The sequence below is a fragment of the Oncorhynchus mykiss genome, chromosome 1, assembly GCF_013265735.2.
Source record: "Oncorhynchus mykiss isolate Arlee chromosome 1, USDA_OmykA_1.1, whole genome shotgun sequence".
NCBI classification, from domain to species: domain Eukaryota; kingdom Metazoa; phylum Chordata; class Actinopteri; order Salmoniformes; family Salmonidae; genus Oncorhynchus; species Oncorhynchus mykiss.
Genome location: NC_048565.1, coordinates 47,633,163 through 47,848,875, shown reverse-complemented (window position 1 = coordinate 47,848,875; position 215,713 = coordinate 47,633,163). Strand labels below are relative to the sequence as shown.

General features: G+C 42.7%; 6 protein-coding genes and 1 pseudogene across 12 annotated transcripts in view; 4 read left to right on the top strand and 3 right to left on the bottom strand.

The window, feature by feature from the left end:
• LOC110524181 (ankyrin repeat domain-containing protein SOWAHC) overlaps nucleotides 1–24,340 on the bottom strand; it is a 26,624-nt gene extending 2,284 nt beyond the window's left edge. The window contains exons 1-5 of the mRNA XM_036979069.1: nucleotides 19,986–24,340; nucleotides 19,854–19,856; nucleotides 18,980–19,066; nucleotides 12,482–12,484; nucleotides 8,658–8,730 (exon numbers count right to left, since the gene is read on the bottom strand). Of these exons, the coding sequence (XP_036834964.1) occupies nucleotides 8,658–8,730; nucleotides 12,482–12,484; nucleotides 18,980–19,018 (115 nt within the window). The 5' untranslated portion in view covers nucleotides 19,019–19,066; nucleotides 19,854–19,856; nucleotides 19,986–24,340. The remainder of the gene's footprint in view (nucleotides 1–8,657; nucleotides 8,731–12,481; nucleotides 12,485–18,979; nucleotides 19,067–19,853; nucleotides 19,857–19,985) is intronic.
• Nucleotides 24,341–24,411: 71 nt separating this feature from the next.
• Nucleotides 24,412–59,809, bottom strand: LOC110520968. The gene is made up of 6 exons (XM_036989632.1): nucleotides 59,599–59,809; nucleotides 50,437–51,489; nucleotides 42,013–42,327; nucleotides 28,768–28,824; nucleotides 25,178–25,300; nucleotides 24,412–24,480 (listed from the first exon to the last, which is right to left on the bottom strand). Exons 2-6 carry the CDS (start codon nucleotides 51,472–51,474, stop codon nucleotides 24,412–24,414), a joined length of 1,602 nt encoding a protein of 533 aa, XP_036845527.1. The 5' UTR covers nucleotides 51,475–51,489; nucleotides 59,599–59,809.
• A 773-nt stretch (nucleotides 59,810–60,582) lies between these two features.
• Nucleotides 60,583–63,238, top strand: LOC110524174 (iroquois-class homeodomain protein IRX-5). The gene is made up of 3 exons (XM_021603570.2): nucleotides 60,583–61,099; nucleotides 61,589–61,991; nucleotides 62,210–63,238. Exons 1-3 carry the CDS (start codon nucleotides 60,860–60,862, stop codon nucleotides 62,917–62,919), a joined length of 1,353 nt encoding a protein of 450 aa, XP_021459245.1. The 5' UTR covers nucleotides 60,583–60,859; the 3' UTR covers nucleotides 62,920–63,238.
• Nucleotides 63,239–79,066: 15,828 nt separating this feature from the next.
• Nucleotides 79,067–115,320, bottom strand: LOC110524160 (ankyrin repeat domain-containing protein 27). Of its 2 annotated transcripts, none has more exons than XM_021603550.2 (27): nucleotides 115,131–115,320; nucleotides 107,594–107,716; nucleotides 98,443–98,553; nucleotides 97,882–98,038; nucleotides 97,539–97,693; nucleotides 94,621–94,680; nucleotides 93,675–93,728; nucleotides 93,473–93,538; nucleotides 93,297–93,373; nucleotides 92,860–92,981; nucleotides 91,431–91,509; nucleotides 91,090–91,228; nucleotides 90,167–90,259; nucleotides 89,408–89,532; nucleotides 88,817–88,899; nucleotides 88,503–88,618; nucleotides 88,211–88,303; nucleotides 87,590–87,787; nucleotides 85,670–85,726; nucleotides 84,508–84,624; nucleotides 83,201–83,365; nucleotides 82,768–82,965; nucleotides 82,439–82,558; nucleotides 82,000–82,173; nucleotides 81,581–81,740; nucleotides 81,246–81,327; nucleotides 79,067–80,939 (listed from the first exon to the last, which is right to left on the bottom strand). In XM_021603550.2, the coding sequence occupies exons 2-27, from the start codon at nucleotides 107,693–107,695 to the stop codon at nucleotides 80,330–80,332; spliced, it is 3,513 nt and encodes a 1,170-aa protein (XP_021459225.2). In that variant the 5' UTR covers nucleotides 107,696–107,716; nucleotides 115,131–115,320; the 3' UTR covers nucleotides 79,067–80,329. The 2 variants fall into 2 exon arrangements, with proteins under 2 accessions (XP_021459225.2, XP_021459233.2); XM_021603558.2 differs by having other exon boundaries at nucleotides 81,647–81,740; nucleotides 115,131–115,318.
• A 16-nt stretch (nucleotides 115,321–115,336) lies between these two features.
• On the top strand, nucleotides 115,337–123,263 carry LOC110532355 (annotated as a pseudogene).
• A 3,212-nt stretch (nucleotides 123,264–126,475) lies between these two features.
• Nucleotides 126,476–153,694, top strand: LOC110524148 (asc-type amino acid transporter 1). Of its 2 annotated transcripts, XM_021603540.2 has the most exons (12): nucleotides 132,371–132,954; nucleotides 133,232–133,297; nucleotides 135,971–136,175; nucleotides 136,371–136,522; nucleotides 141,667–141,792; nucleotides 142,107–142,260; nucleotides 143,556–143,679; nucleotides 143,900–144,003; nucleotides 150,373–150,469; nucleotides 150,712–150,861; nucleotides 152,349–152,526; nucleotides 153,094–153,694. In XM_021603540.2, the coding sequence occupies exons 4-12, from the start codon at nucleotides 136,402–136,404 to the stop codon at nucleotides 153,216–153,218; spliced, it is 1,179 nt and encodes a 392-aa protein (XP_021459215.1). In that variant the 5' UTR covers nucleotides 132,371–132,954; nucleotides 133,232–133,297; nucleotides 135,971–136,175; nucleotides 136,371–136,401; the 3' UTR covers nucleotides 153,219–153,694. The 2 variants fall into 2 exon arrangements, with proteins under 2 accessions (XP_021459206.2, XP_021459215.1); XM_021603531.2 differs by lacking the exons at nucleotides 132,371–132,954; nucleotides 133,232–133,297 and adding an exon at nucleotides 126,476–126,673.
• Nucleotides 153,695–159,809: 6,115 nt separating this feature from the next.
• Nucleotides 159,810–214,996, top strand: LOC110524125 (nuclear factor of activated T-cells, cytoplasmic 3). Of its 5 annotated transcripts, XM_036979030.1 has the most exons (14): nucleotides 159,810–159,911; nucleotides 175,213–175,356; nucleotides 178,217–178,379; nucleotides 187,974–188,061; nucleotides 188,185–188,255; nucleotides 189,269–191,029; nucleotides 197,886–199,077; nucleotides 199,451–199,613; nucleotides 201,383–201,582; nucleotides 202,318–202,490; nucleotides 203,951–204,091; nucleotides 204,566–204,621; nucleotides 204,733–205,801; nucleotides 213,522–214,996. In XM_036979030.1, exons 6-14 carry the CDS (start codon nucleotides 190,945–190,947, stop codon nucleotides 213,626–213,628), a joined length of 3,186 nt encoding a protein of 1,061 aa, XP_036834925.1. In that variant the 5' UTR covers nucleotides 159,810–159,911; nucleotides 175,213–175,356; nucleotides 178,217–178,379; nucleotides 187,974–188,061; nucleotides 188,185–188,255; nucleotides 189,269–190,944; the 3' UTR covers nucleotides 213,629–214,996. The 5 variants fall into 5 exon arrangements, with proteins under 5 accessions (XP_036834925.1, XP_021459172.2, XP_021459158.2 ...); XM_021603497.2 differs by lacking the exon at nucleotides 178,217–178,379 and having other exon boundaries at nucleotides 188,190–188,255; XM_021603483.2 differs by lacking the exon at nucleotides 178,217–178,379.
• Nucleotides 214,997–215,713: the final 717 nt, after the last annotated feature.

The window sequence follows — 215,713 nt, the reverse complement described above, 5'->3', positions numbered from 1 at the left end:
GTTGGGTAAAAAAAATGTAAATTCAGTCAGAGTACTTATTTCCCCCCACAAATGTACATGATACTGTAGATGTACATATCTGTGTAGACCAAGCAATTATAAAGCAGTTTAAATGAGGTAGAGGGCCCACAGAGGTTGTTTTCTCGCTCACACAGAGACAGTAATGGATGTGTAACTGACTCTGTTCATTACCGACAGTTTCCTCCTACTGACACTCCCTTGCAGCTCTGGTAAACAAGAGTTAGACAACTACTGCTGCGTGTCTGTCTGCAGAGACTCACCTATCTCTTTACAGTGCCTTCAGAAAGTATTCACACCCCTTGTCTTTTTCCACATTTTTTGTTGTGTTACAAAGTGCGTTTAAAATGGATTTAATTGTATTTTTTTTTTGTCAAAGACCTACTCAAAATACTAACATTTGAAAAAACTATTATGAAAAATAAAACGCTAATATATCTTGATTAGATAAGTATTCAACCCCGAGTCAATATACACTATACATACAAAAAGTATGTCGATACCCCTTCAAATGAGTGGATTCAGCTATTTCAGCCACACCCGTTGCTGACAGGTGTATAAAACAAAGCACACAGTCATGCAGTCTACATTGACAAACACTGGCAGTAGAATGACCTTACTGAAGAGCTCAGTCATTTTCAACGTGGCACCGTCATAGGATGCCACCTTTCCAACAACTTAGTTCGTCAAATGTCTGCCCTGCTAGAGCTGCCCTGGTCAACTGAAAGTGCTGTTATTGTGAAGTGGAAATGTCTAGGAGCAACAACGTCTCAGCCGCGAAGTGGTAGGCCACACAAGCTTAACAAATGCGATTGGCGAGGGCTGAAGCGCGTAAAAATCGCCTGTCCTCGGTTTCAACACTCACTACTGAGTTCCAAACTGGCTCTGGAAGCAATGTCAGCACAAGAACTGTTCATCGGGAGCTTCAGACGCACACAAGCCTAAGATCACCATGCGCAATGCCAAGAGTTGGCTGGAGTGGTGTAAAGCTCGCCGCCATTGGACTCTGGAGTAATGGAAACGCGTTCTCTGGAGTGATCTGGCAGTCAGACGGACCAATCTGGATTTGACGGATGACAGGAAAACACTACCTGCCCCAATGCATAGTGACAACTGTAAAGTTTGATGGAGGAGGTTTAGTGGTCTGGGGCTGTTTTTCATGGTTCTGGCTAGACCCCTATACGTTCCAGTGAAGGGAAATCTTAACGCTACAGCATACAATTACATTCTAGACAATTCTGTGCTTCCAACTTTGTGGCAACAGTTTGGGGAAGGCCCTTTCCTGTTTCAGCTTGACAATGCCCCCGTACACAAAGCGAGGTCTGTACAGAAATGCTGTGTCGGGAAGAGTGTGGAAGAACTTGACTGGCCTGCACAGAGCTCTAACCTCAATCCCATCGAACACCTTTGGGATGAATTGGAATGCCGACTGTGAGCCAGGCCTAACCGCCCTACATCCGTGCCCAACCTCACTAATGCTCGTCGCTGAATGGAAGCAAGTCCTCGTAGAAATGTTCCAACATCTGGTGGAAAGTTTTCGCAGAAGAGTGGAGGCTGTTATAGCAGCAAAGGTGGGACCAACTCCATATTAATGCCCATGATTTTGGAACGAGATGTTCAACTAGCAGGTGTCCACATACTTTTGGTAATGTAGTGAATGTTAGAATCTCTAAGAGCTTTCCACGCCTGGATTGTGCAACATTTGCCCATTATTATTTTCAGAGTTCTTCAACTCTGTCAAATTAGTTGTTGATCATTGTAGGATGACCATTTTCAGGTCTTAGATTTTCAAGCAGAAAAAACTAACTCGGCCACTCAGGAACGTTCACTTTCTTCTTGGTAAGCAACTCCAGTGTAGGTTTGGCCTTGTGTTTTAGGTTATTGTCCTGCTGAAAGGTGAATTCATCTTCCAGTGTCTGGTGGAGAGCAGACTGAACCTCCTCTAGTATTTTGCCTGTACTTAACTCCATTCCTTTTATTTTTTTTTATCCTGAAAAACTCCCCAGTCCTTAATGATTACAAGCATAGCCACCACTATGCTTGAAAATATGGAGAGTAAAACTCAGTAATGTGTTATATTGGATTTGCCCCAAACATAAGTTAAAAAACGCTGCTGCTTCTTTATGGAACCAAACTCTTTCAAAACTTTTTAAAGAGACCGGCCCGTAGGCAAGTCTGAATCGCGTGAGGGTGACAGACAGTCAATTGACAGTCATGTCGGGGAATGTTTGGAGAGTAATCTGGCGAGCCTAGCTATACATTTAGCAGGCTATCTACCTTGAAAGGCAATAACAGAAAAGCTTCAAAGATATGGACTCTGGTAGAAATCTACGCAGTGGTGAGAAAAGCATGGAGCCGAATTGATCAAAGAAAGTGCCAATAGCATGGCTAATCTCATGACGGAGATAAGGAGTCTAGGTACAAAAATAAAAAAGAAGATGGACGAAATGAAGCTTAGTATTGAAAAAGGAATGAAATGTCAAGTTGATAATCATACAGTTTTGCTGACTCAACTGGAGAATAATAACAAGCAGCTACAAGACCACATAGCTCTTGAACTTGGACGTCTGGAGTCCCGTGTAGAATTCCTAGCATCTGGGAGAATAGGTGCTGCCAAAACAACAAAGTTCTATCATGTTTGCTGGACTTCCAGCTGATGAAAACGAGGACCTAAATCTCCAAAGTGAACCAGTTGACGTCGGTAGGCCTTAGGCTGCGAAACAGAGGTGATTGCAGTTGAGAGGACAAGGTCCCGGGGTTGTGAAGGTGGCGTGACGGTCCGTGAAGGAAAAAGTGGCTCTGTTATGAAACAAAATGAAGCTGCGAGGCCATCCTGATTATGACAAAGTCTTCCTTCGATCAGCCAAGTCCCACACCGATCGCCTGAACTTCAAGAAGCTGCTGAGGGAAATACCAGGAGGAAAGGACTATTTCGTCATGGGAAGCGGATGGGTCATGAAACGAGATCAACCAGAGGGACAATGTGGACAAGGACATGGGGTGGACAGACCTACGACATACTGAGGGGCTTCCCATCCCCTACGAGATTCGATTTCAAATCCGCATTGAAATGTTAACGGATGGACTACCTTAAACAATAAATTACGAATACCGATACTAAAATACTTAAACCCAGACAATATCTCAATAAATGAAAAGCATTTGCATCTGCAAGAAACTATTGATATTGAAGTTTATGTAATGGCATGGACTCAACATCAAAACTAATGTGAAAGCTCCCAGAGGCTCAGCGGGAATGGAAATATGTGTAAAGTTTGATATGATGAATGCAAATAAAATTGAAATTATCAATAAAGCCATAGAAGGAATTATTGGTTTGTGCTTTGAACATAGGGAGCCAGAATATTGTTTTGTTGTGTTTTCATGCAATTTGCCACCTGAACAGTCCACATGGGGTAGAGATGCATCCTCCCCCTATAGTAATTTGTTAAGTCAAGTACACCTATATACAGAAGCAGATGCTATTTACATACACTACGGGTCAAAAGTTTTAGAACACCTATTCTCATTTGTTGTTCTTTATTTTTACTATTTTCTACAATGTAAAATAATAATGAAGACATCAAACCTATGAAATAACACATGTGGAATAATGTAGTAACCAAAAAAGTGTTAAACAAATCAAAAAATATATTTTATATTTGAGATTCTTCAAATAGCAACCCTTTGCCTTGATGACAGCTTTGCACACGCTTTGCACAACCAGGTACTATGTCCATAACAGAGCAGTACGTAACTTTTTAGGTGTCCACACGTTTGCACCTATACCCTGCAATAACTGGGGACATGGGCTGGGAACCCTGTGAGGTGAAATGGAAGGCATGTATGGTGAGACTTTGGAATAGACTGTTGGACATGCCAACTGCCAGAATAGCTAGTCAAGTTTTTCAATGGGATCTATCCAGAGGTGGAGCCTGGGCAATTGAAATGTCTGACCTTTTTCAACAGTCTGACTGAACATCTGTACGAAAACCAAATTAAGGGAGACATAGATATGATTAAAAAAAAACTGTTAATACAATATGAAAAAAAAATGGGTGGAGGAGATGAATCATAAACCCAAATTGAGAACCTTTTGTTTGATTAAGGGTGAATTTGTGTGTGAGAGATATGTTATGTATAACCTACCTAAAAGCAAGAGATCGCTATGTGCACAGGTAAGATCAGGGATATTGCCTCTGCATATTGAAACAGGTCAGTATTGTGGTGAAATGGAAGATAAAAACCTATGTAACTATTGTGACCTCGAAGAAATAGAGAATGAAACTCATTTTATCCTCTATTGCCCTTTCTACCACAATATATGCTTGCTCTTATTCCAGAAAGAACACCAGATATACCCTGGCATTCTGTGGCTGAGAGATGAGGAGTAACTGAAATGTTTTTTTGTCCATTGTGTATTTCCGTTTGCAGAATATTTAGATAAAGCCTGGAATAAAAGAAAAAGGGCTACCTAAAATACAATTTTTAACTTCTATGTGGTAAATGGCATGTGTGTCTATAGATTGTGTATAGGCTTGTCTCCCATATGAATCTTCTATGTGGTAAATGGCATGTGTGTCTATAGATTGTGTATAGGCTTGTCTCCAATATGAATCTTCTATGTGGTAAATGGCATGTGTGTCTATAGATTGTGTATAGGCTTGTCTCCCATATGAATCTTCTATGTGGTAAATGGCATGTGTGTCTATAGATTGTGTATAGGCTTGTCTCCAATATGAATCTTCTATGTGGTAAACGGCATGTGTGTCTATAGATTGTGTATAGGCTTGTCTCCCATATGAATCTTCTATGTGGTAAATGGCATGTGTGTCTATAGATTGTGTATAGGCTTGTCTCCCATATGAATCTTCTATGTGGTAAATGGCATGTGTGTCTATAGATTGTGTATAGGCTTGTCTCCAATATGAATCTTCTATGTGGTAAATGGCATGTGTGTCTATAGATTGTGTATAGGCTTGTCTCCCATATGAATCTTCTATGTGGTAAATGGCATGTGTGTCTATAGATTGTGTATAGGCTTGTCTCCCATATGAATCTTCTATGTGGTAAATGGCATGTGTGTCTATAGATTGTGTATAGGCTTGTCTCCAATATTAATCTTCTATGTGGTAAATGGCATGTGTGTCTATAGATTGTGTATAGGCTTGTCTCCCATATGAATCTTCTATGTGGTAAATGGCATGTGTGTCTATAGATTGTGTATAGGCTTGTCTCCAATATGAATCTTCTATGTGGTAAATGGCATGTGTGTATATAGATTGTGTATAGGCTTGTCTCCAATATGAATCTTCTCTTTGTGCCAGACTGGGTTTAAATTCATTCGGTTTCTTTTTTTCTGTATTTATTATGTATGTTATGTATGTATGTATATTATTTTACTGCTCTAGGGATATAATAATTTTTTTGTATAACCTTATTTACTATTATGTATTGATTTTTACATGACATTTTTTCACTATTTATGCGATGTGCATTGCAGAGAACACCGGAAGAAGAATTATAATTTAATATCCACAGTGAATTATTGTAATGTTTGTTTATTTGTCAATTAATCCCATAAGGGATGGTGTGCCAATTGGCAATTTGACACAAAAATAAAATGTAACTCATTCATTCAAAATGTAATTCATGCTTTGCCACATTTTAGGGCAGTAATAATTTTAGTGCCTGGTTGCAAACAGGATACATGTTTTGGAATATTTTTTATTCTGTACAGGTTTCCTTCATTTCACTCTGTCACTTAGGTTAGTATTGTGGAGAAACTACTGTTGTTGATCCATCCTCAGTTTTCTCCTATCTCAGCCATTAAACTCTGTAACTGTTTTAAAGTCACCATTGGCCTCATGGAGAAATCCCTGAGCAGTTGCTTTCCTCTCCAGGCAACTGAGTTAGGAAGGACGCTTGTATCTTTGTAGTGACTGGGTGTATTGATACACCTTCCAAAGTGTAAGTAATAACTTCACCATGCTCAAAGGGATATTCAATGTCTGCTTTTTACATTTCTTACCAATCTACCAATAGGTGCCCTTCTTTAGAAGGCATTGGAAAACCTCCCTGGTCTTTGTGGTTGAATCTGTGTTTGGAATTCACTGCTCAACTGAGGGACCTTACAGATACTGGTATGTGTGGGGTACAGAGATGAACACTATTATTGCACACAGAGTGTTATAAACTTATTATGTGACTTGTTAAGCACATTTTTACTCCCAAACTTATTTAGGCTAGCCATAACAAAGGGGTTTAATACTTATTGACCCAAGACATTTCATCTTTTCTTTTTTTATTAATTATAAAAAAATATATATGTATATATTCCACTGACATTTATGGGGTATTGTGTGTAGGCCAGTGGTAAAACAAACTAAATGTAATCCATTTTAAATTCAGGCTGTAACAAAGCAAAATGTGGAAAAAGTCGAGGGGCGTGACTACTTTCTGAAGGCACTGTGTGTATGGTGAGGTCGAGAGCTCAGGTTGAAACAAACAAATAAAGTTGGACTAACCGTTCCTTCACTTTTAATCAAATCGTCCTTCGCTATGGTTACGCAGTATCGTTGCTTACAGTTTTCAAAATAAAAGCCTATTGTTAAATGTTGGAGTGTTGAGTCTTGTCCAACAGGGGTGGAATAGGATTTAGAGAATTACATTAATTCAAACAGTTCTCCCAGGAGACTGTGTGTGTCACTTCTTTGGTCCTTTCGAAGACAGAATCAAGGGAAAAAACACCAATTTGCATAGAGAAATAAGGTTCAGACAAATTGGGTGCATGTTTGCAACACACCATTGCTAAACCAGGAGTAGGCAATCCTGTTCCTGGAGTGCTGCAAGCCGTGCAGGATTTTGTCCCAACTAGGCACCACACTGAGCTACTTAGCTAATTGATCAGTTCAGTGATCGTCTAAATTCAACATATAATATTGATATGTGTCAACATTCTGAATTGTAATTGGTTGCATTCTGCCGCCGTATCATACTGCGATATGATTGGTTAAGAGGTCATTTTTTCCAGTTGATCCTGGCCGGAGACACATGAACATGCCAGTTATAGCTAACTAATAAAGAGCTACGTTTACAAAGAGAGGTCAAGCCTAGAGCTGTCCTATACCTGTGAAATGTCAAAGGGTGTAGTTTGATCGCTGCCCTAAAAGAGTTCCAGACTATAAACTTGTTTTTAAAAAGTTAACTTGAAATGCTTTGGTATCGAATTCATTTGACATGTTTTGATGTCATTGCTACAGTGAAAAGCTGAGTTGCTGAGAAATCTTTATTTTAAAAGTAACAGTATGTTGAGTCATTGTTTCAGAGTCTGTTATGTTGATGCAGTTGGTCCAGTATGCAGAATAAATGGTTACTTACCTTGAGTTCAAACTACAGAGCATGTATTGGTTGCATTCTACCGTCGTATTATACTGTGATATGATTGGTTAAGACCACCCAGGTCATGAGGTCATTTTTTCCAGTTGATCATGGCCGGAGACACATGAACATGCCAGTTATAGCTAACTAATAAACAGCTGTCGTCTTGAATTTTATTATTTTGTACAAAGCGTGCAAAACAAGACACAGCACACCTGGTCTTCCAGGTTAGTTCTTAAAAAACATGAAGTGCCCGCGGCACTACAGGACCAGGGTTGCCTATCCCTGAGCTAAACTGTCACACAGCAACAGGAGCACTTGACTGACAGGCCAAACGCCCATCCTCCCTCCCTGCCTTCCTCCATACCTCGCCTCAATCTCATTGACTCTGAAAGACACAAAAAAAAGGGATTTGTAGAGGGGGGTCCTTGGCAGAGAGAGACCAGACTCATTATTCTCATTGGCCATATGGAAACATGCTTTTGTGTACAGAGAGAGTGTCTGAAGACAGCGACGCTGAGGGCCTGTGTGTCTGGGTGAATGGTACAGGCTGACTCTAAGCATATGGCTGTCTATACTGGCAGGAGGGTTCCACAACCAAGGCCTCTGACCTGGCACACCACCACAGGGATCCTGCAGATTTGAGGCTGAGTCCCAAATGCCACCCTATTCCCTATATAGTGCACTACTTTTGACCAGGGCCTAGAGGAAGGGCCCATATGGCTCTGGTCAAAAGTAGTGCACTATATAGGGAATAGGGTACCATTTGAGATGCACAACTTGATCATGAATTGCTCCACTGGGCTTCATATATTGGTTAGACACATTAGAGCCCATATGTACTTATCAGCCTCTCCTTTTGCCATATTTTGAGAGTTGGCTCGGCAGCGTCTAGCCTTGTCATCTGATGGAGGAGTTTGGTGCTCTGTTTCAGCTCTAACCAAGGTCATTTGGGATGCGCTATTCTTTAGATTGGCTTTCAGACAAGCCTCGAATGCATGATCTGCATATCCAGCCTTCTCTCGCAGTGTCCGAGCCTGAACCCATATGTCATATCCTGTGTGCAATATGCATTTTAAACACTTTACAGCAGCTACAATGTAACACGTGCAAGAACAGTAGTCGTAGGCAAACAGTTGTAGGGACGCGTTTCTAGTGTGTGTTGAGGGTCTGATTACGGCAAAGATATCAGATAGACGTGCTGCATTATGATTAGAACAAAAGTAGAGTAAGCGAGTCAGGTCGGTGTAATCACTTACTGTAGATGTTGATCAGGAGCTGGATGACGTGCTGGTGTCCGTGTATAGAGGCCAGGTGAAGCGCTGTATAGCCCTAACAGTCCCAAAACAAACAAATCAGTGTTATGAACTCAACTCTCATTTTGCTCATGCTGTGTTATAAAATCCAACGGGGATCTTAGAGCACCAGGTCTGTGGGAAGTGCTTTGGAATATGGATTGCGAACGGCAGTGTCACGTTCTGACCATCGTTCGTGTGTGTTTTCCTTGTTTTAGTGTTGGTCAGGACGTGAGCTGGGTGGGCATTCTATGTTGGATGTCTTGTTTGTCTATTTCTATGTCTGGCCTGGTATGGTTCTCAATCAGAGGCAGGTGTTAGTCATTGTCTGATTGGGAACCATATTTAGGTAGCCTGGGTTTCACTGTGTGTTTGTGGGTGATTGTCCTTGTTCCTGTCTCTGTGTTTGCACCAGATAGGACTGTTTAGGTTTTCACATTTCATTATTTTGTAGGTTATTCATGTATAGTTTTTTCCTTTTATTAAACAAACATGAATCATCATCACGCTGCGTTTTGGTCCGACTCTCCTTCACCCAAAGAAAACCGTTACAGGCAGAGTGAAGTATTTGTTAGCAGTTTATTTTTTAATAACCGGTGTGTCTCTCATTCTGTCCATCTGCATCAGTCTGAACGGTTCTATCTGTACATTCTGATATCGTCACTAACCAAATGACACGTCGTGCTTTGACGCGTGAGGAATCTTTGCGTTTACTCCCGTCTAATGTGGGCTACTACCCTTGACTCACACCGAGTCCTTCTCTGGCGTCATTATCATACGAAACACAGTGCTCCGAAACTTGAACGCCGTTTTCTTCGTCAGAGAGAAGTTAAGTGACAACCCGGGTGAGACTTTGATGTCAGTATTGATAGAGTAATGGGTCTGTGTGAGACGCTGGAACACAGTCATGCTGAACTCTTATCACAACAGAGACTTTATACGGGGCCCGGGAGACTCTTTGATCTAGAGTGCATCTAGGGAGCTATCAGACAAGCTGAAACACCGTACTGTGACTGTTTCCTCTGTGTTTCTTTCTGGTCACTTTCCTTCCAAATGGGTCTTTAAATCCAATTGTCCACTGAAAATAGGTGTGGATGGATGTGAGCGTGTGGATGTTGAGCAGATTAATATGCTGTGCATAAACGTAATGCACTTAACATACTGTACTGTGTAAGTATGTATTGGGAGGTCTACATTTGTATGGGTATTAAAAACATGCTCCGGTACTTTGGCAACTAAGTATGTTTTACACCTCTGCTTTGGGCTGGGATGTGTCATACATGTAGAATTACTGTTTTAACTCAATTAGCCACAAAATCCCTAGTTTGAAAGCAACTGTTTTCTTGAAGTTGTGCCGCGCCATTTTCCCTACATGTCCCCCCCCACGTGGGCCAGCCCCCTAGCAATTCAAGTTCAAGCAAATGAGCTCCAGCCCCTCCCATTTGAGTGACAACTAGTTAGAGGCCTGCCCAGCTTTATCCAATGAGGTTGCAGGGGGGGCCCCAACAGCTCAGTAGACACAGCAGAGAGAGAAAGAGCAATGACGTGATGCACATATCTGCACATATGTGACATGGTTAGAGCTGTTGCGGTGACTGTATTACCGCCACACCGGGCAGTCATGACCGCAGTAAAATTCTACGTGACCGTTGAGGCAAGGTAATCTCCTCTTATGCACTCTGGACATCATCAGGTTGCTAATGGCCTGGTACGCGGGGCTCTATTGTCCCTCTAAATAACTCTGTCATCGATGCAAATGCGATTGAAAATCACATCAAACACTTATCATCAAAACAGTATGTACTTTTAAAAACTCACCTCACGGTGAATGATCAATTGGAAGAAAGATGTTCAATAACAGGTTAAAACTGAGTGGAAAACATGGTTGCTGTGGATGTTGTTTCAAAGCCTAACACCACGAAATGGACAGCTCTTTCTAAGGTGATGATTAATTCAAAACATCCATATGCATATTAGAGCTTATGTATAAGCATAGGCCTATATACAGTGCATTTGGAAAGTAGTCAGACCCCTTTAATTTTTCCACATTTTGTTACGGTACAGCTTTATTCTATTATGGATTAAATTATTATTTTGTATTATAAAGACAAAGCAAAAACAGTCTTTTGGGAACTGTTGCTAATTAATTAAAAATAAAAACAGAAATGCCTTATTTACCTAAGATTCAGAAACTTTGCTATGAGCCTCGAAATTGAGCTCAGGTGCATCCTGTTTCCCTTGATCAGTAAAAGGCACATGACAGCCCGCTTGGAGTTTACCAAAAGGTACCTAAAGACTCTCAGACCGTGAGAAATTCAATTCTCTGGTCTGATGAAACCAAGATTGAACTCTTTGGCCTGAATGCCAAGCGTTACGTCTGGAGTGAACCTGGCACCATCCCTACGGTGAAGCATGATGGTGGCAGCATCACGTTGCGGGGATGTTTTTCAGCGGCAGGGACTGAGAGACTAGTCAGGATCGAGGGAAAGATGAACGGAGCAAAGTACAGAGAGATCCTTGATGAAAACCTGCTCCAGAGCGATCAGAACCTCAGACTGGAGCGAAGGTTCACCTTCCAACAGGACAACTACCCTAAGCACACATCCAAGACAACACAGGAGTGGCTTCGGGTCAAGTCTCTGAATGTCCTTGAGTGGCCCAGCCAGAGCCCGGACCTGAACCCGATCTAACATCTCTGGAGATACCTGAATAGCTGTGCTACTTTCAAAATGTGGAAAACGTCAAGGGGTCTGAATACTATCCGAATGCACTGTATATTCAATTGATTTATTAAACTTTTTTTAAATGTAGATGTTCCAAAGGCACCCATCAGCGGCTTGTATGTGGCTTGTATTCGTTGAGGCCCGGCAATGCTAAACGTGTTTATGTTAATTAACGGTCAATTTAACACGAGACCGGCATTCTTTTGCATGACAATAATCGTCTGACAAAATGTCATGACCACCACAGCCCTAGACATAGTACGCCGTTTTCAGGGACCACTTTTGGCTCGTGAGCGCTACTTTCAGAACTACTGGCTAAAAAAGTATACAAAAGTACTTGAGAATCTCTTTAAGGCGGGTAAAAGAAAAACAGTAAATATATGTGTGGTAGGAGCTATAGCATACAGAAGGCATGTACTGTAGATACTGTATGCTGCTTTTTCAAGGTAAAGGAGACCACCTTTCACTTCTACAATTTCCAGAAAGTTCAAAGCCCCTTTAATGTGTACTTTGAGCTTTACATTGGAGGTAAAGGGCGTTTAACTAGGGGTTTCGAGGGAGCAGGGTGAGATCAAGGCACAGTATATGAATTCAGCGGGAATCCAACTCTGTCGTTGGTAGGCTAGCTTGTTTTGTTACTTGTCCAAGACAACCCATAAGCTACTGACGTAAGCCCACTGACAAACAGGGAGACGATCTAAACAGACACAGAATACCCTCTCCTTTCACTGATACACGCTGACTTTGCCATGTCAGAGAGTACAAGTTTCAGTTCATTCTGATTGTGGACACGAACCCTCCATGTATGATAACAGTTAATTCAACGACCCAATGTAACTTCACCCCTCTCCTACTCCTGTCTGTTGAATGCCTATGGTGGGCAGACTGGTATTGACTTACTTCTGTATGCCTGTTTGTATGAGTCCTACAGCCCACACATCCTGTCTCCAAACACACGTGAGGGGATATTGCTATAAGGCGTGACAGCTCTCCTTTACCATATTCATGACCACTATAGTATGGACTCATTTCAAATGTGTATTAGAGTATTACAATATAACTTACCCCCTTCAGAGCAGAACGTGTCGACAGTCAAATCGCCAGGCATGGAGAAGGCCAGAGGAATACAGGGAGAATTAGAAAACATCAAGAGACAGAGGCACAACCTCATTTTACACTACCAACACAGGTCATTTGACTTTGTAAATTGTTTGTCAATGCTCATTTCATATTTTGGTATTTTTGGTATTTTATTAGGATCCGCATTAGCTGTTGCGAAAGCAGCAGCTACTCTTCCTGGGGTCCACACACAACATTAAACATGACATAATACAGAACATTAATAGACAAGAACAGCTCAAGGACAGAACGACATATATGTTTTAAAAAAATATTTAAAAAAGAAGGCAAATGTAGCCAACATATCAATGCATACACACAAACTCTCTAGGTCGAATAGGAGAGAGGCGTTGTGCTGTGAGCTGTTGCTTTATCTGTTTTTTTAAACCAGGTTTGCTGATTATTTGAGGAAATCTGATGGAACGGAGGTCGATGCAATAAATGCTCTATATAAAACTGTACACTTTTTTGAAACTGTGAAAAGACCCCTGGTGGCATGTCTGGTGGGATAAGTGTGTGTGTCAGGGCTGTGTGTAAGTTGACTATGCAAACAATTTGGGATTTTCAACACATTAATGGTTCATATAAAAATAAGAAGTGATGCATATAAAGTGCATATACAGTTGAAGTTGGAAGATTACATACACCTTAGCCAAATACATTTAAACTCGGTTTAGACCATTCCTGTCATTTAATCCTCGTAAAAATTCCCTGTCTTAGGTCAGTTAGGATCACCACTTGATTTTAAGAATGTGACATGTCAGAATAATAGTAGAGAGAATGATTTATTTCAGCTTTTATTTCACTCAATTAGTATTTGGTAGCATTGCCTTGAAATTGTTTAACTTGGGTCAAACGTTTCGGGTAGCCTTCCACAAGCTTCCCACAATAGGTTGGGTGATTTTTGGCCCATTCCTTATGATAGAGCTGGTGTAACCGAGTCAGGTTTGTAGGCCTCCTTGCACACACACTTTTTCAGTTCTGCCCACAAATTTTCTATAGGATTGAGGTCAGGGCTTTGTGATGGCCACTCCAATACCTTGACTTTGTAGTCCTTAAGCCATTTTGCCACAACTTTGGAAGTATGCTTGGGGTCATTGTCCATTTGGAAGACCCATTTGCGACCGAGCTTTAACTTCCTGACTGATGTCTTGAGATGTTGCTTCACTATATCCACATAATTTCCCTACCTCATGATGCCATCTATTTTGTGAAGTGCACCAGTCCCTCCTCCTGCAAAGCACCCCCACAACATGATGCTGCCACCCCCGTGTTTCACGGTTGGGATGGTGATCTTCGGCTTGCAAGCCTGGTCATTATGGCAAAACAGTTCTATTTTTGTTTCATCAGACCAGAGGACTTTTCTCCAAAAAGTACAATCTTTGTCCTCATGTGCAGTTGCAAACCGTATTCTGGCTTTTTTCTGGCGGTTTTGGAGCAGTGGCTTCTTCCTTGTTGAGTGGCCTTTCAGGTTATGTCGGTATAGGACTTGTTTTACTGTGGATTTAGATACTTTTGTACCTGTTTCCTCCAGCATCTTCACAAGGTCCTTTTGTTGTTGTTCTGGGATTGATTTGCAGATGTCCTAACCGACTTGCCAAAACTATAGCTGGTTAACAAGAAATTTGTGGAGTGGTTGAAAAACGTGCATGTAAGTGTATGTAAACTTCCGACTTCAACTATAGCAGCCCTAGGGCTATTCATATTTCTAGCATTTGCATATGCATTTTGCGGTACTGGCCACAGTGAGGTCAGGGACTACTTACATGCTTTGTAGAGATGGTGAGGATTGTGTGTCATAGGAAGGGGCAGGAGGTAAGAGGAGAGCAAATTCGTTTTTAATCTTGTTCACAATATCATTTTTCAAATAAATATATATACATTACCAGTCAAAAGTTTGGACACCTACTCATTCAAGAGTTTTTTTTGTGTTTTTTTTACCAAGACATCAAAACTATGAAATAACACATATGGAATCATTTAGTAACCAAAATAGTCACCTGGAATGCTTTTCTAACAGTCTTGAAGAAGTTCCCACATATGCTGAGCACTTATTGGCTGCTTTTCCTCCACTCTGCGGTCCAACTCATCCCAAACCATCTCAATTGGGTTGAAGTCAGGTGATTGTGGAGGCCAGGTCATCTGATGCAGCACTCCATCACTCTCCTTGGTCAAATAGCCCATACACAGCCTGGAGGTGTGTTTTGGGTCATTGTCCTGTTGAAAAACAAATGATAGTCCAACTAAGAGCAAACCAGATGGGATCGTTTATCACTGCAGAATGCTGTGGTAGACATGCTGGTTCAGTGTGCTTTGAATTGTAAAGGAATCACAGACAGTGTCACCATAAAAGCACCCCCACACCATCACACTACCTCCTCCATGCTTCACAGTGGGAACCACACTTGCAGAGATCATCAGTTCACCTACTCTGTGTCTCACAAAGACACAGTGGTTGGATCCAAAAATCTCAAATTTGGACTCATCAGACCAAAGGACAGATTAATTGCTCGTGTTTCTTGGCCCAAGCAAGTCCCTTCTAATTATTAGTGTCCTTCAGTAGTGGTTTATTTGCAGCTATTCAACCTCGAAGGCCTGATACACGCAGTCTCCTGTGAACAGTTGATGTTGAGATGTGTCTGTTACTTGAACTCTGTGAAGAATTGATTTGGGCTGCAATCTGAGGTGCAGTTAACTATAATGAATTCATCCTCTGCAGCAGAGGTACAGTAACTCTGGGTCTTCCTTTCATGTAGCGGTCCTCATGAGAGCCAGTTTCATCATAGCGCTTGATGGTTTTTGCGACTGCACTTGAAGAAACTTTCAAAATTCTTGAAATGTTCCGGATTGACTGACCTTCATGCCTTAAAATAATGATGGACTGTAATTTCTCTTCGCATATTTGAGCTGTTCTTGCCATAATATGGACTTGGTATTTTACCAAATAGGGCTATCTTCTGTACACCACCCCTACTTTGTCACAACACAACTGATTGGCTCAAACGCATTAAAAAGGAAAGAACTTCCACAAATTAACACACCTATTAATTGAAATGCATTCCAGGTGACTACCTCATGAAGCTGGTTAAGAGAATGCCAAGAGTGTGCAAAGCTGTCATCAAGGCAAAGGGTGGCTACTTTGAAGATTTTCAAATTTGATTTGTGAAAAACTTTTTTGGTTACTACATGATTCCGTATGTGTTATTTCATAGTTTTGATGTCTTCACTATTATTCTACAATGTATAGATAGTAAAAATAGTAAAAATAAAGAAAAACCCTTGAATAAGTAGGTGTGTGCAAACGTTTGACACGTACTGTATGTGTATATATACAGTCGTGGCCAAAAGTTTTGAGAATGACACAAATATTAATTTTCAAAGTCTGCTGCCTCAGTTTGTATGATGGCAATTTGCATATACTCCTGAATATTATGAAGAGTGATCAGATGAACTGCAATTAAATGCAAAGTCCCTCTTTGCCATGCAAATTAACTGAATCCCCCCCAAAAATGTCCACTGCATTTCAGCCCTGCCACAAAAGGACCAGCTGATATCATGTCAGTGATTCTGTCATTAACACAGGTGTGAGTGTTGACAAGGACAAGGCTGGAGATCACTCTGCATTGCTGATTGAGTTCGAGTAACAGACTGGAAGCTTCAAACGGAGGGTGGTGCTTGGAATCATGGTTCTTCCTCTGTCAACCATGGTTACCTGCAAGGAAACACGTGCTGTCATCATTGCTTTGCACAAAAAGGGCTTCACAGGCAAGGATATTGCTGGCAGTAAGATTGCACCTAAATCAACCATTTATCGGATCATCAAGAACTTCAAGGAGAGCGGTTCAATTGTTGTGAGAAAGGCTTCAAGGCGCCCAAGAAAGTCCAGCAAGCGCCAGGACCGTCTCCTAAAGTTGATTCAGCTGCAGGATCGGGGCACCACCAGTATAGAGCTTGCTCAGGAATGGTAGCAGGCAGGTGTGAGTGCATCTGCACGCACAGTGAGGCGAAGACTTTTGGAGGATGGCCTGGTGTCAAGAAGGGCAGCAAAGAAGCCACTTCTCTCCAGGAAAAATATCAGGGACAGACTTATATTCTGCAAAAGGTACAGGGATTGGACTGCTGAGAACTGTGGTAAAGCATGATGGAGCACCTTGTCATAAGGCAAGTGATAACTAAGTGGCTCGGGGAACAAAACGTCGATATTTTGGGACCATGGCCAGGAACTTCCCAGACCTTAATCCCATTGAGAACTTGTGGTCAATCTTCAAGAGGCGGGTGGACAAACAAAACCCCACAAATTCTGACAAACTCCAAGCATTGATTATGCAAGAATGGGCTGCCATCAGTCAGGATGTGGCCCAGAAGTTAATTGACAGCATGCCAGGGCGGATTGCAGAGGTCTTGAAAAAGAAGGGTCAATACTGCAAATATTGACTCTTTGCATCAACTTCATGTAATTGTCAAAGCCTTTGACACTTGTAATTATACGTCAGTATTCCATAGTAGCATCTGACAAAAATATCTAAAAACACTAAAGCAGCAAACTTTGTGGAAATGTATGTGTCACTCTCAAAACTTTTTGCCACGACTGTATCTGTGTATATATATATATATATATATATATATATATATATATATATATATATATATATATATATATATATATATATAATGGACTAAGGTGAACTGGGCAATACCATATCTATGTGATGCATTGCATGTCAACATTGTGTGTCCTCCCTTTCAAGTTCAGCTGACAGCGATGGCTCTTTAATGTCAGATGAAAGCTGACTTGGGGGATAACACACACACATGAAATTCATCGGCAGTCAAAGAAAAAGCTACAAAACCCTCTAAACCGCCTCCAGTGAATGGAGTATGTTCAGTGAATCCAACAGTTTCACAGCACTTAAAGCCATTCTATGAATTATAGATTTTTGATTTGCTTTCTGCTTTGGCTGAAAAGCCGTTTCATCAGTGCCATTACCACTGTAACGATTAGAGACAAAAAAGTGAATTATGTAATTATAGAGCCAATAACTGACTTGTCCGGTTTACTTTGCTCTGGTAAGGATTAAACATTATCTCTCCTGTGTGTGTACACATCGCATCATAACCAGGCAGCGGTCTGCGAGGACAGGAGATTAACACTTAGAGAGGCAGACGCTAAATTGAATTCTACAGGCCCATGGCTGTCTGAGAAGCCATTAAGTAATCACAACATTGCCCCTTCAAATAAATCCACCACCCACCTGCCTCTGCTGCCTCTCTACATACAAGGCAGCAGGGTTTGTGTGTGGTATGGTTTTCCATTTTATTTACTGTGAAGGCAAACTTAGCCCCGGGCTGAGAAAATAACAAAACTCTCAAATGTCTATATCAGCCCCAAAATGAATGACAAAAAGAGTATGATGTGATAGATAAAAGAGAAATTAGCATTTTTAAAATAACGAAATGACAGAAAACAAACAATGAATATTTTCACACTACTTAAACCAGATAGGGAGGGATTGAGTGAAAATCCTTATGAGGTAATGCTTAACTGATATTTATTTAGTGCTGCACATTAGACAATGTCAGTTGTCTTGGGGACATTGACTTGGGGTGGAATGGGTTTAAGTGTAGCTAGAGACTGTGCACCAGATAATGTAATATAACATACGAGTTTTGGTGTAAAGCCCCATACCAACCGCTGCCATAGAATTTTCAAATAACCTGTATTTGGCGATACCTTTTTAGTTGTCGATTCGGGCAAAGAAGTATATTATAAATTATTGTGTCCAGTTGCAGGTGGTTCATTTGAATTTAGAAAATGCTCTGTTAGTAACCCTTTCCACTCACAGCCCGAGTCATCCCGTATACAGATTTTGTCATTGATAAGTGCATAAATTGGAATGCAGATGCTGTACAGTAACATGCTGTACATGACGTCAGAGCGCCTGTTCTCCGTTTCGCAGCGCTGTATTGGTTTTGACTGCCCGCATCTCTACCGCTAATTGGGCTACTTTTGCACATTTGTTGTTGTCTGATTGAACCAAAAATCTTTAGTTATATCAAATTTTCTGGTGTACAATCTGTAGCTAGCTTATGTGGTGCACTGCTTTATCAAACCAGCAGCCCAGAGTCGAGGAGAAGTTCCTTCGGAAGCCTTTGGACTAAAACACCACAGGGAAACGGAAGTATAACCTCAGCGGGAATTTTAAAGAGTAGTCACACCTGTACATCTCTATGTGTGTGTGTGTGTGTGTGTGTGTGTGTGTGTGTGTGTGTGTGTGCGCGTCTGCATCTGTGGTGGACAATCGACGGACATAGAAAATGATAACTGCGTGAGGAGATGCGGTAGCTGTGGCCTGTATGAGGTGCGAGCGAGTAAGGCGTCAGTGTGAACTGAAGTCATTGACCCTTCACAGCCCGACACCACCTGTCACTGCGGCGTTCGCTCACCGATCTGATGTTGACGTCCACGCCGGTGCGAGCCATCATGTCCACAGCCTCCACGCAGCCTTGCTTGGTTGCCCAGTGAAGCGCCGTCTGAGAAGACGCACAGACAGAGGGGAGGGGCCAGTCATTCAACACTGAGACTGCTCCTACCATACGCACCCACTGAGTGACTGACTGGCTGGGTGGAATCCTGACTAGGAACTAGGCTACGTAACATGTAAATAAAGCACTGATGCCAATGGGAGATTTGTGCAGAGGTTTGAGTTGAGTTTTTTTTTGTGTACATAACTAATAAGGTATTGTATGGTCACAGATACTATTCCAAATATTTAATGAAGGCATATTTCTTGAGTAAAATTTCAGTTAGGACTTACTACGTTTCAAGGTTACAATAGAAGGGATATCCGCTCCTCACTCAGGCCAACTGTCAATTAATATAAGAAGAATTGTACGTCTACACAGCCTCCACAACAGCAGTGACACAAAAATGAAAAAACACGAACGGCTCATTTAAATAAAATGTCCCTTTGAATTGAATTCATGCCTAATTTGCCTAAACAGATTTGGCTGTGAAGAATGGCCAGGCACTGTGTCTGCTCTGTAATAAGCTGGCTTAATTCGGCCCAATGTTGAGTTTATTGATGCCTCACTAAAGAGCCAGATTCAAGGACAGTTATCCAATTTCTATTGTGTAGAACTGAATGAGTCCAAATCAGATCATTTCATGTATTATAATGAATCGACTGGTAACTAGCTACACAATTAGGGAACACAACAGTCTAATGGGAGAGAAAGAGGAACACGTTGTACACACACCCACACAAACAGAGTCATTGAAGCCCATCTATAATATTGATGTTTAATTCTATATACTTACAAACTTGATGTCCAATTCACGGGGACAGAAGAAAAACAAGACGAAAGGAAGGAAGGAGTGAAAGTTTAATGTAGGATCACTGTTCTAACCATTCTAATCAATCACAATGTGATACACGGTGGGCATCATAACCTGTGTATCCCTTTGTATTATGTCCGGATTCCATCCCTGTTCTGCCTTTCTCCAGAGCAGCTATTCTTATTGTCCGCGTGGACGTATTGATGTAGAGCCGGGACGCTAGCTATTCCCCTCCGTCCACATTCCCAGTCGAAGCACATCAAAGTAGAGAGAGGTGAGAGGAGAGGCATGCTTTGATGGGTTCACTCTCTGACATGTCCATTCATTGACACCTTTGGTCCTATTCTGTTCAGATTTGGCATGGGTTCAAACTAAACCCTTCAATCAACAAGAGTTCCCCGTAATCTTCCTTTTAAGATTAAGATAGTCCCCATAGAGAATGCAGGGAACTATAGTAACAGTAATCTTCTTGTCCTTCTGAACTGATTCTTTGTATCTTGTAACACTGAGATGGTTAAAACTCTTTCCACCCCATCCCTTTCATAAGGACACACAGCATCAACCCTGGCCTTTCCACCCCATCCCTTTCATAAGGACACACAGCATCAACCCTGGCCTTTCCTACCCCGTCCCGCTCCCTACCAACCTCACACTGTCACTACACTGTCACTACCATGTTGCGGTACAGTAGATTAGATGAAACAAATAGAACAGTGTTTCCCACTGGTTTCCAAGCGTTTAATTATCTCTCGCCAATATATATCATTCAGCCAACAACCGAGAGCGCGGAAATCTAGCAGAAACCAATGGCTGGGAGGAGGGGGGGGGGGGAATGTCTGTCTGCGGGATAGCTAACGGGAGTTATTTTTGGGTGCCTGCAGCAGCCCCCTTTAAGTGTGTGTGTGGGGAGCGCATGCATGCGTGTGTGTGTGTGTGTTAATGTAGACTGACCACTGCGCGCGTCGAGGCGGGATGCTGCCAAGCTGCTTTACCCAGGCCTGGTTTCATTACAAGGTGCTAACCGAGCTCTGTGATGCCTGTTGGGGTTCTTCCGTCACTCCGTCAGACTGTTTGGCCTCCCCAACGCTCCAGACACAAACTGATTAAAAAAAACGCTTCTCCATCCAGGTCTGGAGCTACTGTCACTCTCCATGTTATGATGAGCAACTGTGACCAGTATGACTGTCCACTTTACATCAACGATTTAAAAAAAATAATAAAAAATGAAATAAATGTTTTGCGGTTACACTTATAGGATTAGTAATGATGCACATAGTTGCTGAATACAATACAATCGAACAGTATCATATTGTGTTTAAACCAGTACCTACTGTTTACAAAATGTCCCATGTTAGTTAGCATTATGGCACACCATAAATTGCATTAGATTTACTGTGGCCGTAAGGTACAACCTTTCTTTAAAACAGGGTGTTTTAAATCCGGCCCATGAATAGAGAGAGAAGCCTTCTGGGAGGTATCTGCCATGCATCATGGGACAGTTTGACAACAGTGACCCTGTTCAAACTGGTAACTGCCATCCGACCGTCTGCTACCATCAGATTGGCATCTGTGGCCCTTTAGTGGGTGGTATTCTGGTACAGGGACGAACAACAAAACCAGTTCCCAATGCCTCGCTGAAAGCAGCAGGAAAAAGAACATCAAAAAGGCGTAAATTCCACTTCTTCCATTTTGATCAAGTGAAGCATAAAAAGAAATGTAATAATCTCAAGTGGCAAGGGTTTACACCATTGATGTTGTTACTTCTGCATGGTGGGGCCCATGGAGCTGATATCGGGGGGGGCTATACAAACTGACTGAAGGAGGGAGAGTTGTAGGAGAGGCCATATGGACGAGGTCTTTTGCTTTGGAGCCTTTCAATAGACAGCTTAGCGCTTGTTTATGCAGTCTCACTCAACGCTGTGTGAAATTCCTGCTCTGGCTTCAGCAGTTGCCTTTCAAAGCCGGACTGTGGCAATAGGCTACCATATGCTCTGCTGGTTGAAACATTCTCAACAGACATACCTCAACAAAGTTTTCATAGCAAGTGAAATAATGCCTTTGTGTTGTAGCATACTGGTGTGGAGCCAGTTAGAGAGAAAGTATTGGTTGGGGTTCAACTAAACCAAAGTAATGCTGCATTTCTGTACAAATGACAGTGGCAGTGAAATTCTGTGTTTAAACACACCAAATGTTCAAACAAAAAACCTACATAAAATTTAAAAAACACTGCAAAGTTCATGGAATTGTTTCATTCTACGAAAAAACGATCAGTAGCTCTCATCTGGTGAGGACAGTATAGTGGTATAAATCTGCCTTCAGGCAGTGAAAGCTGTGTGTTTTTTCAACTTTTAATTACCATTCAATTACAATATCATTACACACCATGATCATCTGGGCTCCGGCGTCATGTCTGCATCCCAAATGGCACCCTAGTCTCTTAAGTAGCTCTATGGGCCCTGATGAAAAGTAGTGCATTATATAGGGAATACGGTGTCATTTGGGACCTAGCCCATGACTACAGAGTGAGCTAAACTCAGTGGATACAGTCATTTGGATTCTCTGGCCCATTACACTGACTGACCGTAATACTAAACAAAACCTCAGACGCCTGAAGAAAGGCTTGATAAAAAATAACCAGCCCTGTAGGACAATACAGTGTGTGTGTGTGTGTGTGTGTGTGTGTGTGTGTGTGTGTGTGTGTGTGTGTGTGTGTGTTTGACTGTAGGGTGATAGGGAGAACCAAGGCATGTCAGAATGTAGGGTGGTGTGTTTTTGTGCCTTGCAAAACAATTTCAGCTTTTTGTTTGTTTTGTAGATAAACATATGCTGTCATGCCCTGATTTGTTTCAACTTTCTTTGTGCTTGTCTCCACTCCCCTCCAGGTGTCACCTATCTTCCCCATTATCCCCTGTGTATTAATACCTGTGTACTCTGTTTGTCTGTTGCCAGTTTGTTTGTTCGTAGAACCTACCAGCGTTTTGTTTCCCTGCTCCCGCCTGTTCCTTACTCCTGTTTTCTAGTTTCCCGGTTCTGCCTGTTCTGCCTGCCTTGACCCCTGCCTGCCTTGACCTGTCATTTGCCTGCCCCTGTATAAAGAATAAACTTCAGTTTCTTCAACACTGTCTGCACCTGGGTCATACCTTAAAAGTTGATACATGTCAGAAATTGGATGTTGGTGTGAATCCCATTTAGTAGACTTCTGAATAAATGTTCTTCCTGTTTTAAAGAACAGCGAGACACCCAACCTTTGTCCAATCTTTGACACTGCCAGAGCACTATGAAAGAGCACTATGAATTATCAATGCTTAGCTAATTGAAATAAAAGTATTGGGGATGTTTTGTTTTAGCTGTAAGCCAGCAGCAACATGTTTGATCAGTACAGAAAGGAGGCACATGGACCATGTAAAAATACCACTACTCACCCCCTTGGTTTCCAGCAGCAGGTTAACACAAAACAGTTGTAGAACGGCCATCGGGCAGTACAGTTCATAGGAGAAAGAGAATATTGAATATTATGGTTCTTGTTAGAGTATAAGACGTCATTCCTATAGGAGTATTAATATTAATAGTGTTCAGTTTTGTCTGCAGAATTTGTCAATAATGTATTATTTGATCATTTTAATCATTTACAAAAATTAAACCTATCATGGTTCACAACAGCTGGTTGTTGAGATTTTTTAACACCTTCCACCTTTAATCTTGGATAGAATCATAGGTTTTGGAAAGGGGGATAACCTGTCCTTTGGAAAGGGGGATAACCTGTCCTTTGGAAAGGGGGATAACCTGTCCTTTGGAAAGGGGGATAACCTGTCCTTTGGAAAGGGGGATAACCTGTCCTTTGGAAAGGGGGATAACCTGTCCTTTGGAAAGGGGGATAACCTGTCCTTTGGAAAGGGGGATAACCTGTCCTTTTTTGTCACATGTTCTTCTCTAATCTGGCTCTCCTGTCCCTCTGATAAAGGTGGGGAGTCTCTCTCCCTCCATCTCTCTGTCCCTCCACCTCTCCATCCTCCCTCATTTCGTCATGCTAAGAAGTTTACTAACTGCTTGTTTGTTGTAGCTGAAGCGTCTGATTTCCTTAAGACCATTGTTTTGTAAGTGCTCCCACTCGAACGCCAGAGCTTCAGTGGGAAGGGAGGGATTGGTTTAACCAGCCAGCGGACCGGTCAGATAGAAATCAATACAGGCGTGTTAGCCAATAGGTGGAGGAGAGGGGCTGTCGATGCACACTGGAGAGAGTAGTGCAGTATATTTAGTGGGGGTCTGAAGAATTGAAACCTGTGTCATTTGAGTCCACCGCCTGTTTCCCCCATTACACAAGGGGTAAATCAAGGAGGCCATTTGAAGAGTAGAGGATATACACTTAATATGTTGACGTCACACTAAGTTTCCTTCGTACAGTTTGGCATAGTACTGACTATTCAAGAAGGAACTATGTATTTGTTTTGGTAAAACATCAAACTGCAGAAATAAAACAAAAAAACAAAGCTACTGTATATGGACTACTTTTCTATGTGAATCACCAACATAACAGATTAGCTTAGGGCCAGGAAGAGAGGAAGGGAGGATGGTAGGAGAAATACTGGAGGCTACTTACAGTGATGAAGTCCTGGTGAGAGCGTCAAACACATGGGAATAGAGTGCAAATGTTAGGCATCTGGGGGGAAAAAATGGGTCTAATCTATTACCATAATATTTATTTAATATTTATGGTATGGTATATCAGAACTGTATTATAAGAAAATCCTTCAATATAAGTACCAGATGGCTTTCAGAGGATCCCTATCTGAAGATCTCATCTTTAAACAAGGTCAATGACATCAACATTGCGATCTGACAGCTTTTGTGGAGGTGAAATGGTCCATGAAAACCTGATGTCTCAAGAGAGGACGACAAGACAGCAACTATGGGCTGTTTCAATTCTGTGAGACAACGCTTGATGGGATTGACTGATAAGGGATCAAGCTACCTTTCCTGATGTTTGTTTTTTGTCTTTCAATCTCAGCAGCCTCAGTAGCTAGATGCCCATCAACCCCATCAACAGAGGCTCTCTTATCTGATCCTAGATGAAGAGAGGCAGCTCCTGGGTGCCATCATGCAGAATCCTATAGGAGGCCAGAGTCTGTGTGTTTAGTGTCAATCCTATGGGAGATGGGCTTGGAAATGTGCCAATCAAATGTATGGCTTTGGATAGACCAGATCAAACAGGTTTACCCTAGTCCAGAGCCTTATATTTGGTGTCTTCTTGGAGGCCAGAATGGCGCTGATGGTGAGGTAGAGGGTGAGGGTTAGGGGGAGGTAAGTACCTTCTTTGAGGCCAGGCTGGGGTCCTGTGTGAGGAGCTGTCGGAGAGCAGCTGTGTTCCCCAGGGCACAGGATCGTAGCCAGTCCTTCTCCAGAGGATCCAACTGAATCCTGGGGAACACAGACTGAGTAGAGAGAGACAGATTATCAGTAGAAACGAAACACTGAAAATGTTTTACGCTTGTCTACAGTTGCTGGTGGAGTCGGATTAAAACTACACCATGCTAATATTCCCGAAAAGCTACACAAACACGATGTTTGTTGGTAATTTCACACCAAGAAGAGCATTTCTGAACAACTCTGGTCATTCTTCTTGAGAAACAAAACAATCTCTTTCACTACAACTATTTCACATCATTTTCACTACGATCCTCAGCTTTCTTCCAAAGCACACATTTTGTCATCCAGTCTGAAGACTCTCCCGGGCTGTGTCCCAAAGTACCCTATTGCCTACATTAGTGCACTACTTCGCTGATCAAAATTAGTGCACTATATAGGGAATAGGGTGCCATTTCTGAATCTTTCATGAGCCTCTTCTTACAAGGTGATGAGTCGGGAGGACAATCCATTTATCTTCACAGAGTGGAAAGGCTATTATCAGTGGGAAGTGAGGGAATTATTCCCGATAGTAAACAAACAAAGCCAACTAATAAAGTAGATAAGGATCTATATGCAGGCAGGGAATCTGTGGTAGAAACGGCAGGTACTCGCTCCAGGGCTAAAGAGAGGCAACCAACCCAAATCTGGCTTAAGCTGGCAAATCAAGGTCAATGATTAACTTGAGGGGATTTTCAGCATTCGAGGCTGAGGCAAAGACGAATTGTCAACACTGCAACTCTGAATAGTAGAGCATCAATCTAACAAACAGAGCGACATGAGTACATTTGAGTGCACTCGCTTGTGCAAACCCATCTAAAAATATGTGTTTTTTTTTAGGTTGAAGAATCATATAGAACTTTTCTGAAATTAGGTTCAGTCCAACTACAGTACACTCAGGCCACAGACCAGCCCCACCACCTCCCTGTTATGTTTGACCTTTATCCGTGCCCGTGGGCTGGGTGGGTGGTCTGATACCATTAGTGGTGTTTATTGACCAGCGGGACAGCGTGAATGAGAGAGAAGCAGAGAGCCAGGCTTTAATCAGTGGCCTGCCAGGGAGGGCCTCTTCTTCACAGTTCACCTGTTTACACTGGCCATGCAGGTGTCAGCTCCACGTTAATTATAAAACCCTGCCTCTCTACCTTTCGCCCTGGGAAGCTGTCCCTCAGCCTGACAACAGCACCACAGTGGGGGGAATGGTGGCAGCAGAGAGGCAGAGTTAGCTAGAGGATAGAGGGCGGGAGGGACACTGAAAGAAAGTGAGAGGACATACAGTATAATGCGGTATTGCAACGCCAGGGTCGTGGGTTCGATTTCAGAGGCGGCTACCCATACAGAGGGAGAATGAGGGAAGAAAAATGTGTTCAAATTAAAATGATGGTTTTCATACTGTTTGTGTAACTGGAGAAGTCTCCACGTTTTTCCAAAGCCAATATACAGTAAGATACTGTAGTAAAGTAGGTCTAATTATGGACACGAACCCCTAGTGTTATGATGAGCATCACTGTAGGGACCCATCTCACTCTCCTACCTTCTTATGGGTACCGTTCTCTAATTACCCCACCCTCTTTCTCCCTCCCTCCATCCTTCCCCTCTCGTTCAGTTATAGGAGATACCCTGCTATTTCCACCGATGGCTCCTCTCAGGCCCCTGCTGCTTCCAGTCAGTGAGAGGTAGGAGGCTGTCACAGCCAATGAGCAAATGAGTCTGTGTCCCACCACGAAGGAAGACAGGAGTGATTATGGGATATCACCATGGGAACGGCGTGGGGGGAAAGAGGCTCCATTTTATCCTGATGGCAGCTCAGAATGCCTCTCTCTCTCTCTCTCTCTCTCTCTCTCTCTCTCTCTCTCTATCTCTCTCTCTCTCTCTCTAACAAATAAAGGGAACACTTAAACAACACAATGTAACTCCAAGTCAATCACACTTCTGTGAAATCAAACTGTACACTTACACTTATGAAGCAACAGTGATTGACAATAAATTTCACATGCTGTCGTGCAAATGGAATAGACAACAGGTGGAAATTTTAGGCAATTAGCAAGACACCCCAAATAAAGGAGTGGTTCTGCAGGTGGCAACCACAGACCATTTCTCAGTTCCTATGCTTCCTGACTGAGGTTTTGGTCACTTTTGAATGCTGGCGGTGGTTTCACTCTAGTGGTAGCATGAGACGGAGTCTACAACCCACACAAGTGGCTCAGGTAGTGCAGCTCATCCAGGATGGCACATCAATGCGAGCTGTGGCAAGAGGGTTTGCTGTGTCTGTCAGCGTAGTGTCTAGAGCATGGAGGTGCTACCAGGAGACAGGCCAGTACATCAGGAGACGTGGAGGAGGCCGTAGGAGGGCAACAACCCAGCAGCAGGACCTCTACCTCCGCCTTTGTGCAAGGAGGAGCAGGAGGAGCACTGCCAGAGCCCTGCAAAATGACCTCCAGCAGGCCACAAATGTGCATGTGTCTGCTCAAACGGTCAGAAACAGACTCCATGAGGGTGGTATGAGGGCCCGACGTCCACAGGTGGGGGTTGTGCTTACAGCCCAACACCGTGCAGGACGTTTGGCATTTGCCAGAGAACACCAAGATTGGCAAATTCGCCACTGGCGCCCTGTGCTCTTCACAGATGAAAGCAGGTTCACATTGAGCACATGTGACAGACGTGACAGAGTCTGGAGACGCCGTGAAGAACGTTCTGCTGCCTGCAACATCCTCCAGCATGACCGGTTTGGCGGTGGATCAGTCATGGTGTGGGGTGGCATTTCTTTAGGGGGCCGCACAGCCCTCCATGTGCTCGCCAGAGGTAACCTGACTGCCATTAGGTACCGAGACGAGATCCTCAGACCCCTTGTGAGACCATATGCTGGTGCGGTTGGCCCTGGGTTCCTCCTAATGCAAGACAATGCTAGACCTCATGTGACTGGAGTGTGTCAGCAGTTCCTGCAAGAGGAAGGCATTGATGCTATGGACTGGCCCGCCCGTTCCCCAGACCTGAATCCAATTGAGCACATCTGGGACATCATGTCTCGCTCCAACCACCACAGACTGTCCAGGAGTTGGCGGATGCTTTAGTCCAGGTCTGGGAGGAGATCACTCAGGAGACCATCCGCCACCTCATCAGGAGCATGCCCAGGCATTGTAGGGAGGTCATACAGGCACGTGGAGGCCACACACACTACTGAGCCTCATTTAGACTTTTTTTAAAGGACATTGCATCAAAGTTGGATCAGCCTGTAGTGTGGTTTTAATTTTGATTGTCACTCCAGACCTCCATGGGTTGATAAATTTGATTTCCATTGATAATTTTTGTGTGATTTTGTTGTCAGCACATTCAACTATGTAAAGAAAAAAAGTATTTAATAAGAATATTTCATTCATTCAGATCTAGGATGTGTTATTTTAGTGTTCCCTTTATTTTTTTGAGCAGTGTGTGTATATACTCTCTTATATTCTCTTATATTGGAATAGAATACACGGCACCAGAATGCTGAGCATACCATGACAGAGGATGCAGCCACACTTCTTGTATCTTCTTCCTGGACATATCCCTCGCTCTAAAACAGAAGAAGAATCAGGAGTTAGCATGAGCATCAGAGATTTAGAGGAAAAAAAATTGCAACATTTGTGGCAAATAACAGTACCATTTCCATATTGTCAATTATCAAATATTTTGACAAGAACACCTCTGTGCTTACATTTTTGGGTATGAACCTCCCTTAGGGAAAAGGAAAAGAGGGAATATTAAATGAATCTATTAAAATCCTAAAATGATTCTCTAAATTCCCAAAACACAGAGACAAAACTGTTTTCATCTTCAAACTGACATCTTTACTTCCAGTCTACAGTCAGTTGAGCAAAGACTAAGGTCAAGTCTCTTGATTTTTGGTTTAATTCTTTCATTTTCTAAAATCTTTTGTTTCGTTTCTACTGATCAACGCTCCCTCTCTCTCTCTCATTACTATGCTGCGTGATTACCTTCAGAAACATTTAAAAAAAACTAGAGCACACCTTGCATTGTTGGGGTAAGCTGTCAATGAGGAGTTTAATCACGGTACTTCAAGATGGAGGACTTTAGTAATATACTTCTTGTAGCTTAAGTGAGCACACAGGGAAGGAAGAAAAAAAAACCTATGGAGGACGTTGTGGTTTTCTCTGTTTGGTTGTTATTAATATTAAAGGGAGACTACACACAAAAACTATCTTTGATATGATGCAAAACGCATCATCAAGCCAAGTTGATCTCTGTGCTGCAAGTGCTCCATTGTGAAAACTTGACTGCTGACATGCATATGTTTTTGGGATTGTATTAATAGTGGACTAATGAACAAACATTTCTGAGTGTAGCATTCCTTGAAACATGCTGCATCCTGCTATACCCTACTGGGTGTTACCTTATCCCCCATCCTGTCAATTCTAACCCCTCTTTTCGTAACTGTCGTCACAGAAAATGATCACAGTGGCATGCCATTCATTTTCTAATAAAAGCTGAGTACTGGGGTATTGTCCAGACAAAGATTTTTACTGTAGCAATATTAAGTTGTATGAAATTAAATCAGATGTGAAAAATAGGCTATGCAAAAATGTGGGCACCCTTGTCATTCTGTTGATTTGAATACCTGTAACTACTTAGCACTGATTAATTGGACAATTGGTTTGGTGAGCTCATTAAGCCTTAATAACCTTCATAGACAAGTGCATCCAATCATGAGAAAAAGTATTTAAGGTGGCCAATTGCAAGTTGTTGTTCTCTTTGACTCTCCTCTGAAGAGTGACAACACGGGGGCCTCAAAACAACTCTCAAATGACCTGAAAACAAAGATTGTTCAACATTATGGTTTAGAGGAAGGCTACAAAAAGCTATCGCAGAGATTTAAGCTGTCAGTGTCCACTGTGAGGAACATGGTGAGGAAATGGAAGACCACAGGCACAGTTCTTGTTAAGGCCAGAAGTGGCAGGCCAAGTAAAATATTGGAGATGCAAAGGCGAAGGATGGTGAGAACGGTAAAAAACAGCCCACAGACCACCTCCAAAGACCTACAACATCATCTTGCTACAGATGGTGTCACTGTGCACCGTTCAACAATTCAGCGCACTTTGCACAAGGAGAAGCTGTATGGGAGAGTGATGCGAAATAAGTATTTTCTGCACACACGCCACAAACAGAGTCGCTTGAGGTATGCAAACGCACATTTGGACAAGCCAGCTTCATTCCATCATGCTGTGGGGCTGTGTGGCCATTGCCGGTACTGGGAATCTTGTGAAAGTTGAGTGTCGCATGGATTCCAGTCAATATCAGCAGATTCTTGGGAATAATGTTGAAGAATCAGTCACAAAGTTGAAGTTACGCCGGGGCTGTCCATGCTCGACAACCATCAAACTGAACTGGAGATGTTTTGTAAGGAAGAATGGTCCAAAATACCTTCACCCAGAATCCAGACACTCATTAGAGGTTATGGGAAGCGCCTAGAGGCTGTTATTTTAGCAAAAGGAGGCTCTACTAAATACTGATGTGATTTTTCTATGGGGGTGCCCAAATTTATGCACCTGTCTAATTTTGTTTTGATGCATATTGCCCATTTTCTGTTAATCCAGTAAACCTAATTTCACTACTGAATTATTACTGTGTCCATCAGTTATTTGATAGATCAAAATTAAATTGCTGATCCAAAACACCCAATTATTTATAAATGGAAATCATGGAAATTGTCAGGGGTGCCCAAACTTTTTCATACGACTGTATATGTACATATATAAACATGGGGAAAAAGACCCAAGAGCGGTGGCGAAGACCAAGAGTTATTGAGAAGCCCACCATAACACTCCCTCCCTTATCCATCCCCCAATTCTCTCCACAGCATGACAGCATCATCGCAGAAACCCCTAGTGTTGTGATGGACACTTGCTTGCTGTTTTGAAATGGACACGATGGCAATGCTTTGGAAGAGAGGGAGCGGGAAATATCCCAGGAGAGAGACTTTCCTCATTAGCAACCTAAGGACAGATTGTCACTGTGAAAATTACATTTATTTTATGGTGATGGGTTACTAGGACATCATTAGACAGTCAACCACAAATGAAAGGGTAAAATATTCATCAAACCAAGGAATGAGGAAATAGAAATACTAGAAATGACCTCGACTCCTTTTCTCCATACAACATCACCATCCAGCCTTCCTTCCTTTCACATCCACAGCCTCTAAATATGGGCCAATGAAATACAATAAAAATAAAAACTTTCTCTGTGTTGATAAATGACTGGGGCTCCTCTCTTCTACCTCGGCTGAATAAATTGGCGTATGAAAAAGGGAGGGACTTTGTAGAATACAAAAGAAAGAAGAATAGCTAAAGGACACAGAGAAAAAGAGAGCGAGATAGCAAGAAAAAGAGAAAGAGTCAGGGTAGTAATTATGAACATATTATACAACTGCAATCTGATCAGGAAAAGAGCCTGGTCCCTTCCTGTATAAAAGAGGTGTGTTATACTGAGTGTACAAAACATTAGGAACGCCTGCTCTTTCCATGTAAAAGACTGACCAAGTGAATCCCGGTGAAAGCTATGATCCCTTATTGATGTCACTTGTTAAACCCACTTCAATCAGCGTAGATGAAGATGAGGAGACAGGTTAAAGAGACAATTGACACATGGATTGATTGTGTATGTGTGCCATTCAGAGGGTGAATGGGCAAGACAATTGAGGCTGTTCTGAGGGCAAAAAAAGGGGGGGGGGGGTGCAATTCAATAATAGAAAGGTGTGCTTAATGTTTTGTACACTCAGTGTATATCAGTGTTGTGTGTCCCCTCACCAACCTATACAGAATAAAACAATATTGACCCAAAGGAGCCTGAGAGATCCACATCCCTTTTCCATCACCAAAGCCAGTTAATGACGGATGCGATTGTTTTCAGCTTTTCTCATCGTCAAAACAAGAGAGAAAACGTCCGACAAGGAATACATTATTTCGCAGTAACAAGAGAGATAAAAGCTAGCTATGTAATTTCAGCAACCTGAAGTTCAGGTTTTTATCACGAGCCTCAAAAGACAAGCCTTTGATCATCCAATTAAATGTAATTAACGGTCTCGTCCATCATCGTGTTTTCATCTTATTTGATTAAGGTTACTGGGCAGCAACATTAACGCAAAATAATTTGCCTACGTCCCAAACCATATTCCCAACATAGAGCTCATAGGGCCCTGGTCAAAAGTAACTATTGGACTATGTAGGGAGTAGGGTGCTAGTTGGGATGCAATCAATAACAACAGAAACCCACAACTCTCTGGTTTTCGCACTACTTCCCTTTTAATTACTCTTAACCCTTTTTCACCCCAATTTCGTAGTTACAATCTTGTTCCATCGCTGTAACTCCCTTACGGACTCAGGAGAGGAGAAGGTCGAAAGCCATGCGTCCCCCGAAAACACGACCCTGCCAGACTCTGCTTCTTGACACAGTGCTTGCTTAACCCGGAAGCCAGATGCACCAATGTGTCAGAGGAAACACCATCCAGCTGGCAACCGAGGTCAGCCTGCAGGCGCCCGGGCCTGCCACAACGAGTCGCTAGAGCCAAACTCTCCTCTAACCCGGACGATACTGAGCCAATTGTGCGCCGCCTCATGGGTCTCCTTGTCACGGCCGGCAGTGACACAGCCTGGGCTCGAACCCAGGTCTGTAGTGACGCCACAAGCACTGCGTTAGACCGCTGCGCCCCTCGGGAGGCCCCTATTATTAAAATCTAAAGTTAGCCCTGCAGTCATGATTTAATAATTCGGTTTGAAAATTAAACGGCCTAAATAGTCTAGTGAGATTGAAAGGAGCAAGTGGGGGCTTACAGCCTACTCTCTAATCATACAGTAGTTAGGGAAGTAAATTTTTGCTGATGCATGTCTAAGCTACTAACGAGGATATCAACATTAATTCTCACACATTTCCTTTGGCATAACGTCCAAGGTGGTGGCACTGGCTCATTTGCCACATAACAGCTAAGAATGTCAACAGAGCACCATTTATAAATAATGAATTTACAGTGTTAGTAAAGGAAAGGAGGTTTACTTAGAAACATTTGAGTTCCTTCTGAATACTGAGTCGGATTTAACTACAATGATACATCAAGGTAACAAGTTATAAGTTGAAGATGTATCGGCACAAGGACTGCTACGAATCTAGCATATCAACGGTAGTTATTCCTTCTTGGTTGAGGATTTCAATTTATGATTTGTAATTGAAAAACCCCTCCAGCACCAACAGGCAATTTAAACAAAGCAATGCCCCCCCCTAAAAAAATAAAAAATATTCCTGAAAAAAATGACGCCAATAACTCTTCTGGTAACTAATGAAAAATCTCAGAGACATTAACATATTAATTGAGATTTTGACAACAGGGCTGCAGCAGTGATGAGCATATTCAAATTGGGCTTTCAGGAACGCTCAAGGAGCTAAATTAAATGAGAGGGGGAAAAGAAGATAACAGTACCGTCAGCACGTACACTAGGGTCAGACCACACGCTTCTGGAGTTTAGAAAAAAGCACTTAACTCAAACCAGAGAACCCACAGCTTATGTCATCTGCCCTTCCATTCAGAGGATCTAGCGTATGATTGTTTGAGGAATGAAAAAGCCATTTTGGCGTCGGCGGGCGTGAAAGAGAGTGCCTGTCCTGTAGCATGGCCCCGCGTTGTCAAAGCCTCCGAGGGTCACCAAGGTCAGGGGAATTATGATTTGACGAGCGCTCTGCCCGATGTCTGAAACAACGATACAGCCTCGCTGCTCATTGGAGAAGTGCCATGGTTCCATATTCCCGGCTGACCTCTGGATAAAGCGGCCCTTTTTTTCTGCGATGATGAAACTGGATAGCTCTGAGGTGAGACATGAATGTTTTGTTAACAGAGGAATATCTGTGTCGTTTGGTTAGAGAGGTACATCTTGGGAAGATGAGGGTCTTGGTGTATGAGAGCCTCACCTAGGCCAATCTCTTACAGCTTGTCGTGGCTTTATCAGACTGGGCCCAGGTGCCATAAATGCAATAGGCTATCCACAAAATGGATGCTGTCAGGAAGAAGGGAATCGAAAGGCAGAGAAAGCATCTTAATGCTATTCTGATATGTGCTTCAGAGCTCGCTTTACATAACACTAATGGCAATGACATATCACCTGTCAAGACAAAGTCACCATGAGAGTAGCTGGAGGGGTGCTCTCATTTTATCTATCAGGGCTCTAACTCCTCTTGCTCCATAATGAGACAGGGTGCAGGCCAGGCAGCAGGCTCTTAGCCAGCCTGCCAGCTTTAAGTTGGCCCCTAGCACAGTCAGTGTAGTCAGCTCAGCTTTTCCCATTGAGACTATGTCTGAGCCTCGACCTAGGTCGGGCAAAACTAAACATGGCGGTGTTCGCCTTAGCAATCTCACTGGAATAAAAACTTCCATTCCTTTCATTATCCCCCGACAGTTGACTGACACACTGGTGCGTCAATCTAAGTTACGTAACAAAAGAAATCCACATCAAAATCAGTTTAAGCTAGAGATATGTTTTTTTTTTGTTGTATTGGATGGGTCTGAATCCACCACATCCGCCAGGGTCGCACTTCCGCATCCGTGGTGAAAGGTGGCTAAAGCAGTGTTTGTCAGACCATGAGACACGGTTTGACCGACAGGAGGAGACTCTCACTATGGTGTCCGGAGTCTCGCCTAAAGTCGATACCGTTGATGTCAAATCAAATGTTATTGGTCACATACACATATTTAGCAGGTGTCATTGCGGGTGTAGAGAAATGCTTTTGTTCCTAGCTCTACCAGTGCAGTAATATCTAACAGTTCACAACAATACACTAATCTCAGAGTAAAAGAATGGAATTAAGAAATATATTAATATTTGGATGAGCAATTGGCATTGACATTGACAAGAATACAGTAGAAGGCAGTATATACAGTAGAAGTCGGATGTTTACATACACATTAAGCAAATACATTTAAACTCAGTGTTTCACAATTCCTGACAATTAATCCAAGTAAAAATTCCCTGTTTTAGGTCAGTTAGGATCACCACTTTATTTTAACAATGGGAAATATCAGAATAATAGTAGAGAGAATGATTTATTTCAGCTTTTTTTCATTCATCACTTTCCCAGTGGGTCAGAAGTTTACATGCACTAAATTAGTATTTGGTACCATTGCCTTGAAATTGTTTAACTTGGGTCAAACGTTTCGGGTAGCCTTCCACAAGCTTCCCACAATAAATTGGGTGAATTTTGTCCCATTCCTTCTGACAGAGCTGGTGTAACTGAGTCAGGTTTGTAGGCCTCCTTGCTCGCACACGGTTTTTCAGTACTGCCCACACATTTTCAATAGGATTGAGGTCAGGGCTTTGTGATGGCCACTCCAATACCTTCACTTTGTTGTACTTAAGCCATTTTGCCACAACTTTGGAAGTATGCTTGGGTTCTATGTCCACTTGGAAGACCCATTTGCGACCAAGCTTAAACTGCCTGACAGATGTCTTGAGATGTTGCTTCACTATATCGCCATAATTTTCCTACCTCATGATGCCATCTATTTTGTGAAGTGCACCAATCCCTCCTACAGCAAAGCACCCCCACAACATGATGCTGCCACCCTCATGCGTCACGATTCGGATGGTCTATGATCTTTGTCCCCATGTGCAGTTGCAAACCGTAGTCTGTCTTTTTTTATGGCGGTTTTTGAGCAGTGGCTTCTTCCTTGCAGAGCGGCCTTTCAGGTTATCTCGATATAGGATTAGTTTTACAGTGGATATAGATACTTTTGTACCTGTTTCCTCCAGAATCTTCACAGGGTCTTTTGCTGCTGTTCTGGGATTGATTTGCACTTTTCACACCAAAGTAACTTCATCTCTAGGAGACAGAACGCGTCTCCTTCCTGAGCGGTATGACAGCTGCGTGGTCCCATGGTGTTTATACTTGCTTACAATTGTTTGTACAGATGAACGTGGTACCTTCAGGCATTTGGAAATTGCTCCCAAGGATGAACCAGACTTGTGGAGGTCTACAATTGTTTTCTGAGGTCTTGGCTGATTTCGTTTGATTTTCCCATGATGTCAAGCAAAGAGGCACTGAGTTTGAAGGTAGGCCTTAAAATACATCTTCAGGTACACCTCCAATGGACTCAAATGATGTAAATTAGCCTATCAGAAGCTTCTGAAGCCATGACATTATTTTCTGGAATTTTCCAAGCTGTTTAAAGGCACAGTCAACTTAGTGTATGTATAGTATAGTTGGGGACGGTACCAGAGGTAACAGGAGAGAGTTCAGTTTTGATCCCCACAGGACACAGCAAGACCCGGAGCTCAGAAGACGGTATCCGGAGAGGGTCCCGGAGGCCCTGCTGAGTGGGTGCCGGACCGAGTCGGCGACCCATTCGAGGAGTCGGAAGGACAGCCCCACTGCTGGGTATCCCGAAGCGACAGTCGGCAGCGCCAAAGGACCGCAAACCAGTGTAGAGACAGCCAGGGTAGGGCCGACCCGCCAACGACAATCCCAGGTAGATGGAGACCAAAGGAGGTTTGAGAGGAGTCGATGCCCTCTGCAAGCCCCGGAAGCGAGGTGGGTCATACTGCACCCATGGTCCCGGTGATGGTTGACGGACACGGAAGCTCTATTAGACTCCGGAAGTATGGTTACCCTCGTAACCACAAGCCTGCTGAACCAGGAGACTGAACGTGGAGACGTCAATTTCCTGTGTTCACGGGGACACAAAGCGGTATTCAACCGTATGGGCCAACATCGTGACGCCACAAGGGAAGTGCCAGATGATGGTGGGTGCAGTACCAGACTTACCGGTACGCTCAAACAGGATCGTAAGAACTAGGACCAGCTACTACCCCACCTAATGTTCTCAATCTGAGAAGTACCCCAGTCCTCCACAGGGTTTTCCCCTTTCGAACTCCTCTACGGGAGGAGGCCACGCGGCCTACTGGACCTCGCCAAGGAGGTGTGGGAAGCCCAACCGACCCCCTTACGCAGTGTGGTAGAGCACATGGAGATGATGATGGAGAGGATGACAGCCATATGGAGAGTCGTGAGGGAACATATGGAGAAGGCCCAACGCGCCCAAGCCCAGGTCTACAATAGGGGAGCCCAGCCCCGAGAATTCCAGGTGGGAGACAGGGTGTTGGTCTTGATTCTACTCTCTCCATGTCTGATCTGTGTAAACGTTTTGAACCAACCCCCTGGTCTGCCACAGTATGTAAACTTCCGACTTCAACTGTAAATAATGTTCATTCGGAAAGCATTCAGACCCCTTCACTTTTTCCACATTTTGTTACATTACAGCCTTATTCTAAAATTGATTATTTTCCCTCATCAATCTACAAACAATACCCCATAAAGCAAACATTTTTGCTACATTTTTCGAAATGTATTATAAATACATAACTGAAATATTACATTTACATAAGTATTCAGACCTTTGACAGCGATTATAGCCTCAAGTTTTCTTGGGTATGACACTATACGCTTGGCACACCTGTATTTGGGGAATTTCTCCCATTCTTCTCCGCATATCATCTCAAGCTCTGTCAAGTTAGATGTGGAGTATCACATCTTGTTTCTCATGGTCTGAGAGTCCTTTTGGTGCCTTTTGGCAAACTCAAAGTGGGCTGTCGTGTCTTTTACTGAGGATCACCTTCCGTCTGGCCTCTCTACCTTAAAGGCCTGATTGGTGGAGTGCTGCAGAGATGGTTGTCCTTCTGGAAGGTTCTCCCATCTCCACAGAGGAAGTCTGGAGCTCTGTCAGAGTGACCATCGGTTTCTTGGTCACCTCCCTGACCAAGGCCCCCGATTGCTCAGTTTGGACGGGCGGCCAGCTCTAGGAAGAGCCTTGGTGGTTCCAAACTTCTTCCATTTAAGAATGATGAAGCCACTCTGTTCTTGGGGACCTTGAATGCTGCACACATGTTTTGGTACCCTTCCCCAGATCTGTGCCTCGACACAATCCTGTCTTGGAGTTCTACGGACAATTCCTTTGACCTCATGGCTTGGTTTTTGCTCTGACATGCACTGTCAACTGTGGGACCTTATTTAGACAGGTGACAGCCTTTCCAAATCATGTCCGATCAATATAATTTACCACAGGTGGACTCCAATCAAGTGGTAGAAACATCTCAAGGATGATCAAAACAGGCTGGACCTGAGCTCAATTTCGAGTCTCATAGCAAAGGGTCTGAATACTTATGTATTTCTGTGTTTTATTTTTTTTAATAAATTAGCTAAAATGTCTAAAAACCCGTTTTCACTTTGTCATTATGGGGTAATTAATCAAATTTAGAATAAGGCTGTAACGTAACAAAACGTTGAAAAGGTGAAGGGGTCTGAATACTTTTCCGAATGCACTGCATGCTACCTCTTTGTGATGTAATTCAGAAACACAATGTCAAACTTTCAATGCTATTGCAGACGACACATACATTGCAAATAAACGTGGTGAAGCCCCAAAACTGCCTGGCATGGCGGTAAATGTTTTATTTGTAAACTCGGACAAAACAGAGATGCTAGTTCTAGTTTTCTTGAAACAACGACATCTGCTGTTGGATCTGACAATGAATCTTCATGGATTGTACATTTGTCTCAAATAAAACTGTGAAGGTCCTCGACCTTATTACTCTTGTTGGGTTCGACACTTGGACCCGTGCCACGTCTTCTGTGAGAAAATGGAGCGATTCACTGTTTTGATGTTTGCAGAGAACAACAGGGATCTTTGCTCCAGGGATCTTTGGACTTTGGGAGTTGTCAACCGTGATGAAGAGGTCTTAGAGTGGGCAGGCTTTCCCCAGGAGGAAGAGCAGCTCCGTCTTGTCGAGGTTGAGCCTGAGGTAGTGGGCCGACATCCAAGCTGAGATATCTGCCAGGCACACAGAGATGCATGTCGCCAACTGGGTGTCTGAAGTGGGAATGAAAAAAAGTAGTTGAGTGTTATCTGCATAGCAATAATTGGAGAGACCATGTGAGGATATGATGGAGCCGAGTGACTTGGTGTATAGAGAAAAGAGGAGAGGTGCTTAAAACCGAGCCCTGGGGGACACCAGTAGTGAGAGCACGACGTGCAGACACAGATCCTCTCCATGCCAGCTGGTAGGAGCGACCTGTCAGGTAGGATGCAATCCAGGAGTGTGCAGAACCTGAGATGCCCATCCCTGAGAGGGTGGAGAGGAGGATTTGATGGTTCATGGTGTTGAAGGCAACAGATAGATTTAGGAGGATGAGAAAAGAGGAGAGAGTCAGCTTTGGCAGAGCAGAGAGCCTCCGTGACACAAAGGAGAGCAGTCTCAGTTGAGTGACTCATCTTGAAGCCTGATTGGTTAAGGTTAAGAAGATTGTTTTGAGTGAGATAACGAGAGAGCTGGTCAGAGATAGCCCGCTCAGGTTTTTTGGAAAGAAAAGAAAGAAGAGATACTGGTCTGTAGTTCTTTGATCAGAGGGGTCGAGTGTTGGTTTCTTGAGGAGGGGAGCGACTCTGGCCATCATTACATCAGAGGGGATGCAGCCATTGGTGAGGGATGAGTTGATGAGGGAAGTGAGGAATGGGAGAAGGTCTCCAGAGATGGAGTCTAGAGAAGGGGATGGTGTTGAGTGGGCAGGTTGTCGGGTGGCTGGACATCACTAGTTGCAGGATTTCATCTGGAGAGAGAGGGGCAAAGGGGTCAAGGTGTAGGGAAGTTCTGTGTGAGTGAGACCAATGGACTCCGTAAGCTGAGTGAATGAGGAGCGTTGTCAACCTTTTTTCCAAAGTGGTTGACACAGTCGTTCACAGAGAGGGAGGAGGGATGGGGAGAAGGTGGAGGATTAAGGAGGGAGGATAAGGAGGAAAATAGTTTCCCAGGGTTGGAGAAGAAGAGCATGTAGAGAGGAGGGAGTGGAAGGGTGATAGGTCCTATGGAAGTTTAGTTTTTCCTCCATTTCCACTCAGCTGCCCACATCCCTGTTCTGTGAGCAGGAGGAAGGGTCGAGCCAGCCGGGAGGAAAGGGGAGAGTGGGAGTTAAATGAGGTGTAAAGGAAAGTAGGTTCGAAGAGGCAGTCAGGAGACAGGAGGGAGAAGGATTTAGCAGAAGGGAGAGATGATAGAATAGAAGAGAGTAGTGGGAAAAAGACAGTGAAGATTGTGACGGTGCATGACCATCTGGGTAGGGGCTGAGTGGGTAGGGTTGGACGAGAGTGGGAAGGAGAAAAAATAAACAAAATAGTAATTAGAGACCTGGTGGGTAATTGGAGTGAGATTGGTAGGCTAACAACCTCTAGTAAAGATGAGGTCAAGCTTACTGCCTGCCTTGTGAGTGGGAGGGGACTGGGAAAGGGTGAGGTCAAAAGAGGCAAGGAGAGGAAAGAAAGAGTTTGAAAGAAATGAATTGAAGTCATGCTTCGGGACGTTGAAGTCGCCCAGTATGATGAGCGGTGAACCATCGTCGGGAAATGAGCTTATCAATGTGTCAAGCTCATTGAGGAACTCTCCAAGGGCACTTGGTGGACGATAGATGACAACAATGTTAAGCTTGAGTGGCAGTGACAGTGTGACAGTGACAGCATGGAATTCAAATGAGGAGATGGGCAGGTGAGAGAGGGGGAAAATTGAAAATCTCAGTTTAGGAGAAATGAGTAGTAGCAGTGTTCTCATGGGTAATCTATGTCTCAGCCTTGTTGACCACCGATTGGCAGTTCCAAACACTGCCAGAGACTAGGAATTGCACATGGGTTGTGCGGGAAGGGTACACTAGATTAAAAGGGTTGCAGCCACGGAGTGGGGAGTTCCTGTAAAACCTACAGGTAGAGGAGTGAACAGGAAATCACACATACTTGACAAAACTACACAATAGCAAAATCTGATCATCTGAAATATCTTGTTTCGGCGACAGTCTTCATTTTGGGCAACAACGCGGTGAAAAACTAGGGGAGATTGAAGTACTTACACTAATTGCTGATTGCCTAGCAGAGGTGAAGAAAAATACCCCCTCCAACAGACATACCCACCAATTATCAGAAAGCTCTCACAAATTCCCTTGAAACCAGTTGAAGTCAATGGTCCAACACTTCAAAGTCACAAGTACTGAGCATTCAGCAGCTCAAAAAGCAATGATTAGGCTGCTAGCTAGAAAGAGGCCGCATTTAACTAGAAAGGTCTTAGCCAGACTATATCAACAACAACACTTATTGAAAGACAAAAATAAACTTTGACTACTCTTGCAGAGATGAGTTGTCTTCCCAGGCAATAGATGAGCACTGATCGGGTGACAGCCCTGTAATGTGTATACATGTATGGGAGAAGTCACTCACCCTCCCTGTAATGTGTGTGTTTGGGAGAAGCTACTCACCCTCCCTGTAATGTGTGTGTTTGGGAGAAGTCACTCACCCTCCCTGTAATGTGTGTGTTCGGGAGAAGCTACACACCCTCACTGTAATGTGTGTGTTCGGGAGAAGTCACTCACCCTCCCTGTAATGTGTGTGTTCGGGAGAAGTCACTCACCCTCCCTGTAATGTGTGTGTTCGGGAGAAGTCACTCACCCTCCCTGTAATGTGTGTGTTCGGGAGAAGTCACTCACCCTCCCTGTAATGTGTGTGATTGGGAGAAGACACTCACCCTCCCTGTAATGTGTGTGTTCGGGAGAAGTCACTCACCCTCCCTGTAATGTGTGTGATTGGGAGAAGTCACTCACCCTCCCTGTAATGTGTGTGTTCGGGAGAAGTCACTCACCCTCCCTGTAATGTGTGTGTATGGGAGAAATCACTTACCCTGGCCAGGGACACAGTGTCACTCTTCAGGGACAGCAGATCACAGCAGGCCAGTAGGTCCCCCCCTTCGATGAGGCTGGGACTGAGGTCTGCACTGAGAGGGCTGGGACTGAGGTCTGCACTGAGAGGGCTGGGGCTGAGGTCTAAAGTGGTCACTGGAATCATGGTTGCGATTGCTAGTTCTTGTGGTCTCTCTGGTCCTGTTGGTATCTCTGGCCTCTCTGCTGGTGTCTGTGGCCACAGTGGTCCAGCCTCCACTCTCTCTGTTACCTCTGGCGCTGTCTCTCCACCTTGATTCACCACTTGCCCCCGGCTCTGATAACACACAGGAGAAAATACATTAGTCAATGGGGAAACACACACGCACACTTGGATGCAATATTCCAAATGTTTTGTTTTTAAGAACTGCCCTATCTATGGAGTAATGGCAGTTAGTGCCATTTAAGATGACGGAGGATGATAAAAAAAAAAATATGTATGAGCATAGACTGCGACGAATACAACTGGTGTCGACCTTACAGTGAAACACTTACTTCACAGTAAATACCTGTTGTATTTGGTGCATGTGACAAATAAAGGCCATGCTCAAAAAAAATGTAAAGAATCATCCTCCGTCATCTCATCTTAAACGGCACTGACAAACACTGATGGGACAGTACTTAGAAACAAAAAGTTTAGGATATTGCATCCAAGTGTGATTCTATGTTTTTCTATTACAGCTTATTGGATAACAGTCAGTCATATTCCATTCACCCAGCTCAATGTAACATCGATAGGTTTAGACTACTACATGATACTAACATTTTCCATATACCCATGATGAGGTTACTACAACCTAGAATGAAAGTTTATAACGTAGGGGCACATGTCGAGAGTATTTTGAGTAATCAAGGTGACAGACAGTGACACATTCAAGACCGCCTTGCACACTCTTCCCTGCATCTAGCTGATCTAGGGTGTAATCATTAGTCCAACAGTTGCAAATTTGAGTTTCTATTGTACAAATTCAGTTATGTTTATCCCTGCTTCGTTCTGTTGGCTTCCGTTTAAGAAATGTTTTTCATTACAATCGGTGGATTGTGGATCATACGCAAACACAGTTCACTTTCATAGCAGCCACATAAAACAGCATGATCACTTTGCTCGTTGTATATACAGTGCATTCAGAACGTTTTCAAACCCCTTGACTTTTCCCACATTTTGTTACGTTACAGCCTTATTCTAAAATGTATTAAATTAATTGTTTTCCTCATCAAATCTACACACAACACCCCATAACGACAAAGTGAAAACAGGTTTTTAGACATTTCTGCAAATGTATTAAAAATCAAAAACAGAATTACCTTATTCATTTAAGTATTCAGACCCGAAATTGAGACTCGAAATTGAGCTCAGGTGCATCCTGTTTCCATTGATCAACTTGATTGGAGTACACCTGTGGTAAATTCAATTGATTGGACATGATTTGGAAGGCACACACCTGTCTATATAAGGTCCTACAGTTGACAATGCATGTCAGAGCAAAAACCAAGCCATGAGGTTGAAGGAATTTTCCGTAGAGCTCTGAGACAGGATTGTGTCGAGGCACAGATCTGGGGAAGGGTATAAAAACATTTCTGCAGCATTGAAGGTCCCCAAGAACATATTGGCCTCCATCATTCTTAAATGGAAGAAGTTTGGACTCTTCCTAAAGCTGACTGCCCAGGCCAACCTGAACAATCGGGGGAGAAGGGCCTTGGTCAGGGAGGTGACCAAGAACCCGATGGTCACTCTGACACAACTCCAGAGCCTGTGTGGAGATGGGGGAACCTTCCAGAAGGACAACCATCTCTGCAGCACTCTACCAATCAGGCCTTCATGGTAGAGTGGCCATCGGAAGCCACTCCTCAGTAAATGGCACATGACAGCCCACTTGGAGTTTGCCAAAATGCACCTAAAGAACTCCAAGATTGGACTTCAAGACTCCAACTGTTTGGCCTGAATGCCAAGTGTCAAGCCTGGAGGAAACCTGGCACCATCCCTACGGTGAAGCACGGTGGTGGCAGCATCATGCTGTGGGGATGTTTTCAGTGGCAGGGACAGGGAGACTAGTCAGGATTGAGGGAAAGATGAACGGAGCAAAGTACAGAGAGATCCTTGATGAAAACCTGCTCCAGTGCGCTCAGGACCGCAGACTGGGGCGAAGGTTCACCTTCCAACAGGACAATGACCCTAAGCACACAGCCAAGACAATGCAGGAGTGGCTTCGGAACAAGTCTCTGAATATCCTTGAGTGGCCCAGCCAGAGCCCGGTCTTGAACCCAATCGAACATCTCTGGAGAGACCTGAAAATAGCTGTGCAGCGACGCTCCCCATCCAACCTGAAAGAGCTTGAGCGGTTCTGCAGAGAAGAATGGGAGAAACTCCCCAAATACAGGTGTGCCAAGCTTGTAGTGTCATACCCAAGAAGACTTGAGGCTGTAATCGCTGCCAAAGGTGCTTCAACAAAGTACTGAGTAAAAGGTTTGAATACTTATGTAAATATGATATTTCTGTTTTACTTTTTGATAAATTAGCAAAAAAGTCTAAACCTGTTTTGCTGTCATTATGGGGTATTATGTGTAAATTGATGAGGGGAAAAAACAATTTATTCCATTTTAGAATAAGGCTGTAACGTAACAAAATGTGGATAAAGTCAAGGGGTAACGAATACTTTCCGAATGCAGTGTATGATTTCTTCTTGCAACTATCGACACGCTCTCCTCCTCTCACATTTTTCCTTCACTTTTGGACTTCAGTGCACAACACATCAGCTGTCTGTGACCAGGCGAAAAAAAACTTTCCAAGCCAAACCTTCATATCATGACTGCTAACCGCTACACACAGCCTACATCGTTGTCATGTCATAGTCAACATAGGTACTAGAACTAACATGTTAGTAAACCCGCTACAATCATGCAGTACATTGTACAGTCAGAAAGCAGTTTAGCAGTTTCACCGGCGGGCCCGGTGGCAATAAATGAATCAATCCAAAAACGTACCTTGACTTGGAAGAGTTCCAGTGTTGGATAGCCATAGCCAGCTAGCTAAAATAGCATCCCTCTCTGTTTGAGCCAGGTGTTTGAGTAGGCTAAACCAGCAAGCTGCATTTGCTAGCTAAGTAAGTGAATGTGAAAGTTTAAAAAAATATAACAAAATCTCTCTCTCACTCTTGCTTCTTAATTTTGGAGGAAATTCATTTGTTCAAAACTGTTAAACTATTGTCTTTCTCTGTCTTTGAGTCAACTACTCACCACATTTCATGCACAGCAGTCTTAGCTAGCTGTAGCTTATGCTTTCAGTACTAGATTCATTCTCCAATCCTTTGATTGGGTGGACAACAAGTCACAGTTCATGCAGCAAGAGCTCTGATAGGCTGGAGGACGTCCTCTAGAAGTTGTAATAATTATTGTGTAAGTCTATGAAAGGGGGTGAGAACCATGAGCCCTCTGGGGTTTGTATTGTCAATGTACCCAGGAGGACAGAAGCTCTGTCCTCCGGGTACACCATGGTGCTACCCTACAGAGTGAGGCTACTGAGGCAACTGTAGACCTCCATTGTGACATGAATACATTTAGTATAGTTTTCCCCTAAAAGGATAACTTCTTTAATGTTTCACTCTTCTTATTTTCATTCAATTCACAGAGGACGATGGTCCTCCCCTTCCTCCTATGAAGAGCCTCCACTGCTGTGGAGAGCTATGGTTATTTTGTGAACTTCAAGGGCTGTTTTGCAGACATAATATGTAGGCCAATATCTTCTATTCTAATCCTGCTCAGATATCTTGAAGTCATTGTAATATTAACTTAAATTCCAGATGCTAGGCTATGCAAATCTGAATTAATCATCTCTTGCTCCACACAATTGTGTTTGTCCTGAATGAATGCAAAACTAATTTACCAAAAACAAACAATGCAGAGAGAAAAACCCACTGTTGGCACTCAGCACGATACGATCTACCCCCATCAATTCCAATAAGAGACCTGTCTTTCAAATGTGCTTTCGTGTGCCACTGAATTATCATACGAGAGAGTGTTTACAACTCCACAAAATATCAGTCCGTCTGCTTGTGTGAAAGTCTCTCATTCCTGTGAAGCTACAAAGTGAAGCACCTGCCTGGCCTGTAGAAAACAATTAGGTCGCAGTAAAAGACAAAGGCAGCAGGCAGCAGTTTAACATCCCATAGTGCTATGATTGTCCTTTAACTGTTCCGACTGTCATCCCTCGAGAGCTAATTATCCAGACGAGTCTGTAGCACACACACACACACACACACATTGACACGTTACACAGATTCCTTGTTCAATCACGGCGTAAAATGCACTAAAATTGGAATATATAGAGGATACTGCTCCAATCAGTTTGATTTCAGTTAATTACAGTATGTCGAAGTGCTCAAGTGTTACTGCGTTCCATAGCTATGACACCATTTGAAAAGAGACACCATGTAAAAGACTGGCGTCTGTCTGCATTGTAATTCACATCTAATAGTCAGATTAAAAGTCATGAAAAACAAGTATTTGCCAGGCTGCTGGTAGGGAGCATACAACAAAGCTGGGTTTAAAAGCTTGGCCCTTCTGAGTTTCAACTAGGGATATACTGTAGCCAGTACAATACAGTGATATAAAATCCACATTTGGTGAAAGAGCGAGAGAGTTATAGTACTCATCATTTGCTCATTTAGTTTTCATGGCAGGTAATGACCAGGCACACAAACACAATGTTATCCTCCTACTGTTAAAGAGTAACGTTGGTGAACTTTTCTGTGGAAATCTGTGGTGAAGATACGAGTTGTCGTCATGTACAACAATTATTTTTAATTCACAACTGAGAGCATGTAAATGATCAAGTGGGTTTGAATTGGGAAGACAAACGCCAACAGAAGACAAGATGGGAGACATTTCTACATATATGACACGGGGGGGGGGGGGGACTCTAATTGGTACAGTGACTGACAAACAATACACATCAATGTTTCTCTATTACACAAATAGCACCACATAGACCATTAACAAGGACACGCAAATGAAGTGTGAAGGCAGTAAGAAACCATAGATGTGAAGGGCAGTATGGAGATGAAGAGGCAAAAGGAGGGGAAGGAGATGACGTACACGATGTCGCCCAATCAAAGGCAATAGAAGGAGAGCAGTGATTTGCGGTGCCTTGACAGCCAGCAGCACAAAAAGGGAAGAGAACTCCGACAACTAAATGTCAATTGCAGGGCTATTGCTAATCCCCTCTGTTGTCGAAATGTATGTTGACACTGTTTTGTATGGCTCCCACTTGTAGTACTATTGTGGGACCATAATTGAATTACATTTATTGTGATATCAGATGCTATTGCTCTGGGTATAAAGATCAGGGGTACTGGGAGATCTCTTCGGATTAGGGTTTGGTGCCATAGCAGTTGCTAGCTATCGGCTCATATGATTTCTCCTTAGATTTGATTTGTCCCCAGAAGTTGAGTAATTAAATGTTGAGTCATATCTGAAGTCACAGTGTCCATGGAAAATCATTCTTTAGCCCGGCTTACACTATTTATTTGCTCAAAATGTGGTTGCTCTGTTAATCTCCTTCATGAGTCTTACAAAGTTACAAAATGAGACTTTTTGCAATGGTTGCCGTAAAAAAACAAATCACACACTTCACCAAGCATATGTCTAACGTTATGGCATTCCAAACACTATTCTTCACTTTAACCAAACCTTAAGGAAGTCGATGAGCTGAAAATGTGGATGATTATTTTTAAAGAGCCACCGAATACGCCGATTGGCAAGTGTGTATTTAATACGAGAATTCAGTCTTGGAGGTGTGTTTCCTGACCGATTCTGCGTTTGGTTAATGATGTTTGTCCCCCATGAGACACTGTAGACGTGGAAACCGATTTCACTTCCTCAAAATCCCCAGAAGGAATCTAAGATAACTTTGTTCATTTTGATGTTTTTGCTGAGGATGTTTTAGTTGCCCAATTTTACATCTAACTAATTGTGTTTGGTGCAGTATTTCTGAAGTAAAAAAATAAATAATGTGCGACGTGTTGTCGGAGCTGCTGGGCAGGTCTGTCTCACTGTCCATGCTATTGCATGCTAGTGGGCAAATGGACAACATCAAATCCAAACCCAGCCTTAATTTACCCACTGTGATTCACGGATGTTCCAAACTCTGTTTTAGACAAAACTGACTTCATGACCAAAATTATCCTATTTACACTAAATGTTGACACTGCCACAGAGGCCATATTCAAAGGGATTCGTTTTCGTTTCTTTTTAAAGGAAGCCACTCTTTAACATTGAAAGCAGGAGGAGGCAGCTGTAAGACAAAAATGACTTAATTCGGACAACAACAACAAAAATCACTAAAGTCAAAATGGCCAAATACCATGGGAAATGGGAGGAATACCTACGGTAAAAAAGACATCCAAAAGAAATGACAACTGTAGATACACTACATGACCAAAGGTTTGTGGACACCTGCTCGTTGAACATCTAATTCCAAAATCATGGGCATTAATATGGAGTTGGTCCCTCATTTGCTGCTATAACAGCCACCACTCTTCTGGGAAGGCTTTCCATTAGATGTTGGAACATTGCTGTGGGGACTTACTTCCATTCAGCAATCAGAGCATTAGAGAGGTCGGGCACTGATGTTGGGCGATTAGGCCTGGCTCACAGTCGGCGTTCCATTTCATCCCAAAAGATTCGATGGAGTTGAGGTCAGGGCTCTGGGCAGGCCAGTCAAGTTCTTCCACACTGATCTCGACAAACCATTTCTGTATGGACCTCGCTTTGTGCAAGGGGCATTGTCATGCTGAAACAGGAAAGGGCCTTCCCCAAAACAGTTGCTACAAAGTTGGAAGAATGGAATTGTATGTTGTAGCGTTAAGATTTCCCCTCACTAGAACTAATGGAGATTGTCTATGGAGAACGCATGGCTGTGTGCTTGATTTTATAGATCCGTCAGCAACGGGTGTGGCTGAAATAGCCGAATCCACTAATACGAAGGGGTGTCCACATACTTTTGTATAGCTAGTGTATTTCATGCTTAAATTATATTTCATGCTATATAGTTCATCGTGCTAAAATGTAACAGGGTGGTCTGATCTAGTTGTAATGATTCCAGAAGCTCAAGGGGTTAATAGAGATAAGGACGTCGAAAGAAAGGGGATGCTGGAACAGACCCTCTCTCTCCAGATTGGCATCCTCCCCATCTCCTCCTGTGCGCGGGGGGGGGGACTGTGTGTGTGGCCATGAGAGTGTGTATTCCCCAGTGAACACTGAGGCCTGTAAATTGTTTATCAGACACTAATGCAGGAGGCTAACCCTATTTGCATTCATATTAGTTCCCCCGTACCGCCATCTGAGGGAATTACTTATTCCAATTCTTCAGAGGAGTAAATAACTTTATGCATGATATCGGTATCTTCATAATTCAGATCGGTATAGTCAATTTGGTTTAAGTGCTCCTCGGCTCCGCCTGCCGTGTGTGAGGGAGAGGCTGTGAGGGGAACTTATTTGGAGGCGGTTTGGATCACTGGACATGAGAGCAGGAAATGGATTCTGTCATAAGAGCGCTGGCTGTAAGAGAGTTCAATTCTCACATGTTTACCCCCTCGGAATCCTCCCGCCTCTGATTATAGCATCTTACAGTCTATAACTACAGTATGAGCGGCTTGGTTTAAAACATTCTGTTCCACTGTGCTGAATAGCTACTTAAGAAACGGACCTGGACTCATTTGTAGGCCTACTTTAATATTGTTTTATTTTTGAAAGTGGAGTTATTGCCAGAAGGGCAGGTGAAGGTAGTATAAAGACAATAGTGCAAACTAAATCAAGATGGAAAACGGAGGGAATGGACGACAGAGAGATGTCCTTACCTAAACACACACACAACCTATTCACTAAGGAGGGCTTTGTGAAAGCATTTGCTTGAATAAGAAAATCCGCTGCAGTAGGAAAATCATCTATATTATGAAGGAAGTTCAGATCATCTCTAATCAACATTGTGATGTGTGGAACCAGGACAAGAACGCCTTATTTACCACCCTAAACCTATAAAATCATGTACAATGTGAACATAGAGAAACAGATTTCAGTGGAAGAAATAAAAAATGGTTCGATGAAACAGGATAAAGAGAGGAGGGGTGAGAGAGGAAAAAGCTGTCAGAAAAGATGGGCTTTGAACATGATCAGAGACATCGTTTAAACAAAGAACAAAGAACAAATACGGAGAAGAAAGGCCTACCTGCGAGTTGGGAAAACAAAGGGGTTGAGGAAGAGAAGACATTTGGCAGTGTGAGCCGTGTGGCAGAGCTCTAGTCTAGAGTGGTGTGGAACAGTACAGTTGAAACCCATGAATATCAATGAGTGCATATTATTATTTTCCATCGGGTATTGTATCTTTACTCACCCCTTCTGTCTGAGTGATCACCACCGCTGGGATACAGGCGCCTTGTTCCCCTGCCGCATCTTCCCCACAAGCCTCATCTGTGGTGTGGTCCTGGTTTTGGTTAAGTCGTCTATCTGGGTCCACTGGGGCCTGCTCCTGGTCTGTCCCAAGCAGTTTCTCTTGGTCCTGTTTTGGGGTTGGATTTGGATCTGTGCAGTGTGGTAGATCCATTCCACCAGCTAGATCATGGATTGAGTCCTGTGTTTGGTTCTGGTTCCCAGCTGACACCAGAATGGGGATGTCATGAGGGCTGCTGTGGTCTTGTGCGGGACCAAAATATACTGGATCCTGGTTCACACCACTCAGCCTGTTTTCACCCTGGTCTGCTCTATGAGCTGTGCATTGCCCCAGGACTAAATTACATTGATAGTCCTGGTTCCCTGGTGGATCCTCATCCTGGACTGAGACCTTTATGGAAGGATCCTGTTCTTCTGCTGTGCATTTATTGGAGCCTAGTGAACGATCCTGATCCTGGACTTGATGGAAGTAATTCCGACTCGCCTGGTCTTGTGCTGGTCCCTGTTTAAAACCATGCAGTGTTTCCTCATCTTGCACTAAACCCTGGTCTAGACCTTGCGGTCTCTCCTTGTCTTGTGATAGACCCTGTTCTAGACCAGGCAGTGTTTCCTTGTCTTGTGCTGGACCCTGGTCATGACCTGGCAGTGTTTCCTCATTTTGTGCTGGACCCTGGTCATGACCTGGCAGTGTTTCCTTATTTTGTGCTGGACCCTGGTCATGACCTGGCAGTGTTTCCTTGTCTTGTGCTGGACCCTGGTCATGACCTGGCAGTGTTTCCTTGTCTTGTGCTGGACCCTGGTCAAGACCTTGCAGGTTTAGTCTATTCTGGTCTGGTGCTGAACTCTTGCCTAGACTGTTCCGCCAGTCCTGAAACTGTCTCGGTGTCATGGGCTGTTGGTGATATTCTGAACGCCTCGACTCCCCGTCCATGTCCTGCTGGGACTCCTGGAACTGAGGTAACACTGAAGAACACTCTGTCATAGGGCACAGAGTCACCTGCCAGTGGAGAACAACATGAGGCAATAGTTAAAACATACAAGTATACAAATGTGTGCAGATGGGCGTCTTGACACAAACACACACGCACGCACAGACAAACACACATTTGAATTCTAGACTAAAAGCCTTGTTCTTAAATACTGTGGTTAGTGGGATATCTCGTCTATACCAACAGAGGCGTCATGCCCATAGGGGGCATGTGCCCCTTCAGATGTGTCCCGTTAAAAAAAATACAATAATAATAATAATAATAATAAACAATAATAATAACAACATTGTGGTTACAAATTTGTTGTGGCTTCTCTGTAATATTGCTAGCCACCTGGTAATTTTATGAAATTGGCTTTAGCTAGCCCAGATTGGGAACCTATCTCCCAACCACACTACCTACCAAGAAGCAATTTCAGGCTTTAAATCAAGTTAGAGTATCTAGATGGTCTAACTATCTTAGCTGGCATGCCTGCTGACAAGATTGGTAGACTTTAGAAAAGCAAACAATTACTACATTTACTGAATAAGTCTCAAATTACTTTCAATCTTTTACCCAGATTTTAGCAGAGCATATTTGCATATAAGCATATTTAATTTCTTAAAAAATATAACCACCAGTCAGGAGGACTTACAGAGATGTATCCTCCTGACTAGGCTACCTAGGGCTACCTACACCTGGGGCGGCAGGTAGCCTGGTGGTTAGAGCCTGTCAGAATCCTTTTTTTTCTTTAACGAGCCTGATGAGTCCGACGCAAACGATATACTGCTTTCTTGGGAACAGGCCTAGATCCGTGATTTAGACCCGTGATTTGCATGAAGAGGCAGAGAAAAAGGGGCCAGAAGAGGGCAGGATGCCTTCTGAGAATTCCTAGGCGATCGAATAAACCCCCATTTCCTCCCATTCTGCTAGCAAACGTGGAATCTTTGGAAAATAAAATCGATGACCAACTCACAAGATTAAACTACCAACGGGATATTCAAAACTGTAATATCGTATGCTTTACGGAGTCGTGGCTGAACGATGATACTATCAACATACAGCTGGTTGGTCATACGCTGTACCGGCAGGATAGAACAGTGGCGTCTGGTAAGACAAGGGGCGGCGGACTATGTATTTTTGTAAATAACAGCTGGTGCATGATATCGAAGGAAGTCTCAAGCTATTGCTCACCTGAGGTAAAGTATCTCATGATAAGCTGTAGACCACACTATCTACCTAGAGATGTTTCATCTGTATTTTTCATAGCTGTTTACATACCACCACAGTCAGAGGCTGTCACTAAGACAGCATTGAATGAGCTGTATTCCGCAATAAGCAAACAAGAAAGCGCTCACCCAGTGGCGGTGCTCCTGGTAGCCGGGACTTTAACGCAGGCAAACTTAAATCCATTTTACCAAATTTCTTTCAGCATGTTAAATGTGCAACCAGAGGAAAAGAACTCCGGACGACCTTTACTCCACACACAGAAATGCATACAAAGCTCTCCTTCGCCCTCCATTTGGCAAATCTGGCCATAATTCTATCCTCCTGATTCCTGTTTACAAGCAAAAATTTAACAGGAAGCACAAGTGACAAGATCAATAAAAAAAGTGGTCAGATGAAGCAGATGCTAAGCTACAGGACTGTTTTGCTAGCACAGATTGGAATATGTTCCAGGATTCCTCAGATGGCATTGAGGAGTACATCACATCAATACAGTATGTGCATCGATGACATCGTCCCCACAGTGACCGTACGTACATACCCCAACCAGAAGCCATGTATTACAGGCAACATCTGCACTGAGCTAAAAGCTAGAGCTTCCGCTTTCAAGGAGCGGGACTCTAACCCGGAAGCTTATAAGAAATCCTGCTATGCCCTTAACAGTTAACAGGCACACCTGTTAACTGAAATGTATTCCAGGTGACTACATCATGAAGCTGGTTGATAGAATGCCAAGAGTGTGCAAAGCTGTCATCAAAGCAAAGGTTGGCAATTTGAAGAATCATACATATATTTAGATTTGTTTAACAATCTTTTTCGTTACTAATTACATGATTCCATATGTGTTACTTCATAGTTTTGATGTCTTAACTGTTATTCTACAATGTAGAAAATAGTTTATTTAATTTTATGAAAAACCCTTGAATGAGTAGGTGATCTAAAACTTTTGACCTGGTAGTGTATATACAGTGCATTCCGGAAAATATTCAGACCCCTTGACTTTTTTCATATTGTGCTGTATTACAGACTCATTCTAAAATGGATTAAACAAAAGAAAATCCCTCATCAATCTACATACAAGACCCCATAATGACAAAACAAAAACAGGTTTTTAGGATTATTTTTTACATTAAAATTGTATTAAAAAAAAATCTAAAACTGAAATATTACATTTCCATAAGTATTCAGAGCCTTGAAGCACCTTTGGCAGCAATTACAGCCTTTAGTCTCTTCTTGGGTATGACACTACAAGCTTGGCACACCTGTATTTGGGGAGTATCTCTCATTCTACTCTGCAGATCCTCTCAAGCTCTGTCAGGTTGGATGGGTAGCGTCCCTGCAAAGCTGTTTTCAGATATCTCCAGAGATGTTCGATCGAGTTCAAGTCCAGGCTCTGGCTGGACCACAAGGACATTCAGACACTTGTCCAGAAGCCACTCCTGCGTTGTCTTGGCCATGTGCTTAGGGTCGTTGGGTCGTTGTCCTGTTGGAAGGTGAACCTTCACCCCCAGTCTGAGGTCCTGAGCGCTCTGGAGCAGGTTTTCATCAATGATCTCTCTGTACTTTGCTATGTTCATCTTTCCCTCAATCCTGACTAGTCTCCCAGTCCCTGTCACTGAAAAACATCCCAACAGCATGATGCTGCCACCACCATGGATTCAGGCCAAAGAGTTTAATTTTGGTTTCATCAGACCAGAGAATCTTGTTTCTCATGGTCTGAAAGTCATGGCTTCCGTCTGGCCACACTATCATAAAGGCCTGATTGGTGGTGTGCTGCAAAGATGGTTGATCTTCTGGAAGGTTCTCCCATCTCCACAGAAGAATTGGAGCTCTGTCAGAGTGACCATCAGGTTCTTGGTCACCTCCCTGACCAAGGCCCTTGTTCAGTTTGCCCGGGCGGCCAGCTCTAGGAAGAGTCTTGGTGGTTCCAAACTTCTTCCATTTAAGAATGATGGAGGCCACTGTGTTCTTGGGGACCTTCAATGCTGCACACATTTTTAGGTGCCCTTCCCCAGATCTGTGCCTCAACACAATCCTGTCTCAGAGCTCTACAGAAAATTCCTTCAACCAACAATGATGGGCGCTGCACACTTCAACAGACTGGGATACAATTGGTCAGCCCCATGTGGATTTCTTGTTGTCTATTGTTAGCAAAGCATCCAGGACTTATTTTTCTGCAAATAGCCTAAAACAAAAGCTTTGAATGTCATTTCTCTGCTCATTCAGCAAGGTCCCCCTATCAGCATCCAGCCCAACATCATTGTGAAGAGGCTTAGAAGTTTTTTCAGAGATAGCCCGCTGAAATAAAAATGGTGATTAAATGCATCAATGAAGGCATTTTCTTCCCATAATGAGTGTCTGAATTAATTTGTTGTGGCAGAGAGGAGGAAGTAGAACTCTTCAGGGACTTGACAGTTTTCCAGAATTTCGCCGGGTTACAATCGGAAAGAGCGGTTACATAATAATCAGATTTAGCCTTTCTTATTTGTCTTACACAATGATTCCTCAGTGGCTTAAAAAGCTTGCCAGTTTGTGCCTAAGCCTGTGTACCTGGCCTTGACCCAAGCATCTATCTATTTTATGAATGATTTCTGATGATTCCGAAGTGTACCAGGCATTCGATCTACCTTCAACCCTTCATTTTTTTGAAGGGAGCATGATTATCCACAATAGTATTGAAGACATCTGCAAAAATGCTCAACGCTAAATCAGGTTCAGGGATATCTTAAATACAATCAAGGACACTAAAATAAAGATCATGTAAAATAGTATGTTCACTGACATTTTCAAAGTTCCTCTTTGTGATGACACGAGCCTTCGCTTTTTGTATTCTCACATCTCTAACACAAACAACTGGGCAATGGTCACTAATGTCTTGGGCAAAGACACCAGTAGAAACATATTTCTCTGGTGTTTTTGTTAAAATAATATCAATAAGAGTTGACTTTGAAGGATCTTTAGGGTTGGGCTGTGTGGTCTTTACACGTCTTTCAGATTTTCTGAAGCCTGCGTTTCCCAATCATAATTTAGGTCACCCAAGATAATAACTTCTGATTTAATAAAAGAAGACAAACTAGTTAATTTCTCGAGTGCACAAATGTTAGCCGAGGGAGGACGGTAAAGACCCCTATAACGGTTATGGATACATCTTCCCCAGACAAATGTTAGCCGAGGGAGGACGGTAAAGACCCCTATAACGGTTATGGATACATCTTCCTCAGACAAATGTTAGCCGAGGGAGGACGGTAAAGACCCCTATAACGGTTATGGATACATCTTCCTCAGACAAATGTTAGCCGAGGGAGGACCGTAAAGACCCCTATAACGGTTATGGATACATCTTCCCCAGACAAATGTTAGCCGAGGGAGGACGGTAAAGACCCCTATAACGGTTATGGATACATCTTCCTCAGACAAATGTTAGCCGAGGGAGGACGGTAAAGACCCCTATAACGGTTATGGATACATCTTCCCCAGACAAATGTTAGCCGAGGGAGGACGGTAAAGACCCCTATAACAGTTATGGATACATCTTCCCCAGACAAATGTTAGCCGAGGGAGGACGGTAAAGACCCCTATAACGGTTATGGATACATCTTCCCCAGACAAATGTTAGCCGAGGGAGGACGGTAAAGACCCCTATAACGGTTATGGATACATCTTCCCCAGACAAATGTTAGCCGAGGGAGGACGGTAAAGACCCCTATAACAGTTATGGATACATCTTCCTCAGACAAATGTTAGCCGAGGGAGGACGGTAAAGACCCCTATAACGGTTATGGATACATCTTCCTCAGACAAATGTTAGCCGAGGGAGGACGGTAAAGACCCCTATAACGGTTATGGATACATCTTCCCCAGACAAATGTTAGCCGAGGGAGGACGGTAAAGACCCCTATAACAGTTATGGATACATCTTCCTCAGACAAATGTTAGCCGAGGGAGGACGGTAAAGACCCCTATAACGGTTATGGATACATCTTCCCCAGACAAATGTTAGCCGAGGGAGGACGGTAAAGACCCCTATAACGGTTATGGATACATCTTCCCCAGACAAATGTTAGCCGAGGGAGGACGGTAAAGACCCCTATAACGGTTATGGATACATCTTCCCCAGACAAATGTTAGCCGAGGGAGGACGGTAAAGACCCCTATAACAGTTATGGATACATCTTCCTCAGACAAATGTTAGCCGAGGGAGGACAGTAAAGACCCCTATAACGGTTATGGATACATCTTCCTCAGACAAATGTTAGCCGAGGGAGGACGGTAAAGACCCCTATAACGGTTATGGATACATCTTCCCCAGACAAATGTTAGCCGAGGGAGGACGGTAAAGACCCCTATAACGGTTATGGATACATCTTCCTCAGACAAATGTTAGCCGAGGGAGGACGGTAAAGACCCCTATAACAGTTATGGATACATCTTCCTCAGACAAATGTTAGCCGAGGGAGGACGGTAAAGACCCCTATAACGGTTATGGATACATCTTCCCCAGACAAATGTTAGCCGAGGGAGGACGGTAAAGACCCCTATAACGGTTATGGATACATCTTCCTCAGACAAATGTTAGCCGAGGGAGGACGGTAAAGACCCCTATAACGGTTATGGATACATCTTCCCCAGACAAATGTTAGCCGAGGGAGGACGGTAAAGACCCCTATAACGGTTATGGATACATCTTCCTCAGACAAATGTTAGCCGAGGGAGGACGGTAAAGACCCCTATAACAGTTATGGATACATCTTCCTCAGACAAATGTTAGCCGAGGGAGGACGGTAAAGACCCCTATAACGGTTATGGATACATCTTCCTCAGACAAATGTTAGCCGAGGGAGGACGGTAAAGACCCCTATAACAGTTATGGATACATCTTCCCCAGACAAATGTTAGCCGAGGGAGGACGGTAAAGACCCCTATAACAGTTATGGATACATCTTCCCCAGACAAATGTTAGCCGAGGGAGGACGGTAAAGACCCCTATAACGGTTATGGATACATCTTCCTCAGACAAAGCCTTAAAGATGGTAGCTACAATTTTGGGACAAGGGAAATGGATTTCTGTAAAGAGACAGAGAAATGATGTTTAATTAGACTGGCCACTTCAACACCACTACCCTGTCTGCCAGCTCTGAACACATTCTAACCCTCAACATTAACGAAGGTGCAATGTTAAGTATGACTGTATTTACAAATATAAGGGGAATTGTGTCTTGGTCGCGCAGTAGAATAAATAGTATATACTAGAGCAGCAGTGTTGAATGTGTGTGTGCTTGTGTGTGTGCTTGTGTGTGTGTGTGTGTGTGTGTGTGTGTGTGTGTGTGTGTGTGTGTGTGTACTTTTGTGTAAGGGTTGGATGAGTGGAGAGTAAGTGCAAATAGTCTAAAGTACAGAAAGTCTCTAGGGTGCAAATAGTCACTACGGTGCAGGTCTGTGCAGGGAGACAGATACTGCAGGGTTAGTTGCTCAGCAGTCTGATGGCCTGGTGGTAGAAGTTATCTCGGAGTCTGTTGGTACGGGACCTGGTGCTCCGATACCGCTTGCCAGATGGTAAAAGAGTGAACAGTCCGCGGCTCGGGAGACTGGAGTCCTTGACGACCTTCCGGGCATTACTTAAGCACCGCCTGGTGTAGATGTAGAGCTGCTGATTAGAAATAGATCACCAGCATACCACATGCATTCATGGCCTCTAATATGATTCTCATGCACTCCACACCTACCAACAGTGGTGATAAGATGCAAGCCTACGGTATGCTGCACCTCCCCAACTGTAATCAGTACAGTGCATTAGTGAGGGATGCTTAAAGGCATGAAAATGCCATCTCTAATCTACCCAACCTATCTGTAGTCTATAAACTGAGAAACTGCATATGATCCACAAATGATCATGCCCAACAACTGCACCATTTCCCGCTGCACACAAGCACACACATACACACACAAAGACCATAAATTGCACCAATAAGGAGTGCGGTCATGCTTATGATGTGATGAGAGACTCCTTAAGGAGAAGTGTTTTCACATTGCTCAGGCTTCATTATGCTCAATCAATATTTTTTTTGTGTTTCAGGTTATTGACTTATTTTCATAGAAAATGTACTCTTTCTTCAGGCTCGCTCTGGTAATTTTTTGTGTAATTGAAAAGGGAATATTATCCCAGTCTCTTTCCCAGGTGTCTTAAAAGTCTACTGTTAATCATGTTGCTGTTGCCTTTTAAATACTGTTTATGAAATGTTGTAAAGTCAACTTATTACTGCTATCTGTCACAGATAAATGGATGGGAGAACAGATTCATTTCAGAATATCAACACAGCATTCGTATCTTAAAGGCCCAGTGTCGTCAGAAACGTGATTCTATTGGTGTACGAGCTGACTGAAAAGGCCGCCTGAAATTTGGTGGGATGGACTTTTCACCAGGCTGTAAATGAGTTAGTAGACCAATAAGAAAGGGACATCCAAACCTGGTGGGTTGGTGTGGCTGCCATCTAAAGAAAATCAGAAACACTGAGCATATCAAGATGCACTGTTGTTGCTTTTTCTCTCATAAGACAATGACAGAGACTGACCACATACCATGGGCCAGTGCGAAAGTGAAGTCTTAAGCTACCCACTCTAATTATAGTAACAACAAATAAGATTAACTCTGTCCCTGCACACAGGTCTAAGGCCAGACTAAGCAGCGCTGTTCAGGGTTGTGTTTACAATAGAAGCTTACAGTAAGCACGGGCCATATCAATCAAAACGTGTTTAGGCTATGCTTTTAGGCAAATATAATGTAAACAAATATTAAATTGCATGTTACTTGTATGGCTACCTGAGGTGTAAAACGTATCCCCCCCCCCATTGGTAAACCTTTCCTTAGAACTTAATAGCCAAAACGTGAATTAGGATAGGACTAGGCTACTCACCTACTGTATCTGCTCTTGTTTGAGAAGAAAAAAATGCCAGGTGTAGGCTATATGGTCCAGAGAAATACTGTCCCTTTCTTTTTCTGCTGATAAAGTGTGGTCAAACTATTTATCAGGCTTCCATTGATGTCGATGTGTAGCCTATTCATTGCCCTATTGGCGACAGCGAGAAGCATGCATGTTCAACTGATAGCAGAAACGATCTGTAGAGTATGAGGATGATCTAATGTCTGTTTTCTAGCCAGCTTTCAGCACGTCACGCAACTCACAGATCGTAGATTGGCCTAATCGTCCACTGAGACGTTCCTGAGCTTGAAAATGTGACGTCACTACCTACAGTGCCAACATTCAGCACTTGGACAGTTCCCCACAAGTTATCCGTCTGTCCATTCGACTATTTATTCTATGCCTGATTGGCTATATTGTTGGCAACTGTATTCAGGGGCAAGAAGTATTATTCACAAACATCTACTGACAAATCAAATAACTAATTATTTGAAACCACAACAGCCAATTAAACCAAATGGTAAGACTGTACAAATATTCCTTTGTTTTTATTAGGCTATCTGCTTTTACTTGAGTGTTTTTAAATGTATTTCTCTGGTAAATAACATATTTAGATATATGCAATTGTGATATAGCCTATATACCTGCAATTGTTACAACTGAAGATCAGGTTAGGGATCCTGTTAGCAGTGCATACAGCGATCCCGCTCTGGTTAACGAGGAGTGCAGTTGATAATAAAATAATTTATAATTGGGTCTAAATTATATAGATTGACATCATTTTGTGTGTTGGGGTACAGATAGCCTTCACAATACTAGCTTAATGATTTGATAATAGTCTAATTCGATCTAAATTATAGCATAACGTGTTGTGTGTGTGTGTGTGTGTGTGTGTGTGTGTGTGTGCGCGCGCGCGCACGGGGGTGGAGCTGAGGATCGTAGAATGAGGTTGCCTATTCCTCCGCTGACTCTCCCATATCCAGAGCCTGGCAGGTTGAGCATCGACAAAGCGTTCCGTTGGAAGGCTACATGCAGACAACTTTCCCTGACAAATTGCTGCAGCAAACAACAACAAACCAACCAACGCAACAGTTCGCAATGTTATTAAATGGATTAGTTGTTTTTCAAATGCGAACATTGAGGGAAGGGAACTGTTTTCAGGTGTGAGTTTTCATGCGCTTTCCTTGTGTGTGTGCATCTAAGGTCGAAAGTGCACAAGTGGACATAAGTGACTGACTTTAGGAAGTCACTCACCATGGCCTATCCTCAAGGCTTTCTCTTCCAACCGTCGGTGTCTCTAGCTCTCCATTCCTGTCCCCCGTTCAGTTCCAGTGTGATTTTAGGAGGACCAAGGACAGAGGAACTGGGCCGGTCGTCTTCAGGCTCAGCCTTCGCCCCTTACGCGGGATCACCGGCGTTCAATGGTTCATCCCCTGGCTTCAATTCTCACCTCCAGTATAGCGGAGAGCAGACCGCGGCACTGAACTCATTTGTGGTAAGTGAATACTGTAGAGTTTAACAATTACGCACTGTTCGATTTCGGAATAATTATTGGGAAAAAAATGCCTTTCGTTTCTTTGAAAAGGCCTATTTGTATCCAGATTTTGTAACGAGTAAGCTGAAGTATAGCTTTCTGATACAATTAGTGCACAATCAATAGAGGTTAAATAAAACATGTATAAAAGTTAAGTCATTTATAATAAGAGCTTATGCAATGATTATTCACAATTATTTTTTCTACTTTGCAAAATAAAAACTTTTTTGTTGTTGTTGTTCAAATTGTGCCCAATATTGTATCTGTCATACGTTGTATAGCTTACGTATAGGCCTATAATATATATACATTTTGAACTCCAAATATGATCATTACAATTGGAAATTGAAGGTCTAGAAATTATCAATGTCTACCTTTAAGCTTTCCAGTCTTGTGAGGTCAAACTGTTGAGAGAAATGTGTATCTATTGACTTTCTATTGACTTTCTAGGGCTCCGCGTACGATCCCTCGGCGGGTATCGCTGGCTCTTTAGAGTATCACCCGTTCGGTGTAGCATTGGGCTATCCATATGGAGACCCTGCATACAGGAAAAATGCTACAAGAGATGCGACTGCCACTCTCAAAGCGTGGCTCAATGAACACCGTAAAAACCCCTACCCAACCAAGGGTGAGAAGATCATGCTGGCCATCATTACTAAGATGACCCTTACCCAAGTGTCCACCTGGTTCGCCAACGCCAGACGGCGGTTGAAGAAAGAGAATAAAATGACGTGGACCCCGAGGAATAGAAGTGAGGATGAGGAAGAAGATGACAACATTGACCTGGAGAAGAATGACGACGAAGAAGAGCCACTTAAGCCCACGGCAGAAATTGGGTCGAAAAATGAAGCAGGTAAGTTTAAGTCACTTTAAAAAAAATATAGGTTTCTATGCTACAGTATATCTAAAAATACTTTTTTCCCCAGGCGTTTCATTAGTTTCAAAAGTATTGGCCAATTTTTATGTAATTCACTGCATAGACTTAAACATGTTGTTGCTTTCGTTAGACCTTGACAGGGTGATTAGGCCTAATCCTTGGAACGCTTTGGTCTAATTTATTATATCTTGCAGTTGGGCAGCATCCAAATCCAGTGGGAATCCCCTGTGAGAAATACAAAGAAGACAATAGCGGCAATGACATGGAACCTGTCTTAATTGATCCGAATGTAAAGGACCACGGGGACAGGAGAGTGCCCGAGATGCCACGGCCCACCACCGCAGCATCTCCCCAAAACGCGGACCTTGGAGTGGAAAGGGATTCAGACTCCGCAGCCTCGGAAAGTCCACCTCCACTGAGGCGTAATGACTCAGGCAACTCCAGCAATGCTACATCAGTGATTCACTCGGCCCTTCCGGCCCCGAAACCAAAACTGTGGTCGCTCGCGGAGATTGCAACTTCTTCGGATAAATGTAAAGGGTGTAGTGATGCCGCTCAGACCGTGCCCAGACAATTACGTACAGAAATTCCGGGCGGTAGGCCTATGTCATCTCCATTACGAGACGCTTCTCAGAATATTTTCCCTCACAGTGCAGCCCTATCCAGACATGTCTATTATACGTCTCCCTTTTTCCAGGGTTACTCGAACTATCATGGCACTTTTGGACACCTGCAGAACCCCGGATCCAACATGGGGTCAGCGACGCATTTAAATGGATTACATCAAACTATGTTACACAGAGCCGAGGCTCTGGCAAGAGACAGCCAAGCCAGGAGCCAAACACAGATAGATATTTGTAAAGACTTGAGATATGAAATTAAGAAAGGTATGACACATGTCTAGTAGCCTGTGTGACATTTGGTAAGCTATAGGCTCTATATAGACATTTTATTTATTGTCCAACTGGGAAAAGAAACTATATTTTCAGTCGGGGAAAAAAACATATTGAGATGCAAATGGCACAATGACATTGACTATTCCTGGGAGTCCCTAAAAAGGCAACAAACAATTATTTAGGAATGTGAATATTCAATTATTACATTTAGAATGTTTTAAGGGATAATGTGGAGGGAAAAAAAGTGGATTCCTTTGTCAAACCACGTGGTGAATAATTATTAATTAAAGAAGACTAGTTTTATTGTAGTCTTTTTTTAGAAGAAAAGTGTGTTACTTTGTCATTTCCATTTATATTGGTCGTTCATTACGCAACAAAAATGACCTATTTTTACCAGGTTAATTTCGTGTTGCATGGCTGCAATAGTTGACGTGTGCTTTGCCAAATAATCACAGCCATGTGAAGCACACAACTCCACACAGAAAGTTGCCAATGCCGGCAAAAGTATTGGATTATTGGATAAAAACTATTCATCATTGCATTGACTGCATTATCGAAGCACCATTCCAATACGCAATATGTCCTGTATTGCAATAAGCCATGCATTACTCTCGGAATTCCCTCTGCATGTACTCTAGATTTTAGTAGCCATTACTTCAAGCAACTGTGGAAAATGTAATCCTTATATCAGAAATGCTGTAGTCTGTTTTTTAATTTATTTTTTAACTTGAGCAGAGAGGAACTTACATTTGATCAAACCACAAAATATTCCACGGTAACCAGGCATATATCTGGGTTTTTAAAATATCAACACATAAGAAGCTTACATTTTCCAAGGCCATCTTCGAGGAATTAAGTGTGTAAATTCGAATTTATGTTCTCCTGAAGGAGGGGATTTCTCTTAATCGTGGAATTGCAAGAGCCAAACAGTAACAAAACATGCAGAGAAAGGTGAGGAAAAACGCGCCTGTGTGTAGGCCTACTAAATTCACAATGACTCAAAGGGCTATGTAATCTCTAAAGTATGTTTTCTATGTTAGGGATTTTTCGTTGCTTTCTGCATAGGCTACATTTTGCTCAAAAGCCACTTGACAAACAAGTCTTTTTTGAAGCTGATAACTAACAGAGAAAGTGTGAATAAATACAAACACGTTTGTCTATGGATGTTTAAAGATTCATCGAGATGTTCTAGGCCTACAGTCAACTCAAAGACACACCGTGATCTTATGCAAACCTTTCATATATATATATTTTTTTAATTGACAATTTACATTTTCAGTAAGCTACTTAATTTTTGTATTTGTATACACATCTCTGGTCTTGGTTTCAGTAAAAAAAAACTCAGGCTACACAAAGGCCATAAGAAGAATACATGATATCCTTTTAAACTTTAAACTCAAATTGATAGTATATGGATCATTTTATCACAATGGCAAAATATGACAATTTCGTTTTTGAATAGTGCAGAATATATACCCATTTAGTTTTATAGAATTACTTCTAAGTGCCAGATACACAAATGGCAGCCCATGGGCCAAGTCCAGTCTACCACAATGTCTAAAAAAGGAGTTCAAATATGATAAGTAACAGCAAAACAAAGACTTATAAATCCTCAGATAATCAAGCCGTAATTGATGGATGAGCATTATTATGCCTGGCTAGTGGCTACGATATGTTAATATTGCTAAATTGGTCCATATAACGCATTCAAATGATTGGCCCATGACCACTTCCTAAAAGAAAATGATCTGCTTCATAAAATCTAAAGAGTCTATCAATGTAGTAACTCGATCATACCAAAGATATACCCTCAGAATGTATTTAAGAGCGGTCCTCTGTATAAATTGGCCAAAGTTGCATTCAATAGATAAACTAAAATGTTAACATTTGCAGTTAAGCAATTGTTTGATTGACTTTAGGGCCCATATGTCTCGCTTTCCCAACTGTGTTGTGCATCGAAGCTAAACACCACCCGACATCCGACACCGTTGGGACATGTCTCTCAACCAGTGTGAGGTCCACTCTGCATGGGATAACCCCTAAGACTGACAGATGTTAGGATCTGATACCACCTAGCCCCCTGCCATGCAGTACACCTTCACCATCTTCTCTCCCTTATGCCTCCTCTTCTCTCCCTCTCCCTCTCCTCACCTTCTCCCGCTCCTCTCCCTCTCCACTTCTCTCCAGGACCTCTATAGAAACATCTGTTCTCAGTGTTGATCTTTCAGAGGTAGAACACCAGGGTGAACGGCCCAGTCTCTGGCCTCTGAGGTCTGAGGTAATGTTCTGCCTCAAAACAAGCTCTCTCTCCCCCACATCACATGCAGTACTTTTCATATGAAAATAATATAAACAAGCCATTTGTAAGTCTTGCATTTCAATAGCACTTCTCCCAAAGTTTTCAAGTGCTTTACATATATATAATGAATGACCTCATGTGTCATCCTCATTTAACATATAGCTTCATGTGGTGTTCAGAGCAGGGGGATAGCCTCCTGCAAAACAAACTCCATCCCTTTTACCTCAGGACCTCGATTAGCTGAATCAGGTGTGTTAAGAGTAAGGTTGGAACAAAAGCCTGCAAGCCCACTTGCTTTCTAGGAGGGTAGACACAACAGACTGAGGCAGACGTGTAGAATAGATTCATGTAACCATAACTTTGCCTGGAGTGCCCTCTTGTGTGAGTAACACTACACAGCAGCCAGAGAGACACCCAATCAGAAACCACTGCCTACATTCCCTACTGAATGTGGGCTAGGCGAAGTAACTGCAGACGAGAAGCATTCTGTAGCATGCAATATGGCTGCCCCAAAATGTTTCTCATTTGTTTATGTTCTCCAAAAAAAAAAAGTCAAACAAACGTCAACGCTTGACGTTTTTCATCAAAAAGTTTGCCTGATGTAGCATGAGACCAGGTAGAACATCCTAGATACGCTTTCACAATATTATATAGACTTTCCTCCAGTGTTGCCATACTGAGCCTGTGATAGTGTGTGTCGTGTCCAGGTGGTGCTGTTTGCTTAGAGTCATACCTCCAGTGACCCTCACTGTTGAATATCACACAGCAGGACATGCCTTCCGTGGGTTTGGCTGGTGGCATTCTGTCAGGTTCATCCGTTTTCACTGTAACTCTGTTTTTCCACCATCCCTTGTTTGGGATTTACCTTAAAGCAGAGGCGAAAAGGCAAAGCAATAAACTAGTCAAACGATAATATCTTTGCCACAGCCCTGAGTTTGTGTTGATCAAGCCCTTCCTGTCACTCGGTTTGGTACAAAGCTAAAAGATGGGTCTGGTAAATTGTAACCACACTTAAACCACACTCATAGACAGAGAATACAAGGACTGACCATGAGTCTGTGGAAGACACCTTGCACTCATAACTGTCCCCTGCTGCGAGCAGGGAGGCTGAAGTTCATAATGGCACCTGTCCTGAAGTACTGAACCTCCTGCCTCCCCTACATCCCCCTAAGCAGACGGCCATGGAGTACGCTTCACCTGTTTCAGTCAGGACCATGCAAAGAGACCGCCCAGGGTGTGCCTGGGATGCCTTGAACACATTGGCACTCCACACTCGAGGCCAAGTTGACAGTGTCATACATGAACAATATGGACTCCATGGTGTCATAGCAGAAAGCAACATTCTTAGACTGAGGCTCAGCTGTTGTCTCTGCTTACTACTAACTTTTCTGGTAGCACCTAGGGCCCCGCTATTGGATCGCCTGTGGCGGAAGGCAACACGAATTGTAGGGTAAACACCGCCATCTAGTGGTGGATACCATTAAATTAAAATGAGTAGGAGGAGCGTACTTAAAAGTACCACAACAGCGGAAATTCACTTTTGTTCAACTGAAAGACGATGTCCTGAGCTTATCCATGATGTTGGAAATTGATTTAAGTCAGTCATAGTTTTAGTCAAAGTATGATCTATTTGGGCTATAAATGGGAAATCCGAAGTGGGACATTCATGGAAATCTGTGTCAATGCTGTTTCCCTTTTATAGATGACGTGGAAATACTTTGACTACGTTTCATTTCAGGGCTGGGTCTTATTTGAATGTTTACCACCCACCTGCTGCAAAGTTCTTCCTCTTCGTGACTGAGCTGAGCAAGAGAGTAGAAGGCGAAGCAAGACGGGTAACTCGGCCTAAAAAATGTTCACCCACCAAGTGAGGAATTTTTGTATGGAGGTCAATGAGAGTGTCGAATTTGGTCAACAAACAATTGAATGGCTTATTTATTATTTGATCGAATATAAGTTTTGTGATGTTTCGGTTGTTACAAAAATACCAATATAAGTACACACGAGGCATACCGACAACTTTGAGGAAAGTTATTTTATATACGAGTTGTGCCTTTTGTGCACAGGATATCTGCCTTCTCATTGGCTAGAATGGTCCCACGTGATCTTGCTTCATCCCTCCTGCCTCTTCCTCTCTGAGGACAGCGAATCCCATTGTTAGACATGAAATATGACCAATGATGTCTGTATATAAACCCTGGTTTGCTGATGCTTTGTACTGGCCATTGAATCCTCCTATCTGCCATATTGGCACTTCCCAGGAGCAGTCCTCCACAGGAATGAATGGAATTCTACAGTATTTCAAGGACAACATTACATGTATTCAAGTTTTTTGTTGTTGTTGTAGCAGGGATAGTAGCATTAGTAATAAAAAAATGTATATACTTTTTTATTTGTATGTTTAGCTCACATAATACAATGACAAAGTATGCATTAAGGTGTTTGTCATAGAATACATGGCAAAAACGTATGTAGACATTAATAACTACATTTCCATAGCTTCCCCCCAAAAAAAGTATTGAGTATATATCATATATATGACCATCTCATCATCGAATACCTACGGTTCCGTCGGAAAGTATTCAGGCCCCTAGACTTTTTCCACATTTTGTTACTTTGCAGCCTTATTCTAAAATTGATTAAATGAAACATTTTCCTCAATCTACACACAATACGCCATAATGACAAAGCAAAAGCAGGTTTTTAGAAACTGAAATACCTTATTTACATAAGCATTCATACCGTTTGATATGAAACTTGAAATTGAGTTCAGATGCATCCTTTTTCCAATGATCATCTTTAATCTACAACTTGATTGGAGTCCACCTGTGGTAACTTCAATTGATTGGACACGATTTGGAAAGGCACACACCTGTCTATATAAGGTCCCACAGCTGACAGTGCATGTCAGAATAAAAACCAAGCCATGAGGTCAAAGGAATTGTCTGTAGAGCTCAGAGACAGGATTGTGTCGAGGCACTGATCTGGGGAATGGTACAAACATTTCTGCAGCATTGAAGGTCCCCAAGAACACGATTGCCTCCATCATTCTTAAATGGAAGAAGTTTGGAATCACCAAGACTTCCTAGAGCTGGCCGCCTGGCCAAACTGAGCATTTGGTGGAGAAGGTCCTTGGTCAGTGAGATGACCAATAACCTGATGGTCACTCTGACACAGCTCCAGAGTTCCTCTGTGGAGATGGGAGAATCTTCCAGCGGGACAACCAACTCTGCAGCACTCCACAAATTAGGACTATATGGTAGAGAGGCTTGATGGAAGCCATTCCTCAGTAAAAGGCACATGACAGCCTACTTGGAGTTTGCCAAAAGGCACCTAAAGGACTTTCAGACCATGAGAAACCAGATTCTCTGGTCTGACCAATATTTTACTCTTTGGCCTGAATGCCAAGCTTCATGTCTGGAGGAAACCTGGCACCATCCCTATGGTAAAGCATGGTGGTGGCAGCATTATTTTGTTGGGATGTTTTTCAGCGGCAGGGACACTAGTCAGGATTGAGGGAAAGATGAACAGAGCAAAGTACAGAGAGATCATTGATGAAAACCTGCTCCAGAGCGCTCAGGACCTCAGACTAGGGTGAAGGTTCACCTTCCAACAGGACAACGACCCTAAGCACACAGCCAAGACAACGCAGGAGTGGCTTCAGGACAAGTGTCTGAATGTCCTTGAGTGGTCCAGCCAGAGCCTGGACTTGAACCTGATTGAACATCTTCTGGAGAGACCTGAAAATAGCTGTGCAGTGACACTCCCCATCCAACCTGACAGAGCTTGAGAGGATCTGCAGAGAAGAATGGGAGAAACTCTCCAAATACAGGTGTGCCAAGCTTGTAGTGTCATACCCAAGACGACTCTAGGCTGTAATCGCTGCCAAAGGTGCTTCAGCAAAGTAAAGGGTCTGAATACTTAAATGTGATATCAGGTTTTTTATTTTATTTTTATAAATGGGCAAAACAATTATAAAAAAAAACAGTTTTTGCTTTGTCATTATGGGGTATTGTGTGTAGATTGATGAAAAAACAACTGAATCCATTTTAGAATAAGGCTGTAATGTAACAAAATGTGGAAAAAGTCAAGGGGTCTGAATACTTTCTGAGTGCACTGTATCTCTGGCTGAGTCAAACAGCCTTTCTTCCACCTGAGCCATGGCACAAATTAAAATAGGGGGTGCAAACATATGTCTTTCCGCCTAAACTTTTTTTACCCTAAAATGTAATCATTTGTCAATTTTCCCTTATTTTTTAGCTAGCCTGTATATAAAAAATATATATACAGTATATATACAGTACAAGTCAAAAGTTTGGACACACCTACTCATTCAAGGGTTTTTATTTCTTTTTGCTATTTTCTACATTGTAGAATAATAGTGAAGACATCAAAACTATGAAATAAACACATGGAATCTAGTAGTAACCAAAAAAGTGTTAAACACAAATAAATATATTTTATCCCCTATTTTATCCCCTATTTTTTCCCTAGCCATTCATATTTTGTGCCCAATTCCAAATAACATTTTTGGTCAGGGTTGGTATGGAATTGGACATTGGTTTCTAGTTGGTGTTTGCATATCTGGGGGTTCTAGATTTGTGTACGTAATATGGCAGAAGTGTCCTGTAGTCCATTACACAGCAGGGTTGAGTCATCACCATATTGCTATACCTATCCAAGCCCCATCAGGTCAAACACTAAAAAGATAGAGAAGGGGGTTAAAGGCCTTAATTAAACTGTGACTGGCTGCCTGTCGAGGACAAGTGACAAGAATAACTAGTCGCAGCACCTGTCTGTTGATTCAGCCTCTTTCCGCTCTCCTCATCCTTTCTCTTTCCCTCCAGATTCACTTCTGCATCTAGTGACATCTGATTGCCCGACAATCTGTCCACTCATCCCATCCCCTCCTCCATCTCATTACATAATTTAAAGCTACTGTTATTGTCATGTTGTCATTATCTGCTAGTGCCAAGAGTGTTCAAAGCTGTCATCAAGGCAAAAGGTGGCTACTTTGGAGAATCTCAAAGGACCAGTAAGGAACTGGGCAACTGAACAGTCAATTTAACATTTTACTTGCAATGAATACATTTAGAATGCAAATGTATACATTTGTCCGTACAACAGGCGTGAGGCGATAGGGTGAGTACTTGGTGGAGGCCTGGACACTGCTGTTGTGTCCGACTGGGGACTTGCCCATGGCAGTCCTGAGGGTCCAGTTTCAAATACTTACCAGCAAACAAATGGAAAAATATACAAATATTTACATGCTTGTAAACGTTACTTGCAATACAAGACAGATACATGTGCTGTATACTTACCAACCAACTTCACAGCCAATGTCTGCAAGAAAACACATCTTTATACAAATTAATTACAATATTACAACAGGTTATTAAGGTTATTTACAATAACATACAATTTACAACAACATGCAATGTAGTAAAATACCTACCGTCTCGAGTCGGGGAGCCGGCCAAGCAGTGAAAACAAGGGTGGGGAAAACATCAGACAAAACAGATGACAGACGATGGACAGACAAATTCACGCACATTGACGACATGAGACAAACAAGACACGTGAAAATGCTTGCAGCATCTCCTGCACAGGGCCGCCTCCTTACCTTCTCTCACGTATTTCTGACAGAAGCACCGGGGACTGGAATCGGGACTGGGAAATGGTGCCAGGCGTTCAGCCTGAAAACATGAGAACATGTGTTTACTCATGGATTTATGATGGTATCGTGCCATGTAGAGTTCCTCATCTCTGCAGAGAGTAAGACTGTTTGCAATAGCAAACAATCTGTGCCCCCTTTCTGCTTGCTGGACTGCCGGGCCACTCCACAGTCACAGAGGTCCCTGCAAAAGATAAGAGGTGAGTTGTGAGAGAAACTCTGGGGTGGTGTCATGACCACTGCAAAAGAGCTTGAGCATGGTCATGATTGTAAAATTGTCTAACCAGGAGTGTGACGGAATAATGACCCCCCCCCCCCCCCCCCCCCCCCCCCCCCCCGGAGGTCCTCCATCCGGCCTGAGAGAGCAGTTGGCCTTACCTGCCCCTGTTGGACACTAGTGATGAGAACCTCACTAGTGTCTTCTAGTCCAGTGACTGAACCTACCTGTCCCTGTTCCTCCAGTCGGACACAAGCCTCTTGTGAGAACATTTGACAGATTAGTGCAATGTTATGAAGGAGAGATATGTAGTTTAACAGATTTTGAAAGTATAGCCGACCTCAAGCTGGTCCCCTTCTGACTCAGAGCACAGAGAATCAGACTGATCCGAACTCACTGGCTCTGGTGGATGGGATACCTCCTGGGTGGTTCGGACAGTTGATGGTCCTAAAGTCATTTGGGGAGGTAAATTGAAGAGGTACATTGTTATGAGCTCAGCTAAAAATGTCTTGCTTTCTCAAATGTCAACCAACGCTTAACATACTTTGTCTCACGGGCTTCACCGAAGTGTAGGGCGTCAGGGCTTTCAGTTGTCGACCTTCCGACTGGAGAAGATTGTTGGCTTCCACCGAGGTAACCCTTATGAAGACATAAAGAGAAATGTCAGTGTTAGGAAAACTAGACTAGCTTCAGGTTATTTTGGGTGCAAATTCAAATAATTATTATCTGAGATGCTTTATATTCACCTTAACGGAGGATGACTCCAGCTAGGAGCGAAAGAGCAACGAGGTTTCCCAGGTCTCACCTTCGTTTCATCCTTCTTCCAAACCAAGTCATTCGCCCGGATGTCGAAGCACATGGTCCTCTTCTTGATTTTCCTCCGGTAGCTCTCCTGCTCATCCTGAACATTGTCGATGTTCAGTCTCACCTTGAATGATAACAGAAATAAATGCTAATTTATTTCATATTATTACAAATACATACCTTACATATCTCTTGGAGGGCCAGAAAATGAATTAACAGCAGACAAAAAAATGTACCTGGTCAAAAACCTTCTCAGCCTGTGCCTGAATGTAGTCCTCGAAGGCATTCTGATCTGTTTTCACAACTTCCACCACATCAGGTGGAGTTTCTGTGATCTGAAAGTATGTTATTCAAAAATAGCAATAGACAAACAATAACACATTAAGTCAATCACAAATTTGAATGATTACAGAATATGCCATAATTTTATAAAATTGTATATACAATTGCATTGTTTACCGCAGTCAACAGCTGCAGCTCCCGTCCGTACAACAGGCAATAGGGTGAGTACTTGGTGGAGGCCTGGACACTGCTGTTGTGTGCAAAGAGAATTACCTTCAGGTTGTCCTCACCACCATTCCTGGTACCCATCAAGGGACTTGCCCATGGCAGTCCTGAGGGTCTGGTTGGTCCGTTCATCCAAACCTGGAGGAGGTGGTAGGAAAGGGATATTTACAGACAATGTAAGATCAGTCTGATTATGTACCATGGAAAAACACTAAAAACGAATTGTAAAAAAAACTAAAACAAACCGTTGGTCTGTCTGTGGATGATATGCATCGGAGAACCGGTGCTTCACACCCCATTCCTCAAACAAGGCTTTGTTGTTCTAAGGAAAATCGTACATCAGTAAATAAACTTCGCTATTTATATAGTTGGTGACATAATACAGCCTATAATAGTATTACCTTGTTCCAGAGTTCAAGACCTCGGTCACTCAAGATGACCTCAGGAGCACTGTGGGTGTTGAAGATGTCCGTCATCGCCTTGGGGGTGGCCTCACCATTCTTGTCCTTGATGGGTATCATGCAACATGAAAACCGCTTTTTTTGGTTCCAAGCACCCTTTTTTAATGGGTTACAGAAGTGAATTTAGAGTTAAGCACATTCTCTTCCTTCACTGACCTTAATGGGTATTGCCTCCGCCCACTTGGTGAAGTAATCGGTTGCCGTTAGACACCAGCTGTTGCCATTCCTGGATTTCGTGAAGGGTCCGATGTGGTCCACCCCTAACATTTAAAGTGTTAGAGAGAAGATTACTTTATTCTTACCTGTTTCTGTGTCATTCAGTATGCAGTCTTCATATTTGTAAGGAAACTGACAAACATTTGATAATATTGAACTCTGCTGTGTTCAAAAATAAAGCAATCGTTAAAAAACAACTTATCATTACAAAATTTGAATTGACACACACTTACCGGTCATGTGCCCTGATGAAACAACTTTAATGGGCTTCAACTCAGGCACTACAGTCTTCACCCTCTCAAACTTCTGGCAGGCGAGACAGGTACTGACCTATAAGAACAAAGTGACAAATTGAGAAACTGTGTGCGCTCTGATATGACATTCATCAAAATCATAATCATTTCAGCTATAATAGCATGTGATTGATATACAATAGGTTATTTCACTTGCACAGCTGTCCACATCCTTGACAATCCCACACCAGAAGAAGCGTAGGTTGATTTTGGCAATCATGCGCTTCACTCCGAAATGTCCAGCATGTGTCTCTGTTAGTACAGCCTCCTTCTTCCCCTTACTTAGTGAAAATCACCCTCCTGTGTAGCTGGCCATCCTTCCCCCGTAGGTTAATGTGATTGCCTAACAAGTTGGAAGACAAGAGTTGTTCAAATACTAAAGTCTAAGTAAATTTGCATTGCGGTCTCTTTCGGTTTCTCTTGCTCTCCATCTCTCTCTGACTTTCACCCTCTTCCCACCTCTCTCCCTCTGTCACTTTCTTTCTCACTTTCTTCCTCTCTCTCTATCTTTGTGGGTCTCTCTCTGTCTAGTGAAGACACCTAGTTAAGGGCAGTTGGATTTACCATAATTGCTTACAAATATAAATTTGAGTGATCCGGGTTAACTTATAGCTAGATACCTAAATGTGACAGACATATACAGTACCGGTCAAAAGCTTGGACACACCTTCTCATTCAAGGGGTTTTCTTTATTTTTACATTGTAAAATAATAGTGAAGACAAACAAATTATGAAATAACACATATGGAATCATGTAGTAACCAAAAGTGTTAAACAAATCAAAATATATTTCTATATTTGAGATTCTTCCAAGTAGCCACCCTTTGCCTTGATGACAGCTTTGTACACTCTCTGCATTCTCTCAAACAAGCTCATCTGGAATGCTTTTCCAACAGTCTTGAAGCAGTTACCACATATGCTGAGCACTTGTTGGCTGCTTTTCACTCTGCTGTCCAACTCATTCCAAACCCTCAATTGGGTTGAGGTTGGGTGATTGTGGAGGCCAAATCATCTGATGAATCCCTCCAGCACTCTCCTTCTTGGTCAAATAGACCTTACACAACCTGGAGGTGTGTTGGGTCAATGTCCTGTTGAAAAACAAATGATAGTCCCTCTAAGAGCAAACCAGTTGGCATGGTGTATTGCTGCAGAAAGCTGGGGTTGCCATGCTGGTTCAGTGTGCCTTGAATTCTAAATAAATCACAGTGTCACCAGCAAAGCACCATCACACCTCCTCCTCCATGCTTCACGGTGGGAAACACACATGCAGAGATCATCCGTTCACCTACTCAGCGTCTCACAAAGACCCGGCAGTTGGAACCAAAAATCTCCAATTTGGACTCATCAGACCAAAGGACATATTTCCACAGGTCTAATGTCCATTGCTCATGTTTCTTGGCCCAAGCAAGTCTCTTCTTTCTATTGGTGTCCTTTAGTAGTGGTTTCTTTGCAGCAATTCGACCATGAAGGCCTAATTCACAGAGTCTCCTCTGAACAGTTGATGTTGAGATGTGTCTGTTACTTGAACTCTTATCTTCTGCAGCAGAGGTAACTCTGGGTCTTCCTTTCCTGTTGCGGTCCTCATGAGAACCAGTTCATGCGATTGATAGTTTTTGCAACTGCACTTGAAAACTTTCAGTTCTTTAAATTTTCCGGATTGACTGACCTTCATGTATTAAAGTAATGATGGACTGTCATTTCTCTTTGCTTATTTGAGCTGTTCTTGCCATAATATGGACTTGGTCTTTTACCAAATAGAGCTATCTTCTGTATACCACCCACACCTTGACACAACACAACTGTTTGGCTCAAACGCATTAAGAAGGAAAGAAATTCCACAAATTACACTTTTAACAAGGCACACCTGTTAATTGAAATTCATTCCAGGTGACTACCTCATGAAGCTGGTTGAGAGAATGCCAAGAGTGTGCAAAGCTGTCATCAAGGCAAAGGGAGGCTACTTTGAATCATCTCAAATCCATGTGTGTTATTTCATAGTTTTGATGTCTTCACTATTATTCTACAATGTAGAAAATAGTAAAAAATACAATAAAAAAAACTTTTGTCCAAACTTTTGACTGAATATATTTGATTATTTTGTAAATATTATATTAGGGGGTAGATCAGCTTTAATATTGTAGATCGATTGCAGCTTCCATCAATGTAATTGTCTGCATCATTTCCAATCCCCCATGTGAAATTATTAGTGACTGGTCTTTTTTTAATATTGAGAAATATTTCACTTTCTCTGGTCATAGGAGTAACAATATGAATTGGTGCATGAGTGAGAAATAATGCAGTGCGTCCCAAAGCCACTCCTGCATTGTCTTGGCTGTGTGAGTAGAGTACTGTTGGAAGGTGAACCTTCACCCCAGTCTGAAGTCTTGAGCACTCTGGAGCAGGTTTTCATCAAGGACCTCTCTGTACTTTGCTCCGTTCATCTTTCCCTCGATCCTGACTAGTCTCCTAGTCCCTACCACTGAAAATCATCCCCACAGCATAGTGCTGCCACCACCATGCTTCACCTTAGATATGGTGCCAGGTTTCCTCCAGACGTGACGCTTGACATTCAGGCCAAAGAGTTCAATCTTGGTTTCATCAGACCAGAGAATCTTGTTACTCATGGTCAGAGTCCTTTAGGTACCTTTTGGCAGACTCCAAGTGGGCTGTCATGTGCCTTTTACTAAGGAGTGGCTTCCATCTGGCCACTACCATAAAGGCCTGATTGGTGGAGGGCTGCAGAGATGGTTGTCCTTCTGGAAGGTTCTCCCATTTCCACAGAGGAACTGGAGCTGTGTCAGAGTGACCATTGGGTTCTTGGTCCACCTCCCTTGTCCCCCGATTGCTCAATTTGGCCCGGCGGCCAGCTCTAGGAAGTCTTGGTGGTTCCAAACTTCTTCCATTTGAGAATGATGGAGGCCACTGTGTTCTCGGGGACCTTCAATGATGCAGAAATGTTTTGGTAACCTTCCCCAGATCTGTGCCTCAACACAATCCTGTCTCTGAGCTCTACGGACAATTCCTTCGACCTCATGGCTTGGTTCTTTGCTCTGACATGCAATGTCAGCCGTGGGACCTTATATAGACAGGTGTGTGCCTTTCCAAATCATGTCCATTAAATTGTGTTTACCACAGGTAAACAATCAAGTTGTAGAAACATCAAGGATGATCAAAGGACACAGGATGCACCTGAGCTCAATTTCAAGTCTCATAGCAGATGGTCTGAATACTTATGTAAATAAGGTATCTGTTTATTTTTTATTAAATGTGCAAACATTTCTAAATGTCTTTGTCATTAGGAGGATGGAGAAAACAGGTACAAAAGTATCTACATCCACAGTAAAACAAGTCCTATATCGACGTAACCTGAAAGGCCGCTCAGCAAGGAAGAAGCCACTGCTCCAAAACCGCCATAAAAAAGCCAGACTACATTTTGCAACTGCACATGGGGACAAAGATCGTACTTTTTGGAGAAATGTCCTCTGGTTTGATGAAACAAAAATAGAACTGTTTGGCCATAATGACCATTGTTATGTTTGGAGGAAAAAGGGAAATGCTTGCAAGCCAAAGAACACCATCCCAACCGTGAAGCACAGGGGTGGCAGCATCATGTTGTGGGGTTCTTTGCTGCAGGTGGGACTGGTGCACTTCAAAAAATAGATGGCATTATGAGGTAGGAAAATTATGTGGAAAAATTTAAGCAACATCTCAAGACATCAGTCAGGAAGTTAAAGCTTGGTCGCAAATGGGTCTTCCAAATGGACAATGACCCCAAGCATACTTCCAAAGTTGTGGCAAAATGGCTTAAGGACAACAAAGTCAAGGTATTGGAGTGGCCATCACAAAGCCCTGACCTGAAAAAGCGTGTGCGAGCAAGGTGGCCTACAAACCTGACTCAGTTACACCAGCTCTGTCAGAAGGAATGGGCCAAAATACACCCAACTTATTGTGGGAAGCTTGTGGAAGGCTACCCAAAACATTTGACCCAAGTTAAACAATTTCAAGGAAATGCTACCAAATACTAATTGAGTGTATGTAAACTTCTGACCCACTGGGAATGTGATGTAAGAAATGAAAGCTAAAATAAATCATTCTCTCTACTATTATTCTGACATTTCACATTCTTAAAATAAAGTGGTGATCCTAACTGACCTAAAACAAGGAATTTTTACTAGGATAAAATGTCAGGAATTGTGAAAAACTGAGTTTAAAGGTATTTGTCTAAGGTGTATGCAAACTTCTGACTTCAACTGTACACACACTCTCCACCGTTCCCCCAAAAACTACCACAAGCGGAGATATTCAACGGTTGTTCCATCCCTGAGCCCAACTCAAAGGACTTGATGTGCAAATGCATCTACAGTTGTAGCTGTTTGAGAGGCATGCAAAATTGAGATTTGTTTAACCAATGTCAAGTCCTAGCTGATGGAGCTCCGATACACCCCCTTCCCCTGAAACAGACACACACTGGTCCCCCTTTGTGATCATTTCCCCAAGCATCTCTGTGCAGTCAGACCTTTGATTATTTTGTGCCACCACGAGCACAATAATTTTACCCCTCTCTGAATGTCCAAGTTTGAACCCCTCCCCATGTGTTACTGCACCTAGTGTTGCCAGCACTGCCACTACCTGGGTGGAGGGCTCCCCATTGGAATTCCCACCGGCTAGGTACAAGGTCATCAAGGTTCTCATTAGCAGCTCTGAGAAATTCCTTGTATATTATGCTCACTCATCCAGGGGCTTTGGCCTTGTAAGACCAACCCTGATAGGCAGGCTCAGAATCTTGAGGGGGCAATTCTGCTTTTAGTGGGTCTCTGACCGCATTTATCCTTCTGTCTTGGCTGGGTAAAGGCTAATTGCCGTAGGCCTATAAAACAGATAAAGACTACTCAGTGTATGGGTCGCTCAGGTGGGTGTCTAGGGTATAGGATTTGGGACGTTCCATCATGATAGGATAACAAATAAATAAACTACATTTATAATTTATTTTCAAATGTATATCCCATATCTGCACAAAATTGAAAGCTCTCTCTGTCACAACTCCTGCTCGCAGACCAGTGGCGGATTTAGGGGCGGCACTGGGCGCCCACACAAAAAAAAATCTAAAACTGCAACATAACGTTAGATAGCTGCCAGTGCCCCATTTGAGGTTTCTCCACTCCACGTTAAAATGACCACTCCGTTCATTCCCACCTCCAATTCGTGAATACGTAGCCTGTGTCATTCTTCTGAGGTAGAACCTAAACGAGCATTTCCGCTCTAGAACAGTGGAACCGGGCTGCCTCACAGTGCCACGTTCAAAGCCGGCTCAAAACAAAAGTGCCGTAATTAAGTATTTGGAGTAACGAGTAGGACTCTGAGTTTTCGCTTTCCTCTTTTGTTCTGTATTGCTCCTCAAGCAAGGGGGAGGCCAATGACAGAGGGCACCATCAGACCAACTCCTTGAATGGCCTCCATATTGTCTAAAACCCTTAAGTGTATGTTCCTACACTGTATTCATGCATGGAATATTGTTTTTCAACTAGAAAAGCTCAGAAATAGCTGGAGTGCGTCTTTAAAACAATATTTTAACAGTAGAAAAATCACAACATTAACCAACATACCTAGCCTATCATAAAGCACAATATTTGACAAAATACCAACAATAAGCCAACTCTTGCAAAGAACACAATAGTCAAAACAAATGACCTCTTGATCATGAGTTTATTACAGGTTAATTTGACAAATTAAATAAGGCACGTTCACTGCATCTAACATTTAAAAAAATGTAATAAAATACTTTAGTAGGAAAATAATCAACATTGAGATTGGAGTGGACAACTGCTACTGTATAAACCAAAACAGTAACTTTGAAATACAAAATACATCTGTACACTGATGCTAGTCATCTGTGTTCAATGTACTGTATGTGCTGGATAATGATGAGTTCAATAAATGTCAGTTCAAAACTACTGATATTTCAGAGTGTTGCTGATAAAACATCCCCCCCCCCCAAAAAAAATGGTACTCGAAAGTGCAAACTCCCCATAGAATTGGTTGGGTCCTATATGGCCTCGCTTTGCAGGATTAGGATCAACTGCCATAGAGGTGAAATTGAATTATCAGTTGAATGCTACATTAAAACACTTTTGTTTTTGCATTCGATTATTTTCTACAGGATAAATATCGGAATAGAGTAAAGGTGATGGATAAACAAATTAAATATGGCAATTGTGTTATTATATTCTCAAAAGCAGTATTTAGCGACAGTACTATCCATTTGTGGAGTCAGTGGATTGAGCTACCGTATAAAGATTTGTGCGTATACACTGTTATGGTTCTGTCTCTACCTACAAAGCAACCAAGATAACTATTCTAAGCGTTTCGACATTCACTGGGATACAAGTGTGGCCTCACTATGCATAGTCATTCAAATGCCACACACCAGGGAGGTACATTGTGTTATAGATAGAAAACCATAAATGGACATTTCTAACCTATGTCAATTTATGGTTTTCTAAATGGGAATAACTCAGTAAATAAAATAAAATCCAAACCGCAGGACTGTAATCAAATGAAACTACATTTTTAAAAATAGAGCCCTGATTTTATATGTTCAAATAAAAAAAAAACATCCAGATGTAACATAATCATAGATATTCAGATTAGCATTTTTGTCAAGTAGACAAAACAATAAAAACATACTGATATGCTATGTCACTATCCACTGTCAGAATGTTCTATCGACCATCTCTTTTATAAGGGTGAGCAACAAAACTAAAATAAGCTAAAACAGAATTACATTCGCATCAAGTTGAATTAACATGTTTTGCATCCCTTTTTCGTGAAGGCAAGGAGAAAAAGTGCTTAAAATAACAGTCAGGTCAACTAACTACAAATAGGCCCCACTCTTCTCTGGACACTGTGCAATTTCTCCCTTGACTGGGGTCTGCCTTGGCCTCTGCACCTCAGAGTACCTCTATTTCTTCTACCAGTTCTTCTACCAGGTCCTCCATGTCTTTGGGTGGGCTCTCAGTCTCAGGACAGTTCCTCTTAGACTCTACTTCGGTGTCTGGTGAGGTGTGGACATTATTTTCCTCTCCGTTTCGGTCTCCATTGACTTGGCAAGGTGTGTGTGATGGAACCTCGTGAGTGTGTGACAGGTCGCTGCTGGGGGTTTGTTGTGTATTTGATGGGATGTCAGGCGTGCGTGTACTTGACGGGTCGGGTGTGTGTATGTCAGGTGTGTATGTATGCAATGGTTCACCTGGAGTGTCTGAAGGGTCTTTAGCTATGTTTGTGTCCTCATTTGCCTCGGCCTCTCCTGTGTGTCTCCGGTCCCGGCCCCACTGAGGAGACTGGGGGTGCACTGTGTCCAAAGTGTGACTGCGGCTCAGAGCCCTCTCTCTGTCCCTTTGGTCACCAGGCTTGGGGCTTCCCTCTGGGCTAGAGCAGATGCTGAATGGCCCACCGCTCTCCAGGGTCTCCCCCCGCCTCAGTTTCCACCTCTCAGAAGTGGGGGAGTTGATGGAAGGCACACTGGTGTCCCTGGGAAGACCTTTCTTCATTTGCTGAACACTGAAAAAAAACATCAAACAACATCCACAAGCTCAGAGGAATTGCACCGAAGCATAGCAGTTCCTTAAAATGTACGTTTATTGAAACTTATGAGTAAACTATGACAAAAGTTGTTCTGGATCGGCTTTGTGTACATAGGAACACATTTTCTATCTAGGAAACATTTAACATCTAACTAAACAAACAAACCGCACATGGTCTCAACTGATCTTTTTCCAAACTGTAGTCAAATTGAGATTAACTTCACTATGAAGGACAGCATACATTTTCCACAAGGTGGCACACAATCTTTTCCATGGTACTGACCGGTTTATTGACTGGGCCAGCTTCTGACGTCTCCCACTGACATTAACCTGCTGATGCTTGAGCCGCTGGACAAATGAGTGTGCTGGGATTGGGAGAAAGAAGTAAGAAAGACTGTTCCATATCCACAGCAGCATACCATGGGCATGCATTCTAAGTGGTATGACAGTATGGACAGTGGAACATAGTTTGAATTATTGGGTTTTGGAAAACAAACCCCAATAATCCAAAATACAGCAGTAGTAGATTGGTCCCCAAAATTGACGAAGAGAATTATTAGGTGACAAAGTTGGTGAGAAGACATTTCATTGTGTGTTACTTGCAACATATCGCTGTACCTTCACGCTCTAGCAGGTAGGTGGTCAAGGAAAAACAGTGGCTGGTGTCTATACCGACTCTCTTACCCAGAGCCCCCTTGGGCACAGAGAGCAGTTTGATTGGTTCAGCATTGTGGGAGTCTCCAGATGCCTTCTGAAGAGTCCTCAGGATTTCAGTGTTCTGAAAGTGGAAAAACAAAAAGCCCATTTCATAAAGAACTCATTATTTCCCCCAGCTCTATGGTTGTTGGTTCAGATCTGCTACTGAAAAGAATGACATGTAGACCCATACACAAAACAGTTGGTGAGGTGCTGACGAACAGAACAGTTAGCAAATCTAAGACAAATAAAGTTGCAAATACTGTACATCTTTGTGCAACTCTGTTTAACAAGGTCACCTTGACCCTGATCTAACCCTTCAGTGGCTGTTAGATTCTCACTTTTCCCCTGGTCTCCACAGCACAGTCCAGTGCTGTCCTCTGTCTCTTGTTCCTCATGTGGACCAAGGCTCCAGCCTGCAGTAACAGCTCCACCAGGGCCAGGTGGCCCCCTTTCACAGCCTCGTGCAGGGCCGTGTTGCCCTGGATGTTGGACAGGTTCACTGAGGCGTTGCTCTGGAGGAAGACAATATAGAAACGTCTGATCGCACACCGTTTTGCTGCTCACAATAGGCAGCCTTTTTAATGAAGCTTAGGTGGCATGGTTTACAAGGTTTGGACCAACACGGTCTTTGTCAGGTGATTGCCCTGCTATCATTTTTCTACTTTTTGGTCCCTGGCAGTTAGCTATAAAGACCCCACTTAGCTGTTTATTTCTCCAGTGTGATGGTGTTGGCCTGTTTGACCCACTAGGGGGCAGCAGTATCAGTGTTCTGTTCACCTGCAGCAGGATGGTTGCCGTGTCCAGGTGACCTCTGAGGCAGGTGTGAATCAGAGGGGTGTTGCCATAGCGATCCTTCTTATTCAGCTTGGCATTGCACTCCAGCAGTGATGTCACTACCTGAACATGAAACCAATGAGAGATTGAATCTTTTCCCATCTTCGCCCCAGACAATCTGCAGCAGATCTGCGTGTTCTTTCAAACACTTCAAACTTCTGGGCGAGTCTGCCTGGAGACCTAGATGGAAGGGTGCTGGGACTATTCCGCGGTTTCTGATGAGCCAGAGAAGCTCAATCAAACGCAGCTAAAGTATAGTACTGTCTGCCCACCTGTATGTGGCTGTTCTGGCTGGCCAGGTGCAGTGGCGTGGCACTCTGGTTGTTGCGTGCGTTGACGTTGGCCCCGTTGCGGCTGAGCAGGGACACCAGCGCCGTGTGACCATGGAGCGCCGCCACGTGGAGGGGAGTGAAGCCATCCACACTACTGCTGTTCACACCCAGACCACTGGCCTGCAGGCACACAAACTTCTGGAGGCACGCACACACACACACACACACTAAGTTAGCTGGACAGCTCTGCAGGAACATTACAAAAAAACTAAACAAAATCTCCATTCACCATAGCTTTACTACTACCAGTAAGGCCCTGTCTGAAGACTGCTGTTTGTTTGCTCATTGTACATCAGAAAGAGGTTTGGTAAGTGTGTTTGTCAGGGTATGGAGCCTGCAGTGGTGAGGAGACATAAGAGGGTTGTTGTCTGACCTTCTGTGACGGCCCACAGTGTGGACACTGGCACAGTGGGTGGCACAACTTAGTCCAGGAGGGCAGCCCTGCTTCCTCCTCCTCTGGCTCCTCGTCCAACCACTCCAACAGGTACCGCACCATCTCTATGTCTCCATCGGCGGCCGCACGCAGCAACTTCTCCACCTGTCAGTCAAACAGAGAGAGGCAGCCTATTAGAACACCAGACAGTAAACGCAGGGCCTTTAGAAACTGCCAACATGGATTACAAATTACAGATACAGTCAGTCCTACAAAAACTTTGTGTGAAAGCTCGAAATATTTGCATCCCTCAATAAATAGAAAAAAACTGCTTCTAATTTCACCTACATTCCCTCCCCATTTCTGTTCCCTATTTAGGGGACTTTGAGTGGTTCTGGACTAGTTCCGACTGATATTTCTGTGCACAGTGTGCTCTGTGAAAGGTGCAACATCAATTGCTTTACATTCCCTAAAAGTTCTGGTTGTCTTGATTCAAATGCGCTATTTGCAAGCGCAGCTGTGAGGTTCACAGACATATTTGCATAGGGAGCGACATGACATTTTCTGGCCTATCCAGACAAAGGAACGATTTCCAGTTCCTGTGACCCTCGTAGATGCACATGGAATAGCGCATATGAAAACGGGAGAGTCTAGCAGATGTAACAGATGGAAAAAACAGAAATTAATTTAGCAGAATTGAAACAAGACGACTTCCTCTAGGTCACAGATGCACAACATCTCTGTGCTTAAAGCAGAAGTTGTAACAAGTCTGCACACATTTGAATGGTGTCTGAGTCGCTCAGAGGACGTTTGGCAGAAAAAGTTGTAGGTTCTATGAAAAATGATGCCAATATTGTACTGTCACTAAGTATGATCATGTTTATTTTACAGTTATAAAGCTGAAATCTTATAGTAAGTCGTTTATAATTTGATTGTTGCTATATTTAGAAAGCACTTCAGTCATTTTAAGCCCATTGCCCTACTTTTGTTGAATAGGGGGGGAAAAAATCTTATGATTTCTCATATTTGTACTATGTTCTTCAGCTTGTGTCATCAAAAGTGAGTACACCTCAGCAATTTATAACCACTTACCAGAAGGGTGAGTCCCAGACCTTTCTAAAACTATGCAGCATTACCAGTTATTGTTTATGGCCATCTCATGAAAATAATTACTTTTGGATATGTCTTTTTTGGCAGAAATCTACATTTTGCCCTAACGCTCAATAATTGAATTAAGAGGATGGTACTCCTCAGACATTTTCAGGGTCAACTCTGCCTAAAACAGGGGTCCTGAGTGCTCTGCTCACCTCTTTGTGGAGGACCCTGTCGCAGTCGGGCCTGGCCTCAGAGCTCTGGGAGGTGGTGCTGGAGACAGAGGAACGGCGGCTGCTGCAGTCAGAGGCCTCGGGAGAGCGGTTAGGGGACTGGCAGGGACAGCAGGGGGAGAGCGAGAGCCCCATCAATCAGCTGGCCATACCACACCCAGATCATGATCGGGTTTCCCGATAGAACTTAAACTTACCAGTGTTTTAACGATGCATCGTTACTATAACGTCCGAAGATGTCACATGCTTTTCCCAAAACACCACGTAGACCATGTTAGCTAAGTGCTTAGATGGAGCATGTGTCGATACTGATAGCGCCACTCTCAGATCAGCTTTCTCCATTCAAATCTCATTAAAATGATTCCACAATTCTGACGACGGATCAGCTCCTAAATAGATATTATATGGCTGCAAATGTTGACGGCTTATTCTAATGCTTACCCCATAATAATGCACTAAAATCACAGATTTGGCACATCATTGTGCTCGTTGTTTCACAACATTAAATATATTGAGGCAATTTAAGACCGTACCCTAAAATAAGAAAAATAAAACGGAATTGATTGAACATGAAATTGAGTTCAATATCATTCAAATACATAGGCCTATGTAGCATATACTATATTATTTTAATGCAGTGATCTCTGTTTGAATTTGAAGCATCTTTGTATCATTCGCTTGTTTGTGGCAATTGCAAAGACATTGGCAACTTTTAAGTTCGTTCTGAAGTTATCTGCGGTTACAGAGAGACAGAAACATCTTGATTCTAAGTTTAGCAGAGATTTTCTAACGACCCACTTAGCTTGTTCTTCGAGTGGTCTGAGGTAGTGAGTAAACATCTAGCGTTTTCAAGTGAAACTCCGACGACGGTTTTGGGGAACAGCTCGGGGATTTAACGATGCTCCTACGAAGGTTTTAACAATGAACTTAGCCTTGAGATGCTTTTGGGAAACTGGGCCCAGGCTGCTTCTAGCAGAGCAAGTAAAGAGATTTCTTTGGAATATTTAGGACAATACACCTACAGGATTCTGGTTAATGGTATTTTAACAGCTTGGCTGGTCAGAGGCAATAGTTTATCGAATGAAATGCTGTAGTTCCACTATTCTGTGTCAACTCTTCTCCTATGTGATGACATTTGACTTACATCATTGCCATCTCTTCTGTGAGAACTGTGTTGTGTCAACTCCAGCAGCGTCAAAATCTGCAAGACAGACACACACACACACACTTACTTACATATGAGCACATACAGTGCATTGGGAAAGTATTCAGACTCCTTGACTTTTTACACATTTTGTTACATTACAGCCTTGTTCTAAAATTGATTCAATTGTTTTTCCTCCCCATCAATCTACACACAAAGCAAAATGACAAAGCAAAAACAGTTTTTTTTACTTAGTTAAAAATAAAAAAATAACAGAAATATCACATTTACATAAGTAGTCAGACCCTTGCTGAATCAGAATTAGTTAGGTGACATAGATAAATAAGATGTTTTATTTACTTTCATAATATGCTTATGTGAGATACTTGTCATTAGAATGTCTCTTTTTGGACTATACTGTCAGCAGTTGCATTTTCCTTTCTTCTCTAGGGAAAAGTCACTTGGGCCCAGAGAGGGGAGAGGTCAGGCTTGTCTTCATATGTGAATGTATCTGTTAAACCATGTGAAGGGATGATTAAGGGGGAACCAATTATCTCTTGGCTCCACAATGTCTGTGCACAAGTCACTCCCCTCAGTGAGCTTGTCCAGGGGTGGGTTGTATTTGAGATGGGAGTATCTAAAGTTGACAATTGATATATGCCATTGGATGAGGTAATGTTTTGGTACTATGAAGTACCAAGAACGAGATTAGAACCTCGTCTTAGAGAACAAACTGAACAATAATTTATAGCTAATGCTATCTGGCTATGGGACACTCCTCTCTCAAGTAAAAGGCCCTTTGTGAAGTTTCTGAGATCTGTGGTTCGTCAAGTGAGTTGAGAAGGATGTATCTTGGCTATAAAAGATACTAGAATTATTTTATAAGCACTCTCAGAATTCATTTATAGACACTGAATTGATCTGAGAGTCAAAGGGCTATGGTGAAGCTCATATAATTAAGGATTAAGTTTAAAATATAACTGACTTGTGTGTGTTTTGTAAGCTCTCCTCGTTTAGTAATACAGGAAATTACCATGACACCCTTTACTCAGTACTTTGTTGAAGCACATTTGGCAGCGATTACAGCCTCTTGGGTATGACGCTACAAGCTTGGCACACCTGTATTTGGGAAGTTTCTCCCATTCTTCTCTGCAGATCCTCTCAAGCTCTGTCAGGTTGGATTGGGAGCGTCGCTGCACAGCTATTGAGATGTTAGATCGTGTCGAAGTCCTGGCTCTGGCTGGACATTCAGAGACTTGTCCCAAAGCCACTCCTGCGTTGTCTTGACTGTGTGCTTAGGGTCGTTGTCCTGTTGGAAGGTGAACCTTTGCCCCAGTCTGAGGTCTTGAGCAGGTTTTCATCAAGGATCTCTCTGTACTTTGCACCGTTCATCTTTCCCTCGATCCTGACTAGTCTCCCAGTCCCTGCCGCTGAAAAACATGCTTCACCGTAGGGATGGTGCCAGGTTTCCTCCAGATGTGACACTTGGCATTCAGACCAACGAGTTATATCTTGGTTTCATCAGACCAAAGAATCTTGTTTCTCAGGGTCAGAGTCCTTTAGGTGCCTTTTGGCAAACTCCAAGCGGGCTGTCATTTGCTTCCGTCTGGCCACTGTGGAGTGCTGCAGAGATGGTTTTCCTTCTGTAAATTTATCCCATCTCCACAGAGGAACTCTGGAGTTCTGTCAGAGTGACCATCGAGTTCTTGGTCACCTCCCTGACCAAGGCCCTTCTCCCCCGACTATTCAGCTTTCAACTTTCCGAAACACATACTTCATTTAAAAACATTTTTTTAAAGGGCCCATCTGGGTAGGTGGTAAAATGTTTGCATGTGACTGACTAAGTCGCTTTGGATAAAAGCGTGTGCTAAATAGCATATATTAGGTGGTTTTAGCAGATCAGGGGGTCTCACTCCTCACCTTAGAATTCAAAGCACACTGTAGTGGAGAGTCCTTGGCCTTGTTGTAGATGGTGGTGCTGGCTCCGTTCTCCAGCAGAACCTCGATGATGCCCTCGTAGCCCCAGCGGGCCGCGATGTGCAGGGGGGTGTCCCCCTTGTCGTTCTGGATGTTCAGACGGCACGTGGGCAGGTCGTAGTACACCAGAGCCTTAACACACTGGGACACGGATGGGATAACACCGTCAGACTAAAAGCAATCTCCTCTGAACTACCATAGAGCGCGACACTGTCAGTAGAGGCTGTCGTCATCATCCTCCATCTACTTGTACTCATTTACAGCAGAAAGGACGGGCTCATAGTATTGGATGGAATGGCATTGAACGCAAACACATCGTGTCAATGCGTTTGATACCACTCTATTCACTCCATCCAAGCCATTATTATGAGCCATCCACCCCTCAGCACCCTCATGTGATACAGATACTTTCATTTCTATCCCATGTCCTGTGACTGGTTGCACTTCCTCAGCTCTATCCCTCAGATTACCAAACACATTGGCACAGTCAAAAGCTGTTGAAATGACAGATTGTGACTTTAAAAAGACAGATTTACACTGAAGTGGCTCCCCAGACTGACTTACATCTTCATGTCCATACATACAGGCCAGGTGCAGAGGAGTGTTTCCATTGTTGTCCTGGGCATCTGTGTTTGCCTTATAGTGCAAGAGCAGCAGCTGGGTGGGAGAGAGAGTGAGAGAAAATATGTCAGAGAGATTGAACAGTTTGTGTAACAGAAGTATCCTTTTTGTGTACAGTTTCTGTGATATAGTGTAGCTCATCTTAGCCTGGTCCCAGATCTGTTTAGGAGTAGGTAAGGCAGCACAAAAAGATCTGGAACCAGGCTATTACCGTCCAGCTAGCATCCCGTCTCACCGTGACTCCCTGGTAGCCCTTCTGACAGGAGAGGTGCAGGGGTGAGAGGGCGTGGTAGTCTGTGGCGTTCACCAGAGCGCCCTTAGACACCAGCAGGTCGATCAACAGGGACTGACCTGCCATGGCAAAGACAGGCTTTTTACTTTATTTAGACAGTGGGGAATGAGAACGGGAGACAGACGGAAGGGGATAAAAAGTACAGAAAGTGGCAGATCGGAGATTTTGATTCCCCCTGCCTTTAGGGTCTATGTGTAGTCCCAAGGAAGATTTGTGGATCAATAGGCCACCCTCAGGCACTTCTTAGCATCACCTACCACAGATAGCAGCGACATGAAGTGGCGTGTATCCTCTATCGTCTCGAGAGAAGGGCGTTACAATGGACGGGTCATTCAGTCTTCTGCGCAAAGCAGACACAGTAATAGAGAAAAGGGAAATGAAACTTCAAGGGGAATTACAAAAGTAGGAGAATAAATCACGTGTTCGGTTTCTATCCACTGCATTTAATGACAATAACACAGAAAGAGAATATGATTCCACTAGGAGTGAGAGAGGCAGAAAAACAGACAAGTGAAGTGTCTGAGACTTACCTGATGGGTGAGGGAAAGGGGATATCTAGTCAGTTGCACAACTGAATGTATTCAATTGAAAAATGTCTTCCACATTCCTCTGAATCAGAGGTGCGGGGGGCTGCCTTAATCAAAGTCCACGTTATCGGCGCCCGGGGAGTAGTTGTTGTGGGGGGTTAACTGCCTTGCTCAAAGGCAGAACGGCAGATTTTTCCACCTTGCTCGGCTCGGGTATTCGAACAAGCAACCTTTCGGTTACTGTCCCAACGCTATAATTGCTAGGCTACCTGCCGCCCCGTCATAACAAACCTGTGTGTGGTATTGCGTGCGTGTGCTCACCCAGAGACCCGGAGCTCACAGTGATCACAGGAGCAAAGGGGGTGACACATCTTCACCCCGTCCTCATCGCTTTCGTTTTCACTCAACACACGCTTGACCTCCGCTTCGTTACCGTTGGCTATGTGCTACAGGACACACACACACACACACAATCAGTTAAAAAAAAGAAAAAAAATCATACGGATAATTGATTTTTTTTAAACCCAAAGAAAGTTAGTTAAACAATGTTTTCATGTGAACAAATTAAATTGTTTAATGAAGTAAGGTATCCATTTAGCCAATAGACCATGATGCCCAGTCAGTGCTGGGGAAGCTACTCTGAAATCATAGTTTACCAAGCTACCAATAACTGCACACTAGAAGTTAACGCTACACTAAAGCTACCCTTAAGGAACTAAAGCCACTTTGAAAAATGTCACAGACTACAAATTGCAAGAACAGGTCACTCTGGGGTCAGGTGTTAACAGACTGTAATTTAGCCTACTAAACACGAAAACTGTTTCAAGTGAGAATTAGGTAGGTCTGATGCCCTCATATTTTCGTATATATTTGTGCAAAAAAAAGCTTTGTGTAGTTAACTTTTTTTGCCATGTAGTGATGTAGCTATTAACAGAAACCACTACCAAGACTAGAATTGAGTTCAACTACAAACAAACTACTGCAAAATGTAGATAAGTGACTAATTTACAACATGTAGTTCACTACTCCCCAACACAGAGTAAAGCTTTCCTTCCCCCTAAAACTTGGTCATGTTCTCACCTCAAACAGACAGTTGATGGGGGTAGCATCGTTCTGACAGAGCAGGTTTATTTTCTGTGTGAAACGCACCTTGTCGTTCAGTTCCCCTGAGCCCTGCAAACAACAGACACAGTCACTTACTCTGCACACAGGACTTTTTTTCCCCTCACTCATTTCAGTCAAGTTCGCTCACTACTGTGGCCTGTTATGACAGGTATTGCAGTGATAAAGTGGTGTATCTAAGTCAACAGCGCTTGTATAGGATATCAGCTACAACAATGTTGTATGTGCTGGTGGTGTATGAATCCATTTTCACAACATTGAGCCAAGTCAAGCTAGCCAGGGCCCAGGTACACTGAGTGAACAAAAACATTAAGAACACCTGCTCTTTCCATGACACTGACCAGGTGAATCCAGGTGAAAGCTATGATCTCTTATTGATGTCACTTGTTAAATCCACTTCAAAATCAGTGTATATGAAGGGGAGCAGACAGGTTAAAGAAGGATTTTTAAGCCTTGAGACATGGATTGTGTATGTGTGCCATTCAAAGGGTGGATTGGCAAGACAAAAGATTTAAGCGCCTTTGAACAGGCGCACCAGTTTGTGTCAAGAACTGCAACGCTGCTGGGTTTTTCACACTCAACAGTTTCCTGTGTGTATCAAGAACGGTTCACCACTCAAATGACATCCAGCCAACTTGAAACAACTGTGGGAAGAGTCTATGCCCCGACCAATTGAGGCTGTTCTGAGGGCAAAAAAGGAGGGTGCAAATCAATTTTAAAGTTTTGTACACTCAGTGTAGTGTAACGTAAGGAAGGAGCCACCCTGTGTGAGTGCTACTGTACTTTGTTGTGCTCACCATTTGTCTCTGGCTCAGGAAGTTGACCTAGCTGATGACTGTGTGAGTTCTTACTGTGCGAGTACTACTATACTGTACTGTCACCTTTTGTTCCTGGCTCAGGTTGAGGTTGCCCTGGCTGATGAACTCGACGGCGGCCTCGAACGACGTCAGCCAGTAGCTCAGCTCGTCCTTGGTGGAGCTACAGAAATGGAAGTTCTTGATGTAGCTCAGGTTGGCCATCCTGGAAGAGTATTAGTTAAACACAACACTGGCTTTTAATACATTATTTACTAGTTAATGAATCAATCAATGACTCGGTTTAATTACTAGGTCACTTTAGTAATTCATTCATTCATTCAACTAGTTTACTTGAAGTAAATCAAGTCATTCCATAGTCAGTGGTATTAGTAGGTTGAAGGTTTTCTGCTGAACATCTTCCTCACCAATTGGGGATCTCCGTCTTCACAAGTAAGTACAGAATGACAGAGAGAAGATCGTCTGCACATACGGCCTCTATGCTCACTGCATGTGAAGGAAAAAAGGGAAATGAAAGGAAGAACTCAATTACGGTGGTTCCTTCGGTAACTGTAACCTGTTAATGTGACTGAGGTTTATGGCAGGGGCACACAGTAGACTGAATACATCAAAATCGCTTCATCCTACAAACACATGAGCGTTGCTTTACAGAGTTGCTTTACCTGTGAAATGCCCATACAGTCTGTCTAACCTCTGTGAGACAGACACTCTGCCTCTTTCCTTGACGTTTAGGCTTTAAATTGGTAAATTGGCTGTTTGGCAACAGAAATTACGAGTGGATCACACTACGCCACAGAGACAGGGTAAGGGTTGTTATGTGGCCAACAAGGTTTTTATTTCCAAAACAAACTGGACAAACACATTAGGCCCTAAGAGTCAGGACATTGTTATGCGTAAGTACAGAGTTAATTATATTACCAGGCAGGGAGTGAACAGAAATTGAGGAATGGAGGACATTATGTGGGACTGTGCAGAGTTTAGTCAACTTTCCTACACACCCTGACCTGGGCGGTTACAATGACCAGCCTTGTAAGCTACTTATAGTAACTTAATGTCATCATAAAACATTGGTAAATCAGCCACTTGTGCACATGTAACATTTCTACCTGTAACTTTCTGGATGAAAGCTAAAATTATATTTGACTCCAGAGGCCGAAGCATGACCTTACAGATTTGCAGAGATGTGGTAAAGAGGTCAGTGGAACACAGACCATGGGGGGGGGACGGCACACACAATCAACAAATCTGATCTAACAAAGTGGCAATCCGTAATGATTTATGTATTGTAACAGGCCCACAATGCGGTGTATACAGTCCGATTTGGATATAATTGGCTGTTTCGATGCATAACATTTAGAAGTAGCCGCTTTTCAGGCTTAGAAAAAGTGACTCCTAAATGCTAACTTCCGTTCTTATACGCTGGTAGCATAGCTAGCGTGGAGAAATGGGCAGTGGTAGACAGTCGTTTTTAACTGGATTGAAGTTGATTGGTGACAATAACATGAAATTGTATTGGGGTTGACATCCATACGAGCATTATACTCAAGATTTTTTACCTCAACACAACAACAAATTCTTATTTACAATGACGGCACACCGGGGAACGTGACTGGCCCAACGCCCTAACCACTAGGCTACCTGCCGCCCCATGGTTGAGTTTCTTTGATCTCTTTACCGCATCTATAGTACCATAACAAACAGTCCAGAATCCATTTTAAGGCACATTTACGTTCCAGTGTCAACAGTGCTGTTTGTGGCACAACAACACTGTGTAAACTTCTGCCGATGTGACATGAAATGCAGACTGGAGAGACAAGAGACAGACAGATGGTATACCTGAGCTGCTTGGGGACTGCATGATGGCGAGTCCCACCTTTCTGAGGCAGAGCAGCTTGTGTAGAGGAGAGGTGCAGTGGTTCAACTGGCTCAGCTCTCTCTTGGCCCGGGGTATATTTATACTGTATTTGGTAATAGGGAAATACAACTGGGTATTGATACTATAGTAGGATTCAGGGACACACTAGGTGATATTGATACTGGATGAGACAGGCAAACATACTCCTATAGTCTATAGACACAACGGAACAGGTTCTCTTATATCAGACCTATTCGATATGATGATCAGTTTGTATTAGAAGTGGTATATGAGCGATATGGTGGTGTGGCCCCTTTTTGTTTGTGTTGTATGCAGACTTGCAAAGTTTCTCGTCCAGCATGTATAATGCGATGTCTGTATATGGTTACTTTGGACTGTAAGCATAAAGGCGACCAACCTAAATTCAGATTTGACCCCCAAGTCTTTCTGCTGCAGGTCCTGCAGACCTCTGGTGGTTTTGTTGAAGGCAGAATCCTGTTGAAACAGTGATAGTTAACATGGACATTAACCTTTACCGCATGGTGATTCTGAGGCTATAAAAAGACTGACAGTAATATAAAATACTGTACAGACCTGGCTGGCTTCAAGAGTTCCCACAAAGTTAAAGATTAAATCATGGATACCATGATGTATATACATCTGAAAGATAAAACAGAAAATATGTATACTGACAACATTTCATAAAAACACATGAAGCATTATAGCGTCCCACAACTACTCCGTAGGGCAGTTTTCAAATGTTCAATACAACACAATAGACAGAATTCTCTCTTACTTCCACCGATTGTTTAAGGAGAGTCATCTGGAGCTCCTGTTTGGCCAGCACTTTCTGAAAAACAGGAGGTATAACCAATCTGGTTCATATCTCAGGAAAGACAACTGGGTCGTGGTCCAGTAGGCACGTAGAAATGGAAAACCTGAACTTGTCCAATAAGAAACATTTTAAAAACATTGCTACAGTGTGACCTACTGAACTTAACATGACTCGAGATATGTAGATAATCAGGCAGTGTTGCCGACTTAGCAACTTTGTCACTAGATTTAGCGCGTTCAGACCCCTCCAGCTACTTTTATTGGTTAAAGAGTATAGCAACACGTTTAGCTACTATTCAAGGCTACCCCAGCAACTTTTGGTTGATTTAGTGACTTCCCTATTTGTGTGAGTGTGTGCCCACTTGGCTGAGCCTAGCTGTGCTGCTCTGAGCACTGCTACCTCTCTACCAGCTGCTGCTGCACGTGTGCACCTTCCCCCACCTCTCTCGCTCCCTCCCGCGTCTCTCTCCACTCTTAGCCTCTCAACTCCCTCTCTGCTGCTGCAGCGAGAGAAATTCATTTAAATTGTTCCTTATTGTTAAATGATAGAGCTCTCTAGCATAAATTTAAAAAACAATTCATGCAAAAAAATTATCATTCTAAATAAGTTAGCTACCATACATTTAAACAAAAATAAATTTTTGAAATACAAATTAATTTATTCCTTTTTGTTCTCCTTCAAACATTCTATTAATTTTTGCTTTGGAGAATTTAGCATTGCATGAGAGACTGAGGGACAGCATAAGTATTTGTTATTTTCTTATGTGCAAAATAACATTATGACATTGCTATTACTTCGTAACGTCATCTAGTCACTTTTAGCGACAAATGGAGCAACCAACGGCTACCTTGCTTGAAAAATAGTTGGCAACCCGACAATCTAACAGTCATGTTCCTACAGTACTTACCATGCTTGAGTCTCTCAACAGGCACTGAAGACATTTAGTATAAAGGGCATTCACTGAGTCCTGAGGGGAGAGGACAGTCACAGGTTAGAGCAGTGGTCACAGCAGAATAAATATTATATATCGCATAGAGTCCGGTCCAAAATTATTGGCACCATTGATAAAGCTGAGCAAAAAAAACTGAAAAAATCTAATTTACAAATACTGAGCTATATTGTATGCTCCCATTTTTTTGTAGCCATAATGTGCTTTGAAAGGCTGGTCATGACTCACATCAACACCATCATCCCAGAAACCCTTGGCCCACTCCAATTTGTATGTTGCCCCAACAGATCCACAAATGATGCAGTCTGTATTGCACTCCACACTGCCCTTTCCCACCTGGACAAAAGGAACACCTATGTGAGAATGCTATTCATTGACTACAGCTCAGCGTTCAACACCATAGTACCCTCAAAGCTCATCATTAAGCTAAGGACCCTGGGACAATATACCTCCCTCTGCAACTGGATCCTGGACTTTCTGATGGGCCGCCCCCAGGTGGTAAGGGTAGGAACCAACACACCCGCCATGCTGATCCTCAACACAGGGGCCCCTCAGGGGTGGTTGCTCTGCCCCCTCCTGTACTCCCTGTTCACTCATGACTGCACGGCCAGGCACAATTCTAACACCATCATTAAATTTTCCGATGACACAACAGTGGTATGCCTGATCAAAGACAACAACGAGATAGCCTATAGGGAGGCGCTCAGAGACCTGGCTGTATGGTGCCAGGACAATAACCTCTCCCTCAACGTGATCAAGCCAAAGAGGGTGATTGTGGACTACAGGAAACAGTGGCTCGAACACACCCCCATTCTCATCGACGGGGCTGTAGTGGAGCAGGTTGAAAGCTTCAAGTTCCTTGGTGTCCACATCACCAACAAACTAACATGGTCCAAGCACACCATGACAGTTGTGAAGCGGGCACGACAAAACCTATTCCCTAAGAATTGTCAAAGACTCCAGCCACCCTAGTCATAGACTGTTCTCTCTGCTACCACACGGCAAGCGGGAACCGGAGCACCAAGTCTAGGTCCAAGAGGCTTCTAAACAGCTTCTACCCCCAAGCCATAAGACTCCTGAACATCTATTCAAATGGCTACTCAGACTATTCACATTGCCCCCCACCCCCCTCCCCTCTCCACACCACTGCCACTCTCGGTTGTCATCTATGCATAGTCACTTTAATTAACTCTACCTACATGTACATACAACCTCAACTAACCGGTGCCCCGCACATTGATGCTGTACTGGCACCCCCCTGTATATAGTCTTTATTTTTTACTGCTGCTCTTTAATTACTTGTTACTTCTATCTCTTATTCGTATTTTTTGAAACTGCATGTTGGTTAGGGGCTCGTAAGTAAGCATTTCACTGTAAGGTTGTACTCACCAGTTGTACTCAGCGCATGTGACTAATATAATTTGATTTGAGAACACATTGGGAGTGATCTTAGACCCTTCCTTTATACAGAATTGTTCCAGATTGTTGATATCCTTCATCTGCACTTATGGACTGCCTTCTTCAATGCAAACCACAAATGTTCAATGGGGTTCAAGTCCTGAGACTGTGCCATCTGTTGCAAAATGTTGATTTTGTGGTCAAACCATGTATTTGTGGATTTTGATTTGGGCTTGCGATTATTGTCTTGCTGGAAGATCCACTTGCGGCCAAATTTTTGCCTCCTTGCAGAGGCAACCATGTTTTGGGCTAAAATGTCCTGGTACTGGGTAAAGTTCTACTATAAAGTTCAAAAGGGCCACAGGACCAGTGGAAGGGAAATGGCCCCAGAACATCAAAGATCCACCACCTTTATAGGGTTCTTTTCTGTATACGTATATTTTTTTCCGATGCAAAACACTACTGGTGTGCGTGGACTAAGAGCTCTACTTTCATATCATCCAACAAATGTAAACGCCTGGAGTTTGCTTAAAAGGTATTGACACTTGGATTGGAACCGGAGCTATGGTCAGATGACATGAAAATAGAGCTCTTTGGCCAAGCACAACAGTGGTGGGTTTTGCATCCTGGGGCCCTTGTTAAGGTCAACAGCATCATGAACTTTACCCAGTAAATCATTTCCCAATTTTTGGAGCATACAATTGAGCTCAGTATTTGCACTTATTTTACACAGTATTTTTTTGCTCAGCTTTCTCAAGGATTCCAATAACTTTGGCTCGGACTATGTTACTCTGTCTTATACAGTACAATGTGTATTAATAGTATAGTATCTATCACATTAGAAATGAGTGCACTAGCTATGCATTTCAGTATACATAGTGTACAAAACTTTAGGAACACCTCCCTAATATTGAGTTACACCCCCTTTTTCCCCTCTATTCGTCAGGTATGGATACTATAATGTGTCGAAAGCGTTCCACAGGGGTGCTGGCCCATACTGACTCAAATGCTTCCCATAGTTGTGTCAAGTTGGCTGGAGGTCTTGTGTGTGGTGGACCATTCTTGATACACACGAGAAACTGTTAAGCGTGTAAACCCCAGCAGCGTTTGACACAAACGGGCGCGCCTGACACCTACTACAATAGCCCATTCAAAGGCACTTCAATATTTTGTCTCACCCATTCCCCCTTTGAATGGCACACATCCACAATCCATGTCTCAAGGCTTAAAAATCATTCTAGAATCATTCTCCTCCCCTTCATATACACTGATTGGAGTGGATTTAACAGGTCACATCAGCAAGAGATCATAGCTATCACCTGGTCAGTCTACGTCATGGAAAAAGCAGGCGTTCCTTATGTTTTGTACACTCAGTGTAGGTTATCATGCGTGGAAATGGTTTTACTCGACCCTTGTGAAATTGCTAGCTAGCTAGCAGTGAGCTAGTAGTGTCCATCAGGATTAGGCACGGTGCTTACGATGTGGTGTCGCAGTCCCTTCCTTTCCTGCTCTTTAAAGGAATGGCAGAAGCTGCTTATGAACTTGTCCAGTTTCTCCGCATGGCGGCCCAGAAACTCCCGGACATCCTCCACATTCTTCAGACAGTACAGGCCTGGGCTGGGGGTCACCTCCACTGAGAGAGGGAGAGGGAGACAAGAAAGGTGAGAGCGAGAGAGAAGGTGAGAGTGAGAGAGAAGGTGAGAGTGAGAGAGAAGGTGAGAGTGAGATGGTGGCTGTAGGCTGTTTGTATCTGGTTCAACATCAACTAAAATCGCACACCCACTTAAATAGACTTTCACGGCTTCTGGAGGAGAGCGGTACCTGGGCTTTGGTCTGTGTCGATGGGCCTGGCGATACAGAGGATGCTGTAGCTCTGCTCCTTCTCATTGTAAAAAGTCTCCTCAAACAGGATGGGCACGTTGGCAGGGGCCTGGAACCCTGTGCCCAGTCTGACCTGGCTGTCCTGGATGGTCAGTTCCTATCAGAGAGGAAGAGGAGGAGCAGACCCCAATATCCTCCGTTATAACAGAGTAGAATCAACCAAAGAGATACAGTTAGGCCAGAGAATATGAAATAGTCTGATGTTTTGTAAACCAATGATTCAACACATATTTTACCATGTTAAAATAGAGGAAGAGGACAATAGTACCCTAGTATACAACAGTAGAATCAAGAGATGGCTAATACTTTAAATTTTACCTTTAATTAACTAGGCAAGTCAGTTAAGAACAAATTCTTATTTACAAAGACGGCCTACCCAGGTCGACACTGGGCAAATTGTGTGCCGCCCTACGGTACTCCCAATCAGGGCCGGGTGTGATACAGCCTGGATCGAGACTGTGGCGTTTCCATATGCCGTGGTACTGGTCTGATGGAACTTACCTTCCCATCTACAGTCTGATATCCCTCTCCAGAGGGCTGTAAAACGTAGGTTTCAAACTGGGCTGCTGTGTACGCTCCAAGGGTTAGACTTCCACGGCACGGCACCAAAACCTGGGGGCACAGTAATATGACCATCATCAAGGTTTTAAATAAAAAAATAAAAAAAAACATGTTTCTCGTGACTCTAAGAATGGATTTATCAATGGTTTCATTGGTAAAGTTTCTACAATAAAAAGCATCTGATCTCACTGACATTGCTACTTCGCCCCAGGAAGTAGCCTTGATTTCTTTATGATATGGCCTACTGCCCAGTGCCCACATGCAATCCAATACCCATGACCGTAGTGTCAGCACAAACTCTTTGCTTCTCTTTTAAAGCATTTAATACCAGAGGGAGAAAAAAAAAATTCAGACATGATTCGAACACTGTAAATGGAGAAATATACACATTCATCTAACGGCTTCATGTTGTATTTGTTGCAATTTAAATCAAATCAAAGTTCTCTCAAAGTCACCACAGTATTTTGTCGATGTAGCCTAGTTTTAACAGGCCTATGCTTTAAAATAACGATTGAGCCATTATACAATTGTCTTTGGTACATAATTATTCTGGCCTATACTCCCAAATTAAATTAATTCTAGTAATCACCTTTGAGTGTGTACCATCTTATTATGCATACTGGATGGACTGGTTACCTTATGCTACGCCAAAACGTTCTATTCACGAGTCTGGGAAAGAACGTATAGGCCTAGGCCAGTGGTCACCAACCCGTCGATTGCAATCAATTGGTTGATCTCCAAGGCATTCCTAATTGATCACCAAACATCTCTGTAAAAATAACAATTATAAAGCCTTGCACTCCAATTATCTTTATTAGTTTTTGTTCTATTGGTGGTAGATGCACTTGAGTCAGCAGCCATAGTGCCAGGAAGGCACTGTTATTTTTTCACAAAAAAATATATAAAATATTTTTCCCTAACCCTACCACCCCTCCCATAATTGGAGTAAACTAATCAACAGTTAGGCTTCAGCTTCCTTACTGTCATGACTTCAAGGCCTCCGATCAGCTTGGCAAATAGCCAGACCCCCCCGCTCTCCCACTGTTTTTCATTTTGTGATGTCATTAAAAACAGTACAACACAAATACTGTAACTTGACATACAGTGTGAAAGCTCTTCAAATGTACATCCTTTACATTGTGTAGGAAATATGAAGAACAATTTTTAAAAATTGTTAAGATAGAAAACTGAAATCACATTCCTAACGAGAACATAGTTCATGTGCAAAGGACATGAAAACTAAGCCACACACCGAATGATGTCAGAAGAGCGTGTCAATGTGATGGAACCGCACTTTTCGGCTAGAGTGCTTAAAAGGACTCGCTAAGAATTAACATGCAGACCAACAAACGTGAAGAGTGAGCTAAAAGATGTGAGAGCGTGGTCCATACGTTGAAATGGTTAGAAACTGGAAACTCCACACAAGGTGAAGATAAAGACTAGACCGTAGCATTGTCAGTCTGCAGCTGGGCAAGTAAAAAAGTGGTCCTAGAACTTTGACTAAAGACACAAGGTGGAAAGGGAAAAAAATCCCATCTCAGACAACCATTGGTGCATCTGAAGATCTGTTCTATTTGAACACAAGACCAAGACAACTATGAAGAAGGACATTGTGACCTCAGGTGTAAGGCTCTGGTTGTCCACTAATCGAGCCATTCCCCATACAAAGATTGATTGGTTTCAACAGAGACGACGAACAAAGCCATCTACACATAAATACATTGCATTTCTTACCCAAACGGGTGGCAACTTGTGTGTAAGGTATATGGTTACAGTGAGCGTTGTTTCCAAATGTACGATAAATGTCCCTTTTCCCCCTCTCTCTATTTTACACACCTTTTTCATATGTGCAACAAGCCATTATATCTTGTCAGTCCACTAGAGAGGACAAGTACATTAGAGTGTCTAGTTTGAGAAACAGACACCTCATAAGTCCTCAACTGGCAGCTTCATTAAATAGTCCCCGTACAACACCAGTCTCAATGTCAACAGTGAAGAGGCAACTACAGGATACTGGCCATCTAGACAGAGTTGCAAAGAAAAAGCCTAATCTCAGAATGGCCAATAAAAAGAAGATTAAGATGGTCAAAACACAGACACTGGACAGGGGAACTCTGCCTAGAAGGCCGCCTAGAAGGCCAGCATCCCGGAGTTGCCTCTTCACTGTTGAGACTGGTGTTTTGCGCGTACTATTTCATGTTTTGTTATAATCTCCACCCGGCACAGCCAGAAGAGGACTGGCCACCCCTCATAGCCTGGTTTCTCTAGGTTTCTTCCTAGGTTGTCCTTTCTAGGGAGTTTTCCCTAGCCACCGTGCTTCTACACCTAGATTGCTTGCCGTACAGCACTTTGAGATATCAGCCGATGTATTTATATAGCCCTTCTTACATTTGATTTGATTCTATTCTGGTTAGAGACAGATTGCGCTGTTCTGTGAAGGGAGTAGTACACTGCGTTGTACAAGATCTTCAGTTTCTTGGAAATTTCTCACATGGAATAGCCTTCATTTCTCAGAACAATAATAGACTGACAAGTTTCAGAAGAAAGTTATTTGTTTCTAGCCTGTAAATCAAACCCACAAATGCTGATGCTCCAGATACTCAACTAGTCTAAAAGCCAGTTTTATTGCTTCTTTAAAAATCAGAACAGTTCTTAGCTGTGCTAACATATGTGCAAAAGGGTTTTTTAATGGTCATTTAGCCTTTTAAAATGATAAACATGGATTAGCTAACACAACGTGCCATTGGAACACAGGAGTGATGGTTGCTGATAAGGGGCCTCTGTAAGCTTATGTAGATATTCCATAAAAACAAAAATCAGCCATTTCTAGCTAGAATAGTCAATACAAAATTAACACTATTTTTGATCAATTTGATGTTATTTTATGGACAGCCCTTAGCTGTCTAAGGGCTGTCTTATGTTCATACAAATATTTACACACGTTCAGTTTGCTGAAAATAAACACAGTTGACAGTGAGAAGACGTTTCTTTTTTTGCTGAGTTTAGATTTCTTTTAGAATTGAATTTGGGCGTTGTTAACACTAAACAACTTCTTACGTTGTGCCCCAAATTCCAAATGAGTTAATGGTTATATGATTAATTAAATCTGGTAACAATTAAACATAGTTAGTTGATACGTTAAATAACAGTCATCACATTAATTAAAGTCACGTTAATACTATATACATTTTACGGACACAGTATATTTAAGCAATAAGACCAGAGAGGGTGTTGTACATGGCCAATATACCACAGCTAAGGGCTGTTAAGTACGATGCAATGCGGAGTGCCTGGACATAGCCCTTAGCCGTGGTATATTGGCCATATATCACAAACCCTGAGGTGCCTTATTGCTATTATAAACCGTTTACCAATGTAATTAGAGCAGTAAAAATAAACTGTTTTGTCATACCTGTGGTATGCGGTCTGATATACCACAGCTGTCAGCCAATCAGCATTCAGGGCTCAAACCACCCAGGTTATAATTTACAATAGTTATCTTTTGTTTGTTCTTAGTCCCATCCTTCAGCTCCACTCAATCTCTGAACACCAACCAGTTTTTATTACTATTTGTCATATACGGAGCTGTGATGTTTTACAAAAGTCCTGAACATTTCTAATCTCATAGATTCTACATATTGTTAAAGTTTTTTATTTTTTATTTGCTAAGAGTATTATATTATTGATCGATTTTAAAAAAATCCCCCAGCAGTGCTATTTGCAGAGTTAGCTCCAGGTAAATGTTGCAATTCTTCAGCCGTTCCTGAACCTGCGACCAAAAACCAGCTATATATGGACAGTACCAAAACAAATTATCTAATTATTCTCTTTTCGCAGAAAAATCTGCAGAGCTGGGATGGTTCTATCCCCCATACATATATATTTATATATATATCATTCTATTGGTAACAATAATTTTGTATAATAATGGAAATTGAAAAGTTTTTAACCCAGCATTGTTTAGTGTATCAGTTCATAAACCATGTGCCATGGAATCGTACTTCAAAAATCTCTTCCCAACTATTTTGCAATCTATATAGCACAGTCCTTAAAATTAAACTGGTATACTTTCTTTCACCAATTGTGGTCTTTAACGCAGGGCTGACAGACAAGTTCCTTACTTTCTCCCACAGTCCACTTGCTTCTTTCATTTTTGCTGGAAATGCTGCAATTAGTTGGTTGCAATTTTACGTAAAGCAGACATGTCCATATATTTTTGTTAGCTGCATGTGTGACATAACTCCACCAGTACTATTTATGATAGGGAAATTCTATTTAATACTTTTTATTAAATCATTTTTTTTATCAATTGGTATATTTGAGTTTAACCATAATATTTGTTATATTTGTTCAACAGTTATAAGCCATAAAATGTGGTTTGTCTCTTTTTTACTTGAGATTCATCATCAGCTGAGACTGTCCTCATTTCTCAGTGGAGGGAGGGACAGCGGAGGGACGGTGAGACAGTCTCACCGCTGTTCTCTCCCACCCCTCAAATTGAACATCAGATGCAGGCCATCGGTCCAGTAAAATAAAAAGCTAATTATTATGCTCACTCAGCTGTGCCTCAAAAGTAATACAACAAATGATCTATTATACGTGTGATCATATACCTAACATTTCAAAATGGTCTGAAAAGAACATTGGCAGGGCAATTCAAGCACAGCCAATCTGCAGTGATAATGTATTGGGCATATTAGCCTACTTTACAACCCTCCTTGCGACAGATCTGTTTTTAACAGGTTAATGTTGCAAAGGATTATGTTTTTTTAAAGTCATGATTTAAAAGAATCTGAGCAGTAGATAGGGCTATGGCGATCATAACATTGTCAGCCGGAGATTGTCAAGCAAATAACTGCCGGTCTCACGGTAATTGACCGTTAATTAACAAAACACATTTATCATCTCCTGGCTTCTACTGCACCCACTGACCTTTGGAACATCAACACTCAAAAAAAGTTTGTGGCATTATTTTATAGTATGAAAAAAAAGGAGAAAAATAAATAAATATCATATGGCTGTGGGATACACTAGTTAATTTAGCAGACAAGATTTGCTTAGAATTCCGTGGCATTATTTTATAGTATGAAAAAAATAGGGAAAAAAAAAAAACACTTTGATAGTATCACTGCCCTTTAACAAGCTTACGTATCAGCCTCACAGCCTTCGTCAGAGCTTTTGTGAGTAAAAATAAATAAATTGCACCCTTATGTAGACCTAGCCATACCCATATCCGTTCCAACGCATCGAATGGGGTTGGAGTCGAGGGAAAACAAATAAGTGCTACCAAACAATATACATTTCATAAATATTCAATATTCAAATAAAGTGTGTACATAAAACATATTAAAACACGTCTAAAACCACAGCATTCTGCAGCGATATACCATCCCATCTGGTTTGCGCTTAGTGAGACTATCGTTTGTTTTTCTACAGGACAACGACCCAACACACCTCCAGGCTGTGTAAGGGCTATTTGACCAAGAAGGACAGTGATGGAGTGCTTCATCAGATGACCTGGCCTCCACAATCAACTGACCTCAACCCAATTGAGATAGTTTGGGATGAGTTTGATAGCAGAGTGAAGGAAAAACAGCCAACAAGTGCTCAGTATATGTGGGAACTACTTCAAGACTGTTGGAAAAGCATTCCTCATGAAACTGGTTGAGAGAATGCCAAGAGTATGCAAAGCTGTCATCAAGGCAAAGGGTAGCTACTTTGAAGAATCTCAAATATAACATATTTTGATTTGTTTAAACACATGATTCCATGTGTGGTATTTCATAGTTTTGATGTCTTCACTATTCTTCTACAATGTAGAAAATAGTGAAAAATAAAGAACACACCAGAATGAATAGGCATGTCCAAACTGTTGACTGGTGCTGTATAGCTGGCAAACATTAGTAGTGAATTTCATACAACTGTAACTTGATCACCTCACTTAAGTTGCTCTTTGTGCTTCTTTGTAAACAAACACACGTGACTGGCTCAAACAGCTGTTTTGGGAAACTAGTAAGCGTAGATTATTTCTTATTAACAGGCAAAATTATTAACATAATCTGCTTTATCTATTACCTAGTGCACAAGTTGACTGCAGGTATCTATAAAAGCTTTTTTTTAAATTTTTTAAGTACTAATATTAAAATGTATAACCAACACTAAAATTGTATTGGAAACTCATACTGATGATATTTCAAAATACAGTATACCGCCCAACCAAGAGTTTCTCTCTACATTTCCTTCATAACGCTAAGTTTGACAATTATTTGCTAGGAGATAGCTAAGCTAGTCGACATGTTTCAGCGAGCTAAGCTACCTAGCTTGAAGATGTGCTAACAGTGCATGATGTTGGGTTCATGTTTATTCATGTCACTGAGGGTGAGAGGGTAATGTATAATGTTTACATTATATCAGGTATCCTATTGAAATATTGAGTGCAGGGAAGCAATCACATGTGGCAGGCATTGATAAGGGGAGAGAGCCATGGATTAGTGATGGGGGGGGGGGGGGGGGGGGGGGGGGGGGGGGGTCGAGATCAGGTCACGTTATGGGAGAAATAAAAGTTTATGGCCCGTATCACTTAGTGTCCTGCCTGGCAGTAAAGATACAATGTTTGTACAGATATGTAGGAGGAAACTCAGCCTAGGTGGAAGGGTTAAATATCAGTGCTTGTGTAAAAAATATGTCTGAGTGCAGCGGTAGTGACCCTCTGGGAAGAATTAAACTTGGTTAAACTTTCAGTGTCCATTGAGTTTTTAACTCTGAGAATTGGAACCTAACAACAGTAAACAACTAGCCAGCTATGATGTTGACAGTCCAATCAAAAGACCTTAATCAAAGACATTAGACCTTGACTTATGTGGCCAATTACTTTTTAATAAAAAAAATGACAGGCAACACTTTGATTATATGCAACGCAGGACAAGCTAGTTAACCTAGTAATATCATCAACCATGTGTAGTTAACGACTGATTATGTGAAGATTTGTTTTTTTATAAGATCAGTTTAATGCTAGCTAGCAACATACCTTGGCTCCTTGCAGCCACAAGGTCCTTTTGATGCTGCACTTGGGTAACAGGTGGTCAGCCTGCCACGCAGTCTCCTCGTGGATTGCAATATAATCGGCGTCCAAAAAGGCAGATTACCGATTGTTATGAAAACTTGAAATCAGCCCTAATTAAATCGGTCATGCCGATTAATCAATGACGCACCGAAGATGGACTTTTGCTGGCTAGCTCACCCAGCAGGTGCTGAGACAATCACACGCAACCACAGAAAAATCAATGACATCTACGCTCTGTAATTCATTTTCTGTCTGCCCCTCCACCACAGAAAGCACAGAGTGAGACTGAAACGGCTGCATTTTGGAGCCGCCTTATTCAACGAAAATGTACCAAACCAACAATACAATGGGAAAGCGACCACAGATGCTGTATTAGGTCAATCAAATGTTTTAAATAAAATGTTATTATTTGATGATATGATATATTGTTGTGACATGAAATAATAATTGCATGCACATTTCCTAGATATTGGTGGGGCTCCACTCCACCTGCCACATCACCACTGCTTGTCTGAACAAGCTACTATTCTACTGAGCCTAGTCCCTAATACATACAGTGGGCTCCAAAATTACTGGCACCCCTGACTGGCAATGCACAAACAATACTTAAAAAATATAAACAATCTAATTATGGAGATAAACTCAATACCAACATGTGAGAAATACTGTACTTTATTCATGTTTCAATGGAACCAACCAAAATAATTTATTGATTTAATTTAAAAAAAATCTATGTCCTCCAAATCAAGGTTTCACAATTAATGGCACTCTTAAAGATCATTGTAAATAACATCTAGCAAAATTAAACCAAATTAAATTCCACTTATTTAAGTTAATCTAAGACGGAACTATATTGAGCCATTACATCACTTCCTGTTTCACTAGGGTATAAAAGTGAGGTAACACACATGCAATATCCCTCTGTCATCCAACACCATGAAGAAAAGAAAAGAAGTGGCAGTTTAAAAGAGGCAGATGGTCGTAGACCTTCATAAATCTGGAAATGGCTACAAGAAGATCCACAAACGATTGAATATACTGAGCACTGTCAGGGCAATTATTTAAAAATTCAAAAGATATGGAACAGTTGAAAACCTCACGGGTAGAGGACGCAAATGCATTTTGCCCCCCAGGATAGGGAGGAGGATGGTGAGAGAAGCAACAAAATACCGAAGAATCACTGTGAAAGAATTGCAGGCCTTGGTGGCGTCTCGGGGTCACCACGTTTCAAAAAGCACAGGCTCTTTGGAAGGGTTGCCAGAAGAAAGACCCCAAGACACAGACACAAGAGCTTGGAGTTTGCCAAACATCATTTAAATTATGACTGGAAGAAGGTGCTCTGGTCAGATGAGACCAAAATCGAACATTTTGGTCAGATACAGCATCAGCATGTTTGGCGTCGAAACAGAGAGGTTGCCTCTGACAGAAGGCTGGAACTTGGCCGTAGGTGGACTTTCCAACAAGACAATGACCCGAAACATACCTCAAGATCCACACAGAAATGGTTCTGTGACAACAACATCAATGTTCTGCCATGGCCATCTCAGTCGCCGGACCTCAATCCAATCGAGTTGAAGAGGGCAGTTGATAAGCGCAAACCCAAGAATGTGAAGGCTCTTGAAAGGATCTGCATAGAGGAATGGTCCAAAATCCCTCCAAAGGCGTTCCTTAACCTTGTCAAACATTACAGGAAAAGACCATGCTGTTATCCTTGCCAGAGGTGGTTGCACTAAGTACTAAATGAGGAGTGCCAATAATTATGAAACCTTGATTTTGGTTCAATTGATTTTGTATTAAACAATTGTACGATTTTGGTGGGTTCCATTGAAACATTAATAAAGTACAGTATTTCTCACATGTTGGTATTTTGAGTTTCTCTCTATAATTATATTGTTTATATTTTTTTAAAGTATTGTTTGTGCATTGCCACTTTGTGATGCCAGTAATTTTGAAGCCCACTGTACATAACGTAAAAGGCTGAGCTGAGCACTATATGTAGCCCCACAGCCATAGCTGTCAGTCACTCACGATGCCATGGAGCTCTGCCACTCTGCTGCACAGGTCGGGACGCTGCTTCTCCAGCGCCAGATAAAAAGGGTTGTTCTGGAGGTTCTCATCATACAGAGCCATAAGGAACTGGATCTCTGGCTCCTGGGAGGAAGAGAGGACAGTTTACAGTAAATATGTGGTGGGAGGGAAGGGTTCCATACCAGGAAATTCAGCTGACAAAACATGCATTCATGTTGCTCCAAAACGGACTCGTCTCAGGAAACTAGGCGTATGTCACGTGTCACTACTTCACAGGAGAGCCATTTGAACGTAAACGTTTTTATTTTTATCAAAATAAATTTTTCGGCAGAAAAGTCTTCTGGAACATGTGAACTTTCATGCGCCTTAATAACAAACATGTCATCTGTAAATACAAATACAATTGTTAAAATACAAGCCTAGTTGGTTTAGCCCCGGAAAAAGGCTGGAACCTTCCCGCTAGCCATGCCATGATTGACTGAGATATGCCGAGAGATGATTGGTCTGCCATGTAGCGAGCTTTTGTCTATAACGTGAGCTGGTCAGTATGTGTAGGTAATCCTTTCTAACACAGCTTTTTTGAAAAATATCACGTAGTAGAACTGGCTGAGTGTTGCTCTCCACTTTCTGGAGGACCAACTTTTGAAATCAGTGGAATTAAAGTATGATAGCTGAGGAGATGGAGAAAATTATGCCGTTTGATTGCAAATTGTCGAAAAGAGAACACATAGGCTGTTGTAGAAAACACCTGTCTCCGGATTACATCTTCAAACTAAGGGAACGGAAAGGGAAACCATGGCAACCGTGACAGAGTGGGAGAAGCGTCCATCCATGTATACAGGTAAGATAGTCTAGCATGCTACACTTTCAGATATAATACGTTTCTAATTGTCAAAAAGTAGTTTTCATTTCAAGATGTGCTAGCTAACATTAGTTGGCTGTGTAGTAATATTATTCGTATCTCAGAGCCATTTGTATTGCTAGTTATAGCCTAATGAAAACATGTTCACTACATCTTCTGTATTATGTGCATGTGACAAATAAACCTAGACGCAAACTATATCAAATAAAATCTACCAGAGACGGTAATGTGATGAACATGGCCTGGACCAAAGTCAAATTAGGATATCACGTTAGGCCAACGAGAGAGAGTGTCCAAGTTCTAAAATCCTCAGGTAGAACGCCCTGCTTTTATTTCGTCACACTCACAATTGTAAGCTATTTTCTGTAATTAGCTTGCCATTAACTTGGCGTGAACTATGCTGAATGGGTGTAGACAAAGAAGAGCTCTCCAGTAGGTTTACCAAAACATTCAAGGGCCATTTTCTCAAAAGTGAGGTTACAAGTTTGTGAACTTTCAAAGCAGAATTACTTTCCCATTGTTCCTCAACTGTAGTGTATGATATACCATTTTCTAGCTCTGAGTCTCTACTTTCATCCAATGTAAATTTCGCTACATAAGACTGAACCAAGCCAGTCGGTCACATATTAGAGTTGTTGACGTGAAGTAGGTTAGGAATAAACTGCTGGTTGGCTAAGAGGGGTTTCAATATCAATAGTGTCTGCCAAGAGGACAGACTAGTGTTGATGGCACCGGCATGTGATTTGGTTGCACAAATGTTTAGTGACTTGACTTGTCTCCCACAATGTACCTGCAATCCATACAGAACCATACTAATAATGACTAGCCAACTTTTAAATTTGCATGTCCCTGCAAGGCTTGACATTCCAGGTAAATTTGCAAGTGGCACACCGGTCCAGTGCCAACTGAAAGCTACTGGCACGCATTCAAAAGAATAAAGGCCAGGGAAAGAAGATGTTACCTTAAATTTTCCTATAATTTCCCTCCATGCACAAACAATTACATTTTAACTTGACAATATGATATTTAAAGTGATTATTTGGAGAACAACAAAAAAATTAACTTTTGCACAATATTTAGCGATTTTGAACAGTCAGTAGCACAGTAGGGCCTGTGTTTTGTTTTTCCAGGTTTCCGAGTTCAGGTTTTTACTGAAAATCACACTTGTTGCTCTCAGTCCACAACAATTCTTAAACCACATCAGGAGACCACTTTTGAGGTCTTTAGTTGACCTTTAATTCAATTACGCACCTAGCAAGAGACCGTTGTTTGTACTGCACAATGTAGGCTACATGTGATGGCATAGTTTGCTAAACAAATGCCACGCGATCGATACAAATCATGATTTCATTCTGCCAGGTAGACCTACTTTGCAGTCAACAGTTAATTGGGAAGGTATTTTGGGAAAGCCTTTAGAAATGTTGATTCAAACAGTGCACAATGACTGAACTGCGCAACCCGAAGATTCAACCAAGACGTCAAACTTTTTGAAAACCTGGTTTGCATACCCATTGCTGTATGAAAAAATAAATCATTGTGAACCGGAAACTAATCTGACCAGCTAACATTTTTTCACTGGCACCCTAGCAACAATTAAAATGTGGTGTGTGTCCATCAAGCTTCCTCAAGCTACAGAAACAGGAGATCCTGCTCCTTCCCTATGGGCTGCTCTGGCTTGGTCAAAGGCTTAAGCCTACTCTACTTGCAGAGGACAAAGAAGCAAAGACGGGAGCAGCTAGGTCCAGAAGCTCTTTCCTGAGGCATCTTAAACCACAGCAGGAACAACAGGAAGATTGTCTCTCTCTCTCCAGGGTCACTTTTCACCTCGCCAGCCAGCTGCCTCTCGGCTGAGCTTGTTAACGTTTTCGGGAAATTAAATTACTTAAAGTTGGTTCACCATATAATTGCATGATCCCCCAACGTGGGGCGTTAGATTTTGTCTCTGTATGACATGCTTGGGAGACCTTGCAACAGACATCAAATTTCAATGAAGCAGTCAGTCGCCCACAAAGACACACGGGAATGATCTAACTAACAGGCTGTTGGGGGGCGGCAGGTAGCCTAGTGGTTAGAGCGTTGGGCCAGTAACAGAAAGGTTGCTGGATCGAATCCCCAAACTGACAAGGTAAAAAAAATGTGTTGTTCTGCCCGGTAGGCCGTCAACATAAATAATAATTTGTTCTAAACTGACTTGCCTGGTTAAATTAAATGTTTAAAAATTACGGTGAGGTGTGACTTTTCTTTCGAGGTCAGTCTCATTACTGGTTGAATCGGCCTAATAGGAGAGAGGAGATTGTCTTGTCTGGTTGGTCTCTGCTTTGTCCCAGCTACTAGTGCAGATGGTAGCTTTGTAGACGACATGGTTGTGCATAAACAACAAATTGTATATAATAAGCTAGGTCTATTTTGTGTGCACTGTCTTGTCTGCATCATGGGTACTCAAGTATTATTTGAGAAGGTCTGGTCACACAGATGCCCTAGGTGACAAAAGTCCCGGATGGATAATGTAATGTATCGGCGTAGTAAATCCCCACTTCACAACCATCTTGTTGGCGGAGAGAAAATGTTGCAGTTTTAAAGCCAATTTCCACCAATTTGACATTTTTTGCATGAGGCAGAGATTCTTTTTAGCTGTTTAAAGCTAAATACCTGTAATTCTATGCATTCATCCATGGCTTATGTGTGTATATATGATACCAGGGGTCGAAGCCCGACCGAGTAAATTAGAAAAATAAAATGACAAAATTCGGGACCTGCAGCCCGTATTGAACCCGTGCCAGTTTGGGGGCTCTACATCTCTGCTTGTTGAGTCAAGTTATAAATGTTCAGATGTTAGCCTCATCTCCTTTTGAATCAAAACTATAATCTCATATAAAATGTTATTGGTCACATACACATATTTAGCAGATGTTTTTGCAGGTGTAGCGCAATGCCTGTAAATATGAGATTTAGCCAGGTCATATGGCAGGCACTGTGTCGTCACATATTCTTCTGATGTAAGATTCCAATCAATCCATTGAAAACACCATAGAAACATGTGAGCATCATCCCCAAAATGGGGAACAAAAGAGTATGAAATCCATTCAATTCTCATCTAAGATCAGTTCATCAGGCTACTCACGTGATTGCACCTCGTAAACAGGCCTTGAAACGCTGAGATCAACATCATCTTTACGAATCCTAGGAATGATAATGCCATGGGCTTCATGACTGGGCTTCATAGTGAAGCAGTAACTGTCTTAGCGTGAAGGCAGCAGCTCCACCTCCACCCTCATCTCACAGTGCTGCTGCCTTCTTGGTATCAGATGGATGCTGCCTGCTGGCCTGAAACCCTGAAGAATGTGCCATCTAACCATGTGACCAGTCAGCTGGGTCTGAACAGCCCTGTTTGGGGGTAACCTTCCTTCACACGTGTGGGGCTTACAGCACATTTTCCACTTCAGGAAAGTCAAGGCAGGCATTTCACGTTGGGTGGGTTGGTGATGGGATCTGGCCTTTGTGAGCATAAATACAAATGTCCGTTCTCTTCAAGATAATGGGAAATAACGTCTTCTCAGTCTGGCCTTTCATCCTGTTTGGTCACACTGTATAGACCATCACCTGTCAAACTGAATCCACGGTGGGATGAGTGTCTGGAGGTTTTCGCTCCTCTCATGTACTTGATTGATCAATTAAGGTCAACGATTAGTTAGGAACTCCTCTTACTTGGTTGTCTAGGTTTTAAACTGGACACACTTCGATAGGAAATAACAAAAACCAGCATACAGTCGGCCCTCCATGGAATGAGTTTGACACCCCAGCTGTACATCAATCTAATATTGAATGACAAAAGGTTATCTTGAGACTGTCAAGTGTTCTACTTATATCTGTACACTCGTAACAACTTAAGCATTATGAAACTTCTATTAGATCAAATAAATCTTAACTAGCAAATAAGCCATTCATTTTTTGGTTGAACAAATTCGACACATTGACCTCCATACAAAAACTCCTTGCTTGGTGGGCGAAACAATGAAAAAAAACGGTATTATCGGCGAGTTGTGCCGCTCACTTCCTCTCTGAACATACTGATAGACTCCAGGACGAGCAGAAACAATCATTGTAATTCAAACACAAGGTTTCAAACTTACCGATTCAATTGCACTTTAAACAAATAGGAGAAAACATAATTTCCTCTGCCAAAGCCATGGCAATGTTTACAGAGTCAGACTCTCGTTTTGATTCCTCAATACAGCCAATATCACCATCTGTAACATCCATCCTGTTGTTTCCATGGAAAGTCGTTTTCCCAACAACATTGCAGAGTAGGGCTATGTCATGTGCTTGTCCAACAGAATAATAAAATAACTGCAATTGATATAATGTAATTTAGAGTTTTGATCACTAGCTCGGTATCCCACGGATAACATTCCAAAACTGGATATCGTTTTATGTGCCCACAAATCACATTTTGTGGATGACCATCTTAAATTGCGCTCATCAAAGGCTTTTAAATACCACTGTTTTGTGTTCTACTTGTAGCCCTGGTTGCCCTGAAAAGAAATGGCAAAACACTTAATTGTGAGGCTAAATATATGGGCTGGTTATGTAGATAAATTAAAGTCAGATAAATGAAAAGCCCATTTTTGCTGGGACTGATGGGGTTAATCCTCACTAGCGATACAGTTTTGGAAACCCTATCACATAAGCGAGAAAGAATCTTCCAAATACAAAAGATACACTTACCGTACACAATTTAGTGAAGTTGAACCAGGCCGTTTTCACAACGACACCATGCGCTCTCGCATTTCCATTGGACACTACGATTCAACATTTCCGTCCAGATCGCAAGTGCGTCTCAAAATACAGCCAGGTGCAACTTCGCTAAACTGCGTACACTAGGTCTATCTTTTGTATGTGCAAGCGAGGCACATTTGCATGCAATTAAACACTGTTTTGGAAACTATGCATTTCTCTAACGCGGCAAATGGAATAACTACTGTAATGCAATTACATTTGAGTCGTAAGGGCTCTCGTGGGCCAATTCTCATGGAAAGATTAAACGGCAAAAATTTGTCAAGGCACACATAGAATTGTGCAATTATGCGCAGCGACAGTTCCTGGTTTGGGTTTTTGTCGTAGATTTTTGGACAAATCAGGATTGGACGAAGGCAGTGGTTGAACTGGTGATTTTCAAGCCCGGGTGCAGATGATAAACCAATTTCCACTATATTCCACAGCCACAAAGTCAAATTGTCTGTATTGTAAAAATGCATTAAAAGAAAAAAAAATGTTTTTGGGGGGAAAGGGAGATACCTAGTCAGTTGCACAACTGAATGCATTAAACCTAAATGTGTCTTCCGCATTTAACCTAACCCCTCTGAATCAGAAAGGTGCAGGGGGCAGCTTTAAATTGACACCATCTGTGCCCGTTGTTGTTGAGGGTTAACTGCCTTGCTTTCCCCATAGAAATGGCTGAACGAACCAGAGGTAACTCATTTCTGGTTATTAGGACTACAAGCTGACGAGCTCTACTGCATTCCGCCCAGCAATAAAACAGGAAGTGACCAACTTTCATGAGAGAAGAGAATTTTACTTCTGGGTAACAGAGGTTACACTACTGACCTCATGGTCTAGGAATTCTAAAGACAGACTGGTGACCTTTGACACATAGGCTACAGACTCCTTGGCCAATACTACTAAATTAAAAACTGGTCTATTATATAGGCACTGTAGTATATGGAGGTATACATATTTAACACAATTGTCCACAACTCCCCAATAGTATCAGACTCTCACGGTTTATTAAGGTCACTGTTTGAATTGTATCTGCAAGCTCTGTATTATTTTACTATTCTTTGGTTTGATATTCAAGTATAGAGTAAACGGTATGTCAGTTTCCATTGCCAAGTTAATTCTACAGAGCATGACAGGCCCTACATATAATTTTTTCTGCATTCTTGGGGGAACTTCCATGTCGGTCTCAACCATTTTTGGATGTACAAGTAAGTAGCCCAAATCACATGTTGCTCTGCACCCACTCATGTGCAATTGATCATTCGGCCTATGTTCTTATTAGTCTTCCCAAGACCTCACTGTGGATAGGCTGGACATGGCTAGAAAGAATACAACTTTTGTTAAATTGACGTCAAAAGTCGTTTGTTTTTAGCTAACCATAGCCGAATTCTCCTAACCTGCTGTGTTAAATTCTAACCTGCTACAAAAAGTCGAAAGCTGTATCCCGTCTAGTCTCAACGGATAGGCCAGGTGCCCCAGGGATACTATAGTGCCACATGTTGAGATCTTCCAGGTAATGGCTAAACAAGGTTGCCCGAAAATTGTGAAATGTGGTAGCAATTTCCCGTGATAAACTGTAAGTGACAACCAATGTCAAACATATGCTTGTTTTGAAAGTGGAATCAAGCAAAACAGAATTTTAATCCAGAACAGCTGCCCGGATCGAGAGGAACACTTCACTCAAAGTCGTAGCAATATATAGCAAATGGATTGCAGCATCTACATGGGTCGAGGTTTCAATGCCAAATATTTGTGTTCTTACATTGGCTAGCTTTTAGCTAGCTAACGTTATATTAGCTGCTCATCTTTTAGCTAGCTAACGTTTTCTATCACAACAACAGCAACGTCGGCTTGGATGGACATTCATACAAACACAATATAGCTATGTCCATAACGTACCTCTTTATCTGCTAAACACTCCGGAATCGCATTGCAAATTGCACTTCTTCAAAAGCCTGACCGTGTAAACAGAAGAAAGTCTACCATTTGATGCCTGCCTTGCTGTCAGCACTACCGGTCTCTCTAACTTGATGACGAGGAAAACATTCGCTAATTTGGTTTAGTCAACCAATCAGGCGCAGCAAACCAATCCCCCAGGTCCTAACATGTCGGTCGTGTTGAGGGTTCGTGAAAACGTCAAAGGAAAGGATGACACCACCGCGCAGTGTATGAAATCAAATTACAGTATATGGCAAGTCAACATGTGGTCCTAAAATAATATATGACTGCCCTGAGAAATCTATTTGGATCACCATAAATTGATTGAATAAGATTGTCAAAGGTGGTTTGTCCCCCCCACCCTACCACTGACTATTGTATTGGCTTGAAATTTTGCATTTTTTTGGTAGATACAGAAGTTATTGTTACAGAACAACGTGATCTATATTTAAGTGTGATACAACAACAAACATGTAGGCCACAAAAAAAATGCACTGGGGTCTAGTTCTCCTCAGGACTTCATCCTTCCAAAATGTTTTTTTCCTACCATCTCCTTTAAAGGGATAGCGCTGATCTGTATTGCAAAAATAGCTCTGATTTTGCTTAATTAACTGGTCCACATAACATTTCCCCATTTTGTTTAGGTGGGGTGTGGCAAAGTTCAATGGGGGAATTTCGTGTCTCCTCAGTAGTGGGGTCTTCCTATCTTTACCAACAAATTAGAGCAGTTTGCAGCTGAATAGTGGAAGGTGCAGCAACCGCATTGATGGTTACAAAAAAAACAAGTTTTTGGGGGGCAGTTATCTTTGGGGGCACTTGATCTCAATGTGAAACACAGATTGGCTAATGGCCAACAAGCTATGTCAACCATAAACTAAAAGTACAGCAATCATGCTTGGCAACAAATTATAGTGTTCAAAAACCATATTAATATATTCACAGGAGGTTGGTGGCACCTTAATTGGGGAGGACGGGCTCGTGGTAATGATTAGCGGATTAGGTGGAATGGATTCAAATACATCAAACACATGGTTTCCAGGTGTTTGATGCCATTCCATTTGCTCTGCTCTGGCCATTGTTATGAGCCGTTCTCCCCTTAGCAGCCTCCTTTCTTTTTTCTTATTGCATTTAACTGCTGACAATGCTGTTATCAAGGTCATTTCCATAGTAGGTGACGTCAGAGGCCAGCATGTGAAGGAAGTTGTGGCTCAGGGATGATGGACAAGTTTTCCACTCGTAATTACCAGTTGGCAGGGTGTTCAAGTGGATTCTTCCTGGTCGTAAAAAAATTATTAGGTGTGCTTGGAAAGCAAAATAAAACTCTACATTTCTTACATAGTCCTATTATTATTATTCTGTGTTTTTGACTGTACGTTTGTTTGTGTGTAACTCTGTGTTGTTGTTTTTGTCACACTGCTTTGCTGTATCTTGGCCAGGTTGCAGTTGTAAATGAGAACTTGTTCTCAACTGGCCTACCTGGTTAAATAAAGGTGAAATACATTTTTTATATATCTATATGTATATATAATGTATTCGCCCTCTCGAGAGCTTAAACGATTTAAGCTATTAACACGAAACAAATTGCCTAATGTCCAGGCTCGATTTTTGATACTATGTGTACTTTATGAACTATAACTGTTTTAAATTAGCAAAAATTAACATGGGTCTAAATGAGAACCATAGGAATACAGACATAGCTTTTCAAAATGGACCTGTTCCTTGGCCAATTAAGCTACAAGACAAACTTTAAAACATTCAGGCTATCCCAACTTCAAATTCTTTCAAATCTTTATTAAATGTTAGTTGAGGTAATTGAGGTAATATGTACATGTAGGTAGGGGTAAAGTGTCTATGCATCGACAATAAACAGTGAGTAGCAGCAGGGTAAAAAAGGGGGCCAATTCAAATAGTAAGGGTAGCCATTTGACTCTGTTTAGCAGTGTTATTGACATCGCCTGGCATAGAGGCCCTAGATGGCACAAAGCTTGGCTCCAGTGATGTACTGGGCCGTATGCACCACCCTCTGTAGCACTTTGCAGTCGGATGCTCTCGATGGTGCAGCTATAAAATCTTTTGAGGATCTGAGGACCCATGTCAAATCTTTTCAGTCTCCTGAGAGGGAATAGGCGTTGTTGTACCCTCTTCATGACTGTCTTGGTGTGTTTGGACCATGATTATTTGTTAGTGATGTGTGCACCAAGGAACTTGAAGCTCTCGACCCCCTCCACTACAGTCTTGTTGATGTGAATGGGGGAGTGCTCGGCCCTCTTTTTCCTGTAGTCCGCGATTAGATCCTTTCTCTGGCTCACGTTGAGGGAGAGGTTGTCTTCCTTGCACCACACTGCCAGGTCTCAGACCTCTTCCCTATAGGCTGTTTCATTGTTGTCGGTGATCAGGCCTACCACCGTTGTGTCATTGGCAAACTTAATGATGGTGTTGGAGTTGTGCATGGCCACGCAGTACACTTAGGTTGGAGTCATTAAAACTTGTTTTTCAACCATTCCAGAAATGTCTTGTTAACAAACTATAGTTTTGGCAAGTCGGTTAGGACATCAACTTTGTGCATGACACAAGTCATTTTTCCACAAGATATGTGGAATTTCACATCTAAAACAAGGATACTCATCATTGTGGCACAATGCTAGGCCATGGATGTTTTATTTAACAATTTTGACGAACATATCAATCATATTTTAAGGGATTCTTTTCTACATCTTCGTAACATTGCAAAAATCTGAAACTTTGTGTTTATTTAATTTTTCTCCCCAATTTCGTGATATCCAATTGCGATCCAATTACGATCTTGTCTCATCGCTGCAACTCCCCAACGGGCTTGGGAGAGGCGAAGGTCGAGTTATGCATCCTCCAACACTTGACCCACCAAACCGTGCTTCTTAACACCCGCCCGATGACCCGGAAGCCAGCAGCACCAATGTGTCGGAGGAAAAACCGTTCAACTGATGACCGAAGTCAGCCTGCAGGCGCCTGGCCTACCACAAGGAGTCACTAGAGCACAAGGAGCCACGTAAAGCACCCCCCGGCCAAACTCTCCCCTAACTCGGACGACGCTGCGTGCTGCCCTATGGGACTCCCAGTCACGACCAGTTGTGACATAGCCTAGGATCAAACCCAGGTCTGTAGTGATGCCTCAAGCACTGCGATGCAGTGCCTTAGACCACTGTGCCACTCGGGAGGCAATCGGAAACGTTTTAGCAAAAAATGATGCAGAAAAGTTAATCCATGCATTTGTAACTACTAGATTAGACTACTGCAATACTCTATTCTCTGGCTATCCTGATAGCCTAAATACACTTCAGTTGGTGCTAAATACGGCTGCAAGAATGTTGACCAGAACCCAAAAATGTGATCATATTACTCCAGTGCTAGCCTCTCTTCACTGGCTTCCTGTTAAGGCTAGGACTGATTTCAAGGTTTTACTGCTAACCAACTAAGCATTACATGGACTAGCTCCTAACTCTCTCCCTGATTTGGTCCTACCGTACAAAACCTACTCATACGCTACCATCACAAGACGCAGGCCTCATTATTGTCCCTAGAATTTCATAGCAAACAGCTGGAGGCAGGGCTTTCTCCTATAGAGCTACATTTTTATCCATGTGAGAGACGCAGACTCTGTCTCGACCTTTAAGTTTTTACTGAAGACTCATCTCTTCAGTAGGTCCTATGATTGAGTGTAGTCTGGCCCAGGGGTGCGAAGGTGAATGGCAAAGCACTGGAATGACGAACCGCCCTTGCTGTCTCTGCCTGGCCGGCTCCCCACTGGGATTCTCTGCTTGACCCTATTACGGGGGATGAGTCACTGTCTTACTAGTGCTCCTCCATGTCGTCCCTAGGAGGGGTGAATCACGTCGTGCCAGGCTTTTTTGAGCTATACTCGACTTGAGTGGGTTGTGTCACTGACGTGATCTTCCTGTACAGTCTTGCGTCCCCTTGTGCTTATGCGGTGGATGAGATAGTTGTGGGCTAAACTAAGCCTTGTCACAGGGTAGTAAGTTGGTGGTCTACTGATATCCCTCTAGCAGTGGGGGGGCTGTGCTTTGACAGTGTGCGGGGTTATATCCTGCCCTGCCTGGTTGGCCCTGTCCGGGGGTATTGTCGGATGAGGCCAGTCCCCCCCCCCCCCCCCCCCCCCCCCCCCCCCTCATCTCAGCCCCATTATCTATGCTGCAATAGTCTATGTGCTGCGGGGCTAGGGTCAGTCTGTCCTGTCTGGTGTAATTCTCTGTCTTATCTGGTGTCCTGTGTGAACTTAAGTATGCTCCCTCTAATTCTCTCTTTCTCTCCCTCTCTCCTTTCCCTCCAGAAGGACCTGAGCCCTTGGACCATGGACCCTCAGGATTACCTGGCCTGATGACTCCTGGCTGTCTCCAGTCCACCTGGTCATGCAAAGCTCCAATTTCATGCTACCTTGTCCTGGACCTGCTGTTTTCAACTCTCTCTCTCTCACTCCCTCCCTCTCTCTCTGTCTACAGCACCTGCTGTCTTGACCTCTGAATGCTCAGCTATGAAAAGCCAACTGACATTTACACCTGAGGTGCTGACCTGTTGCACCCTCTACAACCACTGTGATCATTATTTGACCCTGCTGGTTATCTTTAAACGTTTGAAAATCTTGAAGAACAATCTGGCCTTAATGGCCATGTACTCTTATTATCTCCACCTGGCACAGCCAGAAGAGGACTGGCCACCCCTCAGAGCCTGGTTCCTCTCTAGGTTTCTTCCTAGGTTCCTGCCTTTCTTTGGAGTTTTTCCTAGCCACTGTGCTTCTTGTTTATGTTTATAACTGTCTGTTGTAGGAAAGACTGTATTCGTATAAAATAAGACATTGTTTAGAAACGCACATACCCATTTTCCCAGAAAAGCCTTTCTCCGCGACAGACCGGGGCGAGAGAGAAAACGACAGATTCCCGTTCGTTAAAGGGTGAGATACAGCTTTAATACCCTTTATTTAATTCTAAATCTTTTGTACAGACCTTTTAAAACATGTTATAATTAATTAAACAATTGTACTATTCCTTTCTTACAGATAAAGGGCCCGGTTATAGGTTTACCCCTGACATCCTGCCATTTCCAATTCACCGCCGTCAAGACAGGCTCTCTTGCTCGCAGGATATCCCACACAAGCCCCGCTCCGTAAGTAGTACACATCCAGACAGGCTTTGGAAAATACATACGAACTAGCAGATTTTGTAGCATTTCGACTATATCTGACATGTTACTGTGGTCGTTTTTTAAAAGTCAATAAACATGTGTGTAAAGTGTACACTTTTGTTTCAAAATAGATTTGTTTAAGACCACCAAAAAACGCCTGATTTATCCCACTGCATTAATTAGTAAGTGGGGTAGAAAATGAATCTGTTTAAGTTATAAGTAAAGGGCCCAACTTAAAGAGTACAATTACCCTTTCAAAAAGAGGCTGGCATGATTGACAGTGACCGCCACCCCCTGGAGAGCAGCTCTCCTTTGATCCCCAACATAGGAAAAATCACCTGTTGTTTGGGTATCTTTATGTATATATGCCCTCCTGTTGTTGAATTGTTTAGATAAAAAACATTGTTTCAAACACCCCTGCAGAGACATATACACACACACACACACACACACACACACACACACACACACACACACACACACACACACACCCTAGGATAGATCAAATGCACACACATGCTTTCACATATACAGACGCACTATCTTGTTAAATAAACACCAACTAAAGAGTGACAGCTTCAAAGGAATAGATGCACTATATGCGTAAATGAACACTCACTCTTAAGGCGTGAGAACAGGAACAGGATGTCCTGACAGGATGCCCTTATATGGGCATAACCACATGATAACTTCCCACCAGGATGTCCTGACAGAATGGGCATGCACACATCACCCGGACATAGGGTCATAAGTCAAGCGTTTGATACGTGCCGTCTACTGTATTCTCTCTGTCCCTCTTTGCCATGCAAATGAACTGAATCCCCAAACAACATTTCCACTGCATTTCAGCCCTGCCACAAAAGGACCAGCTGACATCATGTCAGTGATTCCCTCGTTAACACAGGTGTGAGTGTTGATGAGGACAAGGCTGGTGATCACTCTGTCGTGCTGATTGAGTTCGAATATCAGACTGGAAGCTTCAAAAAGGAGGGTGGTGCTTGGAATCATTGTTCTGCCTCTGTCAAACATGGTTACCTGCAAGGAAACAAGTGCCGTCATCATTGCTTTGCACAAAAAGGGCTTCACAGGCAAGGATATTGCTGCCAGTAAGATTGCACCCAAATCATCCATTTATCGAATCATCAATAACTTCAAGGAGAGCGGTTCAATTGTTGTGAAGAAGGCTTCAGGGCGCCCAAGAAAGTCCAGCAAGCGCCAGGACCGTCTCCTAAAGTGTATTCAGCTGCGGGATCGGGACACCACCAGTACAGAGCTTGCTCAGGAATGGCAGCAGGCAGGTGTGAGTGCATCTGCACGCACAGTGAGGCGAAGACTTTTGGAGGATGGTCTGGTGCCAAGAATGGCAGCAAAGAAGTCACTTCTCTCCAGGAAAAACATCAGAGACAGACTGATATTCTGCAAAAGGTACAGGGATTGAACTGCTGAGGGCTGGGGTAAAGTCATTTTCTCTGATGAGTCCCCTTTCCGATTGTTTGGGGCATCCGGAAAAAAGCTTGTCCGGAGAAGACAAGGTGAGCGCTACCATCAGTCCTGTAAGATCCCAAGCAAAACAGGTGGAAAAAGACTGCCTAAATATGATCCCCAATCAGAGACAACAATAGACAGCTGCCTCTGATTGGGAACCATACCAGGCCAACATAGAAATGCAAAAACTAGAGTACCCACCCTAGTCATACCCTGACCTAACCAAAATAGAGAATAAAAAGGATCTCTAAGGTCAGGGCGTGACACAGACCGTAATCCCATTGAGAACTTGTGGTCAATCATCAAGAGGTGGGTGGCCATCAGTCAGGATGTGGCCCAGAAGTGGCCCAGAAGTTAATTGACAGCATGCCAGGGCGGATTGCAGAGGTCTTGAAAAAGAAGGGTCAACACTACAAATATTGACTCTTTGCATCAACTGCATGTAATTGTCAACAAAAGCCTTTGACACTTATGAAATGCTTGTAATTATACTTCAGTATTCCATAGTAGCATCTGAAAAAAATTATCTAAAGACACTAAAGCAGCAAACTTTGTGGAAATTAATATTTGTGACATTCTAAAAACTTTTTGCCACGACTTTATGTTGGTGTTTTCTTTATTTTTGCACTTACCTTCACATCCTACAGCATAATCTAGTTCAGATCGCCAGTGTTGTATATGGCTGAACTACTGATATATAATATTGTAATGTATCTCTATACGACATCTGTTTTTCCATGGTGATGTTCCAATCTTGTCTCCCTCTCTGTGCAAGGCCAGCCTTCAGGGCATCGTGGTGGTGGAGAAGACCCGGCTCAGTGAACAGTACTTTCCTGTAATGCAGTAGTTTGTGGTGTATGAGCTCGGTCTCAAACTGCCACCTGTTGCCAGCCAGCTGGAAGCCTCCCAGCTTCTCATACAGATAGTAAGTCAAACTTTCATACATGTGAGAAAAGTAGCGAAGAGTTTGGTCTAGCATTGTCACTTTGCAAAGATGATCCTGATTCCACAAATATGTGTTAAACTCGAACTAACATACAGTCAGATCGACCATAGTCTAACTGTGCGTGACGATTGACTGATGAATTGTGTCCTCTCCTCTGCAGGTACACGGAGAGAGTAAAGACAACCCGTTCCTCCGGAGGAGTGTGTCTCGGCTGCTGGACCCCCTGGTCATGTCCCTGGTTCAGCAGATCCCTGGAGTAGGGATGGTCAAAGCAATGGCCCTGCTCCAGCACTACTCCAGTATCCACCAGCTGTACAACGCAGGGACCCATGAACTGGAGCCCATCGTGGGCCAGGCCATGGCTCAGCACATACGCAACTTCTTCCACAACCCATTAGTCTGACTCTGACAGCACGACAGCTCATTGACAAATCATTACTTGTTTATGTTCAAATGTGTAAGGAGGGGGCACACGTGAACCTGACACAATGTTGTAAAGCTAAAGACTCCCTAGTTTGGAATGTATCTTTTTTCCACATCTCGATGGAATGTAACATGCCTTTGTTTATACAAACAAAATGTTTTGGTGTTTCTCGGTGTATGCAAAATGTGTTGCAGTTCTTCAAAAATCAAATCAAATCAAATTATATTTGTCACATACACATGGTTAGCAGATGTTAATGCGAGTGTAGCGAAATGCTTGTGCTTCTAGTTCCGACAATGCAGTAATAACCAACAAGTAATCTAGCTAACAATTCCAAAACTACTACCTTATAGACACAAGTGTAAGGGGATAAAAAATATGTACATAAAGATATATGAATGAGTGATGGTACAGAGCGGCATAGGCAAGATACAGTAGATGGTATTGAGTGCAGTATATACATATGAGTATGTAAACAAAGTGGCATAGTTAAAGTGGCTAGCGATACATGTATTACATAAAGATGCAGTAGATGATATAGAGTACAGTATATACATATGAGATTAATAATGTAGGGTATGTAAACATTATATTAGGTAGCATTGTTTAAAGTGGCTAGTGATATATTTTACATCATTTCCCATCATTTCCCATTATTAAAGTGGCTGGAGTTGAGTCAGTCTGTTGGCAGCAGCCACTCAATGTTAGTGGTGGCTGTTTAACAGTCTGATGGCCTTGAGATAGAAGCTGTTTTTCAGTCTCTCGGTCCCAGCTTTGATGCACCTGTACTGACCTCGCCTTCTGGATGATAGCGGGGTGAACAGGCAGTGGCTCGGGTGGTTGTTGTCCTTGATGAGCTTTATGGCCTTCGTCTGACATCGGGTGGTGTAGGTGTCCTGGAGGGCAGGTAGTTTGCCCCCGGTGATGCGTTGTGCAGACCTCACTACCCTCTGGAGAGCCTTACGGTTGTGGGTGGAGCAGTTGCCGTACCAGGCGGTGATACAGCCCGACAGGATGCTCTCGATTGTGCATCTGTAGAAGGGCCCCAAGGGGCCATGACATTGGTGCGCTACACTGGAAGTGTGTGTGTGTGTGTGTGTGTGTGTGTGTGTGTGTGTGTGTGTGTGTGTGTGTGTGTGTGTGTGTGTGTGTGTGTGTGTGTGTGTGTGTGTGTGTGTGTGTGTGTGTCTGTGTGTGTGTGTGTGTGTGTGTGTGTCTGACTGACTGACCACTAGATGGAGTAAGATGCCTTTTCCTTATCCAGAACAATTCATAAACTTCCATTGGAACAATACAACCTTAAGCAAGGCCTGTTTTACTTGAACTGATAGCGGGTGCCAACGGAAATACTATATGACAACCTTTTTCCAACCCATGTCAGGGCTTCTTGGAGCTCAAACAGAAACCACCGATCCCCTGGCTTAGTTCAATCCAATCCATTTGCACTGAAGCATTTTGTCTCAATGGAGGAGTACTTTCTTGGCAAGGCTGTGGAAGGCCTTCCTTCCAAATCCACAGTCAGGACTGCCTTTTATTCCAGTCTGACCATGTGACCTGGGCTGGCTGCATGGAGCTTTCCCTGGCCAGTGACTTCCCCCTGTGACACTCCATTCCATCCCAATCCAACAAGAAGTAACATTGGCATGCTGGCCAAAGCATGAATTGACTGAATTAATTAACTGCTACCTCAGCTCATATCCATTCTTAAAAACTGGAACTTACATTTTTTTTATATACTGGACCTAAAAAAAATGTAACTTTACTAATTTGGGGATTTTATTAATGTTATTACATTTGGTCTGTAGAGTCTTTGTTTGCTTTATTTGTTTATGTATTATTTCATTTCAGAGCGTCATCTAAACTTTTGACCCAGTGTGATGCTGTGAACCTTTGCACTTCACAATGAGATAACACCCTGCTGGCAGTTAAACAGCAGTTGGTTAAAGAAGACTTCTCTCTCTTTCTTTATCTCACTCCTTCCCTCTGTCCACATTTCCTCAGTTACCCAGAGTGGCTCCTGTGACGTATTGGTTTTCTGCTCGGCCTCCTCCTTTAAGCGTCGCAGCACACTGTTGGCAGTGTTCGTCCTTCCTCACTCCCTGCACACAAAGCAGCTGGCCGTTTTATTGGCCTTCTAGCAGGATCAGCTGAATCCAGGCCCTTTATTGGGCAGTCTGTGGTGTTAGCGAGAGAGGCAGAGAAAAGGACTGGTACGAGCGCTCAATTTGACTTCCTAAATTCCACCAGGGTGCTTTCAGAGAGGAAGGGAAACATGAAGAAGACCCTCTTTGGGAAGCATGCGCTGGTGGGACAGAGGAGCAAGTCCGCCTCTCTTTGAGTTTCTTCTTCCGAACAGTTCATCAGGAGGCTGTTCAGAGTTGCATCAATAACATGACTGGGCCTAATTTTAGATACAAAAGGAAACAGAGGGGCGGAGTTGTGTGAATGGGAGTGTATCCGACATGTATTTGCCAAAATATGTTATGTTCACAAGTAAATTATTTAAAAGCAGGTACATGATTCATTTTTTTTTGTTTTGGGGAAATCCCTGTCATCCACATGTTTTGTAATCTATTTACACTTTCTCTTTTCCCACAATTCAAAATAGTAATTTTGTTGAAATTGGTTAAGCTACTTTTCTTTGGAGTCAGTTTGAGATCAATTTTCTCCTATACTGTAGTAGATATAGGCCTGCAATGCACGGTGTGCATGCTCGTTAAATTTTGCTTTGATGGACTGAAGATAGTTCAATCAAACCTTGCGTTTGCTCTTTCACTCTCTTTGAAATATTGATTAGCTGGTCAATCATTTAGTATATTCCATAATGGCGTGCACTTGTGTTTACTGTGGTCACTGTTGAATCATTTTCTTTAACATGTATTTCTTTTTATTGGACGGTCTGGTTGCAATTCACAAGATTAAATACCTTCAAATTCCCTATCAATAATATTTGAGAAGATTTTGTGAATTTGTGTACTCTGAAATGGGGGCCTGAACACTGAGCAATCGAGATTATGCAGACACAGTTGTGTTCAAGATGGGGGGCTTACTCAACTAGGAGAGTGCCCCAAACTCTGATGCACGCAAGCCTCAGCTATTATCGTCGGTATTGAAACGGTTCGAAAGGATCTCCGAGTGAGATTTAGTGGAAAACGTCCAGCGACGCTCAAGTAGTTGATGGCACGAGAGTAGGGTAGTTAGCATTCTACCCTGGACAGCGACAGATTGTTGCGCATGCGCACCCTATTCAGTCTGCATCAATGCCGTGTGTGAGTTCAAGAGAGGAATTCGAGAAAGCCTTTGATATGGTCGCAGACATGGATGGAGAAAAGCGGAAAAGAAGTATCTGCTCACGGCAAGAGCCAGCAGCTGCACTGAAGATCTTGAAAGATGGGAACAACAAGCGTGACGAAATCCCTGATAGAGTGACTCTGAAAAAAGAAATAGGACTTTTAAGCGCCTGTACAATAATCATAGGTAAGGTTGGTAAAAGTGAATTGCATTTTAGAATCTATTACTTGGGGGTGTTTGGTCATGGCTTTATTTGATAAAATAACTTTGATGTAAGTTTGCCATTTACAGCCAATTAGCTGAAAACATGCGTTTTCCATTGATGGATTCTGTGTGTCATTAAAGTCAGTATCCTATATTTGTAGTGGTTAGAAATAGGCCCATCTTCTCACCTGTCATGATAAGATGATGGTCCTATTTCAGATGCCATGCCCGTGCGACTACATGAGAAATCGATGTGCATTAAATGTCTACCTCAATGCTTACGTGGCCAAAATATATTAATTAGTAGCACATTGGTTGTCAAGCAGAAGGAAATTGTCTGCCGAAGCAGAGGAAATGGCAGTGGGCTGCTATAATAAATCTAATCCACTTGCTGAAGGGTGCAAATGAAGATATAGGCCCAAGTTACACCTACAGTAGGGTAAATGCCACTATACAGTTTGGAAGAGGCATATTTATCATGACTGATAAATGTAACTTTAGTTGGTTTTGATATTCAGGGCCCCCAGACTGCTGATGAAAGTCCTGGGCTGTTTATTACATATGTTCTGACTTTATTTTCAGGGTTACTGTAAAATGATTATTAAACTAAAAGTTGTATAAGAATAGGCCTATGCTCTTTATGTCATTTATACAGACAGAGATGTTTTCATTTACATTTACTCCCCAACCTACTCTTGTGGCTTTTAGTTAGTTACACTAGTGCAGTTTTTGATCAAGATCAATCCTGAATTAAGACCTCAAACACGAGCAAAGAGTCAGAAATCCCTTTGAATCAGGCTCCTACCTCCTTGTGTGTGTGGAAGAGAGACCGAGTACAGACTGCCAACTGTTGAGCAATCCAGACCAGGAAGCCCATGCTAGCATCCACCCTGTTGTTTCAAAGTTATACATCTTACTCCCCAACCTGGAGTAGACGTAACATAGTAAATGTAAAACCGACCCACTTCAATATGTTAAGTTTCGTATGTATTCATTTGTGGATGTCCATTAGGGAGTGAACATTATTTATAATAAGGGTTACATGGAGAAAATCGGACCTCTCTGAAATGAAAATGGATGGCCCTCCCTTTAACAAATATATTTTACTTAAATCCTGAACCTTTGGGAAAAAAACAAGTGACCCTCCCCATACCAAAAATAATAATTAAAACAAAAGGTGACAGCAGAGAACATGTTTACAGTTTACCGTACCTTCTTGGACAGAAACGGTTCTTTGTCCTGTAAGCATTACATGGCAACGCAAGAGTTTTGATTCACAGACCATCGTGGACAAGATTAGGGGTAGAGAGATCTCCTTTATAGTAAAATCATTGCATGAATCTATCAACTTATTTGCAGATCAGAAAAAACATTGCCGTTTATAAAAATGTCATGCAATTCTACGTAATTTTACATATTAGCACAATATTTTTTTATACCACACAAATGACCGAAATTACAGGCAAAACATTGACAGAGAGATATTTGTTAATCTTATCATATTTCTCCAATGCCAAATCAGTGCGTCTTGTTTGCAACTAAACTGTCCCTGTTTGCAAATAATTACATCTGAGACGTCATTTGGAATCTGAGCATGGTACTTTCAAAAGTTGGGCCGACCTTTCCACCCCAGACAGAGTAGCCCTACCAATGCAGAAAAGTGTCAGTTTTAACTGCTGGCTACTCTTCTTCCGTGGCTTAACCCAACAAGAGAAGGTCACAAGTATTTCCCTAAAAGCTGTCTGGGTTTAAACATTTTCTATTGCACAGAAAGTGACTAGCTTAAGCAAGTGATATTGACATAATTAGATTACAGTGCATTCTGAAACTATTCAGACCCCTTGACTTTTTACAAATTTTGTTACATTATAGCCTAATTCTAAAATTGATTAAATTGTTTTTCCCCCTTAATCAATCTACACACAATACCCCATAATGACAAAGCCAAAAACCTTTTATTTTTTAAATTATTTTGCAAATTCATTTAAAAAAAAACCCTGGATATATCACATAAGTATTTAGACCCTTTACTCAGCACTTTGTGGAAGCACCTTTGGCATTGATTACAGCCTCAAGTCTTGGCTATGACGCTACAAGCGTGGAACACCTGATTTGGGGAGTTTCTCCCATTCTTCTCTGCAGATCCTCTCAAGCTCTGTCAGGTTGGATGGGAAGCATTGCTGCACAGCTACAGTGCCTTGCGAAAGTATTCGGCCCCCTTGAACTTTGCGACCTTTTGCCACATTTCAGGCTTCAAACATAAAGATATAAAACTGTATTTTTTTGTGAAGAATCAACAACAAGTGGGACACAATCATGAAGTGGAACGACATTTATTGGATATTTCAAACTGTTTTAACAAATCAAAAACTGAAAAATTGGGCGTGCAAAATTATTCAGCCCCCTTAAGTTAATACTTTGTAGCGCCACCTTTTGCTGCGATTACAGCTGTAAGTCACTTGGGGTATGTCTCTATCAGTTTTGCACATCGAGAGACTGAATTTTTTTCCCATTCCTCCTTGCAAAACAGCTCGAGCTCAGTGAGGTTGGATGGAGAGCATTTGTGAACAGCAGTTTTCAGTTCTTTCCACAGATTCTCGATTGGATTCAGGTCTGGACTTTGACTTGGCCATTCTAACACCTGGATATGTTTATTTTTGAACCATTCCATTGTAGATTTTGCTTTATGTTTTGGATCATTGTCTTGTTGGAAGACAAATCTCCGTCCCAGTCTCAGGTCTTTTGCAGACTCCATCAGGTTTTCTTCCAGAATGGTCCTGTATTTGGCTCCATCCATCTTCCCATCAATTTTAACCATCTTCCCTGTCCCTGCTGAAGAAAAGCAGGCCCAAACCATGATGCTGCCACCACCATGTTTGACAGTGGGGATGGTGTGTTCAGCTGTGTTGCTTTTACGCCAAACATAACGTTTTGCATTGTTGCCAAAAAGTTCAATTTTGGTTTCATCTGACCAGAGCACCTTCTTCCACATGTTTGGTGTGTCTCCCAGGTGGCTTGTGGCAAACTTTAAACGACACTTTTTATGGATATCTTTAAGAAATGGCTTTCTTCTTGCCACTCTTCCATAAAGGCCAGATTTGTGCAATATACGACTGATTGTTGTCCTATGGACTGAGTCTCCCACCTCAGCTGTAGATCTCTGCAGTTCATCCAGAGTGATCATGGGCCTCTTGGCTGCATCTCTGATCAGTCTTCTCCTTGTATGAGCTGAAAGTTTAGAGGGACGGCCAGGTCTTGGTAGATTTGCAGTGGTCTGATACTCCTTCCATTTCAATATTATCGCTTGCACAGTGCTCCTTGGGATGTTTAAAGCTTGGGAAATATTTTTATATCCAAATCCGGCTTTAAACTTCTTCACAACAGTATCTCGGACCTGCCTGGTGTGTTCCTTGTTCTTCATGATGCTCTCTGCGCTTTTAACGGACCTCTGAGACTATCACAGTGCAGGTGCATTTATACGGAGACTTGATTACACACAGGTGGATTGTATTTATCATCATTAGTCATTTAGGTCAACATTGGATCATTCAGAGATCCTCACTGAACTTCTGGAGAGTTTGCTGCACTGAAAGTAAAGGGGCTGAATAATTTTGCATGCCCAATTTTTCTGTTTTTGATTTGTTAAAAAAGTTTGAAATATCCAATAAATGTCGTTCCACTTCATGATTGTGTCCCACTTGTTGTTGATTCTTCACAAAAAACACAGTTTTATATCTTTATGTTTGAAGCCTGAAATGTGGCAAAAGGTCGCAAAGTTCAAGGGGGCCAAATACTTTCGCAAGGCACTGTATTTTCAGGTCTCTCCAGAGATGTTAGATTGGGTTCAAGTCCGGGCTCTGGCTGCTGAGCCAATCCTGCATGGTCTTGGCTGTGTGCTTAGGGTCATTGTCCTGTTGGAAGGTGAACCTTTGCCCCAGTCTGAGGTCCTGAGTGTTCTGAGGCAGGTTTTCATCAAGGATCTCTTTGTACTTTGCTCTGTTCATCTTTCCCTCGATCCTGATTAATCTCCCAGTCCCTGCTACTGAAAATGATCCCCACAGCATGATACTGCCACCACCATGCTTCACCGTAGGGATGGTGACTGGTTTCTTCCAGACGTGACACTTGGCATTCAGGCCAAAGAGTTCAATCTTGGTTTCATCAGACCAGAGAATTTTGTTTCTCATGGTCTGAGACCTTTATGTGCCTTTTGACAAACTCCAAGCGGGCCTTAGTCACCTCCCTTCTCCCCCGATTGCTCAGTTTGGCCGGGCAGCAAGCTCTAGGAAGATGTGAGGAGGTCTTGGTGGTTCCAAACTTCTTCCATTGAAGAATGGTGGACACTGTGTTCTTGGTGAGCTTTGATGCTGCAGAATTATTTTGGTACCCTTCCCCAGATCTGCGCCTCAACACAATCCTGTCTCGGAGCTCTACGGACAATTCCTTCAACCTCATGGCTTAGTTTTTGCTCTGACATGCACTGTCAACTGTGGGACCTTATGTAGACAAGTGTGTACCTTTCCAAATCATGTCCAATCAATTGAATTTACCCCAGATGGACACCAATCTAGTTGTAGAAACATCTCAAGGATGATCAATGGAAACAGAATGCATCTGAGCTCAATTTCAAGTCTCATAGCAAAGGGTCTGAATACTTATGTAAATAAGGTATTTCTGTATTTATTTTTAATCCAGTTGAAAAAAATCCTCAAAACCAGTTTTTACTTGTTTTTACCATTTTAGAAAAAGGCTGTAACGTAAAACAAAATGTGTAAAAACTCAATGGGTCTGACTAGTAACCGGAAGATTGCAAGATCGAATCCCCGAACTGACAAGGTAAAAATCTGTCGTTCTGCCCCTGAACAAGGCAGGTTCCTAGGCGTCATTGAAAATAAGAATTTGTTCTTAACTGACTTGCCTAGTTAAATAAAATATTTTTAAAAAAAGTTTTAATCCCAAGATAAGTCCATTTTTTGTCTCCTTGCTATAGATGGTTGTAGCTCAGCCTCTGAATGTCAAACAAACTAAACAATGATATCCCGATATGCATCCAAGTCACGTCTTTGCCGGGTATTTTACAGCTTGTATGCAGCATAAAGCATCATGGACCAAAGCACTGTTATACTGTAGATCACTTTATATAATCGGATCTGTTTTATTTTCTTCAAAATCTTCTTTAATAAAATGTAACCTTATTGCTGCGTTTAGATGGCACGAGGTAGGCAGTTGACGGCAAACCGCATGTCATTGTTTTTGATCAGGGAACGATAGTAAATGCGTTGAGGCTGTCCGTGAATGCTTTCAGCCGCCACGGTACATGGGACTTGCCGTCCAAATATTTCAACCTTTGCCGTCTTCCGTAGCGTTGTTTTCTGCCATATGTTTATTTGCAATGTTTGTTTACTGAAATCCAAATGGTAACGCATACCGTCGTGCTGGCTTGCTTTTGCATTAAACATCTTTCTTGCTTTCTTGTCCCGCTATGCCGACTGGTATGACGTTTTTTGCATCCCTCGTCTAAATGCAGCGTATGGCATACCCTCTCATACACCCTTAATTTGAGTCTTGGGCTGCATTCCAAACACTTAACTGACACACCCTCTCCCCTCAAATTAGATGGATGCTTCTGATGACATATCATGACGTCTGACGAGTTTACACTTGCAGGGCAAGGGGCGAGGGAGGAAGGAATTAATTTTAAATGGACCGCCCTTGCCCGGAAATTCGTGTTTTCAGCCACTGGTAGCTTGTGGGTGCTTTATATGCGCTACAGTCAATTATGATTGCATGTCTACTTATATTAACTATATATTTATTAATATATGCCTACTCTGTGATAGCTAGCAAATGAATTAGCTGACTAACGTTAGCCTGCCTAGCTGGAACTTCTGAAGAAGGAAATTTTTTTATTTCTACGATTTCCAAAAGCTAACCAAACAAAAACATAATTACTTTTACGAGAGGTGTTTGTGCATTAGTAGCACAATTTCTAACTTATTTACATTTGTTTTTACTTATATGTTTACTCCATATTGACGTTGAGGTTTTAAGTGTTGGCGGATGTTTCTTAGCGGATGTGCAATTGTCGCGGATTGAATTATGGGGCGTTTCAGGTCCCGAAGTGAACATAATTGTACACTCGCAAACGAGGGATGAGGGGTTTACGTTGCAAACTTCCCTTGCTTGGCTAATCACTTGGACCGACGACAAATATGGCCGCAGGCATTCCCCCAAGGCCATAAGGCAAGGATAAGTGGACGAGGGTATGTCTTTTATGAGTTTGAAACGCAGCCTTGGTTTTAACCTAGCCTAGCAGCCCTTCACTGACATAGAAGTAGGCTATTTAAAGAGTGCATGGTGGGTGGAGGAATTGACCGACAAATCTATGGATATAGCAGCCTATAGCCTAATTTTGTACCTCTTATTTCTTCAATAGGAAGAAAAAGGTTCCAACACAAAGCCCTCTTGTTGTTAGTAAAGTCTAATTAAAATGAAGATGGTTTAAATGAATTATGCCTACTCGAATTTGCCTACTTTCAGCACCATGAGCTGTCCATTTCCAACTGATTGTGCTGCGGCCGCTGCTTCAAGTTTCAGCACCACAATGTAAGTTACTTGAATCTGACTTATTGTGAGGTCAATATCAAATCAAATCAAATCTTATTTGTCACATGTGAAGAATACAGCAGGTGTACCTTACCGTAAAATGCTTACTTACAAGTCCTTAACCAACGATGCAGAATTTTGTAAAAGTAAGTACGAAAATATTTGCTAAAAAATATGTTTTTAAAATAAACTATAGTAAAAAAAAATTATACAAAAATAATCAATACTAAACAAGTAACACAATAAAATAACAATAGTAAGGCTATATACAGGGGGTAACGGTACCAAGTCAATGTGCAGGTGTACAGGTTAGTCGAGGTAATTGAGGTAATATGTACATGTAGGTAGGGGTAAACTCACTATGCATAGATAATAATTAGCTAGTAGTAGAGGCGTGAAAAAGGGGGTCAATGCAAACAGTCCGGGTAGCCATAACTGTTTAGCAGTCTAATAGATTGGGGGTAGAAGCTGTTCAGGAGCCTTTTGGACCTAGACTTGGCGCTCCGGTATCACTTACCGTGTGGTAGCTTAGAGGAACAGTCCATGATTTGGGTGGCTGGAGTCTTTGACTATTTTTAGGGCCTTCCTCTGACACTGCCTAGTAGAGGTCCTGGATGGCAGGAAGCTTAGCCCCAGTGATGTACTGGGCCGTACGCACTACCATCTGTAGCGTCTTGTGGTAATAACTCTGATAAAAACATCATGGGCAATAAATGTACTGTTTTTAATTAAATCTATTATAGTAGTAGCAAGCTATCAAAGTTGACCATAGGCTATAGGCTAGTCCACACGCAATATTGCGCATTATTTGGACTAGGCCTAATACAAAATAAACGGAAGAAGCCTTTGACTCTCCTCCTGAATTGCCACTATAGACCTACACAGCACAGCACACAAAACAGTTTTTGATCAGCAAGAGCAGAGCAGGCCGGGGCTCAGGGTATATCCATTGCAGTGTGTAATGCAGCCTAGTTGTATTTACACCATCCCAGCAGCTATCTTAGAAATATGACTTTGCTCTGTGCTTCTCCGAGCATGCACTTCGCAGCCTATAGTCTACAGTCTATGGATCATTTGATTGAGACCACACTAAATAGCCTTTAGGCGCACTTGAAGGCTATTTATGCGTGCCCAGCTGAGAATCAGAGCTGAGGGGCGGCATCGGGCACACATCGATATGTAGCCTAATAAGCCATGAATTCTAAAAGACGGAGAAATATTGAAATTTCATCAATTACAAATGACATGACCCTCCTCTGGACTAGATGAAAAAAAAAACTAAATCCTCCCCTTGACTGAAATTAAAAAAGCATGACCGTGCCCCATTTTCCTCCAGGTACCCATTCTGTAAATGTTAATCCATCCCTTATCCATTTTGTATGATATGTTACAAATTAGAATTTGCATAATATGTTAAGAATTTGCAAAAATATTATATGTTACCAATTCCAATTTGTTGTGGCTAACATTGGCTAGGTGGATAATGCTAACGTTAGCTAGGGGATTAGTGTTAACTAAGCTAGTGGTTAAGGTTAGGCTTAAGGTTAGGGGAAGGGTTAGCTAACATGCTAAATAGTTTCATAGTAGCTAAGAGTAGTAAGCAGTTGCAAATGTGTTAATTAGCTAAAATACTAAAGTTGTCCATGATGAGATTCGAACATGCAACCTTTGGGTTGCTAGATGCTCGCATTAACACCCGTCCAACCACCCTACTTTAGTTTTTCCCTTAAGTAGCCTTCTGTGTTATGTAATCACACCAAACTTATTTACTTTCACTATGTTACGTCTATTCTATGAGACCAGGCTTTACTCCCAGTCTCAGCATTTCTGACAGGGTCACACACCAAAGGGAAAGCCGGTACAGTCTAGAAATAATGTAATAGATGAGTTGAATTGAATTCCCAAGAGCGACTTGACTGAGCTCGACAGTTATAAGTAAACAATTTACGTATGTCTAGTCATGTAATTAAGGTCTGTGCCACTTGGCTACCTTCTGCTGTGCTACTACCCTGAATGTGTTGGTTGGGATACTCTTGATCTGCATCTGAAATTGCACCCTATTTCATAATGCCACTACTTTTCAACAGGGTGCCATTTCTGATACACCCTTGGACATGGTACAGCCATATTGGAACCCAGATCATTGTATTACTTCAACAATGCGTGTGGTTGATGTTGAAGCCTCTTGGGTTTAATGGTATCACTTCCTACCGTGTGACTGCTTGATCTGTTCGCTCACATCAACAGCATGATTGTTCCATTTCTGAAGTCCTCTATGGATGATGTTGTTAATTTGCGATGATCATCAGAGAAGGTTTATTTTTGTCACGTATATTTGAAGAGAGAAAGCTATGTCGTTTCGGGGTTTTTTCTTAGCGCAAAACGGGCTGTGGCAAGCAACCCCCAGCTCGCTCAGGGGGAAGTGTACAGAGCAGATGATATCACATCCCTCCCTTTCAACACACCAATATATCTAAACAGTCCAGCTAAAGTTCTTCTGCTTTATTGTTTCCCAAACCTTTTCAACATAACTGATTAACACATGATACAGTTACAGTGTAAAGATGTACATGCAAATAGGAAGATTTTATAATAGTCATATTATTTTTAGCAATATTTCCATTTTGCTTGTTTTGTGTGTGTATTCTAGTAATACCTTCTCCCTCTCCACAGGGAACATAATTGGTTCTGGAATCTTCATCTCTCCTAAGGGGGTTCTAGAGCACTCGGGTTCAGTGGGTCTAGCACTGATTGTGTGGGTACTAGGGGGCTGCATAGCTGCCCTGGGTTCCCTCTGCTATGCTGAGCTGGGGGTCACCATCCCCAAGTCAGGAGGGGACTACTCCTACGTCACAGAAATTTTCGGAGGCCTTGTTGGGTAGGTACCTCTCATGCAATGTGTAAGTTTGTAAGCTTATTATGAAACAGCACGAGGTTGGATTTGCTTGGTATTGGGGGTCAGAAGAGTTGGTTGAATGTTCAATTGACTGTTCAGTTTATGCGATAAACAAATTGTTCATTAAAAAACACAAAGTTGGACCAAAGATATTTTACTGTTTCTCTCCCTTCCCAGGTTTCTCCTCCTGTGGAGTGCGGTGCTCATCATGTACCCCACAACCCTGGCTGTCATCGCCCTCACCTTCTCTAACTATGTCCTTCAGCCTGTATTCCCCGACTGTGTCCCTCCCTACATGGCCACACGCCTGCTGTCAACAGTCTGTCTCTGTAAGTACCATGTTCCTGTGCCTGAACTCACTTATGTAAAGGAAATGTGTTAAATTAACATTAAGGTAACCCCAAAAAGATATACTGTGCATCCCACCTGAGAATTTGTCTTTTTCAGACATATATTTCCGGTGTATGAGGGGTTCCAAAATCCACTTGTCACATTAATCTCGCTAGATTGATTGCTTTCATTTTACTCCTGCGACTGGATCATAGTCTTTCTTGTACCTGTCATTTTTTCCCGTTAAAGTTACCACCTGTCAAATGATCTGTCAAACACACCCTGGTAATGGCTGAAATAAGCTCAATGGAAAACATTATTTTTCCTTTGATTGGGATCTCGCAAAAAGAAGCATTCTTGCGTTTTTACAACCCGCTATTCAGTGTACTCGGAAGAAATTCATTAAGGGAATCGTTGACTAACATTGGCACATTCTAAGATCCGATGACAGTATCAGTCATGTGTTTTCGAGCCTTCCTTTGTTTGTATTCTCGCGGGGCAGAAACCTCAGAGAACAATTGGTAAACTCTGATTTACCACCCCAAAATACCCCTGCACAACGTCTATTTGCGCCTCTACTAGATGGAAATTACAAGTGTAATTACAAGTGTAAATCGAGTGGAACCACTCGATTTCGTCCCTACGTTATATCGGCTTCGAACACGTTACCCTCTCTAGGAGAGGGGGTGACCTCAACAATTCATTGTGAAAACGAGAGGCTGACTGGATCTTTAATTTAAAGACCCTTGCTCCCTTCGGTCTCAAGGTAGACTTTGATCTGAAGCTATTCATGTGATTTTACTATTCAATGTAAATGTTTGCAGGCTTATGTAGCCAAATTGTATCTATGATCGTATGCTATCCATTTCTGTTTTTTATAGGTTCTATTTATATCTGTAAATTAACCAATGATATCAAGCCACACCCGGCCATGATTACAGACACCTCTGTGTGTCCTTTGACACTATATAAACTAGTGACGCGCAGTGTTTGTTAAAATGGAGTCGCTGACCACGACTCCATTTTGTTGATCCCTGCCTACAGACAGAAACTAAAACAAGAGGCTCCCACGCTGAGGTCTGTCCAACGCTGGTCCGACCAAGCTGACTCCACACTCCAAGACTGCTTCCATCACGTGGACTGGGACATGTTTCGTATTGCGTCAGACAACAACATTGACGAATACGCTGATTCGGTGTGCGAGTTCATTAGAACGTGCGTTGAAGATGTCGTTCCCATAGCAACGATTAAAACATTCCCTAACCAGAAACCGTGGATTGATGGCAGCATTCGCGTGAAACTGAAAGCGCGAACCACTGCTTTTAATCAGGGCAAGGTGTCTGGTAACATGACCGAATACAAACAGTGCAGCTATTCCCTCCGCAAGGCTATCAAACAAGCTAAGCGTCAGTACAGAGACAAAGTAGAATCTCAATTCAACGGCTCAGACACAAGAGGCATGTGGCAGGGTCTACAGTCAATCACGGACTACAGGAAGAAATCCAGCCCAGTCACGGACCAGGATGTCCTGCTCCCAGGCAGACTAAATAACTTTTTTGCCCGCTTTGAGGACAATACAGTGCCACTGACACGGCCTGCAACGAAAACTTGCGGTCTCTCCTTCACTGCAGCCGAGGTGAGTAAGACATTTAAACGTGTTAACCCTCGCAAGGCTGCAGGCCCAGACGGCATCCCCAGCCGCGCCCTCAGAGCATGCGCAGACCAGCTGGCCGGTGTGTTTACGGACATATTCAATCAATCCCTATACCAGTCTGCTGTTCCCACATGCTTCAAGAGGGCCACCATTGTTCCTGTTCCCAAGAAAGCTAAGGTAACTGAGCTAAACGACTACCGCCCCGTAGCACTCACTTCCGTCATCATGAAGTGCTTTGAGAGACTAGTCAAGGACCATATCACCTCCACCCTACCTGACACCCTAGACCCACTCCAATTTGCTTACCGCCCAAATAGGTCCACAGACGATGCAATCTCAACCACACTGCACACTGCCCTAACCCATCTGGACAAGAGGAATACCTATGTGAGAATGCTGTTCATTGACTACAGCTCGGCATTCAACACCATAGTACCCTCCAAGCTCGTCATCAAGCTCGAGACCCTGGGTCTCGACCCCGCCCTGTGCAACTGGGTACTGGACTTCCTGACGGGCCGCCCCCAGGTGGTGAGGGTAGGCAACAACATCTCCTCCCCGCTGATCCTCAACACTGGGGCCCCACAAGGGTGCGTTCTGAGCCCTCTCCTGTACTCCCTGTTCACCCACGACTGCGTGGCCACGCACGCCTCCAACTCAATCATCAAGTTTGCGGACGACACAACAGTGGTAGGCTTGATTACCAACAACGACGAGACGGCCTACAGGGAGGAGGTGAGGGCCCTCGGAGTGTGGTGTCAGGAAAATAACCTCACACTCAACGTCAACAAAACTAAGGAGATGATTGTGGACTTCAGGAAACAGCAGAGGGAACACCCCCCTATCCACATTGATGGAACAGTAGTGGAGAGGGTAGCAAGTTTTAAGTTCCTCGGCATACACATCACAGACAAACTGAATTGGTCCACTCACACAGACAGCATTGTGAAGAAGGCGCAGCAGCGCCTCTTCAACCTCAGGAGGCTGAAGAAATTCGGCTTGTCACCAAAAGCACTCACAAACTTCTACAGATGCACAATCGAGAGCATCCTGGCGGGCTGTATCACCGCCTGGTACGGCAACTGCTCCGCCCTCAACCGTAAGGCTCTCCAGAGGGTAGTGAGGTCTGCACAACGCATCACCGGGGGCAAACTACCTGCCCTCCAGGACACCTACACCACCCGATGTCACAGGAAGGCCATAAAGATCATCAAGGACATCAACCACCCGAGCCACTGCCTGTTCACCCTGCTATCATCCAGAAGGCGAGGTCAGTACAGGTGCATCAAAGCTGGGACCGAGAGACTGAAAAACAGCTTCTATCTCAAGGCCATCAGACTGTTAAACAGCCACCACTAACACTGAGTGGCTGCTGCCAACACACTGACACTGACTCAACTCCAGCCACTTTAATAATGGGAATTGATGGGAAATTATGTAAATATATCACTAGCCACTTTAAACAATGCTACCTTATATAATGTTACTTACCCTACATTATTCATCTCATATGCATACGTATATACTGTACTCTATATCATCGACTGTATCCTTATGTAATACATGTATCACTAGCCACTTTAACTATGCCACTTTGTTTACATACTCATCTCATATGTATATACTGTACTCGATACCATCTACTGTATCTTGCCTATGCTGCTCTGTACCATCACTCATTCATATATCCTTATGTACATATTCTTTATCCCCTTACACTGTGTACAAGACAGTAGTTTTGGAATTGTTAGTTAGATTACTTGTTATTACTGCATTGTCGGAACTAGAAGCACAAGCATTTCGCTACACTCGCATTAACATCTGCTAACCATGTGTATGTGACAAATAAAATTTGATTTGATTTGAATATACCCTGATGAAGACAGTTTGTCTGTCGAAACGTTAGTTATTAGGTTATTAAATGATTGCACCTGAGCTCCTAGAGGGCGTGCCTCTCCTTCCCTTTTTCAAGTGTTCCACTCCGCTAGCCAGCACCTCGCCTAAACAGATGTGTGCGTTTCTTTCGACCTCAAGTTTATCTGGTACAACAGAGTGAAATATCTCTTGCATAACCATTGCCTGGAAGCCCTTTAAAACTTTCAGAGTTGGAGACAGGAATATAAAAACAATGCATAGGTGTGTCAAATAGAAATTGGAAGGGAGGGACAGGAGGAAGGAGTGGGCAGTGAAGTTAGGGAAACAAAGACCGATGAAGTGTAGAGTTTCTGAAGGATGTAGGAAATCATCCCAATGGACAAACGATTCCTGTGGTGAAATTAGGCCATGGGATGTCAGGGTGACCTAACTTTCTGCTTCCTAATTCTTTTTCAGTTCTTTTTCCAGAATATTTGATTTTTATCTGGTTGTAGACTTATTTATTGGTTCGCTTAAAAGATATCAAAAAACATAATTTTACAACCAACCTGACCGTCATGCCATAAAGACGTCAGAATGACATCACTGCAGCCAGTTCTGTAAACCTGAGGAAACTTGTACTTAGGGCTCTATTCAATCAGATCCACTTTAGCAGACATCGGCATAGCAGTTGCTTTGGCAGGGTCGGAGGTGGAACTGCGTTAGAGCTGTCAAATCCACAATCGGCTCCTAGCATAATACCTAAAATGGAGTCGCGTTAACAGAAATCCCATGCAGCCCTGTGTACAAGCTGGAACACTGGAATGTGAGATGAAATCTACACCTTCATTAAGACGATAGAAACCCTCATTATTTAGTTCAATAATTATTTCTATATAGCCTACACTTTCTCATTCTGAACTTCTAACGTGAGCAGGTGTCTGCTTTTGCTGGGTAGCACTTGATCTGAACAGTGTCTGTCCCATTTGTTGAAGTTCGAGCCAATTTTGTCGCCTGTGATTTGTGTGTTGCTTTTCACTGGGTTGCATCCCTCATTCTATTGACCATGTGGTCGTGCTACTATTACTAATTACTTGGAACCAAGCCCAAGAGTACCTGCACTGTACCTCCAATGAACCCTCTTAAGTAGAGAAAAAAAACACACAAAAACCCCATTGTACCATGAGTGAGCAAAATGTACTATGAGTGAGCCGCAGAAAAGCCAACAAGCCAACAGCGTTATGACCCATGAGGTGAAACAACAGGGTTTTTTTTTCGCGCGTAATCCCTGCTTTTAGAGGACATTATTCACACTTGTTTTTGGGGAACTGGATGCCAATGACCTGGAGAAAATGTGAGCTTTCTGCCCACCCCTTCAGGGACCTGCCCACCTTTCCTTTCTGGGTTTTGTTCTGTTGCGTTGGAAGCGGTTTGTTTTGGTGGCCTTGACAGCTCCCCTTTGTCTGGGAGAGCCAGGCCACCATGAGAGAGAGAGGCGAGCCAATGACAGTGATGGATGAGGTGAAACAATGTGCCCACCCCTAGGATTGTACATAACTTGGGTTTAGGGTTTAAATAGTATTTTGTTTTCTCAATGAAACGCTTAAAAGTATTGTGTGTGTGCATGTGTGTTTGCAGTGTTCCTGACCTGGGTGAACTGCTCTAGTGTGCGTCTGGCCACCAGGATCCAAGATGTGTTCACGGTGGGGAAGCTGGCGGCCCTGGGTCTCATCATAGTGGTCGGCCTGGTGCAGATCTGCAAGGGTGAGACACACACTCACCTTCTCTGTAGAATGATTTTCATTAGCGCACACTGTAGCAAGACGTTTTGCGACTGAAAGCGAAAATGAGGGTTTCTTATTTAGCAAGTTCAGATAATACCTCCCAGTTTCGGACTGCTTTCTTCCACACATGCCTACTGAACATGATCCAGGTGCCGAAGGTTAGTAGCACCTTCAACAAACCAATAGGAACTTGCACGTCTGTAATATTTACCAGTTTTTATTGATCAAAGAGGCTATCATGCTATTTCCCTAAAACATCACCTCGACATTGATGGGGAATTTGTATCCCTTCAGGCAACTACGAGGGACTGACGCCTCATGTGGCTTTTGAGTTCAGCAGGACTCCCTCAGTTGGGCAGGTCGCTCTGGCTTTCCTCCAGGCCTCTTTCGCCTTCAGTGGATGGAACTTCCTGAACTATGTCACAGAGGAAGTGGTTGAACCGCGACGGTGAGCTTCTGGTTCACCAAACATTATTTTACTTTGCATTCTATTCTATTCGCAATTATCTATCCAATGCTGTGTACTGTATAACCAGTCCGGCATGAAAGCAAGCATTGTGGGGCGATGCACAGTTGTATGTTGTGATCTTGCGGTGGTATATCAATTAAAATATTGATAAGAAATGTAAGTGATATAATGCAAATAAATATATATAAAGAGTTATATTTTTTTATATACACAAGATAAAGTACACTACATGACCAAAAGTATGTGGGCACCTGCTCGTCGAACCACTCATTACAAAATCATGGCCATTATTATGGAGTTGGTACCCTCTTTGCTGCTATAACATCCTCCACTCGTCTGGGAAGGCTTTCCACTAGATGTTGGAACATTGTTGTGGGGACTTGCTTCCATTCAGCCCAGTCAATTGCAGACCATTCAGGTTCTTCCACACCGATCAAACCATTTCTGTATGAACCTCGCTTTGTGCACAGGGGAATTTTTATGCTGAAACAGGAAAGGGCCTTCCCCAAACTGTTGTCACAAACTTGGAAGCACAGAATCATCTAGAATGTTATTGTATGCTGTAGTGTTTAGATTTTCCTTCACTGGAATAGGCCTAATCAAACAATGAAAAACAGCCCCAGACCATTATTCCTCCTCCACCAAACTTTACAGTTGTCATGCTTCGGGGTAGGTAGCGTTCTCCTGGCATCCGGCAAACACAGATTCAGCCGTCGGACTGCCAGATAGTGGAGCGTGATTCATCACTCCAGAGAACGTGCACCTACTGCTCCAGAGTCCAATGGCAGCGAGCTTTACACCACTCCAGCCGACACTTGACATTGCGCATGGTGATCTTAGGCTGCTTGGCCATGGAAATCCATTTCATGAAGCTAGGGCAGGGCAGAAACAGGTGTGGCTGAAATAGCCAAATCCAATAATTTGAAGGTGTGCCTACATACTTTTGTGTATATATAATGTATATTGCATGTCAGCTGCCTTCTTACTTCCCCAACCATGCATGATTTATGAGACTGTGTTGATTGCATGGTTTGTATGCTATGTGGATTACCTCATCAGTACTTTGTGTACCTTGTGGATGACCTCATCAGTCATTTGTGTACCATGTGGATTACCTCATCAGTAGTTTGTGTACCTTGTGGATGTCTTTATCAGTAGTTTTTATACCGTGTGGATTACCTCATCAGTAGTTTGTGTACCTTGTGGATGAACTCATCAGTAGTTTGTGGACAAACTCATCAGTAGGCTTTGCACCATGTGGATTACCTCATCAGGAACCTACCTCGTGCCATTTACATCTCAATCCCATTGGTGACCTTTGTGTACACGCTCACCAACATCGCCTACTTCTCCGCCATGTCACCCGAGGAGCTGCTCTCTTCCAACGCTGTGGCCGTCGTGAGTAACGCTGTTCGCTTTGCTTTGCAACATGACAAATATTGCCTGGAGTACTGTACTTTAATGGTGTCATTATTTGATGTATTGACCTTTTAATGAATGTTCAACTCAATGCATGTTCACATAAAGATGCCATTCATTTATTAAAAATACTTTCTCTGCATTGAGCTATTCAAGGCTTGTTTTTTGTCCTAAATGTATAAACCTTGTGCTGCTGCAGACGTTTGGAGAGAAGCTCCTGGGGATGTTCTCTGTCATTATGCCCATCTCGGTAGCCTTGTCCACGTTCGGAGGCATCAACGGCTACCTCTTCACCTCCTCAAGGTATTTTGGATCCCGATTAGCTGCTGCCAAGGCAGCTAATTACAATACATTTATAACAGATTTCACAACACACTGTGTGCCCTCGGTCTCCTACTCCAAAACCACAACACAAAACCCATGTGTATGTGTGTGTATGCATGTGTCTGTGTCTATGTTTGCGTTGCTTCACAGTCCCTGCTGTTCAATAAGGTGTATTTTTATCTTAAAAAAAAAAAAAAATCTGATTCTACTGCTTGCATTTTCTTTTTTAAATGTTCCACCTTTATTTAACCAGGTAGGCTAGTTGAGAACAAGTTCTCATTTGCAACTGCGACCTGGCCAAGATAAAGCATATCACTTCGACACATACAACAACACAGAGTTACACATGGAATAAACAAAACAGTCAATAAAACAGTAGAACAAATGAAAACAAAAAAGTCTATATACAGTGAGTGTAAATTAGGTAAGATAAGGGATTTAAGGCAATAAATAGGCCATGGTGGCGAAGTAATTACAATATAGCAATTAAAACACTGGAATGGTAGATGTGCAGAAGATGAATGTGCAGGTAGAGATACTGGGGTGCAAAGGAGCAAGATAAATAAATACAGTGTGGGGATGAGGTAGGTAGATAGATGGGCTATGTACAGGTGCAGTGATCTGTGAGCTGCTCTGACAGCTGGCGCATAACGCTAGTGAGGGAGATATGAGTCTCCAGCTTCAGAGATTTTTGCAGTTTGTTACAGTCATTGGCAGCAGAGAACTGGAAGGAAAGACGACCAAAGGAGGAATTATCTTTGGGGGTGACCAGTGAGATACCTGCTGTAGCGTGTGCTACGAGTGGGTGCTGCTATGGTGACCAGTGAGCTGAGATAAGGCGGGGCTTTACCAAGCAGAGACTTGTAGATAACCTGTAGCCAGTGGGTTTGGCGACGAGTATGAAGCGAGGGCCAACCAACGAGAGCGTACAGGTCGCAATGGTGGGTAGTGTATGGGGCTTTGGTGACAAAACAGATGGCACTGTGATAGACTGCATCCAGTTTGTTGAGTAGAGTGTTGGAGGCTATTTTATAGATGACATCACCGAAGTCGAGGATCGGTAGGATGGTCAGTTTTACAAGGGTATGTTTGGCAGTATGAGTGAAGGATGCTTTGTTGCGATATAGGAAGCCAATTCTAGATTTAATTTTGGATTGGAAATGCTGAATGTGAGTCTGGAATGAGAACATTGATGTATACAGAGAAGAGAGTCGGCCCAAGGACTGAACCCTGTGGCAACCCCATAGAGACTGCCAGAGGTCTGGACAAATCGGAGGGATTTGACACACTGAACTCTATCAGAGAAGTAGTTGGTAAACCAGACGAGGCAATCATTTGAGAAACCAAGGCTGTCGAGTCTGCCAATAAGAATGTGGTGATTGACAGAGTCGAAAGCCTTGGCCAGGTCGATGAATATGGCTGCACAGTAATGTCTCTTATCGATGGCGGTTATGATGTTGTTTAGGACCTTGAGCGGGGCTGAGGTGCACCCATGACCAGCTCTGAAACGAGATTGCATAGCGGAGAAGGTACGGTGGGATTCGAAATGGTCGGTAATCTGTTTGTTAACTTGGCTTTCGAAGACCTTAGAAAGACAGGGTAGGATAGATATACAGTGGGGAGAACAATTATTTGATACACAGCCGATTTTGCAGGTTTTCCTACTTACAAAGCATGTAGAGGTCTAATTTTCATCATAGGTACACTTCAACTGTGAGAGACGGAATATCAAACAAAAATCCAGAAAATCACATTGTATGATTTTTAAATAATGAATTAGCATTTTATTGCATGACATACGTATTTGATACATCAGAAAGCAGAACTTAATATTTGGTACAGAAACCTTTGTTTGCTATTACAGAGATCATATGTTTCCTGTAGTTCTTGACCAGGTTTGCACACACTGCATCAGGGATTTTGGCCCACTCCTCCATACAGACCTTCTCCAGATCTTTCAGGTTTCGGGGCTGTCGCTGGGCATTACAGACTTTCAGCTCCCTCCAAAGATGTTCTATTGGGTTCAGGTCTGGAGACTAGCTAGGCCACTCCAGGACCTTGAGATGCTTCTTACGGAGCCACTCCTTAGTTGCCCTGGCTGTGTGTTTCGGGTCATTGTCATGCTGGAAGACCCAGCCACGACCCATCTTCAATGCTCTTACTGAGGGAAGGAGGTTGTTGGCCAAGATCTCGCAATACATGGCCCCATCCTTCCTCCGCTCAATACGGTATAGTCGTCCTGTCCCCTTTGCAGAAAAGCATCCCCAAAGAATGATGTTTCCACCTCCATGCTTCACGGTTGGGATGGTGTTCTTCGGGTTGTACTCATCCTTCTTCTTCCTTCAAACATGGCGAGTGGAGTTTAGACCAAAAAACTCATTTTTTGTCTTATCAGACCACATGACCTTCTCCCATTCCTCCTCTGGATCATCCAGATGGTCATTGGCAAACTTCAGACGGGCCTGGACATGCGCTGGCTTGAGCAGAGGGACCTTGCATGCGCTGCAGGATTTTAATCCATGACGGCGTAGTGTGTTACTAAAGGATCTTTGAGACTGTGGTCCCAGCTCTCTTCAGGTCATTGACCAGGTCCTGCCGTGTAATTCTGAGCTGATTCCTCACCTTCCTCATGATCATTGATGCCCCACGAGGTGAGATCGTGCATGGAGCCCCAGACCGAGGGTGATTGACTGTCTCTTGAACTTCTTCCACTTTCTAATAATTGCGCCAACAGTTGTTGCCTTCTCACCAAGCTGCTTGATTATTGTCCTGTAGCCCATCCCAGCCTTGTGCAGGTCTACAATTTTATCTCTGATGTCCTTACACAGCTCTCTAGTCTTGGCCATTGACGAGAGGTTGGAGTCTGTTTGACTGAGTGTGTGGACAGGTGTCTTTTATACAGGTAATGATTTCAAACAGGTGCAGTTAATACAGGTAATGAGTGGAGAACAGGAGGGATTCTTAAAGAAAAACTAACAGGTCTGTGAGAGCCGGAATTCTTACTGGTTGGTAGGTGATCAAATACTTATGTCATGCAATAAAATGCAAATTAATTACTTAAAAATCATACAATGTGGTTTTCTGGATTTTTGTTTTAGATTCCGTCTCTCACAGTTGAAGTGTACCTATGATACAAATTACAGACCTCTACATGCTTTGTAAGTAGGAAAACCTGCAAAATCGGCAGTGTATCAAATACTTGCTCTCCCCACTGTACGTCTGTTTGGGTCTAGTGTCTCCCTCTTTGAAGAGGGGGATGACCGCGGCAGCTTTCCAATCTTTGGGAATCTCAGAAAATACGAAAGAGGTTGAACAGGCCAGTAATAGGGGTTGCAACAATTTGGCAGGTAATTTTAGAAAGAGAGGTTCCAGATTGTCTAGCCCGGCTGATTTGTAGGGGTCCAGATTTTGCAGCTATTTCAGAACATCAGCTATCTGGATTTGGGTAACGGAGAACTGGTGGGGGCTTTGGCGGGTTGCTGTGGAGTGTGCCGGGCAGTTGACTGGGGTAGCCAGGTGGAAAGCATGGCCAGCTGTAGAGAAATGCTTATTGAAATGATCGATTATAGTGGATTTATCAGTGGTGACAGTGTTTCCTAGCCTCAGAGCAGTGGGCAGCTGGGAGGAGGTGCTCTTATTCTCTTTACAGTGACTCTTTACAGTGACTTTACAGTGTCCCAAAACTTTTTTGAGTTAGTACTTCATGATGCAAATTTCTGTGTGAAAAAGCCTTAGCTTCCCTAACTGCCTGTGTATATTTGTTCCTAACTTCCCCAAAAAGTTGCATATCATGGGGGCTGTTCGATGCTAATGCAGAACGCCCCAGAATGTTTTTGGGGCATGGGGCATGAATGGGGCATGCTTATTTAAGATGGTGAGGAAGGCACTTTTAAAGAATAGCCAGGCATCATCTACTGACGGGATGAGGTCAATGTCATTCCAGGATACCCCAGCCAGGTCGATTAGAAAGGCCTGCTCGCAGAAGTGTTTTAGGGAGCTTTTGACAGTGATGAGGGGTGGTCGTTTGGTCGCAGACCCATTACGGATGCAGGTAGTGAGGCAGTGATCGCTGAGATTTTGATTGAAAACAGCAGAGGTGTATTTGGAGGGCGAGTTAGTTAGGATGACATCTATGAGGGTGCCCGTGTTTACAGATTTGGAGTTGTACTTGGTAGGTTCATTGACAATTTGTGTGAGATTGAGGGCATCAAGCTTGGATTGTAGGATGGCCGGGGTGTTAAGCATGTTTAGGTCACCTAGTAGCACGAGCTCAGAAGATAGATGGGGGGCAATCAATTCACATATGGTATCGAGGGCACGGCTGGGGGCAGAGGGAGGTCTATAGCAATCGGCAACAGTGAGAGACTTGTTTCTGGAAAGGTGAATTTTTAGAAGTAGAAGCTCAAATTGTTTGGGTACAGACTTGGATAGTAATACAGAACTCTGCAGGCTATCTTTGCAGTAGATTGCGACACCGCCCCCTTTGGCAGTTCTATCTTGGCGGAAAATGTTAGTTAGCGATGGAGATTTTTTGGTTGTTTTCCTATGCCAGGATTCAGACACGGCTAAGACATCCGGTTTAGCAGAGTGTACTAAAGCAGTGAGTAAAATAAACTTAGGGAGTAGGCTTCTAATGTTAACATGCATGAAACCAAGGCTTTTACGGTTACAGAAGTCAACAAATGAGAGCACTTGGGGAGTGTGAGTGGAGCTAGGCACTGCAGGACCTGGATTAACCTCTACATCACCAGAGGAACAGAGGAGAAGTAGGATAAGGGTACGGCTAAATGCTATAAGAACTGGCCGTCTAGCACGTTCGGAACAGAGAGTAAAAGGAGCAGGTTTCTGGGCACGATAGCATAGATTCAAGGCATAGTGTACAGACAAAGGTATGGTAGGATGTGAGTACATTGGAGGTAAACCTAGGCATTGAGTAATGATGAGAGAGAGATATAGTCTCTAGAGACATTTAAACCAGGTGATGCCATCGCATATGTAGGAGGTGGGACAACATGGTTGGTTAAGACATATTGAGCAGGGCTAGAGGCTCTACAGTGAAATAAGACAGTAATCACTAACCAGGACAGTAATGGATGAGGCATATTGATATTAGAGAGAGGCATGCGTAGCCAAGTGAACATATGGGTCCAGTGAGTGGTTGGGCTGACTGGGGACACGGCGATTCAGACAGTTAGCAGGCCGATGCTAACACGCTAACAGTTAGTAGGCCGGGGATAAACAAGCTAGCAGTTAGCAGACTGGGTCTGGAAAGCTAGCAGTTTGCAGACCGGTTTAGCAAGCAAACAGTTAGCAGGGGCTAGCAGTTAGCAGACCGGGGCAGTCAAGCTAGCAGTTAGTTGACCAGGGCTAGCAAGTTAGCCTTTGGGGGACGTCGCGATGGGGGTAAGTCTGTTTTTGCCTCTTCGTGCGGTGACGTCGATAGACCAGTCGTGGAGTTAGTAGGGTTCCAAGTAGCTCTAGGTAGCTAGCTGGTTAGCAGAATGGGCCTTCAGCGGACGTTGCGCCTGAGGGGCCTGTTGGAATCCTCGGGCAGATTATGTCAGCATTCCAGTCGTAGAGGAACGGTGGGGTTCCGTGCCCCGTACCTGCAGTAGAAGGGGTCCGGATATTGTAGCCCAGGAGTGAGCCGGGAGATGGGTCTAGCATGGGCTAGCCCCAGGCTAGTTGGTGCTAGCTCCGGGACAAAAACTTTAGCCAGGAGTAGTCAACCCGGGTTGCGGTTAGCTAGCTGTGATGATCCAGATGAAAAGGTTCAGAGTTTGTGGAAGGAAATTAGGGATATGGAGAGAAAAATAGGTCCGGTATGCTCTGGTTTGAAACGCGTTGTACGAACTGGCGAGAGCTTTCCGAGCTAAAGGTTAGCTGATGACCGCTAGCAGTGGTTAGCTGACTGATAGCTTGTAGCTAGTTAGCTAGCTAGCTTCAGTTAAGGTATTCTAGTTCAGAGGTAAATAGAAATACTTTAGGAAAAAAAAACTGATCCACACTACATTGGGTGAGGCGGGTTGCAGGAGAGTATTTTGAAGTTGAGGTTTAGGAAAAATATTAAAAAGAATGCAAAGAAAAATATATATGCACATGGGACAAGACAAGACAAAGACGTCTGACCGCTACGCCATTTTGGATACCTGATGTTGTTACCTGATGTGGAATAGAGTTGAGGAGCTCAACCCTGGGAATGTCCTCTAGGCCGTGTCACAATCCACAAGGATGCTGCCTTTGGATTGAGATACGTCCTGGAAACGGAGGTGCATGCATGTTTTTAAATTTCGTTAAATGATTGTACATGGGTCTTTACGTCCTCTATATTTTTATGGGTCTTTCTAGATTGTGTTTCTCTGGGGCCAGAGAGGGACATCTACCCAGCTTGCTGGCCATGATCCACTTTAAGAACTGCACCCCCATCCCAGCTCTCCTCTGCTGTGTAAGAAACAAATACTTAATTTCTACTATTCTATTCTACTATTTCTAGTGCACACTCAGTGGCCAACTCAATGCCCCTGTTACAGCCCTTAACCACTGTCTACGGTAGGCTTCCTCTGTATTCTATACCTCACTCAGGTATATATCAGTTGTCCTCACCTCTCTTCTCTCTCCTCCTTCCCCCTGTCTGTCTCTTGTCTATTTATCTCTCTCACTCCCTTTCTCTCTCTCTTTGTCTTGCAGTGTACTGCCACCATTGTAATCCTGTGTATAGGAGAGACACACAACCTGATCAACTATGTGTCCTTCATCAACTACCTCTCCTATGGAGTCACCATCGCAGGCCTGCTCTACTACCGATGGAAGAAGCCCAAACTTTACAGACCAATTAAGGTATTATTACTCCGCTCATGGTTCAATCATGGGCCCTCTGACATTTCTGTAAAGTTTACAACTGTTTTTATATAGCAGGATGTCAGTTTGTGCTAGTTTGCATTAGAGATAAATGATTGACACAGTAATTGACAAATAAGAGCAAACTACAGCAATACATTGAACCTGTTCTCACCTACTTATTCATTCAATCAATCAATCAAATTTATTTTATATAGCCCTTCGTACATCAGCTGATATCTCAAAGTGCTGTACAGAAACCCAGCCTAAAACCCCAAACAGCAAGCAATGCAGGTGAAGAAGCACGGTGGCTAGGAAAAACTCCCTAGAAAGGCCAAAACCTAGGAAGAAACCTAGAGAGGAACCAGGCTATGTGGGGTGGCCAGTCCTCTTCTGGCTGTGCCGGGTGGAGATTATAACAGAACATGGCCAAGATGTTCAAATGTTCATAAATGACCAGCATGGTCGAATAATAATAAGGCAGAATAGTTGAAACTGGAGCAGCAGCACAGTCAGGTGGACTGGGGACAGCAAGGAGTCATCATGTCAGGTATTCCTGGGGCATGGTCCTAGGGCTCAGGTCCTCCGAGAGAGAGAAAGAAAGAGAGAATTAGAGAGAGCATATGTGGGATGGCCAGTCCTCTTCTGGCTGTGCCGGGTGGAGATTATAACAGAACATGGCCAAGATGTTCAAATGTTCATAAATGATCAGCATGGTCGAATAATAATAAGGCAGAACAGTTGAAACTGGAGCAGCAGCACAGCCAGGTGGACTGGGGACAGCAAGGAGTCATCATGTCAGGTAGTCCTGGGGCATGGTCCTAGGGCTCAGGTCCTCCGAGAGAGAGAAAGAGAGAAGGAGAGAATTAGAGAACGCACACTTAGATTCACACAGGACACCGAATAGGACAGGAGAAGTACTCCAGATATAACAAACTGACCCTAGCCCCCCGACACATAAACTACTGCAGCATAAATACTGGAGGCTGAGACAGGAGGGGTCAGGAGACACTGTGGCCCACTCCGAGGACACCCCCGGACAGGGCCAAACAGGAAGGATATAACCCCACCCACTTTGCCAAAGCACAGCCCCCACACCACTAGAGGGATATCTTCAACCACCAACTTACCATCCTGAGACAAGGCTGAGTATAGCCCACAAAGACCTCCGCCACGGCACAACTTAAGGGGGGGGGGGGGGGGGCGCCAACCCAGACAGGATGACCACATCAGTGACTCAACCCACTCAGGTGACGCACCTCCTCCAGGGACGGCATGAGAGAGCCCCAGTAAAGCCAGTGACTCAGCCCCTGTAATAGGGTTAGAGGCAGAGAATCCCAGTGGAAAGAGGGGAACCGGCCAGGCAGAGACAGCAAGGGTGGTTCGTTGCTCCAGAGCCTTTCCGTTTCCTATTCATTGAAAGGTGGAGCGGCACGTGACACTCTCTCTATTATAAAAATTAATCTGTTCTCATCCCTGCTCATCAGGTAAACCTCCTTGTCCCTGTCACCTACCTGATGTTCTGGGCCATGTTGCTGGGCTTCAGTCTGTACTCTGAGCCAGTGGTGTGTGGTGTTGGGCTGGTCATCATGCTCACTGGTGTACCAGTCTATTTCCTGGGGGTGCACTGGAAATCAAAGCCAAAGTGTATCTATGACTTCATCGGTGGGTGTCCTCTTCAATCCTGCAAATACATGTTTGTCTTAATAATCACGGGCTCTTACTTTTCCCCAAAAGTGTCTGAATTTCTGAATTCAAATTCAACCGAGTGTTTAATATTATCCAACGTCCCTAAACCCTGTATACTGTATATGACAAGTATCAAACCATTCTTTATTTCAGTAGACCCAAATACAGTGCCTTGCGAAAGTATTCGGCCCCCTTGAACTTTGCAACCTTTTGCCACATTTCAGGCTACAAAGTATTAACTTAAGGGGGCTGAATAATTTTGCACGCCCAATTTTTCAGTTTTTGATTTGTTAAAAAAGTTTGAAATATCCAATAAATGTCGTTCCACTTCATGATTGTGTCCCACTTGTTGTTGATTCTTCACAAAAAATACACTTTTATATCTTTATGTTTGAAGCCTGAAATGTGGCAAAAGGTCGCAAAGTTCAAGGGGGCCGAATACTTTCGCAAGGCACTGTATATGGCATTTAAAAGGAATCATATTTTAGTTGTCTGGTCAGACACCTTGATGTGATGCTAAAAGTGGGCTCTGTTTTCTCACAGAGTCAGCAACCTACGTGGCACAGAGGCTGTGTTTTGTGGTCTTCCCCCAGTTCGACCCCATCGAGATCAGTCCAATCGAAGAATGGCCTGACAAATCTTCCAACATTCTCTCTGGGAAGTCTTAAACTTTTTTTGCCTTCTGAAGTATGTTTCTTTTTGTATATTCTGTCACTGTATGATGACATGGTCCGTTCCTTTTAGTGGAGCCCCTTGTCTGGTCTTTGGTCACCTGAGACTCATATCCATTTCTTTACTGCTAAGTGGAATTGCCTGCGTTTTGATGCATGGGCCACTTGCAAATGTTTTTCTTCTCTTTTTCTACTAAGTCGTCAAGTACAAGCTAATGCCAACAGTATCACGTTTTGAAACGGACTTCATATTCCCGAAGGAACTATTTGTGCCTTTTCTGTAACTTTTCAACATTGGCAGTATTTTGGTTTTGACCTGAGATTTACTGTGTATCACTGTGCCTTATAGGGAGAAATGTGTTCCTTACATGCTGACCAGACCGGACACGTCGCGTGCGCGAGCGTTGCAAAATAAATTTAGAAATCCATTTTATTCAATTATTGCACCCACACTGCTCGCGCGCGCCAACGAGTGTCTGTGTTGCCAAGGGCTGTCTAAAATAGAAGTCATTCCTATTTCTGACGCAGATCGCGCTGAAAGTCCTGCCTCTCCCATCTCCTCATTGGTTTATAGAAGCAGGTACCCACGTGCCATCTCCTCATTGGTTATACCCGCGTGGGTGATTGAAAGACAAACTTTGTTGCCGGTTATCGTGGTAATACAATGAAAGTTTAGATGCGATCACCATATAAGTTCAAAGATGAGAAAGCCTGGAAGGAGGAGAGATGACTAGAAACGATTCAGTTGGCCGTTTTATGTGTGGATTAATTGTCGGAGTAGAGGTCCTTGTGCATTTCAGGTAAAATAACAACTCAAAGTTTATATCCCAGGACAAATTAGCTAGCAACAGCAAGCTAGCTAAATAGGACAAATTAACGTTAGCTAGCAAGTGCAAGCGAACTAGCTAAATTGCCATACATGTTTAATGCTTTTCGACCTGTCCCCAAATTAATGTAATTGGTTCAGAGTTTGTTTTGATATTTTAACCTGCGTGTCGTGATCGCGTTTGGTGTGGGGGGGCAAAATAAATGTATGCACGATGGCGCACACGCGCAGCCGTTTTTTTGTTCCGTGTTATTAATTAATATTATCTCTTACCGTATTTTGGAACGCTTAACGCTTTGTGTGTTCCTTATGGGAATTAGAAAAAGCACTGGTCTTCCATATTCTGCTTCTTGCCGGTTGTTAATTTGCTACATGAAATGGGTTCCTCGGATTTGTGAACATATTCAGAACTATCTGTGAACATAGACTTCAGAGCCTTTGACTTGATTCCTTTGGAAATTAATATTTTTAGCCAGCAGCAGCAAACAAGATAGATTTGTTCTGATTGTATACTACTGAATGATAGATAGAGTGACCCTCAACTACAGCCTATGTTTTTACTTAGTATAATGCTTGCCATTGCCTTTTACACTACTGATTCTATGTCATAGTATAAATACACACAACTGTAATGTTCACAGCTGACTAAATGACCCAAACTCCAGTTTATACGTGGAAGTAAAACTCCTCACAAAATGCTTGCTGCACTTTTCTAATGTTTGTTTCTAAACTAAGATTGTAATATCAAGTTAACTTATTTTATGTTTTATTTTTACCACACTTAAAACTAAACATCCTTACATGTGCTGGGAAACTGACAAAAACATACAAAAGGCATTTGCTTTTTCAGGGGAGTACTGTACTGCCATTGAATTTCTCAGCCCCAAACAGAGTTCTTTAACAACTATGTGTTCTTCATTCAATACAACGAACTTGTGATTTGTTGTATTTCTTTGTAAATAGATGTGAATTGGCATACCTTGATTGTACTAAATGGATAGGTACAGTGGCAAGAAAAAGTATGCGAACCCTTTGGAATTACCTGTAGTTCTGCACGAATTGGTCATCAAATTTGATCTTATCTTCATCTAAGTCACAACAATAGACACACACAGTCTGCTTAAACTAATAAAACACAAACAATTATATAATGTCTTAATTGAACACACTGTGTAAACATTCACAGTCCAGGGTGGAAAAAGTTTGTGAACCCTTGGATTTAATAACTGGTTGACCCTCCTTTGGCAGTAATAACCTCAACCAAACTTTTTCTGTAGTTGCGGATCAAACCTGAACAACGGTCAGGAGGAATATTGGACCATTCCTCTTTACAAAACTGTTTCAGTTCAGCAATATTCTTGGGATGTCTGGTGTGAACCGTACTCTTGAGGTCATGCCACAGCATCTCAATCGGGTTGAGGTCAGGACTCTCTAGAAGGCGTATTTTCTTCTGTTGAAGCCATTCTGTTGTTGATTTACATCTGTATTTTGGGTGAATGTCCTGTTGCATCATCGAGCTTCAATTGGCGGACAGATAGCCTTACATTTTCCTGCTAAATGTCTTGATAAACTTGAATTCATTTTTCCGTCGATGATAGCAAACTGTCCAAACCATGATGCTCCATCCATCATACTTTATAGCTGGGATGAGGTTTCACGTTGGTGTGTTGTGCCTTATTTTTCTCCTCACATAGTGTTGTGTGTTCCTTCCAAACAACTCAACTTTAGTTTCATCTGTCCACAGAATATTTTTTCCAGTAGCGCTGTGAAACAACCAGGTGCTCTTTTGCGAACTTCAGACGTGCAGCAATGTTTTTTTTGGGACCGCAATGGCCGTGGTGTCCTCCCATGAACACCATTCTTGTTTAGTGTTTTACGTATCGTAGACTTGTCAGCAAAGATGAAGAGTCGCTCTACAATTCTTATTAACCTCATTGAGTATTCTGCGCTGTACTCTTGCAGTCATCTTTGCAGGACTGCCACTCCTAGGGAGAGTAGCATCAGTGCTGAACTTTCTCCATTTATATACAATTTGTCTTACTTGACTGATGAATATCAAGGCTTTTAGAGATACTTGTGTAAACCTTTCCAGCTGTAAGTCAACAATTCATAATCTTAGGTCTTCTGAGATCTCATTTGTTCAAGACATGGTTCACATCAGGCACTGCTTCTTGTGAATAGCAAACTCAAATTTTGTGAGTGTTTATAGGGCAGGGCAGCTCTAACCAATATCTCCAATCTCGTCTCATTGATTGGACTCCAGGTTAGCTGACTCCTGACTCCAAATAGCTTTTGGAAAAGGCATTAGCCTAGGGGTTCACATACTTTTTCCAACTTACACTGTGAATGTTTAAATAATATATTCAATATAGAAAATAAAAATACAATAATTGGTGTGTTATTAGTTTAAGCACACTGTGTTTGTCTATTGTTGTGACTTAGATGAAGATCAGATCACATTTTATGACCAATTTATGCAGAAATCCAGGTAATTCCAAAGGATTCACATACTTTTTCTTGCCACTGTAGATAATTATATACTGTAGATGGATAGATACAGTTGAAGTCCCAAGTTTACATATACCTTAGCCAAATACATTTAAACTCAGTTTTTCACAATTCCTGACATTTAATTCTAGTAAAAATTCCCTGTTTTCGGTCAGTTAGGATCACCACTTTATTTTAAGAATGCGAAATGTCGGGCCTCCCGGGTGGCGCACAATTGGCCTAGCGTCGTCCGGGTTAGGGAGGGCTTGGTCGGTAGGGATGTCCTTGTCTCATCGCGCACCAGCGACTCCTGTGGCGGGCCGGGCGCAGTGCGCGCTAACCCAAGGTTGCCAGGTGCACGGTGTAGCCTCCGACACATTGGTGCGGCTGGCTTCCGGGTTGGATGCGCCGCTGTGTTAAGAAGCAGTGCGGCTGGTTGGGTTGTGTATTGGAGGACGCATGACTTTAAACCTTTGTCTCTCCCGAGCCCGTACGGGAGTTGTAGCGATGAGACAAGATAGTAGCTACTACAACCATGAAATTGGGGAGAAAAAGGGGTAAAAATTAAACAACAACAAAAAAGAATGCGAAATGTCAGAATAATAGTAGAGTGATTTATTTAAGCTTTTATTTCTTTCATCACATTCCCAGTGAGTCAGAAGTTTACATACTCAATTAGTATGTGGTAGCATTGCCTTTAAATTGTTTAACTTGAGTTTGGGTAGCATTCCACAAGCTTCCCACAATAGGTTGGGTGAATTTTGGCCCATTCCTCCTGACAGAGCTGGTGTAACTGAGTCAGGTTTGTAGTCCTCCTTGCTCACACGAGCTTTTTCAGTTCTGCCCACAAATTGTCTATAGGATTGAGGTCAGGGCTTTGTGATGGCCACTCCTATACCTTAACTTTGTTGTCCTTAAGTCATTTTGCCACAACTTTGGAAGTATGCTTGGGCTCATTGTCCATTTGGAAGACCCATTTTTGCGACCAAGCTTTAACTTTCTGACTGAAGTCTTGTGATGTTACTTCAATATATCCACATAATTTTCTTGCCTCATGATGCCATCTATTTTGTGAAGTGCACCAGTCGCCCCTGCAGAAAAGCACCCCCACAACATGATGCTGCCACTCCCATGCTTCACGGTTGGGATGATGTTCTTCGGCTTGCAAGCCTCCCCCCTTTTCCTCCAAACAGAACGATGGTCATTATGGCCAAACAGTTCTATTTTTGTTTCAGCAGACCAGATGACATTTCTCCAAAAAGTATGATCTTTGTCCCATGTGCAGTTGCAAACCGTAGTCCGGCTTTTTTATGACGGTTTTGGAGCAGTGGCTTCTTCCTTGCTGAGCGGCCTTTAAGGTTATGTCGATATAGGACTAGTTTTACTGTGGATATAGATACTTTTGTACCTGTTTCCTCCAGCATCTTCACAAGGTCCTTTGCTGTTGTTCTGGGATTGATTTGCACTTTTCGCACCAAAGTACGTTCATCTCTAGGAGACAGAAAGCGTCTCCTTCCTGAGCGGCTGCTTGGTCCCATGGTGTTTATACTTAGATACTATTGTTTGTACAGATGAACGTAGCACCTTCAGGAGTTTGGAAATTGCTCCCAAGGATGAACCAGACTTGTCGAGGTCTACAATACTTTTTCTGAGGTCTTGGCTGATTTCTTTAGATTTTCCCATGATGTCAAGCAAAGAAGCACTGAGTTTGAAGGTAGGCCTTGAAATACATCCACAGGTACACCTACGATTGACTCAAATGATGTGAAGTAGCCTATCAGAAGCTTCTAAAGCCATGACATAATTTTCTGGAATTTTCAAAGCTGTTTAAAGGCATGTGATACAGTGAATTATAAGTGAAGTACTCGGGCGGTAAACAATTGTTGGAAACATTACTTGTGTCATGCACAAAGTAGATGTCCTAACCGACTTGGAAGACATTTTTTTATGAGTTTTATTGACTCCAACCTAAGTGTATGTAAACTTCAGACTTCAACTTTAGATAGATACCACAAATTACTCAAGGAAAATATGTTATGCCAATAACCAGATAAAATGATTTAGGATTAAGACACACTACATGACCAAAGGTATGTGGACACCTGCTTGTCGAATATCTCATTCCAAAATCATGGGCATTAATATGGAGTTGGTCCCCCCTTTGTTACTACAACAGCCTCCACTCTTCTGGGAGGGCTTTAGACTAGATGTTGGAACTTTGCTGCAGGGACTTGCTTCCATTCATCCACAAAAGCGTTAGTGAAGTCAGGCACTGATGTTGGGCGATTAAGCCTGGCTCGCAGTCGGCGTTCCAATTCATCCAAAAGGTGTTCAATGGGGTTGAGTTCAGGGCTCTGTGCAAGCCAGTCAATTTCTTCCACACCGATATCAACAAACCCTTTCTGTATTAGCCTCGCTTTGTGCACGGGGCATTGTCATGCTGAAACAGGAAAGGGCCTTCCTCAAACTGTTGGCAAGAAGTGGTAAGGACAGAATTGTCTAGAATGTCATTGTATGCTGTAGCATTAAGATTTGCCTTCACTGGAATTTAGGGGGGACTCACCCGAACCATGAAACTACCCCAGATCGTTATTCCTCCTCCACCAAACATTACAGTTGGCACTATGCATTGAGTCAGGTAGCGTTCTCCTGGTATACGCAAAACCCAGAGTCATTCGTTGGACTGCCGGATGGTCAAGCGTGATCCATCACTCCAGATAACGCGTTTCCACTGAGAGTCCAATGGCTGTGAGCTTTACACCACTCCAGCCGATGTTTGGTATTGCGCATGGTGATCTTAGGCTTGTGTGCAGCTACTCTGCCATGGAAACCAATTTCATGAAGCTCCCGACAAACAGTTATTGTGCTGACATTGCTTCCAGAGGCAGTTTGGAACTCGGTAGTGAGTGTTGCAACTGAGAACATACAATTTTTACGCGCTATGCGCTACAGCACCTGGCGGTTGCCTAGACGTTTCCACTTCACAATAACAGTACTTATAGTTGACCGGGGCAGCTCTAGCAGGGCAGAAATATGATGAACTGACTAGTTGGAAAGGTGGCATCCTATGACGGTGCCATGTTGAAAGTCACTGAGCTCTTCAGTAAGACCATTCTACTGCCAGTGTTTGTCTATGGAGATTGTATGGCTGTGTGCTCGATTTTATACACCTGTCAGCAACAGGTGTAGCCTACGTAGCCGAATCTACTAATTTGAAGGGGTGTCCAAATACTTTTGTGTGTGTGTGTATATATATATATATATATATATATATATATATATATATATATATAGTGTATCATTATTTAGTTTGTAAGTACAACATTAAGTTCTCTCTCTCTCTCCAACAGCTGCCATAACCATTAAGCCCCAGTCAGGTAAAACACACTGCTTATGCAAGGTTTTATTACTACTTTATATGCAGTTTAGTTCAGATTTCTAGAGTACTCTTGGTATGAAGAGATTTTACAAGTTATTTGTAAAGCATCAGGTGTTTACAATGGGTTCAGTACTTGGAATGTTAACTGGAGTGTATTTTAGTGCACTTTTTGTAAATTAGAAAATAACAATAATAGCACAATAAATCAAATACCTATCGGAAATGCTTTTTCTCATTGCCATTCTCATTTACCATACACTATATAGTATTCAACTGTTTAAATGTGCCAATAATGTACTGGTAACTGCCAGCCAGACAAAAATAAAAAAGTATTTACATCACTTTGAAATATTTTAACCATCGCATTGTTGAATACATGTTTCTCATTGGCTTGAAGGGCATTCTAGAACGTGTATTATTTCCATAAAAAGCACAGAATATTTGCACGCTAGAATTCAATGGCTATAGTTCATTCTTACGTGAATGAATGCCATGAGTGTGCAAAGCTGTCAAGGCAAAGGGTGGTGTCATGGTTGTCATAGTGAGGAGACCAAGGCGCAGCGTGGTAAGAGAACATAACTCTTTAATTAAAGAGAGAACACTGAACAGAACTAAACAAACCGTGACGCAATATGGCTAGTGCAGCACAGGCAACTAAACATAGAATAACAACCCACAAACTATCCAAGGAATATGGCTACCTAAATGTGGTCCCCAATCAGAAACAACGATAAACAGCAGCCTCTGATTGAGAACCAATCTAGGCAACCATAGACTAGAAAACACCTAGACTAGAAAACCCCCATAAACATACAAAAAACCCTAGACAATTCAAAAACAACACAAACCACCCTTGTCACACCCTGACCTAACCAAATAAGAGAAAACAAAGATAACTAAGGTCAGGGCGTGACAGGTGGCTACTTTGAAGAATCTCAAATATACAATATGTTTTGATTTGTTTAACACTTTTTTTGGTTACTACATGATTCCATATGTGTTATTTCAAAGTTTTGATGTGTTCACTATATTATTCTACAATGTAGAAAATAGTAAAACATAAAGAAAAACCCTGGAATGAGTAGGTGTGTCAACTTTTGACTGGTACTGCATATTTTTTGTGGTACCTATTTTGTATGTTATTTTTGGCACTAATATGTGTCACATGTCAGTTTGCAAACAGTGTAAAAGCTGCATACCAACATGGTCTATTTTTTGCTTTCTTGAGTAAGGCAGCTCCAAAATGCAGGTGTTTCAGCCTAGTGCTTTCTGTGGTGGTGGGATAGGCAGCGGAAGATGTGGAGTGTAGGGGTTGGTAATGTTCTCTAGTTGCGCCGTAATTGGCTCAGTGTTCTGTCACTAATGGGAACACTACGTCACTGCAAAATCTAAGGGTTGAGCTCGAAAATTCAAGCTCCTTGGGTGCTGCCATAGAGTTACATTAGAAGTGCCCATCCAAGAAGGCTCAAGGTCACTAGCCACAGATAAAATTACGTCAAATCATGTTATATCTACAGTAGCTTTGATTAGACTGATCATGTCACATCATACTTTCAAAATCTTAGCTAGCAAGCTAGCAGTCATCATGAATTAAGTCGACAAATTACTGGCAAATCCTTTTCAATCTTTGTCATATGAAGATAAATAATGAAGAGAAATTATAGATAAAATGTATCGGAGATAAAATAATGGCGCCGAAGGGGATGGCTGCCGTTTTTAGACAACACTATCAACCAAGACCCCACTCAACGTGCTGTATAAGGCCATAAGCAAACAAGAAAATGCTCATCCAGAAGCGGCACTCATAGTGGCCGGGACTTTAATGCAGGCAAATTTAAATCTGTTTTAACTCATTTCTACAAGCATGTCACGTGCAACCAGAGGATAAAAAAAACCCGACCACCTTTACTCCACACACAGAGACACGTACAAAGCTCTCCCTGGGAAATCTGACCATAATTCTATTCTCCTGATTCCTGCTTACAAGCGAAAATTAAAGCATGAAGCACCAGTGACTAGATCAATAAAAAAGTGGTCATATGAAGCAGATGGTAAGCTACAGGACTGTTTTGCTAGCACAGACTGGAATGTGTTCTGGGATTCCTCCGATGGCATTGAGGAGTACACCACATCAGTCATTGGCTTCATCAATAAGTGCATCGATGACGTCGTCCACACAGTGACCGAACGTACGTACCCCAACCAGAAGCCATGGATTACAGGCAACATCTGCACTGAGCTAAAGGCTAGAGCTGGCGCTTTCAAGGAGCTGGACTCTAACCATCAAACATGCAAAGCGTCAATACAGGACTAAGATCGACTCGTACTACACCAGCTCTAACACTCGTCGGATGTGGGAGGGCTTGCAAACTATTACAAACTACAAAGGGAAGTACAGCCGAGAGCTGCCCAGTGACACGAGCCTACCAGATGAGCTAAACTACTTCTATGCTCGCTTTGAGGTAAATGACACTAAAAAATGCATGAGAGCACCAGCTGTTCCGGAAAACTGTGTGATCACGCTCTCCTCAGCCGATGTGAGTGAGACCTTTAAACAGGTCAACATTCACAAGGCCGCAGGGCCAGAAGGATTACCAGGACATACACGGAACAACTGGCAAGGGTCTTCACTGACATTTTCAACCTCTCCCTGTCCGAGTCTGTAATACCAACATGTTTTAAGCAGACCACTATAGTCCCTGTGCCCAAGAAAGCGAAGGTAACCTGCCTAAATGACTACCACCCCGGAGCACTCACATCGGTATCCATGAAGTGCTTTGAAAGGCTGGTCATGGCTCACATCAACACCATTGTCCCAGAAACCCTAGACCCACTCCAATTTGCATACCACCCCAACAGATCCACAGATTATGCAATCTCAATCGCACTCCACACTGCCCTTTCCCACCTGGACAAAAGGAACACCTATGTGAGATTGTTGTCCATTGACTACAGCTCAGCGTTCAACACCATAGTGCACGCAAAGCTCATCACTAAGCTAAGGAGCCTGGGATTAAACACAAGTCCATGATGATGGTCCATTCTAAATCAAAACAAATATCACACATATATTATTTAGTATATGTAAAGGCAAGATTAAATCAAGAATAGTCTGATGGGTGACAATATTAGCCTATCACTTGTGAATTATATATTATCACTTGTGAATGATGCCCAGCATAAGAAACTGCCTTTCCCCCCGATTTTTTTAGAACCTTAGTCGCACACCTCTTGTAGCCTAGCCCATAGACCTATATGTTTGATTTAGGTTTGTATCACAACTAAAGAAGCCCAATAACTTCTTAAAATTAAGCACATTAATCTGCTTTACAGGGGGTTTAGAGCCTACGTGGCATACATAAGCAGCGCATGAGTTTTGAGATTGGGGAAGATACTTTACCATAAAAATGCACCTTTATAATAAAAGCGTTACATGCATAATCACGTGATGCAGAGCCATGTGAGTGAGAAGAAAGGCACAACGACCACAGGCTGCAAAAGGCATGGATTTTTTAGTGTTCATTACGGCCACAAAGGGGATGCCACCGTGAAATTCGAGGAATTATCAAGTGCTTGTCAAACTGTGAATGAGAGACTAATGAAGTGTGTACAGCCTGCTCAAAAAACAAAGCAGAGCTCATGCCTTTCAAGCAACTTTTTTCAAATCATCATTAGTCACATCATGCAGCCTTACAATGTATTAAAAATCTAAACATATAGCCCAATGTTTGTAGAACTGAAGTTACATTAATAACTCTAATTGAAGCATATAGGAGTAGCTATTTCTTTGTTAACCGCTCAACACAGAATAGCCGCGTGTGCGCACTCCCTCAAATCGCTTGGAGAAAATATTTATATTTTTTTCAGCTTTGTTCAATTCTTTTCTTCATACTATAAAATAATGCCACGGAATTCTAAGCAAATCTGGTCTGCTAAACGAACTAGTGTAGCCCACAGCCATTTGGCATAGCCACATCAGGACCTAACATAAGGACAACTCAGAGTATGATATTCATTTATTTTGAAATAGACTACATTTTCTTCATATCATGCTTCTTTAGACCTGTCTAAAATAAATAATGGATTTATTGTGAAAGTGTAGGCTATATTACATGGATTTATTCGATTTTTTAAAAATGTAGATGTTCCAAAGGTATGTGTGGAAGCCAGGAGATGCTAAATGTGTTTGTTAATTAACGGTCAATTGTTGTGAAACTGGCAGGCATTTGCTTGACAATCACCGGCTCACACATCCCTAGGCCTGATCACCGACAATGATAATAGGGAAGAGGTCAGAGACCTGGCAGTGTGGTGCCAGGACAACAACCTCTCCCTCAACAAGAGCAGGACAAAGGAGATTATCGTGGACTACAGGAAAAGGAGGGCCGAACACGCGCCCATTCAAATCGACAGGGCTGTAGTGGAGTGGGTCGAGAGATTCAAGTTCCTTGGTGCCACAACACCAACAAACTATCATGGTCCAAACACACCAAGAAAGTAGTGAAGAGGGCACGACAACGCCTATTCCCCCTCAGGAGACAGAAAATATTTGGCATGGGTACCCAGATCCTCAAAAAGTTCTACAGCTGCACCATCAAGAGCATCCTGACCGGTTGCATCACTGTCTGGTATGGTAACTGCTTGGTATCTGACCGTAAGGCGCTACAGGCGGTAGTGCGTACAGACCAGTACATCACTGGGTCCAAACTTCCTGCCATCCATGAACTATACACTAGGCAGAGTCAGAGGAAGGCCCCAAAAAATTGTCAAAGAGTCCAGTCACCCAAGTTGACTGTTCTCTCAGTCACCAAGTCTAGGTCCAAAAGGCTCCTTAACAGCTTCTACCCCCAAGCCATAAGACTTCTGAACAATTTATCAAATGGCCACCCGGACTATTTACATTGACACCCCCCTCCCCCACTTTGTTTTTACAGTGCTGCTGATCAATGTTTATTATGTATGCAAATTCACTTTAACCCTACCTTGAAAAATTACCTAACCTGTACCCCCCCCCCCCCCCCCCCCCCCCCTACATTAACTTGATACCGGCACCCCATGTATATAGGGGTGCCTCATTGTTATTTTATTGTGTTATTTTTTTTCTTTTTTTAAACTTTAGTTTATTTAGTAAATATTTTATTAACATTATTTTCTTAAAATTGCATTGTTGGTTAAGGGCTTGTAAAGTAAGCATTTAAGGTCTACTACACCTGTTGTGTTCGGCGCATGTGACAAATACAATTTTATTTGATCACTGACGTCATCATGATTCGACCCTGTTTTTTTCCCCGAGTTCCCTGTTGTAAATGAAAGCACCATAAATCCAGAGAATGCCAGACTGACAAAGTTTGATGACAAAATTTGCCCACGAAGGACCGCCGCGCCACCTTCTTGTTCAAATGAGCACAGCACAACAAGGTGAGTCCAAAAAATGTATTGTATGCTGCTGCATAAATTAAGTAATATACCAGGGAGATATGTATCATGTAGCTAAGAAAGTAATACTAACGTTAAGTGTATGTTGTGTAGTAAGCTTTACATGCTAAAATCGCCACAGCTTACATGTTCTATGTTTTTGGCTGCTTTTGAAAGCAAAATACAATTTGAAAACAGTATTGGCATTGTTGAATTCGATTTTCATTATGTCAAACTAAGGACTGATGGTTTGGTTACCACGGCAACTACTGTAGCTATCTGGTAAACTTGCTAGCTACTTCAGTGGATGTTAAACACATTTCTACCGGCAAATTAACACATTTCTAGCGACAAATGTGTCGCAACTCAGGGGTCTCTGGAAAATAATATAATTCCTTGGAAGGACAGTTGTATCCCCGCTAGAGCTGTTCTTGGAGCACACGTTCCGTGTCATTCATTATTTTCCATAGAATGCACAGCCCATCGTTGATTATCCCTTACATAACTTATGTTTTTTTTTTAGGTTCGCCTGGTTTATAAACAATATACAGTGAGGTATGCTGCACACAACACACCAGGGATTTATTCAATGGAATTATTATATTTAGAACACATTACTCTCATATTGGGTATACCTGTTCTATGCGGTATATTTCGAGACTGAGTCGGCTAGGTTTGATGACCCAAGGAAATAGCAACACGCGTCTTTGGAAGTTTCTAATGAAGACCACTGCAATGTACTTTCTGTAAATGACGGTGAGTTATTTTAATTGTGGATTAAAAACTTAATATCGTAAGTGCTAGATGTGTGTCCTCCAATTATTTTACGAGCAATAAATGCCACTCGCTGTTTATTATCGATGCGTAGTTACTACACCCCTACCTACATGCACAAATTACCTCAACTAACCTTTACCCACGCACACTAACTCGGTACCGGTACCCCCTCCTATATGTTGTGTTACTTAAAAACTTTTTTTTTAAAGTTTACTTTGGTAAATATTTGCTTAACTCTTCTTGAACTGCACTGTTGGTTAATGGCTTGTAAGTAAGCATTTAACTTTAAGGTCCACACCGCATGTGACAAATAATGTTTGATTTGATTTGACTTACACGTTTCTCTAGTTGAACACAAGCAAACTGCTACACTACTATGGAAGGTCAAGAGTTTTAATTCGTCTTACACTTGCAACGATAGTTTTTCACTTGCTTTTTTCTAGTGTCTAATGTAATTTATTGAACACGTGATTTTTTTTCACCTGTGTGTGTTTACAGGCGATTTGAACACTTGTTTTGGGCATTTTTACACGCGTTCATTACATCTGTTCAATGTGCATTTGTGACTCACAACCTGGATTCGGTCTTATGTAGCAACATTTTAATTTCTGTCTTTTGGACATTGGATAAAAGTAGAGACTCAGAGCTACAAAATTGTATATCATACACTGCATTTGAGGAAACAATGGGAAAGTAATCAACTTTGAAACTTGTAAACTCTTTTGAGAACCACCATTCAGTGTTTTGGTACTACTATTGGAGAGCCCTTCTTTGTCCTCACCCATTCAACATTGTTCACACCCTCTTAAGACCCATCTCTTTAAGGGTTGACCTGTCAGCTACTTCCAGACTTCTAAGAGACAGAGAACAGCTCACTGAACATTACTCGCCCTAGCAGAGCTGGTTAGGCTGTTATGTTATCCAGAGCGTTGGTGACTGCAACTGTGCTGTCAGATTGTCCGTTTGTGAATTCATAGCGTTTCATGTTCTAAGCGCACACTGGGCACTCTGGCCAATAAGTAGGGTTGTTCCGAAAGCTCTGACCTCAACGACAGTCAAGCACCCAAGCTAACTGGCTAACATTGGCTAGCTAAACTAAGCAAAAAAATAAAACGTCCTCTTACTGTCAACTGTGTTTATTTTCAGCAATATTTGTATGAACATAACAAGATTCAACAACTGAGACATAAACTGAACAAGTTCCACAGACCGGTCACTAACATAAAGGGAATAATGTGTCCCTGAACAAAGGGGGGGTCAAAATCAAAAGTAAGTCAGTATCTGGTGTGGCCACCAGCTGCATTACGTACTGCAGTGCATCTCCTCCTCATGGACTGCACCAGATTTGCCAGTTCTTGCTGTGAGATGTTACCCCACTCTTTCACCAAGGCACCTGCAAGTTCTCGGACATTTCTGGGGGGAATGGATCCACAACGTCTGGATCCAACAGGTCCCAGACATGCTCAATGGGATTGAGATCTGGGCTCTTTGCTGGCCATGGCAGAACACTGACATTCCTGTCTTGCAGGAAATCACGCACAGAACAAGCAGTATGGCTGGTGGCATTGTCATGCTGGAGGGTCATGTCAGGATGAGCCTGCAGGAAGGGTACCACATGAGGGATGTTACAGGATGTCTTCCCTGTAACACACAGCATTGAGATTGCCTGCAATGACAGCAAGCCCAGTCCGATGCTGTGACACACCGCCCCAGACCATGATGGACCGTCCACCTCCAAATCGATCCCGCTCCAGAGTACAGGCCTCGGTGTAATGCTCATTCCTTTGACGATAAACTCGAATCCGACCATCACCCCTGGTGAGACAAAACCACGACTCGTCAGTGAAGAGCACTTTTTGCCAATCCTGTTTGGTCCAGAGATAGTGGGGTTGTTCCCATAGGCAACGTTGTTGCCGGTGATGTCTGGTGAGGACCTGCCAGCAGGCCTACAAGCCCTCAGTCCAACTTCTCTCAGCCCATTGCGGACAGCCTGAGCACTGATGGAGGGATTATGCATTCCTTGCATATCTCGGAAAGTTGTTGCCATCCTGTACCTGTCCCGCAGGTGTGATGTCCGGATGTACCGATCTTGTGCAGGTGTTGTTACACGTGGTATGCCGCTGCGAGGACAATCAGCTGTCCGTTCTGTCTTCCTGTAGCACTGTCTTAGGCGTCTCACAGTACGGACATTACAATGTGTTGCTCAGGCCACATCTGCAGTCCTCATGCCTCCTTGCAGCATGCCTAAGGCACGTTCACGCAGATGAGCAGGGACCCTGGGCATCTTTCTTTTTAGTGTTTTTCAGAGTCAGTAGAAAGGCCTCTTTAGTGTCTGTGACCTTAATTTCCTACCGTCTGTAAGCTGTTAACGACCGTTCCACAGGTGCATGTTCATTAATTGTTTATGGTTCAACAAGCATGGGAAAGTGTTTAAACCCTTTACAATGAAGATCTGTGAAGTTATTTAGATTTTTACGAATTATTTTTGAAAGACAGGGTCCTGAAAAAGGGGCGTTTCTTTTTTTGCTGAGTTTATTTCCAGACACAATGTGAGAACACCCCACTCTGACCATTTTACTCCCCCTAGCAGAGCTGGTTAGGCAGTTTTCATGTTATCCAGAGCATTGGTGACTAACTGTGCTGATGGCAACAATCAATTAATCTGCGCTCTGTCACACTAAGACAATAGTCTTTTGTTAATAAATGTAGCTAGATAGCTAGCTAGGTAAACAATGAATACCAACGCATGATGTAACGTTAGGTAGTGAGCCAGCTAGCTAACAGTACACTAACTTAAAAACAAAATGCTTTGTCAAAATTAGAGTGGAGTCTTTTGTTAAGACATGTTGCTAGCTAGCTAAACAATGGACCATAATCACAACATGACATTACTACCCTACATGAATCTGCAGGTATCTAATCAACCAGGTTCTATGGCCATAACTAGTCAAGTAAATGTGTCTGAGATAAGAATAAGACCAGACACATAACGTTAACTAGCAACCCAGCCAGCTAATGTTAGCCAGCGAACAGTGCACTTGAAATGAAACCACTTTCTGTCAAAATTAGAAATATGTAATATTTGAAAGTGTAGCTAGCTAGACTCTTACCCATGGTCTGAAATTAGAGTAACGTAAACTCACTCACTTTTGTACATCGCCTTGGTCCGTACAAATTACCTTATTTTTGCGCCCAAAAAACGTAATACTTCCAGATCAACTGTAATAGCAATACCAATGTAAAGCACAATTTCTCTCCAACCCAAAACAAAATGAATGACGAGACCTTCATGATGCCCATCTCTGCATAATTCCCACCCAACATTTAAAAATGTCGGGTGGGGAGCTAAGGCTACGAAGTGATCTTGAAAGGGGGAAATATCTTGTGTGAAGAAACAGGTTATTTTTATTTTTTTATTTCCCCCCCAATTTCGTGGTATCCAATTGTTTAGTAGCAACCTTGGTTAGCACGCACTGCGCCCGGGCCCGCCACAGGAGTCGCTGGTGCGCGATGAGACAAGGATATCCCTACCGGCCAACCCCTCCCTAACCCGGACGACGCTAGGCCAATTGTGCGTCGCCCCACGGACCTCCCGGTCGCGGCCGGTTACGACAGAGCCTAGGCGCGAACCCAGAGTCTCTGGTGGCACAGTTGGCGCTGCAGTACAGCGCCCTTAACCACTGCGACACCCGGGAGGCCCAGAAACATTGAAGAGGGATTTAGGGCTGCGCTAACATTAGCCTCACAAGTGAACTGCAGCTGTTCTGGCTTTTAAGTGTCATGATGGCTCGCAGTAATGACATGTAAAAGAATGCAATTGGCACCCTAGTCATGAAATATTAGTTTAATATTAGCAATAATTATATTAATTTAGACAAATCATGAATAATTAAGTTCTTACAAGTGTATAGGGTTAAGCATGATTTTAATCTGTGAGAGAAGGGTGGAAAGAGGCTGTACCCCTGGTACAGGCTCCACCCCTGGTGGAAAGAGGCTGTACGGCACAAAATGAGTTGCAAATGCGCGCTGTACGTTACGTAGTGACACGTCATGATGTAACGTACAGCGTCAGAGGGGTCAGTTTTTTTCATATTTTCTCCAATACTGTTAGTCCATTACCATGTCAATCAACGCTGAATCGAAACGTAGTTCACACCCCGGATTTTGATGCCAACAGTCACTACAGTCCCGTTCGTTTTCATTGCAGCCTCGTTTGAATGTCACGGTATGCACATTTGTACGGAATGGGGTGAGTATACGTTAGATAGCCAGAGCAAATTTGCCAGCTAGTACGTCTATCAACAGTTGCAGTGACATTCTATTGAAATGGATTCTTGCATGGAGTATTTTGTTAAGACATGTAGCTAGCTAGCTAAACAATGGACCATAATTACAACTCATGACGTTACTAGCCTGCATGAATCTGCAGGTAGCTAACTAACCAGGTTCTATGACTATAACTAATCAAGCAAATGTGTCTGAGATACGAAGACACTACGATAGATAGCAGCCCAGCCAGCTAACGTTAGCTAGCGAACAGTACACTTTAACTTGAGATTAGGTTTGTGTAGTTTTACTACGCGATACATTAAAAAAGCCACATTTGACACAATTACCGAGACTTACTGACCAGCTCCAATAGACAGCCGCGTGCTATATGGCAGACCAATCCAAACTCATCTTTCAGCATGTCCAGCCCACTCATTATCTCAGCCAATCATGGCTAGCGGGAAGGTTTCTCACTTTTTCAGTGGCTAAACAAACTAGGCTCGTAATTTAACAATTTAATTTGTATTTACAGATGGCTTGCAAGTTTGATATTAAGGCATTTCTGTCAAAAAACAAAAACAAAATTTTTCCGTTCAAACATCTCTCCTGTGAAGTCGTGACTTGCGACATATGCCTCGTTTCCTGAATCGAGTCACATTTACAGGTGATTAGAATGCTTATGGGAATTTTTACACATTTTCATTACACCTGTTCAGTCTATTGGGTAAGGAATGTTGTTTTTGTAGTTTCTGGATAATTGCCAAAAACTTATTTGATAGCTAACTTCACATTTATGTATTGAAAAAAAGCACAAAGGCTTCATAATTAAGGTATTTTTTCTTTTTAATTAGCTATCCATAATGTTTCCTTGTCTCTAGTATCAAGTGTATGTGTATATAAAAACAACGACTGTTTCCATCCACCAGATGGGATTGTTTTGAGAAGTACCTACTTTTCCAAAACCCCATTTGTTTGATGAATAAATTAAAGCAATAATCACTACACTTTCAAAACCACAAAGGCTGAATTAAAATGTTTTCTAAAAAATAATTTATAAACTTTTACAGTTATCGTAAGGCTACCTCTGCCCAGTTTCTTTTGTCATTGATACTGCAGGCTGTACATTTACCTACTTAATTCCCTGACATTGTCCAAGTTCTGATTTCGCATTCATTCTCCCTTCCTCCAATGTATTTCATATTGTTCACTTCCTCACCAGACAGTAGCAACAAACTATTAGAAACCGTGCTAATTTCATTCATCAGCAACATTAAGGGTAGTAGACATTTCCCCGATCATAGTCTAGCTCAAAACTAATGACTGTTTCAGCATGTAAAAAGTAACAGTACAAACATACTTATTTTATGTTTGCTAAAATAATGTGAGTTTTGACTGAATAGATAGTTAAACATTTCAAAACAATACATTATACAATAGACCTGCTAAATTACTGTTACGAATCCCTTTTGGCCCGACAGTCTAGGGGGGGATGGTAGTGAGACCCGTAACATAACTCATGTAAATTATAATTGTGACAGAGTGTGAACGAAATAACCACGACAACCGAAATAATACCGTCAAACTCAGGGTTTATTTATAAACACACGGTAATGGGGGGAGCAGGAAAAAGGGCTGAGCTGGACCCAAGGAAAGAAACAATAAATATGCAAAAACACCCCTAAGCTAGACTAGCCTACTTTAACAACAGCTAACTAACTAACCAAAAATACAGTGGGTGGTCCGCTCAGTTCTAACTAGTGTATTTAACAAAGTTCACCTACGGGTAGTGTATGCCCATGGGCGACTTGTCTTGGTTTCCCCCTTTTCCCACCAGCAACAAACAAACACCATAACCAAAACAATACTCACAGGAGATGACAAAGTGCTTTGGAGGTGCTCCCACAAAAGGAAAGGTTAATTAATACACAGAGAGCGAGCGAAGAACAGAGATCTACAAACATGGCATTTAACAAAGAGATTGAGCTACTGAAATCTATGAAGAACAGAGATCTATCAACATAGCATTACAAAGAGATTGAGCTCCTGAGCAAACAAATGATGGGGTTTTTAAACCATGGGGAAGGAACTGTGATAGGGTAGGAAACAGGAGGAGGTGTGTCTTCTGATTGATGGGTTGATTGTTGACTGATTGGGGAGTGATGATGTTCACCTGTGAGGGGAGACAGAGAGAAAAGAAACACACAGGATACACACACACACAGGATAATGGTATCCGTAACAATTACCCACATCCTGCATAAAAACAGAATAAACAAAAATAATTATGTATTTATTTCAGATGTAACAATTGTTCATGAAGCAAACATTGCATGACTTGGTGAAGGTATGGTAGATGGAAGCTGTCTGTTTTCCGCCGCCTCCTTCATCCGTGGTGCTCATTCAACATAGCATTTGGAGATTCCTGTGAACATCAAGCCATATACATGTCATTCTGGATAGCAACATCTTCCTAACAAGAATTTGGACCAGTTGACAAGTCAACAGAATTCAGTATTGTTCATGTTGATGATCTGTACAACATGAGACAGATGGCAAGATAGCAATCCATTGGACCATATACTACGGGTATGAGCCAATATTACTTGTTTACTGTTGTAATTATGTTGGTAACCAGTTTAATAGCAAGGCACATTGGGGGTTTCTGATATGGCCAATATACCACAACTACGGGCTGTAATCCAGGCACTCCGTCATGCATAAGAACGGCCCTAAGCTGTGGTATATTGTCCATATAACACAAACCCCTGAGGTGCCTTATTGCTTAAATATAACAAAAATACATGCGCGTGTGAGGTTTCAAATAATAATGTTACTACTACTAGCTTGAACATGTTTATCTGGTACAGCTAGTTGTTAGTTCTTCCTTGCTCATCCAAAGCAGGCGTTTCTCCTCCTCGCTAGTCTTCAGATGCATGACTACATGATCATCATGTTGTGGCTGTAACATGGACATTACAGTAGAACAATTAGATGCACTATTAGGGGAAAAAAAGGGTTCTTCAGCTGTACCCATAGTACAAAACTTTCCACCTGTAACGGTTGTCTTCCTCTTCTGATGAGTAGGAAGGATCAGACCAATGCGCAGCGTGGTAAGTGTTCATGTTATTTTTATTTCAACTGAACACAAACCAAAATAACAAGCGAATGAACGAAAACGAAACAGTCCTGTCAGGTGCAGAAATGTAACGGATGTGAAACGGCTAGCTAGTTAGCGGTGGTGCGCGCTAAATAGCCTTTCAATCGGTGACGTCACTTGCTATTTATACAATTTCTCTTCTTAAAATGTTATTTTAAATCTAACCCTAACAGTGTTGCAGCCATCAAATGAATAGAGCTGATGGGTAGCCTACCAAATGTGCTAACGGCCCTCGCTATTGGTCTGTTATTCAGCCCTCTACTGTCCTGCTGAGCTAATCACTCTCTAAACGCTTCATGATTGAATTTGAATAAAATGAATGATGAAGACAAATGGTGATGGGAGTTAGAGGCCTGTTCCAAAATGGATACGCAAATCCCCGGACCCGATATGAATAAGTTCATTTTTACAACCCATTCCTAAAGGACAACCAGACCATCCTCTTTTTATTTTTTAAATTTAACTAGGCAAGTCAGTAAAGAACAAGTTCTTATTTACAATGACAGCCTACCCTAGCCAAACCCTGACAGCACTGGGCCAATTTTGCACTGTCCCATGGGACACCCAATCACGTCCAGATGTGATACAACCTGGATTTGAACCAGGGACTGTAGTGACACTTCTTGCACTGAAATGCAGTGCCTTAGACCGCTGCATCACTCAGGAGCCCTTGTGGACCGGTCCGATCAGAGTGAGGGATGCAGCACAAAAGCCAATTGTTTTGTTACTTTATTTAACCAGAGCCATGGTGAAAAGGGAGAGGGAGAGGCACAGAGCAAGCTGCTGTAGGCTATAGGGAGCGGAGGCCGTGTGTGAGCCTTGGAACAGCAGAGCAGGCACTGAGAGACAGCAGGCATAGAGAAAGAGACCGCAAACCCTGTTAACTCGCGCTAGACTAATTTATAGTTATTAATCATCCCATCCGATTACATAGTATCTGTCTTTACTGCATCAACCTGAGTGAAGTTAGCTAACTAGGCTAATTCTTAAGTTAGCCTACACATAATGACTGCGTTCAGATCATAGCCTAAATAGCAATCTTTGCATTAGCAGCTTGTATGCGTGGAAGCTTGGAGATGCTAAACATGTTTATGTTAATTAACGGTAAATTACCATGAAACTGGCAGGCATTTGCATGACAATTACCGGCTGACAACTTTTATGACTGCCCTAATTGTGGATCGACCAATTGCACTATGACCTAGGAAAGTTGCATAGGTAATTCAAGGTTTGTCTTTTCACCTGATAATTACTCAATCACAAAATACAGAGGGTGTAAATCAGAGATGACTTGCTAAATACCAACTTTACCAAGCAAATGATAAATTGTGTCATCTTAGAAGTATATTAAGAAATGTCTGTTTTTGTATTTGGAGGCCATCCGCTATGACAACCATGCCTGTACTGCCTGTGTCAGATGCTGAGGGATTAGGTGGAGTGTCCACTGGGGAAGCAACTAAAGTCTGCCCAAACAAAGAGATCTGATACACGTTTTTTGAATCATGATGTCCAAGAAAACCTTAACTGTGAATTCCAGTTAATTTCCTATTAAATGTAGTTCTATTTAATATATTATTTGATTTGTGAACTTTTTTTGGTAAAAGGTACTCAGACATTGTAGTATTGGTATGGTACTCAAGTTTGATGTTTGGGTATTTAAATCTACACCTATGTTTTCCAGTGAGGGCTATGGGCTGCAGGAATACCACAAGAACTCCCAGGCAGAACTACAAGCCAGAAAGGAAGCTTTCCAAACCAACCTTAATCACCTGGACCACCCTGTCCTAGACAGTGATGTCACCACAATGTGTGTGAAATTTGAAAGGTTTGCCCTATTTACAGTACAACTGCTTTTCCTCATCACTCTTTTTGGGGATGCCGGTTGTCACCTTGGGGACATTCAGACCAGTTTGTAAACATTTGTTTAGGTTCCATATGATTTCAATTACTTTCTGAATACACCGCTTTTGATTTTAACAAAACATTTCATACATCTTTTCCCATGGTGGAAGTGGTCAGAAAGTGACTTTTTGGAAAATATTCAGGAGATGGAGGTGCTCAAAGTTGACCCATTTTGCATACCCTACCATAAGAATATAAACGGTTGAGTTTGATGTCATTTGAAAGCTTACAAACAGGGTTGTCAAACTATTCTTAGATTTAAATAATAATAATAATAATAATGAAGCTTTAACTTCAATTACAGTGAGCTCCAAAAGTATTTGCAAAGTGACAATTTTGTTGTTATTTTGGCTCTGTACTACAGAAATTTTGATTTGAAATGATACAATGGCTATGAGGTTAAAGTGCATTCTGTTAGCTTTAATTTGAGGGTATTTTTAATCCATATCGGGTAAACCATTTAGAAATTTCAGCACTTTTTTGTACATAGTCCTTCCATTTTAAAGAACCAAAAGTATTGGGACAAATTCACTTACGTGTATTAAAGTAGTAAAAACATAAACGTACCGAAGAGTCCATTCAAATCAAGAGGTACAGTCAGAAAGTGATTGAAATCATATGGTACGATCCTACTGTACAGGAGTGGGCAACATACGGCCCACGGAGGTTTGATGTTTTTTTTGGGGAAAAACACTCAAATCAAATTTCTTTTGTCATTTGCTTCATAAAAAACAGGTGTAGACTAACAGAGAAATGCTTACTTACGGGCCCTTCCCAACAATGCAGAGAGAAATAATAAAACGAGTAATAAATACACAATGAGTAACGATAACTTGGCTATATACACTGGGTACCAGTACCGAATCCATGTGCAGGGGTACGAGGTAGCTATATACAAATACAGTGCCTTGCGAAAGTATTCGGCCCCCTTGAACTTTGCAACCTTTTGCCACATTTCAGGCTTCAAACATAAAGATATAAAACTGTATTTTTTTGTGAAGAATCAACAACAAGTGGGACACAATCATGAAGTGGAACGACATTTATTGGATATTTCAAACTTTTTTAACAAATCAAAAACTGAAAAATTGGGCGTGCAAAATTATTCAGCCCCCTTAAGTTAATACTTTGTAGCGCCACCTTTTGCTGCGATTACAGCTGTAAGTCGCTTGGAGTATGTCTCTATCAGTTTTGCACATCGAGAGACTGAAATGTTTTCCCATTCCTCCTTGCAAAACAGCTCGAGCTCAGTGAGGTTGGATGGAGAGCATTTGTAAACAGCAGTTTTCAGTTCTTTCCACAGATTCTCGATTGGATTCAGGTCTGGACTTTGACTTGGCCATTCTAACACCTGGATATGTTTATTTTTGAACCATTCCATTGTAGATTTTGCTTTATGTTTTGGATCATTGTCTTGTTGGAAGACAAATCTCCGTCCCAGTCTCAGGTCTTTTGCAGACTCCATCAGGTTTTCTTCCAGAATGGTCCTGTATTTGGCTCCATCCATCTTCCCATCAATTTTAACCATCTTCCCTGTCCCTGCTGAAGAAAAGCAGGCCCAAACCATGATGCTGCCACCACCATGTTTGACAGTGGGGATGGTGTGTTCAAGGTGATGAGCTGTGTTGCTTTTACGCCAAACATAATGTTTTGCATTGTTGCCAAAAAGTTCAATTTTGGTTTCATCTGACCAGAGCACCTTCTTCCACATGTTTGGTGTGTCTCCCAGGTGGCTTGTGGCAAACTTTAAACAACACTTTTTATGGATATCTTTAAGAAATGGCTTTCTTCTTGCCACTCTTCCATAAAGGCCAGATTTGTGCAATATACGATTGATTGTTGTCCTATGGACAGAGTCCTCCCACCTCAGCTGTAGATCTCTGCAGTTCATCCAGAGTGATCATGGGCCTCTTTGCTGCATCTCTGATCAGTCTTCTCCTTGTATGAGCTGAAAGTTTAGAGGGACGGCCAGGTCTTGGTAGATTTGCAGTGGTCTGATACTCCTTCCATTTCAATATTATCGCTTGCACAGTGCTCCCTGGGATGTTTAAAGCTTGGGAAATCTTTTTGTATCCAAATCCGGCTTTAAACTTCTTCACAACAGTATCTCGGACCTGCCTGGTGTGTTCCTTGTTCTTCATGATGCTCTCTGCGCTTTTAACGGACCTCTGAGACTATCACAGTGCAGGTGCATTTATACGGAGACTTGATTACACACAGGTGGATTGTATTTATCATCATTAGTCATTTAGGTCAACATTGGATCATTCAGAGATCCTCACTGAACTTCTGGAGAGAGTTTGCTGCACTGAAAGTAAAGGGGCTGAATAATTTTGCACGCCCAATTTTTCAGTTTTTGATTTGTTAAAAAAGTTTGAAATATCCAATAAATGCCGTTCCACTTCATGATTGTGTCCCACTTGTTGTTGATTCTTCACAAAAAAATACAGTTTTATATCTTTATGTTTGAAGCCTGAAATGTGGCAAAAGGTCGCAAAGTTCAAGGGGGCCGAATACTTTCGCAAGGCACTGTAGGTAGGGGTAAAGTGACTAGGCAACAGGATAGATTAACAGCAGCATATGTGATGAGTCAAATGAGTTGGTGCAAAAAGTGTCAATCCAGGTAGTCCGGGTAGCTATTTGGTTAACTATTTAGCTGTCTCATGGCTTAGGGGTAGAAGCTGTTCAGGGTCCTGTTGGTTCCAGACAAGGTACATCAGTTCTGCTTGCCATGCGGTAGCAGAGAGAACGGTCTATGACTTGGAGTCTTTGTCAATTTTTAGGGCCTTCCTCTGACACCGCCTGGTTTAGAGCTCCTGGATGGCAAGGAGCTTGGCTTCAGTGAAGTACTGGGCCATGCACACGACCCTCCGTTGTGCCTCGCGGTCAGATGCCAAGCAGTTGCCATACCAAGTGGTGATGCAGCCAGTCAAGATGCTCTCAATGGTAAATTTTTTTTTTTTTTTTTTGAGTACGCACACGTACTCAAAAACTAAATTAAAATAAACACACAAAAAAAAAATAATAATAATAACATATAACACTTGCAGCAGCACTATCAAGGTTCTTATCAGCTATTTCAAGCATTCGCTGAGACAACGGGCTAATAATTCGTTTTTAGGTTTTACAGTACCTTACACAACATGTATCTGCGCATTTCCCTAGTCACCACGTTCGCTCTGTCCAGTTTGAAATATAGTTGAATAGTGGAGACCAGAGTCTATCAAACTTGGGCTGTCTCTTGTGGAGGTCATAAGTGAGCTTTTCAAGAGGAAGAAAGTCAACAATCTGGTCAATCCACATTTTAAATGTAGGAGGGGTATTAGAGGCCCACAATAGAAGAATACATTTCTTAGCAAAGTATGTAATAGTCATAAGCAAATTTTCTATGTCAGGATCAAGAACAAAGTCCTGCTGGGCATTAAGAAGATAGATACACGGGGTCATATCAAACTGGACATCTAGTATTTTCTGTGCAGCAGTATGTACAGATTGCCAGAATCTGGCAATCTCCCTACAGCTCCAAAATACATGCATATAGGTTCCACTTTCAGAGGTACATCTTTTACAGTTAGGAGGAACATATCTGTTTTCATTCTATGGAGTCTCAAAGGAGTATAATAAAATTTGTACAAAAATTTGTAATTAGATTCTTTCATTTTTACACTGGTAGAGGAGCAGTATACCCTGTCGCAAACCTCCGCCCATAACTCATCACTGATAGTCAGACCAAGGTCCTTTTCCCAGATTATTTTCAAATGAGTAAAGGAGGAGCTTCCTTTCTCAGAAAGGAGTCTATAGATGTAAGATATTTTGCCTTTAATGGATTGTGCTGTGACAAGAAGGGTTTCAACTTCATTCAACTGAGTTCTAAACCTCCTCTTGGAGGTAAATGAGGAAATTACATGTCTAATTTGAAGATATTTAAAAAAATGGGATCTTGGCACATCGAATTCACTGCAGAGCTCTTGAAAGGATTTCAGTGTAGTGGTTTTCTGATGAAATAGGTCTGAAAAGGTCCTGATTCCTAGAGTATGCCAAAGATTAAAGTTGGCATCCCTCAGGGCTTTTGGCAAGTCTGGGTTGCCTACTATAGGCGAGTGAGAACATATTTGGGAGGAAATGCCCAGGTATTTCTTACAGTCCCTCCACGCTAGTAGGGTGCTGTAAGTCGCAAAGGTTTTGGCTATGTTGCCCACTTCACTAAAGTTATTAATGAATATAATTGAGCTTAAGGGCAATGAACCACAAGATTGGGCTTCTATCTGAATCCACGTTGACTCTTGTCTGTTTGTGATCCATGTTAGCATGTTGCGGATTTGGGCAGACCAGTAGTACAGTTGAAGGGAGGGAAGGGCAAGACCACCTTTAGATTCAGGTTTTGATAAAGTGGAAAACTTGATCCTAGGTTTTTTATTGCCCCATATAAATTTGGTGATGCTTTGGTTAGTTGTTTTGAAGAAGGAAACTGGGAGATAGCATGGGAGCATCTGAAATAAGTAGTTTAGTCTAGGGAGGACGTTCATACGGATTACATTAATTCTTCCTACTAAGCTAATTGGGAGGGAGATCCAGGTTTGGAGATCGTTCTTGATTCGATCCAGGAGTGGAAGATAATTTTCCTTAAAAAGGCTATTCAGATCTGGTGTTATGAAGATCCCGAGGTATTGAAACCCGTGTGTTTTCCATTGGAAAGGACAAAGTGTCTTCATAGAGCTGGTGAGTGTAATATTGAGAGGGCAGACAGTGGATTTGTTAAAATTAATCTTATAACCTGAAAACTTGCCATACTGAGCAATTGTGTCTAAAATGAGAGGGAGGGATTTCTCAGGGTTGGATATGTAGAGCAAGACATCATCCGCGTAAAGCGAAATCTTGTGCTGCAGGCCACCTGCAGAAACACCCATAATACTTGGATTGCTCCTTATCAGCTCTGCCAGAGGCTCCGCCCCCAACAAGTAGAGCAGCGGGGACAGCGAGCACCCTTGTCTTGTGCCCCGTTCCAGAGGGAATCTGTCAGAGTTCAGTCCATTAGTAGTCACCATGGCATTTGGATGAGAGTATAGTGATTTGATCCATTTAATAAAATTTGGGCCCATATTGAACTTTTCTAAGACTGAAAACAGAAAGTTCCACTCCATCCTGTCAAACGCCTTCTCAGCATCCAGTGAAGCCAGCAGGACAGGGGTCTTTTGTGCGTTTACTTGATCAATAATATCAAAAAGACGGCGAATGTTATCAGAAGAGTATCTGTCTCTAATAAATCCAGTTTGGTCCGCTTTTATTATTTTGGGAAGAAGAGTGTTTAGTCTTTTGGCGAGCAATTTGGTAATTATTTTATAGTCGAAATCCAACAAGCTTATGGGCCGGAAGGACGAGCAGGATAGGGGGTCCTTGTCCTTTTTTAGCAACACTGTAATGCGAGCTGTGTGCATTGAGTCTGGGAGAACTCCGTTTTTGCAAAAATCCTCCAGCATTGACATGAAGATAGGGCTGAGCTGGGGCCAAAAAGCTTTGTAGAACTCTCTGGGGAATCCATCTGGGCCTGGGGACTTATTAGGTGGCATGGAGGTAATTGCCTCCAGGATCTCCTCAGGAGTGAAGGGGGAGTTGAGATCTTCCTGGTCGGTCTCTGATAGTTTAGGTAGCGAGATTCCCTCTAGGAAAGAGTGGAGTTCTGCCTCTGTGTGTTTTCACTCAGAGGTATATAGTTTGCAGTAAAAATCATGAAAAGTTAAATTGATATTTTTTGGGTCATATGTGACCTCGTCCTCTGCTGTTCGGATAGCCATGATTGTACGCTCTGACTGCTCCTTTTTTAATTGGTGAGCAAGCAATCTACTGGGCCTATTGCTATACTCATGGTATTTCTGTTTAGTAAAGAAAACTTTTTTTTTTATCTCCCGAGTGTAGTCCAAATTCAGTTTGGCTTTGGCTGCTTTAAGATGACTCCAGGAGGTGCTGTCTAGGGATTGTTTATGTATTTGTTCACAGCATTCCAGCTCCCTCTCAAGATCTAGCCTGTGTGCTTCCATTGCTTTTTTCTTAGAGGAAGCATATGCAATTAGATGACCTCTTAGTGTGGCTTTAGCAGCGTCCCACATTGTGGCCGGAGAAACAGGAGAGTCTTTATTGTCTTGTGTGTAGTTGTCTATCCATGTAGTTACCAATGTATGGAACTCGTCATTTGATAGCATGGAGGTGTTGAATTTCCAGCTCTTTGACCTCGGGATGTTTTTGCAGAGGTCAAAGCAGAGGTGGACAAAGGCGTGATCTGAAAGTGCTATGGGTCCGATTGTACATGTGGCTGAATTTATGAAACTCTTTGGGATAAAAATGTAATCTATACGGGAGTAGGTGTTATGGACATTAGAGTAGTATGTATAGTCCATAGATGAGCTATTATTCTCTCTCCAGATATCTATCAGTCCCATCTCTTTAGTAAGAGAGTTCAACATCTTTGCAGATCTAGGATTTGTGGTGGGGACTTGAGATGATTTGTCTAGGGTTGGGTTAAGGGTACAATTAAAATCTCCGGCCACCACGCCAAAGGAGACACAATGCTCATTGAACAGGGTTATAATTTTTGACATGAAGGCAGGAGTATCTGTGTTAGGGGCGTATATGTTTAATATAGTAATTGGTTGACCATATAGTGACCCAGTTATCAAAATAAATCTCCCCTCCGGATCAGATATGTTTTTGTCAATTATGAATGGAACATTTTTATGGATAAGTATGGCTGTGCCTCTACTGTTTGATTTGAAAGATGAGAAATACACCTGTCCCACCCAAGCTCTGCGGAGTTTGGCATGTTCAGCATCACAGAGGTGTGTCTCTTGTAATAGTGCAATGTCTGCTTTTTCCTTTTTTAGAGCACATAGTATCTTTTTTCGTTTTATTGCATGTCCTAGACCATGGCAGTTCCATGTCAATAGATTTAAGGTACTAGTCATCGTCATCGAGCAGTAATCGAACTTTAGTGCAAGTCATCGCTGGGTAAAAGTGGATAGTAATTACAGCTGCGTTCACATAAAAGGAAAATAAATGGTGTACATAAAATAATAATCTCTGAACACCCCAGCCGAGTTCCCAAACAACTCGACACATCCCGTTGGATCTATTACCCCCCCGCTCAGTCTCAATTCTGTGTTCCGAATAAAACAAAAACCGGGAACAGTTAGCAACGCACAACGTCTCCTTCTCCCCACCAAAGAAATGCCTCATCCTCTCCACCCCGCATTGAGTAAATAACACAGTTGCCCTCGTCCAGACCCCAGTAAAAGAGGGGAGAAAAATAAAATCAATAGCCCAGCCTACATATGCCTCCCCCAAGGGACATAGGGAACCCCAGGTAATAATAGCAACAACAAAAAAACAGGGAAATAAAAGTAGGCTGAAACATTAGTAGGCCTAGGTTAGGCTATACAGCCCATCCCTCTCAGTTAAAGGACAATAAATATAAATTGGACGGCTATAATGACATTTAGGGGGTGGATCTCTGGATATCGGCTATATGTCGTCTTACCTCCTTTAGTAATGGCATTAATCGCATTTAGTCATTGGTCTGTTTCTCATTGGCCAGGATTGTCTTTCAAAAAACGTTTTGCCTCTTCGGGAGTTTTGAAGTGTCGCAAGGCTCCCTGGTGAAGAATCCTGAGCTCGTTTGGGTATTTGAATCCCCTGAAGATGCCTCGGTCAATGGAGTATTTCTTCACTTCGTCAAATTCTCGGCGCTTTCGGCGTATTCCAGCTGACAGGTCCTGGTGTAAAGCGAGTTTGGCGTTTCCCACTGTGATGGTGTTGTTTTTCGCCGCCTGTAGGACTCGTTCCTTGTCGGTGAATCTCAGGAAACGTATGGTGATTGGGCGCGCTGGTTGTCTGGCTGCTGGTGGGGGCCTCAGTGCTCTATGGGCCTGTCCGTGGGCAGGTGGAGCCACTCGGGAAGTTTGTCTTGCAGGTAGTGGATCAGTGGCATGTTTCCCTCTTCTTTTTCGCCCAGATTGAATAGAACACAATTATTCCTTCGCCCCCAGTTTTCCAGCTCCTCTGTTTTCATTTCCAGATGCTCAATTTTCTTTTTAGCATATGCTATTGTTTCCATGGCATCTGTCAATAAGTTTTCCATGGATAGGATTCGCCCCTCTGCCTCGTCCAGGCGCCCCGCGTTTATGGTTATCTTGTTGTTGATGTCAGGCAAAGCGTTTTCCAGGATTGTCACCTTGCCCCCTATCGCACTGAGCTGAGAATTAATGGCATCTAATTTAGTGTTTAGTTCTGTATGTTGGGATCTCAACTCAGAAAGGATGTCTTCGACAGAGTGCGAGGTTGGCATTCGTTGTGCCTCGTGGGGGAGCGGGTTCTCTTGCTCCTGGCTAATGGCGCTAGTTTTTTCTGAAGCTAGCTTCTTCTTGGAGGCTTTTTCCGTCGCTAATACTCGAGTCCGGGTAAAAATGTCACCTGTAGTGTCGCCTTTTGTAGCCGCCATGACTTTTTCTTACTAAAGCTAAATGAGTGTGAACTTGGAGTGGAGGTAAGATTAGGAATTGGAAACTACTTGTGCGGAGCTCTTAGTTCATGCGGCCATCTCGTTCAAGGGTCACGTGATCCCAATGGTACAGTTTTTGAAGTTGAGGAGGCCCATGCAAAATCTTTTTAGCCTCCTGAGGGGGAAGAGGTATTGTTGTGCCTTTGTCACAAACTATGTTGGTGTGGGCAGACCATGTTAATTCCTTAGTGATGTGGACACCGAAGAATTTGAAGCTCTTGACCCGCTCCACTACAGCCCCGTTGATGTGAATGGGGGTATGCTCGGCCAGCCATTTCCTGTAGTCCAGGATCAGCTCGTTTCTCTTGCTGACATTGAGAGAGAGGTTGTCCTGGCACCAAACTGCCAGGTCACTTAGTGCCTTGCAAAAATATTAATCCGCCTTAGAGCTTTTCCTATTTTGTTGCATTAGAACCTGTAATTTAGATGGATTTCTATTTGGATTTCATGTAATGGAAATACACAAAATAGTCCAAATTGGTGAAGTGAAATGAAAAAAAAGACTTTTACTGAAGTGAAATAAATAAAAAAAAACGGAAAAGTGGTGCATGCATATGTATTCACCCCTTTTGCTATGAAGCCCCTAATTAAGATCTGGTGCAACCAATTACCTTCAGAAGTCACATCATTTGTTAAATAAAGTCCACCTGTGTGCAATCTAAGTATCACATGATTTGTCACATGATCTCAGTATATATACAAAAAGACATTGCTTAAAGAAAAAAATAAGCAAACACGTTTGGTGTTTGCCAAAAGGCATGTGCGAGACTCCCCAAACATATGGAAGAAGACACTCTGGTCAGATGAAACTAAAATGTAGTTTTTTGGCCATCAAGGAAAACGCTATGTCTGGCGCAAACCCATGCTGTGGGGATGTTTTTCATCAGCAGGGACTGGGAAACTGGTCAGAATTGAAGGAATGATCGATGGCAATAAATACAGGGAAATTCTTGAGGGAAACCTATTTCAGTCTTCCAGAGATTTGAGACCGGGACGGAGGTTCACCTTCCAGCAGGACAATGTCCCTAATTGTGCCAAAGCAACACTCAAGTGGTTTAAGGGGAAACATTTACATGTCTTGGAATGGCCTAGTCAAAGCCCAGACCTCAATCCAATTTAGAATCTGTGGTATGACTTAAAGATTGCTGAACACCAGCAGAACCCATCCAACTTGAAGGAGCTGAAGCAGTTTTGCCTTGAATAATGGGCAGAGATTCCAGTGGCTAGATGTGCCAAGCTTATAGAGACATACACCAAGAGACTTGCAGCTGTAATTGCTGCAAAAGGTGGCTCTACAAAGTATTGACTTTGAGGGGGTGAATAGTTATGCACGCTCAAGTTTTCTGTTTTTTTGTCTTATTTCTTGTTTGTTTCTCAAGAAAAAATATTTTGCATCTTCAAAGTGTTGTGTATGTTGTGTAAATCAAATGATACAAACCCCCCCCCCCCAAAAAAAATATATTTTAATTCCAGGTTGTAAGGCAACAAAATGCCAAGGGGGTGAATACTTTCGCAAGCCACGGTACCTCCTCCCTATAAGCTGTCTCATCGTCGTCAGGCCTACCACAAACTTAATGATGGTGTTGGAGTCGTGCGTGGCCACGCAGTCGAGAGGGAAACCGGGAGTAAAAGAGGGGACTAAGCACGCACCCCTGAGAGGCTCCCGTGTTAAGGGTCAGTGTGGCAGATGTGTTGTCTACCCTCACCACCTGGGTGCGGCCCATCAGGATGTCCAGGATCCAGTTGCTTAGGGAAGTGTTTAGTCCAAGAGTCCTGAGCTTAGTGACGAGATTGGAGGGCACTATGGTGTTTAATGCTGAGCTGTAGTCCATGAACAGCATTATCACATAGGTGCAATTACAGCTGCCCAGGTGGGAGAGGGCATTGTGGAGTGCAATTGAGTTTGCATCATCTGTGGATCTGTTGGGGCGGTATGTGATTTGGAGTGGGTCCAGGGTGTCTGGGATGATTGTGTTGATGTTAGCCATGACCAGCCTTTCAAAGCATTGCATGGCTACAGATGTGAGTGCTACATGGCGATAGTCATTTTCGACAGGTTACCTTGGCATTCTTGGGCACAGGGATTATGGTGGTCTGGTTGAAACATGTAGGTATTACAGACTGGGTCAGGGAAAGGTTGAAAATGTCAGTGAAGACACTTGCCAGCTTGTCAGCGCATGCTCTGATAATCTGTCTGGCCCCGCTGCCTTTTGAATATTAACCTGTTTAAAGGTCTTGGCTATGGAGAGCGAGATCAGTCTTCCATAACAGATGGTGCTCTCATGCATGGTTCAATGTTGCTTGCCTCGAAGTGAGCACAGCAGGCATTTAGCTCTAGCTCGTCTGGTAGGTTAGTGTCACTGGGCAGGTCGCGGCTGGATTTCCCTTTATTATCTGTGATAGTTTGCAAGCCCTGACACATCCCACTCGCGCCAGAGCCAGCGTAGTAGGATTCGTTCTTAGTCCTGTATTGACACTGGCTCATCGGAGGTCGTAGAGGGATTTCTTATAAGTGTCTGGATTAGTGTCCCGCTCCTTGAAAGCAGCAGCTCTAGCCTTTAGCTCATTGCAATGTGATGTTCAGGCCCGAAACCCAAAATCAGAGAACTTCCTCCGTTAGTAAATCCATTAGTTGCTCCTCAATGTCTGTCACTTGCACCCTGCATGCATTCTGCTCATGGCGGTTCTGAGTCTGTGTAGCCATAGCAATGGCTACGCTTTGGTTTCGCTGCTCAATGAAGAGATATGAGAGAGCAGTTAGCTGTTAGCTGCTTTATCACTCTAAACTCACTCAAAATGTTAATGATCAGTTTAGTGATACCTGAGCCCTGCCCGTACCCTAGATATTGATGAAGAAAACAGGACCCTACCCGGCCCTAACCTGATTTAAAATGTCGGGGCTCGTCAGGCTTGGGTCGGGTAGCTCTAGTGCGGATGTTGCCTGTAATCCATTGCTTCTGTTTGGGATATGTACATACGGTCACTGTGGGGACGCCGTCGTCGATGCATTTATTAATGAAGCCGTTGACTGATTTGGAAAACTCCTCAATGTTATCGGATGAATCCCGGAACATATTCCAGTCTGTGCTAGCAAAACATTCCTGTAGATTAGCATCCGCTTCATCTGACCACTTCTGTATTGAGCGTGTCACTGGTACTTCCTGTTTGAGTTTTTTTGCAGGCCACTCTTGAATGCCTAAAACTTAATAGAAAGTGTATAGAAATGATAATGGACCTATATTTTCAAATAACTGCCCTTTTTCTGGCCCGCAAATAGCTTTTGACTAACAAATCAGTCCACACAAAAAATCTGTGCAGCCCTCTGCTGAATTTTGAAATCCCCATGTGGCCCTCGAGCCTAAATAATTGCCCACCCCTGCTATAGTAAGTTCCTAGTTAAGTCACCTGTTAGTATCTATGTAGGCATTACCAACATAGTATCTATGTAGGTATTAGGCAGGTATTTCCTGTAATATATACAGTACCAGTCAAAAGTTTGGACACATCTACTCGTTCAAGGGTTTTTCTTTACTTTTACTATTTTCTACATTGTAGCATAATAATGAAGACATCAAAGTTATGAAATAACACATATGGAATCATGTAGTAACCAAAAACGTGTTTAACAAATCAAAATATATTTGAGATTCTTCAAAGTAGCCACCCTTTGCATTGATGACAGCTTTGCACACTCTTGGCATTCTCTCAACCAGCTTCATGAGATAGTCACCTGGAATGCTCAAATATAAAATATATTTTGATTCGTTAAACACGTTTTTGGTTACTACATGATTTCCATATGTGTTATTTCATTATTCTACATTGTAGAAAATAGTACAAATAAATAAAAACCCTGGAATGAGTAGGTGTGTACAAACTTTAGACTGGTACTTTATGACGTTTGACTGTAAATATGACATATTGTACATTATGATTGTACATATTATTATGACTGTACATATTATGACAGTAGTGTGATGTTTGTGTGTTAGGGGGGAGTACCCTGGCGAGTTTAGCCCTAAGATGTTCCCGGTAGAGTGGAGCCGCAAGAAGAAACTGGCGCAACCACGATATGAGATGGTAAGTTGACCACTTTATATTAGCCATGGTCTTACAACATACAAGCTGTCAAAAGCATTTATGTGTGGTGTTGATATGTGCGTTTGGTTTCTAACTAAATGTATTGTGTATGATGTTTTCAAGTACAGCGCTCTCAAGACCGGGCGTTCCAATCCATAGTTAGTGACAAAGAAAAAGTACAGATCCACTCTGCGGTGAGTTTATACAGTGCCTTCAGAAAGTATTCATACCCCTTGACTTATTCCACATTTTGTTCTGTTACAGCCTGAATTGAAAATGTATGAAATATATATATATTTTTACCCATCTACACACAATACCCTATAATGACAAAGTGAAAACATGTTTTTAAAAAATGTATTGAAAATAAATTTGGAATGTCAGCATGGTGGTGGCAGCATGGTGTTGGCCGCATCATGCTATGGGGATGCTTTTTAGCGACAGGGACTGGGAGACCGGTAAGGACAGGGGGAACAATGAATGGAGCCATATACAGGCAAATCCTCAATGAAAACCTGCTTCTAAGTACAAATGACCTTAGGCTTGGGGCGAAGATATACATTCCAACAGGACAATGACCCCAAGCATACAGCCAAAGCAGTGCTAGAATGGCTTCAGAACAATAATGTGAAAGTCCTTGAATGGCCCACCCAAAGCCTAGACTTCAATCTCATTGAAAATCTGTGGAAAGACTTAAAGAATGCTGTTCAACGCTCCTCCCCATCAAACTTAACAGTGCTTGAGAAAATCTGCAGGGAAGAATGAGGGGGGGGGGGGGGGGGTGCCAAAGTGCTTCTACAGAGTATTGACTCAGGGGTTTGAATACTTATGTAAATGAGATTTCACTTTCACTTTCAATCAATTTGCACACATTTCTAAAAACGTGTTTTCACTTTGTCATTATGGGGTATTGCGTGTAGGTGGGGGAGGGAAAACATATATTTAATCCATTTTGAATTCAGGCTGTAACAACAAAATGTGGAATAAGTCAAAGGGTATGCATACTTTCTGAAGGCACTGCAGTGAATGTGTTAGTCACCCAGGGAGTGTCCCAAGTTAAACCCTGTGAATGTAATGCTTGATAACACTGTTATAGTAATGCATATTACGTAACAATGCTATAATAATGCTTAATAGCTGTGTTATTCACTCATAATAATGCCAAATGACTTAACACAACACCTTCTCTTTTATTATATCCATGCAGGGAGAAGTCAAAGAAAAATGCAGAACAGGCTGCTGCTATAGTATGTCTACGTGTTCTGGGACTGCCAGAGGGGCGGGCGGGTGAACAGTACTCTGGGTTGGTGGGCAAGAGAAAGAGGGAGGAGAAGAGGAATAAGAAGCCAGATGATGAGGACACCACTGTAGAGTATGGAGCCAGGAAAAGACCCCTGTCTAAAAATCCAAAGGAGCAACAGCTGCAGAAGACAACAGGGCACCAGCTATTCCAACTGGTGTACAGCACCAGACAAGCACAGAGTGATGCTGCACTGTGTAAAATGACTAATGCTTTACGACCGCAATAAGACGGTATGCTCCTTTTTATATTAAATGGTGGCGGATTTGCAGCAGGGGTCAGCTCTTGCCAGGGGGAGTGATCGATACAGTAGCGGCCATATTGTTGTGAGTTTGAGTCATTGCCTACAAGAGCAGCGTACAGCGAGTAACTGAGACACTGAGTAACTGGAACTGTCAGCTCTCACCCCAATAGTCAAACATCAATTAGCATGAGGCGTTCCATGCTATTTATTTTCTCTCCTGGATTATTTTGTTTATAGACAACTATCATGTTTGGTGTTTGTGTGAAGAAGGCATGCTCTACAGGGGATTAAGAAATGGCCCTATTCTTAATTTTTTTTATTTGATAACCAAAACCGATAATAAAAAATGTAAACTGGTCAAATACGTAACAAGACAGACAGTATGGCAGTCTACTTGAAATCACACATTCTCCTTATGCTTGCAATACTGAATGTATTCTGCTGTAATGTCACGATAGAAAACCAACTTTCAGCACCACATCATATTGACCAGAAGCAAGGTAATTATTGGTTTTGTTTTATTGTTATTGACAGGAGTGTATGTACTGTGTAATAAAAGGTGCCAGAGGAGGGCAGTACAGGAGCTGTATAAAGCTAGTTAGAATTATCAGACAGTATTTATTTTGTAAGGCCCTTTCACAATTGGTGAAAACGTACTTTTTTTGTTGCAGTTTTCATCCTTATAAAGGGATTGTTGCTCTATCACTGTTAAACTATAAAGGTTGATGATTTGATTGTGGTATGAGTGGTGTGTGTGTCTGCTGTTGGATCACGGATGGTTTCTTTGTTTTTAAAACTGTTTGCTTCTAACGAGATAAGTATTCGTATCGTTGATTGATTGCAGTCTCCAGAAATACATTCATTGTCTTGTCAGGTGATTTGATACTCTAAAATGGTCTAGTAGCTTGTAGGCCTACAGTACTCTCTCACCAGCTACTTAGTGTACGCGGGGTGATGCCGGGTGTAGTATTTTGCTGACGTCATGAACCAAGCTGTCTGTAATGCTTTGTTTGTAATGTGGAAGTTTGGAGTAGACTACCAGCCTACTTCACCAGGCATCAAGAGTAACTACGGTCGAACCATTGTGTGCGTCTTTTCTAGTCCGAGAACTGAACTGGTGAAGTATCAAGAGAATATAATAGATTCGTAATAAATGTCGCCTGGAGGGGACACGCATTTAGGAATCGCTTTAGTTATTTACAACTTCGGATAGGCTTCTTGCTGCCGTTTATAGTGTAAACTAAACAAATTTTCCTCCTGTTGTATCGTTAACCTTCCGAATCCAGTTTTGAAACAACCCAGGAATAAAGAACTGTAAAGAACCGACTCGTAAGACCGAATGACTACTGTAAATTGTAGCGGCAATGAGGAACTGGACTTCAGACTTATTTTCGGAGAGGACGCGCAACAGCTAGGCCCCGCAGGTGAGTTTTTATTTTTACAATGTATCCGTATTCCACAAAGCCTTAATAGAATTTTCAAAGTTACCAATTTGGTGCAAATGTTCTGTTTGTGTCGCCTTGGCCAAATTGCGGTATCTGGTCATAGAGCCGAACCACGACTGTAGGCTGCATTCATTGACTAATATCAAATCATATTTTATTGGTCACATACACATGGTTAGCAGATGTTAATCCGAGTGTAGCGAAATTTTTGTGCTTCTAGTTCCGACAATGCAGTAATATTTATATAACAAATTCACAACAACTACCTTGTACACACAAATGTAAGGGATGAATAAGAATATGTACATATAAATACAGTGGGGCAAAAAAGTATTTAGTCAGCCACCAATTGTGCAAGTTCTCCAACTTAAAAAGATGAGAGAGGCCTGTAATTTTCATCATATGTACACTTCAACTATGACAGACAAAATGAGAAAAAAAATCCAGAAAATCGCATTGTAGGATTTATTATTTGTTATATACCCTTTGTTGCCAATGACAGAGGTCAAACGTTTTCTGTAAGTCTTCACAAGGTTTTCACACACTGTTGCTGGTATTTTGGCCCAGTCCTCCATGCAGATCTCCTCTAGAGCAGTGATGTTTTGGGGCTGTTGCTGGGCAACACGGACTTTCAACTCCCTCCAAAGATTTTCTATGTGGTTGAGATCTGGAGACTGGCTAGGCCACTTCAGGACCTTGAAATGCTTCTTACGAAGCCACTCCTTCATTGCCCGGGCGGTGTGTTTGGGATCATTGTCATGCTGAAAGACCCAGCCACGTTTCATATTCAATGCCCTTGCTGATGGAAGGAGGTTTTCACTCAAAATCTCACGAAATATGTTCCCATTCATTCTTTCCTTTACACGGATCAGTCGTCCTGGTCCCTTTGCAGAAAAACAGCTCCAAAGCATGTTGTTTCCACCCCCATGCTTTACAGTAGGTATGGTATTCTTTGGATGCAACTCAGCATTCTTTGTCCTCCAAACACGACGAGTTGAGTTTTTACCAAAAAGTTCAATTTTGGTTTCATCTGACCATATGACATTCTCCCAATCTTCTTCTGGATCATCCAAATGCTCTCTAGCAAACTTCAGAGGGGCCTGGACATGTACTGGCTTAAGCAGGGGGACACGTCTGGCACTGCAGGATTTGAGTCCCTGGTGGCGTAGTGTGTTACTGATGGTAGGCTTTGTTACTTTGGTCCCAGCTCTCTGTAGGTCATTCACTAGGCCCCCCTGTGTGGTTCTGGGACTTTTGCTCACCGTTCTTGTGATCATTTTGACCCCACGGGGTGAGATCTTGCGTGGAGCCCCAGATCGAGGGAGATTATCAGTGGTCTTGTATGTCTTCCATAGCCTAATAATTGCTCCCACAGTTGATTTCTTCAAACCAAGCTGCTTACCTATTGCAGATTCAGTCTTCCAAGCCTGGTGCAGGTCTACAATTTTGTTTCTGGTGTCCTTTGACAGCTCTTTGGTCTTGGCCATAGTGGAGTTTGGAGTGTGACTGTTTCAGGTTGTCGACAGGTGTCTTTCATACTGATAACAAGTTCAAACAGGTGCCATTAATACAGGTAACGAGTGTAGGACAGAGGATCCTCTTAAAGAAAAAGTTACAGGTCTGTGAGAGCCAGAAACCTTGCTTGTTTGTAGGTGACCAAATACTTATTTTCCACCATAATTTGCAAATCAATTCATTAAAAATCCTACAATGTGATTTTCTGGATTTTTCTTTCTCATTTTGTCTGTCATAGTTGAAGTGTACCTATGATGACAATTACAGGCCTCTCTCATCTTTATAAGTGGGAGAACTTGCACAATTGGTGGCTGACTAAATACTTTTTTGCTTCACTGTATATGGATGAGCGATAGAGGAGTATATACATATGAGATGAGTGATGTAGGATATGTAAACATTATTAAAGTGCCGTTATTTAAGGTGATTAGTGATACCTTTATTAAGAACATTTATTAAAGTGGCCAGAGATTTGAGTCTGTATGTTGACACAGCCTCTCTATGTTAGTGGTGGCTGTTTAACAGTCTGATGGCCTTGAGATAGAAGCTGTTTTTCAGTCTCTCGGTTCCAGCTTTGATGCACCTGTACTGACCTCGCCTTCTGGATGATAGCGGGGTGAACAGGCAGTGGCTCGGGTGGTTGTTGTCCTTGATGATCTTTTTGACCTTCCTGTGACATCGGGTTCTGTAGGTGTCCTGGAAGGCAGGTAGTTTGCCCCCGGTGATGCATTGTGCAGACCGCACTACACTTTGGAGAGCCTTGCGGTTGAGGGCGGTGCAGTTGCCGTACTAGGCGGTGATACAGCCCGACAGGATGCTCTCGATTGTGCATCTGTAAAAGTTTGAGTGTTTTAGGTGACAAGCCATATTTCTTAAGCCTCCTGAGGTTGCGTCTTCTTCACCACGCTGTTTGTGTGGGTGGACCATTTCAGTTTGTACGTGATGTGTACGCCGAGGAACTTAAAACTTTCCACCTTCTCCACTACTGTCCCGTCGATGTGGATGGGGAGGTGCTCCCTCTGCTGTTTTCTGAAGTCCACGATCGTCTCCTTTGTTTTGTTGACATTGAGTGAGAGGTTATTTTCCTGACACCAGACTCCGAGGGCCCTCACCTCCTCCCTGTAAGCCGTCTCGTCTTTGTTGGTAATCAAGTCTACCACTGTAGTGTCGTCTGCAAGCTTGATGAGTGAGTTGGAAGCGTGCATGGTCACGCAGTCATGGGTGAACAGGGAGTACAGGAGAGGGCTGAGAACGCACCCTTGTGGGGCCCCAGTGTTGAGGATCAGCGGGGTGGAGATGTTGTTTCCTACCCTCACCACCCGGGGGTGGCCCGTCAGAAAGTCCAGGACCCAATTGCACAGGGCGGGGTCAAGACCCAGGGTCTCGAGCTTAATGACGAGTTTGGAGGGTACTATGGTATTAAAACCTCTCTGGGATCTAGCGTCCCACCTCGCCAACAGCCAGTGAAAGTGCAGGGTGCCAAATTCAAAACAACAAAAATCTCATAATTAAAATTCCTCAACCATTCAAGTATTTTACACCATTTTAAAGATACACTTCTTGTTAATCCAACCACAGTCTCCGATTTCAAAAATGTTTTTCGGCGAAAGCAGAACATATCATTATGTTAGGTCAGCAACAAGTCACAGAAAGCATTCAGCCATTTTCCAACCAAAGAGAGGTGTCACAAAAAGCAGAAATATAATCTAAATGAATCACTAACCTTTGACGATCTTCCTCAGATGACACTCCCAGGACTCAATGTTACACAATAAATGTATGTTTTGTTCTATCAAGTTCATATTTATATCCAAAAACCTCAGTTTACATTTGCGCCATGTTCAGAAATGCCTCCAAAACATCCGGAGAAATTGCAGAGAGCCACATCAAATAACAGAAATACTCATCATAAACTTTGATGAAAGATACTTGTTTTACATAGAATTAAAGATAAACTTGTTCTTAATACAACTGCTGTGTCAGATGTCAAAAAAGCTTTACAGCAAAAGCACAATATTCAATAATGGAGAGCAGGTCCACCACACTAGTATTTTATTATTGAACTGTAATCAATGTGCATAACAAGCAGTGACGATTTTAGCATGTAAATCTTGGTGGGGCAATTTTGTTTTACATGCATGCCAGCAATGCATGCCACAATACTAAACAATACATTCATTGCATTATAACGGTGACAAACAGTGCCCACAAACTGTTAGGACCTACATAAAGCTGTCCCAACACCTTACCACTGCTACACCTGGCTATCAGCGGAGCCTTGTCTGGCAGCGAAACAGTTCATTCAGCCTCTTTTACTGCCTTTTAAAAAATATAGCTGATATGGATGACTTGCTTAAACAAATGTGGTTTCTACTGACAATTGAGATGTACAAACTATGGCATAAGGGGACGAAGAGCGGATAAGAGGCAATCCGTAATATCGATTAAGACACGGGCGTAGTCAATATAACTGTTTGTTCTGCACTTTTGAAATGTACAGCGACAGAATTCAGACCAAGTCACAACCATAGGATAAATAAAGGGGACATAGCTGTAGTCTAGTGGTTAGAACATTGGACTAGTAACCAAAAGATTGCAAGTTCAAATCCCCGAGCTGACAAGGTACAAATCTGTCGTTCTGCCTCCGAACAGGCAGTTCAGGGGCAGCAAAAACCCACCCTAGGCCGTCATTGAAAATAAGAATTTGTTCTTAACTGATTTGCCTAGTAAAATAAAGGTAAAAAAATAAAATAAGCAGACAATGGAAGCTCTTACAATATTCAATGATGACTTTTCTCTAAAACAGACTATAGGCTAAATTTGCACCACCAAGTTAGAACAGTAAGTTATGGGGTTGAAAAGGGAACAAATTATTAGGGTGAGGAACATGGTCTAATAACAACTTACTACACAACATACACTTAGTATTACTTTCTTAGCTACAGTTTTCATATCTCCCTGGCATATTACATCATTTATGCAGCAACATACAAAACGTTTTTGGACTCACCTTGTTGTGCTGTGCTCACTTGAACAGGAAGGTGGCGTGGCCCGAAATCCCGACTTGGAATTCAGAGTTGGATGACCAATTCCGAGTTTGCAGTTGTTTTGAATGTGGCAGAAGTCATGCTGGATTGACAGCATGGCCAATGTATTCAAACTTTTCTGGCCCATGGTGTTACCCCTTTTTTCGTGATATCCAATTGGTAGTTACGATGTTGTCTCATCGCTGCAATTCCCCTACGGACTCGGCGAAGGTCGAGAGTGAAGCCGCACTGCTTCTCGACACACTGCTCGCTCAACCCGGAAGCCAGCCGCACCAGCTTGTCGGAAGAAGCGATGTGAAACCACCACAGAAAGCACGGAGCTAGGCTAATACCCCTTCAGTTTGGAGCTGCCTTTCTCAAGAAAGCAAAAAGAGACCATGTTTGTATGCGGCTTTATTAACTCAATTATATATTTAGGATATGTGACACGTATTAATGCCAATATAACATGCAAACAGAATATAAATATATATAATTAATTATAATTATTATAATTATATTTTTTATATATATTTTTTATATTAGCTTAACAGCCCTGATAATGACACATCAGACATCTTGAATGACATGGAGTTTATTACACAGTTGCATTTGATTATATTTAATCAGATCCTGGTCCAGTTTACATTTGGATATATGCAAAATCTGAATGTCCAAATATACAGTATCACTGTGTAATTTGTCAAGTAAAACACTATTGTATTGACAACTGCCCATTTTGTAATTTGGGGGGTCTTGCACAGAGATTTCAGGTGAAAGGCCTGGGGAAAGGGTCAAATGTCAGTGACATTGGGGTTTGTTTCGCCTTGGCTAGATTGTGGTATCTGGTCATAGAGCCGAACCACGACTGTAGGCTGCATTCATTGACCAAAGTGTCGGCTACTGTAGCCCTCTACATAACCTCGGCTATCAATTGAGTAGCCAAATAAGCCTAGAGTAGCCTACAGATTAAGTTGAATAAGAATGTACTTTTTATATCTTTAATATCTATTGTAATAGAAGAGAATAAAACATGATAGCCACCCACTCCCTGTTTTCCATCGGCCATTTCTCTTGTTTCCTTCCTTATTTCCAACTCCTGTAAATGGCACCCGCATCTCGGTCAGGCGCCAACACATTCTACCACCCAGCCAGAGGGGCCGCCGAGCCCGTGTTGCATCAGATAACGTTTATATTCATTACATTCATTTTGCAAATAAGTCAAGGCGAAGGGGCCGTTCTTTTATGTGCTCCATATCGTGGCACACATAGCCCTTGGACATCTCACCATCTTTGCATTTTGTGTGCAGACCAGGCCAGAGCAGAACAGTGTGTGGTTACGTTTGTCCTTGTGTGAACTAGTGTAGACAGTAGGCTGTGGAGTTTAAAAGTATCGACACGACCACTTATCGCAGGCATTTTCCTGATATTGTTCATGAAGATAGGTAGCCTATACTAGAGAAATGTGAAGTTTGAGGTGAAATAAGTTTGCTAATATGGGTAATTTGGACCATTGATGGCTACAATCATGAAACTAGTAGTAGTAGGATGACTTAGAAAAACATGGTGCACATGAATGTTATAAATGTATCATTCTATTTATTGTTATGGAATAAATGCAGGCAATTTATCATCATATGGACTTTTGTCCATATTGCCGACCAGCTCTAGAAGGCCGCCGCTTTTATTGCTGTTGCTCAGTTGACACCGGTGATAACGTACAGTTAGTTAGTTGTGTGATTTAGACTGGTGAGCGCTGCTGTTGTTAATCTATCCACCCGCCAAGCTGCAGGAGCCCCTGCCAAACAGGTCAATCTCTATATCTAGTCTTCCCCACAATTTGTGGAGAGACTCTGAAATGGCATTTATGACAACATTCCCAGTGGGTTATGGATGACTAGTCTAGGCTGTCTGTGTTAAAGGATCGATCAAAAGAGAGAGTAGTAGATGGTGAGTAGTTGATCAGAGAATTATCATTTGTTTGTCTGTTATCTCCTCTCTGGAGTAATGCAGGGAGCAATGGCACCAGTTTTATCTGCTGCTGTATGCCCTAAAGACACTTTGCATTGAAAATGAACCTCCCCCTCAATTTGCCTACACTCCTATCTAGAACCAAAAAGGGTTCTTCGGCAGGCTCCATAGGAGAACCCTTTGAAGAACCACATTTGGTTCCAGGTTCCCTTTCCAGAGGGTTCTACGTGGATCCCAAAATAGTTCTATCTGGAACCATAGGGTTCTCCTATGGGGACAGCCGCAGGAACACCTTTTTCTAAGTTTCCTTTTTTTATACCCAGGTCCAGACCCTGGTGACAGCACGCCATACTATACCACCCAGTCTATGGTCAATCAGCCTATTGGCCAGGCCCAAGACTTACAACAGAGCCAGCAGCACCACCAGGCTGCTTCTCAACAAGCTCCTCTCCAAACCTATGGTAACTACCACCCCAGCTCCAGCTATGAAGTTCACAGTTCCAGATACTGTCCCATGGGACACCTCCCCAAGGCGTTCGACTGCCCAAGCATCCAGATCACATCTATCAGTCACAGTCACCAAGAGCTGGGCTCCAGCCAGGATGCCGTGCCCATCAGCGGGGCAGACGGCGGGGGTGAGTGCGGTCGTGAACGGTCCTGGTCCAGGGATCACCTCTACCTACCCCTGGACCCCTGTTACAGGGACTCATCGTCCCTGAACCCCAGCCCTTGCAGCAGCCTGTCCTCCAGGAGCTGGCTGTCTGACGTGTCCTCCTGCGAGTCCTTCTCGCACGTTTACGACGACGTGGAGGCTGAGCTGAACGAGGCGGCCGCCCGATTCACCATGGGTTCCCCGCTGGCCTCTCCCCTGGCCTCCCCTGGCTGCTCCCCACAAGGCCAGGCCGCGGGGGGATTCGGGGTAGAGCTGTGGCAGCAGCAGTACTTCATGAACACCCACTCCCTCTCGCCCCACCAGTCCCCTCGCCAGTCGCCCCGTCAGTCCCCCTGTCACTCTCCGCGCAACAGCGTCACAGACGAGAACTGGCTTAACCCGCGCCCCACCTCCAGGTCCGGCTCAAGGCCCACATCACCTTGTGGGAAGAGACGACACTCCAGCGCAGACGTCTACGGACATGGACCTTCCCCCTCCCCATCCCCTCATCAGTCCCCCTGCCCCACCCCCAGCCACTCTCCCAGAGGCAGCGTAACAGAGGACACCTGGGCGGTTGGAAGCCCTGGTGCCATGGGGGCCCTCCTGTACAACCTCCCTGAGGTAGACGTTCCCTCCAAAACCAGGAGGACCTCTCAGCAGGCTCACATGGGTCTACTGCTTGGACAGGGAGACTCAGGGCTGGTGCCCGAAGACCAAGGAGTCGTGTTGCCTCACCTGGACTCACCTGCAGATGAGTCTGGGTCTACTCTAAAACAGGATGGCCTTTTTGAAGAACTCTTTCTCTCGGTTCCCTCACACTTCACCTGGAACAAACCCAAACCTGGCAACACACCCCTTTTCAGGTTTGTTATTCATAATTACATAAGCATCAATTCTCACGTGTGCTTCATCATGCTATCCACCAGGTGAACACTAATTTCTGCGATCACTCAGCATGGTGCAGACATTGTACTACCATAGCAACCCTAGCAAGGCCAAGGGCCAGGAGATCATAACTAGAGGTGAAGAACAAGATACCAACCCCTATGCTGAATGACAGTATGTTTATGAGAAATAATGTCTGGGTTGTAGTCGTTAACGCACACTGTAGCAAACATTCTTGCAATGGAAAATTATAATTTCGTATTGGGCAAGTTCAGGTAATCCCTCCCTGTTTGTCTGTTTTCTTCCATTTGCTACCTAAGTAATATGACCCTGTGTTGCCTTCCCACCTAGGACCTCCTCCCTACCCCCACTGGACTGGCCCCTGCCCAGCCAGTTTGGCCAGTGTGAGTTGAAGGTGGATGTGCAGCCACGGGGCCACCACAGGGCCCACTACGAGACAGAGGGGAGTCGGGGGGCCGTCAAGGCTGCCTCAGGAGGACACCCTGTAGTCAAGGTTAAGAGAAAGTCTTTCCCAACCTCATGACACCAGACCTGGGTCCAAATAGTATTTGCACTTGTAAAGCTCAATCTAGCACAGCTAAAGTATTTAAACACATACTATTTGAATCCAGGTCTGCATGACACATGTACAGTTGAAGTCTGAAGTTTACATACACCTTAGCCAAATACATTTAAACTCAGTTTTCACAATTCCTGACATTTAATCCTAATAAAAATCCCCTGTTTTAGGTCAGTTAGGATCACCACTTTATTTTAAGAATGTGAAATGTCAGGGCTCTGACCAAGAAGATCAATATGATTGCGCTAAACTTTATGCCTGGTTCACATAACAAGTTGTGTTTTGATAAACTGCTGTTTGCAATTGTAACCTCGAGGTGTCAATCAACGTGTGACATCCTGAGATATCAAAGGAGGTGTTCTTGTTACAATGAACTGTGTTGAGTAGGCGTTTTGTGCAATTACTCCCTCCCTGTTATTACTTGAAATTGACATTTATTGAACAATGTTATCAGGGGTTTGTGACACTTGTTCATGTATTAGGCTCAGTAAATATGGGGGGTGACGTAGCTTATTCAAACCCAACCAACCACAAGAGCACTGGCGGCCCTAATCTCGCACTGTAGTTTCTCGCTCTCTTGCTCTCCTTCTCTGTAAACGACAGATACATGGTAACCCTCAGACAGACAGCCTGTTATTGTAGCCCAACAGCTATTCATTTAACACAGGCGCGTGCAAGCATGTGTGTGTGTGTGTGTGTGTGTACATGTGAGCTTTGTGTTCTGTATATTCAAGTCCACATCAAGCATGGCCTTGGAAGCCATAACTCTAGTAAACAACTAGGCTGTGCTGTGACTCACTACATGAGAGAGGAGGGATCCAAGGTGTATGCATTTAAACCCATGGATGGATCACAGCTCGTACTCTAGTTACTCCAAAGTGCTGCACGTACACCAACAACCACACCCTTTGATCTTTTACCATTTTAAGTAGTCTGTGCTCGGGGTATCACACTGGGCATCACACTGGTTATATCACCAGAGCGTATCACCTAACGTTTAGCAGAGCACTACTTGCCAGTGGGGCTGGAATACAATCCCTGGATCAGGGCTCAGAGTATCACCTAACATTGAGCCGAGCTCTATTTGCCAGTGGGTACCGTCTAGCAGAGCACTATTTGCCAGTAGGACTGGAGTGGGACTGAACTACCATCTATGGATCAAGGTGCAGCCAGGCTGGAACAGATGCAGGCTGAGATAAGCAAAGCTTTATTGAGGCCTGGCTCTCATGTAATATATACCAGCTAGTTTATTTTGGGGTGTCTTCATTACTCTAGTGTTAAAGCCACACAGCTTCACACTCTAGTCCTCTGTAATGCCACAAGCAGTGTTTCCCTGTACATTGCATCACGTAGGCGTGTTGGACATTCCTCAACCTCAGGCTGGCTCTTCAGGGGCACACCTTATTTTTGTTGACCTCAAATGGTTTGAATTGGGTAATTTCATTGCAGGCAATCCAGGATGTACATTGCATATTGCGCAGGTCACATTTTTAGACATTGTCTGGGTGTATTGCTATCAGTACAGAGCTTTGGCATTGGTTTTGCATACTGTTTCTAAACAGACCCAAACACACTTATTCAAATGTACAGCGCAGAGAACAAGAGTGCTCATAAGAAGAAGTGAAACATGTTGTATTTGTGTATTTGTTAATCAAATGTGGTAGAATGCGTATATGATTTCTATGGATTGGTGTCATTTTCAGCTCATTGGATACAACGAGAAGCCAGTCAACCTGCAGATTTTCATTGGAACGGCAGACGATCGGTACTTGAGACCACATGTCTTCTACCAGGTGCACAGAGTAACGGGAAAGACGGTGGCTACTGCTTGCCAGGAAAGCGTAATAAGCAGTACAAAGGTTCTGGAAATCTCTCTCCTCCCCGAAAACAATATGTCCACCAGGTACGGGTCATAACCATGTCATATTTATGTTTTCAAAGCATCACAAGGCTAAAAATAGAACATTTGTGCTTGTGATTTATTGGTATTATGATCTAAAATGTAAAATGGCTTCCACTGTGAATTCTCATCATTTTTGAACGATTTAGAACAGATGATAGCATGTTAAAAATGGGAATGGGTTTTCGTCTAAGAATAAGAATATTTCTACACCTAGAACAAATAGAAACAGACAGAACATAACTATTTTGTCACGGAAATGTGGCTGCCTTACATAATAGAAGAATCCAGGCATTATTTTCTCGCACTATCTGATACTTATTGGTCACTATTCAACAAACGACACGACATCATAAAATGACATGTGAAGAATGTGAACTATTTAAAGCATTATGGTCATTCTTTATTAAGGGCGGCAGGCTGCCTCGAGGTTAGAGCGTTGGGCAGTAACCGAAAGGTTGCTGGTTTGAATACCGGAGCTGTGCCCTTGAGCAAGGCAATTAACCCTAATTGCTCCAGGGGGCCTGGACATGACCCCACACCCTGCGGGTGTCTCAGGGGGAGTTGGGATAGGCAAAAAAAAAAAAAACATTTCCATTATACACTTGTGTGTAACAGGAAAAATAGAAGCACCCCCAAAAGTAGGATTATTATTAGCTTACTGTAAATATTAAAATGGAAATGTGTATATGGGCCTTTATATAATGTTGTCTCATGCTTGTATTTCTCCCTCTACAGTATTGACTGTGCAGGCATCCTGAAGCTGAGGAACTCTGACATTGAGCTCAGGAAGGGGGAGACTGACATCGGGAGGAAGAACACGCGTGTGCGAGTGGCATTCCGTGTTTATATCCCTCAGCCCAGCGGCAAGGTCCTGTGTCTGCAAGCTGCCTCTATTCCTGTGGAGTGCTGTGAGTACCTTTTATTCAGTAGGCCGGCCTACATACTGTAGTAATAGTACCAGTCCAAAGTTTGGACACACCTACTTATTCAAGGGTTTTTCTTTATTTTTTACTATTTTCTACGTTGTAGAATAATAGTGAAGTCATCAAAACTATGAAATAACACATATGGAATCATGTAGTAACCAAAAAGGTGTTAAACAAATCAAAATATATTTTATTTGCGACTGCACTTGAGAAAACTTGAAAAGTTCTTGAAATTGTCTGGATTGACTGACCTTCATGTCTTAAAGTAATGATGGACTGTCATTTCACTTTGTTTATTTCAGCTGTTCTTGGTCTTGGTCTTTTACCAAATTGAGCTATCTTCTGTATACCACCCATACCTTGTCACAACACAACCGATTGGCTCAAATGCATTAAGAAGGAAAGAAATTCCACAAATTAACTTATAACAAGGCACACCTGTTAATTGAAATGCATTCCAGGTGACTACCTCATGAAGCTGGTTGAGAAAATGCCAAGAGTGTGCAAAGCTGTCATCAAGGCAAAGGGTGGCTACTTTGAAGAATCTCAAATATAAAATATACTTCGATTTGTTTAACACCTTTTTGGTTACTACATGATTCCAAATGTGTTATTTCATAGTTTTGATTTCTTCACTATTATTCTACAATGTAGAAAATAGTAAAAATAAAGACAAACTCTTGAATGAGTAGGTGTGCCCAAACTTTTGACTGGTACTGTACATGCGTTCAAAAAGCCACATATTATTCATATAGAGTTTTTCCCGATTATGGGACTTGACCAGAAATAATCTTTATTTATATAATCTATATTTAGTGTTTGGTATAATAATTAGTTAAAGGCTATAACTTGTGACCAGACCTCCTCTTAAGGATCAGACCCTTTTTTTTCAATTTTCACCTAAAATGACATACCCAAATCTAACTGCCTGTAACTTAGGACCTGAAGCAAGGATATGCATAATATTGATACCATTTGGGAAACAATTTGAAGTTTGTGGAAATGTGAAATTAATGTAGGAGGACATAACACATTAGATCTGGTAAAAGATAATACAAACCCCAAAAAATTGTACAATCTTTGAAATACAAGAGAAAGGCCATAATGTATTATTCCAGCCCAAGCACAATTTAGATTTTGGCCACTAGAAGGCAGCAGTGCATGTGCAAAGATTTAGACTGATCCAATGAACCATTGCGTTTCTGTTCAGAATTTTGTATCAAGACTGCCCAAATGTGCCTAATTAGTTTATTAATACATTTTCAAGTTCATAACTGTGCACTCTCCTCAAACAATAGCATGGTATTATTTCACTGTAATGGCTACTGCAAATTGGACAGTGCAATTAGATTAACAGGAATTTAAGCTTTCTGACAATATCAGATATGTCTATGTCCTTCACTGTTCAGTATATGTAATAGTTAAATGTAATTGACTTGCAGCCCAGCGCTCGGCCACAGACCTTCCCCAGATGCAGAGCTGCAGTCCCCTCAGCTGCTTGGTCAGTGGGGGTGGGGAGATGGTAATTACTGGCTCCAACATATCCCCCGAGTCAAAGGTCATCTTCCTGGAGAAAGGCCCTGGTAAGAGACGCTGACGCCGCCTTGACTTTATAGAGTTCATAGAAAAGCTAGAGGATAAGTCTGGTTTATCCTTTTCCCAAACCATACTCACTTGGATATGTTCTTTCCAGCACCATTCCAGCAACTATAGCAAAGTAGCTTTGCCTTGTGCGAGCCGGACCGGCTCATAGGAGCAAGAGCTCCTATGATCTCAGGGTGAATACTGTAACCATGAGTCCACCGAGTTGGTCCAACAACTATGGTGGTGCATAACCAGGCCAGCACAGTGCAGAAACTGAAACCATATCATGACCAATACTTGGCATCTATAAGGTCTTATTTATGCATACATGTAAGCAATGACATGAGAAATATATATTACGTGACTTGGCTCAGTAGTGTGAAAAGGGTATAAAAACGATGCCAAAAAAAGGAAAATATTCTTCCATTAACACATTACAACAGTGTGTTAATTGTGATGTTTTATCTCTCCAGATGGACGCACACAGTGGGAAGTTGACGGAAAAGTTATTCGAGACAAGAGTAAAAGAGTAAGTAGAAACCTAAATTACATGATTAAAGTTAGCCTACATGAAATCAACCTCCCAAACCCTGGATCCCTTGAAAAGATGATAAATCATTTGGAAACATTCTCTTTGCAGTCCAGAATCGTGGTTGAGATTCCTACCTACCACAACACCACTGTGAGCTCTGCAGTCCAGGTGCAGTTCTACGTGTGCAACGGGAAGAGGAGAAGAAGCCAAAGGCAAAATTTCACATACTTGGCTGGTGCTTCTCCACACCATTATCCCACTGCCAGTGACCATGCAGTTGTGGCTCCTCGGGTGAAGCAGGAGCTCACCGACTCAACCTATCTGTCTACTTGCAACAATCTCCCTGGCCTATATCCAACAAGCAGCAAGCAGAATTCTTCTGACGGGGCCTTCTCTCAGGACAGGCCCTTGTATGGTTCCTCTGGTGGTCACCCTGTGCCTTGTGGTCCGCCCTCCCAGCCAGCATACACTCCCTCAGGCTCCTCACCTCTTCAGCACTCCCCTCACCTCCACAGCTACAGTCCCAGTATGGGATACCAGCGGATAAGCCCCATGCATACACCTGATTCAATGCCACCCCCTCGGACAAAGCCTGTCTACCAGGCCACACAACATAATGTGCCTTATAGTGGCCAGGCCAGCTCTCCCATGAGACCTGGTCTTGCCGCATTCCAGGTCATTCGACCTCAGTCTGCCCAGCCCAGGCCAGCTGTCTCCAGCCCTCATAGGGAAAGTGTGATGTACCAGAGCCTCATTGGACCTGATCTCTCTGTTGCCACTCTCCAGTCTGCCAGAACCCACACCCAGAATGCAACCCAGCTGCAGTCTCTAAAATACCACTTTTCCCACTCAGACTCTGACCTAGCGGCTCTACAGGCTGAGTATAATCTGAGCTACCATTCTGACAAAAACTTGCCTGCTTCGTATTCTCCCACTCCTGGAGTAGCAGCAACCTGCTCCACCTCCCCGTTAGCATCAGCCTCCTCTGGGGGTCCCCTGAGGCACCTGTCCCCCAGCAGCGCCCAGGGGCTGGCCTCTGGTATCGACCCCCAGGAGTGTCCCCCGGCACCCCATTCCCTCTTCTCAAACGACAGAGGGAGGGTGAACATCAAGCAGGAACCAGAGGAGAAGCTGCCTCTTGGCTCCATGGGACTCCAGGAGATCACACTAGATGATGGTAAGGGGCTCATATGATACTTCTGGCCATGTAGTGTATGTGGACACCCCTTAAAATTAGTGGATTCGGCTATTTCAGCCACACCCATTGCTGACAGGTGTATAAAACAAAGCACACAGTCATGCAATTTCGATAGACAAACACATGCGCCAAATACAACAGGTGTAGTAGCCCTCACAGTGAAATGCTTACTTACAAGCCCTTAACCAACAATGGAGTTTTAAGAAAATACCAAAAAACAGTAAGAAATAAGAAAAGCAAATAATTAAGGAGCAGCAGTAAATAACAAAAAGCGGGGCTATATACAGGGGGGGTACCGGTTCAGAGTCAATGTGTCAATGCGATGGCACCGGTGTCGAGGTAATTGGTGTAATTATGTACATGCAGGTAGGGTTAATAAAGTGGCTATGCATAGATAACACAGAGTAGCAGCAGCTTGGGGTTGGGGGGTGTAAGTAGTCTGGGTAGCCATTTGATTAGCTGTTTAGGAGTCTTATGGCTTGAGGGGAGAAGCAGTTTAGAAGCCTCTTGGACCTAGACTTGATGCTCTAGTATCGGTTGCCGGGCGATCTTATCGTTGTCGGTGATCAGGCCTACCAATGATCTGGCCCCCCTGAGGGGCCCCTGTGTTGAGGATCAGCATGGCGGATGTGTTGTTACCTACCCTTACCACCTGGGGGCGGCCCGTCAGGAAGTCTAGGATCCAGTTGCAGAGGGAGGTGTTTAGTCTCAGGGTCCTTAGCTTAGTGATGAACTTTGAGATCACTATGGTGTTGAACGCTGAGCTGTAGTCAATGAATAACATTCTCACATAAGTATTCCTTTTGTCCAGGTGGGAAAGGGCAGTGTGCAGTGCAATAAAGATTGCATCATCTGTGGATCTGTTGGTGCGGTATGTAAATTGGAGTGGGTCTAGGGTTTCTGGGATAATGGTGTTGATGTGAGCCATGACCAGCCTTTGAAAGCACTTCATGGCTACAGACGTGAGTGCTATGGGTCGGTAGTCATTTAGGCAGGTTACCTTAGTGTTCTTGGGCACAGGCACTGCTTGAAACATGTTGGTATTACAGACTCAGACAGGGAGAGGTTGAAAATGTTAGTGAAGACTCTTGCCAGTTGGTCAGCGCATGCTCGGAGAACACGTCCTGGTAATCCGTCTGGCCCAGCTGCCTTGTAAATGTTGAGCTGTTTAAAGGTCTTACTCACATCAGCTGCATAGAGTGTGATCACACAGTCATCCGGACAAACTGATGCTCTCATGCATGTTTCAGTGTTACTTGCCTTGAAGCGAGCATAGAAGTTATTTAGCTCGTCTGGTAGGCTCGTGCAACTGGGCAGCTCTCGGTTGTGCGTCCCTTTGTAGTCTGTAATAGTTTGCAAGCCCTGCCACATCCGACGAGCGTCGGAGCCGGTGTAGTACGATTCGATCTGAGTCCTGTATTGACACTTTGGCTGTTTGATGGTTCGTCAGAGGGCATAGCGGGATTTCTTATAAGCTCCTGGGTTAGAGTCACGCACCTTGAAAGCGGCAGCTCTGCCCTTTAGCTTGGCGCGAATGTTGCCTGTAATCCATGGCTTCTGGTTGGTGTATGTACGTACAGTCACTGTGGGGACAATGTTCTCGATACACTTATTGAAAAACCCAGTGACTGATATGGTGTACTCCTCAATACCATCGGAAGAATAATGGAACATGTGCTAGCAAAACAGTCCTGTAGCTTAGCATCTGCATCATTTGACCACTTTTTTTGAAGAGCTCAGGGACTTTCAACATGGCCCCGTCATAGGTTGCCACCTTTCTGACAAGTCGGCTCATAAAATTTCTGCCCTGCTAGAGCTGCCCCGGTCAACTGTAAGTCCTGTTATTGTGAAGTGGAAATGTCTAGGCCCAACAACGGCTCAGCTGTGAAGTGGTAGGCCACATAAGCTCACAGAACAGTACCGCTGAAGTGCGTAGTGCAACTCTGACTACTGAGCTCCAAACTGCCTCTGGAGCAAGGTCAGCACAATAACTGTTCGTTAGGAGCTAATGAAATGGGTTTCCATTGTCAAGCAGCTGCATACAAGCCTAAGATCACCATGCGCAATGCCAAGCGTCGGCTGAAGTGGTATAAAGCTCACCCCCATTGGACTGTGGAGCAGTGGAAACACGTTCTCTGGAGTGCCCGAATCACTCTTCACCATTGGCAGTCCGACGGCTGAATCTGTGTTTGGCGGATGTCAGGAGAACGCTACCTCCCCAAATGCATAGTGCCAACTGTAAAGTTTGGTGGAGGAGGAATCATGTTCTGGGACTGTTATTCATGGTTCGGGCTAGGCCCCTTAGTTCCAGTGAAGTGTAATCTTGAACGCTAAAGCATAGAATTACATTCTAGACGATAATGTGCTTCCAACTTTGTGGCAAAGCGAGGTCCATACATAAATGGTTTGTCGAGATCGGTGTGGAAGAACTTGACTGGCCTGCACAGAGTCCTGACCTCAACTGACCTCAAAAAGTTGTTTTATCGTCTTATAGGCATAATTTTATCCAAATGTTATTGTTCACAATGCATATTATTGTCCACTATTTGTTTAGTAATGTCAATGCATATTGTTGTCCACAATACTTCTTTAGTAATGTCATCCATGTGAATATCGAAGACCCCGTGAAACACAGCCTTGGGATTTATACATAGGCCTCCATCAAACCCGATCATTCTCATCAAATCCCATATTTCTTTATTTCTGTAATATTTCACTAAAAGGTGTTCTAAATTCTGTTCATCGTGACAATTGGGGATAAGACAGAATTGACTTTTGTCAAAACAACTCCAATTTACTACAGCATGCACTGGTAAACATCGTACGGAAATCAACCAGAAAAAAAGATCACTTTATAAATAGTTTTGTTCGAGACTGTTCCAGTTAATATTTCATTGTCTGAGAGACCCGATCATCACCGTATTAAAATCCCCACATAATATCGCACACATAAATAGCCCCTAGTTTCATAAATAATAGCTTTTTCTTAGATGCTGTGTATACATTTATCACTGTTATTTTCGTTTCCTCTAAAGAAGCAGTCCAGTATTAACCTATCGATGTCTGCCAAAAGCTAATATTCTCAGCTCATTTAGATTATTTGCTTACCTTCTACTGGGGACTTGGTTTCTCATTTTTCTTTTTAACTTGGCTTTGGATTGAACTGCGTTTGGAAGTGTAAATGGCGTAACTAACTCTGGCGGGGAAAGGGAGCAGGGGTTGGAAGGAATCTGTCTCTCTCTTTCAGTACTGAAATCAGTACTGAAGTCTGACTCGTTCGCGTCCTCAAAGGACTCTTCTTTCTTGCTCTCACTGCAGCTGGACCTGGAGGATTGGATACTCCTTCACTTTCGTATTCAGCTCCCTCAGCTTATCTCGCATTCACTGGCACTTGCCTCTCAGCTGTGCTTTGACCTGTAGTGGTGACCTCGCGCTCTGCCGTGGCGTGGTGGATGGAACTCACTGTTGAGGTCGGTGGCTCTGTCTCCTCTTCCGGCTCTTCCTCTGGGCTGGATTGGGGACCAGCCCTCGCTTTGTAGGCATAAGACTGGGGACACTTGCAGAAGTCGTGGCCCTCTTTTCCACACAAGGTGCACTTGCTTGGAGACTCACAGTCCCTGGATTTGTGTCCAAGGTCATCTCATCTCCCAACACTTCACCTCTGGGCAATCCTTGACATGGTTGTCCGGCCCCTGGCAGATGTAACACAGAGGGGTTTGTCCAGGGAAGGAGATCTTCCCCTTGTACGGGTCAAGGGATATTGAGTTAGGGATTGTTATCGACTGCCCACTTGTGGTTTTGTGCACTTTGTACTTGCGTACTCCATACCATATCCCGAACTTATCCACGTGTTTCACTGCAGGTTGTAAAATAGTGCAATACCCATTTAGAAACAGTTTGACGTCATGATCTGGAACTCTTCCCGTCCAGAACTTTACAAAGACCATCTTGACGTCCAGCACAATGGAGGACTCCACTGTCCCGTCCTTCTAATTTGTGGCTGTCTCTTGGGCTAAATAGACTCCAGGAAGCGGCGTAATGGGGGTTCTTCCTTAAAGACGGGCTGTAAATCTCTGCAATGAATCAGTAAACATCAACTGCACAAATCTAATTGGATTTGAATAAGAGTGTCTCTCTAACATAGTCACAACTTGGTGGATCGAGATTGACGGTGTATTTTAATCTTGCCCAGTATTGATCAAAACGAGCAACATATGTCGACCACAGATGAACCATATAGCTCTGACAGCTCGGGACTACAACATGATTATTATGGGAGATAATTGATCTATACTTTGGTTTGTCATGGACAACCGCGATGATCGGTCAGACATCGTGTGTTCACCAAAATCGAATCCAAGTGAATCCAAAACATTACACTGTTGATTTCATGTGTCTCCAAGTGGCCACACGCCTCTCCGAAAGTGTGCACAGTTCCTAAGTCATTTCAATGCACTTTTATGCACTTTTTTTAGTTCTTCTAGCTGTGCCGTTGAGGAACTAGAGCACACTTGTTGTTATTATGTTTGGAACACAACCCTGCAATCACACAATCACTGTTGTTGTTTACGCAATCCAAAAAAACGGCCCATTATAAAATCGCAATTTGGGTCAGGTGAGCTTCACTTCAACACTTGTTCTATTTCCCAACATGACTAGCTAAGTTAAAAAAAAATATATGATCTTAGTGTTAGGCTTTCACAGGGTAATTCAGAGAAACAGATGGTCATTTTGGTGCACATAGAAAGGAGTCATGCATTCAGGTGCGTGTTCCACTGCAAACTTTCTTTACAATAGACAAGCATAGGCACATTCTGTAACTTGTAACTTGTACATCAAACATAGTGATCATAAACGCTGACACTGTATAGGACATGAGTTTTATGATTATGGAAATGTGAAGTGCACATTTGGACTCACGGGTGTTTGGCTTGCTTGTAATTGCATCATAGCTGTATTTATTATAATCCCCAACGTCTCATCTTTCAAAGTACTTCGAGTCCTCTTAATTTACAGCATTTCCCTCACTCTTTCAACAGTTTTGCTAATGTTGTCCAATTAGCGGGAGAGATGGAGGTAACTTCTAGTCATGTGCCGTGCTCAAGTTCAGAACGGCTGTCAGTCAATAACCATACAGCTCTGTGAAGCACAGAGCCTGAGCTTTGACATCATTTATAGCATGTTCCTGTACAGCCACTGTCTAATTTAGGTGCTGATCAGTGCCCCAATCTGCCATTTTCAACCCGTATACTGGTAGGAATGTAAAGGGGAACTGTCAATTATCTAAACGTATGGGAGTTGTAGCGATGAGACAAGATAGTAGCTACTACAACAATTGGATACTACGAAATTGGGGAGAAAAAGGGGTAAAATTCACAAAATAAAAAAAAGGAAAAAAAAAAAGAAATATAATTCTTAGAATGGACCTATCCATTCAGACCACTGCAATTTAGCTGGTACACCATTGAAATTGTAATTGAATTAACATTTTAACTTCTAATTACTACCACAAAGATGGCCGCCAGTCCACCCACTTTCGAATGTCAACTTCAATGGTCATGTGTTTTCTATTATTTATATTTCTAGGATCTTAGTAGGTTTCTTATGGAGGATTGACAGTATAATTTAAAAGAAAATATATTCCCATTCAAGTCAACATTCTCTGATGTGTGGACCTCCAAACAGCTTTGTGGTACCATTTTAGTACATTTATGAGCCAAAACATGACACCCACCCTGTATTCAAGAGTATGTTGTGTCTCCACCGATGGCGGGCATAACACAACAACCTCAGATTATGTCAAATAGGGTCTAAACGACAACATATGTGAATTATGAATAAATCTGAGTACTCGTTTTTAGATAGTTGACGTTTAAAGTTTAAAAAAATACCACAAAAAAATGTCTTCAATAGTATGACAGCTCTGTTTGTAAGCTTTTAAATGATATCAATCTCAACCATTTATCTTTTCGAGTGATGTAGACATGGACGCCTCGTGGTATGGTGGGGTATAGAAAATAGGTCAACTTTTAGAACCTTTATCTCCAAAAAATCACTTTCTGAGCACTTCTACCTTGGGCAAATATGTATGGAAGGTTTCATTCAAATCAAAAGAGGTGCTGTCGAAAAGTGATTGAATTCATATGGATTTACCCAGCTTAAAGTAGGGCTGGCTGTAATTACAGGCCTTTAGGGGCCAGGCGATGAACCATAAAGCTCTCAGGATCTCACCATGCCGACCTGATTTTTTAATTAATCACCTCGCGCTGGCCGGACTGTGTTTGTCCCGACAACACAGTCACTGTGGCCCAGTATTCTTGTCACCATATGCCCACTAGGTCTTTGTTTGCTCCTATACAGGGCTGCATGGCTGCCAGCCCATGTGTGTGCATTTGTGTGTGCGTGCATACGTGTGTGTGCACTTGTGCACATACTGTATGTGTGTATGCGTGCATTATGATGTAGGTTAATTATAGGCAGAGGCCGGATTGCTAGCTAAGGAGATGACACTTTTAACTGTGTGTATGTTAGTATAGCCTACAAACTATAGTCACATAGAGGAGGCTAAAGATACCTTGCACGCTAATCTTCTTCATTTACCATCTGTGGCACAGCTGTCACAGGGCAGTAATGACAGACAGGCTTTCATAAGACCCCCACAACCCCCCCACTACATACGGCTTGAAAATAGGACCCCTGGCCTGAGCTGGGTGGAAGGGTCCTCTTTGAACTTTACTTTCACCCAACAGGGTTTCTGCAACTCTGATACTTAAATTAAGAAACAGCGAGTTTATGTCTCATTAGGTGAGATAAGATAATCATTTAATTGAAAGGATTTAATCAATTTGTCATTTCAAATTAAAGTGATTTCATTGATGTACAGTTGTGGGATCTTTTAGTTTCAATGATTTTGTTTTTCTTAATGACTAATTTTCGGCCGTTACAATGTCTTGTACGTGTTCTTGGAGGAAGGGAGCTGGTGCAGTCAAGCTGTCGGAGTTCCTGTTAGTCTATTGGTTGAAAAAAAAACAGGGACTGGTTATTTCCGTTCCCTCAGTGCTAGCCTGTTTGTTTACATGTGTTGTCTATCATCTACCCTCATACACGGCTCGGGTTGCAAACACACCTTTTCATGGAAAGGCTATGAGTACGGTGTATATGTGACCATTTGATCCATGTGTTTTTGTTGCACTGTAGGGAATATAAATAGACCTCACAAATGCAGACTGGAACCGCAGCCTTCGACATGGATCCCACCCTTTGATAAAGCTCCAAAATGTGTTCTCACCATTCAGCCATCTCTAACCTTTAGACCAGGCCTCAATCCTTGTTGTTTTTTTCATCATGCGTGACATCTGCAGAGGGAGACTGTTAAAACTAAAAGAAAGCAATGTGTATCAACAATGCATGGTATTCAACGTCTGTTCCACATTGGTTCACGTCAAAATAAGTCAATTTATACATTTAGCGTTACAACAAACTGTGCACACACACACTGGTTGAAACAACGTTGATTCAGCCCGTGTGTGTGCCCAGTTTTTTTTTTTTGTACTGCAAAAAAAATGTATAATTGACTTGTTTTCCGTTTTGGTTTAGATTTAGAAGATTGGCAATGCTGCCCTCAGATGGCTGAAACAACTATAAAGTAAGACACGACAAGAGCCTTGAAACTAAACCCTGGTGTGTCTGTCTTTTGCAGTGAATGAGATCATCGATAGAGACATATCTCAGCTCGGTGGCGGAGCGGCAGAGTCCAATCAACCAAAACAGGATACTTATGGATGGGATACTGTGATACTCCAGTGATAATGTTCTTCCATTCTGTGGCCTTCATTCGGTTTCTATTAATCATCATCATTACTCAGGACAGGAGTTGAATTGTGCTATCTATGCATTTGGCGGTTCTATTACTAACTGACCATAAATAGACGGCAAAACCCATTGTGGTTTAACTGGTACAATTAACCCAGTTGCTGGTAATACATACACCTGTGGAGGTGGTTAGGCTGTAGAGAATGTAACCACTGGGCACAGGTGTCAATTCAACGTTGGTTCAATGTAATTCCATTGAAATGACGTGGAAACAACATTGACTCAACCAGTGTGCCCGGTGGGTAGGCCTGTTTGTTTGCTTATCTAACAGTTCAGGATTTTCAAGTCAAACTAAAATATATTTTAAGATGGAAATACTTCTCACACCAAAGATTTTTTATTTGTTGCCCTTTAGGCACAGCTGAAATATGACAACTAATTGTCTGTAAATGCATGAAAATTACGTATTTGGTGTTGAAAGAACATTGATGTCAATGAAGAGGCTGAAAAAGGCCAAATACCAAATGCTGTGTTAATTTAATATTTATTGGTGAAATACATTCGATTTAAATTAATTTTTGATACTGTAGCTCTTGCAGTTGTATGATTCTTTAGAATAATGATACATTTTCATAACCTTCTAATGCCTGGTATTTGTATGCCTATTTTCTATTTTAGTTTCCAAAGAATGTACAGTATATTATCAAGATTTATATGATACTTTTGGCAGTATGCTTAGGTGTGAAGTAGCTATATCAAAGTCAAAGTTATAATCAACAAAAATATAAACGCAACATGCAACAATTTCATTGATTTGACCGAGTTACAGTTCATATGAGGATATCAGTCAATAGAAATACATTCATTAGGCCCTAATCTATGGATTACACATGACTGAGAATATAGATATGCATCTGTTGGTCATAGACACCTTAAAAAAATGGGCCTCGGGATGTGGTCTCGGTATTTTGGTGCATTCAAATTGCCATCGATAAAATACAATTGTTTGTTATCCGTAGTTTATACCTGCCCATACCATAACCCCACCACCACCATGGGGCACTTTGTTCATAATGTTGGCATCAGCAAACCGCTTGCCCGCATGACTCCATACACATACGTGGTCTGCGGTTGTGAGGCCGGTTGGACATACTGCCAAATTGTCTAAAAGGACATTGGTGGCTTATCTTGGCAAAGGTGAGATGTTCACTAACAGAAATAGGATTTTTGTGTATGGAACATTTCTGGGATCTTTTATTTCATCTCATGAAACATGGGGGACCAACACTTTACATGTTGTGTTTATATTTTTGTTCAGTGCATTTCATCAGGTTTTTGTTCAATAAAAAAAAAAGCAATTAATAAGCCTGTTCTCTGTGTATCTGTGAGTGCTTTTGAAAACATACAAAAGGAGGGGGTAGGTGTGGTTATACATTTGAAGTTGGAAGTTTACATACAGTTTGCAGACATACACGGCTTTGTGCACTGTATTGCTCGCCAGGATACTCTTGAGTAGCTACTCTACTGTCTCAGACACCTGGCAGTACTCCTGTAGAAAGTGGTGATGTTGTCGATGATGACTAATTCACCTGCCTTGGAGATGTGGCAGCAGCTATTGTAGCCTACCTGGTTTGGGTACGTTTGTAAACTTAGCCTCTGGTTTGTTGATCTTCAGGCTTTGAATAGTACTGACTTGTCTGTTAATTGTGTTTTGAATAAGAACAAAACCATTGCAATTGAGACTTTCACCTCACAACCCGAGGAAAACTTTCACCTTGATATTAAAATAATGGATTTGGGATTGTGTTCATTTGCTGTGTTTCATTTGATGATTTGATGATGAACGTTTCAGTTTGATATGTCATGCTGCTCATGTGATGGTGAATACAGCCTGCTGTGTCCTGATGCTGATTGCAAAGTAGATACAGTGCATTGTCTTTTGGCTGTTCCGCATCAGTGAAAAACAGGTTAGCAGGAATGTGTTCTGTGTTTGTCAATGTCAATCATCAGGGAAAATGGCCAATTTGGATTAGGGCAAAGTTGAAACATTTCAAACAGAATGACCATTGTACCAATTGA

Coding starts and splice junctions, on each gene's coding strand:
- LOC110524174 (XM_021603570.2), top strand. CDS start 60,860: ATGGCCTATCCTCAAGGCTTTCTCTTCCAACCGTCGGTGTCTCTAGCT. Junction 61,100..61,588: donor CGGCACTGAACTCATTTGTG/GTAAGTGAATAC, acceptor TTGACTTTCTAG/GGCTCCGCGTACGATCCCTC. Junction 61,992..62,209: donor TGGGTCGAAAAATGAAGCAG/GTAAGTTTAAGT, acceptor TATATCTTGCAG/TTGGGCAGCATCCAAATCCA.
- LOC110520968 (XM_036989632.1), bottom strand. CDS start 51,474: ATGACAGAGTGTTCTTCAGTGTTACCTCAGTTCCAGGAGTCCCAGCAG. Junction 42,328..50,436: donor TGATCACTCAGACAGAAGGG/GTGAGTAAAGAT, acceptor GTGTGTTATCAG/AGCCGGGGGCAAGTGGTGAA. Junction 28,825..42,012: donor ACACTGTGTCCCTGGCCAGG/GTAAGTGATTTC, acceptor CTTCTGTTTTAG/AGCGAGGGATATGTCCAGGA.
- LOC110524148 (XM_021603531.2), top strand. CDS start 126,502: ATGGTCGCAGACATGGATGGAGAAAAGCGGAAAAGAAGTATCTGCTCA. Junction 144,004..150,372: donor TACCTCTTCACCTCCTCAAG/GTATTTTGGATC, acceptor GGGTCTTTCTAG/ATTGTGTTTCTCTGGGGCCA. Junction 150,470..150,711: donor TCCCAGCTCTCCTCTGCTGT/GTAAGAAACAAA, acceptor TTTGTCTTGCAG/TGTACTGCCACCATTGTAAT.
- LOC110524160 (XM_021603550.2), bottom strand. CDS start 107,695: ATGGCTCTGTATGATGAGAACCTCCAGAACAACCCTTTTTATCTGGCG. Junction 91,229..91,430: donor AAGACGGAGATCCCCAATTG/GTGAGGAAGATG, acceptor ATACTCTTCCAG/GATGGCCAACCTGAGCTACA. Junction 87,788..88,210: donor GTATGTATGGACATGAAGAT/GTAAGTCAGTCT, acceptor TCCGTGTCCCAG/TGTGTTAAGGCTCTGGTGTA.
- LOC110524125 (XM_021603497.2), top strand. CDS start 190,945: ATGACTACTGTAAATTGTAGCGGCAATGAGGAACTGGACTTCAGACTT. Junction 199,614..201,382: donor GAGGACACCCTGTAGTCAAG/GTTAAGAGAAAG, acceptor TGTCATTTTCAG/CTCATTGGATACAACGAGAA. Junction 201,583..202,317: donor GAAAACAATATGTCCACCAG/GTACGGGTCATA, acceptor CTCCCTCTACAG/TATTGACTGTGCAGGCATCC.